Here is a 237,783-nt window from a genome sequence, read left to right on the forward strand (position 1 = left end):
CCACACCTGGATTTAAACCGCCGAGAAATTGGTTTACAATGGCTAAGCAACTTTATGGAAATTGTAGTGATGTCGGTTCGTTGTCACAATATCAATACAAATCTGTAATAAACTGTTACCAGTTGCACTGATGAGACCTAATATGGAGAAACAGTGTGCACTGTCTGCAGACATTTCCAGTGTATTTGACAAGAATCATCCTGCGGTGAACAAAAAGCAAAAACGTTTCTCAACACAACACCTCAAAAAACATCAGTTCTTGTATCTTTTTTTCGCGCAGTATTTCTTGCATCATTGTTTCAGGGTTCGCAGAAAAACGTTGGGCGACAGCAGCCCTGGTGAAGCCGCACAATACCCAAGGGAAAAAGGCAAATGGCAGGTACAAGGGTGAACGAGGTAACGTCCAGTGTCAGAAAGCTTGCTGTGAGTTTGGGTGATTGTGATTTAACGAAAGATTTTTGTTTTTACAACAGTAAATAGGATTCGAAATTGAACAAAGTGTGAAATTGAAATCAACATGATTCGCGCATTGGCATTGTGCTTGGTTTTGATGGCGGTTGGCGCATACGCCCAAGATAACAGTAAGTTAAACAACTGAAAACGGTATTAGGAAAAAATTGTTGCGCAAAATTCTAGTAAAAAATAAAGTATCTTTATCAGTGCTTCTTTCCCAATTGTGTCTGTTCAATATTGGTACAGTGATTTATTTAGAAGGAAGCAACTTCAGCGTTTCACTAAAAATAAAATTGCCAGCGATGTGGAACAAAACATAGACATTTTGTGAAGCGAAATAAATCAGTGAAATATAAATTCTACGTTTTATTCTACATTGCTGGCAATTTTGGTGTAAGGAAAACTACTCTTCAAGTCCGTGTTTTGTTCACCTAACTTAAAGGATGTTCAGTATATACCAGGGGTAAGCAAACCTGTTTTACGGCGGGTCTAATAACATCAAAAATAACATGCGAGGGCCACATAGGTTTCAAGCCATATCGCAGCGCCATTCCAAACTGTGGCCAGTAAAGTGCTTTTGCGGACCAACAGGAATGCAATCTTTTTTGGAGTCAGATTGTGCTACTGTCAAATAGTAAATTGCGTTCAAAATGAAATCGCTTCTACTGGCGAATGTTCTTTATTCCATCACAATTAACATAAGAAAGGAGATTGTTCGCGCACAATAACGCTTTGATAATTTTAGTATTATTTGTGATGTAACAAACTGCCTCTGTATGCTCTATGTTATGCGTCCCATGAAACTAAAATCCTGCATGTTATTGCACAAATACTTTACAATAAATTATCTTCAACGTTTGACTCAAGCTTTAGATTTTCCAAGGTATATAATAAGGCCAAATACTTTTGTGAGTCGTAGTTTGGTAACTTCTGGTTTTGATTTTAGCTCGCGAAAGTGGAGCAATTACCAAGCCTACAAACGCTTGTTTTTCTTGTCTAGGTACTCAGCCCTTGAGGTGTTATAGTGGAATTATCACTCAGGGCGAAGCCATCGACGATCGATTTACGACCGGGTGTGAACCAAACGATATATGTATCATCTACAATTTAACAACTGTACAAAATAACCAAACCAGTAAGTGGATCATTAAGACTGCTTTAAGTAGGACTAGGGGGGAGTACCTTTGTAGGCTACTTGCCCGTGACATTATAGGCCTAAGCAGCTAGCCAGTTTGTCAGATGTGGTTTCAAAGTTTGACGTTTATGTCAAGATTTTAAACGGATTTTTTCATTTCTCAGTAATTCAGTACGGAAATTGCATACCCGATTCATACGCTAACGCCACCAACGAAGAGCTTTGCGATGTAGCCCAAGAAGGTTTGTCTGACTTCATTTTGAACACTTGTGTTGCATCCCTCTGCAACACGTCTCTGTGCAACAAGTTTGCTGAGCCACCAACCATTCCCCCCGAAACTGAGAACGGTAAGTTTAACTGAATTTAAAGTAGGGAATTAACAATAATTCGTAAACAAGTAAATTCTCATCATAAGGTCTCATCAGTGCAGCTGGTGACGAGAGATCGGCTACACTAGACAATGTGGCCGATCTCTCGTCACCAGCTGCACTGATGAGACCTTATAGGTCGAAACAGTGTGCACTGTCTGCAGCTTATCATTTATTGGCTCCATGCTTTTACATTGATATTGTGACACTGAGCCGACTTCACTGTGGTTCCCAAGCAGTTGCTTGGCCACTGTGAGCCAGTTTCATTTGTGCTGTATGCCCAGTTGTGGCATCGCACAGACTGGGTGATGTATGGGGTTGTACCCTGTTGCTCACCACAAACTGGAGTGCCGTTTGCAGGCTACACTAGCCAATACAGCCGATCTCTCGTCACCAGCTGCACTGATGCGACCTTACATAGGTGTCAACAGTGTGCACTGTCTGCAGCTTATGGGTATATATTTTCCAGTATACTTCAGGCAAATAATTCTAACCAGTTTTGTGCATAAATGTTGAAGAGCACTAGTTTAAGACACACAGTCCTGGTGTAAAAGCATCAAGTTAATAAATGATAAGCTGCAGACAGTGCACACTGTTTCGACCTATAAGGTCTCATCAGTGCAGCTGGTGACGAGAGATCGGCCACATTGTCTAGTGTAGTCATGTAATGGCACTCCAGTTTGTTAAGAGTAACAGGCTAAAAAGCCCTGGCCTCACCTATCCTGTTCGATGCCACAACCAGATTTAAACCACCGAGAAACTGGTTTACAATGGCTAAGCAACTTTATACAACATAACAGTAAGTTCAGAAAACAACCAAAATCGGTTTTGATTAAAAGAACGTTGCCTAAAATTTCTTGCTCAAAAAAAACTGCCAGCGAAGTAGAAAAGAGCGCAGACATTTTATTAAGCAAACGTTTTAACAAAAACAATTGACATTATCAGCGAAAAAATAATAAAATGTCTACGTTTTATTCTACATTGCTGTGGGCCTGTGGCCCACGAAGCGTCTTTGCGCGACCAGCAAAAGTGCAATCGTTTTTAAAGTCAGATCGTACTGCTGTTAGATAGTAAAATTGTGTTCAAAATCAATTCTGCTGGCAAATGTCATTTATTTTATCAAAACTAACAAATAAGGAGATTATTCGCGCACAATAACGAAGACTTCTGATCCTTTTAGTATTCTTTGTGATGTGACAAACTCAAACTACCTTTGTTTGCCTCATTTTATGCGTCCTGTAAAATCAGGTGAACTATGTCCTGCATGTTGTTGCAGAAATACGTTTACACTTAATTATCTCTTAACGTTTAACTCAAGCTTCAAATTTTCCAAGATATCTATTAAGACCAAATACTATTGTGACTTCTGGTTTAGACTATAGCTCGCGAAAGTGGAACAATAACCAATATTACAAACGCTTGTTTATCTTGTTTAGGTACTGAGCCCTTGTGGTGTTATGTTGGAAGTATCGTACTGAACGAAGACGGACACGTGGTCTTCAACAATCGAACTTCGACCGTGTGTGCACCAAACGATGTCTGTGTTAAATACTATATTACAACTGTGGATCATAACCAAACCTTTAGTAAGTAAAACCTAAGTACATGGACGCCGACAGAAATTTGTCCAGGGGTAACTCTTCCCCCTACATTCCAGCGCCCATGCCCAAGCAGCTCGCCAGCTTGCTATATGTGGTTTTAAAATTTGCAGTAAATTATCGAAAAGTTTTTTCAAGATTTCACAGAAAACAACCGGATTTTTTATCATTTTTTTTCAGCGACACAGTCTGGGGCTTGCATACACGAAGAATACGCTTACACCATCAACCTTTGCGCATCGGCCGAAAACTTTACTGGATTGGCTTTCGACGAATGTGTTGCATACCCCTGCAACACGTCTTCATGCAACGAGTTTGCTGAGCCACCAAACTGTCCCCCTGAACCCGAGAACGGTAAGTTCATTTGAATTTAAAGTAGAATTAATAACTCGTTAACAAGTAAATTCCGGATGTATGGGTATATATTTTTTAGTATAGTTCAGGCAAATAACCCTAACAAGTTGTGTCAGAGTTGTAAACGGGCATGAAATTGGAGCCCGAACCTGAAGTACAAGCCCGAAACCCGGCCCGAAAGTACAAGCCCGAAACCCGGCCCGAATCGTTTTCGAGAAGCCCGTTTAGGCCCGAATGTTTCGTTGATAGGCCAATACATCGAAGCCTCAGGAAAGGCCAAGACAACAAACACAATGGAGAAGAATAGACAATTGGTCAGCAACAAGGCGATTTAGGGCTGTTTGGCATTAGGTCAGGTTCAGCAACGGGCTAAAAATAAAATACTGAAGCAGAGTGTAAAGTCAGGCACGACTTATAACCCTGAGTTTTGTGCCATTGCTGTCCAAACTAACGAAGTGCAAACAAAGTTTTATATTTGTCACAAAATTAAAGTTTACTTTTTTTGCACAATCATTCACCAAGTGTTTTTGTTTATTAAAATTTTAAACCCTGAATTGCAGATGTTAGAATTCTTCCCAACTGCACTTTGCGCGAATCTATTCATCGTGTGCAAAGTTGCGTGGAGATTCTTGCCCTGGGATATCCTTACCATGACCACGACATGTGCATGTAAGTACAAGGGTTCAACACTAAGGCTGTGACACGAGCGTTTGAAGTTTTTCAACCAACGGCCGCCATTTACCTGCTTATTTTTGTTTCAAACTTACTGATGTTTGAACAGAAACAACGTGGATGCGACGATCCAATGCCTTGCGAGTTCTGCAATGAAATGTCTGAACAGTCCTTGTTTTACCGTGTTGGACTTTTTGCCAGAAGTCCGAAGAGCGTTAAACGTAAGTAAATTTCCACAAACTCAAAAGAGCGATTGATCAACCAAAATATGCGCTCTGAACTCATAAATTTTAAAACCAAGTTAGACCTTAATTTAAAACAATTCTTTGAAAATCAAATGAAAGCTTGTACGTTTTAAGTTAAGTGGTTTGCGTGAAAAACGGAAAAAGTGATTTGAATCTATTCATCAGAAATTAAACTTCAATATATACCACTTTACCACAAACGTAAAGCTTTTAACAACCGATCAAACGCGTTGATAGATAGCTTCTATGAAAGAAGGCAATGAATCAATAGTTTTGACACATCAAGAGCTGGTTTTAAGTGTTGTTTTTTTGCAGGGAGCTATGCCATTTATCGAGCACGTCTCATCACTGGATAACCTAATGGAATTGCTGCAAAATTTAGGAGTTGACGAATTTGTGACCCAGAGCGTAATCATGCAATACGTGTGCCCGACACCCGGCGTGATCCCTGTACTGCCAACACTGGACAGCCTCATGATCCCAGATATGTCCAACCCAGTCTGCGACGAGGCTATCTTCCGAGATCTTGTTGGGGCAGGACTCGACTTTATCAACAATTTCTATGGATCCACAACCCAACAAGAAGTTTGCGTGTATGTGTTTTATTATTTGGTTCAACGCTTTCTGTCTAAAGCCATAAACTGAAAGCCCTTTACGATTGAGAAAAACTTTATAACATTAACAGTCCGAGCATCTCACTTTTTTCTGCCTCAAGTTTTCGTTTTAACTAGGCTACATTAAGTCATCTGACTTTATTTTGAAAGCTATTATTAATACGCATAAAGTCCTATGCGTATAAATTTCTTTAAAAATATTTTAACACTGTGCTATTTGATAAAGGGCCATCACGGGGTTCACGGGTCGTATTGGAAGAATGCTTACTGGAAGATGCAACTTTACCAACTTTACATCTGCCTTCGATGGCCTCCTTGTTGGGCCTTTAGAACGTTTGCGTCCAGTGATCCGCAAAGGCTTCGTCATTCTTCAGGATGTCTTCTCAAACTTTACACTTCCCAACTGCAGTCTAATAACAACACCCCCACCGTCCCCAAGTCCAACATCAAGTAAGTGATACAGAACAATAACTTCGCTTTTTTGTTAACAAAACACTCGATATGACCAGTTTGTGCCATCTTAAATCCATATATGACACAAACCGCTATGGATATATTCCCGTAGCAAACAAGCAACAAATAGATAACACACATTAGGCCATGTTATCACACAACAAACGTGTAACACCAAACAGACACCAAAAAGTCAAATCTAGTTTGAAATCAAAACGTGGTTTAAACTGCAAAGGTTAATATATTAACAACCGGTAACCGTCTTTATTACTAATATTTTTTCAGTTCCCGAAATCAACTGCGACTATCTCTACTACTCGCAAAGTAAATGCGACCAACGCAAGGCCTGGTTCTGTGACTACGTAAAGTGGAGAACCGGGATAGTGGAAGGTTTCTTCCCTGCATACTACCAATGGGCAGCCGAAAACTCCATCGAAGTCCCATTTGAAATTCCAACCTGCAACAACTTTTTCCCTTACGACATGTGCAAGGGAGATCCATACTACAGAACATGTTACACCGATGTGTCCGGCTGCGAGTTCTGTTTCTGCTACAACCACGAATACTCCAGTAAGTATTGGCCTAAGTGGAAGTACTTATCTTTACCTAACATAAGACAAAGGTATCTGTGCTTCATATAACCGTCAACTTACCACAGAAAAATGTTGAAAAACATGCATAACCTTCATCACAATAACTGTTGTTTGTTTTTACTTTTTTAGATCCTCAGGCTATCCTTAGCCAATATCGTTACGATCAACAAACATGGCGCAATTTCCTCACAGCTTATAAGTACGTGAGCTACAAGTATGGCGACGGCGGGAGCTGCAACTAAATTTAACAAAGAAACAGAAGCAAATGTCAATATATAGTACAGGAGTTTTTAATATAATCAACAATATCTGCAGTGCTTAAATAAAGTCTGTATCCTTAAATGCTTATAAACTGTATTGAGTTGAAATATGTACAAACGTAACAACGTAGTTTTGATTTCTTGTCAGTTTTGTGTGTGTCCTAACTGTATTCTTCAAACATTTGGAACAAGCAAAAAATAATAACAATAAATGTTTATGTGATGTTCGGCCCGTGCATTTCTCTGCATGTGTAAATAAGAACCATGGATTTAGTTGTCTCGTGACAATAATGATGTCTGTGTTGTGTGTGTGCACATGTATGCAATAGATGAAAAACAATCCATTTAAATTGTGTCTCGTGTGCAAGTTTCATTGTACAACAGGCTCAGTGAGATAAAGGCTGGCAATGATTTCATATAACAGAAGACTAAATACAGATTTACGTTTAGCAAATCAAACGTCTAATCTAGGTAAAGCCTGTCCAGCTTTTGTGCGACAAGAAGTAGAAATAAGGCTATTATGTCAAGAACTGGAACAGATTGCGAAACAAAAAAGTATGATTCAAATTTGCTATGCTTGTTCGTTAGGAAATATTGCACATACATAATCCGTTGAGTAACTTTCGCCTAAAAAGATATTAGGTTTCAGCTTACCCTTTAAAAGAACACTACGTAAAAAATATAATATACTTAACCATGTGCTTTGTAATCGTCCAATCAGGAATGGAGATGTCGATGCCATGTGACCATTTCCACGAATCAGGACGCGCCTGTGATATGCGCAAGGGATGGATGTGCGATTACGTTCACTGGAAGGTTTCTTTCCTCAACGACTGGATGGAGAAGATTATGGAATGGAAGTAAGTGTGTTTGTTATCAATACACAATGAGCAAAAGAGTGTAAAACATGTAGAAAGCAGATTATAGGTTACCTGCTTTTGCAAAACTGGACTAAATTAATAAAAAAGCTTGTGTTACTACAACAAGATCTAAATCCAAGTAAATACTTGCCTGCTTTTGTTAGGGGATTTTAGGGGATTGGGTTACGAATTTCAAATGTCAAAGATGGGGCAACAGTCTAAACTTCTTTAACATTATCTATCTGTAGGAAAAATAATAATCACAACATTATTTAGTCCCCCGATCATTGCTTGGCCTTAAAAAACCTGACTTTAAAGTCAAATAAGGCAATACATTTGTAGGCAACTAATAGGTAAAGCAGCGGTAAAAAGTAACATAGGCTGCAAAAAAAAACAGGATAAAAAATATTCGATTCTCCAGTTATAAACTCACATTTTATTACAGAAAGAACAACATGATGATTGACATGCCAGAAGATATGGAGACTCAGGAATGTTATTTGGGCTGGAGCGATCATTTGTGCGTGGATAGCCAACAAATGCGATGTGTGAGCGCCGCTGGTGGTTGTCCGCTCTGCTACTGCCAGGACCACGAGTACACAGGTATGAATGCTAGAAAATATATGCAACAAATCACCATTGCAGCATCCCCATATGTTCTTATTTCTCTAATGACCTCCATAGTGTGTCAACTCATTAAAGGCTACAAAGCAATCCGGCAGGACAAATATATCTACTTAATAACAAATTATATATATTTGTAAATCAAAAACTTGGTTTTAGAAGCCACATATCTGGAAAGTACATGTTTTCGGCGGCATAAACTTGTATACACGGGCGCTTGTTTACTGTAGAACATTAAATGTAATGACTCTACTCAATATTTTGTGTTAACACCACAAAGCACTGTCTCAATATATTTAATAGATCAAAAGTCTTTTTACATTAATTTCACAAGTCAAAATATCTCGCAAAAGTGTTTTTTAAATACAAGGTCGACAGTAGGTTAAATGGACTTTTGCAGCGCTTTTATAGGGTATATTCGTTTGCTGTAGAATATAAAATTTGAGAACTCTTAACAACACGAAGCACCGTCGCAATATGGCACTAATGATTTGTTTTGCAGACCTAAACAAATTATATAGAAATACAATATTACGCTCCTATTCAATTTGGCTTCCATCACCTGACTATGAGTATTTGTTCAAATTTGTTAAATCAATATTTGCCTTCAAAGAAAAGTCAATTTTAGTCCCAATCATTTTCGGTATTAAATCAGCCCAAGTACAGTTTTTCTTCGCATTGTTAAAGCGCGGTATATGATACAAAGCGTTATATATTGGGGCAGAAAAGTAATTCACAAGACAAAATGCAGAAAGATGTAAATAACAATTAGTGGTTAGTTAACTCACAATACGCTAGGCCCATTAAAGGCCGTGATAGCTGGTCTGCATAGACGCTTTAGGGTTGATCCTAGTTATGAATTCATGTTCATTTAACAGGTTAGTTAACTAGAATTAATATTAACTATTCAATGTTTTCTTCAGATATGGGCAACGTTGCCAAGATGTGGCGAAAGGATTACAAGTTGTGGTATGGAATTATGCAGAAGTACAAAGCGGTTTTCAACAACGACATGTGTTAGAGACAAGAAACAACATAATTAAAACAACACTGTAATTTCTCTTACAACTGGACTAATGAACTGTAACTTTTAATAATCTTGCACATGGCAAGTAAATATGCCGGCTTCTCAGCTTGTTTTGTATCCAAACTTCAATAAATCAACAATGTAATTTATCATATCGCCTGATGTATTAGCTAAGTTATTGACTCCTACCGATTTTTAAATCAGGCGGCAGAAAAGTTTTTGGAAGTTGGACACTGCGCAGCGCAAGAGAGTAATAAATTAGAAATTCACCGATCAGTTAAACCGCACCAAAGCACGCCTGGCCCATTAAAGGCACAATATCGAAACAGCCAGTCTCCCAAGCATTTCCAAATGGCAAGTCGTAGGCTAGAAAAATCTAAGCCTGGGTTATAAACCAACGACAGGAGCTTTTCCGTGACTCGCGCTCTGCCAACTGAGCTACACAGGCTCAGTGGTGAACCTGTCGAAAGGCGAATCACAAGCACCGTCGCCTGGCAAGTATGTTGCACATGTCAGCTTTCTAGAAACCGTTTAAGATACATTAAAAGATATGTTAGTAACTAGAACCTCTGATAAAGTTGCTACAAGTGTGTGTACAAAGTGTGAATGCTGTATTGTATGTGAATGCTACACAGACCAAACAATCAATTATGTAGTAAAGAAAATAAAAGAATCGGCATCTTCTGAAAGAGTTTGGCTGTAAGCGATGGGTAGGAGTTGGGAAAGTTAACGGCTACACGACCTGTAAACACCCACATTGGGTTCAGTTACTTTTACTTTAGTATACAAGTTTAATTTCACCTAATATCAATATAAATGTTTGGCATGTATGGAACATCTGATACACCGGTGTCATTTTGTTAACTGATTGGGTTGAATTTTATTTCAGTGAAGCCGTTGAATTTTCTTAAAATCAAACTAAATGTTCGGCATGTATGAACTGTAATCAAAATATCTACCCCAAAATAACACACATTGTACAGCGGTATCACTTGTTACACGACTAATATAACATTATATACCAATAATTTACTTGTTTACATAGGGCAAAATCTATCATAGACATTCGACTAAACGATATCAAGTTAGTTGGGGTATCTGTATTGATTGAGTGCAATCGTGTAGATCATTTGTTTTTTTGCCGCTTACATATGAAGTTAACACTGTAAGTTGATACGGAGCCAGTACAGCCATCCCATGACACGTACAGTGGTAAGTAGCCGAGACGAGAAGTGTCCGCGCTTTGGGCCTTGTTGACGTGAAACCCATCCTGAAGAAAAGAGATACGAAGCTGGACAAAGAATCACGTGAAGCCGATTCACGCACGACCGAAAAAGGGGTTCGTTTCTCAACACAACATCTTAACATACCTGAAAAATGTTTCTATCTTTCTTTGCTCCTTGCTGGGTGTGTTTGACCAGTGTTTAGAGCTGGGGAAAAAAAGAACTACAACTTCTTCGTTAAAGCTGGACAAAGCCACCGAAAAAAGGAAAACTCTGGATATATGAGTGTACAGAGGTAACGCCCAGTGTCAGAAAGGTTGTTGTGCGTTTGGGTGATTGTGATTTAACATAAGATTTCTGTTTTTGCAACAGCAAATAGGATTTGAAATTGAACAAAGTGTGAATTTGAAATCAACATGATTCGTGCGTTGGCATTGTGCTTGGTTTTGATGGCAGTTGGCGCATACGCCCAGCATAATAGTAAGTTAAGCAACTGAAATCGGTGTTGGTAAAAATTGTTGCCCTGAAACCTGAAAACATCTTTTAGCATTGCCAGAAGCTATTTTTTTTAAGTATCTTTATTATTGCTTCTTTCCCTCTTGTGTTTGTTTAATATGGGTACAGTGACTTATTTAGAAGAAAGCAACTCAAACGTTTTACGAAAAACAAAATTGCCAGTAGACAAAACGTAGACATTTTGTGAAGCAAACTTTTCGACCAAAACAATTGTCATCATCAGTGAAAAAATAATCAGTGAAATAAAAATTTTACGTTTTATTTTACATTGTTGTCAATTTTAGTTTTTCGTAAAACTACTTTTCAAGTCCGCGTCTTCGGTACCTAATTTAGAGGATGTTTAATATAGATCAGGGGACACCAAACTTTTTACGGCGGGTCGGATAACATTCAAAAAAACATGCGAGGACCACATAGGTTACGAGCTATAACGCAGCGCCATTCCAAACTGTGGCCTGCAAAGCGCCTTTGCTGGACCAACAAAAGTGCAACATTTTTAGAGTCAGATCGTGCTACTGTTAAATAGCAAAACTGTTTTCAAAATTAAATCATTTCTACTGGCAAATTCCATCACAATTAACAATAGAAAGAAGATTCTTCGCGCAAAATAACAAAATTTTGTTTGTCTCATTTTATGCGTCCTTTCAAACTAGATCAACTAAATCCTGCATGTTGTTGCAGAAATACTTTTACATTCAATTATCTTCTAACGTTTAACTCAAGCTTTAAATTTTTCAAGATATCTAGTAAGACCAAGTACCTTTGTGACTTCTGGTTTATATTATAGCTCGCGAAAGTGAAGCAATAACCAAGATTACAAACGTTTGTTTTTCCTGTTTAGGTACTGAGCGCTTGTGGTGCTATGTTGGAAGTATCGTTCAGGGCGAAGATGGACAGGTGGTCTTCAACAATCGAACTTCCACCGAGTGTGCACCATACGATGTCTGTGTCATATACCATATCACAACTGTAGATTACAACAAAACATTCAGTAAGTGAATTAGTAGTTATGGGTAAAATAAGACTGGTGGGTAGGTTATTTGCCCGTGACATCGTAGGCCTAAGAAGCTCGCAAATTTGCCAGATGTGGTTTTAAACTTTGGAGAAACTTTTATAACTACGTTTATGTCAAGTTTTCACAGAAAACAACCGGATTTTTAATCATTTTTTTTCAGCGACACAGTCTGGGGCTTGCATACACGAAGAATACGCTTACACCATCAACCTTTGCGCATCGGCCGAAAACTTTACTGGATTGGCTTTCGACGAATGTTTTGCATACCCCTGCAACACGTCTTCATGCAACGAGTTTGTTGAGCCACCAAACTGTCCCCCTGAACCCGAGAACGGTAAGTTCATTTGAATTTAAAGTAGAATTAATAACTCGTTAACAAGTAAATTCCGGATGTATGGGTATATATTTTTTAGTATAGTTCAGGCAAATAACCCTAACAAGTTGTGTCAGAGTTGTAAACGGGCATGAAATTGGAGCCCGAACCTGAAAAACAAGCCCGAAACCCGGCCCGAATCGTTTTTGAGAAGCCCGTTTAGGCCCGAATGTTTCGTTGATAGGCCAATACATCGAAGCCTCAGGAAAGGCCAAGACAACAAACACAATGGAGAAGAATAGACAATTGGTCAGCAACAAGGCGATTTAGGGCTGTTTGGCATTAGGTCAGGTTCAGCAACGGGCTAAAAAAATACTGAAGCAGAGTGTAAAGTCAGGCACGACTTATAACCCTGAGTTTTGTGCCATTGCTGTCCAAACTAACGAAGTGCAAACAAAGTTTTATATTTGTCACAAAATTAAAGTTTACTTTTTTTGCACAATCATTCACCAAGTGTTTTTGTTTATTAAAATTTTAAACCCTGAATTGCAGATGTTAGAATTCTTCCCAACTGCACTTTGCGCGAATCTATTCATCGTGTGCAAAGTTGCGTGGAGATTCTTGCCCTGGGATATCCTTACCATGACCACGACATGTGCATGTAAGTACAAGGGTTCAACACTAAGGCTGTGACACGAGCGTTTGAAGTTTTTCAACCAACGGCCGCCATTTACCTGCTTATTTTTGTTTCAAACTTACTGATGTTTGAACAGAAACAACGTGGATGCGACGATCCAATGCCTTGCGAGTTCTGCAATGAAATGTCTGAACAGTCCTTGTTTTACCGTGTTGGACTTTTTGCCAGAAGTCCGAAGAGCGTTAAACGTAAGTAAATTTCCACAAACTCAAAAGAGCGATTGATCAACCAAAATATGCGCTCTGAACTCATAAATTTTAAAACCAAGTTAGACCTTAATTTAAAACAATTCTTTGAAAATCAAATGAAAGCTTGTACGTTTTAAGTTAAGTGGTTTGCGTGAAAAACGGAAAAAGTGATTTGAATCTATTCATCAGAAATTAAACTTCAATATATACCACTTTACCACAAATGTAAAGCTTTTAACAACCGATCAAACGCGTTGATAGATAGCTTCTATGAAAGAAGGCAATGAATCAATAGTTTTGACAGATCAAGAGCTGGTTTTAAGTGTTTTTTTTTTGCAGGGAGCTATGCCCCTTATCGAGCACGTTTCATCACTGGATAACCTAATGGAATTGCTGCAAAGTTTTGGAGTTGACGAATTTGTGACCCGTGGCGTGATCATGCAATACGTTTGCCCGACACCCGGGGTGATCCCTGTACTGCCAACACTGGACAGCCTCATGATCCCAAACATTCCCAACCCAATCTGCGACGACGAAATCTTCCGAGATCTTCTTGGGGCAGGACTCGACTTTATCAACCATTTCTATGGATCCACAACCCAACAAGAAGTTTGCGTGTAAGTGTTGGAGTGGTTATATTGTTTGGTTTAACACTTTCTGTCCGAAGCAATAACTTAGAAGCTACTCAACTTTTATGTAGTTAACAGTTCAATCATAACCTTTTTTTAAGGACCAGTTTATAAATTTTATATACACTAACCTGTTATCGTTCCCACTGTTACGATATATGGTTATATCACAGCATGCCATTAAGACACAAGGCTTGGTTACTCAAAAAGCCACACGTCACAATTAAAACGAAACATTAGACAACTAGAAGCACCTTGGTCTCAACACTTACCGTGATGCGAGTAGTAGTTTCGTGTAAGAGTAGTTGCTACCAATGTGTAAATCATTACTTCTACAATACTAACTACAGTCATTAACTCGGTATAAACTTTAAATTTATAATATTTTAACATGTTCACTTAATTTTCTTATCTTTTATGCTGTGTTACCTTAACAAAGGGCTATGACGAACATCAAAGCCCGTATTACACGAATGCTCACGGAAAGATGTCAACTGGACAACTTGGCAACTGCGATCGACGGTCTCCTTGTTGGACCTTTGGAACCACTGCGTCCAGTGATCCGCAAAGGCATTGTAATTGTGCAGGATGTGTTCTCAAGCATTGTACTTCCCAACTGCAGTCTTATCGCTACCCCTCCACCACCTCCAACTCCCACATCAAGTAAGTGATACAGAACAAAAACTTGAAACCTCGGGTTTGCACTATTGTTAACAAAACACTTGAAGTTTGTGCCATCTCAAATCCATATATGACACAAACCTCTACGGATATACTCCCCTAGCAAACAAGTAACAAAAAGACAACACACATTATGTCATGTTATCACATAACAAACGTGAAACTCTAAACCGATGCAAAAAGTCAAATTCGTTTTGAAATGAAAACATGGTTTAAACAGCGAAGGCATCAACAATCGACAAATGGGAGTTAATACTATTATTTTTTTCAGTTCCCGAAATCAATTGCGATTATCTCTACTACTCGCAAAGTAAATGCGACCAACGCAAGGCCTGGTTCTGTGACTACGTAAAGTGGAGAACCGGGATAGTGGAAGGTTTCTTCCCTGCATACTACCAATGGGCAGCCGAAAACTCCATCGAGGTCCCATTTGAGACTCCAACCTGCAACAACTACTTCCCTTACGACATGTGCAAGGGAGATCCATACTACAGAACATGTTACACCGATGTGTCCGGCTGCGAGTTCTGTTTCTGCTACAACCACGAATACTCCAGTAAGTATTTGACAAGAGAAGTGCTTATAAGACAAAAATATATGTGCTCACGTTTTTACCACCAAAACACGTCGAAATATGATTACTTAAAACATGCAAGATTTTTACTAAGTTATTAAGTTTTGGTAAACCTTGGTTAAACCGGATCTTCGCATAATTCGGACAAAACTTGAGGTACAAATGATTTTAAATGTAACAAGGGTTGATCTAATCGACATTGGTTAATCAGGATCTTCGCCTAATCCGGATTTTTTACTATATTTCGCGATAGCCCCGACATTTCCGTTACAAGTTACTTGTTATTGGCAAGGTACGCAATAAAATGAAGCTTAAACGCCTGTAGTCAAAGAAATCATGACTTTTTGGTTGAGAAGGAACAACCGCTACCAAATGTTCGAATATTAATTTATCCCCAAATACGCAATAAACCAACATACCCAAACAGATTTGCTCTTAAAGACAAAGTTTGTGAAATATACTGATTAGGATAATTTTACCCCGGTTTAAGGAATTCTTTGTGACACCATCGAAATTCATACACCACAACAAATCATTTTTTTTACTATTCCAGATCCTCAGGCTATCCTTAGCCAATACCGTTACGATCAACAAATATGGCGCAATTTCCTCACAGCATATAAGTACGTGAGTTACAAGTATGGCGACGGCGGGAGCTGCAACTAAATTCAACAAAGAAACAGAAGCAAAAGTCAATATATAGTACATGAGTTTTTAATCTAATCAACAGTATCTGCAGTGCTTAAATAAAGTCCGTATCCTTAAATGCTTATAAACTGTATTGAGTTGAAATATGTACAAACGTAACAACGTAGTTTTGATTTCTTGTCAGTTTTGTGTGTGTCCTAACTGTATTCTTCAAACATTTGGAACAAGCAAAAAATAATAACAATAAATGTTTATGTGATGTTCGGCCCGTGCATTTCTCTGCATGTGTAAATAAGAACCATGGATTTAGTTGTCTCGTGACAATAATGATGTCTGTGTTGTGTGTGTGCACATGTATGCAATAGATGAAAAACAATCCATTTAAATTGTGTCTCGTGTGCAAGTTTCATTGTACAACAGGCTCAGTGAGATAAAGGCTGGCAATGATTTCATATAACAGAAGACTAAATACAGATTTACGTTAAAGTAATTTAGCAAATCAACGTCTAATCTAGGTAAAGTCTGTCCAGCTTCTGTGTGACAAGAAGTAGAAATAAGGCTATTATGTCAAGAACTGGAACAGATTGCGAAACAAATAAGTAGGACTGGAGAATAAACTACACTGGACCAGAAAAAATCTGCGATTTTGAAGAGGTTTAAACTTGAACAAACATAATAAAGTTACGCATCCCTGAATGCTGAAGGTCATATGTTTTAAGTTGAACCATAGTTAGGCGCACAAACCAGTTAGGAGTGAACACGGCAAAGGCCCAACCTGAAGGTGATCATCAAACCATACACTTAGGCCTTTAGATCAGTATTGGGCGAACGCTGGGCACCGGTCCGTGACATATCTGTTACCAGTTCGCGAGGAAACAATACATCAGACAGGACCCGAGACGCGTTTTTCAACAAGGTGGGCTACAACATACATTTCACCCAATAAACTAAATGTGTAACAGTCGCAATACGCAATTTAAGGTACAGTGTTGCAGTGACGGTATATGATATGTATTTCTGAAATGTGAACCATTCATACATGTAAGTGTAATGTCATAACAGACTACAGCAGTGGTTCTTAACCTTTTTGGTGTGGTTTCCCACTAAAGTACATCACCAAGTTCGAATTTCCCCCTCTGTAATTTTTTTAATGATGTTTTATGCCCAACATTAACAAAACAAATTATTCTTTAATCGAAATAATTTTGTGAAGCGATTTGGTCGGGACCTTAAAGGTATGCTACAATCTCTTTTAGTTTGAATAGTGATTTCGTGAGAAAGTAAAATCGTGTGGAATTTTGAAAAATCTCATGTACTCGCATTAGTCATTTATTGCATCACAATCAACAGATCAAATGCATTTATGCATTTCGTTTTCCTAAAAATGCCACTTTATACCTCCTTGTTTTATTTCAGATAAAGAGGATTTTGGTAGCTGGAAGCAGAAAAAAAATCGGCAGTTAATTTTCCAATGAATCATAAGGGTGCATGAAATCGCGTTTTGACCTATATGGTCACATCAGTGCAGCTGGTGACAAGAGGAGATAGGACGTATTGGCTAGAGAAGCCATCCAACAGCACTCCAGTTTATTGAGAGTAACAGGCTAAACAGCCATGCCTCACCTATTCTGTTATATGCCACAACCAGATTTAAACCATGGAGAAACTGGTTTACAATGGCTAAGCAACTTTATGGAAATTGTAGTGATGTCGGTTCGTTGTCACAATATCAATACAAATCTGTAATAAACTGTTACCAGTTGCACTGATGAGACCTAATATGGAGAAACAGTGTGCACTGTCTGCAGACATTTCTAGTGTATTTGACAAGAATCATCCTGCGGTGAAAAAAAAACGCAAAAACGTTTCTCACCACAACACCTCAAAAAACGCCGGTTCTTGTATTTTTTTCTCGCAGTATTTGTTGCATCATTGTTTCAGGGTTCGCAGAAAAACGTTGGGCGACAGCAGCCTTGGTGAAGCTGCACAATACACAAAGGAAAAAAGCAAATGGCAGGTAAAAGGATGCACGGGGGTAACGCCCAGTGAAAGAAAGCTTGCTGTGCGTTCAGGTGCTTGTGATTTAACGAAATATTTCTTTTTTGCAACAGCAAATAGGATTTGAAATTAGTGACAAAAAGAACAAAGTGTGAATTCGAAATCAACATGATTCGTGCGTTGACTTTGTGCTTGGTTTTGATGACGGTTGGCGCATACGCCCAAGATAACAGTAAGTTAAGCAACTGAAACTGGTTTTGGTAAAAAATTGTTCTCTTGAAACCTAAAACGTATTTTAGCATTGACTGCAATTAAAAATATATTTTGTAGGTATTTTAATCAATGATTATTTTCCACTTGTGTCTGTCCAATATGGGTATGCTACATTGACTTTTTTAGAAGAAAGCAACTTAATTGTTTTACCAAAAATAAAATTGCCAGCGATGTGGAATAAAACGTAGACATTTAATTAAGCAAACGTTTCGACAAAAACAATTGTCATTATCATTGAAACCTTAATAAAAGTTCCACGTTCTATTCTACATTGCTGTGGCCCGCGAAGCGCCTTTGCGCGGATTTCCACACTTGTGTTCCTTTCCCCTGCAACACGTCTCTGTGCAACGAGTTTGCTGAGCCACCAAACATTCCCCCCGAAACCGAGGACGGTAAGTCCAACTGAATTTGAAGCAGGGAATTAAAAATTCGTAAACAAGTAAATTCCAGATGTAAGGGTATATATTTTCCAGTATAGTTCAGGCAAATAATTCTAACCAGTTTTGTGCAAAAATGTGTGGGCATGTTAGGACAAGATGATCTGTGTCTTGCTTATGTAGTTCACAGTGTGGGCATTACGAATTAGTTGTTTCGCCCCAGTGTTGAAGCATGTGGGCAGCGCGAGCATGTTTTGAGTCGGTTCGCAGCTACGTCTACTATCTCTCCTCCTGCTGCGGGCATTTACTTTAGGAATAATTTCACTGTAACACATTTTTGTCTGCCTGGGCGCACCTGCATGGCAACCTTCAAGGGCGTACGAAGTACTGGTAGAGAGACTAAACCGACCACTTTCTTGTGGTTTAGGTACTGATGTGCTGTATTGTTATGTTGGAGATGTTGTTGAGGACGGGGCTGGACAGGTGGTCCACTACAATCGAACTGCGGTCCAGTGTGACGGTGTCTGTGTATACTACTATATCTTAAATAAAAAACAGGATTACGTCTTTACTTCAGATAGTAACAACGCCTACAGTAAGTATATGTTTGAATATATTTAGTGCTTTTAATTAAACTGGCAACGATGCTCTTGGGGTAAAGACTCCTTTATAATGAAACTACTTGAAGAATGTAGCAGAAACAAGCACCTAGCCATTTGACAAGAGCTAGCAAACACTCGCAAACAAACGACTTGTGGCTGCTTACCAACTTTTTTGTGAGTTGCTAAAAGCGAGTATTTGGCCGTAACAATATGAAACTTTTTTTTACAAGTTTTTTGGACTACTCGCCAATAGTGGTGGTAAACCTTGCGGAATTTAAAAGTGTTTATGTCAAAACCTCACAGTAAACAAGCGACTTTTGTCATTTTTTTCAGAAACACAGGCCGGGGCTTGCTTAGACCAGGATTACGTTGAAAACAACGATCTTTGCGAATCGGCGGCAAACTTTACGGGAATGACATTCGCCAATTGCTCTACTCGCGTGTGCAACACGACTGCCTGCAACGAGTTTGTTGAGCCACCAAACTGTCCCCCGGAACCCGAGGATGGTAAGTTCAATTGAATTTAAAGTAGGGAATTCGTAAACAAGTAAATTCCAGATGTATGCGTATATATTTTACAGCATAGTTCAGGCAAACAATCCTAACCAGTTTTCTGCCATTGCTGTACTAATAATATAGTGCTTTTAGCTATGCATAGTCACACACCAAGGGTTTTTGTATCAAAATTTTAAACCATGAATTGCAGATGTTAGAATTCTTCCCAACTGCACTTTGCGCGAATCCCTTCATCGTGTTCAAAGTTGCGTGGAGATTCTTGCCCTGGGATATCCTTACCATGACCACGACATGTGCATGTAAGTACAAGCGTTCAACACTATAAGCTGTGACACAAGCGTTTGAAGTTTTCAAATTCAAAACATTCTAGAAAGCGAAATTTAGCCGAATTCAGAATACGATGGTTGCCTTTAAAATTTCTTTGTTAAGTTTAACCATGTTTTTTATCACTAAGACAGACAGTGTTTCTTAACCTTATACTGATCGCGAAACACATGCCACGTATACTCTGTTTGAATGAATAGACCAGAAAATAGACCTTTTCTTTTCATGAAACTTAGGAAATATCTGGTTCACAATTCCAAAAGAATGTCCACATTTTGTCCCTAAACAAGGCTGATCATTAGGGTCGGTTGAGTTGCAATTCTTGATTTAACTTAAATACTTCAATGCCACCTGTAAAGCTTCGGCGTAACATTTGTGGTACGCGTAGTCTACCCCAGGTTAAGAACGACTGGTCTGAGATGAATGATAACACATTTAACGTTTTACCGGTTTGAAAAAAGTGTAGCCTAAATAATCCGAGTGGTAAAAGGTTAATTGTAATATTCCGATGTTTTAAAAAATTAGGTGGAGTCGCGCCGAAAGCACTTGGTTAACTCTGTAGATATAATTAGATAATGCACTGAGAAATAATAGGCAGAAAATTCTTAACCTGTTTATGACTCGAGTATTTGTGTAATGTAATGTTCATTTCTCTGATGGAACAACTAAAAATTTTTGCGCAGAAACAACGTGGATGCAACGATCCAATGTCTCGCGACATCAGCAATGAAATGTCTCAACAGTCCTTGTTTCACGGTGTTGGACTTTTTGCCCGGCGTCCGATATCAATTAAACGTAAGTAAATTTCAACAAACAAACCCAAAAAGTATTAAACAGCCAAACTATGCGCGTTACACTCAACAATTTTAAACCGAATTGTATTTTATTCAAAACAATTCCTTGTAAACCAATTACAAACTTGCAGGTTTTAAGTGGTTTGCGTGAAAGATACGGAACAAAATGATTAAATCTTTCCATTAGAAATTAAACTTCAATATATACCACTTTACCATCAATGTAAAGCTTTCAACAACTGTTCAATCGCGTTGTAAGAAATCTTCCAAGGAAGAAGGCAATGAATCAATAGTTTTGACAGATCTATTGGTGGTTTTATGTGTGTTTTTGTTTGCAGGAAGCTATCCCCTATATCAGGAACGTTTCACTAGATAACCTAATGGAATTGCTGCAAAGTTTTGGAGTTGACGAATTTGTGACCCGTGGCGTAATCATGCAATACGTTTGCCCGATACCCGGGGTGATCCCTGTACTGCCAACGCTGGACAGCCTCATGATTCCAAATATGCCCAACCCAGTCTGCGACGACGAAATCTTCCGAGATCTTCTTGGGGCAGGACTCGACTTTATCAACAATTTCTATGGATCCACTACCCAACAAGAAGTTTGCGTGTAAGTGTTTTATTATTTGGTTCAGTGCTTTCTGTCAAAAGCTATAAACTGAAAGCCCTTTACGATTGACATAAACTTTATAACATTAACAGTCCGAGCATCTCACTTTTTTCTGCCTCAAGTTTTCGTTTTAATGAGGCTACATTAAGTAATCTGACTTTATTTTGAAAGCTATTATTAATACGCATAAAGTCCTATGCGTATAAATTTCTTTAAAAATATTTTAACACTGTGCTATTTGATAAAGGGCCATCACGGGGTTCACGGGTCGTATTGGAAGAATGCTTACTGGAAGATGCAACTTTACCAACTTTACATCTGCCTTCGATGGCCTCCTTGTTGGGCCTTTAGAACGTTTGCGTCCAGTGATCCGCAAAGGCTTCGTCATTCTTCAGGATGTCTTCTCAAACTTTACACTTCCCAACTGCAGTCTAATAACAACACCCCCACCGTCCCCAAGTCCAACATCAAGTAAGTGATACAGAACAATAACTTCGCTTTTTGTTAACAATACACCGGATATGACCAGTTTGTGCCATCTCAAATCCATACATGACACAAACCGCTATGGATATATTCCCGTAGCAAACAAGCAACAAATAGATAACACACATTATGCCATGTAATCACATAACAAACGTGTAACACCAAACAAACACCAAAAAGTCAAATTTGGTTTGAAAACAAAACGTGGTTTAAACTGCGAAGTTATTAAACAACCGGTAACTGTCTTTAATACTATTATTTTTGTAGTTCCCGAAATCAACTGCGATTATCTCTACTACTCGCAAAGTAAATGCGACCAACGCAAAGCCTGGTTCTGTGACTACGTAAAGTGGAGAACCGGGATAGTGGAAAGTTTCTTCCCTGCATACTACCAATGGGCAGCCGAAAACTCCATCGAGGTCCCATTTGAGACTCCAACCTGCAACAACTACTTCCCTTACGACATGTGTAAGGGAGATCCATACTACAGAACATGTTACACCGATGTGTCCGGTTGTGAGTTCTGTTTCTGCTACAACCACGAATACTCCAGTAAGTCTTTGCCTAAGTGGAAGTACTTATCTTGACCTAACATAAGACAAAGGTATCTGTGCTCCGTAAAACCGTCATTTTATTACCGAAAATTGTTGAAATACGTACATACCACACATCACAATAACTGTTATTTGTTTTTGTATTTCAGATCCTCAGGCTATCCTTAAGCAATATAATGACGATCAGAAAACATGGCGTGAATTCCTCTACGCTTATAAGTACGTGAGCTACAAGTATGGCGACGGCGGGAGCTGCAACTAAATTCAACAAAGAAACAGAAGCAAATGTCAATACATAGTACATGAGTTTTTAATCTAATCAACAATATCTGCACTGCTTAAATAAAGTATGTATCCTTAAATGCTTATAAACTGTATTTTGAGTTGAAATGTACAACCGTAACAACGTAGTTTTGATTTCTCATCATTTTTGTGTGCATGAGTCCTAACTGTATTCTTCATACATTTGGTACAAGCAGAAAACTACTAACAACAATAAATGTTTATGTTTATGTGATGTTCGGCCCATGTATTTCTCTGCATGTGTAAATAAGAACCATGGAATTAGTTTGTTGTATGTGTGCACATGTATGCAATAGATAAAAAACAATCCATTCAATTTGTGTTTTGTGCAACTCAGTGTGATATGGCAAGAACCGTAGACACAACAAACTTTATGCAATTTACTTTAGCAAATCATCGCATACAGGACCGCGTTTGCAAGTGACAAGAAGCAGAAATTATGGTGTCTATGCCACAGTATGAGGCAGATCAAGGAACAAAAATGTCAGACAAGAAAATAAACTACAAAGGACCAATAAAACCTAAACAAATAGTTGCAATAAAGTTTAACTTGAACAAAACCAGTAAAGGTTTGGAAAATTTTGAAACTCAGACAAACATTGTTATCGTAAGACGCAAAAGCAGTTGTTGAAAGTATGAATGAAAAAGTCTCAACCTGCTCGCAATTAAACCTGTTCAGTGCTTTAGACCAGGGTTGGACAAACCCAAGGCACCGGTCCGTGACAGAGTTGTAACCCAGACCTCGCGGAAACAATGAAATCGTTTGAATAAACACGCTACTATTACACGTAGGTTGAAGCAGCCTGTAGCGACAAAACAACTAAAATAAATTTCAGTAACTTGTGATGACTGAGTTGTAATAAAATTGCAAGCACAAAACATACATTAGGTCGGTCCACAAAGTATTCCATGTCTTAAGCTGAGCCTGAACGGCGAAAAACCTTGGTGACAAAAACCGTCCTGCAAACTAAGTTATTACACTCGGGCCACCGAAAAAGAAATATCAATAACGTTAGGGCATTGTTAAGGTTTCTTTCTCTGGGCAAATCAATACTCGGTTCCGATTTCAAATCTGGTAGCAAATAGCGAGTCGTGACTAGAACATATATCCATCCAACAAACCACCAACAATGTACACAATCCCTGGCTCGTCATGTTCTTCAGTAATTACATTTATTCATTAAAATACCTTTTTTAGGAAGCTTTGGGTGAACTGCGGGGTCAAACGTGTTTCGGGTGACCCAACTTCGAATTACTATCTATCAATAAATCACAATACGCCAGGCCTATTAATCAAGTGAGTTTAAAAAAAGTTCATCCATTCTTTTCCACTAAACGTGAGGAACATGTCTGCGTTACACAAAAAAAAAACTAGGAAATCAAATCGAGTTCTCGTCGCGGAAGGTGAATCTTAATGGCAACCAGGGTGGGAATAAAGAAGAAAAATATATACACGAAAAAGGGTCGAGTTTAAAACAACTTTCAAAGCAGAGTTATAAATCGGGCTGGACTTGTCGTTCGGGTTCAGACTGGGTTCGGGCCGGGTTCGGGCTTAGGTTTTGTTGAACAAACGAGCCTGATGCGGGCCTGACTTTAAATTCTGTGTCTGTTTTTTTTTAAGGACAAATCACCTAACTAAGTAGCTAGTGGCTGTAGCCTATACTTGACCTAATGCTCAACAGCCCTAAAACGCCGTTTTTAAATGTATTCTGTACAGTAGTACGTTTTATAGGCTTTAGTGGAGAGGACTGCCAATCAAACTTCCGGACCTGAACGGGCTTCTCAAAAACGATTCGGGTTCGGGCCAGGCTTCGGGCTTATACTTTCGGATTTGGGTTCCAATTTCGGGCCCGCTTACAACTTGCTTCAAATTAAAAACGCCAGAGCTTGATAGCATTTTCTGAGTTTTGAGTTACTAATTATTATTTTTTCACGAGGTCACGTAGGATTATAATCAAAACAAAATCGTCGATTTGGAATCAACATGATTCGCGCAGTGGGATTGTGCCTGGTTTTTATGGTGATTGGAGCGAACGCCCACGGGTACCTTTGGTGTTACGAGGGAGTCATAGTGAAAACCAGAGACGGAGAAGTTGTATTCAGCAACAGAACCTCGACCGAATGCGAACCTTTAAACCACTGCGTCACGTGGAACATCACAACATCCGTAAACGGAACAACATTCAGTAAGTGACTGTTTAAAGTTCATTAAATTGGCGATGGACTCGCATTTGCGTTTAAACGAGGAGAAATCGTTTCTTATCGTCGAGTTGTGATTGCGAGTCCCGTTAAAATGAGTACATTGTGGTAATTACCGATAACAACGTTTAATGAAGTCGAGTAGTTGGTAAAATAGTTCCTTAAAAATCGTATTTTTGAATCACAATTTGAAACAAAATTCTAAGATTTGACGAAAACAAAACCAGTTTCATTCTGTTTATAAAAACAACCGCGTCCATTTTTCCAGCAACACAGTCCGGGGCTTGTCTGCACAAAGATCTGGCATACGCCGAAGACCTTTGCGAGTTGGCCCAGAATTTTACGGGAACAGTTTTTGACACGTGCTCAGCTGCGGGCTGCAACACCACTGCATGCAACGAGTTCATTGAACCAGCAGATTGCCCACCTGAACCAGAAGACGGTAGTACAGACGTTTAAATTCAATAACTGATTTGTCTTCCAACAAAACCAAACTTGCTACTTTCTTGTGCATTCTTTTGAAGTGCTTAATTTTGACTTTCAACATCTTGTAAACAACGTTTATTATTAATACAAAGGTAGTTAAGATGAACATAAATTCTTAACCTGGATCAGCCCTAAAGCGTCATTGCAGACCAGCGATTAGTAAAAACGCCTTGAACCGGCCAGGTGTACATTGATTTAATTTAAAGGCATTCACATTTAAACAACTTTTCCAATGCGTCATCACAGTCCAAGAGTCTTTCTAAATTAAACGACGCTGAATTGCAGATGTTAGAATTCTTCCCAACTGCACTTTGCGCGAATCCCTTCATCGTGTGCAAAGTTGCGTGGGAATTCTTGCCCTGGGATATCCTTACCACGACCACGACATGTGCATGTAAGTACAAGGGTTTAAAATAGGCTTAACATAAGGGGACGAATTCAGCAGAATACAAGAAAAAACTCAACTGATCAAACTTTATGACACAATGAAGGTCAAAATTGCTTCATTGGATACTTTTTGAATAAGATTCTTGTTGGAAAAGGCACCAAAGATGCCTTTACAGGCAAAATATATTTGTTGTACATACAATATACTTAGCTAATTTTAACCTGGAAATAAACGTTTCCAAACTTTTGATATATAGTATGAAAGGTAGAAATAGCTACAAGAATGGTAATAAACCGATTTCCAGAATCAATCTACTTTGATAGAACCCTTCATTATAATTAATCACTCATGAACATCACGCATGTTGCACAAAAGTTTTTTAAGCCCATAAAAACTGTTAGACCAATACTTGTTTGCGCAGAAACAACGTGGATGCGACGATCCAATGTCTTGCTAGTTCAGCAATGAAATGTCTCAACAGTCCTTGTTTCACGGTGCTCGACTTTTTGCCAGACGTCAGAAAAGCTTACAATGTAAGTATTCGAAAATAGTTTTAAAAATCTGATGTTTTCTTTTATCAGTTTTTGCGAGTTAGGTTTGGGTTTCAAGTTATTATTTAAATGTGACTTAAGTCGTGACCAAGTTTGAAAAAGTTTTGCAGGCGATTTTAGTTATCCGCAAAATCTGTTTTATCGCATATTTGAATCCTAAAGTTTAGCTCGTTGTCAGTTAATAAAACGTTATGGTTAATCGCAAGAACTTTGTAAGTTGGAATTTTGTTGACCAAAATCTTTTGTTCTCATGTTCATTGGGAGTTTTACGGAAGAACTTTTGTTTGCAGCAAATCTTGCCATCCATCGAGCACGTTTCAACATTGGATAACGTACTGGAATTGCTGCAAGGCCTTGGAATCGACGACTTTTTGGTCCGCGATGTAATCATGCAATACGTGTGCCCGACACCCGGGGTAATCCCGGTACTACCAACACTCGACAGCCTCATGATTCCAAATATTCCCAACCCAGTCTGCGACGAGGCTATCGTCCGAGATCTTGCTGGGGCAGGTCTCGACTTTGTCAACCATTTTTATGGATCCACTACCCAACAACAACTTTGCGAGTAAGTGTTCGCCGTCGCAGAAAGCTTTAGCGATTTCAACATTTGGTGGAATAAGTGCAGTTTTTACGACAGCAACAACGATTTTGTGGAAGTTAAGTTCGCAAAAACAACCATATCGCTTTCAAAATTTAACTTCAAGTCACATCTAGTAATTTTTGTAATCGTCTTTCTTGGAAATAAACCAAATGTATCATTTAACTTTGAGGTGTGGCACATTTACGCACCACTAATGCTGTGTTGTTTTGACAAAGGGCCTTCACGGCGTTCTCGGGTCGTATTGAGAGAATGCTCACTGAAAGATGCGACTTAGAAAAGTTGCCAACTGTCATCGACGAACTCCTTACTGGACCTTTGGTGCGTTTGCGTCCAGCTATCGAGAAAGGGCTGCGTGTGATTGAAGAATTGTTCTCAAGTATTACACTTCCTGATTGCAGTCTTATAACGACGCCTTCACCGCCCCCCACAGCACGTAAGCGACACAATTAACTACAAAATGATCAGATTTAATGTGACTCTAGTGTATATAAACGGGTGTAACTGATGTGGCCTTCATATCACTGATGATGGCATGAGCATTTGCCTAAACGTTTGAACAATAAAGCATGTTGCTTTTTACGTCAATTTGGGCCGCTATTTTCACCATTAAACTTATAAACAGATCCGTATTTTTTTGAAACTGGACTTTTTAAAACTTTTAAATGTTTTACAAAGTCATTGAGGTATTGCCTACTGGATAATTGCATAATCCGATTAAATGCATATCAATCGTGAAATGAAAAACAAAATATACTAATTAAGCTTATATTGATTCGGATAAAAAAGCTTCAATCCAATCAACAGGATTCCTCTGCATTCTCTTGTTGACAACAAATTTCCAACAAAATTTAAACAAAACCGGACACAAAAAACGTGTTTAAAAACGTTGAGTGTTGGCTGTCAAAACAACAGCTAAAATGTCTTTTGTTATTGGTATTTTTTCAGTTCCGGAAATCAATTGCGATTATTTCTACTACTCGAGCAGCCCATGTGCAGCGCGCAAAGCCTGGTTCTGTGACTACGTAAAGTGGAGAACCGGGATAGTGGAAAGTTTCTTCCCTGCTTACTACCAATGGGCGGGCGAAAACACCATTGAGGTCCCATTTGAGATTCCAACCTGCAACAACTACTTCCCTTACGACATGTGCAAGGGAGATCCATACTACAGAACATGTTACACCGATGTATCCGGTTGTGAGTTCTGCTTCTGTTACAACCACGAATACTCCAGTAAGTTTGAAAAAGTCCCAGTATCTTGTGAAAGCTGCCCAATTGAGGCATCCGTTTTTATGTAACCTTTTTTTAAGACCAAAATATGTCAAAAATATGTTTGTCCGAAACATGCGCACATGGTTGTCAGCATAAAGACATTTTGCAGACACATATCCAAATTCGATGTGTGTAGAATGCAGATAAAATATTATGCAAAAGAGCAGTTCTTTAGCACTCTTATAATTATTAAAACATTGGTACAACATGAAACGAAAGATCAACAGGATTGTACGCTTGGTACAAATAGCTATCACAAATAATTATAACGCAACAACTTCACGAACATTTCACGTCGCATTTTAATTTCTTTTTACTATTTCAGATCCTCAGGCTATCCTTAAGCAATATCGTTACGATAAGGAAACCTGGCGTAATTTCCTCTACGCTTATAAGATTGTGAGTTACAAGTATGGCGACGGCGGGAGCTGCAACTAAATTCAACAAAGAAACAGAAGCAAATGTCAATATATAGTACATGCATACATGTTTTTAATCTAATCAACAATATCTGCACTGCTTAAATGTTTAAAGTTTGCTTGTATGCCACTTTTAAAACCTGTATTTGAATGTATTTTGATAGAATGAGTTGAAATATGTACAAACGTAACAACGTAGCTTTGACTTATCATCTGTCTTGTGTGTGTCTTAACTGCATTCTTCAACTGGTGCAAGTGGAAATAACAAATGTTTGTGTGATGTTCGGCCCGTGCAACCATGAATTTAGTTGTCTCGTGACAATGATGATGTCTGTGTTGTATGTGTGCACATGTATGCAATAGATGAAAAATAATCCATACAAGTTGTGTCTCATGTGCAAGTTTAACTGCACAACAGGCTCAGTGAGATGAAGCATTAAATTAGAGAATCACACTTAAGTCAAAATTGAGACCACCCAATACACATAGCGCAAGAATTGCAAACCTTGCAACTACGCTGCAAAAAAGGATAAAGAGCAGCAGAAAAAATATGTGCAATGAATTTTGCGACGTTCAAACCAGCGACGAAGTCAAGTTACGAATTCCTAAAATGCACCAAAAGACCACACATTTTCTCTTGTACAAACACAGTACATCAAACCAAAGGTGACCAAGCTTAACAAGAGTTTTGCGTCAAAGATTTTCAACCTATTTTGTCTTGATTACTCCGGCAAATTTTAAAGAAACCTTTTTTACACACTAAACCAGCATATTGAAATTTGTGCTTACTTATTTTATACATACAATAATTACCGGTTGATAAACTCTGATTTATATGGTTACAAAAGGATGGGCCAAAAAATCGCGACTTTCCTTAATCACCATTCTGCTTCACAAAAACAACTTACGAAGAATAAATGCAAGAATAAAGTAAAAGTATTCTTCCATCTCAATTCATGCGTTTTCAGTCGAATTATTTCAACTTATGCAATCCCTTTCAATTGGTACAAGCTTGGACGTGTTTCAACGGAGCAATAATTTGCTTCCGACCGACAAGAAAACATGATTTTGAACAATGTAGACGTTTAATTTGGAACAATGCTGTTGGGAAGTGTGTACACATCGTCGGAACATTTTGTTTCAATGGCGATGGACCAGTCCTGACAATTGTTCGTCGCGAGCTACGCGAGGTAACCCACAATGCTTCCGTAGGTTTTCAGACCGCAATTGTTGTTGCAACTTGAACGTACATACAAATGTTAAGTTCTTAATAATAACAAATTGACATAGCTTATCGATGTTTGGCTATCTAGTTCAGTGGCTATAGTTGTTATGAGTTGAATTTCGCTATTTCCGAATCGTCTACAGTACACGTTGGAAAATTATGTACATTCTAAAAGTCAACGATACCTATATTGTTGATTTAAGTTTTACTTGAATATAATGTAATGTCATAAATCTGATTATTAGGTCACAAAGTCGAATATTTCAATCGAACGAAGAAGATTATTGCTAATGTAAGGCACAAACTATCATTATAATTTTATCAGAGGGGGAAATTAGAAGTTGGTGACCGAACACAAATAGTCCACTGTTCTACAATATGTTGGGAAATTGAAATATCTGAAGCATTAGCCTCAAACTCGATACAGTAAAGTTTAATCTTGGTGACCAATATAAGGCCAAGATCCAATGGTCTACACCAGGGGTCGGCAACCTTTTAAGCGACGCGTGCCAATTTACTTGTTATTTCCATGTGTTAATGACCTCGCGTGCCAACGTTTTTCTGAATAATAGTGGAAAAAGAGAAAGCAGAGTGTTTTGTGCATGTAAGGCTGACTTTTAAGACAATGGCATGACAAAAACTGTAAACAAGCAGTCGGTTGGCGTGCCATGCGTGCCTACCTTGGTACCCGTGCCAGGGGTTGCCGACTCCTGGTCTACACTATGTTGGGAAATTAAAATATTGCAACGGTAAGCTTAATTTAAGAAACAGGAAAGGCATGTTGACGTAGCATGAAGGTCACGACTTTGCACACAAAAGCATGGTCGCGGTCTGGTGACAACGTGTTGAGTGGAAATCGCCAAACTCATGCTAATATAACTTGGTAATTGAGAACTCCTATTGTGTAAGTCCTTGTCTTGTCACCAGCGTGAAATTTTCGTTGCGTAATTCAGGGTTAGGCAAAAGTTGGAATAAATCAAAAACGGAGACGGCCAACTTGTTGTATTCAAGCGTGAAGCGGAGTCACGCAATTTCGCAATGCCGGGTTGTGTAACTTGGATGTCGGCGACCGCACTGCGAAGCCTTTCACAACAGAACACACAAAACACGTCCTAAAAGGCCTGTGTGTCGGGTTAGTGAAAGTATTTCACTATCCTAATCACAGAATTTAAGTTGATCCATTTTCACTTCGTATTTTGTTTGTTACAGTAGCAATTTATAATCTAAATAGGCAAGCCTTTAAAGCAGGGGTGGGCAAACTTTTCAGTGCAAGGGCCGCATTCAAAAGTTCTAAATCTTATCGGGCCGCATAGTAATTCACCAACGGCCGCCAATTGCTTGCTTGTTTTTGTTTTAAAATAACTGGTGTAAAGAATTAGGTTTATATTATATATATATACCATTTGAAGCCACCTAAAATGCTTAGATTAATAGTTGCTAACATGGTGCATAAGTTTAGCTAAACGAAGCTGATTGTTTATGACATCATAATCTGTATTGTGACGATTGCTGTGCCTGTTTTTTTCGGATTCTTTGCACACAATAAGCGGATAAACAGGCACCGCATATAGTTAATAGGCTGGTAATCTTTTTTCCAGTCACACGAAATTTGTTTTTGGCAGTTTAAAATAGTTTTAGTTACGTCACGGCCTCCAGTGCATGTATTTTAATAAACATGGTCACAGCCGCACAAACCCGTCTCCGCGGCCGCATGTGGTCGTACGGCCGCAGGTTGTACGCGCCTGATTTAGCCCAAAATATCAACATAGCATATTTTCAGCTATAAGCATAAATTTGTTGTCACTTGATTGGACAAACATTGGTTGAAACGCTACAATTGTAATTGTTTCAAAATAAACAAGCACGTTGTTTTGTTAATAAATTCCTTGCGCCAACATTAAACAATGCGAGCCGCATTTAGTATCCATCTTTAGGTGTTGTGCGGGTCTGTGTTAACGATACTGAAGCTATTTTTTGTCTGTTTGCAAAGTACTGCAAAGACGTAAACTTGATCCAAAGTGACCAAAATTTTCGCGTCAACAGTGCAAAGTGGGCTGTATTTAAAAACGTGAATCGCTTTTACTTTTATCGAACGAAGAAATTATGTCAAGTGACGATTTGTATAAGAACGTGGCAGAAACAATAGGCTAAAGCACGAAAAAAATTGTCTGTGTTTAGTTCCAAAGTATGGTACGGTTACAGATACTGCACATGGTATAGGTATCGGCAAGTCGCACCCGCGGTATTTATTTTTATTTTTTAAAACTGTACGCCTGTGTTATAATACTATTCAGCGTTGCTCGGTAACTATCTTTTTAAAATTTACTAACATTTGGCGGGCCGCATGAACTCCTTTGCCGGGCCGCATGCGGCCCGCGGGCCGTAGTTTGCCCACCGCTGCTTTAAAGCAACCGGAAACGCATTAGTATTTGCAGGAGATTGAATATCTTGATTTATTTGGTGGAAACAGATTGTTAAGACAGTATCAATTATAGACTGGCTGCTCATGTTTTGCTGGATTGCTAAAAACTTCGCTCAAATCAGTCAACCTGGTGTAATATGACACAAGCGAAGAAAAATGACGGCCTGGTTTGGGAACACGGTTGAATGGGAAACACACGTTTGCGTTTTTTTCAAGTCCCTGTACTTTTTCGCCTCTGTGTGGTGCCTCGTAATTTTGTCAAGTAGCATCAAACCAAGTAAACTTCAGAAACTTTTAATTGAATAAAAAACCAACGAAAACAGTGATAACATAATCATTATTTTCAATCACACCTTTGAATGTTAAACGATAAGAAAAAGACACAATGCAATTCCATACATTTCTGCATGAGGTTAGTCGAAGCAAATATTGTACTTTTTTATCTAAACAAAAGAGATCTCTACGACTCTTCAAAGATTCTCAATATGACAAAAGACGATAACTTTTTTTGCCACGAAGTTAAAAAAATCTTTAGAGGTCAGTAGGGAAAGGAAATTGAGGAAAGAAAATGACCTAATAGCTACAAAATGAACATGTACTTTTTACTGGACAAAGCCAGAAAACGTCGATCATGCATAAATGAATCATATCATAAATAAATGTTGATTAGTGAAAGATTTGGATTGTGTGAAAATGATTGAAGCTATGGAGCAAAATGAAAACCAAGGACAAATAATTCTACCAAACCAAGCAAGCATGCGTACGTTCTACTTCAACTACAGCACAGCAGCAGAAAATTCTACGAAAATTCGAAAACAAACGACCAAGCAATCATCAATACAGAGTCGGTTTATCGGGTTCTCCTCGCAAGGCTTCTTGTCAATGGCCCGAAACAAACAGAGAAAGATAAGCAAGAGCAAGGCAAGTCAGGTTTTGTGCGGACTCAGGGATGGGTTATCACAGCGTGACAAAACCTTGGGGTCATTCGGGTTCAAACAGCCCCCAAATGGTCCCTGACATTTACCGCGATCAGTTCGTGTCGCTTTTATCGCCATGGCAACTTGTGGGTGAGGTATGTAGGTGAAAGGTGGGTTAAGTTTGTTTAGCAGAGGGGCGTGGGTTATTTTTGTGTGATGTTTTTCAGGTTGTCGAGGTGATGTAACGCCCTGTGTTTGAAATAAAAAGAATTTTAATTCAACTTTTCAGGATAGTTGATCTGTAATATAAAGCTGTTAGGCTTTTTAAATAACAACGTTTCTCCTTAGCTATATTCGCGTGATTCCGTTAAGTTATAGATCTAAACAAAGACACGAAAGGTTAACAAACAAATTCATATTACTGATGTTTTAAATTTAGTTTGGTACAATTTTAAACGGTTTTGTTTGAGTGATAAAACGTTTTTCCACAAAAACACACAAAAATTGTTTCATAAATCGCAAAAATCAAAACTATTTCAGCCAAAAAAACGACAACGTTTTACCTTAACGCTTCGAGAAATATCGTTGAAAATCTTTTATTCGGACACATGTTTATTTGAACGATTTTGGTGCTCGGTCGTTATAAAGTGTTTAGAATAGTGTTACGAATAGTTTTGAAAGTTTGTGCGCGCGCTTGTATATTGTAACACAGAGTTAAACATAAAGTTCCATGAGCCAGCTAAAACTCCTCAAAAGGTAAGTAACCATGGAAACTTCCAATAAAACACACGGCTTTGGGTGGCGGAAAAAATATTTCAACAAAGTCAAGTATTTTGTACTCAGTACCCCTTAAAACCATGGTAACAAGTATACAATGCTGGGTATTTGGCATAACTTCGTCTGGTCTATTCCCGACACAACTGCCATTTATCTTTATTATCCAAACAGGCAAATTGGCGGGTGGCAGTAACCCCAATAAAATTTTATCAATTCGGACTTGGCTCTTCAGCTGAAGCAAGAGCGCCCTCCATTACATGTTTTGTAAACTTCAGTGGGTGGTCAAAACTTTGTTAAGGAGAAAAAATCAAATTTTGAAAAGTAACGTAAAAGTTTGGAGTAAAGAAAAAAGTTTCCAAGTTTCTCTAAAAACCAAACCTTGCGAAATTTTTCCACGTGACAAGGGTTACGCATGACTTCACACAAGCGGGATGACCAAGCGTTTTCATAGCGTGACGTCAACGTGCGTGCGAGGAACTCTAGCTGACGTAAGGCCAGTGCGTCGGTTGCCGTGGCGACTGTGATAAACTGTCAACAACATAGGAAGTGAAAAGAAAAAAATGACATTTTTGCCTTTTTCTTGTTTCAACGAAGCGACGAGTTCGTTCAATTTACCACTCGTGCAAGATTTTAAAAAGGCGGATTTTCTAAAGAACTTAGGTTGAAATAAAGTTCAATCAAAATTTTAACAGAATCATTTAGTACGTTGTTTGTACAAGTGTATAAGATACTTCAGCTTCTAAAAAATCCAAAAAGTCTTGGAACAAAAGCTGAAGCGCCTTGAACACAATCAAAACGACAAAACTATTTTTGAACACAATTATGTGCGTTCATAGACACGCGACCAAAGATATAGTGATTTTGTGGAACTTTTGTTATGGAAGAACTCGACAGACGAGTTCATAACGTAAAACACACAAACCTTAAAAAATCACAGAAAAAAATTCCGTATTGTATTTGTGGAGAAACGTAGTTAAAAGCTTTAAAGCATTAAACTGGCTTTTCTATGCCACATTATACGACCAATTATCCACCATTTTCCCCCAATCTCCCAGATAATGTGAATCAATTTGCGCCGCGCATATATAAATATCGCTATGCACGAGAAACAGACAATGGGCATTGTGGGGTAACACAGAGCAATAAAAAATCTACGATTCTCAAACCCTAAACTCAGACTGCGGCGGCAGAAAATGTCACGAGGCCACATCGAAGCGCGACCGAACCATCCCACGCACAAATTCTGCGCTTCTTTATTCCCGAATAAGTGCAACGGACCGCGTCCGCCCATAAAACGGGGGCTCACGTGCCTACTGTGACGTCATAATAGAAGTATTCTAGTTTGACGCGTCGGATGAGGTGAATCTGCGCGCGACAAGGCACGTAGCGCTTCAGTGGTGATGGATTGATGTGGAGACACAAAAGTTTTAATTATCAAAGTTCGGGCCATGCCTTGTCATGGAAGAGAAATATTCTTCCGCGTCGTTGCAAAACTAACCGGCATTTTGTTCCGGCAGATAGCTTGTTTTTTGCAAGTTGTGCATAAAATGGAGGCTTGCTGTGGCTCAGACAAGTCGAAAATGTTTGCAACAACACGAAACAGTGTATGAAAATACGGGTTTGTGGGTGGGTATAGAAAGACGGTTTATTTTGTATTTATGGTTTCGTTCCACACAAAAAGATATTAGTTCAAATTGATCAGTATCCTTGAACTTGTTCGTCCGTTCAAATTTTATGACAACATGCACAACTTTATTAATATGCGGTACAAGTAAAAAAGCAACTACCATAAAACAAAGTCTTAAAAACAGGTTTGTGGGGACAAGGTTTTGTATTTACGGTCGCGTTATTCAACAAAATATATGTCAGAATGGATAAGTGCCCTTTCAACATGTTTGCATGTTAAAACCTTGCGACAATCTTGCACAACTTTAACGCAAATTACTTGTTAAAAATCAAAGCGATAAAAGCAAATTCAGTTGGTTAAATCTGAATCGAAAACCTAAGCAGTAATCCAAACAACGAGAGTGTAGAAACGACAACACCAAAACTTCCGTTAGTTTACACCAAATAATATATTGTGCATCATGATGACAAGGTAACCAGCTGGTAAACATATTGTCGAACAAAAAAATAAAATTAACAAAAGAAAAAACAACAAACTTTTCGAGGCCCATATGGGAGAACGGTCACTTAAACCAGTGATTTCCAATCTTATCCAACGCACAACATTAATGAAAATACAACTTAGACCATGTCAATGGTTTACTACATATATATGGTTTAAAGTCAAACTCTAACTTAGGACAAAACCAGTGTATTGCACGAGGAATAAGATCTCAACATTCGTGACATAAAATTGGTAGTTTGTGTTAAATGCGGTACTCCCAAAAGAGACTTGTTACCAACTAGTTGAAGAGCGCTCAAGCAGAAAAACATAAAGTTGGTTCTACCTCAATGTGAACGTTCAAGAAAAAATGTAAACGTCGTGAGATTAGAATCACACTTGTTAAAGTAAATTTACAAAAGTCTGCAAAACTTTCCATTACACTTAGTTTTTATAACTGAAAGAAAAAACTCAATAATAGAAAAACGTTGGCTTTAAAAACATGACGGGTTTAAGGAAAGAAAGCCTTGTGTGACGCTACAATGAAGGACGCAGGGCTTATATGAGCGCATAATAGATTCAAGTTGTTATCAAGACTTTCAGTCAATATTACAACAACACAGGACGTGTGAAGACAAAACACGTATGACGCGTGTTGTGTTATCAAGTGGTGACGTACAAGACAGCTGAAATTGCAAATCGACGACAGTTTTTCGGGTGGGATTGTTTTCATGTCCGGGGGCTTAACAATTGCAAAACTACCGCCAATAAACTTGTAAAACGTAAATTGTTTTCAAGAGCTTTAAAATAACGTTTCGCGAATAAAAGAAGAGTAAGTTTCAGTCATTGCTTCATCAACATTTAAACCTTCCAACCTACGTGTGGGGCTTGGTCTGGTGATAAACTTTCAACCACAAAACTAAAAGTGGAAACACCCAACACGTAAAAGCACCCCTAAATAACCCAGGAGACATTTTTCTACGTTTATATTTAAAAATACAGAATCAGCAAGACAAGACAACGGCAAATTTCAGCAAAGCAGCCACAGGAAAATGTGATTTTCAATTCAAAATAAGATTTTGAAAGTTGCAGAATAACAACCACAATCACGTGCTGATCTAAAGACCAACCACGTCACAGGTCACGTGAGTATTGTTCACCAATCACAGGGGTTTATTCCAAGCGTCTTTTTCGCAACAACAGGCCTCTGATTCACTTACATTTGTTTTTTATTTTACTGCCGCCTACGTGATAAAGCGCACTTATTTGAAGCGAAGGTAAAAAACAAGCTGAAGAGAATTCAGAAGCCAAAATTTATCTGCTTAACACATTGGTTTTCACACATACTGGTAACTTCAAGGTTCACAACGTTTCATTCAGGCTTTCCCCAAGCATTTGCGACGCTGTACAAGCTGACAATAGACTGGGAGAGAAATTTATGTTCCAACAACAAATGAACAAAAAGGAAGCTTATGTAAAAAAACAAAAGTATTCAACCCAAAACGAATAGGACAAACTTGACCCAGTTTTGCAGCAATGCTTCGCAAACATTAACAATTGAAGTTGTTGTAAGAAACAATAATATGTTGTAAAAATACTAGAAGTTCGATTTTTCAGTTCATACTCTGTCTAAAACGCTACATAAATACACCTGTTATAGCCTCAACCCATTGTCGCTCTGTGTTTAAGCATTCGTGGCAAATGCGCATATTATCGAAGGTTGTGATTAATTGTATCTGCTACAAGTCATATAGGTGCGATGAAAAAAATCACCAAACAAGACTTGAGATTGTTTACTTGTAGGAAACAGTGTTATATATCAAGCATTGTCCCAAAAGACAACGCAAGATATCAAATACCGATGGTAAACCGAACAATCTGGACAAAACCGAATATTTCAATGCCCCATCTCCCACGCTGGAAAGAGAATGGTTCCTACTCAGTGTCCTATTACAGTGGGTTACGCATGAATGATAACGCTATCCCCGCAAAACGCACGTACCTTTGTAAAGAATCTTGTCCATCGAAACTTTCCACTAAATTCCGGGCATCGTTACCTGAAAATAGAGTTTCATATGAGTAATTTGCCAATCAGGAGTTTTTGCTGGGTTAAAAACTTGTTGTTAGTAAACTTATAACTGTTAGATGAAGGATGTACGTGGTTAACAGTTAAATTCTTCTAAAGCAGGGGCGGGCAACTTCTTCAGTCGGCGGGCCTGATATGGGAAATGAAGTACTTGGCGGGCCGGATTCCTGAATCGATACATTAATCGCGTATTTATCCAGTGATTTAAGACGGATTTTTGACCACCTAAACCAAATACATTCAAGAACATCACAAACACAGCACAGTCAAAACAATCTAACTGATATAACATAAAATTATTCACCATAGCAAATTTAATGCATACACCACAGACTTAGATACTGCTGAAACACAAACTAGCCTACACACGTGTAGAAACAAAGGAAACCGTGAAAGCAGGCCACACACAAAGTTGGCAGGTATGTCGTAACAACAGACGTATGGTGCAATGGTAAAACCGCGGGAAAGTTTTTTGCTATTGGGGAGCGTCACTGTCCGTTACAACTAAAATTTGACGCAGTAAGCAAGTAGTGGGGGATTGTGGCAGATTGTGGTCGCGGGCCACATTATCATGTAAGACCTGAAACTGTCTGCGGGCCGCTCAAAAAAAGCCGGATCCGGTCCGCGGGCTGTTTGTTGCCCGCCCCTGTTCTAAAGTATACTTTTGTATTGATGTAGGGCAATAATGCGAAGGCTACCTTAGCATAAGGGCGGCCAAATAATTTTACACAACCTGTACAAGATGTAATGACCGAAATTAGAGCCTGAATCTGAAAGTACAAGCCCGAACCCAGTCAGAATCCAAACTGTTTTTAAACAAAGCTAGAATTCGGCCAAATTTGACAGTAAAATAGCAGCACAAATGATACTGATCGCAAAGCCACGCCTGAATTAAGCCAGTTTAAATTTAAGCTATACTAAAAACTATAGAAAACTTATATTGCCAATACTGGTTAAATGTCCTATAATGTAAGTTAAATGGAAAGGACTTTCATGTTGGTGATTGGAATGTGTTGGTAGCTTAGCTTTAATATCAGGGAATGAAGGTTACAATAAAAGCATATTTTCTTGTAACCTATAATTTTTACTCACTGATTATAAGGTGTATGTCGGTAGGGAAACTAATATATCGCATTTGTGTAGAAGCCGGGTACCACATGCTTAATAAACCGACGAAATAAGTTTGATTGCCAAATGCTGGGAATAATGCACAAATTTAAATGGACTTTTTTTTGTTTACTAATAGACCTTAGCAGCAGAAAAACGATCGTGGGTCAGAAACGTGGTAAAATAACAAACTGGTTTTGTTTCCTGGCTCCAAACAAAACCTCAATACAAAAAACTGTAAATTTATGAGGTGTTTTAACACCATTGTCGCGCAACAATCACCGCGTTCCACATATAGCATTGTTATCGCACCTTGTCTTTGTGACGAAGCGAGCCCTTGAAGAGAAAAAATCATGTTTTTGAGTGCTTCGACCGAACCAGGCTGCTTTCCGCCGCTCAGACTTGCACTATCGCCATTCTGATGTCATACATAGAAAAGAGAAAGGTTATTATTAGCTCACAAAGCCGAGCAAATATTACTGGGCTTGCCCGGTTAGACGCGCACGAAAAAATGTTTTGAAAAGCATTGAAATCGCGGGATAATAAAGCATCGCTGTTTGGATTACCGGGGCAGCCAGGCATTCTTCCATGAAGCCCTTCACGGCCTTTGGTTTTCCTTCCATATGAAAAGATAACGAAATTGTCGAAGATGCTGGCGTGACGTCATCATCGGTGAAAGTTGAACGTTTCCTATGAAATCAAATTCAGAATAAAGTTTAACACAAAATTAACGATTTTTGACATTGTGAATTTTTAGTTTGGTATATTTTGCTGGTAAATTTAGTTCACTAATAAACCGCTAAAACTTCCAGCAAAGCGTTTTTGAAAAGATTTATTAATACGGACAATCACGTTTACAACTAAATTTCTACCAAAAGATTATCACTGTTTTAATCAAAAACCAAATTTTTTAATGATGTTACACAAATTCTGTGGACAAACGTGCACAAATGTTTGCCGCTTCATTTTGTCAACCTTATGGTCCACTAGCGCCCCCTACTGGACCACAGTTTTACAAAACCACGGTTTGCCGAAGTCTGGGTGAACTGAAGTAGTTTGTTCGAATTTTTATGACGATACTTCTGTTTTGGCCCAAGCATTTTTGAAATTGGGATAAATCAAACTTTCTTAAAACAAAAGAAGCGAACAATATTACCACAATCCAATTAAACTCAAACAGTTAAATATTCGTTGCATCACAAAATGTTCGATATGTCGTGTGATTTGTGTAGTCCTATAACTTTTAAAAGTTGTTGGGAGTGTAAAATAATCAAGTTGAACTGTAAAAGCAATCCACATTTTTCAACAAAACATTCGTCAGAACATTTATGCTTAAGTTTCAATCAAATAAAATCTATTTTCTCGAATATGCCGATTGGGCGTAACATTTGAGGATTGGTAACACTGTGGGTTAAACAACAAAATCCTTTTTGGTGGAACAAAAGTCAAGTGAGCGTGACACGCGGTCATGCTCGACCAAGCAGAACGGTTACCAGATGTCAGATTGCAAAGTTACAAACCCTAATTCCACGAGAAATGAAATTTAAGCCAGCAGAAACAGTCTTCCTCGAAATGGGAAAACCAAATTGAGAAACGCCGAATAGTAATAGATAGAACCACCAATTTCCAAATGTAGTCATTAAATGACAACTTCTCTTTACAACAAAGCTGTGGTTCTCAAACTATGCGCCATGAGAGGTTTTCAATTTTTTGCACAATACAATTCCTATCTTTAGGATGCTTTGATTTTTAGGACTGCCTTGGTGACAAACACAAGTGTGTGGCAACTATAGAATCCAATATTGTTGTTATCAAAAGCAACTTTATTAAAGTTGCAAGCGAATTGCTTTACACCAGGGGTGTGCAACCTTTGTCACTGTGGGGCCAAACACAATTGCGATGACTAAATCGCGGGGGCGCACCTTTATATAAAACAAGGTGATTTTACTTTGTTGCATACCAAATGTGCCTATGTTGAGTTAACAAGTAAAATTCGCAATGGATTCTAGTCGTATTATTGTCAAGTAGCATACAAATAGAACCGGGCGCATTGATCTGTCAAATATCTATTAATTAAAGTAGTTTTCCAGTACATTTAAAATCTAAGCGTCTCTGCGGGCCACACAGCCTTAATCAATGGGCCGCATTTGGTCCGCAGGTCGCAAATTGTATGCCCCTGCTTCAGTTTAGACAACCTCTAGTTGCTTTGTAACCTTAAAGGTTTTCAAAATTATACAGCCTGTTTTCAGGGCAGAATTATGTGGAGCGAAAAAAATGTTTACAGTCAAAGCCTAAAACCCTTTTATTCGTTTTTGCGGTTGGCGGTATTGTTTCATGCCCCACTTTGCTTGTGTTGTTTAGTTTCCTACCGCGAACCCGGAACCGGGGTCACGCAACACAATAACAAGACAATTACACATTCTTTCGTAAGTCTTGGGTTAATAAGTAGAATTATTGTATTACGGTAGAAAAGGGCACACAATCTATCCACAAGCCTATACCAGACTCAGTATTGAATTTCAACTGCGTCATCCACACAAGGCAGGATTAGCTCGTTTCAAACGACAACGTTGCTAACTGGCAAACTCGTTACGCATGGAGTGTTAGTGCTTTAGTCAGTTAATCCCAGAAATTTCCCAAAAACACAACTAGTAAGTGGAAAATGATATATTGAAACTACCAAAACCTTGAGGCAATCTACTGTGTACAAAATTAGCGAGGTATGAAAATGTTTTGAATTGAAGTGGGGAATTCGTTGATAAAGGGTGGAAGCCACTGCCCTAAACAGCTGACAAAAACAGTCTAAAAACAAACTTTAACAAAACAAATTTAGTGGAATTTTTTTACCTGGGTGGAATTTTTTCCCAAGTCCTGTCTCCTTCCAAAATCTTTTCAGTCTCAGTCGGGCTTCCATGTATCGCAGCACTCATATCACCGCCAGCCAATGAGAGATCGACACGTCGGTTGTAAGGCGTCCTACCGGCATGCAAAGTCACTGAGTCTGGGGTTCGAATCGGTGTAGATTCGAGGGATGCATCGCTGCGGTCTATCTGTTTCTTGTCGTATCTGTACATAGTAAATCATTTGGTTAAAACAACTGCCTTCACGGATTTAAGGTATCCTGTGACCCGTAATTATTATAGTTATCAAAACAATACGTTCGACAATTAAGATGTCATTAGTGCAGCAGGTGACAAGACATAGGTCGTATTGGCTTGTGTAGCCAATTGTGTACCTTACGGCACTACAGTTTGTTGGGAGTGGCAGATACAGTCTGCATCTTGCTTAACATTTTTTTGGCTTGGTTGGTTTTATAATACGTTTCTGTTTATATCGAACCCCATATGGGTAATATATGGCGTGATTGATAGTTTTCATTTGTCTGGATGTGAAGGGGAAAATCTACTACCCCGTATTTAATCTGTGAAAACAGCATGACACAACGATTTTTTACCTACAAAAAAAGTCGAGTTTAAGCTTGTGGGTAAGCAAAATCAAGGCAGTTTTAGGTTTGAGGGAATTTTATTTTCTTTTGTTAGACATTGTTTGTAGTTAGTTGTTTTAAAAAAACTGAAATACTGATTAGGTTCTGACCATTCACTGGTGGAGCGCCAGACCCTGGTTTAGGAGAAATTAAGAGAGATATTTTCGCTATTGTCAATTCCTGTTGATGTTACCTGTCGTCTGTCCGTTGGTCGATCAATCTCATCGCTTCCGATATATTGTCGTGTGTGAGGAAGGTGGAGTCGCTGTCATCTGAAAGGTCACATGTAATGTTATAAAAACTTGAAGAATAATGAGAGATTTTACATTGATACTGTGACAATGAGCCGACTTCAATTTGGTTCCCAAGCAGTTGCTTGGCCATTGTGAGCCAGTTTCATGTGTGGTGTATGCCCAGTGGCTTTGCACAAACTAGGTGGGGCATGGGTTTTTGCCCTGTTACTTTCAACAAACTGGAGTGTTGTGGATGGCTACACTAGCCAATACAGCTGATCCAACGTCACAGCTGCACTGATGAGGCCTTATAGTTTGAAACAGTGTGCGTTGTCTACACAGCCTAATGAGAGATTTAATACAGGGCATAGCTTAGTTGATACTAGATCTGACCCTCCATGACAAAATGTAACTTTTAACTAAATTCATTTCAATGATTCATTGTATTATTTTTGCACATGAAATCCCAGTAAATTGAAACATATTTGTCTGAAATAAGAAGATTTTTAAGCTGAAAGTAATGGTTTCCAAACTTGCGGTATTACGCAAGAAACGTTGATAATCGTGTTAATATATTAAATTAAATAAGCTTTAACTATACAAGTACAAATCCAAAACAAGAAAACAATAACTTCTTTATTAACAAGATCCGTGTGGGGCATTGATGGCGATAGTGGGAAGGTACAGTAACCCGTTACATAAAATAGGCCGTTTGCCATAAGATGTAGCCCAAATTCGTGTAAACTGGTATAAACTAAATCACGGGTTTTGAAGCTTACTAAACAAACTGTTGATTTAACAATTGTGAGAAAAAATGTTAATAACTTGGACCAAGTGGATGTTTTTGTAAATTATCAAAAGCACAACATTTTTTAAACATCATTACCAAGTCCGCTCCGTTATGCGCTTTGTCCCTTAATCCGTCGCAGAATAACACCCCATATTGTACCTACTCAGGCTCAGTGGGATTTGAAAGCAACAGAACAATTCACAAAGCATACGACGGGTTTGTATGTTCCCCTCTTGTTATTACATTTACCTTTGTGCGGGAAAATGCGGTCAATTTGGTGAAGGACGCCCTTCGATTTTTTGTCCGAGTCATTGTAGGGCGATTGTACAGGAGATGAGTGTCTGAAAACGAGAAAGATTGTTATTTTACAGTTGTCAGGCAACTAAAGCAACGAATGATTGTCATTTGCGACGTAAAAAGCTCTTGTGATATGAGAAAATAAAAACGTTTGAGCAAGAACCCAAATTTTGCTAAAACAATGACTGACCCTATTGCCGAAACTTAAATCCTTCTGCCAAACATGTCGTTTTGAACAAAAGTGTCTCGCTATACACAACCACATGGATAAGTAAATTTATTGTCCTAAATAGAAATAAATTTGATTTAAATTTACAAAATCCTTAGCCCATTAACCATGACTGAGGTTCTTTAAAAAAACATCTGCAGTAGTTGAGTAATTAAGCAGGGGAAATGGAACTTTCAGTGATTTTTATGTTTATTCCATTAACAGTTTACGACGAACAAACCCATTACCACACGGAACACAAAGGAGAACCAGAAACTTTTACCGCAGCCTATACAACAAAATCAGTGACCCGATCAAAATGCAGGAAAATCCCTCAGATTTGTGCCACAATAAGAAAGCCGAAAAATCATTTACTGGAACCCGATGTAGCAAGCTTGATAAGTTTCAGCAAATAAAATCCCGACTTTACTTGGTGATTGACCAAGTATTTTATTTCAAAGGCATGCAGGTCATGTGTGTGACAGTTAAAAGTTTGACTAAAATAAATCAACGTACTGGGGAAAAATGTCTAACAGGGGATTGTTCCAAAATAAATTGTTTTTAACCATGATTACAATAGAAAACGGCCTCAAACACTAGAACAGCTTTGGTATTTTTAAATTTATAACTTTATGAAAAGCACAATGGTGTTGTTGAGAGGAAAAAAACAAGGTATTTTTTGTGATATATAATACTTGCCACAACACAAACATGTGTTCACCTGCAACAGAAGGAAAAGGGCCCGGTAGAATTACGAACTGTGAAGCTCACAAACTGCAAGCTTTAACTTAATCCCGCAATATCTAAACTCGCAATAAGAAACATATTTTTTTCATGACAATATTCCATGCGACATACCCGAAAAACTTCCAAAGTCGGCGCCGATGACTGGGAATATAGTTTTAACATGAAGCAACATCAGCTACTTAACCTAAATTGTGGTTTCACAAGAAATGTACACGGAAGGAAGTGTGTTCAACCTTCTCTTAACACGTGGAAAGTTGGGCAATTTTCCGTCGGTTCAACAAGTCATGCATGAGTAGCACCTAAAACCTATAGTGACCCCACAGGAATTTCGCTAATTCAGCCAAGCAAATTGGGCAAAGATAGGGGCCTTAAATAAAACCCACCAATGTCGAAAACATCTTACATCTTTCTGCCTATAAAAGGGCAAAACAACAATGAACTATTTTTGACGTCAGTCAGATAGGATAATTTTATTCGGACAACATAACTTTAGGAAGGTGCATTTTGTCACAGACTTTCGCGCCTGTTTGTTTTATGTTACTGGCTGTGGGTTGTTATAAACAGTGCAGCACCCAAACACCCGGAGCCAATAAACGATTTTTTTACCCAATTCAGTCCACAGAGATTCGGCAGGAAAGTTTTGCTCCTTGTGTGAGTAAACTTATTTTTTGAAAAGGCCATTAAAGCTTCACCCTGGCTAAACCTCTATTCACACCGTAAAATACGCCGTTACGCGGAATAACCAAAAGTTGTTTGTTTAAAAACGTAAATCCTACATTCCTGGATAGCAACGTGATCCAAACAACCGACTTTTTAACGCAGCATAAGAAAACTCCCCAAACGCATTACCTGACTGTGACGTCACAATCCGGGTTCGTCACGCTGGATGGGCACACGTGCTTTTCAGCATGTGACAGTGAAGAAATCGAATTGCTGAAGTTTTTCGCTTCCAAAGTTTTCCACGAATTCGATGCGTCGTTCGAAAATCGCTCAAGCGTGGAATCAGATGTGCTGCTGACCGACGATGCGTGACCAGATTTCAAATCTCTGAAATTGAAGCGGAAATACGTCACAATGTTAATAACTCTGCGGTTATTATGTCACAATAAACCGGGGCGACACGGGTTGTTGGTTGCCGTTTTACGAATTCGTCCAGAAGCATATTGTTGAAAACAACACGAAAAACTCACTCACTGCAGCTTAAAATATATCATGTGTCGATTCGCTTCAAATATTGTATTTTATGAAGCGCTATTGCAGCCAGAAAATATTGTGTCAGTAGCGTGCAACATTTTCTGGAAATTGTATTAAAGTTTGGATTGGTAAATGCGATACAGACAATTTTAGACTCAACAACACCATCTAGCGGCGAACCAAAATTGACTTTTCCGCTGTAGGTTGGAACAGTCGCGTTTTGATGGCAAAGACTAACTATGGAGAGGTACGAAATTGCCTAATATGTAAACACTACTTCATAAACAATGACACAGGCAGAAACGATTTGTAAACTGCCCTCAGATGGGTAAGTTTGCAAAAACTACTTCGTGCCCTGTATATTGCAGGCGGCGGTCATCTCCACACAGAATACAGGAATAAAACTTGGCAAAAATTAGTGACCTCTCGTTATCATTCGATGTGAATGTGTTATATGCTTAATGAAGTCTACTGCTTTTAATAACGTAATTTCGGTCACTCTTATTTACTTGCTTGGGCCTGAATACTTATTTTCTTTATTGTGCATATTCTTTATTGTAGCGAAATAGCGCGGCAGTGGATCTACTGGTCACTAATAAACGTTTTAAGTTTATCTCCAACCGATTTGGTCACAGTTTCTGCAGGTTTCAAGCAAAATAAGAACAACAAATTTAAGCAGTTTAACTAAAACGGGCGACACTTAAAACAATTTTGTTAACCAACTTACACCAATTCATCAGTCTCCGATTCCGAAACCGACTTTCTTCGTGCAGATCTTTTGTGCTTTTTTGTCAGTGATGCGTCCAGCGTCGTTCGGAGTGCGTCCTCTTTACGCCGAGCAGTAGCTGTCAACCTGTCAATCAAATCCCTCAGCGATTCACGATCCGGATGGTGGCGCTGGAGGGTCGATGTGCCGGTGGAAGCAAGATCAGCCTGAAATACAACAAGTCCTGTATTCCCAAGTCCACAAGTTGATATATTTTTCTTTCTGTACTCTTTTGCAAGAAACTGGTCAGATTGCATACAAAGTGTTTGTTTATTTACTCAAGATTTGAGCAATTTTTACATACATTTATACATTTTTTTTACAACCTGGATGTTCTTAGTTCTTCCAAACCTGAACAACATGGGCATGCAATGGTTGAATATATTAGAAACAAGAGTTTAATGTGATATTATCAGGAAGTTACATTTCAAATCAGTGGTACCTAACTAATAATGGACATAATATTAAGCCGCATGCTTCTAAAGTAAAAAAAAAATTAACTGTAGGATTTTTAACTGTAAAACACTGCATAAATCAGAATTTCTCAAACTTTATGGCCCTAGGGCACACCCATGAAATAACCAAGATTTTGCGGCCCCACCGATGACAGTAATATGGAAAAGTCAGTCATTCTTCATATCATGTACATTAAAACTTTATCGTAGAGCACACCCGGCTACCTTCCAGTGTTTGAGAACCACTGGTTTAAACCAATGTTTTTTTATCAACCTTTGCTTCTTGATTAGTAACAATCAATGGTTCATCACATTACCTTGAGGTCATCAACCAATCTCCAGGTTTTGTCAATATCCTGCATTTGATCTTCAATTTCATTTGATCTTAAAGTTGACAGGGAAGCAGAAGATGGAAAGATTTCCTCATAATCATCTGAAGAGCGCCTCTTGTGATGGTGGCTTGTTGGTAATGACTGAAAAAGTATTTATCAAAAAAAAGCAGAAGGTTATTCAGGTACTAAATTAGCACAGTTGTTGTTTCAACGAATGTGCTTTGTGTTGATAAAGGCATGAACAGAATAGTTTTGCAGGGTACTGTGCATTTGTGAGACTGTGAGGTTTTTAGGCATATTGCCAATTTTTGCAACATGCAATATGTACAAGAATTCAATTTTACAAACATGCCCTTGAAAACAGTATTGGTTGTTTTTCATTTTTGTCCTGTCTGATCAAAACTATATGTCATAGCACGCCAGGCCTATTAAAGGCGTTGCACCGAATCAGCGGGTCTCCCAAGCATTCCCAAAAAATCTAGCCTGCAGTGGGATTCGAACCCACGACAGGAATCTTTACTAGACTCACCCTCTAAATGAGTTACACAGGTGTTTTTTGATACTCACAGAAGCCTCATCTTCTGAGCTATTTTCATCAGCCGAGAATTGCAAAGCTTTTCTTAATCTGCTTGAATGCTTCTTTCTACAACAGAAATGCTGTATAGTTTTTATGCAAAGAAAATCCTAAATATTTTCTTTGTCAGTTTTTGTACAAAAGCAAAGTTTTACGAACCTGGAGTAAGATGAAATTGATGAGTCACTTTTACTCGTTAAACTGCTGCTTGACTGCAAACAACAATAAAGCCATAAAAAAGGGTAGTTTATAGGAGGTAATAAACAGCAAGGCACATCCACAAATTCAAAAAGCTAATACATATTAAATCGAATGCTTAATACATCTTTAATTAACAACATATATTTTATGACTATTTTTTAGTGATGGGACGAGTACCCGGTACTCGGTATCGAAATATTTTGTTTCAGTTTTCGATACCAACGTGCAAGTACCGAAGGCCGAATACGGGCAACTTTTGGCCTTTATTTGCTTCGGACAGCACAAAATCAGGAAAAAGTTCCACCAAGTTACGTATATTTTTTTCGCTATCACATGGTGATTACATTTTTCGGCATGTGTGTGTGCACGCCTGTACCCCGATTATGGCAGATAAATTAGCCAGTGATATACAACTAAGTACAACAATACACTTTAGTACTCGGTATCAAAGGTATATACATTTTTTTATAATCAGGTTCATTAATTTTATTAGCAATGTGTTTTGTTTCATGAAAATTTACTCACTGTTGTGGAAGGTGAATAATGAAATGTATGAGATCTACTCTTGTGAAGATTTAACACAGGAGAACCAACATGTCTTGTTCTTTTCAGTTTCATCAGTTCTTCAGCATATTTTATAGATGATAGATGGTTTGACTAAAAAATGTTAATGTTTTACAAATGCACAGTGTAAATTTTAGATATTGAACTAAAATTATTATTATAATTTTATCATAATATTAATGCTCTAAAAACAGTAACATAAATAACTGTTTGTTTGTTTTTTTGCTCTGATGAAGCCCTACCGCTCTGGTGGGCGAAACGTTAGCAAAAATACAAGTTCTTGAAAAAAACAACTAGTATTTTGTTTAGCATTACACCAGTGACAAATTTGTTAAAATAAATAACTGTGATAAACAGATTAAAAATTCAAAAATTTTATGTTAACTGTTTACAAAATTAAACTGGGCAGAGTTGAAAGAAACAACTGTCTAATATACAAGTATAATCAGTTATTGTTTAACCAACAGTCTTGTTTTACCTTTGATTTGTGTTACAGCAAGATCTGGCCTTAGTTACCAACCAACTGTAAATATGCATTTGTATTACTAACTTGTGGCTGAACTGCAGTAGAAGACATAGCAAGAAGTTCATCTGTAGCAAGACTGCTTGACTTGACACTTTCACTGTAACTGGTTGGGAGAAGTTTTTGAGCCAAACGAATTTCCTTCTCAAGTGTTGAGGGGTCTGAACATAAATATGATAAAACATGGTCATCTCACAGAACTTAATATAAATATATTCTACATAGGATGATAGAATAAATCTAATTTAAGTGAATGTCACAATTGTTGAGTTACCCCAATTGTTTATCATCAAAATATTTTAGAGGTACAATACAAAATAGTTGCAAATCTGTTTAATTGCAAAGGATTAGTAATCCTAACCATAGACCAGTGAATCAGGGGTGTGATCGAACCCTAGAGGTTCGGCAACACTGAATCAGGGGTTCAACAGAGGTCTTTTTGAGTACAATACAAATACTCATTTGTCGTTAAACTTTAGGGTGCTACATTTGCTAAAAAATGGCAATTTTTGTTCGCTAAATATCAAAACACTGGAAGGTTGCACTAAGTTTTTTTTTGTTTTTTGACGCAACAAAGAGCATTGTGCACATTGTTCTTAAGCAGCAAAACAACGAAATTTTGTTTACAGCAAAAACTTATTACTTCATTTTATTCATGTTTGTGTACAGTTGCTAAAAATACACTGCTCCATTATGATAAAAAAAAATTGCAGGAATTAAAGCAATCCTGAAACAAGTTGCTTGTATTATTATGTCAGAATTTAACAAAATGACAAACAGTAACTGTTGCCACTATGTTTGGTCAAAAGCTAACTATGACCCACAAAAAATGGGTTAAAAACGTAAGATGTAACTTGTTGGGCCAAATGCTGAAAAATATCAGAGTTCGGTCATGATCAAAAAGTTAAGAACCAACGCCATAGACATTTGTTAGTAAAATCTCCTGATAGTGACATTAGTCTTACAATAAACATCAGCCAATTGGTTAAGCAATTGACCTGATTTAAATATAGCACCAGACATACAAAATGACCAGCACAAAGAATTTCAAAACCCCTAGCTGCATTTTGATTTTAAATGCAGTATGGCAGTGGTTCTCAAACTTTTTTTCGTTGCGACACAAGTTTCATGACTTGCGACGCACCAGCAAACAAAAGTTAATTAAGAAACTTATTATTAAAGTTGTGTTTATTGATACAACAACAAAAAGTTACGAAACGGTAATATTCTGCAACGCCCTTGGAAAATTCAAACGACGCACCAGGGCGTCGCGACGCACAGTTTGAGAACTACTGCAGTATGGTATTGAATAAGCACAATGTACTTACTTGTAATGCAGTGTGTTTCCTTGACAGGAGTAGTACAAGCCCCAGCAATAATCTTTGCCAGTTCAACAGTTTGTTGCTTGTCATATTCCTCAATGTATTTGTCAAGAACTTTTGAGGCAGAGTAGTAGGACTTGTCATGGAAGGAAATTTTTGAACTTTCTTTTGGCCTAAAAACATGCTTGGACCTCAACAACATGGTAAATACCAAACAATAGTTGAACAACTCTTTTGGTGAGGTGATTTTCATAAACTTAGCTAATTTTAATGTAGGGGATAAAAAATTTTGATAAAACTCAGCCGAAACTTTGATGTAAGTTATGCGTATTAAATAAATGAAGTACTTGGATCTCAGCAAAAATATTTTACCTCAATGACCTGGATCCCCATGACTCCATATACTTTCCATCACCAGCATCACAGAACAGACTGGTTACTGTACTGGCTGAGTCTGATCCTTTTATCTGATGTCTCATAATAGTTTGTTAATATATATATATGTTAATATATACCCTATATATATAGCTGATATGTACCTGTCAACAGAAAAACAATATGTAGGATTTAAATGCGTTGACCAGTTGAAAAGTATGAACAAATACTTCTTATTGCCTTTAGATATAACCTGCTTTAATTAAAGTTTTTTAAAACCCCACAACTAAAAAGTATAAAAACATAAAAGTGTCAATACATGACAAGTAAGCGACAGACAGTCCCAGTTGTGGCATCAAACAAATGTGGTAAAGCATGGCTTTTCAGTCTGTTATTCCAACAAACTAAATAGGTGGCTACATTAGCTCATAGCCAGTCTCTAGCAACAGCTGCACTGATGAGAGAAACAGCGTGCATTATCTGTAGCTAGTATTTGTTAACAGTAATGCATGTGGGTCTGTCAATTTTTGCACATGTCAAATAAATTAGGGCTCGTAAAAATACTCTTTCTATACAACAAAAGCCTAGCTTAATGTGGGTTTGGGCAATTCCAAGCAGACTCTGTTTTCCAACAGACTTATTTCAAATGTCGCTACTTGATTAAACCCACAACAAACAAGTTGAATTATTTCTTGTTTGGAGAGTGAGAAAGTCCAATCAAGAACCTCTTGTCCTGTGTTTACACCCAACACAAAATTCACACACAGACACAATAGGTAAAAGTTTGAATGCTGTCTGCTATACACAAGACTATGTGTTTATAGTGCAAGAGTCACACAATACTCTAAACCAGAAAATACAAAAAGAGTCAGTAATGAAAACATTAAGTAAAATGATTCATACAAAAATGTATATATATATGCCAAGAGTTACAGACCAGTACTTATGGCATGATTGCTTGACTTTACAAAGCTGGTGCATCAAATAAGTCAATTGCTTTGTATTATAACCCGTTATGAAGAAAGTGGTGATATATATGTATATAAATTAAAAGCAAAAGTGCTAAATTAAAAACGTAATTGCAATATTAACTGGAGCATAATCGTTAACAATACAAGCAAATTATAGAGCTCTAAAATTTTAGACAAAACAATAGATTGAAAAAAACATTTATAATAACAGTACAATTATTAGAACCCATACAAAATTGAATGTTGGATTAGGTAATTTTCTCAGCAAACAGTTTTATTTAACAAAACATGCCATGTCCATATCTTTATTTTTTTTTTAAATGTTGTGTATAAGATGAGAAAATGCTACTAAAACTCTATGATCAAAGATTGTTAACAGATATATATATACATGTAGTTATGTCTAACAGACTTGATTGATATATACACAAGAAAAAATGTTTAACAAATACAGTACAATAAAACAACAGTCAAAAAACAGGGGGTTAACAAGCCAAAAATCCAATACTAAACCTATATGTTAAAAGACCTAAAAGCAATTTAACTTTTTTACAATGTTTTTGTTGCTTTTTACAGACAATAACCTCCTTGTAATCACACATAACCTTCCTCTATGGCCATTAGATTAGTTCTCACAAAATCCTAAAGCCCTAAAAAAAATTTGCTTTAAGACGTAGCTTTACTTTCATATTTACAAAATAACACAGTTTGTGTTCTTTGTAGTGTTTATTACTGATGGAAACTTACATGAGCTGATGCCATTATAAACATTAAACAAAGCATTACATATGTAACAAAGGTTTGTTATTGGTTCTGTTCTGTATCTAACTTCCATACAAAATGGAAGATAATGATTGTTCTTAATAAAACTATGAAGTTCATCTTATCAATCAAACATAACAATCTAATAAATAATCAGCTTAAAGCGGTAAGTTTTAAGCTTTTAAATTGGTAAGATGAAATGGAAGACAGACAGAGTCTGTTCAATTAAATTTTTGAAATAGATTGCACAGAATGTTTATTTTAGTATCTTTGTAATTTGGTTTACTTGAAGGTTAAAGGTAACCAAGCAAATGTAACAAAAACAATTTATTGGGCAAACCTTAAAGTTCGTGATTCATAAGAATCATAACCATGCATTACCGGTTTTGCAGTGGCTTGGGATGTGAAACTTAAAAGCAAGCTGTTTTTGCTTCGAAGAAATGAAAGGAACTTAAAAAAGGAAATGCTCTTCGCAGGAAGTTAAATCTACAACTGCAACTGTTGCGAAAAAATTTCGCTGCATAAAGCACGTCAAGATCTCCGAGTAATTATAAGCTGGATTTCATACCTAACGTAATGTATATACTTTCTATTATCGTAATTATAGCTTTGTAAACCGCAAAACCACACGTGTACTTGTCCAAAACATAAACAAAACTGAGGAATCTTCAAACGCGCGCCGTCGTTGTATCGCAAAATTACCGAAGCAGTTAAGGTACCGAAGTTTTTTTTACCTAAAAAGTTTTTCGGGCCAGCTGTAATTTATTTTTTATTCGTTCACAGCGGAATTCGTTTATCCTTGAGTAACAGTAAGTATCTAAATTATAAGGAAAGAAACTGTATGCATAAAATGGTGCGTAGTCTGCAGTGATGCGTTTGGAGCGGCCTTGGCCCTTGGGTAGCGCATATGACCTAGAAATACAAACAAGCAACAACAAACACTAATTTCAGAACAAACACTAATGGCAGTAATTTCAGAAGGTGCAAACATCTACTTAATCACCAGAGCTATGATGTGCAGCTTTGTAAGTGGTCTTGTTTCTATTTTTTTATTTTTTTAAATGTGCATCTGTTTTGTTATCAGTTACATGCAAATAGTGCATCCTCTTTAAGCCAAAAATTAGCGGAAACACATGCTGTATGGCTAAAATGTTTACCGTTTCTAAGGGGCCACAGACTGAGCTGTCATTAGTATGACAATCAGGCTATGAAAGACTGCTTTTACACAGCGTAGCTTTTTCGTGTTGCGTGAATCAGCCAGCTGTAGAAAAAAAGGTATGAATCTGTAAAACAAGAAGCAAAACTTTAATATATTGGTTGGTGAGCCTATACTGGTACTGTCGATCTAACGGTCTTATAGTTTAGTTGTCTGGTTGGAACAAGCATGGAAGGCTTAAAATCATCTTTCCCGAAGGTAACTTTCAACCTACTCCTGGCCACATCGATGGCCGTGATTGGATCAACCTTCCAATTCGGATACAACGCAGGTGTTATTAACGCGCCACAAACTGTGAGCCAGGAGTTCTACAATAATAGTTTCATTTTAAGGTAAGCGTGCTTGCATATTTGTCCAGACTTGAGGCTGTGTTCGACTCGTTCTTTTCGGTGTTTTGTTATTACTTGACTTAGCAGAACGAAAAACCAAAACCTAAATTTTAAAAAAAATATATACATTTTGCATTTCCAGATTTGGACATTCAATTTCACAGTCAACCATTGATCTTCTGTGGGGCTTCACTGTAGGCATTTTTGCAGTTGGTGGAATGATAGGTTCGCTGTGTGCAGGTGCAGCAGCAGAAAGGTTCGGTTTGAAAAGATCCATGCTCTACAACAGTGTTTCTCAACCTTTTTTCTGGCTAATTAATTTGAGTTGTTGATTATAGGTTATGTATATTTATTTCTATGTTTACGTACAAAAGTGTATCTTATGTTCTGATAGGTCGTTTTGTGATTGGCTTAAACAGTGGAATAAACATGCGGGGATAGCTCCGATGTATTTGACTGAATGCGCTCCAGTTCGGTTACGTGGAATGTTTGGAACACTCGGACAATTAGGCATTGTGACGTCAATACTTCTGTCACAAGTAAGTTTTGACCTCTCATATTATACCCTATTTCACATAAAATAAATCTTAACCTTAAATCAGAAAATTTGCTATATTGTACTAATTTGAACCATTGATAACAAAAAACATGCGAAAAAAAATCTACACAAGCACATTTTATCAGTTGTCTGTTTGAGCTTCTACACAATTGATGCAACCCAGAAGAATTTTGGTTAAAAAGCACATTATACAAGAGGCCGATAATTGGGTAAAACACATCAACGTTTTATCGTTTTAGATTATTGGTCTCCATTGGATCTTGGGTGTATATCTCAGCTCTGGGGATTGCTATTCAGTCTCACTGGTATTTTCGCGATTTACCAGCTTCTCGTTATTCCATTGTGCCCTGAAAGTCCAAGGTACATAACCATACTGCGCGTTTCACCACAAACCAAACGGCGCCAAGCTGATCACACGATTTGTTTACATTACCACCGTGTGATATATCAATGTTAATATGGGGCTTTATCGGTGCTATAACGTGTATTTATGCCAAAGTTCGTACCTTGGACTTTACCAAATCAGTGTGAAGTTAAAAAGCCCTACAATCATGGGCGTACCCTAATAAGGTTCGTATATGACGTAATCCTACATCCGTTAAAAAGTATTTTTCAACGTACTACATACTTGTGATAGTGATAGTTATTATTGTGTTTATTGTATTATTTTGCTACATTGGGATTGGCAAGAATGAGTAGCACAGTCCGATGATTTTTGTTCTGAAATACCGTTTATCGAACGGCGATGTGACGATAGTATTGCCCTCCCATGTATTTTTTTCCTGCGGACGCCCATGCCTACAATTGCAAAGTTGTTTTTCGGGCTTTGTATTAAGAATATCGTTTTTGTGTAAACTCGTGCCGCACATTCCTGGTAAAAAAATAATTGACTAAAGTCTTTCCCGTCAATTGTGTCGCTATGTGTTTTTTCACCAAGCGAACTCCGCTGAACTGAACAATCAACAGTAACTTATTGTTACATAAGCAGTTTTACGACAGGGGAATGCCGTTACGGTTAATCACCTTTTAGTAATGCCAAAATGACCGGGTAAACTTACTAACACAGGAGCTCACTGCACGCAGGTTTGCTAAATTCCGGTAGGTGACGCACTCAACGACCAGTGAGTCCAAGTTTTTCTTCCCTGCTTTGGCGGGGTTTCTAAAAAAAAGAAAAAAAAAGATACACTCAATTCATGTTTTAGGACTTAATAACAAATTGCGAGTGGATAAGCCAAGGCTTTACGAGGCAACGGCAGAATTTACCTTCGATCTTAGTTGTCATTAAATACAGTCGCACCTAGCTAGCACTCCAAAGGCGCAAGTCATTTTCTTAAATTATTTTTGTCATTTTAGTGTGCAAAATGGGATCACGCCTAAAAAACTTAGTGCGTTGGTGTGCATTGCCCAAGATAAACAAGTTTAAGAATAAGAGAATAACCAACAAACGGAATCCAATCGCATACTTTGACATCTATAGTTTAAAACAGTTTGCAACATGTTTTTTTTTCAAATTTTAATTGCACAGGTATTTGCTGATCGTGCAGAAGAAAGAGGAGGCCGCGATTGCGACACTGAAGTGGCTTCGTGGAGACGAATACGATTCCTCTAAAGAACTTAAAGATATTCGGCTTGAATATAAATCAAACAGCACCGAACGAAAAACCAGTAAAAATATTCCGAAACTTTTAATAAGCTATATTTTTATAAAATTGGAATCTACTTGGTTTTTCTCCTACATAGAACTATAGGCTTCCAGTGTAAAGCGTACTTTACTTGTATTTGTGGTCAAGTGAACATTGCATAACTAAGAGTTTGTTTGTTGTTTGACAGAAATTTTGGAGCTTTTCAAACACTCCCATCTCCGTCAACCTCTCCTGATTGCTGTGGTCATGCAGCTCTCACAGCAGTTGTCAGGAATCAATGCAGTGTTTTTTTATTCAACGCAAATATTTCTGAACGCCGGAATCCCGAAAAAATACGCGTATGTCAATGCTGTTCAAACTTCACATCAACGTGTTTTTTATGTAAACTATTGCTGCCAGGCATAATACATACATTAATTAACGCTCTTCTGGCAAATGTTTTGTTTTTAACCGAGGTTTTTCATAAATACCTAATGCCGCAAAACTGTCCACAGATAAGTTATTTCTTGTTAACAATCGGCAAAGTTGCTAGGTGCTTAACTTGTAAAAACAATTCGTAAAACTTACCGAATCGTTTTTTGTCAACCCTTAGGAAATGTAAAAATGGCGTTTTTGTATTTTAGCCCAAATGCATGTGGACTGATTTATTTCCTGGTTAAGAATATCGGCCCAATAAATATTTACAGCGGTTTAACGACGGTTGGAATCGGCGTGGTCAACGTTGTCATGACGATGGTGAGCGTGTCCCTAATCGAGAGGGCGGGGCGTAAGATCTTGCATCTGATTGGTCTAGGCGGGATGTGTGTTTGTGCGGTTGTTCTCGTGGTAAGTCCAGCGTTTCTTTTCCTGTCGAACCCCACCCTCTATCCTAACACGGGTGGTAAGATTTTAGAACCCATCCGACTGGTACCACCAACACAATGTGTTCTTTAACTGCGAGAAATAAACTCATTTTAACTATGTAATTATGGGAAAGTAGTCTAGGCTGCAAATTTTTATACGATGCGTAATTTAAAATAGATCTCAGTTAATTCATTTTTGTCAAGAACAGTTGGGTTTGGATTGCACTTAAGCGTAAGGTACCCTATGTTGCTTGTTTATTTGTTCAGGTTCTTCTCAACCTCAACCAATCAGAAACAGTAGCTTGGTTAACCCTTGCCCCAATTCTCATTTTCGTGGCTTTCTTTCAAACTGGTCCAGGAGCGATTCCCTGGTTTATCACAACCGAATTGTTCGACCAAAGATCTCGACCATCAGCTGTCAGTGTTGCTGGGTTGACAAACTGGATGGGAAATTTCGTGATTGCTCTCGCGTAAGGAATGAAGGTTATGAAGTAATTTATAATCGATTTTTTAGTGTTTCATTTAGTATATTTTTGTAATTTTGACTTCTGCATGCTCGACAAGTGTTCAAAACTTTAATAGAACAAAAAAATCAATGTTTTGTGTGCTCTGTGCAGTTCCAGATAAGGTGCGCCCTGTTCGCGTGGATAAAATGAACTTAACCGTTTTTGTAAACCAGTAGTGTTTACTTTTACAACACAATGCCAATATATTTTTTGCGGCACACTTTGCATGGCAAAAAAACACAATCACTTATCCAAGGAAATAGGGGATACGTAGGACTGTTTTTGATAAAACACAAGATGCCAATATGCCCTGGATGTCAGGAAGTTTGTTTTTGCAAAAAACGAATGCCCAACTTCGAAGGTAAAAGGAACAAACCCTAAATTAGGATTTCAATCACTGTGGAAAGACTTTACCTCATGGAAAATCTAAATAGAAAATAAACAAACATACAGTAAAGTTTCTCTTGTAAACTTTCCGAGTTAAAGCGATAAATTGTCCAAAAATACTTTGTTATAAAGGTATCCGTCGCTGGATGGTGACATCGGGGGTTACACGTTCATTATTTTCGCCGTCCTTCTCGCAATATTCTGGCTTTTCACTTACTTCAAAGTCCCGGAGACAAAAGGTCGGAACATAATGGAAATCACCGCACTATTTCAACCCAAAAACACTCATGGCGTTTTGACGAAAGACGTTGACGTCATTGATGACGTCACACTGCCGAGTGGAACAAGGTTTTGAAGGTTGTCATGGAAACACTCGGATAGGATTTGTCAAACTGCAGTGAGACGTGAAAGTCATTGTACAATGAAACTACGTTGTATGTGATCCGACTAAAAAACAACTGTTGTTTGTTTGAAACATGTTGGTTGATGTGCGCAGAATACAGATGGTTGCAGCTAAAGTGGTTCCCAAGTTTTTATTCCAAATCGGTTTGTGGCTGACAACATTAAAATGGCGGTTTGAGACCATTTCATTACATATTATAAAACAAGTTCTAATAGCTCTAGGGCCGAGAGAAAATGTTTTTATGTTCAACAGTTTGGGAACCACTTGCACAGACAAAGCCCAAATGGATTTTACTTTAATGATCTGAGTTATTTGTAGACTGTCATCAAATTTTTTTTTTTTATTTAGAACTTTTGAATTTACAAAAAATAGCTAAAAAACACCTAATTGTAAATAAACAACATAATTATGTGCAGTGTATACAATTATTCAAATAAAACAAATTTGTAATGTGAAGATACAAAAGCACTGCAACATTCATTTCTAACCTGAAACAGCAAATAACCAAGAAGCATCATACATTGAGCAAGATAAGTTTCAACCTGTTTCACATCTAACAATATTCTACTTATATAGTGTCATTGTTATAATATCTTTTGGCAAATAGTTATCTTAATCAATCACCGTATAAAATAATAACATGTGAGTGTCACCAAGCACTACATTTCACCAGTAGACTTCCCTTATTTCCATTTCGCACTGGTTGTGTGTAATATTAGGTGCAACATTTTGTTTGCAGCATTCCGGAAAAAAATTGCTTTGGGATCAATTACAAAAAACAGAAACACAGCATACTTTGGCAATCATCATCGCGTTACCACAAGATCATCCACCAATCGCCAGATTTTGTTAATATTCAATTCGCTCACACTTTGCGATGGCATGGGAGATTTTCTCGTATTCATTTACAGAGCATATGAATCATTTTGACTGGAACAAACTCAGCACAATCTGGCATCAAGTAAACACGATATTAGCTGTTGTTAGCTAATCTAATCTTTTTAGTTTTAAAGATTTTTATAGAAATGAAAAATAAACTAAGGATATAAATGTTTGCTTATTGTAACAATTCATACCAGGTAGTGTTTTGTTTCAAAACAAGGAGTTAATGCAAAACCAGAATGCTTAAAAGTACCTCCCTGGGAGGTCCTTATGTTTTATGTAATAGGTCCAAGTACCTCCCTGGGAGGTCCTCGGTTTGCGACGGCGTTTACAAGTCCAAATGTCTCCCTTGGAGGTATAAGTTGCGCCAGCGTTGCTACCGCGGAGCAACGGCACGGCACGGAGCAACGGCGCGGCGCGGAGCGGAGCAACTCAAGCGTTGCAAAGGGGAAAAAGGCGTTGAATTCTATTCAACAAAAACCTGGGTATTGCTTTGAGCTGTATCATACGCTTCGAAGTTACAAACGGTGACTTTTATTTGCAATATCATTGTTTAGTTTTGTTGACTGAACAATAAACTTCATGTTTTTTGTTTGGTGTATGGTTTTGGTTGATTTTACAATTGATTGGTTTGGTAAAAAATAAGGCTGTTTTAGCATTGGCTACATAGAAAAAAGTCATATTTGAAATGTCTATAAAAAATGAATCATTTGAACTTAGGAATAAAACTTTTAAGAGCGTGTTTTGTATGTTTTGGGGTATTAAAAAAGCAAGGAAAAGAATTTGGACCTCTGTGAGATTTTTTATGGAAAAAGCTTGGACGTCAAAGGGTTAAAAAAGGGAAAATTTCTCTACAGTTTTAATGGGTCATCATTTTATTTAGTTTTTCCACCATTGTGGAGTGAGCACCAATGCTTAGTTCAACCCATCAGATTGTGTCAGACCAATATTTCAATAATTAATCTGTCTTAAACAGAACAAATAGTTTAATCTAAAAGAATATGTATAAAAGTACAGTAGCAAATCATTTCAGTTGAACAAATCTTGCCATAAACATAGTGTTTTATTTACATAGACATGTCATATAGTTACAGCCAACTGTTAAAAAAATTGTCTCAGTTAATCGCCTAATCCAGTTAATCGCATTTCCCTATGCCTGAAGCCGAATAACAATTTACCAAATTCACATGTGAGTTGTCCAAAACATAAACAATTAAAGCGCGCGTAAGTAAAATCGTAAATTTACCGAACCTTTACAGGCACTAAGTGCATTTTATTGTTAAAAACGGTTTCGACATAGGTTTTGTTTCGTTTTCAGGATGTACGGTTCAAGGTGTCATTTATTAATAAGTTTTTGTGACGTTCTAATTGGCAAAACACTTGACCATTGGTACATCAGCCTGATACAACAATTTACAAACGCTGCCTGTGGGCTACTTAAGGTAAAAAAGGACAGGAAGCAATGGGAAACCTCTTTCACAACTTAATTCAACTATTTGCGTCAATTTAGTTGTTTTCTTCATATTTAATAAATATGTTTGTAGAAACAAAACATTCCATTTTTGTTGTCAGATAAACAAACTGTAGCTACAGTTTTAATTTTCCTACATTTCCAAACTACAGTTCAATCTCAGCAAATATGCCCTGACTGTGAAAATGCTTTTGACTTGTAAACAAGAACATGCGCAGTGGATTCAGACAGTTCAGTTTAAAAGCGCTCAACAAACAAAGCGGCGTGGTGGTCTGGCCATCACAAGTACCTTGTTACAGCTTCCGTGTATCAAATGATGGGAAACTCCAAAACAGCCAGACCGTTAGTTTGTGTGTGTGAGCAACAATAGCCACGGGCAGGGTAACAATACAAGCAAGGTACGGGTGTTCGCTGATGTAATAACCCAGCATACTAGCCAATCCTCTGGTAATTTAACTCATTTCCCCGCGTTTAGTGAGAAGTGAGGAAAAAGTCTGTCGTAAACACATGCTGTTTGGCGTATGTTTCTCCTCTCAAACTGCGTGATTTGAATTGTCGAAAGGCTGCTATTTGAATATCTTGTTTTATAACATTGCAAAACTGCTGTGTCACGCCACAGGTTTTATGTAATGTATGAAGCACTGAATACTGAAGAGAAAAAGGGTGTTTGGACATATAAAGGCCAGTGCCAACAACCAGGTTTTTGAGGTTGCTGAGCCAATTGGTACGTTACGGTCGAATTACATCGCACAGGTTTGGAGTGCATCTCTTGTCTGCTGGTTTGTCTGACTCGACTTTGAACAAGCATGGAGGGCATAGGTTCGTCTTCAGCAAAGGTGACTTTCAACCTGCTTCTGGCCACATCGATGGCAGTGATTGGATCAACCTTTCAATTCGGATACAATACTGGCGTGATTAACGCACCACAAACTGTGATTGAAGAATTCTACAACCAAACCTTCATTCTGAGGTAGGATATGTGTGGCTTCTCTCTGTCAACAATGGCCCAGACACGTGTTGTGTTCGGTGGTGTTTGACTACTAGCTGTTAGCACACACCTCGCGTGTGATGGAATTTATGCCATTAAACAATAAAGTGGTGTAACTGAAAGCGGATGTAATTGGCTCACAATGTTTTCCACAACAACACCTCGAAGTGAACCACGTGCTTTAATATCTACGGCTCAGGAAATTGTATGTTTAGCCCAGTGGTTCTCAACCTTTTTCATGCCGCGACCCATTTTAGCAACCAAATTTACCTTACGACTTTTCAAAAATTTTCATGTTGTTTTCATAATCATTAGAATAAACTCTTAAGTTAGCTGGTCCGTTCGGTTTTCATACACAAAGTATCTTGTTACAACACATACTTGCACTGTGTTATCCTCTGTATAGTGACGTAATAAGGCATTTGTTTCACATTGTAATGGTCATAATGGAACAAAAATAAGTTCAAATCAAATGGTCTGACTGTTTTGTGTTGTTTTTATCTTCTTATTGCTGATAAACATTTGCCTTTTTAATGTTTATCAAGAGGGTTCGCGACCCCCAGAAAAATGGCAAGCGACCCCCAACCAAGGGGGTGGCGACCCAGGGTTTGAAAACCACAAATTTACAGAATTCGTGGCATGCCATTTTACCCCTTTTGAAAATGCACATAAGCTAGTTTTTGTAAAAAAAATCTTTGTTTTCAGATTTGGACATTCAATTTCACAGTCGACCATTGATCTTCTGTGGGGCTTCACTGTAGCAATTTTTGCAGTTGGAGGAATGATAGGTTCCCTATGTGCAGGTGCAGCAGCAGAAAGGTTCGGTTTGAAAAGATCCATGCTCTACAACAACTCCATAGCCCTGCTAGCTGCCTTGTTGATGGGATTTTCACAGTTGGCTAATTCATTTGAGATGTTGATCATAGGTAATGTTACCCATGTTTTGTTCACTTCTATGTTTACGTACAAACCCATGCTCCAAACGGCCATTTAAGATGCTTATAATAGGTAAAGGGACTATGTGAATGTGTACATGCATCAGAGCCATATGGACGCATTTGCTATGTGAATATGTGAGATATAATACTACTGGTTGAGTAAACGAAACGCACACATTGATATGACCACATAAAATGGCAGATGCTACTTCGGTGTAACACAATTATTGGTCCTGGCGTACATGAGTTGTAGTTCATGAATAATTCGTTATTTCGAATTACGTTACCGTTTAACAATCTGATTAACTGGCATTTTATCACTGATGATTGCATGTGCATTTTTCGAAATGCTTGATCATAAAGTATGCCGCCATTTACGTACATTTCGGTCTTTTCATATCCTCTTATTTTTTTCAATGTCATTGTATTTTTTCAAACGGCATTGTATCATTTCGAACTGTATTGTGTTATTTCGAACGGCGTTGTATTATTTCGAACGGCATTTTATTATTTCAAACGGCATAGTGAATTTAACCCTATGAGACAGTTTTGAATCAATGTAAAATCACAATCTAAATTTTTATTTTCTCAAACCCAGATTTTTGTCTGTCTAGACCGGATTTCCCTTCTAGCATCTGTGATCAATACAAATTCGTTTAAATCGAAAATTATATTTTGTCAGGTCGTTTTGCCATCGGCTTAAACAGTGGAATAAACATGGGGATAGCTCCAATGTATCTGACCGAATGCGCTCCTGTTCGACTACGTGGAATGTTTGGAACACTCGGACAATTAGGCATTGTGACGTCAATACTTCTGTCACAGGTGAGTGACCTCGTCCATATAGAATTTCCTGAAACTTAATTTCTGAAAACGAAAACGAAAAATACATTTATGTAATACAAAGTTTTATCTTCATTTTATTGTTGTTATAATGCATGCTTTTACAGAACTGACGATGCCAATAGGCGAAATGTATATTTTATTTAGTATTATTGACAGATCCTTTCTTTGGTTTTAATTACTGACATCTTTGGAAACCTGTTTCCTTGTTTAGTTATGCTTGAAAAAAGACAGTGATCGTCGATAAGTGTGCTGCCTGTCAGAGGGTCAGATCCCGATCAATCAAATAATACTAATTAAATGTAATACAAAGAAATTCAAAAATGCAAATTTAAGCACAGAACAACACCAACATATAACATATTACAAATAATTATTTAACATATAACATATTACAAATAATTGTGTAAGTCAATTTCCGCCAATTGATGTGCTAGGGCAGGGGTCGGCAACCTTTTTTGCACTGCGGACCGGTTTGAAACTGAAATTTTTATCACGGACCGGCCTTTAAAAATCACAAATGTTCAGCACTGCAACCTAATTACAGTTATTACAACTTTGATACAATGTGGACCTTCAGAAAGTTTTCTGCGGCCCGGTAACGAACCTCTCGCGGACCGGCACCGGGCCGCGGACCGGTGGTTGCCGACCACTGTGCTAGGGAATACGAGTCTATAATGTAAATGAACGAAATTTTGCAGGTCAAGTAATAAAATAGATTAAATTCACTTTAGAATTTTATCGTTTTAGATTCTTGGTCTCCATTGGATCCTGGGCACATCTCAGCTCTGGGGATTGTTATTCAGTCTCACTGGTATTTTCGCGATTTACCAGCTTCTCGTTATTCCATTGTGCCCTGAAAGTCCAAGGTACATATCCATACTGCGTGTTTCACCGCAATTTATACCACGTGATACCGGTCACATGCGCTTCCTGAAGCGGTTTGACGATTGACACTACGTCACTTAAACACACGGTGGCAGATTTGTAAGCGGGTCCGAAGTTGAGGCCTAAACTCGAAAATTTTAAGACGAAGCGTTTTTGGAACCCGGTTTAAGGTCGAAAGTTTGTTCGACAGGACCATACGTACAAAAGCCCGCGAAAAGTATGGCGTGCAAAATGTAATAAGGATGCTATGTGGATGTGTACATGCATCAGAACCACATGGACGCATTTGCTATGTAAATATGTGAGATAGGCCTATATGTACGAAAGCCTGCAAAAAGAAAGGGTGTCCAAAATACAAAAAGAAAACAGAAACAACAGACATTAATACGCGACGGCTTAAAAAGACGTTTATGAGCTGTTGGGCATTAGGTTTAGTCCAGCAATCACCTACTTTTGTTAGGTCATTTTTTTTAACTTGAAGACACAGATTGTGAAGTCAAATAAATACCTGAATCCGACTAGAATTTCTGTCAAAGGCTTAATGAACAGGTCACCGTTGTAAAAAGATTCCAAAATGTATTTTACCTGTGACATTGCTGAGGTGTTTTGCAAATGTGACCTCAAACGCACAGTTATATAAGCAGTGTCATGACAGGGGAAGTCCCATAGAGTTAATCGCTCCCATCACGTTTCGTTATATAACAAGGCGCGGAAGAAATACTTAACCTTCGTGTTTTACCGCAAAGCCACCTGAAAATGTTACATAACCTGTCGCTATTGCGGGGAATCACCCGATGCGAAATGTTGTTATGGTGTCACATTTTAATGTTAAGTAAACTGGTCTGTGATGCTTCATTCACATGCTAAGAGCATAAATGGAAGTCAGACACTATCTGAAGCATGTGCTTAAGTAGGTTAACCCAACTTGTAGTTAATATTAATCTCAAAATTCCGTAAGGAGCAAAAAAACGCCAAACAGTATATGGTTTAAGCTTGGCAAAATAGCCTACTGCGGCAAACTAAGTCGGGTCGGGTTCGGGCTTAGGTTTTTTTTTGCCAAACAGGTCACTGTTTTTCATAAAAAAAATATTACCTAGCTAGTTGCTGGACTTAAATTAATGCTCGAAAGTCCTTAAACGCCTTGTTTGGGCCATTGTCTAATTTTGCACATCTTCTTTATTATATTCTGTACTATATTATATATTCGGAACTTTTTGTGGGCTTTTATGTATAGGAATGTTTTTTATAGGTTTCGGGCATTGAACTTAACTTTAACAAAGTTGATTTGACACTTGACTCAATTTAAGACGGGTGGTAGCATGGGCGCAAAATTGAGTTTATGATTTTGCTAAAACCTTGAGAATCTGAAGGATTGCGCGGCTGTGAGGTGGAACCTGCGCGGCTGTGAGGTGGAATGGGGAATGCATAGTTGTGTTTGCTAACGTTAATTCTTCCTGTTGTTCGCCGTAATTCGATTCTACCATGTTTGTCCTGCACTTTTAAGCTTGTATGCACTAGAAATCTGCGTCAATGCATTGTTTGCAATAAGCTTGGTTGTCCTTGGGCACAGAGAACGTAGGAACCTCTGGGTCAACAAACAATTCTATGCATAGAATCTATAAATTTCAATTTTTGCACTGCGGTGTTTGCATTCCACGTTTTTCATTGTGCAGGTATTTGCTGATCGTGCAGAAGAAAGAGAAGGCGGCGATTGCGACACTGAAGTGGCTTCGTGGAGACGATTACGATTCCTCTAAAGAACTTGAAGATATTCGGCTTGAATTTCAATCAAACAGCACCGAACAAAAAACCAGTGAGAAATTAAACTTCGTAAAAAGTCCCAAATTTACTTAATACTTAATGATGACCTTACTTGCTCACTGCTTTGTTAAGAAACAAGTCGAATCTTTGCACTAATTAAGACAAATCCTTTTTGAAAACATTTACAACAGCATGTGTTAACTTTTTTTTATCATCGCTTCCAGACAAATAAATCTAATATAGATCTTCTGGCCATTTTGTTTTGATACCGACGTTTCCAAGCCTTGTTCAAGTCGTCTTGTGTACAATATGTGCAGTGCCGGCCTGTTGTTTAACTTTAAATAAGCAACTTTTAACTTCCAAAAGACTGGGAAACACCAATTGAGCGATAAACATTAGCAATCCAACCCTCAACTAAATTTTATGTTTGTTTTTCACAGAAATTTCGGAACTTTTCAAACACTCCCATCTCCGTCAGCCTCTGCTTATTGCTGTGGTCATGCAGCTCTCACAGCAGTTGTCAGGAATCAATGCCGTATTTTATTATTCAACCGAAATATTTCTAAACGCCGGAATTCCGAAAGAATATACGTAAGTTTTTATTTATAAACATAACTTGTTATTCATGAAAATGCGACTTAATGGGAAATAGCACAGTACGAAAGGTCCATTGACGTCATTAAACTGAATCAAGCCTGTCTCCCAAGCATTTCCATGTGGCAAATATAACTACGTCTTAGTACGGTCCAAACTTTTAGCTTACTTGGAAGAAATGTACAAAACGACGTTGCAAGCTGCAAGTTTTGTTGTCGCACGTTTATATATTTCTCGTTAAACTGGAGGAACTGAAGGGAGGAAATCGTTCTTTTTCAACGATTTCCTCTCCTAACATCTTGTACATGTATTTTAAACACTCTGAAAACCCGAAAACCCATTTTGATGTAATGCGAGACATTTTACCCAAAACGTAAGGGCGTAGCGAAGAGAAGTCTATCTATTGTGACTTGTCAAATTGATCGTTTGCTTTAAACAAAGTTGGGTTATTAACAAATGTAGTAGCCACTCCCAAATAAGTTATTTTAACGATAAACACTCAAAAACGTGACGGTAAACACGTGTTTCGTACGATCTTAAAGTCCGAATAAGGAGAAGGGAACTTAGAAATGCAATGGTCATCGTGACGGACATGACTAAGCAATTTTTTAGCGGCAAAAGGAAAAACGCACATAGTTGTTACCACCGGAAGTTGTTGCATGCAGATGAGCGTTTTATTGGCGCAATCTGGTAAACACTTGCATGATGATACTAAAACAAATACTTGCGGGATGATACTGCAAAATCGCTGTGAATGCAATGTAAACGAATCGTAAAGTTGTGCAAATGTTTGTAAAGCAGATTTGGGATGCATTTACGCGCTCCAAATGACGTGTGGTTTTCTTATCATCGGTATTGGGTTAATAATATTGTTGACTCGCATACTTTATACTGATAACAATGTATGCCGGACTTTACTAACTTACTACCTAAACTGTACAATGATTGGTACGAGAAAAACGAATAAAACCTTAACGTCCTTTATGCCGAATTGGACTCGATTTACCGAGGTTAAATTACAGTACAATAGTGACTATTGTAGTCAAGTCTGTTTATTCAATCTTAAGGGTCCAAATCAACCCGCAAAGTCCGCCCCACTTCAATCTTTGTGCAGAATAACTTAACTATAAACAGGGTTGCCATACCGTCCTTATTTCTAAGATTTGTCCTTATTTTGAAGGGCAATGTCTTAGAAAAATGTATTGTCCTTATTTCCAAGAAATGTCCTTCTTTTTGACTTACGTCCTTATTTTGTCTTATTTTCAACAATTACAAGTCAAATCGCTGCTACAAGTAAAAGTGAACCTGGGCTGTCATGAGATGCACAAAGTATTTTCTACGAACAGGGAGTTGCTGGAACAGATTGTTTCTGGCAAAAAATTTGGCATGTGATATGTCATGGCTCGTATAAATGCAAAGATTTATTCGAAAACGTTTGTTTTGTTTAGAATGAAAACTTAATTTTTTGGTTGTCCTTATTTTCGGCTCCGTGTCGATGGCAACCCTGACTATAAATAAAATTGTCTCGTTGCAATTCAAACGTTTCGACGAAACTGGTTACATCATTATTAAAATAAATGACTATTTTTTATTTTACTTTGATATTTCTTCATGAAACTATTCAGTCGTTTATAAATATCACAGTATAGAGCAAACCTATAGGAGCCGTTATATACCGGGTCAAGCCAATCTTGCAAGTATTTCCGTGTGGCAGGGCAAGGGCTAAAACTCCAGCTTGTGAGCGACGTGCTGAGACCATCTGTTACATTTTTAAGCCTGCAGTTTGTCGACTGGAAAGCAGTGGTGGGATTCAGTCGGTTCAATAGAACCGCCTCACAAAATTTTACGACATCAGCGAACCGGTTAGCATTACTGGTTACTTTCAATGGAATTTTTGTAACAGAACCGGCTAAAAAGTATGACATTTGTGATAGATCCGGCTGACAAAATAGTGTGAATCCCACCATTGCTTGGAAGCCTACCTTGATTCAGTACGAAGGTTCTTCTGTGTCTAGCTTACTGTATAATTTTCTTGTTAAAACGACCTTGGGAGTATTTTTATTTGAAATGTTTCTATGATTTGCCACAATTTTTATAAAACTCCATCCATATTTACAGCGGCTTAACAACGGTTGGAATGGGTGTGGTCAACGTTGTCATGACGATGGTGAGCGTTTCCCTGATCGAGAGGGCGGGGCGTAAGATCTTGCATCTGATTGGTCTAGGCGGGATGTGTGTTTGTGCGGTTGTTCTCGTGGTAAGTCGAGCGTAACGGTGTATCCGAGAAAAATAGTTGTGGTATTTCGAGTATGTGACGTGTTTAAAAGGGTGAAACGAATATATGTTTGTGATGTCTGTTAATTATTGAGCAGTACAATACTGGTATTAAAGATGGATGTAACTTCGTAGTAGTCTTGCGACAGCAAAACCACACAACATTAACCTGTGCGAAAATTCTTGCATTAAACTAAAAGTATTTGGTTTGCATTTAGGCAATAGTTATTGTAAAACAAAACCGCTTTTCATTTCCATGATGATAATTGTTCTAGATGTAAAACAATTCTATTTTGTTTTAACTATACTGCATACAGGCGTGTTCAAATCGAATATATTTCTCGCATGAAATAAGCTATTGCTGCCAGGCATAATGTATGACTAAGTATTGCTCATCCAGCAGTTTTATTGTAAACAATCGACGTTTCGACGTCCTATACAAGACGCCTTCATCAGGAAACTTGTGGTAAAATACATTTGCAGGAGTTTTAACAATCAATGTTGCTGTTATCAAACTTTCAATCACTCGTAGCAGTCATAAACGAGTTTTGCTCTTCCAGCAGTTTTTGTGAAAAATAATCGACGTTTCGATGTCCCAAACAAGTTTCGACATTATCCTGATGAACGCATGTTGTGTAGGACGTCGAAACGTCGATTATTTACAATGAAAACTACTGGATGAGCAATACTTGGTTATACATTACCCCTGGCAGCGATAGCTTATTTATGTAGCAGTCATATTTAAGCCTTATAAATTTATTTGCAGGTTCTTCTGAACCTTGACCAATCAGAGACAGTAGCTTGGTTGACCCTTGCCCCAATTCTCATTTTCGTGGCTTTCTTTCAAACTGGTCCAGGAGCAATTCCTTGGTTTATCACAACCGAATTGTTCGACCAAAGATCTCGACCATCAGCTGTCAGTGTTGCTGGGTTGGCAAACTGGATGGGAAATTTCGTGATTGCTCTCGCGTAAGGAATTTAAGTTGCCAAATCCATTTTTACGCTTGTTAGGGATTAATTACAATCATATGAAAATCTTGTGATGAAAATAACAACCCAAATATTTGTAAAAAGCGGCATACTTTATTGTTCAAACGTTTCGGCAAATGCTCATGCCATCATCATTGATATCAGGGGTCACATCAGTTACACTCGTTTATATCCACTTGAGTCATATAAAGATTGATAAAAAAGGGTGCGAAACATGCGTCGTATAAAAACGATAGATAAAAAAGGTGCGGAGCAGTGACTGACATGAGATTGTAGCAAGGTGTAAGCCACTAATATGATAATCTTTTCAGTATTTCATCAAGAGAGTAAAGTCAGATGTTAAAAAGATAAAGAATTCCTGAAAAAGAAACTACAGTATATGATTTGTTATGTTAGCTATTGCTGCCAGACATCGTGCACTGTACTACGCGCATTCAGTGTTATTTACCCTGATGAAGGCGACCTGTATAAGACGTCGAAACGTCGGAATAAAAATACTTGCCAGAAGAGCTCTATAAGCTTGATATACGATTTGTTTTCTTCAAATAAACTTTGCGCTTGCACCAAACACCAACTATTTCTACGTTAAAGGTATCCGTCGCTGGATGGCGCCATCGGGGGTTACACGTTCATTATTTTCGCCGTCCTTCTGGCAATATTCTGGCTTTTCACTTACTTCAAAGTCCCGGAGACGAAAGGACGGAACATAATGGAAATCACCGCACTGTTTCAACCCAAAAACACTCGTGGCGTTTTGACGAATAACCTTGACGTCGCTGATGACGTAATTTTTGAAAATGGAACAAAGTTCTGATTCCGGTCACGGTTGTCTTGGAAACCCTTGTGACGTTTGCCGCGGAGTCTTTGTACAGTATAGGAAAGAGGTCTTGTGTAGATGATATTTGTGTAAGCAAGGTCATTAAATGACTTTGAAAATGACTGAAATGTATTACTTGTGCATATCCGTATGTATATGTTGAACCAATGTGTTTAATGTGTTTAATTAAACCATATGTGGATGGTAATACTTGGGTTTGTGACACTGCTGGTTTGATAGACGAATCTTGTATTGAGATCAATACAATAAATCGGACAGAAGAGGCATGTAGGTTAAATTAAAAAAACATGTTTATTCTATTTGAATAATAACGACTAATGATACCCACATGGGCGAAGTATATATTGTTTTAACACTCTTTGTTGGCTGATACTGATTAATAAGCACTGTTGCCTTGTCAAGAATTCTTATGTTTATCTCTAAGGTTAAAAAACTTTTATTATTTGGAGAATTGGCCCTTTTATTTTTATTCATTGTTTTTTCAGAGAATTGGTCCTTTTATTTTATTGGCAAAACTATTGGCTTGATTGTGGTGCAGGGTACAGCTGATTAATTGCCTTGCGTTTGACTTACAATTATAACCGGTGCAGACATATGTTGGCCTGTAACATTTTTTCCAATTGAAGGGGGACCTGACTTACACGTAAATTCAGAAAGCGGCATATTTAATATGACGTTTTCCCGCTGAAAAGATTTCCAAGTCACTGTTGCAAATTTTCTCACTGTTATTTAATTTGCCACATGCAAGTTCAACTTTGTGTGAGATACTATACAGTACATTTAGAATATTTTTAACGCCGTGTTACATGTTGTATATGGGCAAAACTAATGATATGCACTACGACTTGTGTTGTTAGAACTGATATATTATACTCGCTAAAAGTCATATGTTCTGTTTAGGTTAGGCTATGTACTCCACAGTCAAACCTGTATTTATGTTGAATTTTCCAGACTACTGATTTTTTACTTTTTAAACCATGAAAGAGCACTTTGGTTGATAGCTTGTCTGAAACTTTTACACAAATTTACCAAATGCAAAAGTTGCTCTTTTTTGCCACCTTGTGGACAATGTATCATACAGTTACACCGCATGTGTGCGCTCTTGTATTGCAATATTTTCACAAAAATTGCAAATTTGACGATTTAACAGAAAATTCGTGTTGTGTTAATGGCAAATAAAGAAATTTTACTTTAGATGGGACTTTTGCAATTTTTGTGTCGGAGGCATGAAAAAAGTTGCACCAACAAGTTTTAGTGAATGGACGTCATTTTACACTTTAACCTTTTTTCTGTAATATCCGCAAGGCACAAAAAAGTTTGCGGCGGTCAGTGAACAGTAAAGGAGGCAGAACCTCACTGACCACGTGTCCGATTTTTATGGCGCTCGTCAATGTCACGGTGACCTTGCAAACACGCGAATGACGTAGCTGGGAAGGTTACAGGGATTACCTGTCGTAAATTTGTAGTGGTCGCGTTGTTGGGTTGTATGTCTGGGTATGCTGGAGAGTATGAGAGCGATGAATAAACTGACAAGACTGGTTGGACTTGGTAACTGTTTGGCCAAATAAAATAGTTGCAATTTCAAACCAACATTTAGATGACATTGCCGAGAGTCTTTTGTCCCATGACTCTTTATTACGGTTCACATATTACTTTAATAAACACAGCATTGCCTTGCAGCGACATGTTGTGGCATCTCGCAAACTGTTTTTTAAAATATGGTTCTGAGATTAATAAACAAAACAACCTCAGTATCAACAATATGACCCTTAGTACCATTATTTTACCAATTCACAACAATACTTTTGCATGTGTCCTCATGCCAATATATTGATCTTTGAGAACCATTACGAAAAACGGAAAAACTTGCATTTAAACACCTTGTCTCATACCTTATTCACATAGAATTGGGCTTCGGACAATAGCGCATGACATCCAAAAGAAACAAGCATTTACCACATGTTGTTGCCAAAAGTGTCAATTTGACAAACTGTCAATGATTTATGTTCATGCAATGTTTTGAAACTGATGCCTGCAAGTTTTGCAAACGTGTTGTGTTGAAGTTTATGTCAAAATGAACGCCGTATGTTTTAATACGAATGTATTGAACTAAGTTATCTTTTTTATTTTTTTCACAAAAAGTCATCTTATGCTTGCTTACAATATGAACCCAAATTCAACTTTCGGGTTAAACAAGTTTATCAACCCAAACTTGTTGTTTAAAATTGAATCAGATTATTTTGTATAATTGGCCTGATGCATCGGCCTGAGGCCTGTACGAATATTCCACAGTTATATTTACTGGCAGCGGAACGACGAAAATATGACATAATGTTTGATATTGGGCGTTGCTACTGTCTATCACCATCATCAGTTTTGACCGCTCAAATCAAAATTTGTTTGGTCAAGGTCAAAATCGAACACAAGGTCAATGACCAGCATGAGATAAATACGTTGTCATGTCATATTTAAGCTAAACAGCTGCATAATATAAAAATACCATGATGTTAACTACATGAAAATTTTGGTGTAACAATATAAATTGGGTTGATTAAGTGGCACATATGGCTTAAAACTGTGTAACTCAGGTGACAACACTTTGCCTTTTGAATTGGCCTGTCAGATATTTGATGGATTTACTAAGCTTTAGAAAAGCCCACTGTTTCTTAACTAGTTTCGTGGTAGAAAAGTTTGCCTCAGCATAACTATTCGCAAACCAGATGAAAATGTTAAGTAGGAAAATAGAACATGGTGCAGATAATTGTGTGTTGTCATTAAGTGGTCGTGAACTCACGAAAGCCCTTCACGAATTCATATGAGTAAGCGGGTTGTGTCATTTGTGTGGTTGAAAAACACTAACATGTCATTTGCAGACAAAGACACCAATACACTTTTCTTGATTGTTACGGGGCAGGTCAAAAACTAATTTTAAACCTGGATACAACTATGACATTTGGAGCACGTATAGGCCTGTGTATTGTGGATTAGTGGTGATAGCAATGTGAATAAACATGAAGTCCCCTGCTATGAGAATATCAAACCGTCTACTCGATGTGAGGCATGAAATGTCGGATGTAATGGGAATTTTGACACCGGTACCAACATGCATGCCATGATTTATTCATCACTAGCCTAATGACTTATTTTGATGCACGCAAGTGTGTATTTGTGTTTACATGTTAAACTGCACTCACCGAAAAATCCGAAATTCTTGAAAAATCAATTAACACCGAAACGTAAATTAATGATATCTAAAGAAATTTACAATTTGCAAATTAAACTATATCGATATTGCCTAGTTGTAAACAGAGAGTTTTTTAGTGCAATACTGTCCCATAGCATTTTTTGTATTGTGCCAATTCACTAGACAAGACTCTAATTAGACTGTTAATTTTTTTTTCATTGGACTTTCATTTGATTTCGGAAGTAATTACCTTTGAATCAATTCTTTAACACGTTTTCAATTTTCAGGCTATATTACGTCTTTAAATGCATTCAAATTAGGTCTACGCGTGTTTTCAAATCGCACGTATCAAATAAAACAATCTCAATGTAAATAAGTGACTGAAAATGTTTATGTGACAATTCACATCGTTTCCCATAACAATGTCTGCGATTGTTGCATGGAGCAGACGTAGAATAAACAACGCGACATTTTCATGACCCCGCGCTACGTAATTCGATTGTCCTGTTTCCGTCTGCTACCAAATATGATTTTGTAAACATGCAAATTCGTGGAGCTGTATCCCGTCTGTTGGTGGCATGATTAGCAACTACTGGAAGCTGAATTCGTGTTATTGGCAACGTAATTTAGCCGGAAACCACATTCGTGTTTCTGGCAAATTTTAATAGCTTCACATCCTGGCTCGTGCTTAACTAGCGCAGCGTGATCCAATAACTATTGCACGATTGAGGCTCTTTAGTATTACGATGACGCCTACAAGAGGCACCTGATTCGGGGAAGAAATTTTATGGTACCTCGCCAACACGCAAATCCTACACGTAAAGAAAATTGTCCAGACTTCGGAATTTGGAAATATTTGCGTGCAGTAAATTGTGCAATATCATTGTAATGTAAGAACAAGAATTATTGAATCCACGCTTCGAAAACAACCCTGTTACTGTTAGGCTACCCTGTAAAATCAGTATGATAAAGAAACCTAAATTTAAAATTTCAAAGTCTGACAAGGTGCAAATGAAAGCAAAACACACTACCGAACGAGTTTTGACAAAAGCCAGATATAAAGATAAAAGTTTCTCGGGTCTGGCCTGATAATTCTCGTCGGTAATGCAAATGCAATATGTGTTGGTGGAAATTGCATTTCTTGTTACTTTTGATGCAGCAGAAGCTCGCAAGCTTCCATTTAATTTTTGTGTTATATATTCTTTTCGAAAATTTAAGATACGTTTATTACATCACATACAAAATTTAAACAATAATAAGTTCTGAGCGAAAAATCGTCACCTTTTGTTAATTGTAACAAAATAGAGGGTTATTTTCTCGTGACAGTCGCACAATGTGACATCACATGAGATTGTAAAATAAGTTCGCAAACAGCGTACGGACCCCAATTTGGAAACCGCTGTCTTGTACCCTAGTATGTAAAACATAATTGTATATACAGCAACGGCGTATGTAGCTAAAATCGGGATCCACATGTAACAACCCAAAGGTCCGCAAGTTTAGCAGGCCGGTTTAGAATCTATGCTCTAACGCAGTGTTTCTTAACCTTTTTTGCGCTCGTACCCTTTGAGAATTCATAAAATTTTCTCGTACCCCCTGTCTACAATGGCCGACGCAAGTAAATAAAATTGTAACAATAGGAATTAAACAACTTGGGTGTTACTGCATGCATGAAATCAGTATTGTAAGTAGGACAAAACTAACCCGTTCTAGATATATAACAAAGTAACTTGTTACTCATTCTACACAAATATGCCTAAATAGCGTATAGTTTCACACTGCATGTCGTACCCCCGGTATTGATGCTGCGTACCCCCAAGGGGCACACGTACCCCTGGTTAAGAATCCCTGCTCTAATGTTAGCCAGTGGTTCTCAAACTTTTTTTTGTCCCTGGAAAAGTTTTCTGGACTTGCGACGCACCAGCAAATAAAAGTTAATGAGGAAACATATTATTAAAGTTGTGTTTATTGATACAACAACAAAAAGCAACGAAACGGAACTATGCGTCGCGACGCACAATTGAAAACTACTGTTGTAAGCTGTTCAAATGCGAACGCCTGCCAAGTGAATCACAACGATGATTTCGGCGCCTACCTTCGTGTGGCTCGTTGGTCTAGGGGTATGATTCTCGCTTTGGGTGCGAGAGGTCCCGGGTTCAAATCCCGGACGAGCCCGATCTTTTTTCTATTCTTTACAGCATTCTAATAGTGTTTCTTATCAACTAACGTGTCAGTTCTTGCCTCAGGGCAGATTTTTTTTAAATAAACCAACTTTTAAATCCGTTCTACTTTGTAACTTGAAGTTCTGTGATTGTATTCGTCAAGAATTCGCATGTAACATTGTCTTGTGTTTGTGTGTTAGAAACGTCCAGTTTCCTTTAATCCCATGTCCCAGCAAACAATGTGAAACCATTAACACTGTTTTGTACTAAGTGTATTTACAAAAATGTGTTGTCTGTTTCGACTTTTTGTATATTTTTTTTTCTTCTAGCAAAATGAAAATAATACTTTTTAAGCTGTCTTTAAACGATTTTATATTTTTCAAAAACACCAATTTATGCCTGAAATGTTAGATTTCGTGTCTGTAATACGAACCCTGGGATTAGTCATGTTGTTGTTGTCATAATTTCACAACATTAACGTTATATTTACAGGTCCACGTTGTGCTTATGTTCCAAAGCGGCCACAAATCAATTGTGATGTCACAAAGCGAATAAGGTGGTCGGGTCAATCAGCTGATCGCATTATTTCCGGAGTTTTATCCGATTATCGGAGGGTATTTATTGGATTAGGAAATGCGAAGTTTTCAAATATTTGTCATTTTGTGACACAAACATTAAAAAGTTCTTCTCAAAAAAGCTAAAAGTTAAGCATCTTTCATCAAGCAAATTATTCTTGAATAACAAACTTGAATTGGTTTGTGACGCCAAAAAACAACAAACTGACGTGATTTTCAGCTAAACGTAAAAAAGTGAAAATTAAAACTAGTTTGAAGTCGGTAATTAGCAACAAAATTGAAACATTAATTTTAGAAACAATTACCTGTTGAACAATAGGTCAAGTAAACCATTTTATATTTGATATAGGCTATAAGCTATAACAGTCAATCTAAAAATATTATATTTCCAATTTTTTGGTTTTTCAAACTTATTTAAGATGATTACAAGCCAACTTGTCCTTGGTCAACTCAGTGTGTCAAAAATCCGTTTTATTTACAATCGTGTTGGCCTGCAAAGCGAAGTGACAAGTTATTTACAACATTGTTCAATGTTTGTTTTTCTTCAAACCTGCTCCATTATCTCGCAAATCTTTGTCAGCACACAAAAGCAGTGTAGAGTCCTTGAGAAACATTCGCAAAACGGCAACACTCGAAGCGACGTTGTTGTTTAGACCAACAGGCCATCAACAAGGGTTAGAGTTCTCACGCTTTTCAAGGCTTTTTTGTTTACATATCATCTCGCTGTGATAGTGTGTTGTGTATACTTTCCGTTTTGTTCGTTTACCTTTGACTGAGAGTCATAAGTTCATCAACATCTCGAAGTACTTGGGGCAAATTCTCACTACGGGGTATCATTAGAAAGTGATCATTAGCGAACCCAACTTTACGAGCGGTCACAATTTCCACATTAAACCGCGGAAGGAACAAAGCGCCGCCGCAGGAAAACCATTGACACTTGTCATTGCCACTTACCTTCACCACCAACAGCCACACCCGAACACAAGTAGTGAAAATTGGTCCCGTGAAGGAAGGTGTTAGGCGCATGGAAGTTCGCATACTTATACATCGGATGTTTCCAACAAAATTGCGGCGCTTTCGATAAGTTGCTTCAACGAGGTGGAAATGTTTGATATTGGCAAACTTACAAACCGGATGTTTTTGGTCAAAATCGTTCAAGTGCTTGCAACAAAGCGCTAAACATCAAGTTTTGCTCCATGTGCAGATTTCTTAAGTTATTATTAAAAGACGTTTCAAGTATTTGCTGATAAAATGTTTGGGTGAAAATATCCCTTGACATATGGACACAACTGTGTTCTCAATTTAAGTACAATCAAATCAGAACAAAATTTAGCAGTGGTTAATAATTTAGCATTGTCGTCGGTATATTCTTCGGATTTTGAGTTAAATATCCCGTGACTTTTAGAAATGTGTGACAAAATACAGGTAAACAAAACAAGACAAAACTTAGCTTTGAATCACATGTAAAAAACAACTTTTGAGCTGTTTAAGCCGTGGCAGTTTAGTTTTATTGGGGAAATAATATTAGTAACGTGAATCGCTTTTTAACGGAAATCAGCAAAATTAAATGACGAACAAATTCGTTTCATTCTGTCCAACCCCCTAACTAACGTGTTTCCATAAACAAGGTCGCATCAGCATCATGTTAAACCTCACAAACCGGTTTTACTTCAATGGACCGTAATGTACAGCTGCGATAGCCAGCTTTTGTTGCATGTAGAAATGCGATTTAGCCGAAGCCGAGCAATCAGACCGAAATTAGAAATCATTCTTCGCCCATTTTTGGCAAAAATCAACTTCCTCAATGTTTCGTAGATTTGGAAACTGTCATAGCAACAGCTGCACTTAACCACTAAACGATGCCCGTCAGTGCATGGGGGATTGACGCATTTAATTCCTGGTATTACAACCGACTAAATGTGTATTGGCTTTGGTGTGACTTCACACAGCCAGCCAGCTTACAGCTTTTTCCACTAGTTTCTGAGAATTCAACACTTTAAGCGCCAAACCCTAACACGCACGAAAATAAATTTGCCACAATGTGATCATGGATGTTCCTAGTTGACCACGATGTCATGTTGACAATTATATTCTAAATCGGAGCTTATTTAAACCAGATAATACTTTGCTGTGTAAAGGTACACTTGATCTAATGTTTTGTGATCAATTTATTGGCTTTCACAGTCACATAACGCAAGTCTATAAGCACTGAAAGTACCAACCAACAAATGTTGTGATATTCCGCATGTAATTTAAAAGTTTGCAAAAGACAATCTACCATTATAGAGTTGAAAGTCGGACCTTTTCAGATCGAGTTTGGGCTGAGGTTTAGATAAAATATATTTGATGTGAACCTAACTTGACACACGGCCACATTTCTGTCGTAATTTTGCTTTGGTAAATTTTCACAACAAACTAGGTGCGGGTCAAGTTTTTGCGCTGGTACTTACTAGTTAGGACTCAAACTCGGGCTAACTTTACCATTTAGCCTTTGTGTTATAAGTTAATAGACATCGTCAATTGAGTTCGTTAAGTAAAAGTTATTTGGAAATCGGAATTTGAATCAACAATTTACGATGTGTCCACAAATTTTACAACACAACAGTTTCGATTTTATTATATAACCGATTATAAATCGTTTTATCATGTCGCCGAGATTTCACAACACGCAGCTGGTTGAAGTTTCATATAGAAGTCATCGGTTTATTATTTTGCATTATGACGACACAATCACGTGTCGCGATCAGTATTCTCCAATTGAACTCCTATTGACACCTGGTATAAGAAATCGCGCGGTGTTCTCGGTTTCTAACCGCGGTAGTCGATTGTTTGAATAAGTCGGCGCGATTTTATTACCTGCCGGTGGACAACACACGTTGCTGACGAGCTGGACGTGTAAACATGCGACACCGCGCTTTGGTGCATGAAAGTATCGACTTTCAGCGGCAATAAACATTCCGCGGGGATCGCAAGACGCGAGAATGCGACGGGAAACGGCAATTTACATGCTTTGTCGCTTGCCATCGGCCACGGCTGTAAACTGTATTGATGATCAAGATTTTCCCACTATTTTCGAGCGCACCACAAACGGAAGTTTCAAGCACTTGACGAGTTTTTATATCCCACAGTTTTGCACTTAATTGTTTTACTTTAAACCGCAAATGCCATTAAGTTTTACTCCTGTACTGCGTATGGGAAACTTCATGCTGCCAACTTTAGTTAAAAACATACATTTTTAAATTGTAGCAACTATGATTGGCGGTTGGTACGACACAATACAATTAGTGGGAGAATTCAGAGTTATTTTCGTCCCACAGTTTGCATAACATAAATTGTGACATTTTCTCTTTGCAAATGTTGACACATTATTGCCGGTTCACATGTATATTTTAAGCGGTCCAACCAGTTCTAAAACTTTGCTTTACCACATGTTCTTGGCAGTTACATTTAATTGCAGATACAATGTCGTTTTATCTTGTAGCGACTGATCACTTGCTAGATCTAACAATCTAACATTTTTCGACATTTGAACACTACTATATTTTTCTTGCATTCGCTTTAAAATTCGTTACATTTTTAGGGAGAAAAGATTCAGATGATTATTTTTTTACTTTTTTACAAAATGTAAAAAAGTAAACACCTATTTTTCGTATTCAATCGAAAACAAATTTGAAACAGTGCTGTGTAATCCCAGTTCCACATGAAAAGATGCAAATCCAATTGATTGAACACTCAAAAGACGTTCGACCATATTTGCGTAAATGACTCACAGATTTTCAAAACATGTCATATAATGTTTAAAATCAACCACAAGAAACAACAGGTTATTGGTTGATGAGTGGTGTATATTTCAGCGTGATACGAACGTGCATGTTTTTTAAATCAATTTTCGCCGGAAAAACTGTTCTTTTCTGGGGTTGTACACTGGATGTTTGGAGAATACTTCAAGTTAAATTACGTAATTGTCATGTTTACCAACCAAACACACGTTCGGTAACTCACGCCATTCGCATCGATGCATGAAAACGCATTTTCCCGCAATTCCAAAATTAAAACGCGAAATACGTGTCCCTCGATTTTTCCGAATTATGACATCACACACGAGGGCTACAACTCGCGTCGTAATCGAGAAGCTCGATTCTACGTATTGTGTGACGTAATAATGGTCAATTTGCGCGCCATTTCGCGGTGCACGCCGTTTGATCCTAGATTCTGTTACCTACTAAAGGTGAGTTCTTTACTGCTACTCGAAAAGGTTCTAAGCGAGCTTTGCGCAATCAACTGTATCAAATGTTGTTGTAAAAGAATTAATATGGTCTCTGTTCGCCTTAAAAGTGGATTTACCAGTTCAAGTTTTTGACTTTTTGACCATTTTGCAGACTTCTAATAGATATTGCATTGGCATTATATTTGTTTGTTGTTCAATAAGAAAAGCAAGTTAATTTATCACGTCCAGTTTGTTTAAAATATGACGTGTTTTTGCATGAATAAGTTTCAATCGTTCTTGCATACAGCTATTTTTAACCAAATTATACACATACCATATTTGAGCAAATGTCTCATTACTTGTAACATTGCTATGCGGCATCTGAATACGATATCTCCATTAATTCGGAGTGGCATTTATTACAACACGGGCATGTTAGAACATTTTATATGCAAATTTTGTGCTTGTAGCCTTTCGCGTAAGCTTCTGTTCATAGCGAAGCTGCCAAATAGAATATGTAGGTTATAAGGTTGTGTAACATAAAGGTTAATACTTATGTGGTTAGAAAAGGCATTTTATTAAATTGGCAATTAAGTTATAATTAAGCATCTTCAAGGTTGGGTAATTAAATAACAAAAGAGGACAAAGCGTTTTCGATTATGTACGAAATGGTAATTATTTAATTTTTAGGCATAGAAACTATGAAATCCAAGGCTGTATTAGTTCATTGTTGCCAAAAAATTTAAAGAAAAGCTTATGACATAACTACATTTATCATTAAACGTCGGGTCATTTAAGTTCTATATTAGGTCCATGTTGATTAAACAGAAGCATCATTTCTAGGCTTAAAGCCAAGTCATAAAATTCAAGATGTAAAAATACACTTTTCCACACTCCAATTCGTCTAGGACAGAGCACGCCAAAACAATTATAATGACAAATGAAGCAAATGCTATAAAGCAGACAGCAGCAAGTGTAAAACAGTGCAAAATAATGACGCACTGTCACGCAATAAGGGTCATTATCTCAACTTGTTACAGGACAAACCGCGGCCGGTTTAAACAATAGCAAGCCAATGTTGTGCTTGCTGGAACATAAATACACCGCTGGCAAGGAAAATGTGCTGTTTCATACCGTGCTGTAGCCTCGTTTAAATCTCTAGGAGCTTTAGCGAAGGTCTCCGGGTGGCGTGTAAAGATATTTCTTGTACCACGACGGGTTAGGAACGGCGGAAGCTTTTGCGGAATAATGTGGCGATCGCTAGGACTGATACAACACCGCAGGCCCCCAGGGTGATCCCAAAATAACGGTGTCTGTACCAGTCGACAAACTGGTAGTGCTCACAGGAGAACGGACCAAGATTTTGCTTCTGACTGTATGCATTGTAATGCATTGTTCAAAAACTTCTGCAATATTGTCAACATTCTACAAAACAACTGTTATGTATTTCAATTTAAGTCATTAAAACTTCAAGTGCATGAAAAGTCTTTTACTAAATTTTTGCATGACAATATTTTTTTTAAATCTTGCGTTGAAAAATCCATTTAGTTTTGTTGCCACTATACCAAACTTACTATTTAATATTTACAGCATAAAACACACATTTTACGGTTTTAAAAACGCACCCGAAACATTTTTGTAGCCCTTTAAAGACAGGCAATATTTTACCTATATTTCAACTTCATTACTAACCGCCGCCAGCGTAAGTGACGTCATAAGTCGGATTGTTCGTGGACAATGGTCATGTTAACAGTGATACAAGATTTTATCTCCTACGTTAGGTCACGATAAAATTACCAACTTTTTCACCAAGTCATTGCTCGTCGAAAGTAACAAAGTAATTTTATTGTAATTGGTACGAGGTTGCAGATGTTAAATAAGATTGTCAGTTTAATTTTACCACCAAAAAAGCTTAATCGAAAAAAGTTGGATTTATTAACCTACAAAAAACAAATTTTACATAACAATAGAAACGTTCCTTTTCTTTGACAAAATTGTTTGTGACGTCAACAAAGGGATTGTTTGTTTCACTTAACGTTCAAATTGAAACTTAAACGTTGATCTATCATTAGTGGGTGACATTTTCTTGCAACGTGTAACGTATTAATGATTTAACATACTGAACTATAAAACCTACCAAACAATGGTAAAATACTCAAAAATTAATAAACTGTGGCTGCCAGGCATAATGACATAAATTGAAAACACAAAGTTATCATAACAAAGCGAAAAGGGCTACTGGAAGAGCTAAAAAATGTGTTAATAAATGAATATAATGTACCAAACAATTATTTGAAATCACAAAACAAGACGAGGAATGATTAAAAAGTTGCATTTTTTCTCTTCACAACTTCCGATTGCGATAGCATGACGTCAACGGAAAGGGAGCGAAAAAATGTCGATTCCACGTAAGTGCTTGTGAAACAGCGCTGATGAAACGAATGAAGAAAAGAAGAAGAATGATTGTTCGGTGTTGCGTCGTCTTGCAAGCGCTATAAGACCCAAGTCGGTGTTCGTGAAGAAGCCAGACGCGCGATGTTTAAGGGGGAGAGGGTCAGTTCTGTTACTAAGCACCGGGGCTGGCGGTTAGCAACTCAATGTCGCGACTTTGCTCTGCTTATTCCGCGTAAAAATAGAGTTCAATTTTCGTACAGCATGTTAGGCTTACGCAAGATGGAAATCGGATCGATACAGTATTTTTATTTATTGTAGCTAATTTGCCAATGAAGAAGCATAAAACTTACCTAAATATTGAAAAGTTTTGACAAAACTCTTGGCATTTTAACAGTAAAATACGCTGAACCGCATTTAAAAAACATGGTCACGGTTAACAGCACGAAGCTGGTCGGTAAACCCGCTTACGAATTAGTGCATGTCGCGCTTCTCAGTGTCAGCTGAATTAGAGTGGAAAGTGTGGTTGTGTTTGTGTTTAGAAGTGGTCGGATTATGTGGTTTCCCTGTGCAAAATCTGCTAATGAGCGCTTGTGTGTTTTGGTCTGAGGCGTTAAACCAGATGCTTTAATCCGTTACACGAGTGAGCAAAATTAGTTCGTTCTGCGAGTTGTCAAGAGCGCCAGACTTAATTGCAGGATTTGAACGTCTCTGCCACCAATGGAGTAAATAGTCCGTGTTAGAAATGCTTCAGAAACGGCCACGGCTTAAGTGTCTACTTGGTAAATTTTTGCGTAAAGCAATTAAAAAACTACTGAATCGCTTGCTACCAAAAAGTTTAAATAATTGGGCCCGATCTCGTTTGACAAAATATGTTTTAAATACTTAGTAACTGAAGCTTTCAGTACACCTAAATCAAGGATGGATGCCATTATATCGGCGAATTCGATATTATTTGTTTACAATACATTGCAACACGAAAAACACAGATTGATTTAGGTGTACTGAAAGCTTCAGTTACTAAGTTATAATTATCCGTAACTTGAATCATCTGCATTGAGCGCACGTTGGTGCAGGACGATTTCTGTAAAAGCACAGTTATATGTTTTAAATACGTTTAAAGGTTCGGTTTATCATTTGCGCCCAAATCTCAAACGCTCAGAAAACGTTGTGGCTATTTTTGGATCAGATGAACTTTTCGAGAAATGATAAACATCGTTAAGCTATCTGCAACTTAATGCACTCCTAATGCATTTAACCTGTTCGAGGGCATTATCCTTTCGCAAGCAGGTGTCGGTAATAACCAGTTGGTTTCTATTTATTGGTACGCAATTATCTGTACCTCTCTGTGAGCCGGTAAAGTGCCTCCAAATAACCGCCGGACCTCGGGCTACGAAAGGAGATAGCTACTTACAAGTTGCTCATGACCAGGGTCTCCCTGTTACGATATGCACTGCCACGGGCACTCACGGCGCCGGGAAGCACAATATTTCATCCTGCGAAGCTACTTAAAGGCATCCCCGATCGTTGTTGAGGTCATAACCTACTGATGGCTTACAAGCAATGTCAGGTCGCTTGCAGGGGAATGGTTGGCAGATGTTTTTGTTGAAACATTTGAGAAACAAAATGTTTACGTCTTATGTTACATCCAAAGAAAGTTCTTTTTTAGTTCGCTCGAAGTATTAATGTTTCAATGCGTACACCCAAGTAAAGATAATGGTTATTTCAGCATTAGTTTTCGTCAATATATTGAGATGCGTTTTGAGATTATAGTGCAGGTGTGGCATCAGTATTATTACCATTAGCAAACTGCAATTTATTTATATTTCATGTAAAAAGTTTGTTTTTAGTTTATAGACTTTGTTCACTTGGAATGCGACAATTTCTAGTTTAAAAAATAATTTATTTACAAAAAAGGCTTCGATCTTTGTTACGTCACAAGCTGACCCAATTGCTACGTCATCACACTTCTTGTTACGTCACCAAGCATCTGCACATCCCTGGATAGTGAAAGGTAAGAAACGTGTTGTTTTAACTGGTGGATGATGGTGCAATGTGTAAATTGCTCGTCCTATTCTGCTTATTCGAGGCAAAAATCGTGATGAATGTGGATTCGTGTATAGTTACCTCGAACGGCCAAATGTAATCTCGCTAAGAATGTTTCTCAAACGGCCGTGACTCTGTTTGTTACCTTATTAGGGCAGCTTGGGGGGAGATCGGTTTGATTTCCTGATAAATGAAATTGTGTAAGAAAAAGTTTTTGAAGAAGCTTACATACAACCGTGTATTTTGCCCTTCCCTGCGTTTTATTTAAAAAAAAATGTTTCTGCAAAAAAATAGTTTTATTTCAAATTAATTTTTGTTATTTATATTATGCATTAAAATATGTTTAAACGGACTTTATTTGACTTCTTTTTTGGTTTGTTCGTAAGGAAAAAATACCAATCGATTTCCAAATGAAAAACGAAATATCTTTTTCGCAGGCGCACCAACCTTTAACGATGATATTCGCAAAACTTAGCGTCATTTTGCTGATTTTTGTTGCAGTAGCGGAATCACAACTACCACCACCCGGTAAGTGAAATAAATGTAAATGTAATGTATGCGTATGTGCATTAACTTTAAAATTTCACTTTCAAACTAAACATGGACTAAATGTTTCTGGTCTATAAGAATGGTTTTAAACCGATTTGGTATTTTGGTCACACTCGTTTTACAAAGAGTCGAAAACTTAGGAACACTATACACGGACTTGAAAAGTAATTTAAACATAACCATAACTGCCAAACTACTGGAGTATATAGAATACATCGTGCAGACCTTTCAACCTGCACTAATGATGACAATAAAGATTGTTGAAACGTCTGCACGATGTATTCTATATACACCAACACTTTGGCAGTGATGTTCATGATTAAGTTGAAAACTGTTAAAGTAACTTTTGTTTTAATGGACTATCTTAGAATCGACAACAGAAAAGAGAAATAACATTTTCACACAACATTGTTTTTTTTAAAGATAATCCCCAATGTCTGGACGAAGAGTGCGTGCCAGGAGCAACGGTAAACTCAGCAATTCAATGCAACTTGTTTATGAGTAAGTTTGAGTATTTCTATTGTGCACCAATAGTGTAAAAAAATTGTTGAATGTTGCTCTTGTTCAAACTTCATCTCAAAACTATGTTTTTAACTTTAAGATTCTATTTGAATAAGAAACTAATAATGCAATTTGGGTAAAGTTTTTATGGTTTGTTGGAATCGTGTTTTAATCTTCTGTACCTTGATTTCATTGTTTGAATATAACTGGAAATAACTTATTCATTGTTAAGGGCAATCTATTTGTATGATGAACATTTGTCGTATTTTCAATTTCTTATTTAAGTTGTCCATTTATTTCAGCTGGTTGCTGTTGGTCCGGTATCCATTGCTACAAGCAACGTCAGGCCGATTCAGAAAACTCAGTCGGTGCTGCTGGACGTTTGGCACCGGGCTATAATCGCCGGGTGGTCACCCTAACTGACGCCAAAATTCGTAAGTTTTCATTATTAAGTCGCGAGTTTCTCATAATTATTGTTCAGATTCGTCTTGTGATGGGTTAAAAATTCATTGAGGTCAAACATAAAGTTTTGTTTCACTGCAGTTTTTTTTAAGACAAAGTTCTGTTTTGATTTGTTGCAAAGGTCAAATTTAAACAAAACATTCAAAATTGCACATTTTATGCGGGCTGGTTGCTTTGACAAAATCTTTTTAAAACAAAACTTACTTAAAAAAACAAGTAATTAAAATGTCACCTCATCAAACTGAACCTCCTCGTATCTTGTGTAACAATTTCTCTTCGATCGAAAATAAACAAAAAATAAAACACAAGTTGATCAGATCAACTATTTTTTTGTCAATTTTACCTTGAAGGTTGTTCTAAAAAAAAGTTTTTTCGACAATGTAAGATGATTTTCTTTTTTTTAACAGAGTATGGAGGTTCATGTCTCTTCCACTGCACTTCGATTGAGAGATCGAAGAGACTTTCATGTTACCCTGAAGCTGCAATCGACATGTACTCGTGTCTTGGGGCTGGATGTTGCTACGATCCATCAGATAATATCGGCGCCAGAAGGTGTTACTTCTCAGCACGTAAGTTAACAATAAAGCAGTGCTGATTTTAACATGGGTTTAACTTATTGCAGTGGTAAGATTCAGCCGGTTCGCACCGGTTCTATAGAACCGTCTCACGAAATTTTATGAGATCAGCGAAACGGTTAGCATTACTGGTTGCTAAGAATCACTTCTGTAAAAGTGTTTGAGATCAATCATTAAGATTATAAGTCTCATCGCAATTTTGACTTTAGATCGTAAAAATGGGGAGTTTATTGGACACAATTCTATAGTTTCAAGAACAAAAAGTTGCTATTCACGCACAACTCAAAGTCACAAATATCACCAACACTTTTGCGTATTTGATTGGTTAAAACTATATTTTCAAGTTTAAGAAAGTAAGTTTAATTCAATGACATTTTTTCAGCGACTCCTGGTCCTTGTCCAGAGGGGCGATGCCTAGCGGGCAGTGGAACAATCACAAAGTGTTCGGCCACACCGATCAGTGAAGAAAGATGCACCGGTTACGGCTGTTGTTCGCAGATGATTGAAAACGAACGGGTCTGCTACTTTCCGCAAAGTAAGTGGGGAAACAAATTCATAAACTAGTTTTGAAGACCATAGTACTCTATAAGGCCTATTAAAGGCGTTATACCGAATCAAATCGGTCTCCAAGCATTCGCCAAACAAACATAGATCTGATTTTTCCCAAAAAAGTACGAGATAACTTACTTAATTACTAAAACCAAGATTTTGTTTGTAAGATTTTGCATTAGCAATTCACGTAAAGAAAAGAAAAATTTTTCCGATTTTATCAAATACAGGTTCGTTTATCAAGCTATAACCCATGTTAAATTAACCTTAATTTTATTTGCAGCCGAACCTAAGGCTTTGCCACCGAGAAATCAATACAGGCCTGGTGGAGTTTTCACAACGGCCCCTGCTGTCCCGCCTACAACAATAGCAACCACTACACCAATCCCTGTGAGCACAAAGGAGCCGAAATTTCTTGATATGTTGGTTAAGCGAGGTGGAAGGTTGGACGATTATTCAGTTGTTGAGTTGCTGAGCAAAAGCATCGGCCAATTGCTGAGGAAACGGAACCGGACTGTGACAACCACAACCGAGGCCCCCACGACTACACCGTAAGTCAACGTGTTAGATCGGCGCGTGAGAAGTGAGAGGTCATTTCACTTATATGTACAGTGAAACTGATATACAGACGAGAGGCGTAGGTTTATCAACGTGACAGTTGTGTAACATTTGTTTTGGTTTTGTTGGAAGTCAGCCAAAGAACGTTTTAGTTTCCCGAACCGTCATTCGATACTGATTGTAATTCTTAATCTATTACGGGTTAGCGTTGTTTTGTTTCTTTAACAACTACATGACTTTAAGCAACCGTGGCAAATTATTTCTTAAAAATTAAGACCAACATTTCGTTCAGATTTTGATATTTGTAACAAACTAAAAAATGAGTAACCAAATACCAGTTTTACAGACCATCGCTTGTTTAAGTTTTGAAATGTGGCTTGGTTTGCTTTTAATTAACGCAGATTTGAGTTGCAGCTTTAAAAGATGTAAAAAATCCGCGAACGGCACAAACCAGCTTGAAGTTGTTCCGACAAACTTACAACCTGTCGTAAAACGCACATTTCTGTCCAATCGGTCACCGTTATCAGGTCATGTGACCTGTCGGCGGTAATTAGCCCTGACGAGATTGGGGATCGTTGACCTTACCGGATTGTGATTGGTCACTGGTAGTCAGGGTTACCGCGCCGGCCGAACCAGTTACGCGAGGTCAGCTTAATTGCGCGAGCATCTAGTGCGCGCTCTTTACGGGGAGATTTACATGCAAACGATGTAGTCGCTTTTATTAGGTCACGCCTGTGTTACAGTGTAGGTCACACCCTAAGCCTCCGGGCCCAATTGACACGACAGATAAAAAGCTGAACTCGTGATATTTGTGACTTTGTGCGTTTTAAGCGGGTTTCCTTACCAGCTTCGTGCAGCCAATCGTAAAATTTGCATCGCATTTGTGCTGCTCATGGCTCTTTTCGAATTTGGTTTGGTGTCAAGCCTTGTGTTTTACGAAGGATAATGCACCATGTCAAGGCATTACATGCAGAGCACGACATCATAGGTTAAAGTAGTGAATAAATTAACAACGCCGTTTGTTAAGTAGCGATCTGGAAACTCTTAATTGCACAGAAATGGGTTCGATTTTCCTCTCAAGTAATCAAAACTAAATGATAAAACTGATGACACGAGCATTTGCCGAAACGTTTTCCAAATAAAGCATGTCGTTTTTTATGTTGTTTGGGTCGTTATTTTCACCATTGAATGAACAAGTTTGGCAAATTAAAACTTCACAGGCTTTTTTCTGCAATCGGTTTGACCCTGAGTAATTAAAGGTCATCACATCAAGTACGTATTTACGCCCTATCTACGTCACAGCGGGACACCAGGGTGGAATTAAACAAATTGCGGAACAGGATTTCCTAAAGGAACCTCTGAATTATCCCGTAATCGGTGCAAAACCTGAAATTATCACACCACAGTTGATAACGCAGCGGGTTCACAATCATTTCTTACAAGCGATGTAACGAGCCGCTTCAAGTAATCGCTATTTGCTTCCGCGCGGGGCAGCACGTTTAAGGTTACGCCCCTAAATAACCGGGCAGGCGTTGTTCCTTGTCGCCGATTGATTAATTAATCAACCCTCGCACCCTCGCAACCCTGAGTTGGCAGGACCCGCGAATAAGCTGGAATAATTGAAGTGACAATTTGTCAAACCTGACGAAAGGGATGTAAGTTGTTAGTTTCACAAATGTCGCGCCTTATCGGTGCAAAAACGTGACAAGACACAGTTTTTACCTTTCGCCGGCATTTTGGTTCATCAAGAAATGTTTCCGATAAAAGAATACAAGCTAATTCGGACAAACTAAAATATAAGGAACTGTTGTCATTTCGAAACATACCGATAGAAGTAGAGGACAATAAACAATAAAACTAGTAAAGGAGAGAATCAATCTGTGTCTTACGAATGTTTTACCATAATAATTAGAAATATTACCGTTTTTATTTTTAATTTTTTGTCAAATTTTTCTATTTTTGTTTACCTTAAATTTAATTTTTCTAGACGTCCCACAACAACTGCCACAACAACAACAACCATCGCCACCACTACGCGGCAGCCGAGAGTTCTTCCCACCCAGCCCGCCTATATTATGAAAACTATATGCAGATGGGGAAGATGTAAGTAAAAACAAGTGATATTGCGTTGTCTGTTTATCCAAAGTTCAAAAAAGGGTCAGAATGGTTAATTTTTTTTTTCTCGGGGTTCGAACCCAGGACACTCCCGGGGACGAATCCCGATCAAGGTTTTTTTTATGTCTGTATGTGGGTCAGGCGCGCCAGACCATTCGGCCAAGTTCCTGCCCGTGGTTAAAACCAGTCTTCAAATGCTCGAAAGTGCAATGACGCCCACTGGTGGTTGCACTATCGCACATATTAGAGTACTGGAATTTGAATTTAAGTAACAAAATGCCTAGGTTTAGTTTTTGATGTACTTTTGATACATATAAGCTATTGCTACCAGGCATAATATCAAGTTTGTAGAGCTCTTCTGGCAAATGTATTTTTATTCCGACGTTTCGACGTCCTATTATAAAGTCGACCGGTATAGGACGTCGAAACGTGGTACAAAAAATGCATTTGCCAGAAGAGCTGTATAAACTTGTGCTTTTGATATATCTTTAGAACAAAGTATTTTACAGTTTTGTGCGTGAAAGTTAAATAGAAATCATATTATTTAAATTTCCAGGTCGTCAATACAAAGTAAAGAATACCGAAATCAAGAAGTGTTACCCTACTGACTGCGGCAAACCTCGGATCTATCCTGGTTCACAGATCTCTGCTCCTACATCGGTGAAAAAGATCGTTGGTGGAACTCGGTAAGAATCAGTTGATCACAGAACCGCAGAAAAATAAAATTAGATTGTTAACTTACGTGAACATGTTAACATCATGCTGGAATCAGGCCTGTGATGTACTTGCGACCAGCGACCATAACGCACTCATGCGTATAGATCAGTGGTTCTCAACCTTTTTTCTTTCGTGGCCCATTTTCATTAAACAAAAATTCTGGGGCCCAGTAAATTTATATGAAAGAAAAACACAACTATAAAATAGGTTCAGAACAAAAAAATGCAGATCATATTTTAAACAGATGTTAAGTTTAAAATAACTTGAAGCAAAAAAATCATAAAACAGCACTTTCCCTTCATTTAATCACTTTTAGTTATGACCAGAGTAATTGGACAATGGATATGCTGCTACTATCTGACTTTGTTGTAATCACAAAGTAGTTTATTACATCATAAACATAAGGTGCTGCAGAAACGCAAAGTAACTTTATACCGTAAATAGAATAATTCAAATAAATTTACATTCCTTCTCAATTCCTCCCCAAGCCATTATTCTTGTAAAATTGAGTGTACTGACACAAATGAAAGTAATTTTTTAAAAAAAGCTTTTCATTAGATTGGTCTGTGGCCCAATGAAAATGCTTCCATGGCCCACTGGTTGAGAACCGCTGGTATAGATCATAGTACGCTACGCTTATTAAACAAAATCAGTCAGTCTCTCGAGCAATCTCATTCTGGCCTATATGCCTTGCCATATCGGAATGCTTGCAATAAAGCTTGTACGGCCCATTTAGACCTTAAAAAGGGCCCGTGATTTTCAAATATTTTTTACAAGACTTAGAAAATCACTACATAAAAAAGATGAGAGTTATTTGATACATCGTATATCACTTTTCTTTGCTTGCAAACAAAACCAAACGTCAATCACTAGCTTAAACTGGCTTGTCACTTTTTCAGGGCTTACCCATTCAGCCACCCGTGGATGGTTATGATTAAGAAAACGGAGGGCAAGAAGAAGTTCCAGTGTGGTGGATCAATCCTCTGTAAACGTTGGGTTCTCACTGCAGCCCACTGCTTCAACAGACAAACCGAGAAAAGCACAACCCCCGAGTAAGTTACTATTTGTGCTTGCAGCGACCTCTAACGTTGAACAGGAAATATGTATGTGTGGTTACAATTCAAGAGATGTTTTCGCTGACTCAGCAAAACGCATTTTGCCCACAACGATGCTTTACTAAACGTACAGAAACTAAAATCTATTATTTTAATCGTCATGAGGGGAATAAGTCGCATAAAACCTGAAAAAGAGGTGATGTAAAGTTAGGGTACAGCCAATCGCATTGTGATAAAAACGCAAGAAAATAATAATGTTTTTTTAGTTAATTCTTATTGTATATTAGTTTGATGTAACAGACACAATAAAGGGCTAAATTGTGGGACTGTTTAAGAACCGGATTGACTTTATTCGTTTTTGAATCACTTATAATAGCCTGAATGTAAAATTTACGCGTTGCTTTTTTTCCAGTCTCGATGCAATCTTCTACAAAGTTTACGCCGGAAGATTCATGGGGCTTGACTACTCACCAGGAGAACAAGTTCAAATTTTCGACGGCCGAGATGGTGAGATGTTGTAACGTGATCTTTTCCATGATATGTGAAACATTAAAAGCGTGATTATCTTTATGTTTAATTTCATTACTTTGGTAAAAACAGCGTGGAAATTCTCGTGATTTCGTGAAAGAGCGTAACTATTGTCACGAATAATTTTCATGATTCATCACAGAGCGTAATCATTTTCGTATTGAATTTCATCACATGATTAATAAGTGTAAACGTTCTCATGATTTCGTGATTTGTGAATAATTTGGGTAAAATACATTTTTCAGGCCTCCAAAACCTTAATGTTTCACTAAAATAATGAAACCCGACTGACAACTACATTGTTATTCACCACATTTAATGCCACTTCTATGCATATATTATGTTACTTTGATGAAGGTGACCTGTATACGACGTCAAAACGTCCGTATAAAATACAATTAGCAGAAGGGCTCTATAAATTTAATGTCACTTCATCGTTTAACTCTCATTCCTTTTCCCCTGCATAGGCATCGACTTCATTGAGATCCACGAGAATTTTAAAACTGGCGTGTCTAGGGGCGTGGTCGCTTTCGACATCGCACTCGTCAGATTGAAAAGGGACATCGAATATGACAACTTCGTGCAGCCAGTTTGCATGCCGACCGACAGAGCGAAGGTTAACGCCATTGTTTGGGCCACTGGATGGGGTGAAACCAAAAGTAAGTAAAAATCAAACAGTTAAAAATATGTCTTTTACGCTGGTCGCTACCAAGGCTGAAAAAAGTTTAGGGTTTTGAACAAAAAGAAAAGAAAAAAAGAACCAGTGTTAATGATTAAACATGGTTTTTGATCGCTACAATAACCATGTTCTACTATTGATTACTTATAATGGCAAACAATAAAACATTGTCTGAAAACAAAGTCTGAGGCAATGCAGCATAACTTTTATTACAATTTTACTTTGTTAGTGTGAATATTTGCTTTAACGTTCGGTTTATTACAAAAATCATCAGCCACAAATAGTTCAAGCTGTGTAATTCCTTTTTTTAATTTACAGATGTTGGACCGACCAATAAAAACATGAAGCAACTCGGAGTAAAAATCCTCAACGAAACCTCATGCATGAAAATCATTCCGGGATATTCCAAGAATCCTCCTCCTGGAGTTTTATGTGCTGGAGGAGAGCTCAAACAAGATACCTGCACTGTAAGTGGCATTCTGCACAGATTCGTAACACTTACAACAAGAAAGTTGAATTTGAAATTGAACAAGGGGGCTATATTCCTAAAATCTGAAAATGTCTGTTTTGTTCTCATTACTCGGTGTATTACCAACTTGCATGGAATTGCATTTTTGGCCCCTAGTCTATATGGATATAAACACAATATAAAACAACCAAACTTGAAATCTATAACGTGCACTAGTTGTACAAAATATGCTTTAAATCGTAATGCCTTTTAATAACCACCATGCTTGTACTTCGAGTAAAATACTGACAATGCTGCAAAAGCGAAAAATAAATGTTAAAATCTCGAGGACGAATGTCTTAAAATGTTTTTTTCCCATAAACTTTTAATAATCACTTTTCATTTTTGTCGACAGGGTGATTCAGGTGGCCCATTGGTTGGTCCGATCACGACTGGTTACAACAGAGGCCGCAAAATCCAGCGATGGCAGTTGTTCGGAATGACAAGTTTCGGTTCACCCAGCTGTAACACGTTTGTTTTCGACCAACAGCCCGCAGTCTACACAGACGTCGCTCATTACAAGGACTGGATCCACAAGAGAACCAACTACTGCTGTGGTTAAATAGAGATCGTATATTTTTTTGTGAAGTTGTATTATTTTTAAGCGATTGCAAAACTCGCAAAACCTCTGAAGCAAAGAGGGTAAATTGTGAAGCGTCGCTAAAATTTGTTTGTTTAAAAAACTTTGTATCAACACATTGCCTCAAGGAGCATTAACACACTGATAATACTTTGATACGACCTACTAAGATCCAAGTGATTTTTTATTTTATAATTATGCAGGAATTGAAATTACATAGTTTTTTTTTGCTAAAAACGTTTCTACTTAGATGTTGGCCTAGCGACGTAACCGCGTCACAGGTCGTTTGAGTCCTATGCGACGTTGCGTCAAATTTTGTATTCATGTAGGCAAAGCTGTCAGTGATATTGCCTTGATTTTTGCTCAAACGCAAGTTATTTCAATGCCGCAACGTCGTATTATTTTTCTGTCTTGTGCCTTTTTTTTCTTGTTGTAGTGAGCTACTATTTCAGTTCCCATCAAGCGCAAATGACGTTGTATTTATTTTCTTTCTGTTTTTGTGTAAACTTTATGCGAAATAAAATATACTTTCGCTTAAAATGTTCTGTTATCATTTGAAAACCGACAGATAAGCCCAATGGTGTAAAATGAGGGGTCTTTAACCTTATCGCCCCCTTTCAGGGCACTGGCTCAAAATCATCGCCCTCTATGAGATTTTTTTTGTATAAAAGTGTTGCCACTAAATAGAATGTAGGGAACTAGATTTACCCAGCAACACGAAAGCTTCAGTTAACAGTTAAAGCTCAATGCGACTGCTACTACAGCACGCAGGGTCGAAGTTAGTAACATTTTAGACCAGTCTTTGCAGCATTTAGCTCAGGCTCATAGTTCTTGTATATATTTGTACAATCAGACATCGCCCCAGTTGAAAAACCCTGCGGTAAAGAAATGAGACGTTTAGCGCCTCGCGTGGCAATAGACCATTGGCATGGCAACAGCGGGGAAGCACCTCAGGAATATTGTTTTTTCAAATACAACAAAAGTGAATTGATTTTTCGATATATTTATTTAATCGTCAGGCAAAAACAATGGCCGACGGGGAAAAGGAATCCGCAGGTATAAAATTAAACTTATCAAACTTTTTACTTTTTTCTATGACATCCGATAACCACATATTTTGCTTTGTGGTGGCAACTGTCAATAAATCGCAATGCAATTTGTCTGCAAAACTAAACGTACTCTACCGGAAGATAAGAATTTATATGTGTAGAAACTATTAATAGGGTTTCGCGTGGTCGTAATTATCTAAGTCGTGGTGTAAAATGATGACGTATTTGATTCATACCACAATTTCATGAGAGTAGTTTTTTGAAAAAAATATACACGTTTCTCTTCTGCAATCTTTAGTTATTGTGAACCTGAAACCAGGAGAAAGTCCAAACTGATTTTGCTAGGTCATATAAACAACAAAAATGTTAAAAAAATAGTGATCTTAATTTCGCATTTGCTATCGTTTAAACCCCTTTCAAACACTTTTATATTAATTGCAGAGTCCATGCTTGCTGAGATAGAGAAGAAAATCACAGAAGCATTTGATATTTTCGACCATGAAGCAAACAAAACAGTTGATGTCAGAGAAATTGGAACAATTGTTCGCTCACTTGGGTGTTGTCCATCAGAAGGTAAGTTCAAGCTGTTTTTCCTTTTTAGCAGACAACAAAAGCAAAGGAAATAGCTACACCTGCTTTTTTTTCAATATCACATGCAAATTGTGCTTCCTTGCATGAACCTTGTTTCATTTGAAACATATTAGGCTGGACACATATATGTGTGTGTGTGCGTGTGTGCGTGTGTGTGCGTCTGTGTCTGTGTCTGTGTCTGTGTGTGTGTGTGTGTGTGTGTGTGTGTGTATGTAGAAAAGCTTAAAACAAATGTTGTTGTATACACACACATACATGTTTTAGAACAAAAGTCCTTTTTTTATTTGAGTGAAGTTGGTGGATTTAAAAACAAACACAACAATCGACCTCAACAAACAAAAAACTTGTGGAATCAATAAAATGAATAAATAATGCCCCGGTACACCAGGGACAGTGTCAAATTAATGCACCACATTAAGCATGTTTTCCAAACATGTGCATAGACCAACAAAATCTAGCTCATGGTGGGATTCAAGCCAATAAAAGTAGATTTTGTGCGGCTTGTGTTGTATCAACTAAGTTACTCTCCTGTGTTTGTTGGATCCTGTAACCAAAGTCACGGACTGTGAAAAGCATACATTATCATGGTTTGTCATAAAAGCATCTAACATAACCATGATACAGGCACATTCACAAATAAGTCACAGTAAGTTTTGTCTCTACTCTTCAGAAGGTGTTGATTCAAATTCAAACTGCATGTATTGTGGCTTAAATTTATTTCAGTGTTGTGTATGTGTTCATCAATATTTTCACAACAACCTGATTTCTAGGTGAACTACATGACATGTTAGCTGAAATTGAGGAGGAAGAACCAACTGGATACATCAGATTCGAGAAGTTTCTTCCCATGATGACCCACATACTGATGGAGCATAGGTAAAAAAAAATTATCCATTGATTCATCACACAAGAACATATATTGGTTTGTTCCTGAAAAACACACACATCTATGATTAACTTTTCTAATTTTGCAAACAGCTTGTACAGAATTTAAATGTACCTTTTTCTTGCTCACTGCTTCTGCATGTTGTGTTTCCTATGAATTGTCCAATGTCAATACATATTGAAAACACATTGCATTTTGATATCCTTAGTGGGTAACATTGATTGCACCATATGTATTATGAACCAAGACCAAGCCTCTTGCTTTTTACCATTTTGTTTACCTGTCTGGTTAAAGATAAAAGCCTCTGACTAAGACTATAACTTACCATGCATGCATAACACGATGGAAGTGCATGTACAATAATGTTAATCAAGAGTTTAAATAAAATCTATTTTATTGCTCAGGTACAAGCCAGCTCCTGAGGACCAGCTTTTAAAAGCTTTCGAAGTGTTGGACTCTGATCACAAAGGCTTCCTTTCACAAGAAGAGCTGACAAAGTATATGACAGAAGAAGCTGAGCCGTTTACGCAGGAAGAAATGGACGAATTTCTTTCAGCAGCAGTTGATCCTGATCGTGGGGTTGTGTTGTACAAAGACTATGTTTCTGTAATGGCAGTGGAAGACACATAAATACAACGTTGTTTGTTTTACTGTTTACATTTCATTTTTAAAAATGTTCAAAAGAACAGGGCCAATTTTTTCAATGATAAACTTGATAGACCAAAATGATATATTTGAAGTGGAATCTATTGTGATTTAGGGGAAGGGGACAGTAATGTTGTTGACAAAGACAGAAACTTTACATACAAGGTCAGATTCTCTCTCCAACTTTACCCAAAAGCAAACTGCACTCTACTCTAGAGGCTTTGAAATACTTGGACTAGACTTACAACACAGCACTGTGTTTGCAAATTAGTCATAATTTCCATTTAGTAAACTGGTCTCATTTTATTGTAATGTGAAAGTTTTGTACTTTTATAATAAACTCAGTTCATATTCTATGCATCTGCTAATGATTGTTTATTTACAACCAACCTTCAGTAAGTTGCCTCCAAGTTGAGTCTTGAAAAATTGATGCTTGGCGTAGTCTTTTATGAACTGATTTACAAAAGCGATAATTTCAGACACCTGACATATTAACATAGAGATCTAAATACAAAAGAAGGAAGTTTGATTATAATTTTTTGGATGTGTGTAATTAATGAATGGTGTATTTAATTATATTTAACATTATACATTTGATAAACACAGTTGAATTTGCACGAAACAAACAGAAGATATTTCACAAATTGAGTTTGAAAACAGTGTCAAAGACAAATGTACGTAATTATGGTGCACAATGAAACAAATGATTTAAAGATTATTTTGATCAAGTTTGGAATAAAGAGTAGGTTGCAGCAATATTTTTCGAGGAATTTCCAAGGAAAGAGTTAGGGTTTAAAAAATTTTCATCAGCATTTTGACCATTTCTCACAACTAGTTATCTTAAGCAGCTACACAATTTGTTCTTGGGTGATTAAAATTGCATGTGCATTTTTTTGCAATTTTGAAGCACAAAAATTGCAAACAGTGTACATAAGGAAAAGAAAAAAATAACTTTCTGCCAAGAATATTGAGAATTATAAAAAAATGAACATTGTAAATGTAAGATCACGTTTGTAAATCTGCAGGAAAAAAACATCCCGAAAGCACAAATTAATCACGAAAAGGAGATCACACAATGGGTGCAGTGTAACAAAAGTTACAACAACAACACTGTCCATAAGCTTTACACAAACCTACATTTCACATAAACTTTGTATCACAAAATCAAGTCTTACAAAGCAACAAGTTACCATGAAACTAGGAATTGCATTTTGCACCAAAAATGCCGGCACATTTTTGAGGTCAGGGGTTTGCAAATTTTGAGAATTCATGGAACGTTTTTTTTTTAGAGTAGCACAAGGTCTAGATATCAGAGTTTGAATTTTTTTACAGGATTTCAAGTGCTTCAAACAAAACATAACTACTGTAGCAGTTATTTGCAGCCTGGAAAGCACCCTAAAATTAAGAATTTTCAATGGGATTACCAGTGTTTCATGCAAAATGTACAACAGTTAGTTACGCACACATAAAAAGTGATATGTAAATTTCAATCAGCCAAGCAAGCTAAGTTTTGCAATTGCAATAAGGGCTTACAAAATCAGCAAACGATATGCAGCACTTTAAAACGAATGAGTCCACTGTATAGTTACTGGGCACTAGTTATTTTGAAATGTTTCAAATTTTTCATCAAGAATGCAGCAACAGTTTGAAAATTGAGGCATGTGAAAAATTGCGATATTTCGAATGCAATTAACTGAGGAAAGTTGACATTTGCAGAGGTTGGCAACCCCAATTAACATGTATTCATATTCAAGTACTTGTTAAAAAATGTGAAGTATTACACTGCTTGTTTTAAGTGGTTTGGTGTAATATTCTTCTAATGCAAACAATTTTGCTTTCTACACATAAAAATGTTGACACAAGAAGACTTTACCATTTCAAAAAAGCAAATAAATTGCATTAAAGGGTTACCAACCCCTGGCTAATAACATCTGTGACAAAAACACATTTATTAAAGGTAAACCAAACCTTTGAAATGCGTTGTACTATACACACTGATAAAACTTCATTAAAAATTGTGGATCAATTGTAAACCTTTAAAAACAAGACAGTGAAGTTTTTAACAAAACAACACAACAATGAACAAATGTGAACTTCTCCATAAGCAATGCTAAATTGTAATTTTATTTCTCCTCATGTTTCCTATACAAGCTGACACAAAATTCTTCATCCATAAAAACACTGTGTTGTTCTATTTTTTCTGTCATTTGCAATTATCAAATTGCCATCCTTAAAACAAATGAAAAACCGGCCCCCAGCGACAATCCAACTGATATTGAAAAAGCCAACATTGATCCAGCAGTGCTTGCATGCTCAGGGTCAGATACTTGTCTGTAAATCATAAATATGTGTTAGGTGTCCACAGTAAAACCATACAATACTGGAATAAAAGTTAGTTAGGAATCACAAGGCATATACACAGTTTTTACCGTAAAAGTTCTTTTTTTGTATGATTCAAAGAGTTTAGGAATCTATAACTTTCAATTACAAGCCATATACACAGTTCTTTTTTCTTGTACGAGTTATTTTTTTATGATTTATGTTACTACAAATGATGCTTTGGATCATAATCCGGCAACAGTTACTGTGTTTGAAATATTTATGAACAACCAATCTGACATCAGCTACTTAAAAGCAAAAAGTTGTGAAGAATTTGTCAATCACTTTTTAATGGGCAGCAATAGTCAATAACTCAGCATATCAAACGGTGTAATGTTACACATTTCGAAGCAACAGTTTTTGAACACAACACGTACTTAAAATTGGAGTAAAATGAAAAATAATACTTACAACGGTCCATACTGCATGACTAGTGTGCTAAGATGTCCGTTTGAGATTCCAAATAAAACCATAAATATGATAAAGAAGATATCATTGGTAAATATGACTGGAGTGTTTCGTGGCTGAACGTTGCAGAGAGCAAATAATGCTAGGAATGCACCTCTTGACAATACACATATCACCAAAGCTGCACGGCTGTTCTTTGATGGCTGGAAAAAATAAAAGACTTCGTTATTACATAAAATGGTGCAGGTTTTGTCAATTTTCAGTCTATAAACACAGTTTTGGAGCAACTTTTAAAATCAGTATTTTTGAGCCCGGTTCATGCTAAATTAGTCATAAAAGTTCTTGATCAAAAAATTTACACACAAAAAATAAGTCAGCTTATGAATCAAACATTTTGACACCGCGATTGTCATTACAAATGAATTAATGCATGACAAACCAGTACAGGTTGTAACAATACAGCTTAAGTAAAATGAAAAAAAGATTTATGTGATTAATAAGATGACTATATTGTGCTACAATTTTCTTCTTTGTTTAGCACACAAGTTGTTGTGTACAATGTCTCTCACAATCAGGCCTATATTGAAGACACTTTATGGTCATGGGTATTGATATGCTTCGAAGATGGTAAAAATTGATAAGAAGAGTGAAAATCTGGTCTTTTTTTGCACAAGTCAATGTGTTATGTAACTTACAACATGGATGTATCCAGCCATACTTCTTCCCACCCAGTCACAGAAGTTAAACAAAAGAAAGCAACAGACTGGAGTGAAGTAGATATCTGCAGAAAACATAAACAAAGAATGCTGTTGTGAAAAGAACAGACTGTCCCAACCTACATGAGTCAATACATCCTAAAGTAAACAACAAGTAAATCCCATGAGAGCTAAGGAAGGTGGTTTTTAAAAATACCGTCACGACCAAAACATGGCTATATTACACTCCTGTGACACACTGTTATAGCACAGTTACATATTAGGTAATAACTTGTTTCACTGCGCATTACTTTTTTTTATACCTTGTAGAAGTGAAGATTTGGGTAAACATAAAAGATTAACTGTCAAAAAGAAGATGGCATCTTTTGTTTTGCTTGGCCAAGACCATTGTGTGTTTTTTAATAGTTCCAAACCAAATAAAAGTTCTGCAATATTGTCCACTTATTCACATTAATTAATTTACCAAGATATTATTAAAATAAAGAATTCTTTACATGCTTTTACCAGTAAATAACAAACGAATTGTTTAATGCAGCAAACTATTTGGTAAATATATATTAAATTGCATTACTGTAACACATTGGGTGGAAGGGCCAACCTTTGGGTATTTTGTAACATTTTGTTGTCAGTATGCCTCTTACCAATGAAAAACATTGATGGGAGAAATTTTCTTGTGAAAAGAAAAAGGTTGAAAAGCCATGAACTGTAGCTTTGACATTTGGTTAAAATCTATACTGTGGTTACATTTAAACCACAACCATATGGTGTTGGTGCTGTAACAACTAAGCTATACAAGTTAAAAGATGTTGCGGCCAAATGTACATAACTGACCCAACTCACTACTGCATATGAGAGTTAGTGGTTTTACATACAACACACATTAATACATGCTAGTTTGCAGCAACACAAGCTTGTTACCACAGCTTTCATGCTTCATGCTTGTGTTTCTCTGTGTGTCAAATTATAGTCATGATATCTTATATGTGATGCCAAACGTTGGTTAAACATAAAGATCAGCTGAAAAGAGCAACATTTTTATTATTATAAATGCTCACCATTCCACGTGTAGCCAGATGTCATAGACCTTACATTTGCAGTGACAGATGGAAAGCAAGCCAACGTCACAAAGAAGGTAAAGATAACAAGAAAACAATCGAGCCAGATTTGTTTAAAGATCAGCCACAATGGAGGCACATTGTTGGGCTGAAAAAGTGAACAGTTCATATTCACTAAGCTTATTTAATATTCCTTGCACTAATATAGTACACAATGAACCGATTTTGCTTTCAACAGAACAAAAAGATTAACTTAAGTGCAAGGGCCATGCATAAAAGTTTACAATTTCCATCAATGTAGTAATTATGTTCAAGAAAAGCAGCATAATAAAAGTCTCAATACTTTGAATTAAAAAAATTGTTTTAGCGCTCATCTGTCCATGGGTTTCCTTTGGTATATTTTTTTCACCAACAAAAATAGTTTTACATTGTTTGGAAGTGTTGCTACTAAAATAAACAACATCTAAAACAAAAAACTACAATTTGGTGTCAAAAGCAGCTTATTTGGACAAGAAACCGAAACCATGGCTCAGAGTTGTAAGTCGGGCCGGGCTTTTTCGGCTTAAATTGGGCCTGACTTTACACTCTGTGTCATTATCTTTTGAATAAATTTAACTAGCTAAGTAGCCAGTTGCTGGGCCTGACCTAATGTGAAACAGCCCTAAACTGCCTAGTTCAAGACCGATTGTCTATTGTGTTTTTTGTCTTGATCTTTCCTGTGGCTTCAATGTATAGGCCAGTCAATCACACTTTCGGGCCAAAACAGGCTCTCAGAAACAATTCGAATTGGGGCTGGGTTTTGGGCTTGTACTTTCAGGTTCGGGTTCGCCGACTCTGCCTTGGCTTAGCTGACTTTACATACATTGCACATACCTCAATAATATGCTAAACTAAACTTTAAGTGACTCTATGTACACTGTACGTACCTCAATAATATGCACAGAATCCCCAGTCAGTGGATCTTCTATGCTTTTCTGATCAGCAATTGATTCTTTTTTCACCCAAGCATCTTCATGTTCATTGGTTGGATGATCAAGTTTATGATCGTTGTTTTCACATAAAATTTCACCTTCATCATGGCGTGAAAGCTTGTGATCTAATGAAAATAAGAGCAAAAGTTGTTTTATTTTTATTTATTTTTTATTGTATTTATCGACAATCGGGCGGCAGTCCGAGAACTGAAAATTGCCCTTTGTCGTTCACGGGGTTCGAACCCAGGACACTCCCGGGGACGAAACCCGATCAGGTTTTGTATATGGGTCAGGCGCGCCAGGCTATTCGGCCAAGTTCCCACCCAAAAGTTGTTTATGGACCTTTTTTAAAATTATGTGAAACAAATAGATTGCCAATGCATATTTAAAAGTGGGTAAAGTTACCAGAAAACTTTTCCACTATAGTTTATTTGTATACAATGAGAAAGTGGAAAAATGTAAAAAATAACAAAAAGTTTAACAAAGGGATGTAATTTGATTCCTGAAAAAATGTCTACATCTATAAAATTTGTTTTTTGGACACAATAAACTTATTGAAGCTGTATGAATTGGAACATTAAAACTTGAATTTTCAATTAATATTATGTTTGTAAACACATATTAAACTTTTCAGTACACTTAAATCAGTGTCTGTTTTTCATAATGCAATGTAATGTATAAAAATCTGTTTTGCCCATCAATGTCATCCTCAGTTGTTGTGTGTAAACAATGTCAGGAACACCTCCCAGCATTTTGCAATAAAATGTTGCAACAGCTCTTGAAAATCTTACACAATACTTACTGTGTGTTGGTTTGCATAATCTGTACTTTGGAGCCACTGGGATTTCGTAATTTAACCAACAAAACCTGTTTATCAGTTTGAAAGTGGTCAAGAATACCCACTTGTGTTTTGCAAACTTTGAGTGGGAGTATCGTAAGCTAATTATTAACCACTTACAGCGAAAAGTTGTAAAGTGTGTGTGCTGTTAAAAAAATTTGAACTTTACAGAAATAAAATTTTGGAGGTAGCGTCTGATTTCAAATTAAGTTTTGTTAATAAATATTTTGACAACAAATACAATATTTTGTCTGACAACTTGTCAAATAAGTTGGCAGAAACCAAAAAACGGTTGACACTAAACCTCTGAATATTCCGTTAAATTGCTGATGGTTAGTGCTATTAACAATATTAAAAAAATGTCCCGCCTGAAACATTCAGCGCCGAGGGAAATGAGCGCAACATTCTGTGGCTAAAGGAAAACATTCCGCTTCCCGCACCAGCACTTTTGCTGAATGTCAGGAAATTGAGTCAATTTTAGGCAGGGACATTTTTTTAATGATTCATATGCTATTATAAAACCTCCCCAAACCTTAATAGCACTAACAGTCAGCAATTTAAGCTGATATTCAGCGGTTTTCGCAACGTTCCAACATCTCGTGTCACCCTCAAAGTTTGGTGTCATGAGTAAAACAATTCTAAAGATTTTTTGTGGTGCAAAAATTTGTCTACAAAAGAAGGAATACCTAAATGATCCAATAATCAAAATTATGCTGGAAATTATAAATAACAAACTACAAGAGCTAATACCTTCTTTATGATCTGGGCTACTTGACCTTCCTGAAGAACGATGATGTGCAAAAAATTTCTACAAGTAACAAAACGTTTTGTAAATTTAAAATTGGTTTTAAAATTTTTAAATAAAGTATAATAGTGTTTTTAAAGCTTTGTGTAACTTTGAACATTATTTATTTATGTTGGGAAAAAGAATAGATAGTCCAGTGAATTATATTATGTGAACTAAAACAGGCATTCCACTTGTATCAAATGTCAGCACCCAACTATTGTTGTCATCAAGTAAAGGTCATTTAAGTTTGGACAATGACACCACAGACTGTTATAAAAAGTTCACAATGGTCAAACTCTTGTTGTTTTGCCTGAAGCTAGGCTTTGCTGACACTGGATTATTGTGTCAGCAAAATTTTAAGCCACAACTTGTGACTCAACTAATTATTCAGCATTTCTCATGAGAAAAGAGCTCAAAGGGGGGCTTGCCTTTGGAGAATGACTCAGCCACAAATTCAGGCACTATCTTAAATTTCACAATTCAGAAACTACTGGCTACTATAAAACGAAACTGTCTACATGAAACTGCAAATATAATAAATAAAAGTTAATAAACTGCTGGAAATGCTATATTAGTTCATACATTATGCCTGGCAGCAACAGCTGATTTATAAAAAACAATGTTTGCAAAACATGTTGATGTTGCACAACATTTGTTCAGTGATGTAAGTACAAAGAAATGAGAAACTTGCTTATCTAAGATTGAATTTTTTGATCTCAGAAAACTTTCTAGTGTGTGCATGGTAGTAATTCTATCACTAATCATTATTACTCACATTATTCCTTAACGATGAATAGCAAACTCCAGTGAGAAACAACACAACAATAGCAGTCATGAAATATGCAAAGGCACTACTGGTAGGGTCACTGCTATCTGCAAGTGAACAAATCGATCAAATTAACCACTATGATAGAAAAATGATTCAGTGCACATTTTCTCACATGCCAAAGCTCCAATCATGGCTAGAGAAGCAAAAACTCCTCCCATACCCTGTAACACAAGAAAAGCATGTTTAAATGGATATCAACAACTAAATTCCATTGGTCTTGTTACAAACAGTGATGTACCGAATCGGCGAAATTTCGATTCGGCCGAAACCGAATATTCGGCGGTTTTGCCGAATAAATTCGGCCGAATCAACCGAATCATTTATGACGTCACACGAATTCGTATCCTACGCGTTTGACATGAAAACATAAGTTGTTCTACCAGGCAATAAGTGCAGAATGGTTTTGTTTCGTCCTTATTTTAGTTCAGTGAGGTATAACATTGATTGCCAACCCGACAATGAATTACTGATTTCCGTCTGCAGTGGGAAAAGCGACAATGTGTTAAAAAAATATAATGATTGACGCGATTTCGTTGGTACTAAGCAGAAAAAAACACGTATAACGCTTCAAATGAGTGTTCGTAAAAGATTCGGTTTCGGCCGAATCGCAACAAATTATTCGGCCGAAACCGAATCTTTGCAAAAGTGGCCGATTCGGCCGAATAAATTCGGCAAACCGAATATTCGGTACATCTCTAGTTACAAAACCGGTTTTCACTCAAAGTTCTGTGTATATACAGTTTTGGGGAAGTTTGTACTAATCAAGCACATAACATTACAAACGACTAAAAGAGCTTAGATTAGCCTCTTATGCTTGAAAATTTCTTTATACAGCCCAATTTAAAATCTTCACACAATTTATTAAAGCATTTGATCTGCACTATACAAATGATTTTGTTAGTTTTCTTGAGAAATTTATGTTTCTATACAATGTGGTTTGGGTTCTATTTAACAAAACGTATGTTGAGCAAAATTTAACAATATGTGATCACAAAGCAAGAAAAATGCACTTTAGGTAACTCTTCACACCCACTATTACCTAAAACTTGTGTGCTACAAGCTCATTAAATAAATTCACAACAATAACCCCCTATAAAGCAAAAGTGAAACTAAACTTTATAGTCTCAGATAAAAGGTGTTTTTTTTTCTACACAATCTTTTTTCATTTATAAATAGCTCAGTTTATAAAACATTGGTGCAGCTGAATTTTGGTCAGTGCCAAATAATGTTCAATACCTGCCCAGCCATAACAGCTTGGGTGTAGCGTGGGGGCAGAGAGGCCGAAATTCCAAAGACGCTGGATTGGAATATGGCAGATGAACAGTTCAGTATCACCACACAGATCATTGTTACACTGAAGAATAATTCTCTCCAACTGCTTGTGTCAATCTAAAAAGAGAGAAATTCAACATCAATCGTTTTAAGCACTGTTTATTGCAGGCATTTTAACTATTATTCACCATGTGCATCGTATCACGTTAACTAAGCAGAAAAAGTCCAAGATATTATGTTAACTATGTTTGTATCAAACCTTACCTTGACAAAAATTTCAGTTACCACAAAGAGCAAAATCATAAACACCAATGAACCAAGAATTCTGACTTTTTCTCTAATCCTAAAAAAACAGAAACAGTTAAAAAATACGAGTAAGTTTTTCCTTGGAAAGCATAAGCTGATACTCAATAGCAGAATCATTGGGAAAACCAAAAACATAACAGTTTAAACTTGTATTATTGTCACAAATTATGAAGTATATTTGCAATACTGCTCCCACCAATGTTCCCTCCCCAATCGTGTTTACCAACAATGCGCCAACCTCACTTTCTCGTGAGCCCTGGTCACATAACGCTTTATAATACGGTGTAGCTGCAGCGTGTTTTGATATCATCCACCAATTGTGCCCTTTACTGTTTTGCGCTTAATAATGTTTTAACGTTGCGCATCTATTTCCGGCTTGGTGATTGTTTTAGTGCACTTGTGTCGCTATGTTGTCTTTCACCAAGTGAAATAAACTCAACTCAACTCAATAAGCGACAAAAACGTACCTTTGCTGTAGCACAGTGTTGAGGAATTGGAAAATCACATTAGGCAACATTGCACAAACAGAGAGTGTACTCGGGAATAATGTTTGAAGTTGATTTAATTGCACCGCAGGAGCAGGGGTAGATGAATTTGGTTCAGCATTAGGATCAGGCGTAACGTTTGAGGTAGAGGCATTTGTTCCATTGCTTTGTAATTTAAACATCCAATACTAGAGACGCAAAAACAGCAAGCATGCCTTAACCAAGGTAGCAATCTCATAACATACTAACAGGACACATCCAACTGATTAGCCCACAGAAAATATGGGTTTTGAAGAGACTTGGTATTATACACTAAGCAAAATAGACATTTTATTGATCAGTCAAAGTGTAGCCTAATTTGCCCTGTGAATTTGGCTAGTCACACATTTGGATTAAGTAGTTCGTTTTAAGTTAGTTAAATCACTATGATTGTTTAACAGAAGGTCAGAAAAAAGAACAATGCCAGGTAATGTAACTTTATGCAGTTTACAGATGTCACTTGGACTTAGTTTACATTATTGAGTAGAATTTTCCTGAATCACCGTTAACTTTCTCTTAAAATCTCAATGAATATTTAGGCAATGTTTGAAGGTTTGGGATGCCTAGGCATCTGTTGAAGGTTTAGGACGTCAACAAAGCAGTATAAAATGTACTTATAGGGACTTACGTCATTCGCTGTAATAAAGAAATTCCACGGCAGGAGGGTTCCCAGTCCCAAGAAGTAGAATGAAAGATACACAAAATTAAACCTGAAGAAACACAATTTGTTACTCGCCTAAATACATGCACAAAAACAAAACCTTTGAAACCTTATTAATTGAACAACAGGGTGGTTACATTTATCATAGCAAACAATTTGACTTGTGAAATAATACTACAATAGCACTAACTGCTATTTTGTGTTACCATCATGCAACAAATGATGCATTTATTAAGCATTAGTATCATGAAATACGATATTATAACGCTGTGTAAGTCATAAGAAATGAATACACATTGTAAAAGTGTAAGTGCAAATTTTTGAGCAGCTTATATATGTATATATTTGTGGCTGTTAATCAAAGTTGAACAAGGACCCACTTGTCCTTGGGATAAGCCATTATGTCGTCCTCTCTGCCGCTAGCATTAACTTCTGTGTACAAAGCACCACTTTCCACACCAGCACCAAGTAGAGGGTCAGTTTCCTTTACATCTAAACATGGAAAACATGATTAAAATCAACAGTAACAAGCATTTGCTCAGCTTCTACACTGCTCTACATGACATAACTGTTCCAAAATTGTACATATTTTTTACAGAGCTTGGAAAAAAAACAGCAACTATTTTCTATCATCTGTTTGAAGCGGTGAAAACATACAAATTTTCACCAAGTTTAAAATCCTTGCAGCGCAGAACATTGTTTTCAATTAGCAACATGCTATAGTAAACAAATTACTGCTGCGACATGTTCGTAATACAACATTGATAGTTCCTGCTATTCATCCTATTTGACTAATTGTTAAACATCCTATGTCAATCAAAAGCTCTACTGTTGTGCTTGTGTTACATGACAAATGCATAAACAAATGTGTTGCATTGCCACATACTACAAACTGCTATTTATAACAACTAAAATTAGAAAAGCCAATGAAGCCAATAACTTCCTATGGAACCAATCAGACACTAAAAGCAAATACAAATTCACCAAACAAGTTTTGCAAGAGAGGTAAATTTTGACAAGTATGTTTCTTGTGCAGCTAAAACCATATGAGGTGCAGCATTGAGTTAAAAAAACATTTGTTATCATGGCAAACAACTGAACAATGATTAAAAGCTGATCAAAGACTGAACGGTGAACAAACAATCAATTCAAATCGGCTAATGCAAACTAGATAAGTTTTAGTCCAAAGTACGTTGCCTATCGTTACCTTGATATCGTCCAGGCATTTTCTTTAAGACAGGGATGGCAATAAATGCATAAAAATTGATAAAACCAAATCGCCTTTTTCCCGTCGCTCGATTTGTTTACGGTTTACGATTCTACGACGCGATGAAAGATCAGCTGTGTTCTAATCCTTTGTGCGCCTACTGTGGTAAAATTAACAATAGGATTTTTAAATCCGCTTTTTGAGCATCTGGTTGAGGAAATGGCTGACAATTTTTTAACACAACTCGCACAGTTAAATTGTCATGTGATTTTGTTGGTCGTGCTCACAGAAATAGAGATTTTTTGGCAAATATCCATATTTCCCGTTGACGTCATTTCTCAATGTCCTGCATTGAAGCAAAGGTCACTTCGTGGCATAAATTGTTTTGAACGAACTCTAATTCGTTCGCGTAACCCATTTTTGCTTTTACCGAATTATTTAAACGCCTGAGGTTAGGCAAGCTTAAAAATATCGATTTTAGGGGATATATTTTCTAGTTTGTCTCCTAGATAGCGTGTTTATGCCTATATAAAAATCTACACTATAAATCAGCGAATCGTCGTTAAACTCATAACAGGATATCAACTATAGGCTATAGTATAGTCTATAGCAAATTTATGTTTGTGTTGTGAGCGTTTAGCAAACACGTAGTGCAACTACGTGCGTTGGAACGCATGCGGTGGCAACCAAATATCCGTGTGATACAGGCTGCAAATTCCTGCTACGCAAACTTGTGGTGGCATATAATAATTAGCCAGCGCAACTACCATAAACATCAAATCATAAAGCTGACTTACTTTGCAAATGTTTACAGTACAAGCAACAAATTTCCTCCCCGTATATGTGTTTATTGGTCTTGTAACTATGGGATCAATAGCAAACATAGAGAAAATGAACAAACGTTAATGCACATAGGATTGTCAAGTGCACACAAAACAAATGGAACTTAAATACGAAAAACAACTACTTTATGCTAAAAAGTACGGCATGAAATTAGTTCGCAGAGTAAAATCGACATGAGGGACAACAGAAAAACTTGGCACAAAGTACAATGATGGATAAAACAGCATGATTGAACGAAAAGGCATAATTACTGGCACCGTTAAAAATATTGACTGCACATTGATTTTTAATAACACCAAATTGGCAATATAATTGTACAAAATCATGTTAATTGGAATCACTAAATGAAACATGCAATGCAATTTAACAACTAAATGGATAGTTTTAACAGGTAGATCTATGAACTAAAATGTTTAACATTACCACTAAAACTTATTACTACTTTAAAATTTTTATTTATAATAATAACATTGGCAAGCCACAGAAATTTAACCACTCAAATTTGAAAAAAGAAATGTACCGTTTTTGACAAAATTATGCATAATTATAACTCATTTTTATAAACTTGTTGCTGAAATTTAGAATCATCATACTCATTGCATTTACAATGTGGGGGATTGCAGCAAGGTTGTAAGTCGTCATTCCAATTTCCCAGTTGCTGTGGTACAGGCGTCAAAGTTTTTCGATGTTCATCGATTAGAGTTTGTGCTTCAGTCAAAACATCTTCATGTAAGGAAGCTTCAAGTTGAAATCGCTCCCCTGGGTCTGTTTCTAAGTCAAACATGATTGGCGGAGATTGCTTTGTTGCTCGGGAACAGTCCATGTTTGCAATCATATCTCCCATTGGTTGGCCGTCTACACAGTTTGATGAGTAGTTGTGTGCTTCCACATTTTGAGTGTAGTAATGGATCTAGTAGAAAACATGAGTTACAAGCATTCAGCTTTATACAAACACTAACTACATATGCAGATACTACAGATTGTTAACGATTTATAGTTCAAATAAAACTCAATTTGTTTATTCTTAGGATACCGGACACAAATATGAAAAAGTTAACCAAATTAGCTGCAATAATGACAAATGTGTAAATCATGTGCCATTGAATTCATTCACCATACATTAGCTCTATGTTAGTTTTGTTTTAATGATTTAATTAGTGGATATAAGGGGTATAACCAGTGGTGGGATTCAATTTTTTTTTCAGCCGGTTTTGTTACAAAAAGTCCATTAACAGTAACCAGTAATGTCAACCAGTTCGCTGATCTCATAAAATTTCGTGAGATGGTTCTATAGAACCGGTGCGAACTGGCTGAATCCCACCACTGGGTATAACTGATGTGGCCATTTTGGCATGAACATGTGACAAAACGTTTGAACAATAAAGCATGTCGCTTGTTACATCTATTTGGGACCGTATTTTTATTATTAAACTAATGATTACAAAGCAGAATATTATGATAAAACATGAGTGAAGCAAATTACCTTGTAACGTCCAAGTCTGACAGCAAACAATTGTTTGGAACAATAGTGGAAAAGGATTTTATGTGGAGGTTTAACATTTTCATGGTTTTCAGCAAACAACTGATCAACTCTGATACCATCCAAAAAAGTTCCTTGTTTTCCAACATTATTTTCACCTGAATTCAATTACAGATATATTGTGTTTTTATTGAAAAAAAATACAAACATTTACAATACAGCAAAGTTTTTCTGTTCTTCTAAAATAATTTGCTTGTTTCTCAGTCAGATTCTTGACAACAATTATACTAGTTGGCTTGCCATTGATGCAATTTCAAAGGTAAAAGATTGCATTTTGCATTAAAGCACACAACACCAGAGATTCATGAATGAGGGACTAATAAATCTAACTGAGGCACAGAGTGTTTAACAAACAATTTCCCATGTTAACTGCTGAATACTATTTTAACTCAATAACACTCTTCTGACAAACGTATTGTTTGTACCAATGTTTTGATGTCTGTATTAAGGTCACCACTAAGGCCGTCGAAAGTAGAATCACAAGCACTATTGCCTGCCTTGCACGCTGAACATGTCAGTTTCATAGTAAGGGATTACCAGATTGAACGTATCAGTTAAGATGAACATAAATGCATAACTGGGATCAGCCCCAAAGCGTCTATGTGGGCCAGCTATCATGGGACATTCATATAAAGCTAAAAGAAGCAATAGAAAAACACTGACATGATAAACACCACAGATAGGACACCCAAAAAATCAATTTCTTACCGGCCAACGCTAGCAAGGTTGGGAAAACATCCATTGTGCTTAACACATGGTGGTTCACAGAGCCAGGAGGGATTTTTCCAGGCCACCAAGCAATAGAGGGAACACGTATACCGCCCTCCCAACTTGATGCCTTGCCTCCTGCAAAGCCAAAAAGTTTAAAAACATTGGCAAGGTGAAGAAAATTCACCGTGAAAACCACTAAATCTGTCGCTGTTCCTTTTACTTGAAAGGAGATTTCATTGATAAGAAAAGATTTACTATTGACAAGGTGATTTAAAATGTGAGTTTTAATCCTGTCTATGATTCTTCTTTATCCCAAAACATGACATTGCTTTTACTTTTATTGGAACGAACTAAATAAAAATGACACATCTTCCCACCAAGAATGTAAAGACAAAATGATGCAAAAGTAACAGAAACATAAATGAATTAATTAAAGATTGTTTTGCCTTAGTATCATATTTTTCAAATTTTTGAAAATTATTTGTGAGTGTGAAATATTCTTGATTAATGTTTAACCTAAACTAGATACAATAATAAGTAAAATGTCACAACAAACTACAGGAATTGGCCTTTGCAACAGGGTGGTAAGCGACAGATTTGTCTTTAGTTATTAAATTTCCAACTGATGGTAATCATGTGTTGCTCTTTTTGAATACATTTTAAATACAATAGTTCACATTTTGACACCAAACTACAAACTCCTCAGGAGCAAAAGTTTTTACCTTTCAGAGGACCCGGAGAGCCACCATGAAAACATTCTTCAAGTTGCGGTCCATGATCAGATATAAACATCACTAAAGTATTTTCTTCAATTCCAAGTTGTTTTACGACATTCACCACTTCACCTACGGCCCATGACATCTCATTCACATTGTCTCCATAGATTCCTAAAAAATGTTGCAGAAAAACTTAGGCCAAACAACCAAGTACTAAAAAGCAAAACAGTCTTCATCAAGTAGGTACAGATCCTTTGGTATGGAAATGCAATGGTTTAAATCAGTGGTTCTCAAACTTTTTTATTGTGAGGGCCAAATGGTATGTTTTTAAGTGTGTAGGGAGTCGCAAAAAAAACAAAACCTTGAGAAAATCGCTAAAAATTATTACTTTGAAAGCTAAAATAGCAATGTTTGGTGGTTTTCTGAGGTCTCGTGCGAGCCGCAGAATAAGTAGTTGGGAGCCGCATGCGGCCCCGAAAACCGAGTTTGAGAACCACTGGTTTAAATAATTGCTTTATCCTTGTTTGTGGCAACCCATATGTTAACTGCAAATTAATCTCGAGGCTATGGCAACCCAAATTTCTCACACAGCTTGTTTTGTTATTTAATATGTTGCAATATCAAAAAGAGCAACTACTTGCTTTTCAAACTGACCCATATAAGAAACAGTAAGGTACTTAGTTGTCCCCAAGCATTGGTGAAGTACTGTAATCGATAACTTATCCAAATAAATGGCGGTCCACTTTTAGGTTGCAAATCCAAGTTAACTACTGCCCCCACCTTATTGCTGATCCTATCACCATGGCAACTATAAGCATATGATATGAGGAAGGGGTCAAAGGCCAGTATCCGGAATATAAGTTACATCCTGGTTAAGAGTGGTTTAAAGTACATAGGTGTCTGTAATCAAGCCACAGATCAATACTTTTCACACTGAGTTTAAAGTAGGGGTCCTTTGGTAACATTTGAAGCAGCTACAACACAATTTTTGCACCACTATTTTCTTGTCGTTGTGTTAAAAAATGATTTCGGAAATACAGCATGTTTCAATTCTAACAGAATTGAACATTTTTTTACTCTCTTGAAATTGTTTGCATGAAAAAAGTTGCGTTAGTAGACATCACTGATGTAAATGTTTTGCTTAGCTTTTGTTGCTCAATCTTAAAACACACAAACCTCTTCTTGACTTGTTACAAAACTTTGTTGAGCAAATCATAGCAGTGTGGGTCTGGGGCATCCCCATGTACAGAAAGAAAGGGTTGTCATGGTTATCCTTCACAAATTGCACTGCGTCAGCAGCAATGCGCTGAGTCAGCATTTCTGGGTTGATGGGTTGTTCTTTCATTGTTGCATTGCAATATAGAAAACATTTGGAGCTCATATTATCATCTGAAAACTAACATAATAGTTTAGTTTGGAAAGTTTAACTATAGTATAGCAGGCATATCTTAAACTATATACAATGGGCCACCTACTGGGTTATGTAGTTCAGTGGGTATAGACTAACATTGGCATGTCATGTAGTATGTTAACCTTAGTGTACCTGTTTTTATTCAAAATTTGGTGTTTAGTATTAAGTTATACCTTACTCAGCTGGGGGCCCACTTTCAACGAGATTTCTTGCATGTCGGGAAGGAGGGCCATAGATTATTTCAAACTTTAAGGTGAGGTACGGTATAAAACATTTGAAGGTATAAAGAACTATCTCCAAAGTGACTTGACTGCATAAAGATTTTTTTAAACACCTTAAAGTATTTAAAAAGAGACTTGCAGCAACTTGGGTCGGAAGCACTGGGTTAACAAACCACTTACCTTGTTTGGGTCGCAAAGCCAATGAAAAGTGAATGGAAGCAAGGCACCAACAAAATCAAAGCCATGATGGTGAGGAAGGTGGTGTCCATCACCAGCAGAAAATTCATTAATTCCTAAAAAACACAGGAGCAGTTTCAAAATCAAGTACACCAGTATGATGGCCTAATTGTCCTGTTGAAGTAAACTTAAGGCATGCTACTAAAGACCACATTTAAATGTCCGTTATTATTCAAAAGAAGTTAACATTAAATGGTAGTTGGCTAGACCATGTTTTGTTGGATTTGTTCGGCTTGGTAAAGTTGGCAACATTAATTTAGTGCTACCCATCAGCCTGCATTGGGTGGGAGCAATTGCTGCTCAAGAAAAAAATAGTTTGGATAGAATAAGAACCCAGAAGGCCACAACCTTGGCAATACGCTGAACAACTTTGAGACAATCACAAACTGTTTCTGCTAATTTGAATGTTGTGTTTTTAATATCAAAAAATATCATGATATTTTTGATGTGAAATGTCAAATATAAAAAAATACACAGAATGTAAATTAACAAGAAAAATGTTGAAACAGATAGACACAAACCTAGATGCCACTTCCCCACCATTCCGGTTCGATATCCATTCTCTTTTAAAGCTTCAGCAATTGTTGTTTCATTCTTGGGCAAGCCACCAGACTCAGTTTGCCAAAGGACTCTGTCTCCCCCGACCATTCCAATCCGAATTGGAAGTCTGCCTTTAAATGACAACAATTTTATTACTTAAATTAGGATAAAAAAAAGAACAGCAAAAAAGCTTTGTCAAAAAAAAATGACTAAAAGCAAATTAAATAAATTTCACAATATGTTTCACCAATCACTGTTGTTACCACAAGTGTAAGAACTAAATTCCTGGAAAACAATTATTTGTTGCGTTTTAGTATTTTACTAAAAGTATCACACTTAATCCATTATTTGCATGCAACACAAATGTACGTTCAAAATGTTTACAATTCACAGCACTAAATTAGGTAGTAAAAATCAATTGCATAAAGTGTTATTGATTGAAACAAAAATGTTGCAAATTAAAAGAAAATTATATTAAAGAATGAAAAATGCTTCATGCCTGTTAACAATGCAGCTCTACTTGGAGTACACAATGAGTCAGGTGCATACCACTGGGTAAATCGCATTCCCTCATCAGCTAATACATCAATTGGACCTTTCTCTTGTGTTGGGTGGCCATAAGATTGCAAATCCCCATAGCCAAAGTCGTCAGCATAAACAATAATAAAGTTCGGCTTTTCGCAGTAAACATTTTCCACTTGAAAGAAAATGATTAAAACAACCCAACAAGTTAATTTAATCATTTTATGGAACTTTACTCAGGTTTTTTAATACAAGCTGACAAAAACAAAAGTGTGTCTTATTTGTGTGTTTCAAAGTTGAAATGATTGATAGAGTGCAATCGGCTACAACTTTATAATAAGACATTTTTAAAAGTCTAGCACAACATAAACTGATAAAGCACAATTTGTTCTTCTGAAAGTTATTATGGTCAAAAATTGCAAACAATTTCAAAAACTTTTGCAATTTCCTTAATGCAAAATGTTTCAGTCATGTTGTGTGCTTGTTGTCATTACTTTCATATTATTTTTCTGATACAAAACATGCATACCCTACAAAAAACTGAGCACAAAATAAAACATAAAAAGTTGTCGCAAAAAAGAGGGTTATACAGCAGTAAATTTTATTCAGAAGGCTTTAAAAACCTTTTGTTAGTCCTTTTTACTTTTGCAGGCACTTCTGTTTCATTGACGTCATTGTCCAGTTTGCGACCTTTTCTTTCAAAATCATTGTCCGTAGTATTTTTGCTCTTAAATTTTTTGGCAACAGTTCCAATTAAGGTTGAATATCTTTCAGCCATCTCCTCATCAGATACAGAAGCATCGGAGTCTGCCGTTGCGTCGTCCTCAGTATTTTCTTCCCGATTAAGTTCATACATCAGCTTTTCAATCGCTTTATTGAACCCACCGAAAGACATTCGACCATGTTTGAGTTTAACGCACAAACTTATTCCATCTAATTGTTCATAACTGCTGTCGTTTTTGCCCATTGGTGGTAAGTCCAATTCCCAATGTTCGTTAGTAATTATTTTACTGTTTGCTTCTTCAAGTGAATGTCGTTCCGATTCTGACATTCCCCGCTGCATAAATTTCATTTTTCGAAGATTTAACGACAACTTTGAAGGTGTTGGTTTTTCTTGTGTCATTTTGGTTGTTGTTTTTAACCACACGAAATCTCACAGGAATCTGTAAAAACAAATTACCAGATATATCACACACAAATAAAGTTTTTGTGCCAAACTACCATTTATTTAAGTGCTACTGGAAAAGATGTAGGAAAACATTTTTTTGACTCCTCACAATATCGTATTTACATTGTTTCTTTACTAATTAACAGCTATTTTTATTGAAAATAATAATTTCTTGTGTAATCATGAAATGCCAAGGTTTAGTGAAGATTACACAACACAAGTTATTAGTGTTATAGGAAGCGATACTTATCAGCTACGACTTAGAGTTATAATCATTCATGATAATTGCTCTTTTTTGTTTTTTTTTAATAGCACAGCGCCCCGCTTGACGCTGGGGTTTTGCCCAACGTTTTGTAATTGTAACCATAGGCAAGTCGCTTTTACCAAATGTCATGTACATTTATCAAAAAGCAAACCTAAAACCCGCTATATACCAAATACATGCTTGAAGTGGAAAACTTAACACCCAACATGTTTTTAGGGAAAATACCCCAATTAATTACTACACTGTAGAACAAAATTTCGAGTTTATTTTATATGTTCTTTATAGTACATTTTAAGAAAGGCTTTTTATTGATAAATTATCTTTAAATAAAATAAAATAAAAATGTTTTCACCTACAATTGCCTGGTGTGAATTTTCCGGAAAAGATGTAAATAAAAACTCCGGTAGATTAATTTAAATTTTTGTCGGTTACGGTGACAGAAATGAGCAAGATCAGCAAAACGGATGTGATTCGAGCGTCACTTGCACTTTCTATGATTACTTAAGAACGTGAAGTGATTGGGACGTTGCCAAAAGTTTGTTAGAAAAAGTAGAGGACTTGACTAGCAATTCTTGTACTGAAAACTTACAACTAGAGTAGGCTAAAGGCGCAAAACATATGTCTCATAATCTTAAGGACGAATAACTTATTTTTTTCCTGAACTTGAGGACTTGGCTAGAGTTTTTTTAATTGTTAGAAACGACCAGGTTGATAGGTGCCAAATTGGATTGTTAGTGAACTAATAGTAAACTATCAAATTGAAAAGTGCATAAAAATGGAAACAGATTTCTCCCCCAAGGCAGGGCCTTCGCAAATCATATGAGTGCGACGCCAAGTTAACCGACAACCTCCAATTTGTTTTATATCTTTGTGTTATATTTGGATCATAGCCCATACTTCACCTCTGTCAAATAGACTTAATTACAAACATCAGTACATATTTATACCATCTAGCGTAAATGTTTACACGAATGCATTACGTCATTTATAAAAACTTCCCGCGGGGCAGAAGAAAAAAAAACGTTGATAGTTTTAATGACAGGATTTTATCATCCAGCTTTTTTTGGGCCAGACGTGTAGTGCAATTAGAGCGGCTAAAATTCCCTTTAAACTTGCCCTTCGTCTTAAAATAGCTGACATTAGTCACCAAATCCACATTGGGTTTACGATAAGCTGAGTTGAATGTGTGGAAAAATTACAGACGAATATTTTTTGTAGCAGATTTTAAAAGTAGAATTTCTGGGTAAAATGTTGTTTCCCATTGGAATACTTTCAGCATTTGTGACATTGGTGTTTTGTGCCTACGCCGGTAAGTACCATAAAGCATCTATGCATTTGTGATTAAAAATAGCTAATTTTTTAAGGTTACAGCGATGCTTTTATTTTCGCATTTTTGTTTCAAAATAATTTAAATGGTAAACTGTATCTCGCAAAACACACCGTCCATAATTATATTTATTTATTTGAATTTGCGTATTCTTTCTATTTAACACCATGCTTATTCTATATGTAACAGAGGGAGCTCCGTTAAACGAAATTCTTTCGGATGCATTAAACGCGACTTACGGGAAACGAATTTTGGGTAAGTGATGTCATTGCGAAATTTGTTTTAAAGTTTTGTTACAATTCTCCCCAGAAAGTTCAGAAAAGGCCAAATGAGTTGATTTAAGTTTGAAAAGTCAGTTCGTAGAAGAACGATTGCGCTAAAACATTCACCAAGCCGGAAAGCGTCCCTTCATATGAATCTTTTCATTGCTTCATTTGTTCGATCAATGTTTGCCCTGTAATTTAAACAAAAAGTAAAACTTATACTGGACCCAAATCCTGTCTTGTATGAAACTATTACGAAACTATTACGTAATTATTACGAAACTATTACGAATCTGTTGCTGTCACTGACTATGGCAATACTTTTGAGACAAATTTGAATTTGAATAGGTTACAAGATTATTACGTCTCATACCATACTTAAAGAGCAGTATATTTTGTCGGTTGAAACATGTAAACATGTGCCTATAGCACTTGTTAAACGAACGCATATCACTGTAACAAACAAACACTTGGATTTCGTCAATTTCGTTTCGAAACGTTTTTCTCTATTGTGGTTATCTAAATCAGGGGTCGGCAATCTTTTTTCTTCCGTTTACCGATTTTGAAACTGATTTTTTTTTCGCGGGTCGGCCTTCAAAAACTACAAATATTTAGCAATGAAAACACATAAATTAGTTTATCATCCCCGGAATACCTGGGCAAAGCATTTAACCTGAAAAAGTAAACGGCCCGGTAACAAACTCGTCGCGGACCGGCGGTTGACGACCACTGATCGAAAATATCGCCTCCCCAAAGTTAAATTACAGCCAATCTGGGCAAAGCAATCCCGCCGGTTTTTACTTTATTTTCAGTTACATCTTATTCTACTCTTCAGGCGGTAGCGATGCACGTCAAGGAGCGTTCCCCTGGATGGCTTCAATCCACATAAACAGTCCTTATATCACTTCGGTGTGCGGAGGTTCTATCGTCAACAAGCAGTGGATCATAACCGCCGCACATTGCTTTGGAGAGTAAGTGACATCAAATTGCTGTTTAAAACGTTTTAAATCCCGGCATACCTAAACTGAGAGTTTATAGAGCTCTTTTGGCAAATGTAATTTTATTCCGACGTTTCGACATCCTATACAGGTCGTCTTCATCAGAGTAACCTGTGTAGGACGTCCAAACGTATGGATAAAATTACACTTGCCAGAAGAGCTCTATAAACTTAATATTATGCCTGGCAGCAATAGCTTACATGCTAAACTGAGTGTGTTTGGAGTGGACTAAGCAGTGTCAGACCATTGAACAGGCAACATGGTAATCGACAATCAACGCTTATATATATGTGATTGAAGAACTAAGAAAGGAAAATATTTTCCTATATGTTACCGAAATCAGTTGATGAAGATCGTGGGATATATATATTTCGCCTAATGGCATCTTCAGTTCCTATAAAACCAGTGGTGGGATTCAGCCGGTTTGCACCGGTTCTGTAGAACCGTCTCACGAAATTTTATGAGATCAGTGAACCGGTTAATATTATTGGTTACTGTCAATGAATTTTTTGTAACAGAACCGGCTGAAAAATATGACTTTTGTGATAGAACTGGCGGACAAAAAACTTGAATCCCACCACTGTATAAAACCACAATAAAAAAAGCAAATAAAACACAACAAATTGAAACGGAATCTTACAACTACCAAGTATTGTGCATGACGTCACATTTCTGAAATGTCAAGTTAAATGTCAGCAAATAAAACCAACGGACAAAAAATGACGTAAACACTTTTTTCTAGTTGTTTTCGGCCTCTTTAAATTGCGTCATTCACAAATGGTTAAATATTTACCAATTTTTGATTCTAAAATCCAACCCAAATGCCCTGGTTCAGGCTTAGATTTCTTTAAAAAAACGGACCTGATTCGAACTTGACTTTACACTCTGTGTCAGTATTTTGTTGAATAAATTTAACTTGCTAAGTAGCTGGTTGGTGGACCTGCCCTAATGTCAAACAGCCCTAAAACCCTTTGTTTAAGACCAATTGTATATTGTGTTTGTTGTCTTGTTTTTTCCTGCGGCTTCAGTGTATAGGCCTGTCAATCAAACTTTCGGGCTTAAACGGGCTTCTCAAAAACGATTCGGGTTCGGGCTCCAATTTAAAGCCCGTTTACAAATCTGTGCCCAATATACATTATCGCAAGTCGCAACGTAAGCATGCGTGGGTTTTATATGCACCCGTCCGTAATACATTGTTCATCCTATATATGTTGTAGGAACTTTCAAGATTGTGAGGTTAAGGCTTACATCGGAAAGCTGATATTTCCAGAGACGCCAGTGGGAAGAAAATGCGAGCTGCCGATCATTCATCCTCAATACAACGGAACTCACACACTTAATAACGACGTCGCACTTCTAAAGGTGGAAAATCTTTTAATGCCTTTACATTTTTGGGCTTTTATTAATTTAATGTTTAACAGTAAATCGTTTTTTTTTTTTTTTTTTTTTTTTTGGTAAATACCCCCCATTAATCACCACAAGGTACAACAAATTTTGCGTCCAATTTCGTGTTTTAACCCCTGCTTATTAGTTTGTTAGGTCATTCGTTCTTCTTGTAATTATCAATTATGTAAATCATTTGAACAAAATTAATTTGGTCTTGGAAAAGAGGATGCGCTTTTAATCTTTGACTGGAGTGTTTTTATACCTAACAAACAATTACTAAGTAAAAACGTGCGCTTGTTTTTACTGGTTGTTCAACCTAATGGAAGGTCATATAAAGGTCGTTATGTTTATTTTCGATTAATTGTTCGTGTTTGAGAACAGCAAACAATAGAAATTTAGTTGAGTGAATAACATCAAACTAGACAAAGTTGCAATGAAATATTTTTCGTAGTTGAAGAAACCTCTGAAATTTACGGAACGTGTGAGTTCAATCGAACTTGTCCCTTCTTGGTTTAACACGGATAAACCGGGAGAACCAACATTCGCCGACAAGACGTGCTCTGTGCTGGGCTGGGGTAGCACAGGTATGCAAAGCTGTCGCTGTTTATTATAAAGAGTAAGGTTTTAATCTTTGTTCTCTTGTTTGATACTTTTAGAAACTTTGTTCCCGAGACAGAACACTACAGTTTCGCGAAACTAACTTTTGCCGCTTTAATTGCAACTTACATAAATGATTAAGGGTTTTTGTGTTAACGGTGTAAAGTTGCCCAAAACACTCTCTTTTGACAAACATAAGCAACCTTTATTGCATTTGCCGACAACGCTTTTCGCCTAAGAGTAAAACGTCTGAAACACCATGTATCACAAACCTAAAACCTAAATTAATGTGTAAATAACTTAAATACATCAGGAGGAGACACAAAGCTATCGAGAAAGCTTCAAGTACTCAATGTTCAAATTCAGCCACGCGAAAAGTGTATCTCTGTCACCCGTAACTCATGGTATCCTGTGAAACGAGGAGAAAGCAAGTTCTGTGCCCAGGGTGTGGAAAACGGAGACACATGCAAGGTAAAAAACCTTATCTATAAAGTCTAAATCAATGGTTCTCAAACTTTTTTATAGTCGGGCCAAATGGCAGATTTTTTAGTGTGTAGGGAGCCGCCATAAAAAGAAACCTTGAGAAAATCACTAAAAAAAAAAATCACTACCTTATTACCTTAAAAGATTATTACCTTGAAAGCTAAAACAGCAATCTTTGGTGGTTTTCTGAGGTTTGGTGAGAACCGCATGGGGGCCTGAGAGCCGCGTTTGAGAATCACCGGTCTAAATTTTCGGATACAGACTTTAATATATTTAGTGTTAAGTTTTTCGTCTTATTGGTGTGACCGAAATTAAAAGTGAGTAATGTTTTCATGAAAACATAACATGTTGTCCCAGCCACATCATAATTAGCATTTTTGCATTTATTACACCACTAGGCATACCTACACGCCTGGGATGCACACATAGCCTACCTTTATTATAAAGTAGAAGGCCTTGAGGGGGTAAATCACTAGGTCAGTGTTTGTCAACCTTGTTTGCATTGCGACCCCTTTAGAGGTTTTCTAACACAACGCTACCCTTTTACAAGCACATGTAAGAAGCTTCACTACCAGAATGTGATCATCATAAATTTGCTATCTAATGTCACTGTAACAGGCCGGATTTTTGCTCTGCAGCAAACCCTTAATATTGTGGTCACGGCTCATGTCACCATAAACATTTTCACTATCCAAAAAACAAAAGCATTTAATCGCAAATGCTGTTGTGCCATTTTTAAATCAAATTGTCGTGTGAGTTTCTAGGCTAGTATATACCGTTGGCGACCCCCGGGTTGAGAAACACTGCACTATATGTTTTGTGCTTGTAATTTGTCTATGTCGGCATTTTTGTCTAACAGGGAGACAGCGGTGGACCTCTCTTCTGCAGACACAATGACGGGATATTCTATCTGCATGGGATTATTTCCTACGGGAAAATCATTTGTGGCACGAAGGGAAAACCTGGGGTATATGCAAAGGTGCATTGGGGTGATTTTGTGATCTGAGGCTAAATTACAAGACACTAAATAATTCCGTTTTACAGATAAAGGATTTGGAGGAATGGGCACAAAACGTCATGGCCAGTTGCTAATAAGTGCAACCTAAGAGTCCTTTTTGTTCTATTATACACAGATATTTTTGTGCTTTTTTCTGTTCCCAATAAATGTTTGCTTTAATTCGTTTTGTGTAACTATCTACTATAGGTTACCAGCGTTAAGATAAACGACTGGTAATTTTATTTTCATGTAGGCACGCAAGAAACATGCAAAAATTATTCGTCGGCAAATGTTGCAAAAAGAAGTTTACTCTAAAAAGTAATATTTCTATGAGCATGTGACCTTTAACCCCAACAAATCAGTACTATGACTAATCCATCGTTTTATCAATGGCCAATAATCATCCATCGTTTTTTTAAGTTTATTAGCTTTCGTCTAAAAAAATTACAAAATAATATTTAGTGAAACGATATTTAAAATTTGGTGATCCCATGTTTTAGATAGGATCAGTTTAATAAGAAAAAACATTGCGATTGCTGTACTTCTGTTAACTCGGAGAAAGTGTGTACTCGCATAGTTGACAAAATCGGTTTGTTTTGTAACCACGCAAAACAAAATAATTCAAGTTTTTCTGGATTTTAAACGTTACAAGTTGTAATGGCCGAAGACGCACTTTCCAAATCCGGTTTACATTTTGACGATCTCAATAAACTGCGAGTTCTAGAACCAGAATCTGCGCAACAAACTGGTGAATTAAAGGAAGAATGCCACGAATTTGTGTCAAGTAAGTAGGTTTAAATTTAAGCTTATCAGAAGTAAACGGTTACAGACTAGGTGAACTAAAAAGTTCAATGACGTGTGTTAAGTAATTGCGTGGTAGGGTAGTTAATACAGTTATATGTAGTGTACTGTTTTTAAATGTTTTTTTTTACGCTGATCAAAAACAAAACATATTTTAGAGTCTTTATTTAATGTCAATTATAGTTGCAGAAAAAACAAAACAAATTATTTCATGTCAATTATAACAATAAATAAATCATCAGATATTGCCTGTCAATGGAACTACAACAACAGCTGTCTAAATTGTTTTGTTTTTTTCTGCAATTTTTTATCACAGAAATTACTGAATTTCAAAAGATTGTTGGAAGTTTCATCGATATGACAAATGAATTGGCTGGAGAAGTTGAAAAAGAAAAAATGAAGGTGCGCTCTAAAATATGGCAATATGATATTTTTTTAACATGAATTGAATAATAACAAAGTGTTGTGCTTATGACAGAAATGTTCTGGTATTTGACTTGTTTCAAGTCAATATTTCATACCCTTTTGTTAGTGAAATCTCAAATCCTCAATCAGTTCACACCCTATTCTGTGTTTAATTTTAAGTAATTATGAATCCCTAACCCTATTCAATCACCATCCTTTTGACCTTGGTTAAGATCCCTTGCTTGAGATCTTTACACTTTGGCACTTTAACATAGCTATTCCCAACATTTTATTATTAGTGTACCATGCGGTGGTGTATTAGCTACAGACTGTGCACACTGTTTTGACCTATAAGGTCTCATCAGTGAAGCTGGTGACAAGACATAGGCTGTATTGGCTAATGTAGCCATCCAACGGCACTGATGAGACCTTACAGGTTGTGCACTGTATGCAGCTTATCATTTATTGGCTCAATGGTTTAACATTATGGTGGTGTATCACCTGTAATGAAAAATTTGTTCCCGTCATAAATGTGTGAAACATGATTAAAAGTAATAATGACACATAAAAGTATAGGTCGTTTGAACCTAGCAAATGGCAAGCAAAACATTTATGTGTTAGGCAATTGGATACAGAAATTTGCTGAAATCAGTTGCAAAACAACGTGATTCACAACAGCAACAACTTCGAGCGCTAATCGCCGAAAAGAAAACTGAAATGGAAAGGTAGGTTGAACAAGTTCATGAAAATAATAATATGTTTAACTGTTTTCTGTACTACATGCCACATATATGTACTCAGTGGTGGGACTTAGTTGGTTCTTTTTATGAGATCAGCGTACCGGTTAGCATTACTGGTTACTGTCAATGGACTTTTTGTAACAGAACCGGCTGAAAAATATCACTTTTGTGATAGAACCGGCTGACAAAAAATTTGAATCCCACCACTGTGTGTACTGTTTAACACAATAAAATTTACAGTTACTAAAATATTTTATTTAGGTTGAGACTTCAACACGAGTCCCTTAAAAAGCAAGAAATGGAACAAGCTGAATTTATTGAACAATTTTCCACTGCATGAAAAGCTTTTGTTTTTTAAACATCTTTAACTTTTAGCACAAGTGATTTCAAATGTTGATATTTGAAATTTATAAAATTGAAATCAGATTTTTTCTGTGGGTTTTTCACAGTGACATATTTGTATAATGGTGCTTGCGTCAATATTTGTATTTGTCAATAAAATATTATTTTTTTATTTACCGCATTCTGCGGGGTGATATCTTAACTTGAAATACCTTGGAGGTCCACGATGTGCTTTTAAGGGTTTTTACATCAAATTCAAATTATAAAACTCGATCATTTCTTGTCCGCAGGTTTGCAATATTTTTACCCCAATCTCTTTTCGTCTTGACCAGATACATTAGATTCATTTTATTCATTGTACCAGAGTTCATAACTGTTTTATTCGTTTCCATGACCGAAAATAGAAAAACAGGCACTAGGTGAAAGAACTCGTTGTCTACAAAACACTAAATTAGAAAAAAAAAAACGGTTTAAATTCTTGCAAAGAGGCTGCATGCAAATTGCAGAATATCCTCTCACTTTCGGAGAATTTGTCACAATCGTGGCAAACTTATTCCCAAAATTATTGACACTGGGTGTCGATAAAGAGTCCACAAAACGATCAGCGAAAATTGAGCCCACAAGCACGAGGGCAAAAAAACGCAAAGTTTATTCGGGGAAATTTTAGATTCTTCAAATGATCCAGTTCGTTTTAAAATACTTTAATTTCTAAATACCGACATTTATCCACCACAAATTAAACGAAACTCTACATTTAATTTCTACATTTTTGTTGTTTTTGCACTTTCACCAAAAGTTTTAGAAGCAATTTATCATTTCAAACACCCATTTGGGGGACGGGCAGAAACGTTTTAGTGACAACAGAGTAAAACAAGTCGTCAACTTCCTTAAACTAAAACAAAAAATACATTTTTATCAATTCATCATAGCGACAAAAACACGGTAGCTGCACCCTGCAGGTAATTAATCGAAATATATTTTGTTGTTTTACTGAATAAAATCCCCCGTTTGGTTTCCTTTCTGAACTGGCCCTGATTTTCACCTAAAAACGCTCGTTACAAACAATTAGAGTTGATTAGACGATGCCCATCGATTTTTCATGGCATTCACGATTGTCATCATGATATCACGTCAAGCGTTATCATATGACAGCTTATGTCACAGTCGTCACATGATATCTCACGGTGGAACCGACAGCCTGCCATCAATGATAAATCTTGTGAATACTCTGGTGAATTTATTGTTGAAAACCCGTCAGTAATAAGATATGCACATAGTATATGTGGGTGCCCTAATTAAACTTTTATGTTTGAAATTATGCATAATATCGACTGGCACCTACAAGTTGTGAGGTTTCTGGTTCTAATCTCACCTTAGGCGAGGATTTTTCATGATATGTTTCTTGGTTGGTATTGTCTAAATAAAAGTTACGAAAATTTCCAAATATCAAAATATTAGTTAAAAAGTTTGCAATAAAATTTATTTACTATGTAGAAGTTTGTGGGCAATTGGAATCCCAAAATAAAACGACTAGATCTAAACTATGTAATAACGTATAGTTCAGTCATTTAATGTAACAATGTAATCTTTGTTTTTTGTTTGGTTCCCTATTTAAATTTCCCATTTCCTAAATCAAGCAAAAATACTTTTCGCCAATATTTTTAACTCCTGTTCGTAATTTGCCATCATACCGCGAAACAAAACCCTCAAATCAGTTGCCAAAGTTGTAATGCAGAGCGACATGGGCAGATTAGACGCTCGAACGCAACTTGTATCAACTTACACCAGTTGTTGTCGCAATGCATTAAGCTCTGAACCAGCGAATCTACAATCTTAATACACAGGAGAGCAAAACGTCAATCAAAAAAAGTTATCTCTCCACTTCGGATTAGGCAGGGGCAAATCCGCAACGGGGAGGCGTTTGAAAACTCCCCAGGTATTGGCAACAGAGTGGGAGCCTGTGTTCAATGTGTCAACAGTGGGCAATTAGCGATGATCAGAGGCCTTGCTCCGACCCCCAGCGGGAGTTTGAACCAGGTACAATTTAAAGTGTGAAATGTGGCTCGTCTGCTGCCAAACCACGAGGGAGTTTGGCAATTTTCGCGTCTGCCGTTTTTAGCGAAACTTTGCTTGCCAATCTGCGTTCTGTTCCTAATTCGTGTGCGAAAATTTGATCACTAATTTTGCATCATGTATTGTCACGATGTTTCAGTGAAGAGACACATACGTTAATTCATTTTTCAAACACAATAAGATTGAAATCCTTCAAAATCCTGTCAACATGAAAGGTAATGGCAAAATTGGTTGTCAACAAAGCCCTGATGATTATTTTTAAGTCGTCCTTGCATTTGGACGGTATTTGGAAGAAAATTCGTAGAAAACGTCTTTCACCAGAACTACATAAGTAAGTTGTAGGTTGTATATATTTTTAAAAGTGACAGCACCTGTATATAGTGAAGTTCAAACCGTTTGTAATAAACATTATGGTCCCGGATAAAATGGTCTGGGAAATACTGCAGTTGAACTTGCAGCGAATTAAGAAGAGGAGGCCAGGTAGGCGAAAAGTGCATTACAACAATCTAGAACAGGGGTGTGCAACCCGCGGCCCGCGGGCCACAATCCGGCCCGCTAAGCCGTTTAGTGTGGCCCTCAACAACACTCTGATTCAGAGCAAGTAAAATGCACATTTTAGCAAAAAAAACGGCTAGCTTTTTAGTAAATCTTCTTAGTTGCTATACGTAACAAGAATAAGCTAAACCAGCGCATGGAACTTAATTCATTCAGACTTACGGTATTCTATGCGCACTAGGTGCTTGTTGCGTTTCTATACCGACTGTGACGTAATATACCTCTTTGTCTAGTTATCAATGACTTTGTTGTGAAAGGCGACGAAACTTACTTGCACCTAACATTTTAAAGTTGATTTTAAAAGCAAAATAAAACAAAACGCAGAGGTCTGGAAATAATATCTACATGATATTATAATGCAAGCCGTACCAACAGTAGGGTAAAAAACGTGTAAATACGGTACATGAAAAAAATTGTGTGGCCCTCGCTTGATGTCCGAAATTGGTTATATGGCCCACCGACGAAAAAGGTTGCACACCCCTGATCTAGAGTCTCGTAATTGTTGTGTAACCCGAAGTTGCTGACAGATACGGAGAATTCTACGGATGTTCCAAGGCTGATCCTGCGCAAAGCTCTCTTGTACAGTTTACCATGGAAATTTTGTTACAGCGCTTTTAAAAAATAGAACGCAACGGTAGAAGGTTTAAGTTTTCCTTGTACTGTATGAATGATTTGTTTCGTGATTTTCCACAAATGGCGCAACTAAATATGGACAGAGACAGTCACTAACCGGTATTAGGCAATATCTGCCACTAATGCACACTTGTTAGTGGGCGTACTAACGAAATGGGTTAAAAAATAAGTTGACAAATATTGAGTTGAAAGCACGGCCAGATTTTTTTAGGTAGGGATCGGATTCGGAATAGAGTTGGAACCGGCTTGATTCGGGCCTGACGTCACATTCTGCCACAATGGGGCTGTAATTACACTTTGGTCTACTTCTAGTCAAAGGTAAGTTTGGGAAAGTAGGGTTCGGGTTCGAGTTTGGGCCTTTCGGTTTTTCCGTACAACTGTGATCTAAGTAAAAAAATGATTACCAAGACAGACCGTATAATGTTTAAAATGTTGCAAATATATGTCCAGATCAAAAATGTTGTGTTAAGAAGCTTAAATGTGCAACAAATTTAAAACTTCGCCCTTTATTTTACTTCACCTGTTAATGCACAGTCATGATAACCCAGGTCAGAACCTGCACCGCTGATGCGGGATGTAAACAAATTAATAAAGTTTCTGCAGTGCACTGTTGCAAACTACAACCTGTGAACGGATGCAGAGACGAGTTCCTCTTATGTTCCCGCAAATCGAGGCCTCAGTTCCTGTGTACGGGTGAAAATAAACAGTAGTGATTCGATGTTACAGTTGCTGGAAGTGTGCTTACCATAATATGTCGGTTGTGTAAAAAAAATTTAATTGTTTTTATTCGGCTAAACAGGAATACTGTTTGTATTGTAAGTAGTGGATGTTCGTTTTTCAGTGTGGTTCTATTGAGTTTTTTTTTTTTTTTTTTTTCAGTTTGACGATAAGTTTTTAGCTTCGATTGTATTTTTTTTGTGTTTTGCAACAATCAGGCGGCAGTCCGAGAACTGAAAATTGCCCTTTGTCGTTCACGGGGTTCGAACCCAGGACACTCCCCGGGGACGAATCCCGATCAGGTTTGTATGTGGGTCAGGCGCGCCAGGCCATTCGGCCAAGTTCTAGCTTCGATTGTATTCAAGCGTTTTTTCAGAAATAGTTTCATTTGGGTATTTCTGTTGCAGAGAAGACATTATTTATTGGTAGCACATGAAATTTCAAGAATTTTTTTTGTTCGACCGAACAGGGATAAGTTACCAATGAAAGAAGAACTTGTTTTTGTTTTTAGATAAAAATGAATATTTTGTTTTTTAGTAACAGTTCGTTTTGAGTGTGATGTTTTAGCTGCAGTTGAATTCGAGCGCATTTTCAAAAATAGTTGTAACTTAGTTTTGTTGTAAAGGAGACATTTTTATTAGTTGCAAAGTAAAGCCAAGACAGTAATTGCCAATCTTTGCGCAACAGTGTATTTTCGTTTTCGAAGAGTGCATTGGCTACCGTGTTTTAGGGCTTGATGGGGAAAAACCTCTTATACACGATGATCTCAAACCTCTAAGTTCATGTGTCACCAAAATAAGCCTCATCTATCGTAGTAAACTTACAAATTTTAGCTCTTTGAACAACTTTTGCAATTTGAGTATATAAGCTAGTTAAAATGTCACAAGCCTAAATACTTGAGGTGATTTCTTGTTTTAAAAAAAAATACGTTGATTGTTAACTATTGTACATTTTTTTTAAATGGATACGAAATTTGTGCCAGCGAAATTCTGATTGTCCAAAAACTTTGGTATAACTTATATACTATAACGCAAGTTGGTGGTAATTTGTAGGGATTATAATCTCACCGTTTGAAGCAATGCTTGGCTACCCGGCATAAAAAGGGGGGCACAAGTTTTCAAATAATTAAGTTACTTTTCCATTTAAAAACGGACTTCATTTTGGCCTGATTTCACACACGGCCAAATTTGTATTAAAATCTCAGGTTGGAAAGTCGAACTTTTGAGCCTAAAATAAGCTATTGCTGCCAGGCATAATGTATGACCAAGTATTGCTCATCCAGCAGTTTTATTGTAAACAATCGACGTTTCGACGTTTTGAGCCTAACTTAGGCTTTTTTAATTTAAAATTTTTGTTGTACGACCGAGTACGAATTTGGGGGGCACTAACTTACCTGTGTATAGTAATGTTGAAAATTACGAACGTTCTTTTCGCGCCAATTATCCCTGAGCCGGTGAGATAATACAAAAAAAGACAATTTCCCAAAATAAATCAGTCTGTCAAAAAACTCCGGTGCATCAAAACAATAGGGGAAAACCGTTGTTACGTAACAGCAACGCCTATTAAAGTTTGATGCTTGAAAACTTTCTGCTGATGAAGGCAGCTTTTCTGCTAACATTCGGGGATGGACGTTTTGTGCGTTGCGCGAGGGAAAAAGGCGATTGGGAGGTGGTATCGGTTTTATATTGCCACTCTCTGTATAGTGTACCACAGTAAGGGTGTGGATCTGAAGCTATTAGGCGGGGTGTTTAAATCACACTTTGGACAAGAGAGACTTTTACAAGTTAAAATGTACAACAGGATATAAGTGTTAAACAGTTGAGCAAAGGAAAAAAATAAGAAAAAGTTGTAGAAATGAAACATGCTTAGAATAGAACATTAAGTTTTGTCTCCGAAACTTTTCGCCTCTCGTTAAAATGCTGTTTTAAAGGTTTCGCAAATTTTTACAAAAAAATTAAAAGTGCTTGCTAAAAGTTCGATAGTTGGTAGAGTCAATAGGTTGAAACGCAATTCACTGTCTACAGCCGTAGTTCTCAAACTGTGCGTCGCGACGCACTGGTGCGTCGTTTCAATTTTTCAAGGGCGTCGCAGAATAGTTCTGTTTCGTGACTTTTTATTGTTGTATCAATAAACACAACTTTAATAATAAGTTTCCTTGTTAACTTTTATTTACTGGTGCGTCGCAAGTCCAGAAAACTTTTCCGTCGCAAGAAAAAAGTTTGAAAACCACTGGTCTACAGTACACAGTTAGTAAGATACTTAAAAAGCTAACTGTCTGTAGGAGGAGCGCGTTCTTATTATTGAACGGCAATAAGGTTGCGATAAATGACGAGTGTTATGATTGACATTTTGGAAACGACAAGTTGGTAGACGAGAGGAAATGGTAATAAGGAACACAGAGTGTTGAATGTTGGTGTCTTTGTAGCGAAGGAAATTCAGAACCTTGTCGAAAACAACTTTTGGCCGTCGAGAAATTGAATTAAACGAGCTTCATAGAATTATTTAATAATTCAACACGTTCATTGATTTTCCTGAACGCGTAACTTGTTTTTGATGAAAGTTAAACGCAAGGACGGCATGTTAGCGAAAAAAGTGATTCTATTTGAATAAGTTACTGATGATGCCGTTATGGCGAAGTATATTTATCTCAAAATCTTAAGGAGTTATGACAAAAAGTTAAAGTTTAGCTTAAATTTAAACCTACGGATACGGACATATGGTTCATCATAGTTTTCATCTATTAAACAATGATTTGGGTAATTAGATTTAAGTACGAGTTTTTCCCAACTGAAATTGGATGTTTTTGTTTATTTCTTTTATATGACAGTGATGTAATGGTACAAATTCGCCAAAAAAGACAGTGTGGTCTGGCATTTGTGTGTGAGTTTGGCGCAGATATAAAGGTCAAGTTGGGAAGCAATTGTTTCATGATTCCCCAACTCCAAACTCAATCCAACCTATATATTGGAACTATAGCAGCAATTGACCTTTGTTGTGCCATTATAAAACCACATTTGTATCCATTTTCGGGCTCCATAAGTATTTCTTTAATTACCCGGCATTTTATCTTTTTGTAATAATATCGGAACACACCAAACAAGGTTTATGAATATATTTAGAAGTTTTTTGATAACGTCGGCATTTGGTTCTTAGCCAACCATAAAGCGTTTGAACAAAGCATGTGTATTTGCAATAAATCTTACTACTGATTGAGAAAGTAAGATTTAATTAAATGGAAGGTTATTTAAAAATATAATTGCCAAATAGGTTGTATATAGTGAATACATTTTACTACAAACCTTTTAATCAATCTGTGACACGTTTTGATTTTGTAGTTCCTTAATTAGGGGTAGTAAACACATTAACACAAACGAAAAAATTGTACCATTAAGTTATCAAAAACCTTTTAAACAAATAACAAAGTATAATAATGCGAAGATTTTAAGGCCCCACATAACTGGTTTGTAGGTGTAACAATTTTCGTGCAGTGCGAAACCCGCTCTAGTCTATGCAACAACAACGCCTTGTTGTATACAGGAAGTACACAAGCATGATATCAGCGTTACATTAAGGCCGACGTCGTCACAATGCCATTTGTCATCGAACAAACCCTAACTTAAGAATCGTCTTCGTTACGTCACTACAAAACAAAACTGCCGTGTTTGGTTATTTACTGTAAACAAGGCGGTCCAAACAAATATTTTTTCTATGAGCGAAATAATAGCGCGTTGTTTTAATTTTTAAAGTGTGAATAAGGTTTTATGAGACTATAGTAATATTTTGTAATATTTCCAGCAACATGCAAACGAAATTGAGACACATATGTGTGCACTTTTTAATTCGTTTTGGAAAATTAGTTTCTCTTTTTATTCTTTTTTCATTTATTACAACATCATTTTGTCTTTAAAACCTTAGCTGAAAATCGATCACTCTATTAGATCTTTCGAATGTGTGTTTGACGATTTCTTTTAAGCACTAAACTACACAATTTGATTCTTATGTGGTTGCGCTTAGTTTTATGTCACCTGTCACGTCAGAAACCTTTTGTTCGACATTTCCCCTAAAGTTGTCGTCGATTACAGAACTGAAACATTTAAAATAATTGATGGAAATCCCATCAGGTGTTCGTATTCACACTTAGATGACTTTTTCTAAAAGATAGAAATGTCATTGTAATGTCGGCTGTTTTCCAAATTACAAGGTTGCTATTTTTTCCAAAAGGTTGTAATATGTCTATGACGTAATACACTGCATTGACGTTGTAGAATTACCAATTATGACGTCATAAATGGTAGAACAAACGCATGCAATGTTCAAACATTTGTCGCATGCTAATTGAAGCAGTAGTTCTTGCGTGTGACAAGGATGTCGATGAATACAAATCCGGCTCTGGCATTTCGACTTGTCACTGCATTCTAGCACATTCAGCAGTTCAAATTAGGTCCATCGAGCGTTTATTGACAGCCTTTTGTGACCCCCAGACGATTAAACAACTTGAAAAGTAACAAACTAACAATACACGTGCAACAACTGCTCGATTTAGTTACGTGTACAAGCAATGAGTCACTCTGTTCTACTATATCTTTAAGGGCTTCGCTGTTACTGTACCCTCCATGTATGAGTGTACCATACTCTGACGTCGTGTGACACCACAATGGAGATGTGTTACGTCATTATGCGTGCCTTTTTCGAAGGTGATTTCTTATAGTATGGCTGTGTGTGCAAGGGTGTCAGTTCGAGAGTTACTTAGACGGTGCGAGGATCAAAAAGTAAAATATTTACTTCGGTAATTAGACTTTTAGCCAGTATCCGCGCGTTTATTCCTCAAAAGCAGTTTTTTTAATGCATAAACTTGTTCGCTATTGGGTGAAAGAACTGAATATAACATTCTTTGTTGAACGTTTCAGAAGTTTAAATAGTATTGAAAAACGAAACCATTTGCTGTGTAACGAATAAAGCTGTCACCATGGCAACCGTACCGATCCCGTCTTCAGTCGTCAGCACGCAAACGGTGGTTCCCCCTGCGGCGCCGTACAACGAACTATACTGGATCTTCTCGGAAATTGTCATCTGCTTTGTGACGGTATTCTCCATCTACCTGCTTGTGTGTCTGGCCCGCTATGCCACGATCACACACTGCAAGCCAGGTAGAGAACTGAGCGGCAAAAAGGGCAAGGTATTATACCGCATGTGTCTGGTCAGCGTTGTCATGGCAGTATGTCGCTTCGTCGTAGATCAAGCGGTTGCAGTCACTGGCTGGCAACGGGACCAGAGTTGTGTGATTTCTGTGGCTGTCAGCACGGTTTTCTATTCGCTCAGTCTCTACCCGGTGTACATATTCCTCTGGCTCCGTCAAAGTATCTTTTACGCGAACCCGGTTTTGTCACACGTGCTCAACCCGGTTGTGACGTTTATCAGCTGGGCGACGCTCTTCGTGATGCTATCCGGAGGAGCAGTGCTCACTGTGATCTACGTGATCCCTGAAGTAACCGGATGGGAGTACAGAGCATCTCCTTCCGGATGCAGGGACATCGCAACAGCATCGGGATTCGATCTCATGCCGACTTTGGTGGTCGTCTTTGTCGTTTCCTTCCAGCTCAGCCTCCTCGCGCTCTTCATCTATCCTCTTTTGACGAAGAAGACGCAGCGTTATCGCTCAGCGGATGAGAGCGGAGCAGCCTCTCCTACTGAGATGAACGATGTTGCATCCGAAAACGACCAGGTCTTCCGTGATGGGGAGCAGAATGGAGGACAATCCAAGATGACAAACGGGAAAAAGTTTAATTATGAGCCATCCAAGTCAAAGAAGAGGTTTTTCAAAGCTCCCTGCGTTTTCTACAAGAACAAGGATGTTGGGATCAGCACGATCCGAGTGGAGAATGATAAGAAGAAGAAGAGCAGATTCGGGAGCGTGGCGGAGGGAATCAGGAGAAAAAGTTCGGGCAGTTCATCCTCGGATGCAAGGAAAAACAAAAGGTAACATAATGTTCTCTACTAGTACATTTTTAAGGCACGAACTTGCTTGAGATGAGTCGAAAGCCCGGAATGACTTCGGGACGTTGTGAGTAAAACTGTGAGTAAAATACGACTTTGGGAACGTTAGTGGGACTAGCCAAGAGGGCCCTATAGTAGCTGAGAGGGTGCGGTTCGACAATTAAAACCAAATATCCAAAACTTTTTCTTATAGCGAGCTTTCAATTTTGAAAACTATAAACACATAAGCCAATGTATATCACCCAAATGTTTTGTCATTTTTACCTGCTAAAAGTATTTTTTACAAATTGTCTTTGCCTTTGTAACAGGAGCAAGACGCAGCAAGGTCGCAGAGTGATCAGATTCATCCGCAAGGCATTTATCCTCACACTGATCTGTGTATTGTCCGATATCGTCTTTACAGTCGTACAGATGATGATCCTTGTCCCCGAACTCGTCTACTTGGCGATCTTCGACGTGAACCTTCTCATAAATATCATATGCATCATCATGTCGTTTCGTGATTGGCCGAATATGATCATGCCAATATGCGCAATGTAAGTAGCGGCCAAGTTCATGCCAAACATTTAAACAGTTTTTTAAGCTAACATTTGCAGATCTAATCAGGCAAATGTGGTGAAGATAATATTATATTATCGCCCTTAAAGTTATTTACTTTAAGTTTGCGGTATCAGTCGTTGAAAAATGTTTTAAACTTTTAAGCAAAGTAATTAATCCACATCACATTTGGTGTGAAATGGCTTGCTGAGGTGAGATTTAAACTCGCAACCTCCCACAGTTTGTAGTTATCTTTTTACCATCTTAGTTGCACAATGTGTGTTTGCATAAAGGTTGCACCTACAGTAGTGTGCCAGAACGTAGTTTAATCTAACCCTTGTGGTTTTCCCTTTAAGGGCAATTAAATAAAGTGGTTGGAAGAAGAAAATGTAATTATTGGTTGCACCAGAAACTTTAGAAAATTACTTACGATTTCGATGTAAGCATTTATTTGACAAAACAATATCTTCCATAGTAAACTGGCAAAGAGAAAAGCGTCGCACTTCGCATCAGTGTCCGGAAATGGTGGCCGAGCCAGCAACACCACAAGACTGATTCTAACCATGGCTCAGTCAAGAAGAGAAACCCAACAACAAAATCGTACACAAGCCAACCTCTCATCCAGCAGTCCTGCAGAAGATGAGAGCAGTGGCGCGGGCAAGCAGCAGTTCGCTGAGGTTCAAACATAATGTCATGAGGAAATGCACGGGAATGATAAAGCCAAAAGAGGTTGCCCTCTGTCCACCTAAGCAGCCCAAGTGTGAAAATGTTGTTTTGTGTGCTGGCCATATTATAATGTGCCTTACACGCGTCCGGCACTCTATGAATTAAGCCATTAAGGACATTTGCCAAGCTGCTTTCAGTCTGTTTAAAATAAAGTTTATTCCTACTGTTGTTTGTTTTACGTTTGGTTTGTAACTCTGTTAAACTGTTAATGTGACCAAGAAAATGTACTCTTAAAGTGCTGTTGGTTATTAGTAAAAGACTTTTAACCACCTCACACACAGTGGTGGGAATCAATTTTTTTGTCAGCCGATTCTGTTACAATGCTAACCGGTTCGCTGATCACATAAAATTTCGTGAGACGGTTCTATAGAACTGGTGCGAACCGGCTGAATCCCACCACTGCTCACACAGTAAAGAAATTAAAGCCAATCCAGTGTTTTAAAATTCCCCTTTTTTAGTTAAACTTAATCTCTAAATAATTTTTTAATTTGCTTTCCTTGTAATTTAAAAACAATAAAAATTCTGCAATAAAACGCTTCAATGTCAAGCAATAACGGTTGGGATTATTCACCAACAAACGCCATTGTTATGTGAAAGGTCATTTTGTACGCTGGGTTTACTTTGCAAAAAGCCGAACCCAGCTTGAGCCATTGACCTACGTTGAAATATTATGAAAGTCTTCCTTTTTTTAAAAGTATTTGCTGTGACATAATTTCTAGAGTGTCATTATGTTTTCCGTGGTAATGAGTCCACCAGCTTCATACAGTCTTCCTGGCTATTGCCTTTTTACCAACATTTCGACGTCCTATACAGGTTGCCCCCAACAGCTTGTGTAATGAGCCCATGTTTACAGCCGACTTCTGCCGTCAAACGCACCACACATAACAATGTATTCGCGATTCATTAGCGGATTTACACGTTACACACCGCGGAAGGATACTAACCGACGCGATTCTAGTGCCTCGCTACCATTTCCCGTTGTTTGTGTCGCCTTGTTTCGTCAATGTCGAAGCCGAATGCTTTGTAAATAACGTGAGCTTGGTACGTCTTCCGTTTACAGTTTCCTGTTAAAACGCCACATTCATAAAGTTCTTTTTCTTTCACGTGCTGTTCTGTCTTGTTGCACGAGTTGTTTATATTTTTATTCCGCAAAATTAAACCCAAACAACTTTCGGATTATGTCATAAAATGACGTTATATAAAGCAGGAGTCGGCAACCTTTATGGCACTGCGGACCGTTTTTGAAAGTGAAATTTTATCGCGGATCGGTCTTCAAAAAACTACAAATATTTAGCAATAAAAACGCTTAAATTAGTTTATCATCCCCGGGATACATGGAAACAATGTTGTATAGCATTTAACCTGAAAAATTATACGGCCCGGTAACAAACTCCTCGCGGACCGGCGGTTGCCGACCACTGATGTAAAGGGTTGGGAAAATGTTTCATTACTTTGCCCATTTTTTACAGTCACATGTGTATTAACAAAGCCACATGTCAAGAAGTTACAAGTTAAGTGCATTATTTCGACCAATTAAAAAACCTCCATTCATTATACTGCTTTAGGTGACTTGGTCAAACTCGATTTTGCAACTTTTTTTGTATCAATATGTGACGTAACACACCGTTTTGTTAGTCACAGTGTCTTCGTAAGGTTTTTTGCCATGATTTTTATTTCTTTTGTTACTGTGTTCTTGTCTTGCTGAATATAAATAAAACATAAAGTACAATGAATTTTAAGTTACATTGTGAGATTTGGGAAAAATGTCAGCCAATTGTGTCGCTGTATCTGCTATGACCTTGAAAGGTCATCTACAGCGAGCATCGATCTTTGTAAACTTGCTGTATTGTGTCGAGTACAATAACAAGGTCCCTAACACAGCGTGCTGTTGGAAAAATATTTCGCTATACGTAGTTGCCTACATTGTATGGAATTTTCGTGAAGCAGGTTTTGCGGTAATAAACATATGAATGCATTGCAATGGTGACACTGAAACACGATATTTGTTAATTACCGCAAAATGAAACCGGTGGTTTTTAATGAAATTTGAGGAGCTATGCCCACAAAAATAAACCACAACTAATTTGTTAGCGCATTAACAGTTTAAACTAGCATCACACAGTAATTAGTATTCGTCACTTCTCTATGCACACAGCATTTATACTTTGTGCAGTTAAAACAAAAACCTACAATTTCAGTTGAGATAATCGCGTTTTTGATATCACAAGGTGTTTGTTACGTAACAATCAAAATGTTTACTAAAACAATATGCACAATATTAATAGACTACAAACTAAACAGTGTGTGTTGTTACCCCGGCAAGAATATCAACCATTCATTTACCAACATCCATGGATGTATTGTCAATAAACTGAATAGGAAACGTCAGTTGAAATATAGCACTGTCAGGTTCCGTACTAGCGTTTGTGGTATTAGCGGCTGCTTTGAGACTATAGGAAGTCATTGTTGAATGACAAATAGTAACTGAGATAGTCAGACTTTTGCCAGTTCTGTTTACAATAACACAGGAATATTGTGGCCTAAACCCACCCAAAACAGATTTTTTTCAATTTCAATTCAATTTGAAATCAAATTCAACTCAAAGTTTTTTGCGCATTTTGGCTGTAACTGTGAATTGTTGGTCTATTGCAGTGATTTTGTCAAAAAGTCGGTAAATTTTAAAACAAAACCTAATACCTTTGTGGGAAGTTTGTGGCTTGTGTTTCATAACGATTTACATTGTTGTACACATTAGTGACGCCACAATACAATTATGTTGTGATTTGAACATGTGTTATGTTATGAAAGTATGAAGTCAATTTTGCCTTAGTTGGTTTGCAACATACGAAAGCAATTAAAACAACTACGATTTAGGCGTGGCAATCGTAAACTGCATCACATAGCCGACAGCCAGCACATTCATCATCAATTAATCCGTTTGATGGTGACTTGACATAAGCACGAGACACGGGGTAACACAATTTTCTCATCATTTCGTTTCTCTGGGATTTTCTACTCCATATGTCGTGTCCGTGCGTTAGGGCTTTCCCATAACCGCAACATAGCGAGGCTTTCTTCGTGTGTCACGTGACCTATTAGGCTTCGAATTTCGCGGTAATATTGTTTAAATATCGTTTTGTTTCAGTTTAAATGTGGCAAATTGTTGCACATGTTCGCTTTTTAAGTTAAACCGACCACTTCATTACTACGTCAAAAAAATACAATCGCTATATATTCGGGTTTGTGCGAATACGTGAATGATTTTTTTTTCAATTTTATTAGCCCTATAATTTCTCTGTGTACGGAAAACGCAAAGGAAATACACTCCTAGGGTTTCTAATCTTTCAACCTTCGCGAATCAAATTACTTGTTATTTCAAAATGCTAACTTTTCAACTATTTGTTCATCTTTTCATACAAAATAGACGATTTAAAATCAATAAAATAGGAGGCAGAATCGTACGTGTTAGCCTGGTATTTAAGAATTACATCATAACGAACTGAAAACCAGCAATGCATTAGTTTACATTATTGTAAAAAGTACATCAATATGAATTAGAAAATTGGCTGGTGTGCAGTTTTTATGCATAAAAAGTACCAGGGGTTACAGACAGCTGTTATAGTTCTATAGTCTGTTAAGTATTAAAGGAAGGCAGCACAAAACTGATTTGAAAGCTTAAAAATATAACCGGCTTTTCCTTTGGTCGCAAACATGCAGTAATTGATTTGGGATTAATTGGAGCTGTGAGAAAGGTCACGCATGAGTGGTGTCGAAAGCGAAATCGTGCCAAAAATTGGACAAATTGAAACGCTCCAATCTAAAATTACGACCTGACCTGAAAGAGTGTGTATATTGAACCGGTTATTCACCGCACGAAATCGGATGTGAGATAACTAATTATAAGTACTTTCAAATCAAGTTTTAAAAGCGAGCTTATTAAATTGTACCGGAATTTTCGATGATTTAATTTGCGTTGTTTTGTAATTAGTGACGATGCTTCAAAATGGTAAACAATCATTGTACCAGAAACCAAAAACGAGTCGTTGAGATTTTTAACTCGATTTTAAATTTGGTTTTAAAATTACCTTTTTAATTATTTAGGACAAATCCTGTCGAAAAGCACTTTTTATCAATAAGAACTGTTACAGGCGCAAGTGTTCGCGGTAACATACTCGTGAAGGGTTATTTTCCGCCATACGTTAGTCCAGTGGTTCTCAAACTGTGCGTCGCGACGCCCTGGTGCGTCGTTTCAATTTTTCAAGGGCGTCGCAAAAAAGTTTTGTTTCGTGGCTTTTTGTTGTTGTATTAATAAACCCAACTTTAATAATAAGTTTCCTCATTAACTTTTATTTGCTGGTGCGTCGCAAGTCCAGAAAAACTTTTCCAGGGGCGTCGCAACAAAAAAAGTTTGAGAACCACTGCGTTAGTCTACAAAACATTCGTTGATTTAATGTTGTAATTTAATAATGCAAAAACTAAAACAGAATAAATTGCTTCTCAGTTTTAGAATGCGTTGAAAACAATATTTTTCATGCAAACGCATTTTTAAACATTGCAAAATGCCAATTGCCAACTAAAATCTGCATTAAATGATAAACATGCACGTTTAAAGCGGTGACATAACATATGATACATTTTTTCATGCTTTAATATTTTAAATGCGTCAACAAGCTGGTTATGTAACAAGTTATTTGTGACCTTATATGTTATGAAGCGTGCCAAGTGTGGGCTGATTCGCTTCAAACAGGGAAATTTTGAGACGTCATTTACCAAAAGGGAGGTCATTCAGTATTTAGTCAAACACGACTAAAAGCAAAACCGGCGAACGGGTTTTATTAATAGTAGAGGAGCGGCGCCTGTCATGTACACAACTTGTTAAACACGTAAACACGATTTTTCAAGGGGCTAATACATCCTCGCCCACTTATTTAAGGCCTTACTGCAATCCATCTTACTGTTTTGTTGTATTTATTAACTAAGCGAAGGTGGTAGGGATGATAGTTTAACCCCAAACAAACCTTTCGTGCCCTTCCTATCCCCACCAAGTCAGCGTCAATTAGTACTTACCTAATGTATAATGTATCAACAGGCAGCTATTACACGCTTCTTTGAAAAAATTAAGCGATAGGTGGCATTGAAAGGTCATTTTTGCTCCAATACAAATTAAATTCAAATACAACTCTAAGTACATATGGCCTGGAATTCAGAGCTAACTATAAATTAACATTTTAAAGAGCGTTTTCTTTGTAGTAATTTCATGTTTTGGAAGTTTATGTTTATATATTACGTGATTGTAACCCTTATAACGGGACAAAACTATTTAATCGAATCGAGCAAAGTGCACTAAAACCAGAAAACGTTTAAAAACATGTAGGCTACTGCCCATAACCTAAATAAAATAACTGTAACGTTATAAATAAAGAATAAAGTGGTAAAAAAACTGACTGGGATTGGGCATTATCGTTCAACTTTAGTGGTTTATGGAAACCGTCAATCACCTGCCAGCTCAAGCGTGACACACGAGCAGGGCGTTGCAGGTAGCAGATAATTTATTAACACGAGACGAGGAAATGACACATCAGGGGTTTTGCTTTGCAATAAGCTTTTCCTCGAATAGCACGTGTAAACTTACGGTTGTGACCAGTGTTTTTTAAGGTGTTTTGGGGGGACCGAAACGGTCCCCCAAATTTCTCCAGCGGTTTCCCAAAATTTGCCAGTAGCCTAATAAATAATTCGTTTAAGCAAATATGGCTGTTTTTTGGTATTTAAATGAAACACTTGCGGTCTCTTGAAACTACAGCGGTCACCCAAACCAAACCTTAAAAAAAACCTGGTTGTGACTTTCGTGTTAAAAGGTCATTACCCGGGACAAAGTTTAAAAAAATTGCAAACAGTGTTGGCAAAGATGTTAGTATGGTTATGATATTTTTAAAACCTCATTTTTGCAAAAGGTTGTTTTTTTGTTTAAAGTAGATTACCAGTGTTATACAACTTATCCTGTAAATAAAAATTATTTCGCAGGTTTGAATGAGAGACATTCGTTGCGGCTAACATAAAAAACAAAGCTTTTGAACTAATCACCAGCATAGTTTTTTTTTTCAATGCAAATTAAACAGGAAAGTTGTTAATCGATCACACTCAAAAATGACAAAAGCCAATATCCTAAATCAGTAGTTCTCAAACTGTGCGTCGCGACGCCCTGGTGCGTCGTTTCAATTTTCCAAGGGCGTCGCAGAATAGTTCTGTTTCGTGGCTTTTTGTTGTTGTATCAATAAACACAACTTTGATAATAAGTTTCCTCATTAACTTTTATTTGCTGGTGCGTCGCAAGTCCAGAAAACTTTTCCAGGGGCGTCGCAACAAAAAAAAGTTTGAGAACCACTGTCCTAAATAACCATACCTTTATCGCCCGCTAGCGGCACAAAACTATAATAGAATGTATACGAATATACCGGAATACCCCAACCATGTTTCGTGAAGGCTTCAACAAAGTTGGGCGGCTATGACAGCTTAGTGAAATACAATAATTTAAAATTCAAAACTTTCTAACGAATATTTAACGAAGCTTTTCCTGCCCGAAACCGATATTTTTTTAAGTAACGAAGTTGGTTTGTCGAAAACAACAATTCACACAGAATTCTACGGGATGAACGGTTGTATGCAACAAAGTAACCTACACCCCGAGTACCTTCCTTCGTACAAAGTAAAATTACGACAAAAAACGGTAATATCGATTTTATAAACTGAAACCCGAAACCGGGCCGATTCACATTGATGGTCAATCAGACGACTCTGGTCCATACGCAACATTACCAGAAAAAGTTCTTTCATCCAGCTGCTGACATGTCTTATTTTATGTTGATGAAAACACTGTGATCAGCATATACGTCCAACCTACCTTAAAGTCTTACGCACTTCACACTGCGACTTTATTTGGACGAATCTGCAACGAATATCTCACCAAAAACATGTTACCTGCCATTTTGGGATGTTTGTTGTATTAAATGTACAACTTTTTTGTGTTTACAATCAAAAAAGAACTTTAAACGGTCGTTAAGAATATTCAGTACATAAAGTTGTTTGAACCATTTTACTGCAAACGTTCCAGGGAAAGTTGTAACTTCACCGAATATTTGGAAGTTGAACTAAGTTGGCAAAAGAATACTGACACAAAATTGGACCAAGCAGAGGAACTGAAACCGAATCCAAGTGAACAGGAACCGGTTTCGAATAAACCGGAACCGGATCCACGTCACTGTTGCCTCCTGAACCGGAAGTATAAACAGAAGCCTTCAAATTTCAACCTGAAATTAAAATTTTCATCCGAACGTCTCCACCGCATCAACAGCCGCCAATTCGTCATCGATGACATCATGCTGTGGTGCGTTGTCGTCACCCATATCCATGACGTCACCACCACCGACGGAGGTGGACGTACAGGGCGCCATCGAGTGGTCGGTGTTCATTGAGGGGCTGTTTTGTGGGGTTTCCCCTACATCCTGTGGTCTCGTTTGTTGTTTTTTGACTTGTTTGGATGCAAGCCATTGTTCCTTTTCGCGTAAGGATTCCGCCTCAAATACTTTCTGTTTGTGTATTTTGGATTAGACACAGTTAACCTAGAGTTTCGTATAATTCCTTTTTTGTTAAAAAAACACATTTTTTTTGTAAAATGTTTTTTTTAAATAAAATGTAAGCTCATGCAAGTTGATGTTGTTGCAAGAAAACTTTTACAACTTTTACTCACATTTATCGCACTCTGGTCGAGATCTTTGTCACTTCTCACTAAATGTAAAAATGTACCACCAGGTGTCCTCCTTCTGTGGCCCTAATAGTTTAACAAAAAAGGTAATTAAATTTACACACGGAAAATTTCACACTTCATAGCAAACACTGACAAAATTGATGAAATGTGCTTCAGTTAAATCTTATCTACTGCATTTTCTTGTTTTGTGACAAATCTGTCATAACTTCCCATATTATTAACAAGAATATTTTTAAAGTTTGACTTTTGTTTGTCTCGTTCCCATACAATTGAATTACACACAGGAATGTTGCCTACCTGTAATGTCATCAAACCTCCATTCAATTCCAATGCAGCAGTTTTCTCAAACAAAAATAACGACTTTTTATTCCCGATAGTTGAAACAAGGGCTCTTATAAGGTCTTTCTTTTTTTCCCACAATCTAAAAAAACATGAATCATGGAAAGTTTTTTTTTAAATGGAGATAGTAAAAGGTATTTTTCTCAAATGTACTATACATAAGTCATAAATTTAAAAATTGTACCAAATGTAGTGGTCAGTATGTTGTTGTTTTTAAATGATGTTTTATTCCTATTCATTTTAAATTTTAAGAAAACTTTGATTGAGTCAATGATAGCATTGGTCTAAATGTTAAAACCCATGTACATGTAGCATGCTACAGTGAATAATGTATTTATTACATGTGTCACACCCCACATTTGTGAAAACAACTCTTTCTTGTAGTCGTCTACAACAAACATACTTAGACAAAGAATTGATGCCCAAAGTTCAACAAATTTTAGTCAGCAAGAACTAGCTCAATGTTCTGAATATATATGTTTGTTTTTTTTCAAGCCAAATAGGTAAAATACAAACCTGAATGCTATTTCCTCTGCTACTTTTTCCTCAGAGTCACCCACTGAAATCTCATATCTCTTATTTAACGTAACTTTTTGCCCTGGTTGATAAGTTGGCACTTGTCCTGGTTTTCTCTTCTTTTGTCTTTTTCGCTTTAAGTTTTGTTTTTTCCCTTCATTCTGCTGGACAACAGTGTGTTCATGTTTTTGCATGTGTCGCCTCTCGATCAAATAATTCTCCATTTCTTGTTCAATTGGCACCTCTGCTTCTTTTTCCTGCAACCATAAAGAGTAATAAAATTGAATGTTGGATCAAAGATCTTCAGGATTAACACCTTCCAAGCCAGTAGTGATGGGATGATACCAGGTTTTGGAGCGAGTATCGATACCGAGTACGAGTACCACATGTATATACCTTCGATACCGAGTACTTAAGTAAAGTGTTGTACTTAGTTGTATATCACTCGCTAATTTATCTGCCATGGTCGGGGTACAGGCGTGCACACACACATGCCGAAAAATGTAATCTCCACGTGATAGCGAAAAAGATATACGTAAACTGGCGGAACTTTTTTCCAATTTTGTGCTGTCCGAAGCAAATATTGGCATAAAGTTTCCTGTATTCTTATGGTGTAAATCGGCCTTTGGTACTCGCACGTTGGTATCGAAAACTGAGACAAAAAATTTCGATACCGAGTACGAGTATCGATACCACTGAAATCGTTCGATACCGAGTACCGGGTACCCGTCCCATCACTACAAGCCAGTCTTGCTGTGACATAGAGAATGGGTTAATAGCAACAATTTGGCACAATCCGATTAAATTTAACTAGCTATTAACCAGATCGTTTTTTAACTAATGATATACTATAATTTTTATTCAAAATGCAATAAAATACAAAGATAACTGTAAGATAGCAATCAACTTATTGCAAGATTATGTCATGGGTTCGAATCCCACTGCAGGCTAGATTTTGTATTACGCTTTTAATAGGACTGACCTACTATGCACACAATTAGCATTGAAATATACTCACATCAATTTGTTCCTCTTCATCAGAGCTCCATGAGGGATCCAATTCTTTTCTATCTTTGTATGCGAGTTCCAAAGAAAAAGATTCAGGTCCCCTGCAATCAGAAATTCACAAATCAACTTAGAATTTACAGACATCTACATGGCTACAAAAAATGAAAAACAAAATGGCTATAAAAAATGTTTACTTATGCAAAAATTCCTATGGAAAAAATCTTGTGTGTCATAAAAAGAGAGTTTTAACATAATAAACTGCCTCCACAACAAGTCATATTTTTAGTGATTTACACCAGGGCATCTTATAAATTAGGTGGGTAGTACAAACTAAGTCGCAGAGTACATCAGATTACATGGGTGGATGAAAAAATGTCTTTTATTTTCAAAAGTAATGTGAAAAAGAAGAAAAGTCAAGAAATTCTGATTTAACCACTAAGGTAGTATTCTAGAATCTAAGGTAGTATTATTTTGCAATGATTTTGATGAACAACTTACCTTGACATGAAATGCTTCATCCCCACAGTTCCTAAAGTGTTTGAAATATCATTGGACGATTGATCAGCTAATACAGATCCCCAAATATTTTTAGCTTTTCGCCTTCCAGGCTGACTTATTCCATTTGACGAAGGAGGATTGGGTGCTTTTGAGGCGACAGATGTGAATGAATTGTCTGAAATACGCATTCGTTTACCAGAGCACCCATCGCTTGAATCATCACTGATTTGCCCCTCCTCATCAGAAGAGGAGTCAAGTTTCTTCCCAGGAACAGTTCTATATGAGGACTCAGCAGTTGCCATTGTTATGTTCAGATTTTAACTAACATGTTTAAGTCTGTAATGAGAATAAGTGCATGAGGTATTATGAGGTAAATATTCTTGGATAGATAGTAAACAAGATAAACTTAATAAATAAGTTGTTGCTGCCAGGCATAATATTAAATTTATAGAGCTCTTCTGGCAATTGTATATCATACCGACATTTGGACATCCTATACAGGTCGCCTTCATCAGGGTAAATAACACTGAATAGACACGCATAGTACAGTGCACGATAAACCAAGATAAAGTTAAAATGAAGAAAAATTGCAACAAACACTGATACATGCTAAAATTTATACATTTGTACAGTGATATATAAAATATGCATCATATGATACCTAAAAGACGTTATGTGTGTGTTAATAAAGATAATGAAACTTGCATATTTAAATACAAATATGATAATGCTGAAATCACGCCTTCACTTGTTTAGTTTTCTTTCTAATAGTCTCAATTAGTTGTGCTGGAGTTACAAAGAACCACGAATCTTCTTTGTATTTTCTTGACGTTATTTCTGAGGCAGGATAAAGAACATGAAGGTGCAAATGTTCCTCACTAATAAAAGGTGGGTAGTGGAACCCAAATCGCGCATCATTCATAGAAACTTCTTCGTTGCTAAACCATCCACAAGACTCCAAAAATTCTTTACCAAAGTCAAGCATTTGAAGGATTAGATTAATATGGTTATTATCTGTTGAGAGTGTTTTAGGGTTACCAACATGCCAGCGAGGTATAACAAGGTAATGATGCTCGATTGTAGGTCTGTGGTCCTTTATTACAGCCAGGGTTTCATTAAACCTTAACACTTCACGAACATTTTTATGTTCATGTTCATTGGCTTCTGATGGATTATTCAGTTCTTTGACTATTGCACAAAAGTCACAGTTAGCTTCATAGTCTTTTTGACCTTCCGTGTCCATTGTTGTTTACAGATAGTTTGTCGCACAAAACAGATACAAAGTTTTCTCTGCATTATAATACAGTACAGCTGGCAAAATAGTGATAAAAAGTAGGGTTAAAATATTTAACAAAACAATCCACAATAATAAAAGCAAACTGAAAAGAGATAAAATATAATTTGCTACAATACAAATAGTACATGAAATGTATCAAGTCAGAATACACCAGAAAGATAATTGCATAATTTAATTAAAAACTAGCTATGTTTTCTAACAAAAAAATGAACTGAAAAACAACATATTAGCACAAAAGATACCAAGTGTTAAACAAAGTGTTACAAAGCTTGAATTAGTAGTAGTATTAGTAGTAGATTTAATACATGTTGACATTTATTGCATGATATGGCTTAATTTACAAAAATAAATCACTAAATTTCACGAGGTTTGTAGTTTTTTAATCAATGTTTCAGGGGAAAGAAAATACCACGAGTTTTCTTTAAACAAATTTGAGTTTACAAAGCTCATGTTCGAGAAAGGACTGATAATATGCAAATGCAAGTGTTCAACACTGATAAATGGAGGCATACGAAATCCAAATCGCACTTCTTGTTTTTCCAAACCCAACTCAGTTACATATGACAAAGCAAAATCATACATTTCTTGCACAAAATTTGCATGTTCTTTTCCTTGCAAAGTTTTGGGGTTAGAGATATGGTTTCTTGGTACAACAAGGTAATGGTGTTCTGCTGCAGGTTTTATGTCACTAAAAATCGCAAAAGTTCCATTGTACTTCAGTATTTTAGTGTCCTTCGAATTTTCGTCGCTTTCAAGGCTTTGTAGAACTTTGCAAAACACGCATTCCCGAGGCGTTGATGACCACAGGTTTCCCATTTAAAGTTTAGGCAACTTTTACATCAATGCCTACGTTAATAGCAACATATCAAAAAGCCCCCAAAACAGAAATTGCACAACGTTATCAAAAAACGTTTGGCCTTATGGCTTGGGAGTTGGGACCTTGGGTTATATTATAATAATTAATAATTTGAAAATCAACAAATTTTTGACAACAAAAAGGTCAATGTAAAAGCCCTGCAGCAAAATCAACTTTTCATGTGCAATATTTGTTTCATTCTTTTAATTTCATTAAAATCTACACAACTTTCGTAAGTTTCAGCATTCTTAAATAAAAAAATAATTAATTCGCCACGCTTCATTAGTCACAAAAACATCATGAGCGAACCCCGGATTTCCGAATATTCGGATAAATATTAGGTAAAAATTAAAAATGTCCAGTTAAATTTAAAAACTAATCAATAACATTTGTAATATAAAGTTCAAAACCAATTTAAAACAAGTTTTCGTTTTTTAAAATCATTAATTTTTTTGGTGGAATAACTAAAAAGAAAACCTGACATCGAGTAGTTTTTATTTTTTAAATTTAGTTTTGTTAATTTATATTTGACGGAATATAAGGTGTTCGACCTAAAACAACAGCAAAGCGGCCAGCAGAAGCCGCAAGTTTGCAATTTGGGGTAAATTATTTTAAAGCCCATTCTTATGAAATATAGGAAAGGTCGCTGATGACGCATTGTGACGTCACACACGATCTCAAAATAACTGAAGACACGAGTTGAAGATTAAGTTCACGGAAGTGTATGACAAGTTAATTAAAGCAGATATGCAAATTATGAATCAATAAATTATTACCTAAATTTGATCCTATTACGGTGATCAATATTATGCGTGAAAGTAATGGTTCAATTTAAAGCACACCATGCAGAAAGGAACGAAACGAAATAACGCTATACGTATTGTACAGTTAATTTATCGTATTTATTCGATTGTAGGCCGTGGCTTATAATTTTTTTTACCCTAAAGTTTGTGTAGCTTACATAAACGAGGGCGGCTCGCTTAAAAATGCCATACCGATGTTATTTCCACACCTACTTTTTGTTTATTTCGCGTAAATAATAATATTTTACATTTTGGCTTTGCGCGTTAAAATACTCTCTGCTGGGTACGATAATTTGCCTTTCTAACAATTGTTGACAAATAGCTGTACTATATAGCAACAAAAGAAGTGTTAGAAGACAATCATATTTATCAGTTGTAAAGTGCGGCTTACAATCGAGGGCGCCTTACCTTTGAATAAAACCAGTATTTATTTTCTGGTATTTACAACTATTTACCGAACAAATAAAAAAGCAACATCACAATAAGCAATGTCGGATGGTTATTACGTCACATAACATTCATAATTTAAAACTAAACAGATAACTTCAAACCAATGTAGCTGAGTTCTCTGGTAATAAATTATCCTCCAAGTCCGTGTATAGCGCTCTAAGAATGTCGTTGAACCTTTCAATTATTGTTATGGAGCGACGATTTTCAGCAACTCTGCAATGTTATTTGGACGAAATGCCAGAATAAAAATAACGTCTTTTTGTTCTGTTCCAGTACACTGGTCGTGGGTATAGGAACTTTTATTTTATGTGCGTTCAAGGGGAATGGATTTTAACACAAATGCTTATTAACGTGATGTCAGCAACCTCTAATTCCGGGTCGTGGATTCCATTTTTTCCCCAAAGTTGGCGCAGTTTGGGAATAATGAAGTGAACAGTCGGTTATGTAGTTGGTCCCTCGGGATCGCAATCAACCCGAGAACATTGTCGCATTAATAATTCCGCACCAAATGAGGGGCTTGAAAACACCAGAGAGGTCGATGGTCGTGCCTTGGGACGCAGCAGAAAGGTGATCAATATAAAGAAGTGTTTTCAAACAGCAGATAATTCATCTCAGATCCATTTCCCGCGTCGCAGAAAGGTGGAATGGTTCATGGAGCCTCTTGACAACTGACGACTCGCGACGTGATGTATTAAGTCAGGTCGGCAGCACTTTGAGAATTTGATCGATTATTAAGATTACGTCTTAAAGACCGCTTCCTCCGCTCACCGCTAATTTGCCGCCTATAAAAGGGAAAACCTGATGCTTGTTACTCGCATTTCGTTGAGTTGGCTGGCCAACGTGCATGGACAGTGCGTATTCTGTCTCTTTGTTGTAAAGGCGTGTATTACAGTTAGATAAAGAATTTTAAATGAGAAGAAATGGCGATAGGCAAACATTATGTAAATTTAATGTTATATTGGGCGTGTATATCCAACAATATATCGACTTATCGTGACCGCAACGCAAGTTTATCTTAGGGGGAAAGAGTTTTCGGAAGGCACGCACATGTTGACATTAATTTTAAACAAAAAATTATTCTTGAAATGTCCGGATTGGGGTCGATCAAAGCACTGTACTGACATATTCTGGCGTTTGCATGTACTCAGGAAAATATCTCATGTAGCAAAATAATATAATTAGTATATAGATCGATGTTGATTGAAATTATTATAATTTATATCGATGAAAACTTTACGTGTTTTTCTGCTTTAAGGTAGTTGTGCTGCATAGAAACAATTGTTTACAAGCAGATTAGAGTTTTAGCTTTGCATTAAAAGGATGTCACCTCAAAAAGTGTTCGTTCTCAGTTTAATTCTGACTATTTCATTTGCCAACGGAGACCCTCCTACTTCAGGTAAGTTAAAAAAAGCTTGTGTTTGAAAATCATTGAGTTTAAGGTGGTCTTGAAATCTGTGTATAAAAGTTCCTATCAATGAAATTAGCGCAAAACCCGTGAAATATAAACTGGTAAATGCGGGCAAACTAGTAAACATGATGAAATGTAAATTTAACTTCTGCATCAAAATAATTATATAATATGAACTTACAGTGCAGTGGCTTGCTGGCAACTGAATTTAAAGTCGATTGCATTTCAGCTTTAATCAAAATTTGCTAAAAGCATTTCTTAGTTGCGTTCTACAACAAAAATACACTTTAAATTTGTATACTACCATATGCTGGCCAAATAGTGTCACAAAAAATTTAAAGTTTTTCACCCACTTAAATTTAAAATTGCTTTTTAGGTTTATATGATGAAAGTCACGACCAAACGGTAAGTTACGAAAATTTGATTAAACTTCCCAATGTTCCTCAATAGAAAAAATATATGCTTTTGTAGGGAATTGCATTTGAGCGCAAATAAATCATCAATTTCAATAAAATAACTTTGAGTTTTAGAAATCGTATGATTCCGTGTTTACATCACAATCCACATGACTTTATTGGCCGCAGTCCCACAGCCTTTTTCGGGCGTTGAAATTTAATTAGCACAAAGTATTTTTAAAACTAGTTTTGCATTCGTGAGATGCTTTATTTGAGGCTAAGACTTGGAATTCGAACACGGCGTTAAATAATCTTGTCGAAGAAACTATTATCTAAATCAGTGGTCGGCAACCGCCGGTCCGCGAGAAGTACGTTACCGGGCCGTATAAGTTTTCAGGTTAAATGCTATTAAACTTTTTGCCCATGTTTTTCGGGGATGATAAACTAATTTAGGCGTTTTTATTGCTAAATATATGTAGTTTTTTTGAAGACCGGTCCGCGATAAAATTTTAGTTTCAAAAACGGTCCGCAGTGCAAGAAAGGTTGCCGACCACTGATTTAAATTACTAAAACTTTTGCTGTATTAAAACATTACAGAAATACAGCCGATGTTTTTGCAAATTTAAAGCGCAGATATTTTGTTTTTTAGGTGACAAGTTCAGACGGAGGCCGAGGAACTTACATAATTTCTGACGGTTATTTGTACCCGGAAATGGAAGCCTTTCTGAAGGCAGTAGGGCAGGATGACGGACAAGTGCAACGACGATCAGCTCGATTCGACAATTCATTTATACTCAAACGCGAACTAGACAACGTAGGAATAATCACGTTAAAATTGCGACTGCTACAAGTAACTTTTATCACATGTTTGACTTTACTTTATAAGTTGGACTTAATGTTTAGCTCAGTGGTGGCTGACTTAGTGTGCACGGACCCCCGGACGAGCAAGCGTTAAGCTCAAGGGCTGCGGACAGTGACGTAGGCAGCCAAAAGGTTTGGGAGGGGCCAAATAATTTGATGTCTTATCCAACTTTTTGCTAACGCTCGGCGTGCTTTTACCAAAAACGTGACTTGCCAAACTCTGGTTGGACGGGACAGCCAAACGCTTTATTGATTTATTCCATGTCTGCATAAATAAATAAAAAAAGTATTTCGGCCTACAACTTGGTGACAAATATCATTTTTGGTAATTTATATATTCCTTTGACAGTTGAGAGACAAAACCACAATGATGAGGGAAGAAACTACAGTAAATTTAAGTTTATCAATGTACAACTTTGAAAATTTGGGAGGGGCCATGGCCCCTTTGGTCCCTCCCTGGCTACGCCACTGGCTGCGGAGTTGCACATAATACACAATAGGAAATTCCATGTTTTCATAAAGTTTTTGAAACATGTTCTCAAGGCATTCAACAGTTAAATAGGGAGACAAGTTTTTTTTTCAAATTCTACGTCTGTAGAATCAGAACCTCATAAAGGTATAATTTATAAACAAAGGGATAAAACTGAAACTAGCAATGTTTCAAAATGATTGAGCACTACTTAAATATATGGTAATACTTGTAATAGGGATACTTGTGACACAACAAAGTTATAAGCCTATATACTGCAGTACATTGGTCGACAACCGCCGGTCCGTATATTGTTTCAGGTTAAATTCTCTAAGCCAATTTGCACATGTATCCCGGGGATAATAAACTAAATGATGCGTTTTCATTGCTAAATATTTGTAGTTTTTTGAAGGCCGGTCCGCGATAAAAATTATAGTTTCAAAAACGGTCCGCAGAAGAAAAAAGGTTGCCGACCCCTGCTGCATTTGTTTTTGTTTTCAAAAATGCATGTTTCATTTTTAATATTTAATTCGATTACTTCACAGTTGCTGAAGCACATAGAAATCGGACTCGCCTCATCTTACGAATCGGATGAGCAAGCTACTGGAGCGGATGAGGCCGTGGAACAGGTGGGGGATTTGGGTCGGCAAAATATGAAAAGATTTCGAGTTCCGTCGATCATCAAACGTTACAACGTTCCCTCCATCATCAAGCGATATCACGTTCCTTCTATTTTAAAGCGAATGAATGTTCCGTCCATAATTAAGAAGAAGCTGATGATACCAGCTGTGATCAAAAGGCAATTTGCTTACAATCCATCGATCTTTAAGCGCTATGACATCACAAGCGGCGACAATGAAAAGGTGACATTGTTTTGGAGTAGATAGACTAATTAGAAAGCAATGTCCGCGTATAGCCAAAGCACGGGAAAAACTGTTGAGCATAAAATCAAATATTAACCGTGAAATAATTATACAGGCCACTAATAGTGCTCACGAAGTTAATCGTCACTTAAAAATCAATATGTTGGACAAAAACGAATGTGGGCAGAGCGTGCATGTCAATGTTTTTCACAATATAGTGTGTTTAGGGAGCATGCTGTGTATACCCGCGAAAAAATCGGAGCCCGAAACGTTTGGCCAGTTGCGAAGTGGTTCACAATCTTTCTAATCGTGTAAAATCTACTTAATCTCATAAAACTTCTTTTCAAATCAATTAACATCGCAAACTATGACGTCAGAGAAAAATGCAAAAAAAAAATAGAGTTAGAATTTTCTGTGAGAGGTTGCCTTGTCCGTAGGCGCCGAGTTTTACAAAAATGCAAGGTGGCGGACATAAAATATGACGTCACTTTATTTGACGTCACTAAAGCGTGCAACCACAAGAACTCAAATTCAAAGACAAATAAACGTTTCATAGAAATAACGTTTAATTCGCAAATGCAACACGTTGCTGTAACGTTTATCATTGGTTTAGCAACGTTTAAAAAACTGTTTCGTTCAGTTAACCTTATATAACAACACATTTGCATTGTACACAACAATGGCCCATTCACTGGCAGACAATTGTGTTTTTGTCGTCATAAACAAAGCACTAACAGGTTGCAGTTTTAAGCCACGTTTTGTGTCTGTATCGCCAGCACGTTTGTTTTAAAGCAAAATTGTTGCTAATTTTCTTCAGATTTGACGATATTTCGTATGTAACCGCTACAAACTAACCAAAATATCCACGGTGGCCGCCACCGTGCTTTAAAAACCCAAGGTGGCGGCGCCACCCCGCCACCGCCTACTCGGCACCTATGGCCTTGTCGTTGTTGTAAGCTGTTGTGTTAAAGCGTTTTATTATCGAGCTAAAATGCCGTCAAGTCCACTTGTAGCCACGTCGCCGTCATAAACAGCCTCTTCGTGCATGGCTTAATCGATGTTACCCACATTTAAATGGAAACGATTGAATTGTTACAAAACGAATACGGATACGGATTATTGCGTCCTTTGATCGTAAAAAAAGGTCCGAGGATGAAACATAATAGCGCAAACAACAAGACTGCCTTTCTATATGACAGAAATCCAAAGAAATACCATACATAAGTATTACAAGTAAGTCTGAGCTGTAAGCAAGCCTATACTCATTTAAACCCGAATTTGGCCCGACGTAGGCCCAAAAAATCCTAAAATTACAAAACAAATGAGTGTGAACTCAGCACGAGTTAAGCTTGTTTTTTTTCAAACAAAAAACTTAACCTCAAATCCGGCCTAAAAATCTCAAGTCGACTTACAATTCTAATGTGAGTTTGCTGATAGTTTTTTTTTTTGATTGATCTAATATTTAAATCGTCATCTAATATTGCTAGAAATACTTTTGCTCCACAAACTCGACGCTACATGATGATGTCGTAACAATGCATATTTTGTTTTCAGAAGAGTCAAGGTCAGGTCGAGAATGTGAAAGAGGACACCGAGGAGTACTACGCCATCCAGTGATCGCCCCCCCCCCAAAAAAAAACATTGTCCACGTGTTGATTTGTATAAAACATTGTGTTTCAATGCCGTGTCGACCAAATAAATGATTTTGTCAAATTCTAATGCAACATCGGTGTGAGATAAAAACTTTTAAGACTGGTTGACGAGCGAGTTGTGAGCACTCGAGCGAAACACTTGTTTAGCCAGGAATAATATCAGATTTATTTCTTAAAATTATGCAAATTGTTTTCAATTCTCTTCTAGGAAAGAAGAGCAATCTCAATGAGTTTCAAAGCTTTTCAAGAGATGCTTGTTCGTTTGCCCTCTTTACACATACAATTAGGTTGAGGTCATGCCCCAGGCCCGATTTTTGTTTTACATTAATCTCGAGATAGACCTAAAAGTGAAATTTACCAAAGTGAAATTACAGCAGGAAGATGGTTGAGTGTGAAGTCCAAAATCGAGTCATTTTTTCGTAAACATTTGCCAATGAACAAAAAGCCTGTGTAGTATTAACGGAAGTACAATCTGAGAATTGATAAGTCGCTTTTCGTATTTGGAGATTTAAGTTTGAAACTCTGGTACAGTTAGTAATTATCCTGTAAACTTATTTTGGGAGTGATCTGGCCACTATGTTTAAATCGGGTTTTAAGACAGTAAAAAGAGTACCGTCATTTAGTTGACGAACACAAAACACTGTAAAGACGTGCACATACATATGTGTGAATGTAATGTTCTTATTTTCCCATAAGCAGAGGCGAACCGGGCTCTTTTACCAGCCTCAAGCAATTATGACTTTGATTTCCCATATACTGTTGTGACTCCTGGCTTCAAAGCTGAAGTTGTAATATTAAAATGCTTACATTTATAGAAGACATTGCAGTATCACAAATTAAAACATACACGAATCGTAAATTTATTCGTCAGTCTTGTCTTGAACATTTTATAGTTACCGCTCATTTTATATTTCATTTACGTTTACTATCACCTTTATACGACCTTTACTTGAACGAGTAATCGCCGATTTTGGATCACGCACCAGGCATGGCGAAACTTATTTGCTGTATTAAAACGGAAACCATAAGGGTCATATCTTTCTTTGCGTGGTGACATTTTCCATTTTTTCCGTCACGAACAAACAGATAGGGGGTGATTAATATTTAATGTAATGAGTACGAATTGGGTGACATTGAAGGCAGGGTTCCATAATTACTCAATCATTACCGCACTCCGTGTGAAAATCGAATATATCGATGCGTTTTTACGTATTTGCTGCAAGACTTCGATGCTAAACAAAGCACAGGTTGTTGCATACATCTCATATAAGTTATAGCTGGTCTGTTGTTGTCACACAAATTGAACACTTGTCATTTGCAGGATCGCAGTGGGATTCCATGCTTTTTATTTTTTACATTTCTTTGCTTTAAAACAATAAGCCGAGGTCACTTTGCGGGTAGATTTCGGTCTTTGGATCAACGCAAACCCGACTCACTATAAGTTGTGAAAGCTTCTCAAGATCAGCCATTTAATTGACTTGGTTTGAATTTGTTCCCGTACATTATTGAAGGTCACAACTGGTCAATAAAGCGTATTTATATCCCAAGTTCAAAGATTGAAAGACATTAACCCTTTGGTATAATAGAGTAGACCGTCCCAATCAAAATGCTTTTAGCAGAATAGTGGAAAAGCAGTTGGTCAATAAACGAAATTCATGTTCCATATACTGTACTGTTATAACCCAGATTTGCAGTTGGTTTTTATCCGTTTTCAAATATTTTAATGCCACAATAAAACGGCAAATGTTAACACGAGAACTTATATCGGAAACTGAATGAAGGTTTTTTCGTAATATTTAAATATTTGCATACACAACTAAAAAATGTTTCTCTGTTTTGGAAATTTACTACATGTAAACTTTCCCTTCTTATAAAAAATGTTCTAGGCATTTCCAAAAGCAGCCAGTTTTAGATTTTGCTAAAATACCAAAACCATTCAACAATTTTCTGCAAGGTAAATTTTTTAATTTTTTTTCCAAAACACACGTGGCACTCATAAATTAATAAATGTCAGCCACTTTGCGTTAAATTGATGCGGTCAACTCATAAATATGCAAGTGGTTAAATTGGAATGGACCTAATGATATTTTGATGTTTACCGTCCAAGCTGTACTACATGGGAAACGTTCATTAAATTGCATTGAACATTACGAAATATAGTTCAAGGAAAAGATGATTAGGCGCTATTGTCGTCTTGAGCGTCAATTACTCTCCATTAGATTCAAAAATAGGGTTTCTAATAGAAGACATTTCATAAGGTGATCCTATTTCATTTAAAACGTATGTAAAAGACGATCACATAAAAAACTTAACTTTATTTTTGGGATTGCGTTGTTTATTTATTACATTGTTTTGTCAGACATTAATATTCTTGTTTTTTTACGAACTTTTGAAGCAGTGTTTTGATCCCGAAACCACAAAAATAATCAACTAAAAAGTATAAATAAGTCATTGTTTGTTTTTTTCATTTAGCCAAAGAACCTTAACCTTAATACAAGCTACCAATATACTAGCATAGTGCTAGTACCAAACATATATGCGGTACCGCGGGTTTCTGTGGTACCAAACGTACCTATGGTACCATAAATACTTGCGGCATTTAAATCACACCTGTTAAACTGTTACAAGTGGATTTAACACCAGAGATTATATCCTTATGATAATGCTAGCCCCTATATCGAACACGGCTGTGATTGATTGCTTGGCAGTGAAATGCGGTAGTTGTTGATAACAAAGGATTATCAAGATATTGCTCGCTGCGAAATTGAAACGTGCTCGGATTTTACTTCAAATATAGTTTGCCCTTTAGTGTGACCTTCGCTAAGGTCATTTACATAGCGCGCTTGAGTGACATTGAATAAAACACTATTGTAACGTAAACACGACGCCCTATCACTGCGCGCAAGCCGTGTTGGAGGCGTTTTAATGAAGAAAGTTGGATTTATAAATGAGTGTGCCATTATCACTGGTCACTATGAAGGCTTCACGGCTGATTTTTAATAATGAATACACGTTCAAAAATACGTTTATGTGGCCCTGTGTTAAGTGCATAAAGGATACTGATTATAGGGCTCATTTATTTCTATGCAGAACACGGACACAAAACAGCAACCACACGCTACTTGTTCCTTAAACAAGTTATTTATTGTAAGAAACAGCCAGTAGAAATTGCGTGGTCCGATCGCCGATCAGAGATAATGAAAAGTGAAAGGTTGGATCCAACGCTGTGACGGTCCAATGAGCGGAAGGTCACCATTTATCGGTCGGTGGAAGTCGCCGTTCGGCGGTTTCTAAAGATGAACTTTATGCACAACAGGTTTTATTTCTATTCGTATTATCATCTTCCTACCGACTGTGTTCTACATAAACTGAATAAAAACTCACGAAACTGCTGTAGCTTATGACAAAATTTTTGTCTTACTTAGGCTACATCTACACAATATTATCCAATGTATTCCACCTTTGGGTACTGCTTTTATACATCCGATGTATTCAAATTTATTACCTTTTCTATTATTTAGCCTAAACAATATCCGGCAAAATGGTTCCTACGTTCTCAAGTATTTTAATATTGCAAAACAGCTACAGTTTCAGCAGGGCACAGCTGCGAAACACCATTATTCAAATTTTATGTTTTTTTACAACTTTATTAGTAAATTAGTTATGGGGTTCGAGCCCAGGACGCTCTAGAGCAGGAGCAACCTTTTTTGCACTGCGGACCGTTTTTTAAACTGAAATTTTATCGCGGACCGGCCTTCAAAGAACTCGGGCGCTCTAGAGCAGGAGCAACCTTTTTTGCACTGCGGACCGTTTTTTAAACTGAAATTTTATCGCGGACCGGCCTTCAAAGAACTACAAATATTTGTTAATAAAAACGCTTAAATTAGTTTATCATCCCAGGGATACATGGGCAAAATGTTTTAAGGCATTAACCTTGAAAATTACACAGCCCGGTAACGAACTCCTCGCGGGCCGGCGGTTGCCGACCACTGCACCACGGTACGAATGCCGATCGGCGATCAGGTATTTTATGTCGGCGTATGGGTCACTATGCAGCTGCCAAGTGGCAAAAACATTTTTTCAACATTCAACACTAGCGGCAGCAGCGCGCTCTAAAACGCATGTCACGGGGGGCTTCCCCTAATATGCGCGTCAAGTCCTGGTTTTGACTGCAGGGCAAATCGGAGCGTCAAATGTAAACAACGTAAACGGGTTACACTGTAATGTTGTTTAGGTTTATTACGAATACAAAGGCAACAGCTAGACTGAAGTAAGTTACCGCATAGCCAAGAATCAGTCTCGGGCAAAGAATTTGAGTGTAATGTAAATGAAGTATGAAGACTTAGTATGTCAAGTGAATATGAAACAACATAGATGTTATGCTTGTTAAACGCACTATCATGGTCAGGACAGACTATAAAATGAAAAGGACCGATGTGTTTTGTATTGGTAAGACTATAATTTTGGTCGATTAAATAAACATAGGTTCAAGGCTGTTTGAATTGGGAAAACAAATGGCGTCTGAATCTAACTCTTATGTTTTCGTGATTACAATTTGAGTTCTTAAAACCTCGATATACCGGAATGTAAAGAGCTCCCTTGTGATGCGTGTTTATACACGCCAACGGTTACAACCACGTTTTGTGACGTTTGCATGATGATTATGACGCAACTGTTGCTTAGACACTGTACCCGAAGGCTGCGTTTGTAAAGTTATTGTGCATGAAGAGAGTATGATTATTGTATAACTTATTTCTGGTATATGCGACATGCAAAAAGCTGGCACTTTATTTATGATGACTGTTTTATTGCGGGGCAATGAACAATATAAACCTGGCACTGGTTTTAGCACAAGTGTGCCAGCAATACAGCCGATATGGGTATAGGTACATAGTAAGTTGCTTAAACATGACAAAGCACAACATATAAACCACTAAGGTTGCATGTAAGAGTTTTACAATTAATTAAATTGAAGGTTACACGTGACAATTATAACCGTAATAGTTATTAGTTAAGCTTGTGCAGTGTCAAGCGCCAGCGGCGAGGTCAAAGTCAAGTTCAGAATGACTGAAGTTCAAAAGCAGTGACTGTGAAGAGCAAATACTATAGCGGGCGTTGAATAGAGTTTTAAATAGATTTGAACGAACTGGTTCAACCCTGATAAAATGACACGTAGACAACACGACAAGGACATTTAGTTAGTTGCTGAGATATGTTTTCCACGAACCAGAGCAAACACAAAAAACGCAACTACGTTAGTTTGTATACAACAGTTTAACCACAGTAATAAGATAGTTAATTGACAGTACGAGATAAGCCCAGGTACCACTTAACCAAAGGAAGGACAGTTTATTTTGGTCAAAACGTAATAGTACAGCAGTTGTTCTGAAGCAATGTTGGTAAATGGCATGATTTAATGTTTGCACATGCATTATACCATGTACAGGAACCTAGGCCTACTTACGTGTCCACATACTTTAGTCAGATAACTCAGATCAAGCTTTACATATGTCTTACTATTGCTGTTTTAGTAAGTTATTCCCCTTGCTGTGTTACTATGTTTTGTTTCGATTTGCAGTAACATAGCCCGACCAAAGTGCTGTAAATAGGTTACTTGTGGGCCAGCACATAAACCGCTTTGCTCACAGAGTGTATTCTTCGAAAAGAAGCTTTTAATCGTGTTACACATGTCTGACAACGCACAAAGGCAGTCAGTGGACCATCAAAGTCGACTGAACGTGTACATCAACAATGTAAAAACCAAACTAAACGGATTCAGTACAGAATGTAAAATACATTTGCTGATTCTCGCCAACGTTGCCGTGTTTTCCCTCTACCACGTGTTTATGGAATCAGTGGACCATGACAGTGACGTCACCGTCGCGAAACAGCGCGTTTTGGGGGAGGGCTGGTGGGCGATGTCGCGCAAAAAAGACATCGCGGATTTCGAGTGGAGTTTTTGGTTTTCAGAAGCCCGTTTTGCTCTCATCTCTATGCTTGTGTCACATACTGTAGTGAGCCTTTTGTGCAAGAGAGTTCTGCCTGAGGTAAGTCCGCTCGTAGCTAGTGTATTTCCACTCATTTATAAACAAAGTTTAGGAAATGCAAAAACGCCGATCGTCAGTGGACTTCCCGTCTAAAGATACATAATATTTGCTTGGTTCTGACTATACTTCCCTCTAAAGGCGAGTTTTCGAGGAACTGTTGCAAGCAAATGTCAAAGTACTAACAAAATTGTCAACATTTTTTTAATCGTTTTATATCAGTTAGACCAGGGGTCGGCAACCTTTTTGCACTGCGGACCGTTTTTGAAAGTGAAATTTTATCGCGCACCGGTCTTCAAAAAACTACAAATATTTAGCAATAAAAACGACTAAATGAGTTTATCATCCCCGGGATACATGGGCAAAATGTTTTATAGGATTTAACCTGAAATATAGGGCCGCGGACCGGCGGTGGCCGACCACTGAGTTAGACAATGTCACATGCTGTTTTACATGCGTAAAATGCGAAATCATTAAAATATCTTCTAAGCTCATTCTTTGAAAATATTTGTATAAATATAAATATAGAAAACGGAAGTTAGGTAATGGTTCGACCAAGATGACTTACTTTATTATTATTATTAGAACGTCTCGACAAAGTTATATCATTAAAATAATAAATAATACAGTCAACTCTGATGGCTGCTCTAATGTCGTAATTTGACTTTGACTGAAGTTTAGAGAAAGTTGATTATAAACTTGATTTCGATTGCCGGCCCAAAACACGTGTAAAAATACCCTATGTTTAACCATGGCATACACACATATTCACAACAATTTTACATCTATTCTTTAGGCTCGCGATGCCATCCTGCTCGCACATGACATCTTGTGGGTATACGGTCTACTGGGTGGAAGTTACATCATAACTATGACGTTACTGTGTGTCGCGTATTTTTATGTGACGCAATTCAATGACGAAATGTACCTGTGGTGTTTAACTGTCGGTTTGTTGCTGACGACGCAGATTACGTCAATTGACAAGGTACGTTGCAGTATTTGTTGATTAAAGCAGTTTGTTTTAAAATTGTCTGAAAACCCAACACAATTTGATCAATTTCCTGGGTTACATGGCTTATTAATCTCATATCTTAACTAATAGTGATGGGACGAGTACCCAGTACTAGGTACTCGGTATCGAACGATTTCAGTGGTATCGATACTCGTACTCGGTATCGAAATATTTTGTCTCAGTTTTCGACACCAACGTGCGAGTACCGAAGGCCGATTTACACCATAAGAATACGGGCAACTTTTGGCCAATATTTGCTTCGGACAGTACAAAATTGGAAAAAAGTCCCGCCAGTTTATACGTACGTCTTTTTCGCTATCACGTGGTGATTACATTTTTCGGCATATGTGTGCGCACGCCTGTACCCCGAGCATGGCAGATAAATTAGCTAGTGATATACAACTAAGTACAACACTACACTTAAGTACTCGGTATCGAAGGTATATACATGTGGTACTCGTACTCGCTTCAAAATCTGGTATCGTCCCATCACTATTAACTAATGAGTTTGCTTGGAAGAATGCATTAAAACCAAAACTTGACTGTTTCATTTACAACGTCACATTTTTATGTTTTTTATCATAAGCTTTAGAGAATTGATCAAACAGGTATAATGGATTAGCCTACTGCAGTTGACTTTGGTCTTTGATTTCATGCATAGGAGTTTATAGTATAAATACTAATTAGGGACCATTGGGCTTCATTAATAAAATCGTTTTACCGTTCCCCCATACCTCAAAGTGACTCAAGTGTATATAAATGGGTGTAACTGATGATGGCATGGGCATTTGCCGAAACGGTTAAAAAAACAAAGCATGACGCTTTTTACGTCTATTTGAGCCGCTGTTTTCACCTTAAAATCGTTCTTACCTATATACTGAAAGTTCAACGTATACCCGTTGGCAGGTTTTGTCCCACCTTGGTTCCAACACATATTCTGTGATGGCCCACTCTTCGTTTGTGTTCGCAATATTCCGCTGCTCCAGCTTCGGACTGGAACGTTGTAAACCTCGGACAAAAGCTGATGAGTCGAGTGAAAACACCTTCAGTTTGTTTCAGTTGTTTCGTTACAACTTCTATCTTCCTTGCTACTTCTTTGGGCCAGTCATGACCTTCGATTGTTTTGTGCGAAAGGTGGGTTTTTTTTTTCACTGGCTTCGAACGCAGAACACTCCCGGAGACGAATCCCGATCAGGTTTTTTTTATGTCTGTATATGGGTCAGGCGCGCCGAACCATTCGGCCAAGTTTCTGCCGCGAACGGTGGGTCAACTAGAGAAGAGCTTCTCCACATCCTAGTAGCGACCACCTCTGGGCGTTTCCTATAGGCTGATTAAGTGGGTGTGATCATAATAGGCAACAGTAGCAGTGCTGCCAGAAGGTCATCATTTCTAAAAGCGCTGTACTTTTCAGGACCAGCTCAAATAGCGTATTGCAACGTAAATTAACGGCGAGCTCAATTTACTGTCAATTAACTGCTTGCAAGGACGCTTGTATGTTAAAATACCTGAAAAAAAAACGAAATGATCTTTTGGCTACACGTAACTTGATTTCAAGAAGGACAAAACGCTTCCCAAGCAACACTATAGGCTACATACATCAGATTACGTTCGTGGGTGAAAAATTTACAAATAAATAATGTGAAACTGAGCGTGAATTAAAAAGGTTGCAGAAAGCAATGTGTTTTTAAGCTTTATGGTTTGTGTATTGGTGGTGGGCCTATTTTAATTTTAACCGTACGAATAGATTTTTCATAACTTGTCTTCTGGTGTGCCGTGTTTAAAATCTAACTGCCTACATTGTTAAAACCTTTATCCTAAACGACTCTTTTCTGCAAAAAGGAAGAAACTTCTTCAGAAACTCCTCAACGCATTCTAATGGACGTTGCACGCATCATTGGATACGTGGCAGCCATCGATTTTCTTCTACATTATTTTCACATTTCGTCACTTCCACTGGATGCCGAATTTATGCGGGGTGCTCCATCGATTGTGCTGGGTAAGTGTTGCTTTCTATTTTGCATGTTTCTTGTTACGGAGCAAAAATACTCGGCACGTATTTGAGAGGAATTTCAAGCAATGTTATTTAACTTGACGGGGTCAATAAACAACGCGATTTGTTTGTTTGTTAATTGTAACATATCAAGTGGTGGCAATTTTTTTGTCAGCCGGTTCTATCATAAAAGTCATATTTTTCAGCAGGTTCTGTTACAAAAAGTCCATGGACAGTAACCAGTAATGCTAACCGGTTCGCTGATCTCATAAAATTTCGTGAGACGGTTCTATAGAACCGGTGCGAACCGGCTGAATAACACCACTGAACATATCTTATTCTGTTTCGCATTGACGTGTTTTAGAGTCAAATTTGTATGTGCATATTTTTTACAGTAGATGGATAAACAAAAAGCACGTGCTCTCAAGCATGTGGTAGATATATTCCCAAGCTAGTTAGGAGTCATGATATTATTGTGTACATTGTTTTCATTAACGCTAATATTTTGTGTGCAAGAATGTTTCATACCACGTTGGGGAAATGTGTTAAAGATTACCTTGTCTTTTATTCAGGCTTCTTGGCTTTCGCAAATGTGTTTTTGGACTGGATGAAAGGTCGACTCCTGTATACAATATCAGGCAGTATCGCAAAACATGTGGATGAATATGATGACGCCCCAAAGTGTTGCAAAAACATCGCCACCATCTACACATTCGCTGACACTTACTTTGATCGGGGCATTCAACACTGGATATGCAGGTAGCCAATAGTTTGTTAATTTAACCCGTGCAACAGTTTAAATGCTGCAACAAACGACACAATAATGCGTATCACCCCTGATCTAAACGGCAGGTTCTTAACTTGGGTCGCAAGAGTTGTTCCAGACGCTAATGATCAGAACTAACGAATATACCAAAGTATCAGTTACTTTGTCAAAAACAAAACAGAGGTTGCAAGAACTGATTGGAGACTTTAATAGGGACCAGACCAGAAGAAAAGTGGCGAGTTTCTTTATGGACTCGTATGTTTCAGCACGAGCACTTTTTGTAAAAAACAAGTATTGTTAGGATGGGTTACATCAGTGTTTTTGAACGTTTCTGTGGTTCACGGTTCCCTAGAGAAGAATGAACAGTTTTGCCTGACCCATGTGGCTTATTCACAAGCTGTTGTAAGACTTCGGATAAAATCGCGAGTTCTATCGTAACGAACAATGTCAAAGTGAAAAAACATTCCAAAAATGCTTGGCGGCACCCCTGAAACATACAAATCGCATCCTAGGGTGGCGCCCAACCAAGGATGGGAACTATTTCGTTACACAAAATTAGGCAAAGTGGGGCAGGAACTTGGCCGAATGGTCCGGCGCGCCTGACCCATATACAGACATAAAAAAAAAACGATCGGGATTCGTTCGAACCCCGCGAAAAGGCAAAGTTAAAAACCCGTAATAATACCCAATGGTTTAAAACACGCGAAATATTATCTAAAAAACGTGCAATCTTCTTACAGATATGTCTACGACCCTCTTGGTAAAGGTCATGAGCAACTACACAAAGAAGCACTTGCTGGTGGTGTTTCTTTTGTGGTTGTGGTCCTTCTTCAAGGAGTTGGCACCCAGACACTTCTGTGGGCTTTTCTAAATTGGTTCGGGTTGACCTTCGAATTTTACCTGAACCAGCGATTTAAAAAAACTCAATACAAGGTGAATAAGAATGGAAAACTGAATTCAGGATGTGTGTCCGAGAGGCATTTTCAGCCAATAGCGTGCTGCTAGCTCCTGGTTAACAAGATAATCATATGTAAGCATGAAATGCGGTCCTCAAAGAGCTTGGGTTCATATTCAAACACAAAAAAGATTTAGAATTTTGTTGAAATTTTTTTTAGGAACACTATGCACGGACTTGAAAAGTAGTTTAATCATAAACATTACTGCCAAGGTAGTGGTGTATATAGAATACATCGTGTAGACGTTTCGACAATCTCTGTTGTCATCATCAGTACATGTTTTCAATACAGCTTGATTGAAAACATGTACTGATGATGACAACAGAGATTGTCGAAACGTCTACACGATGTATTCTATATACACCACTACCTTGGCAGTAATGTTTATGATTAAATTTGTTGAAATTTTCTTTGCAAATCAACACAAGTGCAATTCATTTCGTTATTGGACTTGTTGGCTTTAAAAAACTTATTGTGGGCAAAAGTAAAAAAAAATGTTCAGGAAACTGTTGGTGAACTATCTTGAGAAGTAAAAAAAAAACAAAGAGCTAGTTCAATTGAAAACCAATCTCATTCGTCAAATGCTAAATACATGGTGCATTTTAATTTATTTTACAGCGTGTCAAGATGTTGTTTCTTGGTCTCAACTACTGGTGTATTCTCCTCTTTAACTGCATTGGAATAAATGGAGTGAACTCGTTCGGTTGGTACTTCAGCAAGCTATTCATTCAAGGTACTTATAATAAACTGTAAGTATGTTTCTCACTACAGTTTAAGCATATCACATGTAATTTAATGCAGGTGGATTTGTTGGGATTCTACTTACTTACCTACTTGGATATTCTTATGTGTGTGTCAACATGGAGGTGCAAGAAAAACAACACAAGGATATAAAGAAGGAATAACGCATTGCTTAGGCTTTTATATGTAGCCAATGTATTCGTAGCTTTTTCAAACTGCAGTATGTACTAAAAAAGCACTTTTTATTTGACAACTTTATGCACAAAACAAATAAAAGGATCATAATAAAACGAACTGAAAGTTATCTACAATGTTTCAATGTTGGCTGCTTCAAACAAATTTAAAACTGCAAAGCAATTTACTTTAAAAACACATTTGGATTTATTTACTGAAGGATGACAATGTGTTAAAAGAAAACAAAAATCATTTAACGCTTATAGGGATGATAGCCAGTCTTGTTAGCACCTACATTGTCTTTGCGTCCACCATCAGTGGCTGGTGCTTGGGCGTTTGAATTGTCACCCTGACCCCCCGATTTATTATTACCATATGTGGGTCCATATGAAGATCCATACTGATTGTATTGTCCCATTTGCTGATAACCATTCCCTTGTCCTTGTCCTTGATTCTGATTTGTTGCTGCACCAGTTTGATTCGGCATCTGTTGTTGAGTGTATCCACCGTACCCACCATAGCCAGAATACATGTTTCCACCAGCTTGCTGGGCCCCAGGCCCTCCATAGCCTCCATAACCATACCCCTGGTTTGGGGGCATATACCCACCTGATGGTCCCATCATAGGTTGCTGCATGCCGTACCCATAACCCCCTGCACCATTCCAGTTCCCTTGCATTTGGTTGTTGTAACCTTGACCCATGTTACCTTGGCCTCCACCATAGTTGTTGGAGTTACCCCATTGGTTATTTTCTTGTGAATTATAGTTACTGCGGTTTGAGCTATCCCTTGGTTCTGCTTTCTTTGCTTCTACACGTTTCCCGCCAACTTCATGGTAATGTTTGCTGATTGCTTTTTGTGCACCATCCGCATCTGAAAATGTCACAAATCCAAAGCCCTTATTTTTATTGTCCAACTTGCTAATGGCAAAATTGACTTCGAGAACTGTTCCAAAAGAGTTAAAGTATGACTTCACTTCTTCCTCACTAATGTCCCTGGGAAGACCACCAACAAAAATTTTATGGGTAGTGACATGCAAGCGGTCAGCTTCCTTTTTCTTTTGTTGAACATCCTTCGGGGTACATGGCTTTGCGTCAACCTGTTTTTCATCCAAAACATGGGGCCTTGCCTTCATAACTGCAGCAACGCTGTCCGGATTTTCAAACTTGACAAAACCAAATCCTCTCGGGTTGTCAGTCACTTTATCTTTCATCACTTTGCATTCAATCACCATTCCATACTGACTGAAATAATCTCTCATTTTGTCGTCGGTGGTCGCCCAAGATAAACCACCAACAAAAAGCTTACCGGCATCATCAGACATATTCAATGATATAATATTATAATACTAATATAGGTATCAGTACGCTATAATATTGTATAGAATACACAAAACAATTTACAACACCACTCAACTTCGAAAAGACCAACATTTAGTACAATAGCATTTGTTTGTGAATAGTTACTTACCTGTAACGTTTTTTTGTGAAAAAGTGCACAAAATAACAACTTAAACTAACCAAACGAGTAAAATTATATTATTTATTTCATACGTCCTATATAAACCTACTTGGTATGTTTTGTATTAAGTAATAAAGTCTACACCTACAGTTACATTACCGTATGTACCAGTCTATGGCCTACCATATGTTACCATATAAACTGTACATTACAAATACGGTAATTACCTGCAATTGGTCGGGCAGGACAGCAGGGCCAGTGCGTGCTAATTTTTTTGTCCTTTTGTTTTCCGACAAGCTGGAAAATCTGGCGCAAACACGACACACAAATGAACAAAAAAAACTTGACAGACAAAAGCCGAGATTGCAAATTCGGCGTGACCTAGAAACAAAAGCAGCGGTCAGTAATCTTACGTTGCAATCCGTACGTTTATATTTTAAATACAATTATTTAGGCCAGGGAGTCGAACCGGAACTGAACCCGAACCCGCGAACCGGTTTGAGCGGTTAAATTCATTAAACCCGAACCGAACCCGAACCGCAAATTACGATTTTCTAAAAACCCGAACCGGAGTTGAACCCCATATTTTGTTTGGCGTTGAACCCGAACCGGAACCGAACCAGTAAAAAATGCAGTCTGTCTTATATTTTGTGTTTTTTTAAAAAACAGCGCACTAAAGAATACGCGAGATAACACTTATATAGGCCGTGTCAAAAATAACAGTGCAGGGGCAAAATTTTTTTGGAGTTTGATAAGGCCAGGTAGTGAGGTAGATGATGGGTAGAATGAAATTAAAACGAATAAAAATTTGAACCGGGTTAAAAACCGCAAACTGGTTCGGACCAGATAATTTGCCCAAACCGGAACAAAACCCGAACCCGAAAATATACATTTTTATAAACCGGAACCGAACCCGAACCCTTAAAAACAAAACGAAGTAAACCCGAACCGAACCTGAACCCATATGACAAACGGTTCGACTCCCTGATTTAGGCATTGAGACTTTTTCGTGTTGTGTAGTTTGTAAACGCTTTCCTGAAAAAATTATTTTGTACATTAAGACACATTATTTCAGTGTGCCTTGTATAAGATCATGAACAAATCGCCAAAAGTTGTTGTTACCGTGTTCACAAATATATATTTTCATGAAGACATGATGTCAGAAAATGAAGCTTTTGTTGGTCCCAACCCCAGTTGGAAAATCTCGTGTTTCGTAAAATCACCTCCGACGCATAAAGCGTCATCAAAGCAAAGGTATTGGACCACAAACTATTTTGGCACCACCAAAATTTTCGTCTACCTACGCCACTGCTACGCCTGACATCATTTGCTTTTCTCCCAAGTGCAACAGTTTGTGTTTGGCGGCTGTTGTTTGATGTTTTATTGAAGGAAACTCATTACATGTCAATGGCAAACACAAAAATAAAATGCAGGAAGTGCAGGGGCTACCTCATGGACACGACATGCATTATTTCTTCCCACCACACAGTATTAAATGAAGGTAAATGTTTGTCCACATTTTTCAGCTAGAATTTTTTTTTACTTAGTTTGTTTACTGTGTGACTATTGTTTTAATTAATTGTTAAATTCATGTAGACCCTGAGGTTGATTGTGAAGAAGACAAAGCATCAACAGTTTGGTTTTTAGACTCTGATGAATCACCAGAATGGGTTAAAAGTGGAATTGATAAGGTGTTTTTTACTTGACTTTAGTGTAATTTAATCATAAACATTACTGCCAAAGTACTGGTATATATAGAATACATTATGCAGACGTTTCAACAATCTACAACCCGCACTGATGATGACAACAGTAATTGTTGAAACGTCTGCATAATTTTATACACTAGTACTTTGGCAGTAATGTTTATGATTAAATTACTTTTTCAGACCGTGTATAGTGTTCCTTTAAGTTTAGTGTAATTCTTCCAGAATATAAAATATCTTTTTTATTTCCACAGGGAGAGTGGTCCAGTGGAAAACTAGACTGTCCACATTGCAATGGAAGGCTGGGATCGTTTAATTTTGTTCAACCAAGAAAGTGCAAGTGTTTAAAATATGTCCTCCCACCTGTGTGGATGATGAAGTCCAGAGTTGATATGGCCGTAAAACAATCCATAAAAATGACAAGTTCCACCAAATCAAGGGCTTCAGTTGATAATACCTGGCCTATTATGGACCATCCGTGCCCAACCAATCAAAACAATAATGGAAGCACCGTAACAGAAGATGGGAATGACAGTTTAAAATCTGATGATAATTTTGATAGTCCACATTGTTTGCATTTAACAGTTAAACAAAGTTTGGAAAGTTCTTCAGACATTATATTACCACCCAGCACTAGGTGAAAAGAACTTATTTTGCTTGGTGACCAATTAAATCATTTTTAACTTCACTTGTGTGTCTTTAATTTAGTGTAAAAAGAACAAAACGACACCAAATTGCTTCAGAGAAATTATTTCTTAAAAAGTGGAGAAAACTTTTGCACTTGGTAAGATTTGTTAATACAGTGCAACACAAAATTGTTTATGAATTTTTGTAAAAAAATACAGAAAAAGTATCAAGATGAATTGGATGCCTCACAATCTAAAGATGTAAATGATAAGTACAACTGCCCTGTATGTATGGAATTATATTTTCTTCCTATGGAATGTTATCCATGTGGTCATATGTTTTGTGATCCATGTCTTCGTTGTTGGAACAAACAAGTCAAAAATTCAAAGCAGTGTCCCTGCCCAATTTGCAGGACCCCAATTGAACTGACTGTGCCAAATATTGGTACTGTATATTAGTATATATGTGTAGTCATAGGAAGTTAATTGCAAGGCGTATTTCAGATGTTGGTGAAAAACTTAAAAAGGCATTTCCACTTCTGTATCGCTCTCGGAAGAAACTGCTGGTAAAAATACTAAGGTATCCATTGCCAAGCAATAAAAGGTGCTTCAGATTTTTGTTTAGTTGCACTGGCTGTTATAACTAGAAACTATTACTTTTTCTAGGCCATACACAGCAGGAGACTTTAACCATCAAGGCATCGGTGCAATATATTCAATTGTGGTTTCTGTTTTTATCTATGCAATATTGTTTCAACTTTTTCAATTTGTTGTGACTGAATAAACATATGATGTTGGGATATCTGCTTTTAGAAAGTTAATATTGCTGGTGACCATAGGAGTTCTCGAGGATATGCCTTCATCTAGGATAGGCCCATGGAATTATCAATTTTGTCAAAAATATCTGCTGGTTTAAGTTACAGTAATTATCAGCAGGTTTGGTCAGGACATCCTTGTGTTTTGACTAAACCTCATTCTAGGCGACTACATATTTTCCAGAAAAGTAAAGGTGAGCAAATTGCTGAGCTAATATGCTTGATAAACATTGAATACAAATTAAAAGAGCAGCAGAATCATTTTATTCCGGCTCACATTTCATGGCACCTTATGTGTCGGCAATAGTGACCTCAACCTCTACACCAGGCTCGATACTGATGGAGGTGATTTGCTTCACAACTTCTGAAGGGCTGTGAAGATCAATCAGACGTTTGTGGATCCTCATCTGGTAACGATCCCAGGTCTTAGAACCTTCTCCACATGGTGTTTTACGGCAGGTGATGCGCAGAATCTTGGTCGGCATACGAACCGGTCCCTTCACGCGAAGTTGTTTGTCCTTTGCCCCTTTGATCAAATCACTGCATACCTTCTCCAAACTTTGAACGTTACGGGAGGTTAAAGTGATTCTAATCTTGTGAATTGGGACATCAGACTCTTGTGGCACTTTGCCAGCTTCTTTATAAGCGCTCATGTTGAATTATACCTCAATGGGCCGACGTAATCTTGTAAAATTGATGATAAATACAAGAACAGCGGTGAGCCTTCGACGTTATGCAAGGAAAGACTCGAGCCAGCATGTTTTACGAGAAAGTGCTCGTACCCGCCCTCTTGTGGTTTGGTTATTTTATTTGGGGAGTTTAAAAAGCCCAAAATTGTATATAGAACACAAGTTTTAAAAACGTATTTTTTGGTGAAACACCCAAATCACCTGTATTTCGTTTTAATTGTTTAAAACCAAAGTGAAAAATATTTTACACACATTATTTGTCCACTTTGATATCATCCGATTAACTGACGTCACCAATTTACAACAACAAACGAACAAATTTGTCTTGTGAATTGGTTTAATGTAGCAACCAATGGTGAAGGCCATATAGTACACAAGGATGTCGCATCAGTTAACTAGGATTGTTCGGGGATTGTCTGCTACTGGAATAAGGTTAGTAATTCAATTCTTACACATGATTTAAATGGCATTTGTTTAAATAACTTGCTATTTCACTATTTCTTTGACTGTTTAGATGTCTGTCAACAACAGCTGCCCAGAGTGGACATGCAAACTTTAAAATTCATATTCCAACTTTCGTCAAAGCCACCATTTCAAAGCACAAAATCGATTATGATTTAGAAGCAAGAAAAGATCCAGATATGGAAACAATTGATTCCGAAACCCAAGCTGTACAACTGCAAATACCTACAACTGGCACAGTATGTGAAATATGTTCTGTTTTGCAATTTTTTTGACTTTAAATTTCTAATTGAAACAGGACTTTCATAATCTTTCCTTGATGAAATTGATAGTCCTTTTCATAAGCTTTTAAATATATTTTTGAAAGATGAATCTAGTTGTTATTTAATTAAAAAGTGCAAAAACGAATGTTCTTTCTTTTGCATTTTAGCTAAGTGGTAATATTTGATACAAGGAGGCCAGTTTGCAGAAAATGGCAGTTCACGATGAGATCTCAGGCTTGCAGGACCTATATGTCCCATGTGCATGGGTGCATGACCTGTAAATTCATGTGCACGACCAATTTCAGCAGGCACAAATCAAGCGATAGAGTTTAAGACAAGACAATTGATGCCGTTGGGGCACAATTTCTGCATGCAACCCCGAAAATTTGGCATGCAAAAAATTATTTAAAAATATATAAATCGCACCTGCTGGTGCCATACTCAACAGCAGTGGTTCTCAAACTTTTTTACCATGCGGCACATTAAAGAACTAAAATTTCCTTCCGCGGCACACTTCGCAGGGAAACACAACAGAAGTTGATCATAAGCTTATAATTAAGTTAACTTTCAACTTTATTGTGGTGGGTAAGTATGCTTTTTATTACCAATAACAAAATATGGGCTTTAAAACTTTGTTATGCGCACCAGTATTTCGCCGTAAAGGCCTAAAACACTAGGGAATGTATTTGCACTTCAAAAAAGAAAATATTTCGCGGCACACTTGGAAATCTCTCACGGCACACTAGTGTGCCGCGGCACACAGTTTGAGAATCACTGCTCTACAGACTGGCAAGGAGGCTCATATTTTTTTATTTTTCAGGATGCTTCATGTCTGACTGGTGTACCTGAAGAGCATATTGTGTCTAGGAAGGTCCGCATTTTTCGTCCCGCTAAAAATGCAATGCAATCAGGAAACCAAAACACAAAGCTGTGGAAAATTGAATTTGACACAATGGAAAGATGGGAAAATCCAACAATGGGTTGGGGATCAAAGTACGTTGTAGTGCAATGCTGGGTAACTTTGAAATTAGTGACAACAATGAGTGGTTGTACAGTATAGTCATAGGGGGGAATAAGTTTTTTATCAAAAGTTTTAATGCTAAAATGGGGTTAAGAAGCTAAACTTTTGTTAAATTTTAGGCTGTTCGCCTTATGTGAAATGTGAATTTGTTATGCATATATGCAACAACAACAAGATATATATATATATATATATATATTGTTTTTTCAGTGCTGATCCATTATCTAATATTTCGATGGCAATGAGTTTTAAAACCAAGGAGGATGCAATGGCATTTGTGGAAAGACAAGGTTGGGAATTAACAACTTTAACTCATAGTTGTGCCAAGGATGTCCAGCCTGGCTTATAGATTATTCAATGACTGTTAGCAATTATGCAGTCTGACTGTGTAAAGTTGTTATTTTGGTTGAGAGGGCAAAACATGAAACAAGCTTTGCAATGCAACCCAGTTTCACTGTTACATGTTTCCAGTGGTGGGATTCAGCTGGTTCGCAGCGGTTCTACAGAACCAGTGTTTTTTTAAGGTGTTTTGAGCTCATTTGACGTTAGATGGCTACACTTGCCAATCTGGCCTATTGTTTGTCACCAGCTGCACTGATGACATAAACTTCATGCTTTTTATATTTTTTACTGTTTACAAAATCACATGTCCTGAAATGGCGTAAGGTTCAAATTTTTGTGTTTATAATATTGGAATTTAAGGAATCTTAGATACTGTAAGAAGTATAAGCAAAAACAAATGCTTGATGCATTTTATGTTTAAGGTTGGTCTTGTTATGTGGATGAGGCAAAGGAAAAACAAATGCAACCGAAGTCATACGGAGCAAACTTTTCGTGGAATAAACGGACTCGGAGGGCAATGAAATAAACAACGAACATGAAATAAAGTTTATTTTTTGGTTTCATTGAACATTATTTGTTGTCGCATCATACTTGATAAATAAAACACAGATACAAGTGTCAGGAAAACAAAAATCATTTCGAAGACAAAGTTTATACTAACACAGAAAACAACACAATTCGAGCTACACTGTTGCCATTATACTTGTGTATATACAGTGTTTAAAGTTGGTAGTTAAAGAAGAAGTAACACGATGTGACCAGGTAGCAATAACGCCTAGTCAAAATTTGTCACAATTTAATGAGTAGATTAGTATTTTCATTTTTTTAGTGGTTGAGCTGGGATGAAGCATTTTAAACCACTGTTGTTTATTAAATAAAATACCAAAAATATAACCATAGTAACAATTTTTGTTGCTTAATTTAATTTGACCTGTTTTGATGTTTAAAATGTTGCAACAGCCAAAACCAATGTTGGACAACTGAGTAAATCAAATGACAGGCTGGTAGTACAAAAATATTAATATTCCATGTTTTAGAGAACAAGACATGAACTATTCAGAGACTAATTACAAAAAAAGTGAAAAAAAATTATGGAAGAAACTTTGTAATTAGATTTTTCCCAGTGTCACAGCATGTGTCTATGAAACAAACATTGCACAGCAAGATTTAACAACACAACATCACACAAAAAGCACCGTCACATATTAAGGAAGGTAAAATTTCGCAACACACAACACACATACATTTTAAAGGAATGACAACTTTGTGTCTTGCAACAAACAAAAGCTTTTCACTAAACTCAAGAGTGCACCTAATATCAACTAAAAGTTGAAAATTCAATAAAAATTTAAATGCTGCACAAAGTTCTAATAGCTGTGTAATTACCAAAACATGCTTTTTAAATGAATATGAAGTGGTCAGGGGTCGGCAATCCTGGCATGTCACAAATAGATGAAAAGTACTTTTTAATAAAATTTGACCAGCTTATTTTTAAGTTGTTGTGGTGTAATAATCTTAAAAACCCAGATACATGTGCGCTATTACACACAAAAAAGTTGGCACATAAAGTCATTGACATCTTAACAGACAAGTAAATAGGTTCATCATGGTGCTGAAAAGTTTGCCGACCCCACGACTAAATTGTGAAATACTACATTGACAAATGATCAAAACATGTTCCTGGTGTGGCTACGAAAATATAACATTTACTCACTCCTGCAACACTTCAATAACACTGGTTAAAAGTAGAATAATATGCATGAAAACAATCACGCTTTGTAAATAAAATTGGCAAATAGTCTTAAGGTAGTATACTTAAACGTTATATTCTGCCGATTGGTTGCTGTTCATTTGAATAGTATTGTTTTAAGTGGTTTCCAAAACACTCAAAGCTTACGAACAAACCGTCCACATCAATTTTGGAACTTGATTTAACAATAATATGTGGGTTTGTTTGCATTGCTTCACGTAAATGAAGCTCCTCAATGACCTAAAAAGAGTGTGGCAAATATTTAAAGCAAGTCAGGTTTACATGTGTGTTTTTAAAATTGGCTCGGCAACCTGCAATAATATAAAGTTTGATCTTATTTTAATTGTGGTTTATATTGGGTATTTGGGAAAAACACTTATGAAAAACTTGTGCACACATAACATAATAAACCCATCGAACATTAATTAGGAGTACAGCGAACATTTATTAGGCAGGTTGACTATTTAAATATATTTGATTAGCACCTCAATATTCTGTTATCATTCCAAATTAAGCTAGGGTAACTATATGCCTAGGAAATGTGTCAACTATATCAACAAATGTTTAGCTCTTCCAGCAGTTTTTTATTTTAATAGGCCAACGTTTTAATGTCCTACACGAAACACCTTCATCAGGGTAATGACATAAATCATGTCAACTACATCTTTGTAAAACAAATCAAACTATTACAAATACAAGAAGTTTAAAGTAGGATTCTCTGTTAAGACGCATATTTTATAACAACAAAAGTGCCCTTTGTAATACATATTTAAGAAACTAACCTTTGCATCAGTGCTAGTCCCGTCCAAGTCTTGTTTGTTGCATAAAATTAACCATGGTAAAGTGTGTAGGTCTGGGTGTTTTAAAGCTTGGTGGAGTTCAAGTCTTGTGTCTTCTAAACGATCGTGATTACAAGATCCATCAATCACAAAAATTACTCCTTGTGCATTATTGTAGTATCGGTGCCAGTATGTGCGAATGTTGTCACCACCTGAAATAATTTATGGGAAACATGGTTATGGCACCCACCAAACTTTGTGTACATCACATACTTACCCCCAAGCTCTTTAACTTTTACGGTGATATTGGGAAGTCGGATGTCCTTCATCAGAAATCCTTTGAACACAAAATTAGAAATGTACCAAAGTTATCATGTTATTGTTACAACAATACACATGGGTATAATGTTGTTGCCAGGCAAATTTTATAAACCTTCCTTCTTGCTCAACCATAAATTATAAACAACTACATATATTAACATTAAAAAGTATCGTTTTGACAAGAATTGTAAAAAAACAATGCTGTCCTTAAAAGCAAGGAGTGAATAAATGATAAACTGCAGACAGTGTACACAGTTTCGACCTATAAGGTCTAATCAGTGCAGCTGGTGATGAGTTGTGGCATCGCACAGACAAGGTGAGGCATGAGTTTTTACCCTGTTACTCCCAACAAACTGGAGTTTCAATGGATGGCTACACTAACCTCTCATCACCAACTGCACTGATGAGACCTTATAGGTCGAAACAGTGTGCACTGTCTGCAGTTTAGTGTTATCCTTCATTTACAAAATGTCAGGTTATATTACCCATTGTAGGAACAACAGTGTCGGAATTTTCATGCGTCAAAACAGACAGGAGAGTTGATTTTCCAGCATTTGTTACACCGATACAAATAACTTCAAATACTGGTGGCGTTGGTGCTTCTTCTTTGCAGCAAACACATTGGTATAACTGAAAGAAACACAAATTAGTTAAGGCAAGAATGGAAAAGTAAATTATTAATGGTAGACAAAGTGATACTTCAAAAAACTACAGGTGACCTTAATACATTAAATATATTTACTCAGATAAAACAACCTTATAAGTTATAATACTTGGTAAAGTTTTGTAAACAAAACAAATTGATTTTGTAACATAAGGTTTTACAAAACTATTATGACAAGAAATTCAAAAAAGCTGAAAACAATAAAAAAGTAGACAACACAACAATAGGACATATGTCCAAAAATGTGCTTGTATAAAGATTAAGAGCATTGTAATTATTTCAATTACATATTTCTTTTAATTGCACAATCATTTTCCTGTCATAACTCACAGTATAGCAACATATCCTGCAAAATCCACAGCATAGACCGCACGACTGGCTCATGTTTTGCTGGAGGAGTGAAATAATTTCCCTCCCAATTCACAAATAAACAAATGAATCACTCCATACTAACATTTATCAGAAAACTTTCACTACACAAGTTTTAAGCTGTCAGTTATTGAAAAGGGTATGTTATTTAACTAACACACCTATTTTATTAAGTGTAATTTTCGGTTAAGAACAAGATAATACTACAACTCTACAACCACAAAACAACAAACAAACACAGTGGTATATATAACAAACGATACACAGCAATATTTTAACACCATTGTCACATCATCACAAAAAACAAATAAGTAGCAACAAAAACCCAGATTTACAATAAATTCTGATCGGGAACATTTCGAAGCTTGTTAATTAACGCCAAATCCGAAAACTCTGCTAATGGATGAGACGAACTGCAAAGACAAGAGTTTTACAATGTTAGAAGCATGTGTTGTGTTTTAAGTGTTCAAATTTGATAAATATGTATTTAAGTGTTTGGATATTTTAATTTTGTAATTTTACTTGCCTTTTGACTTTGTTTTATGGAGAAAATGTTTTATATATTTTGCAAAGTGGATGAGAGAGAAGGATATTTGCCGACAACAACGTGGTTGACTTGGCCTGTACAAATGCATTGTTTTGTTGACAAAATAAGTTTTTTGCTTTTGTGAAGCATGCAGCGAAAGCGCAAAAACAATAAGTCGCTCGAAGAAGAAGTGTTTGAAAAGAAACCGCGATTTATCAAGGGACACGAGAATGCTCAGAAATCGAGAAACGTAAAATCTCGTCATTTACTCCCAATTAAAATTCCTTCGGGTAAAATTGTTACCCAAACTGTTGAAGTTGAACAAAATGAAGAGAGTGTTGATGATGTTCCGTCTGCACCACCCACTTCTACCAAAACTGAAAGCACATCAATTACGAAAACAAATTTAGCTGCAAACAGAAGAGTGCAAATTGCCAAAGCAAAAAACAAAATCGCCAAGTTGGCATCAGCCATCGTTGCGGAGCCGCAGGCCAACATAAAGTATGTAAAACAACTACGACTGATGTTAGAAGATGAAACGTCGCCTGAAAGTTGTGCCACCACGAGAAAGCTGGTTGTTGCCTCACTTGCTTGTCTTTTTATTGATATCATACCAGGTTTGTTGAAAAACATTAATCATTACTTTTAAAACATACTTAATTTAACCTTTCCAAGCATTCTGCATTTTGTCTTTTACTTGGAATGTAATTAACTGTTATCTTATAAGAAAGTATAAACTTAAGAAATCTTTTAGAATTGTTAGGTGGTTGATTTTACTGAAAATGCAACATTGTACTCCAATCCACATACTGTATACTGTTTAACTAACCATAAATAAATATAAAACAACCAGGAAAGAATGAAACTGCAGCATGTGTGTGTGTGTGTAGATGGTGGACACTGTATGAGTTTGACATATTCCTGCTCCCGCACATTAACTGGAGACAAAATCAAGCTACCAGAAATACCAAACATCAGCTGAAAACATGAAAACCAAACTAGCATACACTACTTATGGGAAAGCATCTACCTTACTGTTTGAAAGCAACTCTTATAAATAAGTAGCTGTATTTAAGTATTTACTTTTGATTGTAGGTTACAGGATTCGGGAGAGGACCGAGAAGGAAAAGAAAGTGAAGTTAAGCAAAGAAGTGAAATCTCTTACTGATTTTGAAGAAAGTCTTCTTCACCAATACAAACTTTTTCTTCAGTATTTGGAGAAATTGATTTCAAAGCGAAAAAGACCTGGTAAGGGTAACATAGAAAGTAACAATTAAACCTTTTAAACTGCTTGTTTTCAGTTTTAATTATGTCATTATCTTTACAATTCAGCCTTACATGAAATACTCTGCTTTCTCTTTATTATTGATATCTGCTGGTACAAACCACTGTTATATAGAAAAACAATGGCACGCGAGGTGATTAAAACTCGGAAATAACAAGTAAATTGGCATGCGTCGCCTAAAACGTTGCCGACCCCTGGTCTATACTTTGCCCCTACTCAAGTGTGATTCAACTACAAGTGTTTTAGTTGTTGTTTATTAACTAGTTTTACCAGATTTACCACACAAAATCTGTTGTCTTATAGGAAAGAACCATTTACTCTCCGCTGAAGCTGAACATAGTTTGGGCAACATCGCCATCCAGTGTTTGTGTGATTTGTACGTGAAGACGTCACACTTCAACTTTCACAACAACATATCCATCGTAATTGTGCCCATTGCAAATGATGATGCAGATCCCACCATCAGAAAATATTGCTGTGATGCGATCCAAACTTTATTTGCGACTGATAAACTGGGAGCTTCTACTTTTGCCACTGTTAAAGCATTGTCTAATGTTGCGAAGCAAAGAGGCCCCAAGAAAATCAGACCAGAATTTTTAAATACTCTGCTGTTTTTAAGGTAAGTTTACCAAAATATGTGACTGAATACAAGGTTACAACAACCAGTAGTAATGATGGTGCACACATTATTAATGTTATGACTACTACTTGTAGAATCACGAAAGTGGATTATTCGATGGTGGCACACAAAAAGAACAAGGCAGAGAGAAAAAAGGCAAAAGAAATGAAGAAGAAAATGTCTAGGCGGCAATTAAAACATATGAAAAAGCAAAAAGCAGTTGAAAATGAATTGAAAGAAGCAGCAGCAACTGAAGATATTGAACAAAAAACTCAACTTCATACTGAAACAGTTCAACAAGTGTTCCTTATCTATTTTAGGATCCTCAAACATAAGGCAAGATGTTTATGTTTAATTATACCAAACAAGTTCTTAAGTTAACTGTAAATGTTGAAAAAAAAATTGTGCCTCTATTCTCAAAAGCGCCTGCTTAGCAAGTTTCACTTCTCAATTATTATACATTTTTCAGTGTTTTTGTATTAAATATTTGCTTTTTTCTACAGTCAGAAGAAATGGCCCAATGTCGTTCTGTTCTTCCTGTAGTGTTAGAAGGCCTTGCTAAATTCTCAAATTTAATTAATATTGACTTCTTTGGAGACTTGCTTGTTCATTTGCAAAGACTTGTGTCATCTGGGGAACTAAGCATTCGAGAAAATCTACATTGCATCTTCACAGCTTTTCAGGTTAGACAGATTTATCTGTTTTTAAAGTTAAAATTGCAACGCTGGTGACTTTTGATTGAAAACTGTTTGTGAGCAGGAAATAAAACAGGAAAAAATACAATAAATTAAAAAAATAAAGCCATGAATTTGTTTACTTAAGAGGTCAATAATTAGAATGTTAATACATAAACATGAAAACAAAATTATGGTGATGGGACGAGTACCCGGTACTCGGTATTGAAATACTTTGTCTTAGTTTTACCAACATGCGAGTACCGAAGGCTGATTTACACCATAAGAATATGGGCAACTTTATGCCAATATTTGCTTCGGACAGCACAAAATTGGAAAAAAGTTCTGCCAGTTATGTATATCTTTTTCGCTATCATATGGAGATTACATGTTTCTGCGTGTGTGTGTGCATGCCTGTACCCCGACCATGGCAGATAAATTAGCCAGCGATATACAACTAATTACAACACTACACTTAAGTACTCGGTATCGAAGGTATATACATGTGGTACTCGTACTCGGTATCGCTACTCGTTTCAAAACCTGGTATCGTCCCATCACTACAAAATTATAAACATCAAATTCAACTACACTGCAATGCCTTATTTTTTGTTTTGTAGATTCTCACAGGACAAGGTGAAGTCCTTATGATTGATCCGGCAAGTTTTTATCAAGTTATGTTTACACTGCTCAATGAAATTCCATTTAACAACAAGTTACGAAAATCAAACAAGGAACAAGATCAGAATTGTGCATCGATTGCAATTGAATGCATTGAAATGATGCTCAACAAACGACGCAAACAGGTTTGTTAGGATTTTTTGCAATGTTTAAGAACCCAGGTGTCTGAGCTGTCATTTTTATTTAAATTGGGCTAAATCACATAAATTCATTTACTGCCAGATTAAACGATTAACCAACCTTGTCTATAGGACTTTTGTCAAATAAACGAACTTTAATTCATGTAGCAAACATATACAATTCAGTTGTTTCTTTAAATGTGTCTTCTGTAAATATTTGTATCTCTTGCTGCAAAGTGCAAACTATGCTTTTTGAGACTCTTAAACTAAAAATATTTTTGCTTGCAACACAGGTGACAATTGTGGCATTGAAGTCATTTATTAAACGACTTTATGCCATAACTCTGCACTTGCAGCCGTCCAAATTTCCCTTAGCAATGTTGGATGAAATCCGTAAATTGTTCAACAGCAACAGCAAAAGTGTTTCTCTTTTCGACATTGAATCGCAATCGATAGGTGAGTTTGTAAATGTTTGTCATTCATCAAACACTAAAATATGTGTGCGTAAAAATGTTTTTAAACAGTATGGTGAAAGAAAAATTTCCCATTAGGTTGTGGACCCGCACAAATATGTTAGAATCTCAGTTTTAAAATAACATGTTTGAAGAATATAGCATGTCGCTTTTACATCTATTTTGGCCCTTATTATCACCGTTAAAATAACATGTGTTTGATGTTTCAACTGAAAATGGTTGATTATGTACAGCAGCAATTTTCATCCCAAGGGCCTAAAAGTATGCATTGAAATAAATTGCTATGCTTTAATACAGTGGTTCCCAACTTCCCAAAGGAAAGGAATTTAATTTACACAAAACCTTCTTTACACAAATAACTTTAGCAATGCATTAAAATTAATTAAGGTGGTTTCAAACAAAGATATAGATGTTTTAACTGCGGGTTTTGGGGCTTCTCGGTAGCACCTACCTGTGGGCAAACGTTGTCATACAATACACCAGATTGTCTTGGTGGGCGAAACAATATATAGTTATCAGTGCAATAACACTGACCAATGCCTCGTTACATTATGTTTTTCCCAACTTCCAGGTTCATACAACGCCGAACTGGACGACCCTGAAAGAACCGGTTCAAATTCGAGTGTTATCTGGGAAACTCATTTATTACGCCGCCACTATGTGCCGCTAGTGAGCCAAACTGCGACGAGAATTGTGAAGGATTTCGCTGTTTGACGCAAATAAATCTGGAATTGTTAAATGTTCTGCGTGTCTTCCTGATAAAGGAAATTATAACTTTAAGAACGGGTAGAACTAGATTTTGTTCTCTACACAGACAGCACCAACTGACTCATAATTGCAACTGAAATAAGAGCATCGTTACAAAAAGGAACGGAACAAATAACATTCTTGTATTTGTGTAATTTATATCGTTCCGGTCTAACTGTAACGGAGTTAGTTCGGTATTTCGGAAGCACAAAAAGATACCCCTTAGTGGTGTTAACAACTACAAAGAAATCTGCAACAAACAACAATTATTGTCGGGTGGTTATTACATCATAAAACTTTTCTAATAATTAAACAGATGACTTCAGAACAATATTGTCGAAGTGCTCAATTTAAATTTCGGCGCAACTAAGAGAAATTTTAACCTCGCAAAAATACGAAAAATCAGTTTCGGTATGGAACACTGTAAGCGTCCACATGATTTATAATTTCAACAGACACCCACAAAAACACAAACCTACCCAATATTGAGTAACCTGCGGACAGTGAACACTGTTTTAACCTATATAAGGTCTCCTCAGTGCAGCCTAGTTACACGACGTTTGTCGTGTTGGCTTATGTAGTCATCCAATGGCACTCCTGTTTGTTGGCAGTAACAGGCTATAAAGTCATGCTGCAGCATATGTTATCCATACCACAACTGGGCATACACCACAGAGCAGGGGTCGGCAACCTTTTAGGCGACGCGTGCCAACATTTTTCTGAACAATAGTGGTTCATGCCAGCAGATATCAATAATAATTATAAAGCAGAGCGTTTAGTACGTGTAGGCTGGGTTTTAATACAATGGCATGATAAAAACTGAAAACAAGCAGTGTAACAGGTTAAATTGTTACTTCAATATAAACACGCAAATCGGTTGGCGTGCCATGAAAAACCACCTCGCTATGCCAGGGGTTGCCGACCCCAATCTGAAAAATCTACAGTGCAATTGTTTTGGGGTATTGTTTCCAAAACTGATTACCGTCTTCTGCTTCCGCAAAAAACAGCATTTCCATAAAATCGTTTATTCAGTTCACTGAATGATCTCTGTACATTCCACACTTTGCAAGATGTTTGGTAAATTTTCTGCTAAAACCGAAGAACTGACTCGGCGATGTGTGTTCGTTTGGTCCCCGACTTCCATAATCCGACGCAGTGGTTCGGTACAATGGGTCGATCTTTACGCCATAGCCCTGCATTTTTTCGGGAAACTTGAATCTTTCAGGCAGCTCCCCAGGCAAAAACTTTCGGACGACAGTTGGCGATACAGAGCTCGTAGAACTTGTTTCTTCGGATTTAATGTCGGTTTTGCATTCGCTTGAGCATTTGCAATTTTGAGATGACATTTCTTTTTCTGTTTTTATCTTTAAAATTTAATAGAAATATTAATAAAAAAATTTTACGTCTCACCACTTGGTGATTGACTGAAAATTGCATTGTGACGTAATGACAAAGCAATGGTGACGCAACAGTGGATTTTGTTTGTTTGTAAATTTGCTTATGCTGGATTTATATGATTTATTTTAAACAAAATTAAAATTAAGTAAGCTACTTTTAGCTTTCCACATAGTTTTACGAATTCGCCTTGAAATGGAATACCATGATTCACCATAAAACGGTTCGTGGACGTATAAAACAAAACAGGTTAACTGAAACGATTTATTTCGAAGCATATGGGTTTACGAAGCACACATCTTTATCTAATTTATTTTGCTTTTGATTACATGGTCCCAGATCGTTGTTAGATAAGATTACCTAAAACAGTGGCACTTCTTTTCTGGAAAATGTATTGGACGCAACGTATTGTAAAAAGTCAACAGTTTGCAAGAGAAGTATAATGTTAAATGTAACCCACAATTTTTGGGCCACAAATTTCATTTGGGCCTCTTCAAACAACTGAAAAATGTTTTTGGCATAATAGAAGTTGGTTTGAATCTTCAAATGTATTTTAAAAGGGTTGAGAAGTTGAGAACCAAACATTTCAAAGAAATTTCAGCGAAAACACGAGGGTCACCTTCATTTCAAAGTGTCTTCTCAACTAATTAACTGTCAAACATATCATGTCAGCAAAACCAAAAATAATTATTTTCCCAACAGAAAGCTGTGTTTGTTCAGCGCGATTCAACAGAAAACAGAAAAGACAAACTTTCAACCACAAAACACGGTCGCTTCGCCATTGGCGTCAAGACCTCACAGCGTTCGAGAATAGCGCGAACACGACCTTTGTGACGTCATAGGCATCGATCAAGCTGCGCGCGCGTTTGGGAATGTCAGATTAACTAATTAACTAGAAACGCGATCCTTTCTGGGCACCCAAAGTCGCCAGAAACACGCGAAAGTTTTTTTTTCGTCGCCGGGGACCCACAACGTTCTAGAATCGTCATAAAACGCGGGCGGTTTGTTCGAAGCCTCGACGAACAATGGAAGAAGGTTCTTTGAGAAGAAAAGCGGCGACCCTGCAGCGGAACTTGTTGGCAAGAGAAGAAAAACAAACGAGTGAAAGTTGCGAACCCCGTGCCCCCCGGTTTTGTAAACTACTGTAGTTGGTGGCTCAAGGGTGAACCCAGCGGCCCCCGCTTTTTGCTAATCCCTGAAATAACACCCAGGTTTAGATTACACTGTTAGTTTTTGAAGGTTAGTGGTTTAAAGCAAATCTTCTTGATGCTGAAACCAAGGAATGATTAATTTGTTAAACTTGAAGCCCCAGAATCAAGGAAATAACACAATAACCCTATTTATAATCATGTTATTTCATTTTAAACCTGATGCATGACTTTGCAAACTAAACGCGAATAGTTACGGTGAAAAGTTTAATGTCCAGTTTTACATTTTTTAGCAATGCCTCAAATCAATCATTTCAGTTGACTTGTGGTTAGAATCTGATGAGATTCTCCAAAATGCAATGCTTTCAAGGCGACCAATATGTAGATATGTTTCAAAGTGGAAACGACAAATGTTGTCCATAATTTACAGGAGGTTTTCGTTCCCAACTAGCCGGCTAAAATGTCACGTTTTGAAAAATTTAAACCTTTTGACAATAAATTGAAAGTTTTGTGAAGCTAAAACCATTAATAAACAAAAGTCACCTTTAACCGTTGTTTTGTGCGGACTATTTAACCTAAAATAGTGCGAAATATTTGGGTTATGGATTCGTAATTAATCAAGCCTGCTGGATTTTACACGAAACAAACGGCGGCAAACCTGCCATATTTCTGGCATTTTTCTTCCCATTCACAACAACATTACACACGCCTGACCGTCGGAATTACTTGCTACGAGATTGGCGGAGACATAAATCAATACGAAAGCGCCTTGTTTTGCCGGAAAATCACACAAGCGCAAACACAAGGTCCGTTTCAGCGTCGTGTGTGGCCGGGTTTTTCTGCTGCTTCTGCAGTTCGAGTCTCTCGCAGCGCGGATCAAGCAGCGCCATTTTAAGATCGCGACTAGTTGGGTCAGCACAACTTCGAGCAGCAGAAGAGACAAGGTAAAAAACTTTACAAGTCAACGATGGAATAGTAATGAATAACAACAGCACTGGAGGTAGCGGCAGGTTAAGCGTACTTTTACCAATTGATTTAACTTGTGATACAGTTTGGTTCACTTGTACAAAACAAAATACCTTGACTTCTGAAATTATAGGATAATAACTGTAGTATACAGGAGCTGATTAGTAACGTTTTTTAACAGCTTCGTTGCGTATTTATTGACGTTTCGTTGGTAGTAAAGGTTTCGGGTTTTACTGAGTCCTGTGCTGAAGTAGCAGCAGGGTTTCTATCCATTACAGCGCTCTTGGTCGAGTCAGCAATGCCCGGTTAAAGTTAACATGTGTGGATGGACATGAGCAGTACGGGGTGGGCTAGTGAGGAAACGGGGATACATAAGAAAGGAGGGGCGCAATGCCGGGGTGCAAGAGGGGTTTGTGGGGTTGCGGGATTAGCAGGGGGTGAATCGGGATTTGGTTTAAACACAAACAGAAGGATCCGGTTTCGCCCCTGCCAGATAAGCTCAGCTGGTCGATTTTCAAAGTCGAGGCTGGAATAAAAATGAGACCCCGGGTTGGGTTACTAACTGCTGCTGGGATCTTATTCTCAAAGGGCGAACCTGGAATCAAAGGGAAAATCTGTAAAAATCCAGTTAACTTTTCTGTAGATCTTAGTCGGCAGAAAGGTTTAGGCGAGTAAACGAAATTATAGTTATCTGCTTATGTGGCTTTAAAAACTTAGGTTGTTTGTTGCATTATATAAGTTAAGATGAACATAAATTCATAACTGGGTTTAGACCTGAAGCGTCTATGCAGACCAGCGATCACGGGACACTCATATATAACTCACAGTACGCCAGGGCCAGGCCCATTGAAGGCGTTGTACCGAATCAGCCGGTCACCCAGCATTCACCACCACATGGCAAGGCGTAGGCAAGAAAAATCTAGCCTGCGGTATGAGTAACTTTTGGTTAAAATTTCACATCTGTGTTGTACGGCAGTTAGGACAAAACTTTGGTAAAGAAAACGTGAAGGTCTTTTCTCCACATGAAGTGAAAAAGTTACAAGCAAATGCATACAGAGTTATTTATGGCGCTAGGTGGTCTATGGAGATTACCAGCTCTACCGCTTGGATCCGCTTAAAGTCGAAAACGGTGACAGATATAAATCATAGCGTACGTGGCCACCCGCAAACAATGCGCGATCATGCGAGAAAACCAAAACGTCACAAAGTATAATTTTCCCGCTCTCGGGTTGGCTCTGCAGGCGTGTGCTGCAAACATCCCATACTGGGGCTGGCCACTCACCCAGCTCACCCCCGGGGAGGTAAAGTGGGGGCACTTGACACATTACAAGGGGTGTGGTAACCCATGACAACAGACCCATGGGTACAAGAGACAGACGGACCGGAGGATTTTGCGCAGACAAGGTTTTCCATCAGCCGGGAAAGGAACGACAGCTTTGGACAGAAAAATAGATCACTGTATCAGAAGAAGACGCGCTGCTGTTCGAGGCAAGCGCTTCAGAGTCTGCTACAAATAGAAACCTAATTACGCAACGCAAGAAGCAGGTTCTAAAGGAAGAGTGTTACAAGAAAGTTGGACCAGGTTTCTGACAGGAGGTCAACAAAATTTGTTTTCAATAAAAATCATGGGATGAATTTTGCTCTATGCATTTTTTTACTTTATAATTTTGAGGATGGTTCAATTTTTTTTTTAAAAGTGACACGAATGGTACATATAACATTTACTTTTAGAAAAAAAGATGAAAGTACAACGTTTTAAAATATTTTACATAAATATTGTGTTTCGCGAAATTATGGATCTTGTTGGGGGTAGTTGTCGATTTTAAATGACAAAGTTGTTATTTTCAAAGTTCACTTTAATATGTTTTTAACGTTGTTCTTAGTTTTCTCCAAGATTTATTTGATAGACAGGATCATAACCAACATTAAAACTTCTTTGTTTTCAACAGAAAAACTGTAGCTTACAATCAAGTAGGAACGAAAAGCATTAAAATATGAACTACCCTGCACAATTACTGTCGGTTTTTCGCTGGACTTTGCTTGTGAAAATTGCTCTGTGCTCAAGCGAACACAGCTCGGTGTCACTATTGACCGACGACCGAATTTCGGGGGTCGATTTCCAGCAGTTTGGTTTGGCGACTCGGCATAGCTACTTCGCGGAGGACTTCGACATTGGAAACAGCGCAGATGAAAACCCGTGGACAGAATGGGTTCAGGAACTTGTACAAACCACAGACATACGAGGAAGCATCCAGAAAGCTCTGGACACGCCAAGATGGTGGTTGGCATGGGAACACCTCCATCCGTCCACCAGGAATAAAGTAATAGAAGATGTGATGCCTCTGCTGCTCGGAGGAAAAGGCGGAGAATGGAAATTGCATTGCTCCGACGCTTACAAACTTTGTCAGGTGGATAAAAACTGTCACAGCAAATTCTGGAACTTCGTGTCCTCCTGCTCTTCAGGAGAAGGGAGCCAGGTGGTGAGGAGGATGTTCAACATCGGAGGAGGATACAGGGAGTCACTGAGTCGGCGGAGGATCGCAAGATCACTGTCTGCGTCGAGAAGAGCAAGGATGAGAGCAAGAGCCAGGAGAAGACACAAAATGAGGAGCTCAAAGCGATTTAGGAGACCGGTGAAAATGTTTAGGCCGCGTAAGATGGCTGCGAAGTATCTGTATAACTGGATGGGACAAAGATGGAAGAAAGTCTTCTACAAGCGTCTCCCGTCCCATGATGAGGAGACATGTCCTCCTAAGTGTGTTCAGGCGCTCATTCTTCTCAACAATACAATCTACAGCTCTCTACTGGCGCGATGTGACTGTGCGTTGGATTCCTTGCTGAGGAGACAAGAAAACGCCACACAACAAAACTCGTTCACTTCTGAACATTTTCCACACGCGAGGCAGCACTTGTACGGAACCGAGAGCAGCACAATAGCTCCCACGTGGAATGAAGGATTCTGTCGACGTCATCAATCGACAGCGCGTAAATGTCGCCCAAGGTTGTTTCTGCCACGTGGAGGTCAAATCGGCTGCACCGAGGCTAGAATACGGTGTGAGCATAAACCGAAGTGTCGGAAAGCGCAGAAAAGATTTCTCCGGAAATGCTCGCAAGTAATAAACGGTTTAAAATGCACGCGCGCTTGTTCTAAAGCCATCATAGCGCTTAAAAAAGCTTCAAGACATTTTAGCACATGTGTGTGCGATGGCGTGGAGGGCAAAGACTGTCGTAATATTCGGTCAAATATTTATGAATTGTGCCGGTGCCCGAGTGCACTGCAGCAATTCCGCGGGACTTGGCCGTTGCGAAATTCCGCAAAACGACGGTTAAAATGCCGGGATGGGCGCAACACCGAGAAACGACTGCCCACCATTGCAAATGTGAGCAACGATTCAAATCGAACACGAAAAGCGTTGAAATATTTAAGCACCATGTTGCTTGCAGTATACGCTATGTCCAGTTTAAAGTATTAGTTGTATCGCTGTTTTGCTTAAAGCGCAAGAGATTTAAAAAATGTTTCACTTTTATTATTTGTTTTATTCTTTTGTTGTTGTTTTTTTTCTTCTTCAAAACTCGAATTAGTGTTTGTAACTTTTTTCTGTCTTTTTGATCTTATTTTTACGCTACGGTTTTGTTCTCTATAGTGTTACTGCAAGCGTGAATTATGACAATGAGACAAATTTAACCGGACGATCAAAAAAATTGTCTTTCCTAAACCACACTTTTGCCCGAAATCTTCAATTGTGACTTTTGAAAAAACAAATCAGGGCGTTTGTTACACTTTCTCCACATATTTGTTTGCGTTATACATTTATATATAAGTTATATATGGTTTACGTTTGTGTCTGTACAACCCGAACCGGATTAGGAAAACGGGTAAAATGCTTCTTATTTAAATCATGGAATCACATAAACCAAATAATACACCTCAAAGTTAACACAATGCAAGATATCTTGTTGTATTTTCGGGCAAAACACAACGAAACATTTTTGTTTCAATTACACCCACTTCCCCATACAATTAAGGGCGTTTGCCTCATTTTCTAGTCCGGTTCAACAAACAGCCATGCACTTGTCAATATTGGTTTATTTTCAGTTTTTGTTTTTCATCTCTTTCCCCGAGAATTCGTGTTTATGGTTTTTGTCACCCTCCAGTTATGTTAACTGGTCACGGACCTTGCATCAAATAACGATGACAGTTTAACTTGATCCTGGTTTGGTTTACAACAAGTTTGTCCAATTCTAAATCGTGTATGTTCCTTTATCCAAGCAAAGCTAAAAAACTTAATTAAATGGAAAGAGACAATTTGAGCAGGCATTAAAACAGCTGTCAGCAAATCTGCCAGGCTTAAGGAACTTGATATTGAAGATAGTAATCGAGCTAATATCAAAAATACCGAAAGATATTAAAGCAAAATCTGCCTTTAATATAAAATACTATTTTAAAGTTTTTTTAAATAACTACTTGGGTAGGCTAGAAAAATCTAGCCTGCGGTATGAGTAACTTTTGGTTAAAATTTCACATCTGTGTTGTACGGCAGTTAGGACAAAACTTTGGTAAAGAAAAAAAATACCAAAAGAATTTAAAGCAAAACCGCTTAAGCTGCCTTTAATATCAAATACCATTTTTAATTTTAAAAAAAGTAACTGCTAGAGTACTTGGGTACAAAGAATACATCATGCAGACGTTCAGTTTTAATTAAATTACTCTTCAAGTCCGTGTATAGTGATACTAAGCACTTCTTAATGGTTGCAACAAAAAATGCTAAGGATAAGGATCAGTTTAGGGAATTTGCATTTTAAAATCCACGCAAGCATTTCTACTCTGCATGGCATGTGACATTTTTTTCCTGACTTGGTTGGAGGTAAATAGGTGCCACAGCTTTGAGCAATTAAAGTATCGGATAACTCGATTCGCGACACTACAGACGGTACAGAACTGATTTTATCTTAGAAAAATTCCTGACAAGCAAAGATTGGTGTTTAAAAGATCGCATAGAAATTTTTGTTTCATTAAACCTGGAAAACTGTCACTCGTGTTTGCTATTGAGCAAATGTTTTTTGTTTTGGAGTCACTAGGTTAAACGTAGAGGCAATTTGGGTCACATTATGCACTGCAAAACTTTCGATATATATTCATCACATTTTGATTGTGTAAGAGTTTCCACCTCACTACAGTTGACCGCAAAAAGCTTCGTACAGTATATAAGCTGTTGCTGACAGGCCATGGTAAAGGCGACTTGTATAGGACGTCGAAACGTCGGTTTAAAAATGAAATTGCCAGAAGAGCTCTATAAGTTAAGCTTTGAACAGGTATAACAACAGTTATCCCACAAAGTTGGCGGTGGCTTTCAAAAAATAGATCTTCAGATTACCACCCAAATACGCTACAAAATTAACTTCTTCAGGCCTAGAAAGGAGGATTTGGAACGTCAACGGGCGTTACATCGGCAGCACGTTCGGGACAATAGAAGGGTGGGTAATAACATGGGGAAGTTTGTATTCGGATTTAAACGGGCTTGTCGCGTCTTTTCCATCATAACCTGAACACTGCGGTGTTAAATCGGGAGAAGCAGAGAAGAATGTCAGCTCGAGCCCCACCTTACGACAAGAATAATAACACCAGCACCCGCGGATCAACAGAACAATGGAATCGCGATTTATCATTCGAAAATTCCTTAACCGCTCTATGACGTAACACTACCTAGTACCGATTCGCGGTTTGTTATTCCACAATTCGATTGTCTAACGCCATCGCTATTTGTGACGTATATGACAGGCGATGACGTATCGAACGCGGATTGGCAGATATCGAAATGTCGCCGTCGTCGTTGGGGGAGGAGACCACCCAGTAAGCGCGCTTTTTAACCCGCGAAAACATGTACTTGCGTTTGCACTGCCGCCATTTCTGTCCATTGCTGTGTTTGATGGTAAACTTGTGATCAGGATAGGGTTACTAAAAGTGTGTGGCAATCGAAAACACCGGGCCTGTTAACTCGCGCGGCTGTGTATGCTTAATGCGGGTTTCCTAACGAGCTATGCGCATTTAACCGTAACAGTGGTAAACATCAGCAAAAATACCTCGTCCAAATTCTTACAAAGAGCCAAATGATATTTTTGATATAAATGCAATATTTGTGCCTATACCGCTTTGTGAGTGTGACAATTACAAAACAATATTACAATCAGGCGTGTTTAGTGTGTTATTTCTGTAATTGAGAAGTCGCTGTCGCCAAATATAGCATTAAAACCACTCAATACATTCAACCGGGTCTGTACAGGGACTGCTGTGCGCGCCTTCACTATTACGCCGCCAAATCCGCGTGCATATTGTTTTCAAAACAATCGCCTTTGTTTCGAAACAAACCCAGCGCGCGCGTCAGGGTCACAACTACTCTAAAAGCGGTGCAGAACCCGAAAGTTGACTTTCAAATTCCACGAATGACAAAGTGAAACTGTCGAAAACCTGCCAAAATCAACATAAAACACATTGTTTGATGTTTACAAACTGTAGACGACGTTTCATATGCGACAAGTCCATTAAGCAAAGCTGAAATCGCAAGAAAACTGAACATAAGTCTGTTGCGGGTAATTTTCCCCCGTTTTGTTTTGGAAGCTATTGTTTAAATTCAATGCTTCCAGTTGGTTGAACTGTGTAACATAGTTATTTGAATGATCCAAAATCAACATAAAACACCCAGCTTGGTGTGTACAAACATATTTGCCCTTTATTCTTTTGGGAGCTACCAAAAGTCCGTACTTCCAGTTGATTAAATTGTGTAACATGCTTATTTGTTGGTTGGTGGGTTTGTGGCTGGGGGATGAATTCAACTTATCGCAAACCCTTGCAAGAAATGCGGCCCTCAACTTGACACGTTATCAGTCGAAAGGGCCACCAAGACAGACTTAGCATGGCACCAAAGCAATTTCAAGGACTCTTCGAAGGTTTTATCGCCTTGATTGACAAGCCACATGTGCCAGGGACCTGCAATCGCGACATTTGAGGGTGTCGGGAACCAAAATAGCCATAAACCTCGCTTGTGCGTCCCCACAAAGACCACCCGCAGCGACATCGCGACCCAACAGTGAGACTTCGAATCGCCGTTGCCAACGTTCAAAACCTCAAGATGAGATTTGGAGTCTTGTACATCATAGAGTTGCTCAGTGTTTTGTGGGAGTCCGGATGTTCGCGTGTTATCCAACTGGTCACGTGTCACGAAAAACGCGAGTTGTTGGTTTAGTAAAGGGGATTCACCTGTCGTAGCAATCATGAGACTTAAAACAACACATTGGGACGCGTGCTAAGGTGTGGCCTCTATCGCTCTGCCGTTCTATGTGAGCAGATAACTTAAATGGGTAATCATTGTTCTTTTTTCATCACAGAATATGATGTAAAACCCTACACGGATCTGTTCATAAGTTTAATGTCGAAAACATATCTCTGATGATGGCATGAGCATTTGCTGACACGTCTGAATAATAGCATGTCTTATTTTACGTCTATTTGGGCCGTTCAATTCATCATTAAAATATCATTATTCTTGCAGTGAATGTGGAAAATGCAAATATCTGGCTGTTTTCTTATTCAAATAGAATCCCCAACAAGTAGAACGCTTTGACGAAACGTTTAGCACAAAAGAACAGCCTCTACAATTTTGTGCTATGGTATCACGTTTTAGGAATTGTACTATGGAACTCACCCAGACCGGACGCTGCAATATCCGTCAACAGGACGCGGACAGAATGTTCAGCCCCCCTTTCAATCTGGAACTAAAAACCGTCTAACATCGAATGAGCGTGTCTAAATTCTCACGACACTTACGCAAGTCTGAATTCGAATCCGGACTTTTCCGAGTCAAAACATTCATGCAGACATCCTACAGAGAAACGTTGGCATATTATAATAATGCCTGCTGGAAGAGCTAAAATTTTGTTGATGCATTATGCCTGGCAGCAACAGTTTATTCATCCTAAATAGAAGTTCGCAGCATTCATGCAGACATCCTAAAAAATAGTTCGCAAGGTTTCCAACAGCTGAAATACCGACAACAACAAACACATAGTTGTTCAGCGAAATCCCACACCCAGCAGTTTTACCCCACCCCTTACCACCAACCCCAGAAACGTTAATTTTCACCGCAATTTTTCGTTTAGCGACAAATCGTCAAGCATCGCTCGAGCTGAGCTTGTTATTTCCGATCGTGTGTGGTCGAAATCTCGAATCCCACCACCATTGTGACGTCATAGAGAATTGGCAGACGACCTGGGTGATGGACGGCGAAGCTCGACAATTGATTTGTGCCGCTGCATTAGAAATGCGAAATCGCATGTTAACAAGAGCGATATATCGTCAACATGGAAGAGGACTATTGAATTTTATATCCTGGTTCTCAAGTAGATGCCATTATATGCACGTAAAATCGGTCTGGTCCGGTTTTATGTTTAAAAAGTAAGTTTGGGATCGCTTTTTGTCTATTTGGCTTGCTAAAAATAAGTTCGTGAAAAACGTAAGTGTCATAAAGTATAAGGGATTGGATTTTTATGCGGTTTGGAAACTGAGACAAATAAAAAAAACGAAATGTTCAACGTTTAAAAGAACTAAAATTTCAGGTTACACAAACTATTAAAATTCCACTCAAAATTTTCCGAGTTTCTGAAAAGCTTAAGGGTCCAATAGGGGTGAAAGTTGAACTCGTGCCAAGCAAGCGCAACTTAAACCGTTGTTGACTCAGCGAACATCGACTCTGAGCGCTGAAACTACATCGAACATAACTGGCGTAGTTGTGGCGCGACTGGTTGATAATGCGGCGACGATTCCGCAAATCGACGATTAGCAGTGATTCTAAGCGTCGCGCACAAACAAACACAGCGCGCGATGCCACCAGAGCTGTGATTGTGACGTAACAGAGACCACACGCAGGTGATTGACAGGCGGAGTGTGGTGGTGAGAGCGAGATCGGAGGATTTGCGTTTAAGCGGATCGAGAAGGAATTGGATCAAGCTTGAAATAATGAGCGATGTTAGGAGGGTTGCCCCTGTGCCGATGATGACTGCACACCGACACCGGCTTGACAAAACAAATTCCGCCGGCTTGCGGTTGATTTTTCGCCGCCGTCACGATTTGTAAACTTGGTGTCGTGAGTTTGATTTGCGCGGAATGTCGATGTTGTTGCTGCAGAAATGGTCGTGGCGCATTTAAAACAACAGGTTGGGGAACAGCGTGGCATCTGCGCATAACTCGACAATCATCACACTGTGATTGTGAAACACGACATGGGGTTTTGCCCTAAGACAGGGGCGGGCAACTTCTCCAGTGGGCGGGCCTGATATAGGAAAATGAAGTACTTGGCGGGCCGGATTCCTGAATCGACACATTAATCGTGTATTTATCCAGTGATTTAAAACGGATTTTTGACCACCTAAACCAAATACATTCAAGAACATCACAAATACAATACAGTCCAAACAATCTTACTGATATAACATAAAATTATTCCCCACAGCAAATTTAATGCATACACCACAGACTTAGATACTGCTGAAACACTAACTAGGGAACACGTGTGGAAACAAAAGAAACCGTGAAAGCAGGCCACACACATGGCAGTTATGTCGTAACAATGGACGTATGGTGCAATGGTAACAACGGCGGGAAAGTTTTTGCTATTGGGGAGCGTTACTGTCCGTTTCAACTGTAATTTGACGCAGTAGGCAAGTAGTGGGGGAATGCGGCAGACCGTGGCCGCGGGCCACATTATCATGCAAGACCTGAAACTGTCTGCGGGCCGCTCAAAATCCCGTCGCGGGCCGTATGTTGCCCGCCCCTGCCCTAAGAGAATAGAATAACACAGCGCGTTCAGCCATTATCCGCTTTTGTGCACTCCATAACGTTTCAACGTTGGGCAGCTATTTCCAGCTTTCTGATTGTTCAGTGCAATTGTGTCGTTATTTTTGAACAAGCGATATAAACTTAATTAAACACGTACGACATGAAATTCTCTCCTGGTAATTATGAGGTTAAACGGATCAAAACGGACAGATATTATTAATTAGTAGTACGCCATGCGGCAAGACACAGGCGAGAAAAAATCAATGGGTGAGTTTTGTCAATATGAACAAATGTGGTCATGTTGAGAGGTTTCACGGCTTTGCAGCGAGTTATGTAAACGCCGTTTTGTGCATGTGTCACGGCAAAACTAACAGATCTTGTTTGTTCAAGGCACGATCTATCCGTATTTTTGTAATAAATTATACTGTATACTGTAATAAATTATAATCGTACAACACAACGTGGCATTACAGTACAAGTCACGTCACAAGGCTATGTTTAAAAACAATCCTCGCTATTATGCCACCCTCACTACTATGCCACTTTCTCTCGGTCCCAAAGGGTGGCATAGTATCGAAGTTTGACTGTATGCGTTTTTGCGTACAGTTTTCTTGTCAGTGCCAAGATTTTGTCTCCCAACTATTCACTAACACAAAACAGTTTAGGTGAATAAATTTTTCCAGATCTAGTGTTGCTTCATTATATTACTGATGATGTAACGAGTTATTGCCTAGTAAGTCGAACATTCCAAACATGGCGGTTACAACAACAATTAAACATATTAATCACATGGTCATATTCGTATTATAAACAACATCCGTTTGATACAAAAGGGTAATCTCTAAAGGGAGCGATTTTTGTGACCTCGTGGTTACTGATTTAATATGAGACTTTATAGAAAACTCGGTATAGTTTACGTGGTATAGTAAGGTTGTTGTTTTTAACGTTTTTTAACGCGTTGTCATGATGGTATTTGATATCATTTATTGCCGAATCACTGCTAAAACTTTCAGCGCACTTGAATCAGTCTTGTGTATATCCTAATACGGATTCTTGTTGATATCAATTTCGCCTTAAACAACATGGCCTCATCAGTCTACATTTAAGTAGGTTTATTTTTTGCCGCGTTGATGGATTGGGAAAATTTGCAAATAAAAATGGCGACTTTTGCTTGATCCTGAGCTGTAGGGACGACGTGCAACTCAACTCCAGTGTTTCAGGAACAAGGCGGCAACCACTAAGCCGGGTAACATGCGATCTCGATCAGTTAGTTCGCCAATTACCCACATAAGCATGCGCCAGCGCTCAACCCCGCGTGCTTCTCTTGTACCTAGGCGCCCAAAAATTAACAAAATTCTCGTGCAAATTACTCAAGACTTCACAAGCTTCACTGGTGGGTAATTGAACTACGCTGGGGTCCGGGGTCCTGGGGCGTCTAGCCTGGGGCAAAGGCCTCACTCGGGTGGTAAATGGGGTGCACAAACAGGCCACTTTGATAAGCCTCGCTTAAGGAATTAAAACCAGATTAAGTCCAATTAGCTTTGGAGGAAAGCGGCGCGGCTCGGGCTGTAAAAACACGCCGGAATTTCAGCTACTTAAGCAAAGCTGGCGGATAACAAGAGCTGGGGAGTTTCGACTTGTTGATAGCAAGACGTTAGCGCTGCTTTTTGGTGTTACTGCAACTGGTGCTAATTTGTTTGGGGGCGAAGTCGACCGCCGACGCTTAATGTGTTTTGCCATTGCCAGCCAAACAGGGCTTCTCTGTTGTTCTCGTCCTTTTTCACCGTCTTACCTCACGTCAGTTAACAAGCCACCGAATACTTCAAATACTTCGCACGTGATTTCAGCTTTCACCTGCTTGATTGACAGGCACCGTCGTCAGCAATTTGCAACGTAAAATTTAGAACGAAAAACAATACAACATCGTGCACTTGACGCTCGGTAACCCCGCCATTTCTGTCACTAGAACGTCGCGCGTTAACCTATCTATGACGTCACAATGGCGTGCGAGACACGTGTTGAAACTAACGTATCGCGAGGGATTCGCGCGCTTGACGTTGCAAGTGTCCATGGCAACCTTCTGGTCAAATAAATTTGCCTTGCAACAAACCGTGGCTCGGGGGGTCAACAAAGGGCGCCACCCCTGTCGAAATGTCGTCATGATTTGAACCGGAGCACGCGTTGAGAAATCCCACCTGGTTACGCGCACACCGGTTCACGACGACATCAGATACGTTTGACACCAACCAGGGTGAAACCAATCGCTCTGGGGTTTCATACGCGTTGACAGGTGCGACTTGCAATCCCCGGGAAGCTGTAAATGTGAAATGCAAGCTCGTGAAGATGCCTGGAGGTCAACAAATTCGGTTGATAGGTTTCTCGGTGAAGTGAATTTAGAGTGACGGTTTCAGCTTTGGTTTCTCCAGCAGCCGTGAAATTGTAACCGATATCGGTTGTGGACAGTCGCTAAAAGGTCACGTGCCACGACGTAGTGAAGTGTTTGGGAAGGTTATTTTCATGTGACCGATTGGGCGGCTTTTTGCTGAGTTTTAACAGTTGCATAAACTTAATTAATTTTTTAACACGGTGGATGGTTTGGTATTTTTATTGGACCTAATTTATTTTGCAAAATAAATAAGTAGAGCCTAAAATCTTGCTGTTTTAAACATAGACAATTTCGGTTGATAGTTTATATAACATGCTGCAATACTTTGTTTGTACTTTGAAATTCCTTGCCCCAACAGATGTATATTAAGACGAAGGCATCAACAGCGCCTTATTTGTAAATAATAATTTGTTCTTTGTGAAAAATATAATGGCCCAAACGACATTAAAAAGCGACATGCCGAAGTCGAAACCATTTCACAAACGCTCATCTCACAACCCGTAACAATTATGATTATTCTCACAACAAGATCTCTTATCTAACATTCATTCACTGTGTTGTCAAGCACAAAACGTCGGGTAGTCTATATATAAAGCAGCAGAATCAACGACATGATCATGAATACATTTGAACGCGAGAGGTTTGAATAAGATAGAGAATAACGCAGGCCACCATCGAAGCTTTTCACACATTGTATTGTTATTAATAGACTGAGGTAGAAGGGGGAGAAAATGGTATAGTCAGTTCACCATGTGGATGTTTATATCGAGTACCTGTGTGGTCTCCGCTTGTTTGTTGTTGTACTGCTAACGGCTCGTTAAAAGACATGCGCAGCGTGTGCCAACTGTGACATATAGGGTGAATAAGCCGCGCAAGCCCAAAACTATATTTATCATAATACTCGGTGTTGATGGAGTTGCCTTGAAATATTGTTGTTTGGAGGATTCTGTTATTTATTATTTATCATTGTTATGCATGAAGAGTCGTATAAAAACAAAAATTGTTTTGTCCGGAATTTTTTTCTTTTTTTATTTGATTAGAAAGAGAAAAAAATATAAACTGATCTATAATTAGGTTATGTGGAGTTTTGAAACCAACACAAGTCAAAATTATAAGAAAAAACATGTGGACAATACAGATGGAACAAATAACATAGCATCCGTCCACAATGCGGTAAATATATACACATTGCCTTGTTGCGTGTCATTTGAATTTTTTTTCAAATTCCAGAGGCTAATTTGAATCATGAGGTAGCCATAAATTTTTCAAAAAAGTGTCTGCTCACCCCGAAACAATCAAACAAATCGAAAGTTTTGCGCACATTTTCTGTTTCCTGCCAATGACAAAAGTTGGCGTTGTTCTAACATTCGTGTTTAACTTCGCATGACTTATTCTGCCACCCGCATTGCACAAAGTCAGGTGTTTATGTAGACAGGGCTGTAGATCCTGTAACAACATTATCGAGAAATCTTGAAATGACCCCGAGTAACCTCACGGGACCACACACACGTGTCGTCATGCTCGAGTAGAACTGACCAATCAGACTGATCCCGGACATCAATTTGACATAAGTTGCGATGTTAATATAGATGTATAGATTTTAATCCTTAATAGTTTCAATACCCAACGCGCTCCATCAACTCCTTGCCATTTGAAAAAGTACTTAAGTGGCCAAGACTGCAACACCAAGTGGAAAGCATTGAAATGAATAATAAGAACGGAAGTCCAAACGTTTTTTTGGCAGACGCTTCACAGTGATACAAGCTGTTAGTTTGAAACACAGTTGCAAAATCAAACCAACATCAAAACCGGTTGATTTTGCTTGACCCAGGAGTTTTATAAATTAGGTATTGGTTTATGTTGTAGAGAACATTAATCACCGGAAAACTGCGACTGTATGGATTGATTTCACTACAAACTATACTTTATTACCATAAAAACAGTATAAAGGACTTATGCAACAATACGTGGATGGAATTGAACCGTATTCGCTCAACAACACTAACCCAAAAATGTTTCAAGGCATTTTTGACCGGTTCAGAAACAAATCTTACGTCAGTGTTGACTGATTGCTGTCAGAAGGGCCTCGGTGGCAACAAAAAGTGCTTTGAACAAAACCTAGAGTCCCCGTGAGCTAGCAAGGGGGATAATTAAACAGATGCAGCCGTTCCACCTGCAATTATGATTTGGCGTTAAGTGCTCGGGCCCTGGTATATTGCAATACATTGCACGTGTACTATGCCGGATTCGCGCTGATCCCCAAAGCTTGTGCGAAGTTTTAATCCTTAGGGCAAACACGACAGCGTGCCAATGCTCTCTGCTCACGTTTGAGGTTTCTATGCTCGATCGGAGTGATGACGTGGCTCTCAACACTTCACGCGTGCTTCTGAGGGTTCGTTGAAAGTTGAGAAAAACAACTTTCGTTTTATTTTTACACGAGCTTGAACTGTGTGGAATGGCAACACACACACACACACACACATCGCACGAGTTTCAACGAAAAGTCAAGAAATATTGGAAATACTAACTTACATGCAAATAGTGCCCACTGTTTCCAGCGCTGCAAGGTATCATTAGTGCGTCTGATGACAATTGCATCACCAACATTGCATGAAATTTTCACCCAAATGCAAAGAGATATTATTACTACACAAAAGTCAAAGCATACATACACGATTATTTGGGCTCAAAGTTATATAATCGACTTATAAACCCTTGAAAGGGATCGCCTAAAGTTAGTACATTTTAACTCGTTTTAACAAACAACAAATTTAAATTTGACAGTTTTAGATAATTTATGCTTAAGTTTCCGCTTAACAGCATGTTTTTAGAGTACAATTGTAAAACAAATTCGCAGCAACATTAAACGAAGACCACTCATGGAAAACAACAAAAATAGGGATTATAAGTAAGACAAGTACACAAAAGAGGAAGTTTGGTTCATATTACGAGTTGGGTGGAAACAAGAATGAAACTTATAATTGGATCAAAAGAAAATCAAAACAATCGTCTGGTTCCGGTGACGACAAATAGCGGTTTGTTGGAATAACAAATCACAGAATTAGTGGTTTATGGGGAGGGTTGAAACGTTGGTGGGTGGGTGTCATATTCGTTTTACGGTTCAAGGAAAATAACCCAGGGATTTCAGGGGGTGGATTTTTCATCACGTTTATTTGGATCTCGCCGATTAGGATAAAATATTGAATAACATCCGAAATGATTTACAGTCTCAGTGAAATGTTTAAATCTGAAGGGACTGCTTGGGATTATATCAGTAGCTTCAGTTGCGTACAAGATAAAATAACAACATTTCAACAACGGTATTCGTCTAGCTCACAGACAGCAAATGATTCACAATGGTTTATATTGTGAAAGGTAGTTTTAAAAACTTGTAAGGGGCAATCAATATTTTTTACGTAAGTGTAAAAAATACTAACATTGTGGTAGTTTTAAGACATATTTTAAGTCGACAGAGACAGCGCGCATATAGAAATAGATAACACTGAACAAATGTTTTGTCCACCAGGTTGCCACATAGAACAAAGTTACCGTCCAACTGGTATAGTACGTAAAAAACTATAACTTCATCAACATAAATTGGCAAACTATAACTCCGTTAAATCAAACTTGGGACCAAGTGCTCAGAACAGTCAAAACAAAATCAAGCGCAACAACGGGCGCAAAACGGTGGGAAATATAGCTTTTGATCAATCACTCAAACTTCTGTTGCAATGTGATTTGAAATATGGGTTGACGTACTTTGAGTTGTGTACACGTGACGTAAAGATGTAAACTGAATTCAGGTTTCACAAAATCACGGTAGAAATCACGTTCGTACGATCAACACCAATCCCGGTTCACAATCAGCCCACCAGGCGAGCTCAAACAAAGAATGTTTGACCAGAGGTTCGTGAACCTGACACACAATACACTTTGTAAGACCTCAGGAATGTTAACAACTGCACAGTAGGTGGCAAATTACACACACAAGGTGACAAGGCCCCCGTCCCCCTGAATTCTTGCAACTTGAAATGATTAACCTATTTCCCGCGGAGGACAAGGAACAATTCAATTTGGTTTATTGAGTTTGATTTTTCTTGGTAAAAGAAAACATATGGACACAATTGCACTAAAATTTTCACTAAGCCGGAAATCGCTGCCCAAACGTTGAAACGTGATGGGGCGCATTAATGTAAAAGGTACAAAAGTGGATAAAAGGATAAACCCGTTATGGCTGCAATTAACGAACGTGCTTGGGGAAAATTTGAAGAAAATCTGCACGAAATGCAATAATTCAAATGAACAAAGTATTTGTTTTTGCGAGAAAGCATTTCAAAAACCTAAATATTTGCGTAACGTTTGAAAGGTCGCATGATTACTAGGGATTACTAATTACTAGGGACTTATCCTGATAATTTGATTAATTATCGTCAAATATTGGTTACTGAAAAAACAATGATTCAGAAGCCGAGAATTAGGAGAATGTGACAACATACTTTATCGCAGCTGTTAGGACGAATTTCATTGTTTGCTTACGACATTTTCAGAAGTGCTTGTTTAACTTTTGTGGACTTTACAGTGAGTTGTTTGCTAAAAGAATACAAAGCCGCAATATATTTCCGCCGTTAACAAGCTTAAGCGTGAAAAAAAAAACGTTTTGTCCACTTTTAAACACAAGTTGGCGTTAATGTACGTCATTTTGTAGCCCGAAGCTTTAAAATCAACACACCAACAGTTAGAAAAACAAAATGTGCCGAAAAGTTTTGAACCTTTAGCAGTTAGTAAGTTCAAATGCAAACAGTTGTTTCTCTGATGTACACAAATTACTCCACGTCATCGAAACGCACTCAGTTTCACCCAGATTGCATCACTACGTACACAAAATTACATGACTACATGTGAACAAACACACCCAAGTGGGTGTAAGTTTACGCGATAAATTAAAATCTGCTTCACAACTCATGAGATTCCGTTTTGTTCGTTGGTAAACTTTAATTTTAACCCGGTATGTTTGCTCTTGCATCGACAGCTGTTACCAGGTTCGAGTGCTTGCTACAGTCAACACGAAACTCGGTATGTTTGCGTTTCTCAGATTAAGGATGCACGATACCCTGGTGAAGTGGTTCCCAACTTTTTTGTAGTCACGGACCCCTTTTATAAATTTTAATGGTCCGCGGACACCCAACGTAATTTAGTCTTGATAAGTTTTCGTTTCCTACATTATACATTATTACTTTCGGTTTTTGGGCAGAATTTTAATCAACCTTCACAGTCCTTAAATCTCAATAAAGTTCTGTTCTGTACTGTAGCAGTCAACACAACAAAGAAATAAGTTTTCTAATACAATACTTGAAACAAAGTACTATACGTTCGATTGTTCATGTGTGTTGTGATGTCACAATGGAGGTAACAATCACCCGAAAAGAAAGCTTTCCTGATCCAAAGGCGTGATAAACAGTTTGCACTCGTATGCAGGAACGTAAAAACGGTTTGGGAACTTTGAAAACATCTACTGTTGGTAAGTGGCACTAAGAATGTTTGCCTCCATGGACCCCCTAAAACTATCTCACGGACTCCTTGGGAGTCCACGAACCCGAGGTTGGGAACCACTGCCCCAGTGTACACCATCTTTTCTCAACCCTGAGTCCGAGAACCCAAATAAATCTCAAGAAATTCGTTTGGTCTGTATTTGACCCCAGGAATTCCCAATTCCAAAAAGAACACTCCGCACTTTTTTACGTAAATTCTAAAATGTTGCATTTCGTATAATACAGTTAACTGCATGTTTAACATACTTTTGTCCGGTTTTGTTCTGGTATTTTTTTATCATTTCATATTTGCATTAAGCAATACGCAGACTGATACAAGTGTGCTGCAAGTCACAGCTGTGATACGCACTGAATTCAAACGTGCAATTTGCCGCTATTAAACAGCATAAATGTGCTTAGTAAGCTATAGATGGAAATAGTTTTTGTAAACGTGCCTTTGTGGTTCGTTAGTTTTTGCCCCTAAAGCGTTTATTTTGCTTTTCAGCAATATAAGATTGAAAAATTCGATCTCTTTTATGACGCAAGAAGCGCAGTGACAAGGTGATTGATCACTGTCAGTGTGACGTAAGAATAGATGTATAATTCATTCCCACTCTTTAAATTGTGACAACATAATGAAGTGACGTGTAATTTAATCTCATAATGTGTCCCAGTATTTCTACCTTTCTCAATGTTTTCGTGTTTACAAAGTTTGAGGCTTAAAAATGAAGCGAACTGTAAACAGAAATAAAATGTAATCACGGAAAAATGTCGATACCTTCTCAAAAACATAATTTCTGCAAAAATAAAGACATATATCGGCAAAATCTTTACGTCAAGCGGTTCGTTTAAATCCAAATATAAACGAAATGTTTAAATACTGGGCAGCAATCCAAAGATGCGAAAAAAGAGCAATAAAACAAACAAAAAAGTAAGTTTCAAAACTTCATGCACCTTTCACAAACACATACGTCATACCGTAACGTAAACAAAGTGCTATATGACGTCAACTTGTCGATTAATGACTGGCGTTTGTTTTCACGGTTCGTTGACTCGAAACAAGCATGACTCCACACTTTACACACATTGTGACGTCACACAACGACGCGGGCGGCAAAGCGTGACGGATAACAAGGCAAAATCCGTTAAGCTGTGACGTCAACATACCGGTTTGTGACGTTCCATTCACGTGATTCGTAAGTGAGTCACGTGATTATACTGCAAAGGCGATAAACGTCACAGAGAAAGTATTTTAATTGCACAAGGTTTGATCTTGCATTGGACAAACTTCTCTAATGAGCCTTGATCCAACCAAAAAGCATTACAACCATACTATACCGGTACATTACATTGATGGACACACAGTTACATTAAAAATGAAGTGGAATCTGCTCAAGTTGTAAAAATAGAAACCAGGTAAAGTAGGTTTGCAAATCTCCCTTTAAATGACTTTAACAATATTAAGACCAGCGGATTTTTGTGAAAAACATTTGTTAACCAGAAATAGATCGAAACGTTGCTACTCAAAACGCATTTGTCAGAAAAGTTTGTGGAAAACACGCAAGAGATTTGACAAAAACAACAATGCATTAACGCGCTATTTTAACTTGGTCAGTGTTGTGTGAAACTCGGAAAGTGCTTGTCTGTATACACCAGTGCTTTACAAGCAAAAAATGTGAAAATTAAAACTCTTGCTGCAGTGAAAATAACACTTCAGTGTAAAAGCAACAACAACAATAAACGCGGCACCTTGAGACGTGGGTGGGCGTATCGGGGGTGTGGTCGGATCATTAGGTGAAGGCGGCGCTCGTCCATTTCAAGCTACTGTAACGTGCATCCTGCAAAATAGACAAGTGAAGTTAATTGCATTCGGAGGCTACTGTCAATAACACACCCAGTTGCAAAGATTCGCCAACAAACAATAGCAATTGGTGGGAATGTTTTGGTGAAAAACATTTAATTACTGCCACTAGTGGCAACCTTCACACAGCTGATACAGAGGTCGCACAGTGACAGTTCCAGGGCAGAGGTTTGCGACCTGGGAAGGAGTCAAGTCTTCGTGTGCGGCTTCGTAACACCGCGAGCCGCTAAAACCGGTAAGAGTGAGGTTATTTACTTTTTTCACTGATGACTACAGCAACAGTTTTTGAAACTTTAGTAATACAACGTATTCACTACATACGAGCTCTCTGCCAATTTTGTTTTTAGTTAGGTAATCTACCGGTACTGAAATAGTTTCGATTGGAAATGCATATCAGAAACGAATCTAACGGTCATCAAATATCCATACAACAACGTTACCACTTTGGTTTCTGTTTTATGTTTTGGAGATGGAAAAAGTGAGTTTTGCCACAACAACAACAAGAACAACCCAAGTTATACTCACTGCGCGCCACACTCGCTTTCTTGTAAGGCCCAGTCACAAAACGCCTTATAATACGGTGAAGCTGCAGCGCATTTATCCATTATCAACCAATGGTGTCCTTCACTATATTGCGCTGCGCTGGTATTTTAGAGTTCATTTCGCTGCGTGAAAGTAAAACATAACAACACAATTTATCGACGTAGTGTCATTAGAATGCCTGGATAAATACTTGGATCGTACAAATAACCTCTGTGAGTTCTGTAATAAACATTATTACTCTACATTACATGTCACAACCAACGGGTGTTACATCACGTTGCAAAATTACAATGATATCATTGTAACCCAAGATACAAAAGAAACAAAATTGACAACACAATCCAGCAACCAAATTCCTGTGTAGAGCTTTTCGCGAAGGAATCGTTTAAGTCTGGGATGGCCGATTGAGAAACAAATCTAGTGATCATCTGCATCTCGATCAAAGCGATTTGCCGCCGGTAAAGATTGAAGCCGAATACCCGGGCTGATCCACGAGACGGGGGGTCGCCGCTGTTGCCACGACAACTGATGACATAATGTGACCGCGTTTCAAATCAAGCGCCGCCCTGCGAAGAAGTTACGGAATCGCGACCACAGAATTCATCAAATTTGAGCTGATGTCATTTAAGCGTTTGTGTTGAAAATTCTACTTTTAAGCGGTTACCAGAAGGCTCTGTTTTCAAATGGAAATCCTCATAAGAATAAAAATAAATATTTCCTTAAAAATAACTAAAGTCTTTGTTCGAATATAAATTAATCTTCATGTAGCTTACAATGAAATAAAATTCTTATTCGAATAGAATAAAGAAACATGCAAGCTACGCATCAAATCTAGATACAAAATTCAAGTTCTCACGAAGTGTTGTTTATCTATTTGCGATACATCAGATAGCTTGCTGTATCTTCATCTGCAAAAGTTATGTTATGCAACAAAAGCGAAGGTTAAGCGCGTTTCTCATTTGATGTCTTTTGTTATTGGTAGTAAGTGTGGATTTATTGGTGCGGTGTCATTGCAATGCTTCGTTACAGAATGATGAATTCGGCAAAAATCCTTTCTTTGCTTACATTGCCATGCCACACATAACCAGTACAGTTACATAAGTTTCAGCAATGATTTGTGTAGGTATCACATTATAATTGATGGTGCACCTCTATTGACCAAAATCCTGTCAACACACCAACTAAAGCCTCACATAAACAAGTAATTGATCAATTTCGTGGATCGTTGTGAATACCAGGTGGTCGTAACCGATTGTTTTGCTCGGAAAAGTAGCAGAAAAGATCTGTGTAATTACAAGGGATTTACCGGGAAATTACTGGGTTGTCCCGAAATATGTCAAAACTCCCTCAGATTATCCATTTTTACTCGAGTCAGCTTGTACACAAGAGAAAGTTCAAAATGCAAGGTACTAGAATTTACATCAGACGGCACTGATCAGCTACGTGCAGCAAATCCCGCGAAATTGAAAATACCAGACTTATTTGCTGCAATTTGCACATCTGTTATAACTTACATTTGGGTTTTAAGGTACCACCAAAAATTTAAATTACATAATTGGGCAAAACAACACCGAATATTGGTGATTTAACTACTCATAATTTAACAGTGTTAAACGAAACCTTTTTGAAAGACAAATGTACAAATCAAACGTTGTGAAGAAAGAATCAGATGACCTTGTAATGTGACAAGGTCACCACATGTTTATTTTTCCGAAACGAAAGTAAGTAACACAACGAAGCGGTAACCTTGATGGTGCGTCAAGGTCAATCAGGGTCAACCACGTGCTGTTGACTTTCCCTCCAGAACTCATAACGCACAATCAGTAGTAGAAATGACCACACATGTTGCTGGTTGATGTAAGGCCGACTTATCCCCGCTAATCTTCACGTGTTCCACCCGTTTTCACTCGAAAACCCGGATAAATCACAAGCGGCTTATGACGGAGACAGAACGGGATTTAAAGCAAAATCTTGTCGCTTTTGAAATTTTTTATTGTTGGATTTCAGAAATATTTTAAATACAAGGTATTTGTGAAATGTTTGGATGTTTTAGAACAAGGTTACATGGCTTGATCGCAACTCCAATGGACAGAATGCCACATCAGGTTTCAATTCAGTGTATTCTTATTTTTAATCAGTCGAGACGTCTTCCTACAACGTTAAAATACTTTCGTAGCAATGTTCCTGGTAAAATTGTAGCTCAATCACCAAAAGCCAGTTTAACCACCATTTGATGAAGCTGTCTATTTCAAAATATAAACGTTTATCATTCCAAAACGTCTTGTTAATTTTGAAACACTTTTGAAGCACAGAAAATTTGAAAGTTAGAAAATACATGTAGACAAAAAATTATATCTAGCATGTTTTCGTTGTTTTTTGTGTGTTTTGATGCCTTTGTGGCTTTACTAAACCTTCTGATATCCTGATGAAGGCGTCTTGTATGGGACGTGGATATGTCGGTTATTTATAATAAAAACTGCTGGAAGAGCAATACTCGTTTGTATGTTTGTACATAGTTGCAGATTTTAAAATATACGTTTATCCTCCAAAACGTTTTGTTCATTTAACACACTTTTAAGGCACAGGAAATTTGAAAGCTTCTAAATATACAAAATATACGTCAAATTATATTAAGGTTACGTCATTGTATAACACTTGTGTTGAGGTTTTATCGCCACTTGCTCGTCTTTGTATGTGAAGTTTCATCCACTTAATGATGCACTCTTGCTCACTCAATCGATGACACGTGTGTGAGTGGGCTGTGGTTGATTCTGATTGTCATGTGATGTAGAACGAAGACCAAGGTCGGTTACTGTGTCAGTGCAAAGTATCACGTATACACAATCATGTTGAAAACCAGACTTTGCTATCCGTCTTATTATACATATCTTTGTGATTAATCTTTATGTTACAAACACTTCTTCCTTTCATTTCTTGTTGTGTTGTTTACTGGTAGGCTATGGGTTGTTGGCATTTTATTACCAGAATTGAAACTGAAAACTATATAATACTTCCTGACCCTGCCCTCTGCATCAGTTCCGAAGAGAATCTAAATTCTTAATTGTTTCTCGAGACGTAACGAAAGTTTGTAGGTTGTTTGTGTGTTGTCTGATTACTAAGTCCTATAGTCAATCTGACAATGTGTTGACCTGTTCGTTGAATCTTCAAGATTTTCATTTTTGTCTATTTGATTCGGAATGCCCACAATGTGGAGCAGATAAACAAGATACAGATCATCTTGTCCTGACATGCCCTTCAGCCAAAGGTGGATATCGGACAGTAGCCTATATGAATGCGATACAGCATTTAGTGACTGGCTTCAACAAATATCTGATCAAATTTAACTTTTGAGACATGCAGATCATACAACCATAACTTACAATACATATTATTAATTCCGTTTGTTCTTCTTTGTTTACAAACTATGTGTTTTGGGCCAATACAGGAAGATTATCCAACAGTCAGAAGTGCTGTTTTCAAACCCACTGCTTTGTTGATTCATTATCAGAAGTTTTGATCTGTAAGTTAAACAATTAGAAAACAATAAAACAATAAACAATAAACTTCTTGCTCTCACCACTTCACACGAGACAGAAAAGTACCCATGCGTATAGCATGCCATGCGTATAGCATGAAAACTGTTGGAAATTTTCCATTGTTTTCTTGATTAGTTTCAAGCACCATTGCACGAAAAAACCAAAAAAAAACGCCGATAATTGAAAGACTAAATAAAAGTTTTTGGGTTGGTACGACAACAAAAATAAGTTTGCAACGGGAAAGCCATCATTGCGAAAATGTCGTGATGTGCAAATCGTCAAAAGGAAGAACTTTTATGTTATTGTGGAAAATAGTTGGTAACCAACAAATGTAGCATTTGTTTCCTGCTTTTTATGTGTCTGGCAATGCACACAAGCACCCTGAGTTCACTGAGGAGTGAGGACCACTGTGAGCAACAGTAGATATACACGCTGTGGCCACACACCAGTTTATGTGCAACATAGATTTTTGTGTAAACTGACAATCTGCGAAGGAATGATTGATGGCAATAACAACCACCTGACGCGTGACTTTGATGTTTAACTTCAAATTCAAATTCTTCGCGCCATTGAGATTGTCATCGTCATGAAGCGTAGCAAACACAAACAGGTTTGGATGAAAATTGAGTGCTTGCGTGTGTCATGAACGACGGGAGCAGCTGTGCAACTTCACTGGCAGAAGAAACAATCATACCGTGTCAAAGCATAGCAATATGGGGGAACTAGATATTGACTTGAAAAGTAGATTGGTAAAGCTGATAGACTTAACTTACAAAAGGTATATATGAGGTGTTTTAAAACAACAAACTTGACAACAACAATAAATTGTGTCAAATGCTCGCAATACAATGCCAAAAATACATGCCTGGCAAAGATTTTAAACATCAAATATGTTATTCAATGTTTAAACAGAGAGTGACTGGGGAAGATATTAGCTGTACGTGTGAATTGAAACAAGAAATGTCTTAAATCCAACCTTTCACAACTTGAACTGAACCAAGACCTCAGAAAAAAAGTGTTTCTAAAGTTGCACTGGCTTCTAAAGATCCTAAACTAAAGGCAAGAACTGGATATTGTTGGAGCGAAACAACCAGAATATTTTTTATCACAGAAATGAAATAAAATTTAAAGTTTTACCAAAAGTGTCGCAAAGCAGAAGTGAGCGCAAATAGTGCAACACGGCATAAAAAACTTCAGAAACGTGATCACATTCCAGAATTAGGGTTTTCCAACAAAATTTTGACCTTTCATTGACATTTACGTCGGAAAATTCGTCGCATGAAAAATGTTACAACATTCGACTTGCACAGCTGCCGACATAGAGACAATAAACAAAATCCGTTCACCTGTGCCGGATAGGTCAAATTCTCAGACCAGGGTTATTTGTCATGTGACTGAAAGAACACGTGTTGTGACATCAGCACTCTAATTACATTGTTTGCGTCATAACACAAGCATCTGTGATTCCGGTGTTCATGAAATTCCCGACAACCAAAATACCGGAACGGTTTTGCCGCCATCAAGCGACAAACAATGGATGGATCGAAACATTCCACAATCAAAGACATTATTTGACAGCGTGCATAGTCAGCAGCTTTTAGTTCTCGATTTCTAATACTTTGCACGTTAAGAAAATGTAAGAAACATAAATGCTCTATTAAGACTGAGCAACTGAATGCAATTTTTCGAACCAATAAAATATACCGATAAATTGTTCGGTATTTTTCACTAAAAAGTATCAGACAAAAAAGGTTTCAAAAATCTTTATGGTTTATCATTACAAAATGGGAACAACAGCGGTGGATAAATTGCTACGACAAAATGTGGTCACTATCCACTATTTGTATGCAGGCTCTCTGGTAGCTTTGTTTTTGTTGGAAGCTCTATTTCAAATCCGTGTCTATAATATTCCTAACCAAACCAGTGAAACTTGCCTGATGGTGATTTTATGACAGGACGCAAAAATCAATGAAGTTACGATACAGGTGAGACTTTCAGCCAACTTAAATCAGTGTGAGTTTCTTGCATTTCAGATTGATAAAGATAACAACTTCGCCCAAATAAACAGAACATATTTGAAATATGACTGATGACAACTGTACAACAGAATATATGAATCTGGAATCGTTTGTATTTAGCAACCGCTGTACAGGATGATTTGTGTACCAGCACAGCCAGTGGTGAGATTTAATTTTTTTCTCAGCCGGTTCTATCACAAAGTCATATTTCAGTCGGTTCTGTTACAAGTCCATTGACAGTAACCAGTAATGTTAACCGGTTCGCTGATCTCATAAAATTTCGTGAATCTCACCACTGAGTACAGCTATCATTACTACGTTGGTATAGTTATTAAGTCAATAAGGCACAATACTGCAAATATTAATCAATTTTTGTAGTAAGCCGTGCGTGCAACGAATTATTGAGAAAATAGTCTAAAATTGAGTTTAAACCGGACGAAATCATTCAAACATTCATAACTGTGTAAACTGAGTTGTGCGGTGTGATAAGCATGAAAAGATCATGCACGATCGCACAGGGAGCATTCCTTACATTATCATCATCGCGTTGACGTTCTATAGTGAACACGTCGCCGAACGCTTCCGCTTACAGGGGGTTTAGGGGGGTCCTAACGGGGTCAAACAGATAGGGGGTCGACTGTCGCGTCGGGCTAGATGGGGCAGTTGGGGTAAAGAGGAAATTTAAACACATGAGACAGGAAATCACTTGGATAAGTTGCGGAATGTGAAATATGAAAACAAAACACCGTTGAAAAACATAAATTAGATGGGCTCGGAGTTTCTATGTCGGGTTCGGGTTCATAAGTTTAATGGTAAAAATAACAGCCCAAATAGAAGTAAAAAGCGACATGCTTTATTGTTCAAACGTTTCGGCAAATGCTCATGCCATCATCACGGGTTCAATTTGAATAAAACTTTGATTAAGGCCTGACTTTACACTCGGAAAAATTTAGTCGTATTTTTACGTTGGCTAATATATCTTTAAGCATGATTCGGGCTTAGTATTGAAAACATTTCGAGTCCGTTCCCCCTTATAAGTCAATTTGGTGCTGTGGGTCAAGTTTGCATAATACAATATCTTATCATGTGTTCAGGTTCTTGACAGAAGTTTTGCTTAAATGTGACTTTACGAGTATGTAATGTGGCATATTTTATTCAGTAAGCTAACATGACCCCCAAAAAATGTGTCGTGATCGGTAATGTTGATCACTGTACTTTTCACAAATGGACAAACCTGTTAAAAATTTTTTTATTAGTGTTTAAAACTGGACTTTAATATTTTAATTTTAATGATATCTTTTTTGGTGAATCATTTGAAAACGAAGTAGATCGTCTTGTCGGTTCGATAGGGAAATATATTACTAAATTCAAGCTCTTTTCAGGACCAGGAAAATATGTCTCGCAAATATTACACAGACGCGGAGGCACTTCAGACCTTCCGCATTCGGGGTGTCAGGGTTCGAAGCAACGACGAATATCCAATGCGAAGGGATGTCACGCAAACTCCAACTCTCTCGCTGCTGGGAAACAGAATATAGCGACTCAATTTTCCACGGCTGATGCGACAGATAGGAAATGAAGGGCATCGTTGTTGTAAGTGGGAGATCCCACACACGTACCGGTGTGCGTTGGACTCGCTTCATCGACGAACAATACGCACTTAATTCCAATTACATGCACTCGCACGCGTTCGTTGTCATGGTGATGCTTGTGAGGCAAAACGTGGGGGGGAAGGGGTGCTCTCGAGGGCGTTCGGGATAAAGTGACTGTCACATAGTTGTGTTGAAAAAAAAAGCTCGTACAATTTGGACCAAGCGCAACGCAACTTGAAGCAAGTATTTCAAGATATAACGGTTTTACCATGAAACGTGGTCATTTGGCAAATCTGTTTTCACTACGTTCTATTGAATGTAAAATGAGTGGCACATAGTTGTGTTGAAGAAAAATGCTGGGAAAAATTGGACCGAAGATTGTAAAACATTTCGCCTAAAGGTTTACCATAAAACAAGTCTGTTTCTAATTATAGATTCTCCTGTTCAACTACGCTACTTGGGTACCAGCATGCTTTTTGCCAATGTTGGATATTAAAGTTGAATCTTTGAAAACAACATTTTTGCAACAATTGAATATATTTGGAGGTTTGATCAGCTGATTGTGAAACAACAAAATCAATTGTGGCCACATTAAAGTTAAAATACTTTTTGGGGCTAGGGTCTTTTTTGAAACATAACGAAACGGCTTAAAACTCACAAAAAAGGACGAAGAGCGCTACTTTTCTGAAACTTTTCGTTTTTACTACCAACAGAATTTAGGACCTGTACCAGTTGGTCTAACCCAGTGTTTCACAACCGTTAAGAACTAGTGCCCCCAAGTGATCGTCAAACCCTCCTCACTAATAATAATGTAAAATTATGTTCTTTACAAAAGAAAAAAAAATGGGTTACCAATGACAACGGCTTACTGAACATAAAATGCCCAATGTAGTTATTTCGATTATTTAAAGGTGTTAAACTTTACATGTGTCTTTTGCTGCTGTTTAACGGTGGGTGTCGCTAGTACCAGACCCCACACTCGTGTTATACCCTGAATAACAACACCTGTCCCCTTTTGTAGCCGTAAGGCCTCGGTTAAGAAACGCTGATCAAACCCTAAGTCACGAGCTAGGTAGGAAAAACATTCATCATTTGTCAGTAATTGCATCCGCAGACTTGTCACTGTAAATTGAGACTAAATATTTGTATCAGGTGTCAATCACGCGGATAAACATGTGACCAAGGCCCTTGACACCGAAAAGCCGGTAAAATAACTCGTCAAGAATCATGTAAGTGATATACACGAAACGCCAATCATTGTAGACCTACGTGCTATACACGCTTAAACACCAACATGGTGTCAAGTGCTATCACTCAATGCCCACCGCAGCACGCAACGCGACCCCGGGATTGAAGTAACCCGACGCGGGCTTCGGGGTGTTGGTTTTCGGCCGGTATTTTGGCGGAATGCTGATGCTCGGATTTGCTATCTTGACATCAGCGACCCCCTGATAGGTAGTTTATCGCATAAAAATACCACCGATGTCGACGTTAACAGCCGTTGACGAACTTTGACTTGATGCGATAAAAAGGTGAAATTTGAAATCGGAAAGACTGGCAAAAAATATGCGACGCATCATGTACGGTTGTTTACCTTGTTTGGAAGTTAATTTTTAATGCGTCCTTTGCTGCTTTGTACACCATAATGACAAAAATAATTGAGTTGTATGTTGTCAACGGAGCTTTTCTTTTTATCGTGTCAAGTAGATTATTGAAATGTTTGAGGCTTTAATAAGCGGCAACAGGATAAACCCAAAAGACTTTAAAAGGTAAACAAACGAAACATTGCAAAACAGATCAAAAATAGACGAATTCTTACATACATTTAAGTCTTAACGAAGCATTTCATTGTATAAAGGTAGCAAGTTATTCAAAAAGTAAACAAACCAGCGATTGTTTGGCGAACTTAATCCCAAAGATTTAAGCACGTTACTGCGAATACTGTATAGCAAAGAATATACTAATCATAGATGAGACCAAAAATAAGTTTAATTTGAACTACTTGATTGAAGTGTTATTACCCTGATGAAGGCGACCTGAATAGGACGTTGAAATGTCGGTTGAAACAATATATTTGCCAGAAGAGAATCATTTAGTTTGTATTTGAACATTACATTTTGTGCTTTTGCCACAAAGTAAAAATCACTGTAAAGTTGAGAACACAAAACAAAAGCGACTCAAAGACAAACTTGAGCACTGTTTTTTTTGCTTTTGCGGCGTACACGAAAAATGCAAACAAGCGAAGGCGTTGGAAAAAAACATGGTACAAATCGCAGCAAGGCACTTAAGTTATTATCGGTGCCCCACAAGGAGTATTAATATCTTAAGCAACCAAAGAAACAAGCTTGCAACGCGATAACGGCGTGGCTTTCACATTCCTCGCGCACAACAAGCAGAAAAAATCAAGTTTAAAGGTTAGGTTGATATTTCGGGCAGTGGCGGGCAGCAAGGCTTATTTATAGCCACCTTAGAGGCTTTGTCGGTGTGTGCGGTTTCTTAATATCAACCCCACCCCTTTAATAATAGTCAATTACAGCAAGGTGTAACTAATAATTTGCAAAATCGGATCTAATTCGGGTTACTTGCAACCGAAACGGCAATGAGGCAAAACTAAGGTCGTGACCTTAAAAGGGCGCCGCCTTGTGACAATGTGGGTGTTGAAAATAGAGACAAACCCAAGTGGGTCAAGGTTGGGAAAATTGGCGTAGTTCAAATTGTCCGTATGGGCTGAAACAGTGTTATGGAAACGGAAAGTGAAATTTCGAACGAGTTGGGTGGTTCGCCTGTCATGTGGGGCACCGGAATTTAGTCTACATGTCAACAATTGTCGTTTGAAGTGAATTGTTTTATAACGTACGAGCTATATCGACCTCCACTTACGCCTCTATCAGAGGTAACTGACAAAAAATTGCTATTTTACAATCGCTGGGTTTCCAGAATTTGTACCTTCCGTGGTAAAGGTAAATTGGTAACACTTTATTGGTAACACCGGTAAATTGGTAACACCTTAACACACCAATCCAGTCATAAATGTGTTACACTAGTTACGCAAAAAAAGTATGAATGCCTGCGCATGTTGGTTGCATGAAACTAGTTCGAAAGTAAGCAAACAATTAAAAAAAAAACAATCTTTGAAAATCTTTTTCTATAGTTTTTTGCGCCAAATCTTTTAGTTTTAAGACTACGTCATTTGCCAGATGATGTCCAGTAAAATATGGTTTGATCTAAAAACAGCCGGAGAGCTGGCAGACAAAGTTGGATAGTAAATACGTTATGTTGCAAAGGTTTCAACAACCGCTGTTGTCAACGTCACAGCTAGGGACGAACTGCATGATAATGTAAAAATACTAATTAGACAGTGAGTTAGCCTGAAAAGTTTAAGCACCACTGGTTTAGTCTGATTGTGTGTGTTATAGAATCTGGCCGTCTGTAGCGTTTGTTTGTGTTCGTGTAACTGTGCCAAACGGGCTGGTCCTGAACAAAAAAATGTCCTATTCGATATTCCTGTCCAAGGGCGTGCCAGAAAAGAGATTAGCCCTACTAAACATGTAATGCAATCGATACAACCGCACACTTTTGAATGGCGCGACCAAATATAGCATGGAATGTATAGGATGCTGCAAAATCATCGGCACTAATCTTGAAATAAGATACTTCTTCTCGTAAAGATACAATCACGACTGGACTAATGTCGCTCTTAAATGCCGCAAAACATTGTTGCAGGGACAAGATTTTAAAAGTAATTTGATGCCAAGATCCACTTAATGCAAGTTAGCGAACTGTGTTGTTAGGGCCAACTGCTTAGTATGTGAAATTCTTGATTCAAATCTGCTTGATACGCCATTTTTTAATTCAGTTTTTTTTGCTGGGCGGGATTTTCTAATAGTTGCATTTTTCGTAAAATCCATTTCCGGCGCATTGCACTTTTATGCACTTTTTCATGCGACAAGAATTTTAATTCAAAAATTACTCCCACAAAATTACAAGCAACAAACAGTGGACTTGAAAATCACATCTAAAGTAGGATTCGAACCTACGACTTACGGACTTAGTCTATATACACTGGTTACATATTCACTTGCAACGAGCTTTAGGAATCGTAATTTTTGAAGACAGAAAACGAACCAAGTCTAAATAAAACAGACAAACCAACAAACAATCAGCAACAATAAGCTGTTAACAATATCGGTCCTGAAGTCGAGCACCACTACCCATCAATACCACACAAAAGTATAACGAATAATTATCTAAATCTAAACAAAACAAATTTATCAAATGCAGAAAGACAATGAGTTGCTTGAAAGCAGCAACACCACAGCAATGCTTCTCTGAGGGTGACATGAAAATCAAAGGGAAACTGTCAGGCCAAACTGAAGCATTTGAAGCTGTACAGAAAGTTTAAAGCGTAGAGGTCTTAACATAACACTTCGTCCATCACATTATGGCGTGCAAAGTTGAACTGGAGACTGACACAGGGAAACCATATGAGAAGCAAAGTTGGCTCGTCCATGCAAGCGTCGGGATTTTAAACAAACAAAGCAATGGGTTTGGCAATGAATTAAAGCTACCACAAGAAAACAAAGCTATTTCCTAAAAGTTATTTGATGGAAAATACAAGTATTATTACTTTTAAATCTCCGTATTGGCACAAGTGTTTGAACCATCGATTACAATGCGATTGTAGGCCGATGGCCGATTTAACATGGGGTGGTTTATGTCAAAAATGTGTTTTTTGCAAAACCGACTCTTTACTGTCGTCTAGCGTTTACAAATTATGCCGAAAAAGGCAATAAATATGTAATATGCTCACTGAAATATGGCTTTCAATAAGCAATTCACTACCGCCATCAAGCGTAGATAAAACTATGCAAGTAATATATGTGCAACCGATGTGCAATCGACGTGCGCAAACAGTTACATCTAATAAAGTGAAATACAACACGAAGAAGTGTGATGACATGCCCGAATCAAACCCGTCTCAATTTATCTGCACACCGAACCCGGTTTACGACGCCTGTACAGCATTTTCTAGATACGTAATGTCCAATAAGAGATGCTCGTCGAGGTCGAGCAATGCCTCTTTACAAGTGTTTGACCTGTATGTTATTAATTCAGTGACTGGTGTATTTTTCTGATTTAGTTTAAGCTGTGAGTTTCCATTGCGTTGAAGCAAAGGCTTCAGTTATTTTGCCCAAGCTAACACAATACACCAACGTGGGGTTAGAACCCACAATCTTGTCAGTAAAAGATGCTAACTATTTAAACCAGTGTTTTCAACCTTTTTTGGGCATAAAACGACAACAAAATTCACTTCAACGAGTATGTGTAACGTTCAACTTGATATGTTCGATCAGCCATACATGTCACTGCTTTTGGCATCAAACACAAAGCTAGCAACTTTATGTGTAAATGTTACGTCTCTACACCTGAAACAAGGTCAGTGCAAGTTAACATTTATGACCTTTATCAAATACCACGAAAACACGACAGTTACATCGGACCAAATGGCTGAAAGACGATCTAGACCAACATATTTAAATTGACAACTACTTACGTTGAGTGTGTTCTTCCACCTCCACACCGCCACCATGTGTTGAAGAAGTTAATGATGTAGAATCTATTCTTTTGACTTGAACTTTAGTAACCTTAACACGGAATTTTGATTGTCAATGAAGTTTTATAACAACAAAGTTTAAGATAAAATGGCAGGTTGTTTTTTCTTTGTTGTCACCTTTATTCTTGGGATATTAATTTTCAATCCCCTTTTAGATTTGTAAGCAGTTTGGACTTTGGGTTTTATCATTTTAAAATCGAAGAAATATTTTTTATTTCTTTTTGTATTATTTTTATAAAAAAATAGAAAGTTTGTTAAACGATGAAACAGGTAGCATTGTTGAGAAATATTTTGAATTCAACACAACATGACTATACAATGAGCAACGTTCTGGTTGAAAAAATACAAGACAAAAATTGATTGCCATGGGATTTCTAGTTTCTTAAACATCTACATTGATTGAAAACTTACGCTTATATAATGTCTGATGGCTTCAGCTCGTCCCAGATGAAGTTGAATTTGTTCATGAAGAAGTTCTTTGCGTTTGGAAGCAACTTCAGCTATTTAACAATGTGTAAGTTACATTAACATTTTGTCAAGATAACTTTAACAATGTTTTTGGTTTCTTCCATCCACATTTGGCAAGCAACGCCTAAATTCATTACACTCACAATAAGTCAGCTGCCAAAGTGTCACATGGTTTTGGAAATTATTTGTTTTTTGATTTTTAGAAAGTTGGTGACAATATATTTTATCCAATCAGGCTTAACTGGGTTATAGTTTTGACACTTGAGTTTCTTGTTTAAAGAAACAGAAATGGTTGGGATGGGATTAGAATCCACAACAGTGGGAGCACAAGGCCGTTGCGCTTACCACTTGGCTTTTTGGGGTTTGCTGCTGAGTTAAAAGACATAACTGGCATTTAAGCAACATGTTATTCGTTTCCATTTAACTTTGTCTGTGATGAAATTAAAAATAAGGTCAGTCACAAATTGTGTTTTGCTCATGCAGACAACCAGGTTTATCCCATTGGTTAGATTCTACAGAAATCATACAACGTAACTGAAGAACTGATCAACCCCAAAACAGTCACAATACTATTGCTGTGATTACTTGTGTCAAGCAAGCACAGGCTTTTGGTAACACTTAAATTGAACTTTATTTTCAAAGATGGACCTTACTTGAGTTATGTTATTAAGGCAGTGTTTTACTTCAAAGTGCTGCTACACAAGAACAAAAAATAAACGAGAGCATACCATTAGTAGTAATATGAAAAACGGAAGTCATTTTCGCTCCCAGGGTGCACTACTTAAGAACTAGTGAATTACAGTAATGTTTTTTTCCCCTTAAATCAGAACCAATCTTCTCACCTTCAAGGAGAGGAATAAGTTCACCCAAAGCTTTGGTGTAAAGATCCAAAGCGTCTTCAAATTTTTCCTCCAGCTCCTGGAAACAACATAAGTTGTCAGTTGTCACATAAAAGTCAACAGTTTTTCTTTAAGGTTGTGTGCTTGGCAAAAACAAAGAGTGCAACTAAACCAACTTAAGATTTCTAGCTTAATGTTTGTTTTTTACAAAACCTTTATGGTTTTCGATCATTCAATTGATCAAAATATCTCAATATTACCTTGCTCCTTCCAGCAAACAAAAGTTGGAGACCATTTATTAAATCTGGATTGTCTCTTGATAATTCAACTGCAAAAAATAAAAAGTTGGAATTGGTCTGTTGAGCTAAGAAATTAAGAAAAGAAATAATAAAGCATGAACGACCAGATAAAATACTTACAAAGTTTTTCTCTTGCTGATTCTTCTGTTACTGGTTTTTGAGGTTTGCTTCTTTGCTTCAAATCTTCAGCCCTCGCACAATATTCCTTAACCTGCAAACAATGCCAAAATCAGGGAATTTTAAGTTGCAACATACTTGCTTTTTAGATGTTGTAAAACTTCGATAACCTGGTTTTCTCAAACCTCATTATGCTTTAGGAACATTGAAATAACAAAATTTTTGTTTAATATTGTTATTTGTTTGCACTTTTGGAGGGTAAAACCATGAAAAAAAAATGAAAATAAATTGGTAACTTAATTGTAATAGATGTTACCAGGTTTTTTTTTAAGGTTTGGTTTGGGTGACCGCTAAGTAGTTTTAAGAGACCGCAAGTGTTTCATTTAACTACCAAAAACTGTAGTTGTAGTTGCAAGTCCAAATTTTGGGAAACCGCTGGAGAAATTTGGGGGACCGTTTCGGTCCCCCAAAACACTTTACAAAAACACTGGATGTTACTGTGTTTTGTAAAATGTAAGATTAAGCCATGTCACATCAGTTGATTACACTATTTTAAATTACAGTAACAGAGTGAACAAACCACACTTTGCTGGAAGAAAGAAGCTCTCCAAGGAAAGCACTAAACTTACTAACATAAAGTAAAATGAAAACAGAATGCTTTCAAGCATATTGTGTTTAGGTGAAAGTTATAAAAAAATTGCCAAGGTTCAAAAGTTTGAACACAGACTAAAAATATTTTACTATTACCTTTATTCTTAACGAATCCTTTTTGTGTTTGTTTGGTTCATCTGAACAATAAACAAGTTGCTTTGTTAGTAAAAAGCACTTTGTAGTGGGACCCGCTTATCATCAAAGCAGCATGTTAAAACCAGCTTATGATGATTAGTGTTAACTACAAACATGTAATGTTTGTTGTATATAAATATTGATCTTTTAATTGGGGTCCATTTGTTCAACAAAAACATGTTTAAGATTCTATTTGAATAAGATTTTGCAGAGACAACCAATACCTTTACAGCCTTTATTACTTCCAACACAGAAATTTCACAATTTACACTGTTTTGAACAATCCTAGTATAATATTTATGCTATGATTGTTCCGTAGTGAAACAGCATCGAAATATAACTTACATTGTACACTATTTACAGACACAGACAACCTCACTATAGATTTAACTTTGCAAAAATTGTCTTTTACTGTTACGTCGTGAAACACATCAGATTATAACTCACAGTATATCGCAGGAACAAGATATTCCACAGCTTGGGAATAAAGTTTTATGGCTTTTTTGACATTTCCGTTCTGATCTTCATTCACAGCTTGTACCAAAATGTTGGTCTGTAAAAGTAAATGTGATGAAACAACAACACTTGCTAGCACCAAGCAGGGATGATAAAAATATAAACATTCCAGTTTAAAGTCAAGTTGTGTGTTTTAAGCACTCTTTTTGACAAAATGCTGGAACAAACTGGTGTTAGACAAAAAACAGTTTTGAAAATTTTTGCTTAAAACACTAAAAAGTTGGCCTGTTTTAACATGTACAACTAAATATCCATGGGGCGCAGGAATTACAAAATATTTTCTTTAAAGTTGGGCTACTTTACACAACGTTTTGGGACCACTAAAATTACCTTTTCATGTTTTTTGAAAAAAAAATGCTTTGAAGACAAACAGAACTTACAGCTTTAGGAAGACATTCAGCCGAGGGCCGATGTTCCAGGTCAACGAACGGATGTAGAAAAAACTCTTCGAACGATATTCGCTGTTGGGGATTTCGCTGCAATAATCTCATCAGAAGATTTTGACAATCACCAGATACAGTGGGGGTGGATGGAATCTAAATGAAACACAAAATACATAACCTGGTACAACTGATTTTACAGTTTCACAATCAGACTTAAATAAAAATGATATGATGTAGAATGAAATGTGAACAAAACTTTGTTTCCTCTGATTAACAGTAATTTTTTTCTGTCAAAATATAGGCTACAGTTAGACCAGTGGTTCCCAACTGGGAAGGAATTCCTAACAAAGGATGAATTTTAGAACTTGAAGGAAAGTATTCATTTTAATTTGTAGATGCAGTTTGTAAATATACACTTAAGCTCTGGGAATATAACCTGCAAAGTTGATAAAAGACCTGATTTTAAATGACCTTTGTATAGTTTAGCATCTACTGAGTAGTCTATTGAGGATGAATGAAAATGTTTTGAATGGTCAAGTGAGAAATGTATTAAAATGTTGGGAACCACTAAGTTAGGTATTTAGTATGCAATTAACTAAAATTGACTGCTTGTGTCAAACTTCTCACCTCTATTGGTTGGTCACTTTGAATTTTCTTCTCAAGTTCTTCGAATGATTTTGAGGCAAAAGGAGCTCGCCCGAACAAGGCCTCATACAGGATAACACCGACAGACCACAAGTCAACCTGTCAAGTATTTCACATTAACAATATATTGATAACTCCAGCCATAGACAGTTTTGCCAGGGTGGTAGTATTCTTGTCAAATGGTTTTGTATTTAAGATGAGGACTCATTTCATGAGCAAGTTTTTCTAGGTTTGTCAACGATACTTTACCAATTTCCATGCGCTTTTAGGCAGCTTTTGGACTTAATTTGTATTTACTTCTGCACAGCAGTTTTGGGGCTGATTTTGTCAAGGATTAGGGCCGGTTTTTAAACCTGGCAACACTAGACATGATATTGAGTTAAGGGACAGCTACATGCATTTACTTGCTGTTTTGATCTTATATTAATTTAATTTTCAACACAAACACCTAAATAAGTTTTTTGCACTTTTATCAATTAATTGTCAAGTTGTTAAAAAATTATTTTTTTAACTTGTTTTGATATTTCATTACCTTTGCATCATACTGGTGTTGTAGTATCATCTCTGGAGCCATATACAATGGTGAACCGCGTATAGAGTAATCTCTGGATGCTTCAACATATTGGGCAAATCCAAAATCTGTAACAATACATAGATGTTTGCCTCACATGTGTTGTTAAGAAAGATGCATAACCAATTTCTAGTAATTTCTCATTTTACTTGTTTTTTTTTGTGTTTTTGTTAAACTCAAACACTGTTTATCTAACTAAATATAAAAATGAAACCTTGTCTTATTTATCTACATTACTTGCATAAACTAAAAAACTATTCTGCCAAAAAAACAACATAGTTGTTGGGCAGTAAAAACATTGTTGTATGTTTGAAGAAATCATTGACCTTAGCTTTACAACCAGAGTGAAGCTAGATAGCAATCGCTATTGCGCTAAAACTAAAAAAGATACGGTACTGAAATTTTGACACAATATTCTACGCTTTTAAAGCGTTTCAGCGCACAAACTTTCGAAAAAAAAATATTTTTCAGTTATTAATATGCGTATGTTGAAATTAATATTCGTCGATATGAACATCATAACACCAGAGGTACTCCATAAAATGTCTTGCAGAGTCTTCTCCTAAACACATGCTTCAAAATAAGCCTGTATGTTTTAAGAAATCATTGGCCTTAGCTTTACAAACCAACAACTAACCAGCAATTTTCAACACAGGATGTTCATACGATGTCAATAAGATATTTTGTGGTTTGAGATCCATGTGAGAAATATTGTGGGAATGGAGCAATTGAAGAGCAGAAGCTGTAACAATCAACAATGTGAAAATATATATGGGAGCTAAAAACAAGTTGTAGGGGTAATTTTCTCACAAAAATATTCACAACTTGTTACTTTACAAATCAATTACAAATTTAGAGTTATTTTGTTTCTAGTCTTGCATTGAACAAAATCTACTATTGTCATCAATAACATCTATTGTGCAAACTAGCTTCCATAACTCAAATTTATGATTGTACCTATCTACTTCTCACTGCTACTCTCTTAGTAATTTTGTAGGTAAATGTAGTAGAAGAAACTTAATTTTCTAATTTTTGCTCAACAACAGTAAAAGCAAGTTTGTCGACCTCTTTTGGGCATTTAACTATATTATATATATGATTAACTGCATCATGTTTTTACATATGCCATGATTGGGGGTTCCCATCTTCGTGCATTTAACCCAGTGGTCTTCAACCTTTTTTAAAGGCGACCCCAATTTAAGAGAAAACTAAATCAGCATTTACATGCGACCCCATTTTTTTCCGATGGGGAGAAAAATGTTTCAAGTAATGCCGAAACTGAAACTATTTTCATCAAATGTTAGCATTGAGTGTGCATTATTACGCTTAAAAGTTAGAACCCAACAGTTTTATTTAATTTGGCCAATCTTATTAGCGTTGAAGCTCAACAGTTTGCAGCAATCAGTAAATTTATGCATTTATACCTGTACCCGCTGTATTATTTTGGACACAATATATCATTCATGGGGCTCTATGGCGTAACAATGGATTGGACAACTTATGTTTAAAGTAGATGTTGGTCCTAACTATTCGTTTTTTTATTATTGCATCACAGTAATTAGATTGTGACACGAGCTACCAAGCTGTACTGCAAAACACGAGCGAAGGTGGCAAACTAAAACGTATCATTTTTTGGTCATAATTTTAAATGCCAATAAGTTGAATTTATGGCGACCCCACAAAAAGTTTAGGCGACCCTACTTGGGGTTGCGACCCACAGGTTGAAGACCACTGATTTAACCTTTATGCGGCCATCTGGATTTTTCTGTAGCTATAAATAAAACAGCTGCTACATAACTTACCAAGTTGTTGTAAGAATCTCTTAACAACGTATTCAGGCAGAAGTCGTCTCGCTTGAATAAACATCGACAGATCTCCTCCTCCACAATACTCCATGATCAGATAAATGTATGAATCATCCCACTGTGTGAAATCAGTGTTAAAAACAAATGTGAAAAAGTTCCCAATAAACATTGCATAATTACAAACAAGTGTTAACAAAACGTTTCAAGTGGTATTCTATGCGTTTTCGTCCGACACAAACCATCATCCTTAGTTGCATTTTTTGTTTGTTTGTTTCATTTTTATCCTTGGCGGACAAGCAAGTTTAAATGTGAAATGCTAATAATTACTTCACCATTCACCTGCTTGTTTTTGTCGCAAAACTGTTAAATCATATTTGGCTTTTGACTTCAATTAATTTCAACCCATTGGACTATAATGGGTTGGAACAATGTCAGGTAAAAAAGTGGCCCAAACAGGATTAGAATCCACAACCTTGTGAACATAAGGTGGTTGTGCTGACCACTTGGCCATCTTGGTGCCATCACCACACACAGCAGGCAATGTTTATTAATAGGCATCCAAACCTTACCTGAAAGTCAACCAGTTGGACAATGTGCTCATGTTTGATCTGTTTCAGTATCTCGATTTCCACCAAAAGGTTTTCAGTTGATGTTCGGTTCAAACTTGATTTTCTGATGCATTTTATGGCCAGGACATCTCGGTGCTCACTAGACTGCGGAATTGGTTGCATGTTAGTTACAAAATTGTAAATCAGAGTTTATTTACCAGTTAAATCCTGCTGAAACTTAAACTACATTTTACAAAAGTGCTTCAGTCACTAGGATTTGGTGTCAGGAACACTTTCGTATAAACATCACATCCAATTTGCCTAGCTATTTCATGCCACTATCTTAGTTTATAAGCTACAGTGCAGCTAGTGACAAGATATAAAGCGTCTACCCCGGCAAATTGAAAATGCTATATAACTTGTCCCTTGTCCGGACTACCTGTATTACATTTTTGAGTAATTTTTCAAATTGCCTTGCAAACAAACTGTCCAAAATGAGTAAAAAAGTAGAAACCGGTTAGGAGTAAAGATGCTTGAAGCCTTGGTTTGCATTAGATCAAACTTATATGAAGATGGGATTTGCTGCAATAGCTTTACTGCAACTGACACCATGTTTAAATTGTTTAATAATGACACGTATGCACAAAATGTAACTGAGTTTAACAATCTGCTGACTGATTTTGACAATTGATACTTGTATTATTTTTTTCGTATAGTCTTGGTGTCGCGCATGTCAGGTTTTCTGAATAAATGTTTACTCGAGCCTCGTTTTTCAAAAATAATAATACACATTGTCCGCCACTTGAGGGCGCTAAACAAGCGGTTTTAGAAATTTAGCATAAAATGAAAGTTTGGGCGAATTTTAAGCGTTCTGGCCTACGATCTGGTCGATTTGTAAAATTTTAACCTGGCAACCCTGGCATTGGCCAGTGTAGTCGCCATCTGCACTGATGAGGCCTTATAGATAGGTTGAAAGAGTGTGCACTGTCTGCTGCTGATCATTAATTGTCTTGATGCTTATGTAACATTTGAACAGTTTTTACAATGCCTTTATAATAATATATATTATAATGTGGCTCTTAATGCCATAACTAGGGCTGTTATCAAACAAACGTTTCGAATTTTTCAAATAATCAAATATTTTTAAAATCCAACGATGTAAGGCCCAGAACCATTAAAGAATAACGATATTGCAAACTTATTAAACAAAAATGGCAATTTGGTTATGCTCCTTGTCATTAAGTTTATGCTAAACCTTTTTTTAAAAAGAAAAAAAATGGTACATACATGCTTCAGCTATTCTCCATAATTTGGCACAGCCATGTATTCTCCACAGGTATTTTTTTCTCATCATTTTAACAGTTTTTTTGTAGACACTTGGTTAATTAAACTTTGGTCTTTACCATTTTAATCACTTTCTTGAATAACCTTAAATGTTACTAGGTGCAATTAATACCAAAATATAAGCTCAAATATAAATTATCATGCTTTAGTCCAAATTATTTTGGGAAAAGGGTTGTATAATGCTGGAAACACAGGTTGCAGTGCTTTTGTTTACACTCTATGTCATATAAATGTCACCAATGTGTTCAAATCAATTAATTTTGCACCTAAATTGAGGTTTACTGCACAGGAAAAAATTATTTGATTATTTGAAATTGAGTAAAAAAATATTTGATAAATTTTTAAATAATTACAAATTTCAAATAATAAAATAATTATTTGTTTGATAACAGCCGTAGCCATGACCACAAAATAAAAAGCTGAACTAAATGCAAGGTTTCGACCCTGGAAAATGACATTGCATAGATGCCTTTGCTTTAAAAAACAACAACAAAGGCTGTGCAGCAAAAATATTTTATTATACCTTCTTATAAGCCTTGTAGACAGTTGCATAGGTTCCACTGCCAAGCTTTTCAGTGAAGATAAAGTCTTTTAACTTCGGAGGTACAAAGTTAGGGACTGATTTGATGCTTGCACGGGAACTGGATGCCATGACACTTGCTACTGGTTGCATTCAACATATTTTATGTTAAATCATCATAACGTACATACACCTATGACCACGGAAAAGATAAACAAATGCAGATATTCATATTGTAGTTTGCTGAACTTATACAGAACAAATATAGGCATTTTCTTGTCACAAAAAAACATAAACATGTGGAGAACAGGACAAATCAAAAGCAACTTTGAGAGGATATGCGTTTCATTTTACATCCCTGCAGTACTTACACCAAACATGAAATTATTAACATACATTTGCAAACCAATAATTCCACTATTGCTGAAAAACTGGATATACATATGTACACAACAATTACTGTGAATGCTTGCGTCCTCCATAAAATTTAGTATATTCTTGAATCATGGTGGTTCCCATCTCTGCAGGGGAGAGCGTTACATTAACACCAGCCTCTTGCAGCGTTGCAATCTTCTCTTCAGCGCCTCCCTTTCCACCAGCAATTATAGCTCCTGCATGACCCATTCTTCTGCCTGGAGGAGCAGTAAGACCAGCAATAAATGAAACCACAGGTTTAGCATTGGGTCCCCGGTTATGCTCAGTCAGATAAGCTGCTGCTCTTTCTTCAGCTCCGCCACCGATTTCACCAATAAGCAGAATTCCCTCAGTCCTGGGATCGTTAAGGAAAACATCCAGACAGTCAACAAAGTTGGTTCCATTGAAAGGGTCTCCTCCAATGCCGACACAAAGAGTCTGGCCAAGTCCAACATTAGTGGTTTGGTGCACAGCTTCATAAGTAAGAGTGCCAGATCTGGAAACAATTCCAATATTGCCCGGTTTGTGAATATGGCCAGGCATTATGCCAATCTTGCACTCACCAGGCATAATAATGCCAGGACAATTTGGGCCAATCAACCTGGTCTTGTCTTGACTCTGAAGTCTGGTCTTAACGCGAACCATGTCTTGCTGAGGAATGCCTTCCGTGATGCAAACTACAAGAGGTATTTCAGCATCTATTGCCTCCATTATTGCCGCTGCAGCAAATGGGGGTGGCACATAAATAACTGAAGCATGAGCATCAGTTGCATCACGTGCTTCTTTTACATTAGCAAAAACTGGCAGTCCCAAATGTTCGGTGCCCGCTTTTTTAGGTGAAACTCCCCCAACCAGATTGGTTCCGTATGCAATAGCTTGTTTGCTGTGAAATGTTCCTTGTTTTCCAGTAAAACCTTGACAAATAACTTTAGTGGTAGTGCTAATTTTCATGTTTTTGCGCGTAGCATCGTATGCAATGTTCCGCGCAAGCTGTTTTCCACATTGAAGGAATGAACGGGGAAACGCAGTAGCAAACATATTGAAATTAAGTTTAACTGTTTAGTTTGTCCAGAAACTTAAGCAAAATCTATAAAACATGTAAAAAAATAGCTTGAAACACGCATAACGTAAAACAAGATCACAAAATTGGATCAAATTAATATTTTTTGCAAACACAGGTCACATGAAAAATGTACGATTCTTCAAAACTTTAACATGACCACTATAAGTTCCAGGTGACTTTGAGTGATTTTGTTACTTTTACGTGTCACATTGACCACGAGGGGTTTGAAACCGAGATTTCACACGAAAATACATTTTTTGTAGGGTTTAGTACTTTTGGACTTAAACATGCACTGGTAATCTGTGTTTGCCATATTTTATTTAATCTAATTTAGCTTTTCACCTGCGATAAGTTTGAAACCAATAGGCTAATGCAGTGGTTCTCAAACTTTTTTTTGTTGCGACGCCTCTGGAAAAGTTTTCTGGACTTGCGACGCACCAGCAAATAAAAGTTAATGAGGAATCTTATTATTAAAGTTGTGTTTATTGATACAACAACAAAAAGCCACGAACGGAACTATTCTGCGACGTTTGAGAACTCCTGGGCTAATGGGTAAATAAAAGTACTGTAAGCATTTTATAAAAATGTTGGTGTGTTTAGTGTAATTTTTTGATAAAATTCTGCAAACGAGAAGAATAATTATAATCCTATAAAAAAGCAAGTTATATAAGAGACAAAATGGTGCAATGAGACCAGCTGAAATGAACCCCACAAACCTTAAACAAAACTGTTCTGAAATCAGGAAAAGCGATTACTCAGCTTGACTCGTGCTGTAGGTGTTTTTAAACAAGTGATATTAACAGAACAATCTTTTTGGACACGTATTAACTACAACAGCTTTTGGGCTGACAGGTAGCATATGCGTTTTGTTGACATATAGTAGCCTATATCAGGGATGGCGAACTTTCTTAGTTGAATGGGTCATACACGATATCAGAATTCGGAAAGAAAACAAAGTGGGTCACATATTTTATTATACGTCAATGTCAATGCTCAGAAGCTTGTTGCTGCATCTTCTCTGTAAGTCTTGCAATCTTAGGTAGTTTTCAGTTTAAAACACGCAGCAGTCATATCTGAGCTGAGACGTTTCCTGGCACTTGCTTTTATGAAATTCATGTGAAAACAAGGATTCGCATGAATATGTGGAACTGAACAGCGTCAACAAAGTTACAACAAATCAGTTGTACGTTTAAATAAACATATCTGTTGCCTCACAATTGACTCAACAATCTGTATTTTAGACAACAGGCAATCTGGCTTAAAGTTAACTGTTGTGTTGCTTTTTATTCTTGGAAGCCGGATAAACCTACCTATAGTAATCAGTATAAATTTTTGAAACTACAAGTCGGTCACTAAAATTCACGAGGCGGGTCACTTCGTAACCCGCGGGTCACTGGTTCGCCATCCCTGGCCTATATCGTATAGACTAAATTGGCCTAAACAAATCACCCATCTTTTTGCCGATAACTTAGTTTATATTTTGTTGATTGAAGGAATATTTAACTTATCCTTAAGTTTTAATTTGATCGGTTGCGAAACAAGCTATAATTGCGTGCATACTCGAATTTTGCATTCCCGAGAAAACAATGTTTCATCTTTCAGGCAAAAATAAACAAACCTACTCTTACATGATGTTATGATGTTATATAGAATATGTTCGAAATGAAATAATTCTGTATAAATTATCGGCAAACGATTGCAAGGAGTTTATATGCAACGAGGTGTAATATTTTAAGAAGGTAAAGTCGGAAATTGGAGAACCCAAACACCTCCTTTTTGATTCGCAATCATGGAGCGGCGCCCACCTCTGCAGAATGGCAATTTTTCTGGTCAAATCCGTGAAAATTGTTTCCGTATCATTGTTTGCGAGCGGAACTCCAATTTTTACGACCGAATGTGATATCCAACACACAGCGGGGCATGTCTGTATAAGCAATTACACCGAATTCTTGAGTGACATCTTTCGAATGACCTTCTTCGTCACATTGAAGGACGCCTTGTGATCGGAGAGAGCAACCTCCTACAAAACCAAGTCGACACTGTGACTTAAAGATCAGATTGAAGCGAATTGGATAGACGCTCTGCTACACCAGGTTGTTCATACTGTTGTCGAATTCTTTATTCCAACCAACTTTCTGTAAAGAATTTTTCGGATTTCGGGTACGTGAGAATGTGTATTTTTTTGAGAAAAACTGGCATGTTGCGTTGAGTTTTTTCGTTTAAAGTTTGTTGTTATCTTGTCAAGAAAAGGAGCAAAGTTAAATTTCAAAGTTTTAGGCTTTTTGGTGATTTTTTACAATTAAAAAATAATAATAATGTAAGCTTGCTAATTGATGTAGGTTTTCCGCGAATCTGATCTATATAACTTATGTGTAATGTACATAAAGGTAAAGTTTTGTAAGTTAGGTTTGAAACTTTGTAAATTTGTGGCTTAATTTAAATATACATAACTAAATTTAACTTAAATATAAAATAATTTAAGAAGCAAAAAAATGCAAAAAACAACGTTTTGTTTTAATTTAGTTCAATAACAATTTTGTTCCATACTTTAAGCTTGTTTTCGCGTCCGTTTCTAATGAGTTCAAATTATTATGCATCGCCATGAAAATCTAAATTGAATATATGTTGGACATGAACATTTAAATTGCTACAGGCGATGAACTGGTCATCCCGAAATGTCAAAATATATTAGCTCACGACTCCGGTGATTCCCCCATTTTGCGGTGACGCGATCACGAAAAATATCGGATTTTCCAAACGACTTTAAAACCGCGCGAAGGATCGTGACTGGCTTGTTGAATAGTTGTAGAAACCGCGCAGAGGTTATTAAAAGCGCAAGACGGCGGCACCAAGATCTACATAAACATCAATGACGACTGAATCAATACTTGTGCGGGTTCGGAAAAAGTCCTGATGCAAAACAGAAGCGCCACGAGAGTCCTCGATGTGACCACAGTCACAAGTATTTGCTCAATTCAAGACTTGTCGAGTGTCATTGCTATTTCTAATATCGCTCGAAACTCAGCCTTGAAGGTCACAGTGGAATCTAAAGGAGAGGAAATGTTACTGGGGCAGTTTGATTGACAGTTAACAGAGCGATCGATTACGTAGTTGTAAGATTTGTCTTCGGGTAAAAACAGCTTTAAGTAAGGGATTTTGTTCAATATTTTTTGAAAAATCATACGACAATTTGCATTAAGATATCACATTTTTGGCAACATAGATGGACTTATTTTGCGACCAAGTCACTGAACGACCCATAAGCGCTTCTTCAGACCTTGCCTTATGTAACGTCTATAGTATGTAAATCGTATCAGAACCTTCCATCACACATTTCAGTGTCTGCGTCGGAAACTCATGACAAAGACAAGGTGATAGCAAAAACATTAAAGTTTAATATTGTAAAATTGGTTGATAAAAAAATACAACAATTAATAATTGAGTCCAGCAGCAAAAGTTTATCCTATAACTTTCAGGTTTGAGAGTTACAAACATTTTCTCAATTAATTATTATCAATCAGACCAACATACGAAAAGAAATATTTTTGCCCTAGTTTCTTGACGGGACTTTCATTCAGTTTTAATGTTGTAAAACAGAAAACTCTCCTAAATAATCATTCAAAATTATTGTTACCAAGTGGTTTAAATTTAACAAATTTGTTTGTTCAGCATTACACCAGTTGAACGACAAATTTGTTAAATATGCAACCTGGTGGACGAAACGCCTGTTCAGTATTTTCTATGATCAGAAGTGGTTTAAAGTTGTGGACCTAAGAAATTATGCTTTTGCAAGTCTAACAAAAACTGGCGACCAAAAACGTGTCAGGCGGTCCAACCAGTGCTGGATTAACCTATAAGCAATATAAGCACGTGCTTAGGGCATCAAGTAAAGGAGGGGCACCACAGAAATGGTTTCTAGGTAAATTATTAAATCTAACAAAAAACTACAACTATATTCAAAATCTAATGAAAATGAATAAGTTCTGTTTATAAAGCGAGAAAATAAAATAAAATAACTGACAAAAGGGATTGATTGCGTGCTATATGACGTAACAACGTTGCGTTGTTCTGTTTGTTACAACCTAAAACAGGCGGTCCAATAAAAACGTGTCAGGCGGTCCAACACTGAATTGAAACACCGCCACTTCGATCGTATTCTAAGGGTTTGTTGCGCTATTGAACAGGGAAATAATACATCACATCTCCTGGTCCGTGTATGCTCCGCGACAACGCACTGCATGTCAAGTTAACTTTGTTAGTTACGTACAAGGCTTACACAAGTGCAGTTGTGGTTGTATAAAAAGTTTTGTGCGGTGATGAAAAGTCGCTGTTGATAACCTTGCTAATTTGCCATCAACTGTTTTTCAGAAGTACAAATATTCGAATCGGAAAAAACACACAAAATAGTTAGAAAGGTAAAGATGTATCATCGTTTATAGGCAGGACAGGAAAAATGATTGAAACACAGTAAGCTATTTCAGTCAATTTAAAGGTATCAATTGAAGCAGTAACATTCGCGAAAACAACTTGACGCAACTATTGCAGGACTTTAAGGATAAACAAATTTTGTCAGAGGCAATTACGCGGCTCTAACTTTGAAATAGTTTCATCAGATTGAAAATATCTTGGACAAAAACAAAGTGATGTAGAATAAAACGCAAACATTTTATTGAGCAAACGTTTCGGACAAAACAATTGTCATCATCAGTGAAAATAGTGCGTTTTGTCAAAATATAATGTCTGCGCTTCACTTCGCACCGCTGGCAATTTTTTTGGTAAAGCTACTCTTCAAGTCCGTGTTTTGTGTCATAAATGTCGCACAACTGCAACACAGCAGGCGGAGACTTCTAGGTCACATGTCGTTCTTCAGACACTGATGGGAATGAAACGCTTAACCGCGTACCTTGGCACAAACGTCAGCACATTATCCGGGGCGGTCAAATATTTTCCACAGCTTGGCGCAAAACGAGGCGACAACGGACGTTTAAATTCGCTTCAAAGTCCCATCGGGTTTCAGCGAATTTTCCCAGCGGGTTCGAAAATCCGCGTGCCGCTAGGTGACGCGCTTGTGACAAACAGGTGAAGAGCGATCGTGACGCGCGATCGTGAGGTAACAATGCCAGATCGCGTTCGAATATTCGAAATGCCATGGGAACATTCGCGATAACGACACTCTATAATTTGATTAGGTTCGATGTTGAGTAGGAGGTTCATGGCGGTCTAGGGAGGAGAGAAGACGTGTTGTTATGGGAACTGAACTGACACGTCGCTCTTCCTCATTGGCGTCGTGAATCAGTAAAAGATTTGATGTCAGTAAAGTTGTGCAAAAAAAGTTAGTAGCGAAAAGGTTTTTTTCATGGTCACATACGAACATGACGTCGCAATCCGATTATGACTTTACAATCTGAACCTGACGTCACAATCTGAATATGACGTCAAACCATTTAACCAACTTGGGGCCATAGAAAACATTTCATTTTGCCATGACTTATTGTAATGATCTCCTCTTCGGACAACAAACTGTTTGGAATTTTGTCATTTTGTCGAGCAGTACGCAACAAACATATTAAAACAGAGAGCACAAAAGTCTTGTTTTTTGTAAGTCACAAATTGTTACCAACTGTAGAACATCAGGTTACGCTCGCAATGCATTTAATCTCTGCGAACATACGAAAGAACCGTTTTGGCACGAAAACA

The 237,783-nt window shown here is 37.4% G+C and overlaps 26 protein-coding genes, 2 long non-coding RNA genes, 1 other non-coding gene and 1 pseudogene across 35 annotated transcripts; 19 read left to right on the top strand and 11 right to left on the bottom strand.

Moving 5' to 3' along the window:
- Nucleotides 1–517: 517 nt before the first annotated feature.
- On the top strand, nt 518–7,078 carry LOC145213310 (uncharacterized). The gene is made up of 11 exons (XM_080081538.1): nt 518–581; nt 1,454–1,588; nt 1,753–1,935; nt 3,393–3,542; nt 3,735–3,908; nt 4,469–4,577; nt 4,690–4,801; nt 5,141–5,418; nt 5,666–5,889; nt 6,178–6,462; nt 6,615–7,078. Exons 1-11 carry the CDS (start codon nt 518–520, stop codon nt 6,725–6,727), a joined length of 1,827 nt encoding a protein of 608 aa, XP_079937664.1. The 3' UTR covers nt 6,728–7,078.
- A 3,777-nt stretch (nt 7,079–10,855) lies between these two features.
- On the top strand, nt 10,856–16,109 carry LOC145212816 (uncharacterized). The gene is made up of 9 exons (XM_080081073.1): nt 10,856–10,959; nt 11,837–11,986; nt 12,171–12,344; nt 12,876–12,984; nt 13,097–13,208; nt 13,548–13,825; nt 14,277–14,500; nt 14,790–15,074; nt 15,646–16,109. The coding sequence occupies exons 1-9, from the start codon at nt 10,896–10,898 to the stop codon at nt 15,756–15,758; spliced, it is 1,509 nt and encodes a 502-aa protein (XP_079937199.1). The 5' UTR covers nt 10,856–10,895; the 3' UTR covers nt 15,759–16,109.
- Nucleotides 16,110–19,329: 3,220 nt separating this feature from the next.
- LOC145214627 (uncharacterized) lies at nt 19,330–22,830 on the top strand. The gene is made up of 7 exons (XM_080083186.1): nt 19,330–19,497; nt 19,697–19,805; nt 20,514–20,625; nt 20,963–21,237; nt 21,485–21,708; nt 21,991–22,275; nt 22,427–22,830. The coding sequence occupies exons 1-7, from the start codon at nt 19,404–19,406 to the stop codon at nt 22,537–22,539; spliced, it is 1,212 nt and encodes a 403-aa protein (XP_079939312.1). The 5' UTR covers nt 19,330–19,403; the 3' UTR covers nt 22,540–22,830.
- A 9,591-nt stretch (nt 22,831–32,421) lies between these two features.
- Nucleotides 32,422–51,384, bottom strand: LOC145212815 (uncharacterized). Of its 2 annotated transcripts, none has more exons than XM_080081072.1 (16): nt 51,200–51,384; nt 50,834–51,000; nt 49,533–49,666; nt 48,944–49,075; nt 48,377–48,429; nt 48,211–48,286; nt 47,629–47,784; nt 46,818–47,023; nt 45,746–45,943; nt 43,894–43,985; nt 42,815–42,893; nt 41,985–42,203; nt 39,704–39,827; nt 39,450–39,555; nt 37,947–38,001; nt 32,422–33,309 (listed from the first exon to the last, which is right to left on the bottom strand). In XM_080081072.1, the coding sequence occupies exons 1-16, from the start codon at nt 51,304–51,306 to the stop codon at nt 33,264–33,266; spliced, it is 1,950 nt and encodes a 649-aa protein (XP_079937198.1). In that variant the 5' UTR covers nt 51,307–51,384; the 3' UTR covers nt 32,422–33,263. The 2 variants fall into 2 exon arrangements, with proteins under 2 accessions (XP_079937198.1, XP_079937197.1); XM_080081071.1 differs by lacking the exon at nt 32,422–33,309 and adding an exon at nt 33,433–34,365.
- A 2,604-nt stretch (nt 51,385–53,988) lies between these two features.
- Nucleotides 53,989–59,095, top strand: LOC145212817 (solute carrier family 2, facilitated glucose transporter member 1-like; annotated as a pseudogene). Its single transcript, XR_013856790.1, has 9 exons — nt 53,989–54,483; nt 54,623–54,768; nt 54,806–55,019; nt 55,279–55,399; nt 56,565–56,704; nt 56,870–57,020; nt 57,369–57,507; nt 57,792–57,994; nt 58,550–59,095. The product of XR_013856790.1 is annotated as a solute carrier family 2, facilitated glucose transporter member 1-like (transcript).
- A 2,231-nt stretch (nt 59,096–61,326) lies between these two features.
- LOC145215150 (solute carrier family 2, facilitated glucose transporter member 1-like) lies at nt 61,327–72,481 on the top strand. The gene is made up of 9 exons (XM_080083805.1): nt 61,327–62,143; nt 62,867–63,087; nt 63,782–63,924; nt 64,693–64,811; nt 66,504–66,643; nt 67,032–67,182; nt 69,304–69,442; nt 70,226–70,428; nt 71,041–72,481. The coding sequence occupies exons 1-9, from the start codon at nt 61,980–61,982 to the stop codon at nt 71,261–71,263; spliced, it is 1,503 nt and encodes a 500-aa protein (XP_079939931.1). The 5' UTR covers nt 61,327–61,979; the 3' UTR covers nt 71,264–72,481.
- A 4,093-nt stretch (nt 72,482–76,574) lies between these two features.
- Nucleotides 76,575–76,646, top strand: Trnap-ugg (transfer RNA proline (anticodon UGG)). Its single transcript has one exon. It is a non-coding gene; the product is annotated as a tRNA-Pro (tRNA).
- An 8,990-nt stretch (nt 76,647–85,636) lies between these two features.
- On the top strand, nt 85,637–95,768 carry LOC145215151 (uncharacterized). Of its 2 annotated transcripts, XM_080083807.1 has the most exons (14): nt 85,638–85,820; nt 86,290–86,380; nt 86,825–86,902; nt 87,205–87,336; nt 87,772–87,933; nt 88,322–88,474; nt 88,772–89,039; nt 91,034–91,149; nt 91,718–91,847; nt 92,778–92,930; nt 93,346–93,440; nt 93,929–94,120; nt 94,459–94,607; nt 95,004–95,768. In XM_080083807.1, the coding sequence occupies exons 2-14, from the start codon at nt 86,308–86,310 to the stop codon at nt 95,208–95,210; spliced, it is 1,908 nt and encodes a 635-aa protein (XP_079939933.1). In that variant the 5' UTR covers nt 85,638–85,820; nt 86,290–86,307; the 3' UTR covers nt 95,211–95,768. The 2 variants fall into 2 exon arrangements, with proteins under 2 accessions (XP_079939932.1, XP_079939933.1); XM_080083806.1 differs by lacking the exon at nt 95,004–95,768 and having other exon boundaries at nt 85,637–85,820; nt 94,459–94,970.
- Nucleotides 95,769–96,150: 382 nt separating this feature from the next.
- LOC145215153 (dynein regulatory complex protein 8-like) lies at nt 96,151–98,755 on the top strand. Its single transcript, XM_080083809.1, has 4 exons — nt 96,151–96,284; nt 96,719–96,850; nt 97,639–97,744; nt 98,159–98,755. Exons 1-4 carry the CDS (start codon nt 96,257–96,259, stop codon nt 98,382–98,384), a joined length of 492 nt encoding a protein of 163 aa, XP_079939935.1. The 5' UTR covers nt 96,151–96,256; the 3' UTR covers nt 98,385–98,755.
- A 147-nt stretch (nt 98,756–98,902) lies between these two features.
- LOC145215152 (equilibrative nucleoside transporter 1-like) lies at nt 98,903–110,727 on the bottom strand. The gene is made up of 14 exons (XM_080083808.1): nt 110,353–110,727; nt 109,526–109,637; nt 109,113–109,194; nt 108,428–108,633; nt 107,919–107,997; nt 107,619–107,771; nt 106,495–106,543; nt 106,329–106,426; nt 105,517–105,574; nt 103,884–104,053; nt 102,958–103,105; nt 101,882–101,967; nt 101,190–101,389; nt 98,903–100,730 (listed from the first exon to the last, which is right to left on the bottom strand). The coding sequence occupies exons 1-14, from the start codon at nt 110,369–110,371 to the stop codon at nt 100,616–100,618; spliced, it is 1,575 nt and encodes a 524-aa protein (XP_079939934.1). The 5' UTR covers nt 110,372–110,727; the 3' UTR covers nt 98,903–100,615.
- Nucleotides 110,728–111,179: 452 nt separating this feature from the next.
- LOC145214353 (arylsulfatase-like) lies at nt 111,180–117,325 on the bottom strand. Of its 2 annotated transcripts, none has more exons than XM_080082865.1 (8): nt 117,071–117,325; nt 116,553–116,702; nt 115,975–116,087; nt 115,339–115,558; nt 114,169–114,333; nt 113,444–113,581; nt 112,679–112,833; nt 111,180–112,105 (listed from the first exon to the last, which is right to left on the bottom strand). In XM_080082865.1, the coding sequence occupies exons 1-8, from the start codon at nt 117,312–117,314 to the stop codon at nt 111,740–111,742; spliced, it is 1,551 nt and encodes a 516-aa protein (XP_079938991.1). In that variant the 5' UTR covers nt 117,315–117,325; the 3' UTR covers nt 111,180–111,739. The 2 variants fall into 2 exon arrangements, with proteins under 2 accessions (XP_079938991.1, XP_079938992.1); XM_080082866.1 differs by having other exon boundaries at nt 117,121–117,205.
- A 23-nt stretch (nt 117,326–117,348) lies between these two features.
- Nucleotides 117,349–118,276, bottom strand: LOC145214355 (M-phase phosphoprotein 6-like). The gene has a single exon (XM_080082868.1). The coding sequence runs from the start codon at nt 118,214–118,216 to the stop codon at nt 117,695–117,697; it is 522 nt and encodes a 173-aa protein (XP_079938994.1). The 5' UTR covers nt 118,217–118,276; the 3' UTR covers nt 117,349–117,694.
- Nucleotides 118,277–119,752: 1,476 nt separating this feature from the next.
- Nucleotides 119,753–124,751, top strand: LOC145214354 (trypsin-2-like). The gene is made up of 8 exons (XM_080082867.1): nt 119,753–119,835; nt 120,043–120,108; nt 120,952–121,087; nt 122,332–122,476; nt 122,952–123,084; nt 123,411–123,568; nt 124,440–124,559; nt 124,625–124,751. The coding sequence occupies exons 1-8, from the start codon at nt 119,775–119,777 to the stop codon at nt 124,670–124,672; spliced, it is 867 nt and encodes a 288-aa protein (XP_079938993.1). The 5' UTR covers nt 119,753–119,774; the 3' UTR covers nt 124,673–124,751.
- Nucleotides 124,752–125,135: 384 nt separating this feature from the next.
- LOC145215128 (intraflagellar transport protein 20 homolog) lies at nt 125,136–127,046 on the top strand. Its single transcript, XM_080083784.1, has 4 exons — nt 125,136–125,361; nt 125,695–125,780; nt 126,405–126,508; nt 126,785–127,046. Exons 1-4 carry the CDS (start codon nt 125,235–125,237, stop codon nt 126,861–126,863), a joined length of 396 nt encoding a protein of 131 aa, XP_079939910.1. The 5' UTR covers nt 125,136–125,234; the 3' UTR covers nt 126,864–127,046.
- A 7,924-nt stretch (nt 127,047–134,970) lies between these two features.
- On the top strand, nt 134,971–139,833 carry LOC145213527 (uncharacterized). Its single transcript, XM_080081840.1, has 3 exons — nt 134,971–136,819; nt 137,146–137,373; nt 137,850–139,833. Exons 1-3 carry the CDS (start codon nt 135,810–135,812, stop codon nt 138,061–138,063), a joined length of 1,452 nt encoding a protein of 483 aa, XP_079937966.1. The 5' UTR covers nt 134,971–135,809; the 3' UTR covers nt 138,064–139,833.
- Nucleotides 139,834–145,012: 5,179 nt separating this feature from the next.
- LOC145213528 (phosphorylated adapter RNA export protein-like) lies at nt 145,013–148,575 on the bottom strand. Its single transcript, XM_080081841.1, has 6 exons — nt 148,224–148,575; nt 147,736–147,826; nt 146,718–146,974; nt 146,160–146,283; nt 145,845–145,925; nt 145,013–145,683 (listed from the first exon to the last, which is right to left on the bottom strand). The coding sequence occupies exons 1-6, from the start codon at nt 148,523–148,525 to the stop codon at nt 145,420–145,422; spliced, it is 1,119 nt and encodes a 372-aa protein (XP_079937967.1). The 5' UTR covers nt 148,526–148,575; the 3' UTR covers nt 145,013–145,419.
- On the bottom strand, nt 148,559–149,879 carry LOC145213529 (adenosine 5'-monophosphoramidase HINT3-like). The gene has a single exon (XM_080081842.1). The coding sequence runs from the start codon at nt 149,464–149,466 to the stop codon at nt 148,960–148,962; it is 507 nt and encodes a 168-aa protein (XP_079937968.1). The 5' UTR covers nt 149,467–149,879; the 3' UTR covers nt 148,559–148,959.
- A 3,008-nt stretch (nt 149,880–152,887) lies between these two features.
- Nucleotides 152,888–157,349, top strand: LOC145215179 (uncharacterized). Of its 3 annotated transcripts, XM_080083833.1 has the most exons (6): nt 152,888–153,025; nt 153,414–153,442; nt 154,082–154,282; nt 155,308–155,391; nt 155,503–155,625; nt 157,180–157,349. In XM_080083833.1, the coding sequence occupies exons 1-6, from the start codon at nt 152,950–152,952 to the stop codon at nt 157,240–157,242; spliced, it is 576 nt and encodes a 191-aa protein (XP_079939959.1). In that variant the 5' UTR covers nt 152,888–152,949; the 3' UTR covers nt 157,243–157,349. The 3 variants fall into 3 exon arrangements, with proteins under 3 accessions (XP_079939959.1, XP_079939957.1, XP_079939958.1); XM_080083831.1 differs by having other exon boundaries at nt 155,308–155,625; XM_080083832.1 differs by having other exon boundaries at nt 154,082–154,246; nt 155,308–155,625.
- A 4,436-nt stretch (nt 157,350–161,785) lies between these two features.
- Nucleotides 161,786–169,080, top strand: LOC145213764 (protein-cysteine N-palmitoyltransferase HHAT-like protein). The gene is made up of 8 exons (XM_080082153.1): nt 161,786–163,324; nt 164,118–164,306; nt 165,240–165,467; nt 166,173–166,329; nt 166,896–167,082; nt 167,830–168,022; nt 168,664–168,778; nt 168,847–169,080. Exons 1-8 carry the CDS (start codon nt 162,965–162,967, stop codon nt 168,948–168,950), a joined length of 1,533 nt encoding a protein of 510 aa, XP_079938279.1. The 5' UTR covers nt 161,786–162,964; the 3' UTR covers nt 168,951–169,080.
- Nucleotides 169,010–170,755, bottom strand: LOC145213767 (DAZ-associated protein 1-like). Its single transcript, XM_080082156.1, has one exon. It carries the CDS (start codon nt 170,282–170,284, stop codon nt 169,214–169,216), a length of 1,071 nt encoding a protein of 356 aa, XP_079938282.1. The 5' UTR covers nt 170,285–170,755; the 3' UTR covers nt 169,010–169,213.
- A 682-nt stretch (nt 170,756–171,437) lies between these two features.
- On the top strand, nt 171,438–173,553 carry LOC145213766 (uncharacterized). The gene is made up of 7 exons (XM_080082155.1): nt 171,438–171,922; nt 172,018–172,112; nt 172,382–172,764; nt 172,836–172,911; nt 172,973–173,198; nt 173,258–173,357; nt 173,420–173,553. Exons 1-7 carry the CDS (start codon nt 171,823–171,825, stop codon nt 173,535–173,537), a joined length of 1,098 nt encoding a protein of 365 aa, XP_079938281.1. The 5' UTR covers nt 171,438–171,822; the 3' UTR covers nt 173,538–173,553.
- Nucleotides 173,554–173,809: 256 nt separating this feature from the next.
- Nucleotides 173,810–174,345, bottom strand: LOC145213771 (small ribosomal subunit protein uS10-like). Its single transcript, XM_080082161.1, has one exon. It carries the CDS (start codon nt 174,219–174,221, stop codon nt 173,859–173,861), a length of 363 nt encoding a protein of 120 aa, XP_079938287.1. The 5' UTR covers nt 174,222–174,345; the 3' UTR covers nt 173,810–173,858.
- A 108-nt stretch (nt 174,346–174,453) lies between these two features.
- Nucleotides 174,454–176,978, top strand: LOC145213770 (NADH dehydrogenase [ubiquinone] iron-sulfur protein 4, mitochondrial-like). The gene is made up of 5 exons (XM_080082160.1): nt 174,454–174,689; nt 174,772–174,958; nt 175,803–175,975; nt 176,214–176,293; nt 176,768–176,978. The coding sequence occupies exons 1-5, from the start codon at nt 174,637–174,639 to the stop codon at nt 176,869–176,871; spliced, it is 597 nt and encodes a 198-aa protein (XP_079938286.1). The 5' UTR covers nt 174,454–174,636; the 3' UTR covers nt 176,872–176,978.
- LOC145213769 (ADP-ribosylation factor-like protein 15) lies at nt 176,877–180,620 on the bottom strand. Its single transcript, XM_080082158.1, has 5 exons — nt 180,190–180,620; nt 179,681–179,825; nt 179,152–179,211; nt 178,878–179,086; nt 176,877–178,335 (listed from the first exon to the last, which is right to left on the bottom strand). The coding sequence occupies exons 1-5, from the start codon at nt 180,241–180,243 to the stop codon at nt 178,168–178,170; spliced, it is 636 nt and encodes a 211-aa protein (XP_079938284.1). The 5' UTR covers nt 180,244–180,620; the 3' UTR covers nt 176,877–178,167.
- A 161-nt stretch (nt 180,621–180,781) lies between these two features.
- LOC145213763 (nucleolar complex protein 3 homolog) lies at nt 180,782–185,344 on the top strand. Its single transcript, XM_080082152.1, has 8 exons — nt 180,782–181,371; nt 181,850–182,002; nt 182,343–182,658; nt 182,754–182,994; nt 183,162–183,341; nt 183,953–184,138; nt 184,426–184,588; nt 185,177–185,344. Exons 1-8 carry the CDS (start codon nt 180,903–180,905, stop codon nt 185,317–185,319), a joined length of 1,851 nt encoding a protein of 616 aa, XP_079938278.1. The 5' UTR covers nt 180,782–180,902; the 3' UTR covers nt 185,320–185,344.
- A 5,501-nt stretch (nt 185,345–190,845) lies between these two features.
- LOC145214344 (uncharacterized) lies at nt 190,846–192,359 on the top strand. Its single transcript, XM_080082851.1, has one exon. It carries the CDS (start codon nt 190,856–190,858, stop codon nt 192,332–192,334), a length of 1,479 nt encoding a protein of 492 aa, XP_079938977.1. The 5' UTR covers nt 190,846–190,855; the 3' UTR covers nt 192,335–192,359.
- Nucleotides 192,360–207,342: 14,983 nt separating this feature from the next.
- On the bottom strand, nt 207,343–230,762 carry LOC145213765 (serine/threonine-protein kinase ULK3-like). Its single transcript, XM_080082154.1, has 15 exons — nt 230,613–230,762; nt 228,767–228,910; nt 228,195–228,315; nt 227,030–227,134; nt 226,354–226,460; nt 225,804–225,920; nt 225,174–225,329; nt 224,725–224,830; nt 224,239–224,279; nt 223,495–223,585; nt 223,336–223,403; nt 223,079–223,154; nt 222,180–222,268; nt 221,709–221,799; nt 207,343–208,442 (listed from the first exon to the last, which is right to left on the bottom strand). The coding sequence occupies exons 1-15, from the start codon at nt 230,760–230,762 to the stop codon at nt 208,426–208,428; spliced, it is 1,479 nt and encodes a 492-aa protein (XP_079938280.1). The 3' UTR covers nt 207,343–208,425.
- LOC145213772 (uncharacterized) lies at nt 208,541–209,971 on the top strand. The gene is made up of 2 exons (XR_013856885.1): nt 208,541–208,700; nt 209,373–209,971. It is a non-coding gene; the product is annotated as an uncharacterized LOC145213772 (long non-coding RNA).
- On the top strand, nt 225,293–229,509 carry LOC145213773 (uncharacterized). Its single transcript, XR_013856886.1, has 2 exons — nt 225,293–225,357; nt 225,478–229,509. It is a non-coding gene; the product is annotated as an uncharacterized LOC145213773 (long non-coding RNA).
- Nucleotides 230,763–230,802: 40 nt separating the features above from the next.
- LOC145213768 (succinate--CoA ligase [ADP/GDP-forming] subunit alpha, mitochondrial-like) lies at nt 230,803–232,157 on the bottom strand. The gene has a single exon (XM_080082157.1). It carries the CDS (start codon nt 232,059–232,061, stop codon nt 231,066–231,068), a length of 996 nt encoding a protein of 331 aa, XP_079938283.1. The 5' UTR covers nt 232,062–232,157; the 3' UTR covers nt 230,803–231,065.
- Between the last annotated feature and the right edge of the window lie 5,626 nt (nt 232,158–237,783).

This window comes from Phallusia mammillata, chromosome 2 (assembly GCF_965637545.1).
Source record: "Phallusia mammillata chromosome 2, kaPhaMamm4.hap1.1, whole genome shotgun sequence".
Taxonomy (NCBI): Eukaryota; Metazoa; Chordata; class Ascidiacea; order Phlebobranchia; family Ascidiidae; genus Phallusia; species Phallusia mammillata.

Bases quoted from the DNA above. Each gene is read 5' to 3' on its own strand.
- LOC145213769 (XM_080082158.1), bottom strand. From the start codon at position 180,243: ATGAGCCAGTCGTGCGGTCTATGCTGTGGATTTTGCAGGATATGTTGC. The intron at 179,212-179,680 runs GTAATATAACCT...TTGTGTTCAAAG, and splicing joins CACTGTTGTTCCTACAATGG to GATTTCTGATGAAGGACATC. The intron at 178,336-178,877 runs GTTAGTTTCTTA...CACTCTTTTTAG, and splicing joins GGACTAGCACTGATGCAAAG to GTCATTGAGGAGCTTCATTT.
- LOC145215128 (XM_080083784.1), top strand. From the start codon at position 125,235: ATGGCCGAAGACGCACTTTCCAAATCCGGTTTACATTTTGACGATCTC. The intron at 125,362-125,694 runs GTAAGTAGGTTT...TTTTTATCACAG, and splicing joins ATGCCACGAATTTGTGTCAA to AAATTACTGAATTTCAAAAG. The intron at 125,781-126,404 runs GTGCGCTCTAAA...TTTATGTGTTAG, and splicing joins TTGAAAAAGAAAAAATGAAG to GCAATTGGATACAGAAATTT.
- LOC145213768 (XM_080082157.1), bottom strand. From the start codon at position 232,061: ATGTTTGCTACTGCGTTTCCCCGTTCATTCCTTCAATGTGGAAAACAG.
- LOC145213765 (XM_080082154.1), bottom strand. From the start codon at position 230,762: ATGCAACCAGTAGCAAGTGTCATGGCATCCAGTTCCCGTGCAAGCATC. The intron at 228,911-230,612 runs GTATAATAAAAT...CCAATTCCGCAG, and splicing joins TCTACAAGGCTTATAAGAAG to TCTAGTGAGCACCGAGATGT. The intron at 225,330-225,803 runs GTGAGAAGTTTG...TGTTTCATTTAG, and splicing joins AAAGTGACCAACCAATAGAG to ATTCCATCCACCCCCACTGT.
- LOC145215150 (XM_080083805.1), top strand. From the start codon at position 61,980: ATGGAGGGCATAGGTTCGTCTTCAGCAAAGGTGACTTTCAACCTGCTT. The intron at 63,088-63,781 runs GTAATGTTACCC...ATATTTTGTCAG, and splicing joins ATTTGAGATGTTGATCATAG to GTCGTTTTGCCATCGGCTTA. The intron at 67,183-69,303 runs GTAAGTTTTTAT...CCATATTTACAG, and splicing joins GGAATTCCGAAAGAATATAC to CGGCTTAACAACGGTTGGAA.
- LOC145213527 (XM_080081840.1), top strand. From the start codon at position 135,810: ATGGCAACCGTACCGATCCCGTCTTCAGTCGTCAGCACGCAAACGGTG. The intron at 136,820-137,145 runs GTAACATAATGT...CCTTTGTAACAG, and splicing joins GATGCAAGGAAAAACAAAAG to GAGCAAGACGCAGCAAGGTC. The intron at 137,374-137,849 runs GTAAGTAGCGGC...TATCTTCCATAG, and splicing joins ATCATGCCAATATGCGCAAT to TAAACTGGCAAAGAGAAAAG.
- LOC145215179 (XM_080083831.1), top strand. From the start codon at position 152,950: ATGTCACCTCAAAAAGTGTTCGTTCTCAGTTTAATTCTGACTATTTCA. The intron at 153,026-153,413 runs GTAAGTTAAAAA...ATTGCTTTTTAG, and splicing joins CGGAGACCCTCCTACTTCAG to GTTTATATGATGAAAGTCAC. The intron at 155,626-157,179 runs GTGACATTGTTT...TTTTGTTTTCAG, and splicing joins CAAGCGGCGACAATGAAAAG to AAGAGTCAAGGTCAGGTCGA.
- LOC145214353 (XM_080082865.1), bottom strand. From the start codon at position 117,314: ATGATTAAATTAACTTGTTGGGTTGTTTTAATCATTTTCTTTCAAGTG. The intron at 114,334-115,338 runs GTTTGTGTGTTT...AACATTTTTTAG, and splicing joins TTGTAACAAGTCAAGAAGAG to GAATCTATGGAGACAATGTG. The intron at 113,582-114,168 runs GTAAAAACTTTT...TTGGCTTTGCAG, and splicing joins CTCTCCGGGTCCTCTGAAAG to GAGGCAAGGCATCAAGTTGG.
- LOC145213766 (XM_080082155.1), top strand. From the start codon at position 171,823: ATGTCAATGGCAAACACAAAAATAAAATGCAGGAAGTGCAGGGGCTAC. The intron at 171,923-172,017 runs GTAAATGTTTGT...AAATTCATGTAG, and splicing joins CCACACAGTATTAAATGAAG to ACCCTGAGGTTGATTGTGAA. The intron at 172,113-172,381 runs GTGTTTTTTACT...TTATTTCCACAG, and splicing joins TTAAAAGTGGAATTGATAAG to GGAGAGTGGTCCAGTGGAAA.
- LOC145214355 (XM_080082868.1), bottom strand. From the start codon at position 118,216: ATGACACAAGAAAAACCAACACCTTCAAAGTTGTCGTTAAATCTTCGA.
- LOC145214627 (XM_080083186.1), top strand. From the start codon at position 19,404: ATGACATTCGCCAATTGCTCTACTCGCGTGTGCAACACGACTGCCTGC. The intron at 20,626-20,962 runs GTAAGTAAATTT...TTTTGTTTGCAG, and splicing joins GCGTCCGATATCAATTAAAC to GAAGCTATCCCCTATATCAG. The intron at 22,276-22,426 runs GTAAGTCTTTGC...TTTGTATTTCAG, and splicing joins CTACAACCACGAATACTCCA to ATCCTCAGGCTATCCTTAAG.
- LOC145213771 (XM_080082161.1), bottom strand. From the start codon at position 174,221: ATGAGCGCTTATAAAGAAGCTGGCAAAGTGCCACAAGAGTCTGATGTC.
- LOC145212816 (XM_080081073.1), top strand. From the start codon at position 10,896: ATGATTCGTGCGTTGGCATTGTGCTTGGTTTTGATGGCAGTTGGCGCA. The intron at 12,985-13,096 runs GTAAGTACAAGG...ATGTTTGAACAG, and splicing joins CATGACCACGACATGTGCAT to AAACAACGTGGATGCGACGA. The intron at 13,209-13,547 runs GTAAGTAAATTT...TTTTTTTTGCAG, and splicing joins AAGTCCGAAGAGCGTTAAAC to GGAGCTATGCCCCTTATCGA.
- LOC145214354 (XM_080082867.1), top strand. From the start codon at position 119,775: ATGTTGTTTCCCATTGGAATACTTTCAGCATTTGTGACATTGGTGTTT. The intron at 122,477-122,951 runs GTGGAAAATCTT...TATTTTTCGTAG, and splicing joins ACGACGTCGCACTTCTAAAG to TTGAAGAAACCTCTGAAATT. The intron at 123,569-124,439 runs GTAAAAAACCTT...TTTGTCTAACAG, and splicing joins AAAACGGAGACACATGCAAG to GGAGACAGCGGTGGACCTCT.
- LOC145215153 (XM_080083809.1), top strand. From the start codon at position 96,257: ATGGCCGACGGGGAAAAGGAATCCGCAG. The intron at 96,851-97,638 runs GTAAGTTCAAGC...CCTGATTTCTAG, and splicing joins TGGGTGTTGTCCATCAGAAG to GTGAACTACATGACATGTTA. The intron at 97,745-98,158 runs GTAAAAAAAAAT...TTTATTGCTCAG, and splicing joins CACATACTGATGGAGCATAG to GTACAAGCCAGCTCCTGAGG.
- LOC145213764 (XM_080082153.1), top strand. From the start codon at position 162,965: ATGTCTGACAACGCACAAAGGCAGTCAGTGGACCATCAAAGTCGACTG. The intron at 163,325-164,117 runs GTAAGTCCGCTC...TCTATTCTTTAG, and splicing joins GCAAGAGAGTTCTGCCTGAG to GCTCGCGATGCCATCCTGCT. The intron at 168,779-168,846 runs GTACTTATAATA...AATTTAATGCAG, and splicing joins CAGCAAGCTATTCATTCAAG to GTGGATTTGTTGGGATTCTA.
- LOC145215152 (XM_080083808.1), bottom strand. The intron at 105,575-106,328 runs GTGAGTAATAAT...TGTTACTTGTAG, and splicing joins ATTCATCGTTAAGGAATAAT to AAATTTTTTGCACATCATCG. The intron at 103,106-103,883 runs GTACGTACAGTG...TCACTTTTTCAG, and splicing joins ATTCTGTGCATATTATTGAG to CCCAACAATGTGCCTCCATT.
- LOC145212815 (XM_080081071.1), bottom strand. From the start codon at position 51,306: ATGAGACATCAGATAAAAGGATCAGACTCAGCCAGTACAGTAACCAGT. The intron at 48,430-48,943 runs GTGAGTAAATTT...TGTTGTTTGCAG, and splicing joins ATTATTCACCTTCCACAACA to TCAAGCAGCAGTTTAACGAG. The intron at 34,366-37,946 runs GTACGTGCGTTT...TGTTGTTGACAG, and splicing joins GGACAAGATTCTTTACAAAG to TTTATCACAGTCGCCACGGC.
- LOC145213770 (XM_080082160.1), top strand. From the start codon at position 174,637: ATGTCGCATCAGTTAACTAGGATTGTTCGGGGATTGTCTGCTACTGGA. The intron at 174,690-174,771 runs GTTAGTAATTCA...TTGACTGTTTAG, and splicing joins TTGTCTGCTACTGGAATAAG to ATGTCTGTCAACAACAGCTG. The intron at 176,294-176,767 runs GTTGGGAATTAA...TTTATGTTTAAG, and splicing joins GGCATTTGTGGAAAGACAAG to GTTGGTCTTGTTATGTGGAT.
- LOC145213767 (XM_080082156.1), bottom strand. From the start codon at position 170,284: ATGTCTGATGATGCCGGTAAGCTTTTTGTTGGTGGTTTATCTTGGGCG.
- LOC145214344 (XM_080082851.1), top strand. From the start codon at position 190,856: ATGAACTACCCTGCACAATTACTGTCGGTTTTTCGCTGGACTTTGCTT.
- LOC145213528 (XM_080081841.1), bottom strand. From the start codon at position 148,525: ATGGCAACTGCTGAGTCCTCATATAGAACTGTTCCTGGGAAGAAACTT. The intron at 146,284-146,717 runs GTTTGTATTTTA...ATGTTTTTTTAG, and splicing joins GCAGAGGAAATAGCATTCAG to ATTGTGGGAAAAAAAGAAAG. The intron at 145,684-145,844 runs GTGAGTAAAAGT...ATACACAAACAG, and splicing joins TCGACCAGAGTGCGATAAAT to AAAGTATTTGAGGCGGAATC.
- LOC145213310 (XM_080081538.1), top strand. From the start codon at position 518: ATGATTCGCGCATTGGCATTGTGCTTGGTTTTGATGGCGGTTGGCGCA. The intron at 4,578-4,689 runs GTAAGTACAAGG...ATGTTTGAACAG, and splicing joins CATGACCACGACATGTGCAT to AAACAACGTGGATGCGACGA. The intron at 4,802-5,140 runs GTAAGTAAATTT...GTTTTTTTGCAG, and splicing joins AAGTCCGAAGAGCGTTAAAC to GGAGCTATGCCATTTATCGA.
- LOC145213763 (XM_080082152.1), top strand. From the start codon at position 180,903: ATGCAGCGAAAGCGCAAAAACAATAAGTCGCTCGAAGAAGAAGTGTTT. The intron at 182,003-182,342 runs GTAAGGGTAACA...GTTGTCTTATAG, and splicing joins TTCAAAGCGAAAAAGACCTG to GAAAGAACCATTTACTCTCC. The intron at 184,589-185,176 runs GTGAGTTTGTAA...CCCAACTTCCAG, and splicing joins CATTGAATCGCAATCGATAG to GTTCATACAACGCCGAACTG.
- LOC145213529 (XM_080081842.1), bottom strand. From the start codon at position 149,466: ATGGACACGGAAGGTCAAAAAGACTATGAAGCTAACTGTGACTTTTGT.
- LOC145215151 (XM_080083806.1), top strand. From the start codon at position 86,308: ATGATATTCGCAAAACTTAGCGTCATTTTGCTGATTTTTGTTGCAGTA. The intron at 87,337-87,771 runs GTAAGTTTTCAT...TTTTTTTAACAG, and splicing joins CCTAACTGACGCCAAAATTC to AGTATGGAGGTTCATGTCTC. The intron at 89,040-91,033 runs GTAAGTCAACGT...TAATTTTTCTAG, and splicing joins GAGGCCCCCACGACTACACC to ACGTCCCACAACAACTGCCA.